At 48.3% G+C, this 264,311-nt stretch overlaps 3 protein-coding genes and 1 pseudogene across 4 annotated transcripts; all 4 read left to right on the top strand.

The window, feature by feature from the left end:
* Positions 1 to 22,827: 22,827 nt before the first annotated feature.
* Positions 22,828 to 60,125, top strand: vax2 (ventral anterior homeobox 2). Its single transcript, XM_080182654.1, has 3 exons — positions 22,828 to 23,044; positions 27,900 to 28,087; positions 58,852 to 60,125. The coding sequence occupies exons 1-3, from the start codon at positions 22,840 to 22,842 to the stop codon at positions 59,305 to 59,307; spliced, it is 849 nt and encodes a 282-aa protein (XP_080038780.1). The 5' UTR covers positions 22,828 to 22,839; the 3' UTR covers positions 59,308 to 60,125.
* Positions 60,126 to 71,281: 11,156 nt separating this feature from the next.
* LOC145337810 (V-type proton ATPase subunit B-like) lies at positions 71,282 to 148,965 on the top strand (annotated as a pseudogene). Its single transcript, XR_013885402.1, has 14 exons — positions 71,282 to 71,428; positions 93,336 to 93,391; positions 100,347 to 100,445; positions 102,438 to 102,531; positions 104,818 to 104,895; positions 105,392 to 105,531; positions 115,893 to 115,994; positions 125,068 to 125,165; positions 132,122 to 132,245; positions 136,225 to 136,375; positions 144,057 to 144,139; positions 146,029 to 146,133; positions 148,475 to 148,604; positions 148,728 to 148,965. The product of XR_013885402.1 is annotated as a V-type proton ATPase subunit B-like (transcript).
* Positions 148,966 to 164,978: 16,013 nt separating this feature from the next.
* Positions 164,979 to 226,341, top strand: shtn2 (shootin 2). Its single transcript, XM_080182663.1, has 16 exons — positions 164,979 to 165,030; positions 178,241 to 178,284; positions 187,178 to 187,244; positions 189,029 to 189,123; positions 191,413 to 191,569; positions 194,680 to 194,777; positions 199,581 to 199,662; positions 204,068 to 204,162; positions 208,391 to 208,537; positions 210,306 to 210,459; positions 212,484 to 212,619; positions 213,405 to 213,466; positions 214,135 to 214,235; positions 221,275 to 221,337; positions 224,504 to 224,660; positions 226,041 to 226,341. The coding sequence occupies exons 1-16, from the start codon at positions 164,979 to 164,981 to the stop codon at positions 226,235 to 226,237; spliced, it is 1,707 nt and encodes a 568-aa protein (XP_080038789.1). The 3' UTR covers positions 226,238 to 226,341.
* A 4,334-nt stretch (positions 226,342 to 230,675) lies between these two features.
* On the top strand, positions 230,676 to 262,459 carry ankrd53 (ankyrin repeat domain 53). The gene is made up of 6 exons (XM_080182657.1): positions 230,676 to 230,745; positions 236,782 to 237,028; positions 240,029 to 240,228; positions 247,595 to 247,759; positions 252,010 to 252,130; positions 261,273 to 262,459. The coding sequence occupies exons 2-6, from the start codon at positions 236,891 to 236,893 to the stop codon at positions 262,323 to 262,325; spliced, it is 1,677 nt and encodes a 558-aa protein (XP_080038783.1). The 5' UTR covers positions 230,676 to 230,745; positions 236,782 to 236,890; the 3' UTR covers positions 262,326 to 262,459.
* The last annotated feature ends 1,852 nt before the right edge of the window (positions 262,460 to 264,311 follow it).

The following is a 264,311-nucleotide window of genomic DNA, read 5'->3' as shown; positions in this document are numbered from 1 at the left end:
GGGAATGAGTAAGAGAGCAGAATTGGGAGGAACACAGAAGACTGGAGGAGGTCACAAGGATGGAGAGAGGGGTAAGGCCAACGAGGGAGTTTTTATGTACAAGGGCGGACTGGTAACCAATGTAATCCAGCTGGTGAAAGTCTGTGGAAAGACTTATGATATGGTCAGGCAGATTGTACGTGCTAGTCTTTCATATCGAGTGAGGTTAAATTCTCAGTGGGCTATTCATCAGGGTGGGGAGGTGGTATCATTACTCAGCTCTTTATCATCATCGAGCCAGGTCACTGAAAAGTGGATGGGAAACAGGAATCCCGTCTGAATTAATTCTTGTTCTCTCTCTCTCTCTGGGACTGAAGCATCCCATTGGGGCTAAAGAGATCAAGGGATCCCGGGGAGATGGTAGGAGCAGGTACAATAGCAGCATTTAAGGTGCATCTAGATGAATACAGGAATAGGATGGGAATGGAAGGGTACAGACTCCGTAAGTATGTATGGTTTTAGTTCAGGCAGGCATAACGATCGGCGTAAGCTTGGAGGGCTGAAGGGCCTGTATCCGTGCTGTAATTTTCTTTGTTCTTTCCTTGTTCTTCAATATGGGAGGAAGGCGGGGTCAGGATATTGAATTTGATGATCGGCCATGATAAGTTGAATGGCAGAGCAGGCTCGAAGGGCCAAATGGCCTCCTGCTTCTAGTTTCTATGTTTCTAAATGGAGGCGAGATGTCAAGCAGGCTGCAGACTCACCCATTTCACAAATTCAAGGTACGTTCCTTAACATCCATTCAGAATAAAATGAGCGAGTATTTAAAACTGAAAGGGTGAGACAAAGAGAGGCAATGCAAATTTGTTAAACCTTGTTTTAATAAAATGGACAGAGTTTAATCTGAAGAGGTTCATACTGAGGAGGCAGGGTGAGTGCAGTAGGGATGGTGTATAAGGTGGGATGTCCCACAGCAGACACAGTCCCAGTGAATTAACAAATGGGTCACACGGACATCGATTGGATTGAAGCAATGTGGGAGGTGGTGTACCCCAGGATTCAGTCACCATTTGCCCTGACTTGGAGGTATATCGATGTTCCTTCACCGTCACTGGGTCAAAATCCTGGAATTCCCTCCCTAACAGCAGTGAGGGTGTACCTACACCTCAGGGACTGCAGCGGCTCAATAAGGCAGCTCACCACAACCTTCTCAAGGGCAGCTGGAGATGGCAATAAATGTTGTCCTCGCCAGCAATGCCCACATCCCCAGAATGAATTTTAATAAAGTTTCTTGAAACCTGACACTCGTTCCCAGAATGTATCCTTCATGTCATTAGTGCTCAGTAGGTTTCCCCGATTTACATGTAGATTGAAGCCCAACCCTAATTACTGTAATTGTTACAAGCACCTTGAATTTTCTGGCTGATTCCATGCCCTACATAACCACCACTATTTGGTGACTAATACCGGCTCTGACTTTGAACAAAGAACAAAAACAGCCCCGGAAACAGGCCCTTCAGCCCAACGAGCCCACGCCGCCATTTTAACAACCTCCACCCATGACCCTTATCTATTGTTTATGGCATTCCACATTGAGGGAAAACTAAGTTAGGGACAATTTATTACCTCCAATCAACCTAATAGCACATCTTTGGGGTGTGGGAGGAAACCGGAGCACCCGGAGAAAACCCACACAAGCACAGGGAGAACGCGCAAACTCCCACAGACACCGGCCCAAATCCATGTATCTGCACAGCAATCAGTGATAGTCACTACGCTGTCGTCTTGCCCAGCATCTGTTCCAGTTTAAGCACACACTAACGACATGACGTACTCGGCTATTCTCGAAACAACCAAGAGCAGCCCTCGTACAACCCATCATGTGTATGCCCCTCAACAAGGCGGACCGACTTAAAACCTGTGAATTAAAAGAGAAAAACATTAGCATCATCCACATCCTTATACATTACCAGGGACACCCCAAGGCTACTGAACCTTATTTAAAACAATCTCCTATATCCCTCCATCTCATCCCACTCATGTGCCTGTTTAAGTTACTCTTAAACAACTCCAGAGTGCCTGCCTCCACCACCTTGCTTGGCAGAGCATCCCATACCCCCACTACTCTGTGTGAAAAACCTCCCTCTAATGTCCATGTTATACCTCTCCCCCCTCACCCTAAGCCCGTGGCCCCTCGTACTGTTTGTCTCTAACATAGGAAATAGCTTATCACTGTTTACTTTATCTACACCCTTCATAATCTTATATACCTCTATTAGATCTCCCTTCAGTTGCCGTCTTTCAAGGGAAAACAGCCCCAATTTGCTCACTCTTTCCTCATAACCCAGTCCTTCCATACCAGGCAGCATCCTGGTAAACCTCCTCTGCACTCTCTCCAGGGTCTCCACGTCCTTCCGGTAGTAAGGTGACCAGAACTGGATATAGTACTTTGCTGCCCCTGCTATTTGTTTGCTCCGTCCAAACAGATCTTACATCTCAATCTTCCCTCTGATATCCTCTCTTACCAAGATACTGCTCCATTATTAACAGAGCTACCCCACCTCCTTTTCCTATGTGCCCATCCTTTCTAAGTGCTGAATGCCCTTAAACATTCAGTTCCCAGCCTTTGTCACCATGCAGCCATGTCCCTATAATGGCGTTTAGATCATACCTCTTCTATCTGTGACATTAATTCATCTGCCTTGTGATGAATGCTGGTTCTATTCAGATCGAGTGGTTTCATTTTGTTTCTTTAAGGATTTTCTGTTTCTGACCCCCTTTCAGTGCTGGTAATTGCATCCACTTGCCTTCTAATTTTACTTAGCTACCATTACCAGATTCATTTGTTTCCAATCTGAATCCACCCTCTGGTTCCCATTCCTCCTTCCAGCTAGTTTAATCTCACCCCGGTTTTGGCTCGGCTAAGCTGCCTCATATTGATTCCAGCTGCCACAGAACCGCTCCTGATGTGTCAGGAGTCTAAAGGTGACACTCCCACAACATCTCTCCAACCACTTGTTCATTCTTTCTATCTTCCTATTTCTATACTCATTGCCTATTGTACTAGGGGCAATTCATAGATTATTGACTTTGAACATCTGCTTTTCAATCCACGCAGACACGGGGAGAATGTGCAAACTCCACACAGATAGTGGAACCCAGGCCCCTGGCGCTGTGAGGCAGCAGTGCTAACCACTGTGCCAACGTGATTCCCCTTTTCCAACAATGGCATTTGTACCAATGGAAACCGCAAAATCTGATTGTTCACCCACCCTCTGAGAAAAGGACACACAATAACAGAAAGAGAAATAGAGATATGATAACAGACAGCGAGGAATAGAGACACAAAAATGGAGAGATAGAGACACAAAGAGCGAGAGAGAAATGGAGACGCGATAACAGAGAGAGAAATAGAGACACGATAACAGAGAGAAATAGAGACATGATAACAGAGAGAGAGAAAAATAGAGACACGATAACAGAGAGAGAAATAGAGACATGATAACAGAGAGAGAAATAGAGACACAATAACAAAGAGAGAGAAATAGAGACACGATAACAGAGAGAGAGAGAAATAGAGACACGAAATCAGAGACAGAAATACAGACACGATAACAGAGAGAGAAGAATAGAGACACGATAACAGAGAGAGAGAAATAGAGACACGATAACAGAGAGAGAAATAGAGACATGATAACAGAGAGAGAGAGAAATAGAGACACGATAACAGAGAGAGAAATAGAGACACGATAACAGAGAGAAATAGAGACACGATAACAGAGAGAGAAATAGAGACACAATAACAAAGAGAGAGAAATAGAGACACGATAACAGAGAGAGAGAGAAATAGAGACACGAAATCAGAGACAGAAATACAGACACGATAACAGAGAGAGAAGAATAGAGATACGATAACAGAGAGAGAGAAATAGAGACACGATAACAGAGAGAGAAATAGAGACATGATAACAGAGAGAGAGAAATAGAGACATGATAACAGAGAGAGAAATAGAGACACGATAAGAGAGAGAGAGAAATAGAGACACGATAACAGAGAGAGAGAAATAGAGACACGATAACAGAGAGAGAAATAGAGACACGATAACAGGGAGAGAAATAGAGACACGATTACAGAGAGAGAAATAGAGACACCATAAAGGAGAGAGAAAAATAGAGACACAATAACAGAGAGAGAGAAATAGAGACACGATAACAGAGAGAGAAATAGAGACACCGTAAAGGAGTGAGAGAAATAGAGACACGATAACAGAGAGAGAGAAATAGAGACACGATAACAGAGAGAGAAATAGAGACACGATAACAGAGAGAGAAGTAGAGACACGATAACAGAGAGAGAAATAGAGACACCGTAAAGGAGTGAGAGAAATAGAGACACGATAACAGAGAGAGAAATAGAGACACGATAACAGAGAGAGAAATAGAGACACGATAACAGAGAGAAATAGAGACACGATAACAGAGAGAGAAATAGAGACACGATAACAGAGAGAAATAGAGACACGATAACAGAGAGAGAGAAATAGAGACATAATAACAGAGAGAGAAATAGAGACACGATAACAGAGAGAGAAATAGAGACACGATAACAGGGAGAGAAATAGAGACACGATTACAGAGAGAGAAATAGAGACACCATAAAGGAGAGAGAAAAATAGAGACACAATAACAGAGAGAGAGAAATAGAGACACGATAACAGAGAGAGAAATAGAGACACCGTAAAGGAGTGAGAGAAATAGAGACACGATAACAGAGAGAGAGAAATAGAGACACGATAACAGAGAGAGAAATAGAGACACGATAACAGAGAGAGAAGTAGAGACACGATAACAGAGAGAGAAATAGAGACACCGTAAAGGAGTGAGAGAAATAGAGACACGATAACAGAGAGAGAAATAGAGACACGATAACAGAGAGAGAAATAGAGACACCATAAAGGAGAGAGAGAAATAGAGACACGATAACAGAGAGAGAGAAATAGAGACACGATAACAGAGAGAGAAATAGAGACACGATAACAGAGAGAGTAGAGACACGATAACAGAGGGAGAAATAGAGACACGATAACAGAGAGAGAAATAGAGACACAATAACAGAGAGAGAGAAATAGAGACACACAATGAGAGAGAGAGAAATAGAGACACGATAACAGAGAGAGAAATAGAGACACGATAACAGAGAGAGTAGAGACACGATAACAGAGGGAGAAATAGAGACACAATAACAGAGAGAGAAATAGAGACACGATAACAGAGAGAGAAATAGAGACACGATAACAGAGAGAGAAATAGAGACACGATAACAGAGAGAGAAATAGAGACACGATAACAGAGAGAGAAATAGAGACACGATAACAGAGAGAGAAATAGAGACACGATAACAGAGAGAGAGAAATAGAGACACACGATGAGAGAGAGAGAAATAGAGACACGATAACAGAGAGATAAATAGAGACACCATAAAGGAGAGAGAGAAATAGAGACACGATAACAGAGAGAGAGAAATAGAGACACGATAACAGAGAGAGAAATAGAGACACGATAACAGAGAGAGAAATAGAGACACCATAAAGGAGAGAGAGATATAGAGACACGATAGCAGAGAGAAATAGAGACACAATAACAGATAGAAATAGAGACACGACAACAGAGAGAGAAATAGAGACACGACAACAGAGGGAGGGCAATGGAGACACGATAACAGAGAGAGTGAAATAGAAACACGATAACAGAGAGAGAAATTGAGATACAATAACAGAGAGAAATAGCAACGCGATAACAGAGAGAGAAATTGAGACACGCTAACACAGAGAGAGAAATAGAGAAACGATAACAGAGAGAGAAATAGAGAAACGATAACAGAGAGAGAAATAGAGACACGATAACAGAGAGAGAGAAATAGAGACATGATAACAGAGAGAAATAGAGACACGATAACAGAGAGACAGAAATAGAGAAACGATAACAGAGAGAGAGAAATAGAGACACGATAACAGAGAGAGAAATAGAGACATGATAACATAAGAAATAAGAACATAAGAAATAGGAGCAGGAGTAGGCCATCTAGCCCTTCGAGCCTGCCCCGCCATTCAATAAGATCATGGCTGATCTGTCGTGGCTCAGTTCCACTTTCCCGCCCTCTCCCCATAACCCTTAATCCCCTCTCTTATCAAAAACCCATCAACCCGCTTCTTAAAAATATTTAGCGAGGCAGCCTCCACCACTTCAACGGGCAGAGAATTCCAGAGATTCACCACCCTTTGAGTGAAGAAGTTCCTCCTCAACTCCGTTCTAAACCGCCTTCCCTTTATCTTGAGGCTGTGCCCCCTAGTCCTACTGTCTTTTTTGAGCGGGAAGAGTCTCTCCACCTCTATCCTATCCATCCCATTCATCATCTTATACGTCTCAATGAGATCTCCCCTCATTCTTCTAAACTCTAACGAGTACAAGCCTAGTTTATTCAGCCTCTCCTCATAGCTCAATCCCCTCAACTCCGGTATCAGCCTAGTAAACCTCCTCTGCACTCCCTCCAGGGCCAAAATATCCTTGCGCAGGTGTGGCGCCCAAAACTGCACACAGTACTCCAGCTGCGGCCTCACCAATGCCCTATACAGCTGCAGCAAGACCTCCCTACTTTTATATTCAATTCCCCCTCGCGATGAAGGCCAGCATCCCATTCGCCTTCCTGACCACCTGCTGCACCTGCAAGCTGGGTTTTTGCGACTCATGCACAAGGACCCCGAGGTCCCTCTGCACCGTCGCCTGCTGCAGTTTTTCGCCACGTAAGTAATAGTCCTTCCTACCATTCTTCCTACCAAAGTGGACCACCTCACACTTGCCAACATTAAATTCCATTTGCCATTTCCTGGCCCATTCGCCCAGCCTATCTAGATCCTTCTGCAGACTCTCCACACCCTCCGCACAATTTGCCTTTCCCCCAATCTTGGTGTCATCAGCAAATTTCGACACCCTGCACTCGGTTCCCTCCTCCAGATCATCTATATAAATGGTAAATAGCTGAGGCCCCAGCACCGACCCCTGGGGCACCCCACTAGTCACCATCCGCCAATCTGCATAGCACCCATTGACCCCCACTCTCTGCCTCCTATTTGACAACCAATCCTCTATCCACGCTAACACCCTACCCCCAACTCCATGTCCCCTGACCTTCTGCAATAACCTCTTGTGAGGTGCCTTGTCAAACGCCTTCTGAAAATCCAGAAAGACCACATCCACCGGCTCTCCTCTATCCACTGCCCTAGACACATCCTCATAGAACTCCAGTAAATTTGTCAGACACAACTTCCCTTTAATGAAACCGTGTTGCGTCTGCCCTATCAAGCAATTCCCTTCAAGATGCCTCGCAATTTCCTCCTTAATGACGGATTCTAACATTTTACCTACCACAGACGTTAAACTAACCGGCCTATAATTCCCTGCCTTTTGCCTGGCACCCTTCTTAAACAACGGCGTAACATTAGCCGTTTTCCAATCATCCGGCACTTCCCCGGAATCCAGCGACGTCTGGAAAATAACCACCAAGGCATCCACTATAACCTCCGCCATTTCTTTCAGAACCCTCGGATGCATTCCATCCGGTCCTGGCGACTTGTCCACAATCAGCCCCTCCAGTCTGTCGAGCACCACCTCTCTAGTAACAGTAATGTCATTAAGACCCTCCAGTCCTACCACCTTTCCATCGCTAACACCCGGCAAATTATTCACGTCGGAGGGAGATAGCAACACAAAACAGAGAGAGAAATTGAGACATGCTAACAGAGAGAGAGAAATAGAGAAACGACAACAGAGAGAGAAATAGAGACATGGTAACAGAGAGAGAGAAATAGAGACACAACAACAAAGAGAGAGAATTAGAGACATGATAACAGAGAGAAATAGAAATACGATAACAGAGAGAGAGAAATAGAGAAACGATAACAAGAGAGAAATAGAGACACCATAAAGGAGAGAGAGAAATAGAGACTCGATAACAGAGAGAGAGAAATAGAGACTTGATAACAGAGAGAGAGAAATAGAGAAATGAAAACAGACAGAGAGAAATAGAGACATAATAACACAGAGAGAAATAGAGACATGATAACAGGGAGGGGGATAGCAACACGAAACAGAGAGAGAGAATTAGACATGAGCAGAAATGTGGAAGTGAAGATAATTGGAGAAAGTGGAGGCAGAATGTGGGAAACAATTCGAGAAATTGGGTGAGAAAAAGAGAAAGCAAAGAATCATGGAAGAAGATAATGAAGAGGATGAACAGGATAAATAAAGAGGATAAAGAGGATGTAGGGAGAGACGTCTGATTGGAAAAGAGAAACAGATTTTAAATAGTAGACAGAGGAGGAAAGTAGAAGGATAACCAGTCAGGTAGGTATAATAAATTAGGAGTTAGGAAGTTGTTTAACAGGCAGTCACGATTCCATTGTTAAATATTATCGTTCTTCTTCCAATTTTTTTTGCATGGCGTGCCGGGGGAATCTTGTGGTGGGTGACATGTGAGATTTACACATGTGTTTCTTCAGCCCTGACAGCGTCTCCCAGCAGCGGATTTCCAGTGGCGCCTGCTTCACACCGGGAATCGGAGGGGAGGTCACCGGAGAAGTCTCCAACTCCACTGACATTTCCTTCCCCACTCCCTCCGCCAGGGTGGTTCATTTCAGTGGGGCTTACAGTAACTCCCTGCTTACAGGGAACTAGAGACCTCACCCTGCTGGAGTGAAAGGTGGTGGGGGGGGCGGAAATCGGAGTCTCTGACGGAGTGGGGGCTAGCACCTCATTTGGTACTTTGGCAGTGCCAGTCTGAACTGCCTGGCACTTCTGAAGGGGCAAAGTGCAGTGCCCAGGGGGCACATTGGCACTGCCCATTGGCCATGGGGGCAATGCCAAGGGGGCACATGAAGGTGGGGCCTAGGGGGCCTGATGGGGCAAGGGCCTGGGTGGAATCAGTGGACTGGCAATTCCCACTGCCACCCTGCATAAAACTCAGCGGGGGATGGAGAGGGGCCAGTGATCGGGGTGGGGCTGGGTCTGGGGTGGTCAGCTGTGGGGGGGCGGTCAGTCTCCTGGGGGGAGTCCGCACAGCAGGAGGGGGTGCAGGAATGTGGGGGGGGGGGTGCTCAGCACTGTATGGGGGTAACTATTGGGGGCAATCAGTGGGGGGGACCTGGAGATCTGGAGGGGGGGGGGTTGGAGCTGGGCCTGGAAATGGCCGGGGGTGGGGGCGTGGGTGCAGCAATCAGGCCATGGGGAGGGGAGGGCGGGGGTAGCCAACGATAGGGAGGCTGTTAGTGCAGGAACATTGTGCATGCAGCAATCTTGGCACTGATAGATCAGCGCATGCGCAATGGCCCCCTCAGTGCGCTGATTTCAGCTTCTCCGGCAGGATCAGGTCCCACCCTCGGGTTTTTAATCATATTCACACTCATGGCCTCTGCAGTGCACGGAGGGTGGGAGATTCTTCTCGGAGCTCCAATTGGAAAAAATAGCGCGAATTACTCCAGCTTTCACACAAATTCAACATTTAGAATTTTTTGAGGAGCATTCCGGCCAACAGGTTTCTGATCCTTCCCAGGGGGCAGAGTTTTCTATCTGGGTTGGATTGTTATTTCTTTACAGCTGCAATTTTTTTCTCTCTCTCTCTCTCTGTTTGAATTATTAGAGATTTACGAAACGATATTTCCTGCTCACGTTTTGTCCCCTGACAGTGCAGGAACAACAAAGAATTCAATGTGCCGGTGGACTGGGAAAATCAGGTAGATGGTGGACCCCAAGAAAAGGAATTTGTGGAATGTCTAAGAGATTTTTGTTTCGGAGCAGTTTGTGACAGAGCCTACTAGGGAACAGGCAATTCTAGATTTGGTGATGTGTAATGAGGCAGACTTGATTAGGGAACTTAAAGTGAAGGAACCCATAGGGAGCAGTGACCACAATATGATAGAATTTACCCTGAAGTTTGAAGGGGAGAAGCTGGAATCAGATGTAACGGTATTACAATTAAATAAAGGTAACTACAGAGACATGAGGGAGGAGCTGGGCAGAGTTGATTGGAAAGGGAACCGAACAGGGAAGACAGTGGAACAACAATGGCAGGAGTTTTTGAGAGTTATTCAGGAAATGCAACAGAAATTCATCCCAAGGAGGAGGAAACATGCTAAGGGGAGGACGAGGCATCCACGACTGACGAGGGAAATCAAGGACAGCAATAAAAGCAAAAGAAAAAGCAGACAAAGTGGTGAGGGTTAGTGGGAAGTCAGAGGATTAGGAAGTCTTTAAAAGCGAGTAGAGGACAACTAAAAAACGCAATAAGGGGGGAGATGACGAAATATGAGCGTAAGCTAGCTAGTAATATCAAAGAAGATAGGAAAAGTTCTTTCAATATATAAAGGTAAGAGAGAGACAAAAATAACCATTGGATCACTGGAAATTGAGGCTGGGGAAGTAATAATAGGAAACAAAGCAATGACAGAGGAACTGAATAGTTACTTTGCATCAGTCTTCACAGTGGGAGACACCAGTGGGATGCCAGAGCTCCAGGAGAGTCAGGAGGCACAGGTGAGTGTAGTGGCCATCACTAAGGAGAAGGTTCTGGGGAAACTGAGAGGGCTGAAGGTGGATAAATCACCTGGACCGGATAGACTACACCCTAAAAGAGAGAGCTGTGGAAATTGTGGAGGCATTAGTGGTGATCTTTCAGGAATCACTAGAGGCAGGGAGGGTACCAGAGAACTGGAAAGCAGCCAGTGTAACACTACTGTTTAAGAGGGGAGGAAGGGAGGGAACAGACAGGAAATTAAAGGCAGGTTAGCCTGACTTCAGTCATTGGCAAGATTTTAGAGTCCATTATTAAAGATGAGATCGCGGAGTACTTGGAAGTGCATGATAAAATAGGACTGAGTCAGCACGACTTCGTCAAGGGGAGGTCGCGTCTGACAAATCTGTTAGAGTTCTTTGAGGAGCTAACAAGGAAGGTAGGTAAAGGAGAACCAGTGGATGTGATTTAATTAGATTTCCAAAAAGGGTTTGACAAAGTGCCGCATAGGAGACTGTTAAACAAGTTAAGAGCCCATGGTGTTAAGGGTAAGATCCTGGCATGGATAGAGGATTGGCTGACTGGCAGAAGGCAGAGAGTGGGGATGAAGGGGTCTTTTTCAGGATGGCAGCTGGTGACTAATGCCTCAGGGGTCAGTGCTGGGACCACAACTTTTCACAATATATACGTTAACGATTTGGAGGAAGGAACTGAAGGCACTGCTGCTAAATTTGCAGATGATACAAAGATAAGTAGAGGGACAGATAGTATTGAGGAAGCGGGGGGGGGCTGCAGAAGGACTTGGACAGGTTAGGAGAGTGGGCAAGGAAGTGTCAGATGGAATACAATGTGGAAAAGTGTGAGGTCCTGCACTTTGGAAGGAGGAATGGAGGCATCGACTATTTTCTAAATGGGAGAATGCTTAGGAAATCAGAAACAGAAAGGGACTTGGGAGTCATTGGTCAAGATTCTCTTCAGGTTAACGTGCAGGTTCAGTCGGGAATTAGGAAGGTAAATGCAATGTTAGCATTCATGTCGAGGGCTAGAATACAAGAGCAGGGATGTACTTCTGAGGCTGTATAAGGCTCTGGTCAGACCCCCATTTGGAATATTGTGAACAGTTTTGAACCCCATATCTAAGGAAGGAAAGAACCCAGAGGAGGTTCACAAGAATGATCCCTGGAATGAAGAGCTTGTCACATGAGGAACGGCTGAGGACTCTGGGTCTGTACTTGGAGTTTAGAAGGATGAGCGGGGATCTTATTGAAACCTACAGAATACTGAGAGGCCTGGATAGAGTGGATGTGGAGAGGATGTTTCCACTCGGAGGGAAAACTAGAACCAGAGGGTACAACCTCAGACTAAAGGGACGATCCTTTAAAACGGAGATGAGGAGGAATTTCTTCAGCCAGAGAGTGGGGAATCCGTGGAACTCTTTGCTGCAGAAGGCTGTGGAGACCAGGTCATTGAGTGTCTTTAAAATAGAGATAAATAGGTTCTTGATTAATAAAGGGATCAGAGGAAGGTAGGAGACTGGGAACGAGATAAATATCAATCATGATTGGATGGGAGAGCAGACTCGATGGGCCGAGTGGCCTAATTCTGCCCTCATCGTCTTGTATGAGGAGAAAGCAATTAAATCATTAACTATTCCAACCCCCAAGATATCATCCTGAAGCTACTTGTGTGGCGGATTAAGAACTAGATGGAGTTATATTTAGAATACCTGGTGCTTCTGCACACAATCATAGAGAAAGACAGAGGACACTGTAACCCAGCTAGCAGCAGCTGGGGAAGGAGCGGCTGTTACATTCTCATTCTGAGAGCCTTCCTCTCAACTTTGGTTCTCCCTCAGGGATCTTCAGGGATCTTCCCTGGACTGCGAGAGCTCCCAACTCTAATACATCAGTGTCTCTGAGATGTTTTAAATGAAATGCAGGTCCTGAATAAACATGGAATTGTAGATGCGCATGTAAACAGGGATATACAACTCACAAACTCTCCCTGCTTGTACATTTATAGATAGATGGATGTAAGTTTGTCGTTTGTCTGTCAGGATGTTTGTATATTTACCTCTGGATGTTTATCTGTTAGTCACAAGTGAGCTTACATTACATGTTATGTATCGCAGCACAGATACGGAGGACAGCCAGATAAAAATAAATAAATTACTGCTGGAATCTGAAACAAAAATGCTGGAAAATCTCAGCAGGTCTGACAGCATCTGTCCGGAGAGAATAGAGTCAACGCTTAGAGTCTGGATGACTCTTCATCAGAGCGCTAAGGGTCATCCAAACCTGGACTCTTCTCTCTACATTTGCTGCCATTCCTGCTGAGATTTTCCAGCATTTTAGAACAACAGAACCCTACAGTGCAGAAAGAGGCCCTTCGGCCCATCAAGTCTGCACCGAACACAATCCCACCCAGGCCCTACCCCCATATCCCTACATATTATACCCACTAATCCCTCTAACCTCTGCTACTCTGGACACACTAAGGGGCAATTTCTTAGCACGGCTAATCAACCTAACCCCCACATCTTTGGACTGTGGGAGGAAAGCCACGCAGACATGAGGAGAATGTGCAAACTCCTCACAGTGACCCCAAGCCGAGAATTGAACCCAGGACCCTGGAGCTGTGAAGCAGCAGTGCTAACCCACTGTGCTAGTGTGCCGAATGACGAAGAACAGCAGCCGATTTAGATTAATGTTTTGAAACTAAACTAACAGTTTTACACACACAGAACAGGTGCACGCATTGAAATATCCAAGTCCAGTGTCACTGTCTGAACAGGCAGGAGGAGTATTCGATGAAGGATTTTCTCTCTCTCTGGATGGAGTCTGCAACCTCCAACAGGGGAAAAGCTCTCTCTAACATTGCCAGCTTTCTGTATCCAGCTTCCTACCTGCTCCAGGTTCATTGTCAGGTCAGTGTCTCCTGTGAAGGTCTGAGTGTCTGCCCCGACAGGCGGCTATATATGTCCCAGAGGGCAATGCCCTTCCATAGATAACTGGACTGGCTGACAAGGAAGGTGTGCAGCTGGATACACAAACATAGCAAATCCTGTCACTGCGGAACTCCTACTCCAGGGCAATTCAGAAAGAAAATGACCTGTTCTATAATTGGAAGCGATAATAATAACTAATAATATATGTATACATGTATGTGTCTATCTATAGGGTGGCACAGTGGTTAGCACTGTTGTCTCACAGTGCCAGGGACCCAGGTTCGATTCTTGGCTTGGGTCACTGTCTATGTGGAGTTTGTATGTTCTTCACGTGTCTGTGTGGGTTTCCTCCAGGTGCTCCAGTTTCCTCCCACAGTCTGAAAGACGTGCTGGTTAGGATGCATTGGCCATGCTAAATTTTCCCTCAGTGTACCCGAACAGACACCAGAGTGTGGTGACTAAAGGATTTTCACAGTAGCTTCATTGCAGTGTTAATGTAAGCTTACTTGTGACAAATAGACTCAACTAAATTTATCTCTCTCCTTCTATCTATCTGTCCCTGTTGCCATCAGACTTTTATTTTTTATATTCATCCCTGGAACAAGGGCCTTGTTGGTTGGTGCCAGCATTTATTGCCCATCCCTAGTTGCCCTTGGAGGGCAGTTAAGAGTCAACCACATTTCTGTGGCTCTGGAGTCACATGTAGGCCAGACCAGGTAAGGACAGCAGATTTCCTTCCCTAAAGGGAACCAGAGGGATCAGAGGGTTAGATAGGGTGGATAGTGAGAGCCTTTTTCCTCGGATGGTGATGGCTAACACGAGGGAACATAGCTTTAAATTAAGGGGTGGTAATTATAGGACGGATGTCAAAGGTAGGTTCTTTACTCAGAGGGTAGTAAGGGTGTGGAATGCCCTGCCTGCAGCAGTTGTGGACTCGCCAACTTTAAGGGCGTTCAAATGGTCAGTGGATAGGCATATGGATAACATTGGAATAGTTTAGGTTAGAGGGTCATTAGATTGGTTCCACTGGTCGGCGCAACATCGAGGGCCGAAGGGCCTGTACTGCGCTGTAATGTTCTATGTTCTATGTTCAGATGGGTTTTTCCAACAATCGACAAATGGTTTCATGGTCATCAGTAGATTCTTAATTCCAGATATTTTTATTGAATTCAAATTCTGAATGGACCTACCTTATATTAAGTTGATCTTTTTCTACACCCTAGCTGTGACTGTAACATTACATTCTGCACTCTCTCGTTTCCTTCTCCATGTACGGCATAGCCCACAAGGAACAATACTTAGCACTGTATACCGATACACGTGACGAAAATAAATCAGATTAATTCTATCTTTCCCTTGTTTATTTATTAATCTGTCCTATCTATATTATCTGTCCCTTTAGTTCTGCACATTAATAACTCTCTCAAAAACTCTTAAAATATCAGTTATATCTTAAAATGTAGAATTCGCATGTGGACTGAGAACGGAAGATCCCAGATCAGTCCCGGTTAAAGAATTATTCCAGGTCATATAACCATTTAAAATCTAACGCAAACCCATCCTTGTGACTGTCCCTCTATCCCTCTATATTAGAATGTACAGAATGACGGTTAGAATGAGGTGTTCATTCCCATCGTTTAGAAAATACCGAACCTGTGTTTTCCGGGAAAGTTGGAAAAGGGATTCTCCAACAGGGAATCAGATGGATTGTGTGTGTGAGGGTGGGAGCGGCCACAGGTTCGATCCCTGTGTGTGTTTATGGAGCTACTTCTTCACTGGGGCAGAGCAGGTACCCTTACCGATACTCTGTCTTGTATCACTGAACAATCCTCCCATCTGCCTGTCTTGGAAAGAAGCAGGAACTTTAGTTATTAGGGAAGGAAATGTGATTTGATGTCAGTTCGGCAGGAATATTAGTTCCTATTCCCAGCGCGTTGACTAACTCGGGATACAAATTTAAACTAACCACAGTTGCTGAATAAGGAGGTGAGTAATTAAAAGGAACACACAGTGATGGATAGTTCACATCCACACGGACCCAGGATTCATCCCAACAATCGCTCCCTGTCAAAGAAATGTGATTCCAAAGGCCCAGTTCTGTGTAAAGGTTTAGGGGAGTGCAGACAGAGAGTTAGAAAAGGGAAAGGTTTGGAGTTGAGCTGCGGACAGCGGGATATGAGTGGGGGAATGAGGGAGAGAGGATCGAAGCAGCAAAGGCAATCCCAAATAGTTCCGACAATTCCCACAATCCGTTTTGGCTCCAATTGTAAATTCATCAGCATTCCCACAGGATCGAAAGATTTTACTTTAGACCATTTACTATTTTATATAGCGCCTGGGAGAGTTAGGAAGATACACCCTCCCCCTCTCCCCACTGTATCATAGAGTTTATTCATTTATCATCTTTAGTGTGAAGAAATGTCCTCTAAATTTCTTTCTGAATATCCTGCTGGTGATTTTACTGTTGCTCTTAGATATATTTTTCTGTATAAACCCTCACAATTCTTTCTATTTAAGCATTTCTCTCAATCTTCTTATTTCCCGGGAACACAAGGCCAGCTGTATAATTTCCATTCAGAATCGAACTCGTGGAGCCTGTGATATTTCCAGGTTATATCTTTCTTTCCTCAGGATCCAATACCCAGGGACTAATACACAGTGTGGGCCACCTGGAGGTTTTAAAACGCGGTGGAAATACCCCCCTTCTCCTTTAAATTCTAACCCCCTGACTCGGGTTATAAGGATAACCGATCCTGCCGGTTTGTAAGGGCGGATTTGAGTTTGGCGGGTCTCTTTTGCAGTGTAGCAATGATCCGTCTGTAACAATATTCACACGGATGTCATATTAAAGAGATGATTGTATCTGTTACCTGGGCAAATCAGGAATGACAGCTAGAACTGGAAACTATTCACACCGGAGACTGTCAGCAATTCTCCAGACCCTCTCCCTCTCTATCTGCCTTTTCACCTCTCCATTTGCCCCTTTCTCCCTCTCTCTCTGCAGGTAGATATGTGTATTTATACAAATAAACTCGATCCTGCTGTTACATCTAAAAAAAATCAATATCAACCTTAATATTCGTCATCAAACACCAAAAAGCAACTCAAACTTTATTTTTCTCGGGTTTTCCCGAGTGTAACAATCTCGAAATGTGATGTAGGAGATGCCGGCGTTGGACTGGGGTGGGCACAGTAAGAAGTCTCACAACACCAGGTTAAAGTCCAAAATTTGGAATCACGAGCTTTCGGAGCGCTGCTCCTTCATCAGGTGAGTGGAGACTATAAAACGCACACACATTCATGCATATAAAAACTCACACACAGACACACTGATACACACACACACGCATATAGAAACTCACACACATAAACACACTCATTCTTACAGAAACTGCTCACACTATGAATGATACACACTCATTTATACAGAAACTCACACACAGACAGTGACACAGACAGACATATACTCTTACACACAAACACTCAGGCACCTTCAGACACTTAAAACACAAACTCACACAGACACACTGATACACACACTTTCATACAGAGACTACACTGAAACACACACTCATGCATACAGAAACACACACAGACACACTGATACACACACTCTCATACAGAGACTACACACACTATGAAACACACACACTCATTCTTACAGAAACTCACAGACAAACTGACACACAGACACACATATACTCTTACACACAAACACTCAAACACAGGCACATCCAGACACTTAAACATAACACAAACTCACACAGACTCATTGATACACACATATATTCTTACACACGTCCATTCAAACACAGGCACACCCAGACACTCTCGCACAAAACATAAACACACAGAAACACTGATAAACACAGGCACACCGATACACAAACGCACATTTTCAAACACACTGTCACACACAGACACACATAAAAACACTGATAAGTGCAGCCCACTTAAACATAGATTCTCAAACAGACACACTCTCGCAGCAATATGATGGGTGTAGTTTCTGATTTGAGAAGATTGCTGATATCTTCACTGAGAACAGCAGTTTGATGTTACGTGTTTTATGTTATTAAATCTAAATTAAATCGGGAATAGAAATTTGTCTATCTGGGTACTTAATAAAATGTCAATTTTCTTGATATGAATAACAATTCTCTCCCTTTTGTCTGTTTTTCTTTTCTATAATACAACGATGACTATTTCGAAAGAATTCCATTAGCTGTTTCAGAGCCTACCGACACCCTGGGATCCTGAAAGGTGCTAAATAAAGGCAGGTCTTTCTTTTCCTTTAACTTCCTCACGTCTTGATCCTCCAGCCGAACAGGATTTTAACTTCTAACCGCCGACTAACTGTTTCTAACTGTTGAGCTGCTACCGAGAGGCAAACAGGGCGAAGGTTCTGCCCAGCCGGGGACAGGCTCAGGGATGAAGAGCCGGGCTGTGGGGCGAATTGGATAACTCCGTCAAAGAGCCAGTGCAAACATAGTGGGCCGACTGGTCTCTTTCTGTGTTATATCGTTGCTGAATAGGCTGTGGGAACTGAATGGCCTGTTCCTGAGTCCCTGAACCTCAGTTCAATAATCATTCCATATTTGTGGTCAGAAGACTATCTCCCATTTATACCACTTTGCTCTCAGGTTTCCCTGAACAAACTGGTGCTTGTGAAATAACAGAGAAATGACACACATTTCACTCTAGATTCTGCTTTGGGGAACTGCAGCAGTTAAAGCGATTCTCCAGGGGTAAGGGGGCCCCAGAATTAAATTGATTGGACCTTTAATTATTCCTTATTTAGAATTATTAACAATAATTTACAAAAAAACATACAAATTAGGAGCAGGAGTGAGCCTGCTCCACCATTCATTAAGATCATGGTTGATTTGATTGTAACTTCAATCCCACATTCCTGCCTGCCCCCAATAACCTTTCACCTCCTTGTTAATCAAATATCTATCTCGCTCTGCAATAAAAAATATTCAAAAGCTCTGTTTCCGTTGACTTTTGAGGAAGAAGGCAGCACGGTGACACAGTGGTTAGCACTGTTACCTCACAGCGTCAGGGACCCAGGTTCAATTCCCGGCCTGTCTGAGTGGCGTCTGCATGTTCTCCCCGTGTCTACATGGGTTCCCTCCGGCTTCTCCACTTTCCTCCCACAGTCTGAAAGTTGTGTGGGTTAGGTGCATTGTAAAGTTAAAGTTTGCTCATTAGTCACAGTGATATTAACCCTGCAGTGAAGTTATTGTGAAAATCCCCTAATCGCCGCAATCCGGCGCCTGTTCGGATGCACTTAGGGAGAATTTAGCACGGCCAATGCACCAAACCAGCACGTCCTATGGACCATGGGAGGAAACTGGAGCACCCAGAGGAAACCCACACGGGCATGGGGAGAATGTGCAAACTCCACACAGACAGTGACCCAAGCCGGGGATCAAACCCAGGTCCCTGGCGCTGTGAGACAGCAGTGCTAACCACCCGTGCCACCGTGCTGCCCGTTTGCCATGTGAAATTCTTTCTCAGTGTATCCAAACTGATGCCGGAGTGTAGCAACTAGGGGATTTTCAGAGTAACTTAATTGCACTGTTAATGTAAGCCGACTTTTAACAATAATAAATAAACTTCAAAAAATAAATGTTAAGAGACTCGTGACCCTCTAAGAGAAAACATTTCCCTCTATTTCTGTCTTGTAATGGGTGACCCCTTATTTTTAAACAGTGAACCCTAGATTCTCCCACAAGAGGAAGCTCCCTCTCCATCAGGATCTTAAAGGTTTCAGTCAAGTCGCCCCCCCAAACTTTCTAACAATTTTGGGAGCACAATTCCTCAGAGTTGGGGCGAATGAAGATCAAATGCAAAAGATGTGTCTGACCGAGAGAGAAAAAATTAACCGCTTCAGATCATAGCTCTGTGGAAGAGATTGAAATTAAATCCTCAGGTTTTCGGAGTCACGGATCGGAATCAAAAGAGAATTTAGTTGATCCTGAAGATCATTTCTCTCACCCTTCCTTCTCTGTCTCCCTCTCTTCTCTCTCTCTCTCCCTCCCCCTGTTTCTCCCTCTCCTCCTTCTCGCTCTGGGTTCAATGTCCCGTTGCAAATTAACAGTTACTTTGTGCGTGGAGTGAACAGAATGGATTTGTAAATTACTCAGCTATCGAATTTATCCTTCAAACCAGCCGGCGGAGAGGGCGTTTCCTCTTGTGGGAGAATCTAGGGTTCACTGTTTAAAAATAAGGGGTCACCCATTACAAGACAGAAATAGAGAGAAATGTTTTCTCTTAGAGGGTCACGAGTCTCTTAACATTTATTTTTTGAAGTTTATTTATTATTGTTAAAAGTCGGCTTACATTAACAGTGCAATTAAGTTACTCTGAAAAACCAGGAGGGCAAAGAAAAAGAGAGGAGAGAGGGAGAGTGGTAAAGAAAAGATAGAAGGAAGGACAAGAAAGAACGACGGAGAGAAAGAAAGTGGAGGCGAGGTTAAAGGGAGCTGGAAAGAGAGAAACAGGGGGAAGTGGGCAGAAAGAAAGAGGGAGAGAAAGAGCGTCTAAATTAGAAAGCTTCTAAAACAGGAAAAAGAGCGAAGAATGAAAGGATAGGGGGAGGAGCTGTAGAAAGAAAGAAAAGAGAGAAATGGAAATCAGAAAGATCAAACTTTAAAAGAATGGAAAGAGAGAAAGTATTTTTTTCCATGTTGAGGATTGAAACAAAAACGAGAGCTCTGAATGAGGATGCCAGCTGATTAATATTCACAACCTAACCTTCACAAGCGGCAGAAGAAACTGCCGGAAATACAAATAGAAAATAATAGAGTAATGGAACTGGGAGCGCATTGTACACATTGTATAATGTGTACATTTCTGTGTCTCTGTGTCAGTGCTTTTGATAATTGTGTTATCAATGAGTTGAATCAGACAGTGATGTTTATTTGTATCTGTATATTTCTGTATATTTGGGAATGTATTTCTGGTGTCTGTGTACAGAGAATGTCTGTTTTTGCTCCGGATATGTGAGTCCGTTGTTATTTGTGTATCTTTCTGTGTCCCAGTGGCTCGTTCATTTCTGTGTAAATCTCGTAGCAACTTATAAAAAAAATTCCAACAGTGTTTCACAGGATAGATTCAGAAAGAATGTTCCCAGTGGTGAGGGAGCCCAGAATTAGGGGGTCATAGTTTGAGGAAAAGGGGTAAACATTTTAAAACTGAGGTGAGGAAAAATTTCTTCACCCAGAGGGTGTGGGATTCACCTCCACAGAAAGTAGCTGAGGCCAAAACGTTTAACGTTTAAGTTTATTCATTTACATTTTAAAGGTAAGGCTTACATTAACACTGCAATGAAGTTATTGTGAAATTCCCCTTGTGATTTCAAGAAGAAATTAGATATAGCTCTTGGGGCTAAAGGGAACAGGGGATATGGGGGAGAGGGGAATCAGGATATTAAATTCGATGATCAGCCGTGATCATAATGAATGGTGGAGCCCGGCTCGAAGGGCCGAATGGCCTCCTCTCCTGCTTTCTAGTTTGTATGTATATGTTTCTGGGGAGCATTTGACACACGGGTGGTTTAGGAGATGTTTTTCCTTAGACTTTTTTCTACACCTGAGTGACACATTGAAGGGGGAACGGTAACACGGATGAATCCAACCATAAGCATCCAACTAAAAAAAACAGGAGTCTAATTCTCATGGGCACACACACAGCGACAATTACTAATATTAATAAAGAGAATTTAATCTGTGATCGACTAATTAGAGCACACCCACCTCCCATTGTCCAGCACTCATTAACCCTTCATTGCGCTGCTCGTTCGCCCATTGCGAAAACTTAAGGAATTCTCTGGAGTTTGGAGTTTGTATCGGAGGGGGTGGGATGAAGCTGTCTTCGGGAGCGGAGGCTGGGATGGGGATGGAATGGGTGCTGGATTTTGGAAGCGGGGGTCCCTCCATTGCCACTCGCTCTGCCAAACTCCGGGGGAGACTTTTTTGGTGTCTCTTGAAATAATTCTCACATCCCCGGAACAGGAGGAGGGTTCTTATATTCGGCCCTGTCCACACATTACACACACACATACCCCCCCCCTCCCCCCAACCCTCACAACCAACCCCCATCCCGAGCTGGAGGGCAGGATCATTAACCCTTTAGTGGCTGGTCTCTCCTTGTCAAGCCTACCCCTCAAAATCCATACTCAGTGAAGCCGATTTGACTTAAACATTCACAACTCCTCTCCCCGCCAAAATCTCACCCCAAATATCCCACCAGTGTGGGTGTGCACACATATGGATACATTTGATAAGAAATTAGACAGTGTGGGCACCCACACTGTCTAATTTCTTATCAAATGTATCCATTATTCATTTAATTGCAATGACTCCGCCCCAGATTAATACAGAATTCCAGATTGCATTGAGACTTACTATCGTGTGTGTAAAATAAACAGCAATTATTTTGCATTTTTCTCTCTATCCTTTAATGTGAGGACAAGGATAGCAAGCCCTGTCATTCCCAGTGCTCCCAATCGCTCCAGTTAGACGCTCTTTCTCTGTTTTACCAATGAACGGCAGTGTGGAACAGGCAGGAAGTTACGTTGCTCTGGTAGGGAATTTAAAATCAACCCCCCCCTCCTCCCTCCGCCCCCCCCCCCACCCCGAGATCCTGCCTCACTCCCCTCTCCCCCCCACCGATTCTCGAACCCCATTCACTCACAGACAGATTGGGAAGGAGGCAGTGGGGATGGGGGAGGGGGGGGGGGGGGGGAGCCGGGGCTGCCTAGCAAACTCTGACCCCACGATGGAGAACTTTGCTCCCCCCGTCATGTAGCTGAAGATGAGTTCCTGTGTCAACAGGAGGAAGAGGAGAGAGAGGAGGGAGGGGGAAGAGGCTGTGAAGACTCCAGCACCCCTACATTCTCTGCCTCTCTGACTGAAGGCCTGTCAACTTCTAGGAGGCAAAACCCCAACTACTTAAAAAATACAAACCACTTCTGTCCCCTGTAGCTTCTAAAACAAAAGCCTCCATCTCTCCCCCACCCCCACCTCCATCCCCACCCCCAACCCCCGCCGCCCCCAAAGCTCCTTGAAGCATCGGTCACACTTCACGTTGTTCCAGAGCCTTGCCTAGGACCCTGTTCTCCAAGAAAGACTATCCCATTGTGAACTGGTCTCCTCTCTACGAGATTTCTCACCAGGATAACAAGTGAATGAACAGAGAGGCCTGGAAGCCAATTTTAAGGAAGGCGAGAAGTGCTTCCTCCACACCCACCCCCTCTCCTGCCTCCCCCCTCCCACTCTCCTGCCTCCCCCCACCACCCCCCCCCCCCTCCCTCCCTGAGTCCATGCTAGCGGAGGCGGACACTATGAGCGAGAGAGGGAGCGACAGGAGCCGGGTGTCAGGGCGAAGCGGGAGGCTGGATGATGCAGAGAGCGGCGCCCAGAGCCCGGACTCGTGTCCCGAGAGGGGGGACGGTCCGGGTTCCTCCGAAACCCTCACACCGGAGGAAGGGGGTGAAGGCAAACTGTCCCCGGGAGATCCCGATTACTGCCGCCGGATCTTGGTCAGAGGTGAGGACATTTAAAATGAAAAAGAAAGCGGAAATGTACTTGTCAAAATTACAATTAAAAATTGTCTTCAACTTTGGGGAGATTGAATGTGGGGAGAATGTGAGTCTCATCGAAAAACTGGATCCAAAAACTAACATTTTCCCCTTTGAAACGGAATCTTAATTCTTTTCGATTAGATGGATAAAAATGTGGAAAATGTTCAGTAAAATAATGAAAGGCAGGGACTTTTAAAATTTACTTCCCAATTTTGACTGATTGAGAGAGAGAGAGAGGGCAGAGAGAGACAAGAATATCTCCAACTATTGACATCCTCATACAGCTTTACAGTTCGGCCTGGGGTTAGATTGAACCGTCGGGATATATCTGAGCGGATATCAAAATGAAGCAGTATTTTTTTAGATCATTATGTATTTAAAATCAAACCAATTAGCTGACCCAGAAACTACAACGGTGCTTGTAGCCTGGACTTCCGGATTTAATAAGAACATCTCCAACTTCGACACACTTCACTATCCCACTCTGAGCGAGAAGGCAGGATCCCACTTAACTGGGATGAGAAAAGGCTGGAAAATCTCAGCAGGTCTGTCAGGAGAGAAAAAAAAGCTGATGTTTCGAGCCCAGATAACCCTTTGACAAAGCTTTAATTTCATATCGTGGCGACCTGAGCAGCACACGGTTTATCATAGATAAACTCGGGCTGAAAAATAAAACAGTCCTGAATTGATATTTCACTATATCTCACTGCTCACTGTAATTCTATTCCACTGTTTCATTTCCCCAGCTCGGTTCCCGTCCTTCTCGCCTCACTTTGAATATTTTTTTTTAAAAATCCTCCAACAAAATTAATCTTTCCAATAGTGTATTCGAATTATTCCTAATGTATTTGCCCTGTTTAAAGTTGATTTAAAAAAAACCTCAATCTATCCTATAAATGTTTAGACGGGGATGTGTGATTATAGCTCGGGTTATGTGTCCATTCATTCCCTGCCTTTTTTTTCTGTGTTAAATTAAATCCTGACAATACTTTTAAATCGGCAGCCTGAGATTGTCCACGCCGGGTTTATAAACTTACAGCCAGTGTTTTAACTTTCTGTTCCCGTGCTGTGCATGTTGCTCCCAGATTTGCTGATTCCTGTATACATTTACAAATAAACGCGGGGAATAGATGAGAATTTATCGCAATGGTTCCAACAAACACCGAAAAAATTTCAACAGCACACAGAATCCAAATGAAATAGGATTTGTCGAGAATAAAGCTTTGGTTGGGCAAAAGATATAATTGTCCACTTTTGCCGCAAAGTGAATACATCAGAAAGTTTATCAATTTAAAGTTTTGCAATCGCCGCATTTGGAAAGATTAGTATTGCTATGAAGATGTTAATGTGGATATTTTCAGGGTGTCCTTTCTCGGTGCTTTATTTTCAGTTATTTCTCTCTCTCGCCCTCACTGTCCCTCCCATTCATTCCCCGAAATTGGTGTTTAATTCTTCATGTCATTAAAAAGACTCCAGAAAACATAAACCAGAAGCATTAATCCCCGCTCTGCTCTGAACCCATTTTGTAAAGATTGCAGAGAGGGAGCTGCTGAAATGAAACTCCACATTTTCCCCTTTCTGCTGGCAGCCCAGAGTTTAAATATGGATTGGAATACACTGAGAATAACACCGTGCAAACACTAAACAAAATAAACCATTGTTAGCTACAGAACAGCGCGCCATTTCAAACACTATACAGAAAGGCGATGCCTTTTGCTTGAACAAAATGTGCTAACCTGTACAATACTCCACCAATTTATCCACGGAATCTAACCCAATCCGAATTAAAATTGGGAACGAATGGCTCAGGTGGGGAGAAACCGCTTTCCACTGTCCCAGGGCAAATTACTTCCATTTGAAAATCACCAAAAATTGTCTGGGCTTCGAATATTTATCCTTCTAGAAATAAATAAACATCCCCACACGATTGCTGATGCTAAGTGTATAAATATGGAGGTTGTTTATAATTTTTCGATGCGTTGAGTTTATCAATAGGTTCGAGGGGGATTTTATTTATCCATTTATTTATGTTGACCTCACTGGGATCAATTTTCCGATCGGAAAGTGAAGGGGGAAGTGGAGGGGGCTCACCCCTCCCCACTTCTTGCAGAGAGAGGGGTGTTAGAACAGAATATTGGACAATGTAACACGAAATGTAACTGTGATTGGAGCCAAACCGCCCCGGCCGAGAAATGTAACCGGACGCTGCAACTAAACATTGAAATAAACTGGGCCACAAATTCTCACCGAACCCCCAGTTTTACATGGACCCCCCCACCCCACCCCACGAACCCTTCCTTCTCTCCCTCCCTCCTTAAATCCTTTAAAGCTTTGCTGATTGAATAGAGAGCTAGTGAAATAAGATTGGGGAGGGGGGGTCAAACACAGGTCAGCAAGTCTGCTCATTCCCTGACTGACGTGTGACTGTTTCTAAGATCATCAGCAGGCAAGCGAGGTGACAGGCTGCTGGAAATTATATATATATATATATATATAACCCGAAAAATAAACCCAATCCTTTCCATCTCAACCAGCAAACCACACAGCCAGCCCAGGGTCAGGGAAAATCAACATGTTTTATACGACATTATTTGAGCCCCCTTCTCGTAAAATTAAAAGTTTTTTACAAAAAAAAGAAAAAATCGTTGACAAAATATAAAGGAATGTGAAACATTTGGGCGATACTCTAACCTGTGCGGTGTCCAGGGAGATTTAACACGAGCAAAGATGCCCAGTTGTGACCATACTCCAGTTTTAATTTGTTCCACAGCATTGCCGGAATCAGTCCTTTAATCTGGGTGGGATTATTGTTCCTTTATATAGACGGCAGCCCAGGAGAAGGTGGGATATAGATTCGCCCAACACCCATCTCCAGCCTGGTGTGTTTCTGAAGAGAAACCAGTGTGGAAAGATGCGCAAAATATATTTTGCAATCGACAGGCCCCGACGGCCCCTCAGATAAACTTCAGGAATTCTGCCAAATTTCCACTTGAAAACAAGACCCGTTATTTCACTTGCCGCCTGTCCCTGCACCGCTTTATATTAACATTAGAACTATTTACATTCTTTAAAGAAAATCACCCAGATATATTTCTCTGACTGTATTTGTCGCTGACTGTATTACATTAAGAAATAGGTTTGAATTGTAGAGAGATTGCAAAGATCCTGCAGAGGATGATTTGATGGCTCAATGTTCAGGCAAATATTTCTCAATGTGGGGAATGGCCTCTCATTTCAGGGGTTCCGCCCGCCACCCCAGGCCTGCTCCCTTCCCTTTGGGAAAATACACGGGATTTTGGAGTTCTCCCTTACGGCGGTAGGAAAGGTATTGTGGAAACCATTTGTGTCTGAAATATCTCCTTCATTACACTTTGGCGATCTTTCTACATTTTACACGGTTATTCCCAACTGTAGGATTCAGACCTCCATCCCCGACGAACATCCCGCAAATAGTTTAAATTCACTTTTCGTTTTCTCCTAACCCCCTCGCTCTGTGTTTGTGGTTCCTTTCTCTGTTTCCCTCTTTCCAGGTCTATATTTTTCTATAGTATATCTCTATCTCGGGCCTTTCCTCTCTGTTCTGTAAGGATCTCTCTCTCTCTCTCCCTCTCTATCTCCACGACATGTTATCTCTCCATCCTTCTCCCGTTTCCTAGTTCCTTCCCCCTTTCCATATCAGGCACCCTCTCTCTCACTCTGTATCCCTTTATCTCTGCTGCATTCTGCATCTCTCCCCATTCTCTATCTCTATCCCTTTCTCCATTTTTTCTCTCCATTCTCTACCCCTATCTCCATTCTCTCTCCCTTTCCATTCTCTATCCTTATCTCCATTTTTTCTCTCCATCCTCTATCCCTTTCTCCATTTTTTTTCTCTCCATCCTCTATCCCTATCTCCATTCTCTCTCTCTCCATTCTCTATTTCTATCTCCATTTTCTCTCTCTCTCCATTCTCTATCCCTATCTCAATTTTTTCTCTCTCTATCCATTCTCTATCCCTGTCTCCATTTTCTCTCTCCGTTTTCGATCCCTGCCTCTCTCCAATCGCTATGTTTATCCCTCACTCAATTCTCAGTCACTGTAATCGGTCTCCATTCTCCTTCTCCATGCCCACTCCCTATTCTTTCTCTATATCCTTCTCCATTCTGTCTCCATTCTCTCAATTCTTTGTCTCTATCCCCCTCTCTATATTTACTCTCTCTCAATTCCCTGTTTTTTTCCTCTCTTCAATATCTATCTCTCTCCATTCGCTATCCCTCTCTCCATTTTCTATCTCCCTTAGTTAATCTGATGCTTTCTTCCTCTCTATTTTTTTTCTCTCTCCCTCCATTCCCTATCTGTTTTTCGTTCTTTCAAATTCCTTTCTCCATTCTCTATCTATTTCTCTTAATTGACCCGATGCGCCCCCTTCTCTCCCCCCCACTATTTTCTCTATAATTTCTTTCTGAACCTCTATCAGACAATCCGGACGGGAAAACACGAGTTTTAACAAAAAAATAAGGTTTCTCACAATTTGCCCAGGCGAGGGGAAATGAATGAATGTTTAAAAAAAAGGTAAAATGTGGGAAGGGGAAGGTGAGAGAGGAAGTAACAGAAAATGAACGAGATGCCTGAGGCAACACACACCAACCGAAAGTTAGAAATTTTATGGAGAAAGTTCTTTTTTTTAAAAAAAGAGTCAGATAACTTCAAGTCAGATTTATAATTCCGACGGCAGCCTTATGGATTGGAAACAGAATGGTGAGAACTGGAATGAAGGGAGATGGCCACGTTCTCACATTAACCCTCCTCTCTCTCTCTCTGTCTCTCTCTCCCCCGGCTAGATGCTAAGGGGACAATCCGGGAGATTGTTCTCCCCAGAGGCTTAGACTTAGACCGGCCCAAGCGGACTCGAACCTCCTTCACCGCCGAGCAGCTGTACCGCCTGGAGATGGAGTTCCAGCGATGCCAGTATGTGGTGGGCCGGGAACGCACTGAGCTGGCCAGGCAGCTGAACCTGTCTGAGACCCAGGTACTGGCGGGGGGGGGGGGGATTTGGGGAGGGAACGGGGGGCGGGGGGGGGTGGTGAGGAGGGTGGTGAGTTTGTATCTTATTCATGCATGGGATGTGGGTGTCGCTGGCTGGGTCAGCATTTATTGCCCATCCCTAAAGTTTTAAAGTTTACTTGTTAGCGTCACAAAGTAGGTTTGCACTGACACTGCGATGAAGTTACTGTGAGATTCCCCTGGTTGCCACACTCCGGCGCCTGTTCGGGTACACTGAAGGAAAATTTAGCACGGCCAATGCACCTAACCACCACGTCTTTCGGACTGTGAGAGGAGACCATAGCAACCGGAGGAATTCTGTGCGTTCTCCCCATGTCTGCGTGGGTTTCCTCCGGGTGCTCCAGATTCCTCTCTCAGTCTGGAGGTGGTTAGGTCCATTGGCCGTGCTAAATTCCCCCTCAGGCACTGGAGTGTGGTGACTAGGGGATTTTCACAGTAACTTCATTGCAGTGTTAATGTAAGCCTAGTTGTGAGAATAATAATCTATCAAACTTCAGCTACCTGGTGAGGCCAGAGAAGCCTTCAGAGTGGAATAAAGTCAAAATTAGATTGACAGGAGGCTTGGTAACCAGAGGACACAGATTTACAGTAACTGTCCAAAAGAACAGGGTAGCTATGAGGGTATTTCACACAGTGAGTTGTTACGATCTGGAATGTACTGTCTTTTTTTAAAAGTTTATTTCTTAGTGTCACAAGTAGTCTTATATTTAAGTTAACCGCCCCCCCCCCTTACTAGCCACACTCCAGTGCCTATTTGGATACACTAAGGGGCAATTTACGGCCAATGCACCTAACCAGCACATCCTTGGAGTGTGGGAGGAAACCCACACAGACATAAGAAGAACTCCATACAGGCAGTGACCCAAGCTGGGAATTGAACCCAGGTCCCTGGCGCCGTGAGGCAGCAGTGCTAACCACTGTGGCCCTTCAGGAGGTAGTGGTCAGCCTCTTGACTCCTTGTAATCCATGTGGTGCAGGTACACCCACAGTGCTGTTAGGGAACATAAGAACATAAGAAATAGGAGCAGGAGTAGGCCATCTAGCCCTTCGAGCCTGCCCCGCCATTCAATAAGATCATGGCTGATCTGAAGTGGATCAGTTCCACATTCCCGCCCTCTCCCCATAACCCTTAATCCCCTCTCTTATCAAAAACCCATCAACCCGCGTCTTAAAAATATTTAGCGAGGCAGCCTCCACCACTTCAACGGGCAGAGAATTCCAGAGATTCACCACCCTTTGAGTTTTGACTCAGCAACAGTGAAGGGACGGTGATGTATTTCCAAGTCAGGATAGTGAGTGGCTTGAAGGGGAACTTCTAGGTGGTGGTGTTCCCAGGTATCTGCTTCCCTTGTCCTTCTAGATAGAAAGGGTTTGGAATGTGCTGTATTGGCAAGTTCATGCAATGCATCAAATGGACTGATTTGTCCTGGATGGTGTCAAGCATCTTGAGTGTTGTTAGATTCATCCAGGCAAATGGGGACTATTCCATCACACTCCTGACATGTGCCTTGCAGATGATGGACAGGCTTTGGGGAGTTGGGAAGTGAGTTATTCTCCGCAGGATTCCCTGCTCTTGTAGCCACAGTATTTATGTGGTGAGTCCAGTTCAATCCCTGGTCACTGGTAACCCCCCAGGATGTTAATGGTGAAGGATTTAGTGAAAGTAAGTTTAAGTTTATTGATTTATTAGTCACAAGTAAAGCTTACATTAACACTGCGGTGAAGTTACTGTGCAAATCTCCTAGTCACCACAATCTGGCGTCTGTTTGGGTACACTGAGGGAGAACTGAGCATGGCCAATGCATCTAACCACACACCTTTCAGGCTGTGGAAGGAAGCTGTAATGCTATTGAACGCCAATGGGTGATGGTTAGATCTTCTCACATTGGAGATGGTCATTGTGAAACATCCGTTTAGCCTTTCCTTTTGTGTAGACTCCCATTATATCCTTATCAGCTCTGCAGCCCTATGCATTCGAGGGGTGGATGGGTTGGGGGGGGTGGAGGGTGGGGGGGCGGCAGTGGCGGTGGCGTGGAGATCAGTTCCCTAAGCTCTGCAGCTGGTGATGACAGATCATTTCTTTGAAATGCTGTTGCCAGATTGTCATGTTCATGAACATGCCTGGCCACTTGTCAGCCCAAGCCTGGTTATTGTCCAGGTCTTGCTGCACTTGGACATGGACAGCTTCAGTATGTGAGGAGTTGCGATTGGTATTGAACATTGTACAATCATCGGCGAACATTCCCATTCTGACAATATGGCAGAGGGAAGGTCATTGATAAAGCAGCTGAAGCCTGTTGGGCCTAAGACACTATCCTGAAGAACTCCTGCAGAGATATCCTGGAGCTGTGATGATTGACTTCCAACCACCACAAACACCTTCCTTTGTACCAACTATGACTCCAACCAACGGAGAGTTATCCCCCGATTCCCATTGACTCCAGTTTTGCTGGGGATCCTTGATGCCACGCTCGGTTACCTTGATGCCAAGGGCGGTCACTCTCACCTCACCTTTGCAGTGACTCAAGAAGACAGCTCACCACCACCTTCTCAAGGGAAGTTAGGGCAATAAATGCTGGTTTAGCCAGCAATGCCCAAATCCCATAAATAGTTTAAAAAAACCCAATGAAGGAGAAAGAATCGAGGTGCATATAGATACGGTGAGACGGAGCAGAAACTCTGACAAAAGGCGTTTAGGCTAAATGTTCCATTTCTGCCTGTAAATTCCAAGAGGTTCAATTCTCTATTTCGTTTGATTTTCCCCCCTCCTCAGTGACTATTTGCTGAGTTCACTAACATTCCCGGATCCCTTTCAACCCCACCTTTTTACGTCATTTCCAATCATTCTCATCAAGGCAGCCCGGTGCTGAGAAAACACATCCGTTTAGCCGTTCTTTTTGCGTACACTCACATTACATCCTTATCAGCTCTGTGCAATCGAGGGGTGGATGGGTTGGTGGGGGGGTGGGGGGGGGGAGGTGGAGACAGCGGGGCTGGCGTGGAGATCAGTTCCCTAAGCTCTGCGGCCGGTGATGACAGATAATTTCTTTGAAATGCTGTTGCCAGATTGTCATGTTCCCCGCAAGGAAACCTGAATGACCTTTGCCGATGATGCATGAGTTCCTGGGGCTGGGAGAGATGTGCGTATCTGCTGTGTGGCCAGGAGCAATTGTCAAGAGACATTCAGATAGGTGTGCGGCCTGAACACAATTGTCGTCAACTCTTTTTAAACTGGCTAAGCCTGTCAAGGTCTTTGAAATGAGAAGGAGATTTGAAAGTCTGATCTAGAGAGAATATGGCCCTTACTAGAGTCAGGGGCTGTCGTCCCAGGTCTTGCTGCATTTGGACATGGACTGCTTAGAATCTGAAAGTCCTCATAGAACACAAAACATAGAACACTACAGCACAACAGGCCCTTCGGCCCACAAGTTGCGCTGATCATATCCATACCTACCAGGCCTATCTATAACTCTCAATCCCATTAAACCCCATGTACTCATCCAGAAGCCTCTTAAAAGACCCCAACAAGTTTGCCTCCACCACCACCGATGGCAGCCGATTCCACTCATCCACCACCCTCTGAGTGAAAAACTTACCCCTGACATCTCCTCTGTACTTGCTCCCCAGCACCTTAAACCGGTGTCCTCTCATAGCGACCATTTCAGCCCTGGGAAATAGCCTCTGAGAATCCACCCTATCTATTCCTCTCAACATCTTATAAACCTCTATCAGGTCACCTCTCAACCTTCATCTCTCCAGGGAGAAGAGACCTAGCTCCCTCAACCTATCCTCATAAGGCATGCCACCCAATCCAGGCAACGTCCTTGTAATTCTCCTCTGCACCCTCTCAATAGCTTCCACATCCTTCCTGTAGTGAGGTGACCAGAACTGCGCACAGTACTCCAAGTGGGGTCTGACAAGAGTCTCATAAAGTTGCAGCTTGAGTCATCAGTGGTTAGCACTGCTGTCTCACAGCGCCAGGGACCCGGGTTTGATTCCTGGCTTGTCTGTGTGGTGTTTGCATGTTCTCCCCGTGTCTGCGTGGGTTCCCTCCTGGTGCTCCGGTTTCCTCCCACAGTCCGATGGCTCACAGGAGTGAACAGTGAACCATCAAATCATCCACTACAGGATCTGTGCAATCTCTCCACAATTCAATGAAGTAACTTCATTGCAGTGTTAATGTAAGCCTACTTGTAACACTAATAAACTTAAATTTAAACTTAACTCACCTGTCGCTTCCCAAGGACAATTAGGGATTGAGGAATAAATACTGATCCTAGCAGCGATGCCAATTTCCCAACCAATAAAGAATAAATTAGGAATTGAAACACTTGTGGCCAATTCTCCTGAGGTTGATGGGTCTTTATCAGTCTCTGGTTGAATGTGTACACAGCATCCTCCAGTGCACAGGTACCCAATCCTCAAACTGGTCCCATAGACAGTGCCCTAGGGCGTGGGCAACAAGCTGAGATAAAGACAGAACGAGCAGTTCAGAAGATGATGCAGAGGGTGATGAAGGTGTGAAGTGGACATACGGATAAGGAGCAGGAGTAGGCCATTCAGCCCGTCGAGCCTGCTCTGCCATTTAATATTGGCTGATCTGATTGGAACCTCAAATCTAAAACCCACCAACGCCCAATAATCGATCACCCTCTTGCATCTATCCAGCTCTGCCCCAAAAATATTCAAAGCTCTGATCTCACTGCCTTCTCAGGCAGAGAGTTCCAAAGACAAAAGTGTCCAGAGGGGCAATTTTTTCACGCAGAGAGTGGTGAGTGTCTGGAACAAGCTGCCAGAGGTAGTAATAGAGGTGGTGGGTACAATTTTATCTTTTACAAAGTGTTTAGGCAGTTACATGGGTAAGATGGGTATAGAGGGATACGGGCCAAATGTGGGTAATTGGGACTAGCTTAATGATGCAAAAAAGGCCAGTCTGGACAAGTTGGGCCGAAGGGCTTGTTCCATGCTGTAACCCTCTATGACTCACCACCCTCGAGAGAAAACATTTCACCTAATCCCTGTTTTAAAGGGGCATCTCCTTATTTTTTAACATTGACCTTTAGTTCTAGATTCTCCCACAAGCAGAAACATCTCCATATCTGCCCTGTCAACACCCCTCAGGATCTTAAAGGTTTCATTAAGTTGGCTTTTACTTTTCTAAACTCTAGTGGGTACAAACCTAACCTCTCCAACCTTCCCTCATAAGACAACCCACCCATTCCTGGTATTAGTCCAGTAAATCTTCTCTGAACTATTTCCAACGCATTTACAAATTTCCTTAAATAAAGAGACCAACACTGTACACAATACTCCAAACGTGGTCTCACCAATGCCCCGTACAACTGAAGCAGGAAGTTTTCGAAAATTAAGGCCAATACATCAACTATCTCACTAGCCACTTCTTTTAAGATCCAAAGTTGAAGTCTGCCAGAACCCGATTTTTTGTTAGCCCAAAGACCCAAAATTTTACTCAGTACCACTTTCCCCGTGATTGTAATTTTCCTAAGTTTCTTCCTCCCTTTCTTTTCCTGATTTCTAGCTGCTTCCAGGATGTTACATGTATTCTCTGTAGTGAAGATGATATAAAATTTCCATTCAATCCATCTACCATCTTCTCGTTTTCCATTATCAATTCTCCAGACTCAGTTTCTAAAGGACCACTTCTCACTCAGTTAACTTTTAAATTCTTAAATACTTATAGAAACACCTACTAACTTTTTATATATTCAAGACCACCTTTCTCCCACACTTAAATTTTCCTCCCTTATTAATCACTGAGTTATGCTTTCTAGTTCCTCGTATTCTAACCAATCTTCTGAACTTTAACCTGCCTTTACACAATTCTGACTTCAAGCTGACACTACCTTTTACCTTTCAAGTTAACCACAGATGGTGTATCTGTTCTATTATGTGCATTCTGAAATATCTTCTTAAATATTTGTCATGGGTTATTGTCTTGGGTGGGGTATATTGTTTCAGGTTGGGTGTATTGTTTTGGGTTGGGTTTATTGGGTCAGGTTAGGTGTACTGTGTCGGGTTGGGTGTATTATGTCAGGTTGGGTGTATTGTGTCGGGTTGGGTGTATTGTTTCGGGTTGGGTTTATTGGGTCAGGTTAGGTGTACTGTGTCGGGTTGGGTGTATTGTGTCGGGTTGGGTGTATTGTGTCATATTGGGTTTATTGTCTCCGGTTGTGTGTATTTTGTCAGTTTGAGTTTATTATGGCAGGTTGTGTGTATTGTGTCGGATTGGGTGTTTGTGGCGGTTTGGGTGTATTGTGTCGGGTTGTGTATATTGTGTCAGGTTGTGTGTATTGTGTCGGGTTGTGTGTATCGTGTCGGGTTGTGTGTATCGTGTCGGGTTGGGGTTATTGTGTCGGGTTGGGTGTATTTTGTCGTTTGGGTTTATTGTGTCGGGTAGGGTGTACCGTATCGGGTAGGGTGTACCGTGTCGGGTAGGGTGTATCATGTCGGGTTGGGTGTACTGTGTCTGGTTGGATGCATTATGTCGGGTTGGGTGTATTGCGTGGGGTTGAGTGTATTGCGTGGGGTTGGGTGTATTGCGTGGGGTTGGGTGTATTGCGTGGGGTTGGGTGTATTGCGTGGGGTTGGGTGTATGGTTTTGGATTGTGTGTATTGTGTAGGGTTGGGTGTATTGTTTCAGTTTGGGTGTATTGTATTTGGTTGGGGGTATTGTGTCAGGTTGGGTGTATTGCATCAGGTTGGGTGTACTGTGTCGGACTGGGCATATTGTTGACAGTTTGGGTGTATTGTATCAGGTTGGGTGTCTTGTGTCAGGTGGGTGTATTGTGTCAGGTTGGGTGCATTATGTCAGGTTGGGTGTATTGTGTTTGGGAGGGTGCATTGTTTCAGGTTGTGTGTATTATGATTTTTTGGGTGTATTGTGCCAGATTTGATGTATTGTGTCAGATTGGGTGTATTGTATCGGGTGTATTGTGTCAATTTGAGAATTATGTGTCAAGTTGAGTGTATTTTGTCGGTTTGTGTGTATTGTGTTAGGTTGCATGTAGTGTGTCGTGCTGGGTTGATTGTGCCGGGTGGGTGTATTATGTCGGGTTTTGTATTGTGTCGGTTTGGGTTTATTGTATCGGGTTGGATATATTGTGTTGGGTTAGTGCATTGTTTCTGGTTGGGTGTATCAGTTTGTGTGTCTTATGGTTTTGTGGGTGTATTGTGTCAAGTTGGATGTATTGTGTCAGGTCGGGTGTATTGTGTCAGGTTGGGTGTATTGTGTTGGGTTTATTGTGTTCGGTTGGGTGTATTGTATTGGATTGGGTGCATTGCATCCATTTTGGTATATTGTGTCAAGTTGGGTGTATTTTGTTGCTTTGTGTGTATTGTAGTGGGTTGGTTGTATTGTGTTGGGTTTGGTATATTGTGTCAGTTTGGGTGTATTGTATCGGGTTAGGTGAATTGTGTTGGGCTGGGTTTATTGTGTTGAGTTGGGTGTATTGTGTCAGTTCGGGTGTATTCCGTCCGCTTGTGTGTATTGCATCCAGTTGTGTGTATTGTGTCAGTTGGGTGCCTTGTGTCAGGTTGGTTGAATTGTGTTGGGTTGGATGTATTGTGTCAGATTGGTTGTATTGTTGTCAGTTGGGGTACATTGTGTCAGGTTGTGCGTATTGTTTCGGGTTGGGTGTATTTTGTCAGGCTGGGTGTAGTGTTTTGGGTTGGGTGTACTGTATCAGGTTGGGGGTATTTTGTCAGGTTGTGTGTACTGTGTTGTTTTGGGTGTATTGTGTCAGTTTGGGTGTAATGTGTAAGGTTGGGTATATTGCATCCAGTTGTGTGTATTGTGTTGGGTTGGCCGTGTTGTGTCGTGTTCAGTGTATTGTGTCTGGTTGGGTGTATTGTGTTGGGTTGGGTGTATTGCATACAGTTAGGTGTATTGTGTCAAGTTCGGTGTATTGTGTCAGGGATGGGTGTATTGTGTCGGGATGGGTGTATTGTGTCGGGATGGGTGTATTGTGTCAGGGATGGGTGTATTGTGTCGGGATGGGTGTATTGTGTCGGGATGGGTGTATTGTGTCAGGATGGGTGTATTGTGTCAAGGATGGGTGTATTGTGTCGGGATGGGTGTATTGTGTCGGGATGGGTGTATTGTGTCGGGTTGGGTGTATTGTGTCGGGATGGGTGTATTGTGTCGGGATGGGTGTATTGTGTCGGGATGGGTGTATTGTGTCGGGTTGGGTGTATTGTGTCAGGGATGGGTGTATTGTGTCGGGATGGGTGTATTGTGTCGGGATGGGTGTATTGTGTCAGGGATGGGTGTATTGTGTCGGGTTGGATGTATTGTGTCGGGATGGGTGTATTGTGTCGGGTTGGGTGTATTGTGTCGGGTTGGGTGTATTGTGTCGGGATGGGTGTATTGTGTCGGGTTGGGTGTATTGTGTCGGGTTGGGTGTATTGTGTCGGGTTGGGTGTATTGTGTCGGGATGGGTGTATTGTGTCGGGTTGGGTGTATTGGGTCGGGATGGGTGTATTGTGTCGGGTTGGGTGTGTTGTGTCGGGTTGGGTGTGTTGTGTCAGGGATGGGTGTATTGTGTCATTTGGGTGTATTGTGTCAGTTTGGGTGTATTGTGTCGGGATGGGTGTATTGTGTCAGGGATGGGTGTATTGTGTCGGGATGGGCGTATTGTGTCAGGGATGGGCGTATTGTGTCGGGTTGGGTGTATTGTGTCGGGATGGGTGTATTGTTTCGGGTTGGGTGTATTGTGTCGGGTTGGGTGTATTGTGTCGGGATGGGTGTATTGTGTCGGGACGGGTGTATTGTGTCGGGATGGGTGTATTGTGTCGGGTTGGGTGTATTGTGTCGGGTTGGGTGTATTGTGTCGGGTTGGGTGTATTGTGACAGGTTGGTTGAATTGTGTCGGGTTGGGTAAATTGGGTCGGATTGGCTGTATTATTATGTTGAGTTGTGTGTATTGTGTTGGATTGGCTGTATTTTGTCGGGTTGGGTGCATTGTTTTGAGTTGGGTGCATTGTATCAGGTTGGATGTATTTTGTCAGGTTTTGTGTATTGTGTCATTTTGGGCGTATTGTGTAAGATTGGATGTATTGTGTTGGGTTGGGTGTATTGTCAGGTTGGGTGTATTGTGTCGGGTTGGGTGTATTGTCAGGTTGGGTGTATTGTGTCGGGTTGAGTGTATTGTGTCGGGTTGAGTGTATTGTGTCGGGTTGAGTGTGTTGTCTTGGGTTGGGTGTATTGTGTCGGGTTGGGTGTGTTGTGTCGGGTTGGGTGTGTTGTGTCGGGTTGGGTGTGTTGTGTCGGGTTGGGTGTGTTGTCTTGGGTTGGGTGTATTGTGTCGGGTTGGGTGTATTGTGTCGAGTTGGGTGTATTGTGTCGAGTTGGGTGTTTGTGTTGGGTTGGGTGTATTGCTGTCAGTTTGGGTGTATTGTGTTGGGTTCAGTGTATTGTGTACATTTGAGTTTATTGTGGCTGGTTGATGTATAATGCTGGGTTGGTTGTTTTATGTTGTGTTGTGTGTATTTTGTCACTTTGGGTGTATTGTGTTGGGTTGGTTGTACTGTGTCGGGCTGGGTGTATTGTGTCGGGTAGGGTGTATCATGTCGTGTTGGGTGTATTGTGTCGGGCAGGGTGTATTGTGTCGTGTTGGGTGTATTGTGTCGGGCAGGGTGTATTATGTCAGTTTGGGTGTATTGTGACAGGTTGGTTGTATTGTGTCTGGTTGTGAGTATTGTGTCTGGTTGGTTGAATTGTCGGGTTGGGTAAATTGGGTCGGATTGGTTGTATTATTATGTTGGGTTGTGTGTATTGTGTTGGGTTGGCTGTATTTTGTCGGGTTGGGTGCAGTGTCTTGCGTTGGGTGCATTGTATCGAGTTGAATGTATATTGTCAGGTTTTGTGTATTGTGTCATTTTGGGCGTATTGTGTAAGATTGGGTGTATTGTGTAAGATTGGGTGTATTGTCGGGTTGGGTGTATTGTCGGGCTGGATGTATTGTGTCGGGTTGGGTGTGTTGTGTCGGGTTGGGTGTATTGTGTCGGGTTGAGTGTGTTGTGTCGGGTTGGGTGTGTTGTGTCGGGTTGGGTGTGTTGTGTCGGGTTGGGTGTGTTGTGTCGGGTTGGGTGTATTGTGTCGGGTTGGGTGTATTCTGTCAGGCTGGATGTATTGTGTCGGGTTGGGTGTGTTGTGTCGGGTTGGGTGTATTGTGTCGGGTTGGGTGTATTGTCTCGGGTTGAGTGTGTTGTGTCGGGTTGGGTGCGTTGTGTCGGGTTGGGTGTGTTGTGTCGGGTTGGGTGTGTTGTGACAGGTTGGTTGTATTGTGTCTGGTTGTGTGTATTGTGTCTGGTTGGTTGAATTGTCGGGTTGGGTAAATTGGGTCGGATTGGTTGTATTATTATGTTGGGTTGTGTGTATTGTGTTGGGTTGGCTGTATTTTGTCGGGTTGGGTGCAGTGTCTTGCGTTGGGTGCATTGTATCGAGTTGAATGTATATTGTCAGGTTTTGTGTATTGTGTCATTTTGGGCGTATTGTGTAAGATTGGGTGTATTGTGTAAGATTGGGTGTATTGTCGGGTTGGGTGTATTGTCGGGCTGGATGTATTGTGTCGGGTTGGGTGTGTTGTGTCGGGTTGGGTGTATTGTGTCGGGTTGAGTGTGTTGTGTCGGGTTGGGTGTGTTGTGTCGGGTTGGGTGTGTTGTGTCGGGTTGGGTGTGTTGTGTCGGGTTGGGTGTATTGTGTCGGGTTGGGTGTATTCTGTCGGGCTAGATGTATTGTGTCGGGTTGGGTGTGTTGTGTCGGGTTGGGTGTATTGTGTCGGGTTGGGTGTATTGTCTCGGGTTGAGTGTGTTGTGTCGGGTTGGGTGTGTTGTGTCGGGTTGGGTGTGTTGTGTCGGGTTGGGTGTGTTGTGTCGGGTTGGGTGTGTTGTGTTGGGTTGGGTGTATTGTGTTGGGTTGAGTGCATTGTCTCGGGTTGGGTGTGTTGTGTCGGGTTGGGTGTATTGTGTTGGGTTGAGTGCATTGTCTCGGGTTGAGTGCGTTGTGTCGGGTTGGGTGCGTTGTGTCGGGTTGGGTGTGTTGTGTCGGGTTGGGTGCGTTGTGTCGGGTTGGGTGCGTTGTGTCGGGTTGGGTGCGTTGTGTCGGGTTGGGTGCGTTGTGTCGGGTTGGGTGCGTTGTGTCGGGTTGGGTGCATTGTGTCGGGTTGTGTGTGTCGTGTCGGGTTGGGTGTGTTGTCTCTGGTTGAGTGCGTTGTGTCGGGTTGGGTGTATTGTGTCGGGTTGGGTGCGTTGTCTCGGGTTGAGTGCGTTGTGTCGGGTTGGGTGCGTTGTGTCGGGTTGGGTGTATTGTGTCGGGTTGGGTGTATTGTGTCGGGTTGGGTGTGTTGTGTCGGGTTGAGTGCGTTGTGTCGGGTTGGGTGCGTTGTGTCGGGTTGGGTGTATTGTGTCGGGTTGGGTGTATTGTGTCGGGTTGGGTGTATTGTGTCGGGTTGAGTGCGTTGTCTCGGGTTGAGTGTGTTGTGTCGGGTTGGGTGTGTTGTGTCGGGTTGGGTGTATTGTGTCGGGTTGGGTGTGTTGTGTCGGGTTGGGTGTGTTGTGTTGGGTTGAGTGCATTGTCTCGGGTTGAGTGTGTTGTGTCGGGTTGGGTGTATTGTGTTGGGTTGGGTGCATTGTGTTGGGTTGAGTGCGTTGTCTCGGGTTGAGTGCGTTGTGTCGGGTTGGGTGCGTTGTGTCAGGTTGGGTGTGTTGTGTCGGGTTGGGTGCGTTGTGTCGGGTTGGGTGTGTTGTGTCGGGTTGGGTGCGTTGTGTCGGGATGGGTGTGTTGTGTCGGGTTGGGTGTATTGTGTCGGGTTGGGTGTATTGTGTCGGGTTGGGTGTATTGTGTCGGGTTGGGTGTATTGTGTCGGGTTGGGTGTATTGTGTCGGGTTGGGTGTATTGTGTCGGGTTGGGTGTATTATGTCGGGATGGGTGTATTGTGTCGGGTTGGGTGTATTGTGTCGGGATGGGTGTATTGTGTCGGGTTGGGTGTGTTGTGTCGGGTTGGGTGTGTTGTGTCAGGGATGGGTGTATTGTGTCATTTGGGTGTATTGTGTCAGTTTGGGTGTATTGTGTCGGGATGGGTGTATTGTGTCAGGGATGGGTGTATTGTGTCGGGATGGGCGTATTGTGTCAGGGATGGGCGTATTGTGTCGGGTTGGGTGTATTGTGTCGGGATGGGTGTATTGTTTCGGGTTGGGTGTATTGTGTCGGGTTAGGTGTATTGTGTCGGGATGGGTGTATTGTGTCGGGACGGGTGTATTGTGTCGGGACGGGTGTATTGTGTCGGGTTGGGTGTATTGTGTCGGGTTGGGTGTATTGTGTCGGGTTGGGTGTATTGTGACAGGTTGGTTGAATTGTGTCGGGTTGGGTAAATTGGGTCGGATTGGCTGTATTATTATGTTGAGTTGTGTGTATTGTGTTGGATTGGCTGTATTTTGTCGGGTTGGGTGCATTGTTTTGAGTTGGGTGCATTGTATCAGGTTGGATGTATTTTGTCAGGTTTTGTGTATTGTGTCATTTTGGGCGTATTGTGTAAGATTGGATGTATTGTGTTGGGTTGGGTGTATTGTCAGGTTGGGTGTATTGTGTCGGGTTGGGTGTATTGTCAGGTTGGGTGTATTGTGTCGGGTTGAGTGTATTGTGTCGGGTTGAGTGTATTGTGTCGGGTTGAGTGTGTTGTCTTGGGTTGGGTGTATTGTGTCGGGTTGGGTGTATTGTGTCGAGTTGGGTGTATTGTGTCGAGTTGGGTGTTTGTGTTGGGTTGGGTGTATTGCTGTCAGTTTGGGTGTATTGTGTTGGGTTCAGTGTATTGTGTACATTTGAGTTTATTGTGGCTGGTTGATGTATAATGCTGGGTTGGTTGTTTTATGTTGTGTTGTGTGTATTTTGTCACTTTGGGTGTATTGTGTTGGGTTGGGTGTACTGTGTCGGGCTGGGTGTATTGTGTCGGGCAGGGTGTATTGTGTCGTGTTGGGTGTATTGTGTCGGGCAGGGTGTATTATGTCAGTTTGGGTGTATTGTGACAGGTTGGTTGTATTGTGTCTGGTTGTGTGTATTGTGTCTGGTTGGTTGAATTGTCGGGTTGGGTAAATTGGGTCGGATTGGTTGTATTATTATGTTGGGTTGTGTGTATTGTGTTGGGTTGGCTGTATTTTGTCGGGTTGGGTGCAGTGTCTTGCGTTGGGTGCATTGTATCGAGTTGAATGTATATTGTCAGGTTTTGTGTATTGTGTCATTTTGGGCGTATTGTGTAAGATTGGGTGTATTGTGTAAGATTGGGTGTATTGTCGGGTTGGGTGTATTGTCGGGCTGGATGTATTGTGTCGGGTTGGGTGTGTTGTGTCGGGTTGGGTGTATTGTGTCGGGTTGGGTGTGTTGTGTCGGGTTGGGTGTGTTGTGTCGGGTTGGGTGTGTTGTGTCGGGTTGGGTGTGTTGTGTCGGGTTGGGTGTATTGTGTCGGGTTGGGTGTATTCTGTCGGGCTGGATGTATTGTGTCGGGTTGGGTGTGTTGTGTCGGGTTGGGTGTATTGTGTCGGGTTGGGTGTATTGTCTCGGGTTGAGTGTGTTGTGTCGGGTTGGGTGTGTTGTGTCGGGTTGGGTGTGTTGTGTCGGGTTGGGTGTATTGTGTCGGGATGGGTGTATTGTGTCGGGTTGGGTGTATTGTGTCTGGTTGGTTGAATTGTCGGGTTGGGTAAATTGGGTCGGATTGGTTGTATTATTATGTTGGGTTGTGTGTATTGTGTTGGGTTGGCTGTATTTTGTCGGGTTGGGTGCAGTGTCTTGCGTTGGGTGCATTGTATCGAGTTGAATGTATATTGTCAGGTTTTGTGTATTGTGTCATTTTGGGCGTATTGTGTAAGATTGGGTGTATTGTGTAAGATTGGGTGTATTGTCGGGTTGGGTGTATTGTCGGGCTGGATGTATTGTGTCGGGTTGGGTGTGTTGTGTCGGGTTGGGTGTATTGTGTCGGGTTGAGTGTGTTGTGTCGGGTTGGGTGTGTTGTGTCGGGTTGGGTGTGTTGTGTCGGGTTGGGTGTGTTGTGTCGGGTTGGGTGTATTGTGTCGGGTTGGGTGTATTCTGTCGGGCTAGATGTATTGTGTCGGGTTGGGTGTGTTGTGTCGGGCTAGATGTATTGTGTCGGGTTGGGTGTGTTGTGTCGGGTTGGGTGTGTTGTGTCGGGTTGGGTGTATTGTGTCGGGTTGGGTGTATTGTCTCGGGTTGGGTGTGTTGTGTCGGGTTGGGTGTGTTGTGTCGGGTTGGGTGTGTTGTGTCGGGTTGGGTGTGTTGTGTCGGGTTGGGTGTGTTGTGTCGGGTTGGGTGTGTTGTGTCGGGTTGGGTGTATTGTGTTGGGTTGAGTGCATTGTCTCGGGTTGGGTGTGTTGTGTCGGGTTGGGTGTATTGTGTTGGGTTGAGTGCATTGTCTCGGGTTGAGTGCGTTGTGTCGGGTTGGGTGCGTTGTGTCGGGTTGGGTGCGTTGTGTCGGGTTGGGTGCGTTGTGTCGGGTTGGGTGCGTTGTGTCGGGTTGGGTGCGTTGTGTCGGGTTGGGTGCGTTGTGTCGGGTTGGGTGCGTTGTGTCGGGTTGGGTGCGTTGTGTCGGGTTGGGTGCGTTGTGTCGGGTTGGGTGCGTTGTGTCGGGTTGGGTGCGTTGTGTCGGGTTGGGTGCGTTGTGTCGGGTTGGGTGCGTTGTGTCGGGTTGGGTGCATTGTGTCGGGTTGTGTGTGTCGTGTCGGGTTGGGTGTGTTGTCTCGGGTTGAGTGCGTTGTGTCGGGTTGGGTGTATTGTGTCGGGTTGGGTGCGTTGTCTCGGGTTGAGTGCGTTGTGTCGGGTTGGGTGCGTTGTGTCGGGTTGGGTGTATTGTGTCGGGTTGGGTGTGTTGTGTCGGGTTGAGTGCATTGTCTCGGGTTGAGTGTGTTGTGTCGGGTTGGGTGTGTTGTGTCGGGTTGGGTGTATTGTGTCGGGTTGGGTGTGTTGTGTCGGGTTGAGTGCGTTGTCTCGGGTTGAGTGTGTTGTGTCGGGTTGGGTGTGTTGTGTCGGGTTGGGTGTATTGTGTCGGGTTGGGTGTGTTGTGTCGGGTTGGGTGTGTTGTGTTGGGTTGAGTGCATTGTCTCGGGTTGAGTGTGTTGTGTCGGGTTGGGTGTATTGTGTTGGGTTGGGTGCATTGTGTCGGGTTGGGTGCGTTGTGTTGGGTTGGGTGCGTTGTGTCGGGTTGGGTGCGTTGTGTCGGGTTGGGTGCGTTGTGTCGGGCTGGGTGCGTTGTGTCGGGTTGGGTGCGTTGTGTCGGGTTGGGTGCGTTGTGTCGGGTTGGGTGTGTTGTGTTGGGTTGTGTGTGTCGTGTCGGGTTGGGTGTGTTGTCTCGGGTTGAGTGCGTTGTGTCGGGTTGGGTGTCTTGTGTCGGGTTGGGTGCGTTGTCTCGGGTTGAGTGCGTTGTGTCGGGTTGGGTGCGTTGTGTCGGGTTGGGTGTGTTGTGTCGGGTTGGGTGTGTTGTGTTGGGTTGAGTGCATTGTCTCGGGTTGAGTGTGTTGTGTCGGGTTGGGTGTGTTGTGTCGGGTTGGGTGTGTTGTGTTGGGTTGAGTGCATTGTCTCGGGTTGAGTGTGTTGTGTCGGGTTGGGTGTATTGTGTTGGGTTGGGTGCATTGTGTTGGGTTGAGTGCGTTGTCTCGGGTTGAGTGCGTTGTGTCGGGTTGGGTGCGTTGTGTCGGGTTGGGTGTGTTGTGTCGGGTTGGGTGTATTGTGTCGGGTTGGGTGTGTTGTGTTGGGTTGGGTGTGTTGTGTCGAGTTGGGTGTATTGTGTCGGGTTGGGTGTGTTGTGTCGAGTTGGGTGTGTTGTGTCGGGTTGGGTGTGTTGTGTCGGGTTGGGTGTATTGTGTCGAGTTGGGTGTGTTGTGTCGGGTTGGGTGTGTTGTGTCGGGTTGGGTGTATTGTGTCGGGTTGGGTGTATTGTGTCGGGTTGGGTGTATTGTGTCGGGTTGGGTGTATTGTGTCGAGTTGGGTGTATTGTGTTAAGTTGAGTGCGTTGTCTCGGGTTGAGTGCGTTGTGTCGGGTTGGGTGTGTTGTGTCGGGTTGGGTGTGTTGTGTCGGGTTGGGTGTATTGTGTCGGGTTGGGTGTGTTGTGTCGGATTGGGTGTGTTGTGTCGGGTTGGGTGTGTTGTGTCGGGTTGGGTGTATTGTGTCGAGTTGGGTGTATTGTGTCGGGTTGGGTGTTTGTGTTGGGTTGGGTGTATTGCTGTCAGTTTGGGTGTATTGTGTTGGGTTGAGTGTATTGTGTACATTTGAGTGTATTGTGGCTGGTTGATGTATAATGCTGGGTTGGTTGTTTTATGTTGTGTCGGGCAGGGTGTATTATGTCAGTTTGGGTGTATTGTGACAGGTTGGTTGTATTGTGTCTGGCTGTGTGTATTGTGTCTGGTTGGTTGAATTGTCGGGTTGGGTAAATTGGGTCGGATTGGCTGTATTATTATGTTGGGTTGTGTGTATTGTGTTGGGTTGGCTGTATTTTGTTGGGTTGGGTGCAGTGTCTTGAGTTGGGTGCATTGTATCGAGTTGAATGTATATTGTCAGGTTTTGTGTATTGTGTCATTTTGGGCGTATTTTGTAAGATTGGGTGTATTGTGTCGGGTTGGGTGTATTGTGTCGGGTTGGGTGTATTGTGTCGGGTTGGGTGTATTGTGTCGGGTTGGGTTTATTGTATCGGGTTGGGTTTATTGTGTTGGGTTGAGTGTATTGTGTACGTTTGAGTTTATTGTGGCTGGTTGATGTATAACGCTGGGTTGGTTGTTTCATGTTGTATTGTGTGTATTTTGTCACTTTGGGTGTATTGTGTCGGGCTGGGTGTATTGTGTTGGGTTGGGTATATTGTGTCGGGTTGGGTGTATCGTGTCGGGTTGGATGTATTGTGTCGGGTTGGGTATATTGTGTCGGGTTGGGTGTAATGTGTCATGTTGGGTGTATCGTGTCAGGCAGGGTGTATTGTGTCGTGTTGGGTGTATCGTGTCGGGCAGGGTGTATTATGTCAGTTTGGGTGTATTGTGACAGGTTGGTTGTATTGTGTCTGGCTGTGTGTATTGTGTCTGGTTGGTTGAATTGTCGGGTTGGGTAAATTGGGTCGGATTGGCTGTATTATTATGTTGGGTTGTGTGTATTGTGTTGGGTTGGCTGTATTTTGTTGGGTTGGGTGCAGTGTCTTGAGTTGGGTGCATTGTATCGAGTTGAATGTATATTGTCAGGTTTTGTGTATTGTGTCATTTTGGGCGTATTTTGTAAGATTGGGTGTATTGTGTCGGGTTGGGTGTATTGTGTCGGGTTGGGTGTATTGTGTCGGGTTGGGTGTATTGTGTCGGGTTGGGTTTATTGTATCGGGTTGGGTTTATTGTGTTGGGTTGAGTGTATTGTGTACGTTTGAGTTTATTGTGGCTGGTTGATGTATAACGCTGGGTTGGTTGTTTCATGTTGTATTGTGTGTATTTTGTCACTTTGGGTGTATCGTGTCGGGTTGGGTGTATCGCGCCTGGTTGGGTGTATCGCGCCGGGTTGGGTGTACCGCGTCGGGTTGGGTGTATCGTGTCGGGTTGGGTGTATCGCGCCGGGTTGGGTGTACCGTGTCGGGTTGGGTGTATCGCGCCGGGTTGGGTGTATCGCGCCCGGTTGGGTGTATCGCGTCGGGTTGGGTGTATCGTGCCCGGTTGGGTGTATCGCGTCGAGTTGGGTGTATCGCGTCGGGTTGGGTGTATCGCGTCGGGTTGTGTGTATCGCGTCGGGTTGTGTGTATCGCGTCGGGTTGGGTGTATCGCGTCGGGTTGGGTGTATTGCGCCCGGTTGGGTGTATCGCACCGGGTTGGGTGTATCGCGCCGGGTTGGGTGTATCGCGCCGGGTTGGGTGTATCGCGTCGGATTGGGTGTATCGCGCCGGGTTGGGTGTATCGCGCCGGGTTGGGTGTATCGCGCCGGGTTGGGTGTATCGCGTCGGGTTGGGTGTATCGCGCCCGGTTGGGTGTATCGCGCCCGGTTGGGTGTATCGCGTCGGGTTGGGTGTATCGCGCCCGGTTGGGTGTATCGTGTTGGGTTGGGTGTATCGCGTCGAGTTGGGTGTATCGCGCCGAGTTGGGTGTATCGCGCCGGGTTGGGTGTATCGCGCCGGGTTGGGTGTATCGCGCCGGGTTGGGTGTATCGCGCCGGGTTGGGTGTATCGCGCCGGGTTGGGTGTATCGCGCCGGGTTGGGTGTATCGCGCCGGGTTGGGTGTATTGTTGTGTGTGAGTTAGGAAGCTCAGGATCCAGTCCCAGAAGGAGGAACCGAGCCCCAGGCCATCGAGTTTGGAGATGAGTTTCGTGGGAATAATGGTGTTGAAGTCTGTAAATAGGAGTCCAACATAAGTGTCTTTGTTATCTCGATGTTCCAGGGTTGAGTGCAGGGCCAGAGACATGGCGTCTGCTGTGGACCTGTTGTGGTGGTCGGCAAACTGCAGTGAATCCAGGCAAATGGAAAAGCTGGAATTGATTTGTGTCAGGACTAACCTTTTGAAGCACTTCACAATGATGAATGTGAGAGCCACCGGCCAATAGTCATTAAGGCACGCTGCTTGGCTTTTCTTTGGTCCTGGGTTGATGGTTGTCTTCCTGAAGTAGATAGGGACCTCAGACTGTTGTAAAGAGAGGTTGAAGATGTCTGTGACTACCCCCTCCATCTGATCCACGCAGGAGCTGAGTACATGTCCAGGAAGCCCATCCGGGCCAGTCGCTTTCCATGGGTTGACCTTCAAGTAGTCTCTTCTGATATCTGTAATGGTGATCCCAGGTGTAGGTTCATCTGAGGCTTCCAGGGTGGAGGGCAGGCTCTCGCTGACCTCTTCTTCGAATAGAATTCATTGAGCTGATCAGGGAGGGGTGCGTTGGAGCTGGCGATTTTACATGGTTGAGGATGGCAGAGGCATGGCTGCATGGCGAGGAGGAATGGGAATATTTGGGAATATTCAGTATTTAGGAAGGACGGACCGAAAGGAAAAGGTGGTGGAGTTGGAGTGCTGGTTAAAGAGCAAATGAACACCATACTGTGGAAGGATATTAGCTCTGACAATTGGAATCTGTACGGATCAAGCTAACAAACACCGAGGGGCAAAAAAAAATTAGTAGGAGTTTTCTCTGGATCCCCAGTGATGTTGGGGATGGAATTGAACAGGAAATTAGAGATGCGTGCGATAAAGAAACAGCTGTAATTATGCATGATTTTAATCTGGATATAGATTGAGTAAATCAAATTTGTCACAGTACCATAGAGAAGGAATTCTAAGAGTGTCTACAGGATGGTTTCCTGGATCAATCCATTGAGGAACCGACTCGAGAACTAGCCTGGGTACTGTGTAATGAGAGGGGAATAATTAGCAATCTAGCTGTGCAAGACAACTTTGGGCTTGAGTGACTATGACATGATAGAATTCTCCATCAAGATGGAGCGAGATGGAGTTGATTCTGAGACTAGAGCCCCGTATCTTAATAAAGGAAACTACGATGGTATGAAAAGTGGGTTGGCTCTGGGGAAAGGTTACTTAAAGGAATGACGATGGGTGGACAATGGCAAACATTCAAGGAGTTCATGGGTGAATGGCAACAAGTTGGCATTAAGTTGAGCTTTCTCTACAACCTAGCTATGACTGTAACAATACATTCTGCACTCCCTCCTTTCCTTCTCTATGAATGGTATGCTTTGCCTGTATAGCGCACAAGAAACAATACTTTTCACTGCATGTTAATACATGTGACAATAATAAATCAAATCAAATCAACAACTGTTTATACCTTCTGTTGCTAAAGTCAAACTGGAAAGGTGGTCAAACCATGGCTTACAAGGGAAGTTAGAGACAGTATTAGATCCAAGAGAGAGAGACATACAAAGCGGCCAAGGAAAAGAACAGACTTGTGTTTAGTATTCAGCAAAGGAGGACAAAGGGGCTGATTAAGAAGAGGAAAATAGAGTAGGCGAGTAAGCTTGCGGGGATTATAAACACAGACTGTAAAATTTCTATAGGTGTGTGAGGAGAAAAGAATTGGTGAAGACAAAAGTAGGTCCCTTACTGTCAGGAACAGGGGAATTTATAATGGGGAACAAAGAAATGCCTGAACAACTGAATACACACTTTGCTTTCACAAAAGAGGACACAAATAAGAACATAAGAACATAAGAAATAGGAGCAGGAGTTGGCCATCCAGCCCTTCGAGCCTGCCCCGCCATTCAATAAGATCATGGCTGATCTGTCGTGGCTCAGTTCCACCTTCCCGTCCTCTCCCCATAACCCTTAATCCCCTTGCCTATCAAAAACCTATCAACCCGTGTCTTAAAAATATTTAGCGAGGCAGCCTCCACCACTTCAACGGGCAGAGAATTCCAGAGATTCACCACCCTTTGAGTGAAGAAGTTCCTCCTCAACTCTGTTCTAAACTGCTCCCCCCCCCCGCTTATCTTGAGGCTGTGCCCCCTAGTCCTGCTGTTCTTTCTGAGCGGGAAGAATCTCTCTACCTCTACCCTATCCATCCCATTCATTACCTTATACAGATAATATACAGATATACAGATACTAATAATGGTGGTGAACACAGGATTTATTGAGAGGTCGGAACTGAAGGAAATCAGTATTAGTAGAGAAATTCTGCTGGTGAAACAAGATCTAATAATCTACATCCCAGCATACTTCAGGAACTGGCCCTGGAAATAGTGGATGGTCATCTTCCAGGATTCTATAGACTCTGGAACAGTTCCTGCAGTTTGGAGGGTAGTTAATGTAACCCTGCTATTTAAATAGGGAGATAGATTCTTGATTCAGGAAAGACAAGTGGCATTCCTCAGTGATCAGTGCTGGGACCCTTGCTGTTTGTAATATACGTAAACAATCTGGAGGAAAATGTAACTGGTTTGATTGGTAAGTTTGCAGACGACAGAAAGGTTGGTGGATTTGTGGATAGTGATAAGGACCATCAGAGGATACAGCAGGATATAGATTGCTTAGAGATGTGGTTGGAGAGATGGCAGATGGAGTTTAATCCGGACAAACATGAGGTAATGCATTTTGGAAGGTCTAATACAGATAGGAAATATACAGTAAATGGCAGAACCCTTAGGAGTATTGATAGGCAGAGGGATCTGAGTGTACAGGGGCACAGGTCACTGCAGATGGAGAAGGTAGTCAAGAAGGCATACGGCGTGCTTGCCTTCATCGGCCGGGGCATTGAGTTTAAAAATTGGCAAGTCATGTTGCAGCTTTATAGAACCTTAGTTAGGCTGCACTTGGAATACAGTGTTCAATTCTGATCGTCACACTAGAGGATGTGGAGTCTTTGAAGAGGGTACAGAAAAGATTTACCAGGATGTTGCTGGGTATGGAGGGTATTAGCTATGAGGAGAGGTTGGAGAAACTTGGTTTGTTCTCACTGGAGCGACAGTTGTTGAGGGGAGACCTGATAGAAGCCTACAAGATTATGAGAGGCATGGACAGAATGGATAGTCAGAAGCTTTTTCCCAGGGTGGAAGAGTCAATTACTAGGGGGCACAGGTTTAAGGTCCAAGGGGCAATGTTTAAAGGAGATATACGAAGCAGATTATTTACATAGAGAATAGTTGTTGCCAGGGGATGTAGTGGAAGCGGATACAATAGTGACTTTTAAGGGGCATCTTGACAAATACATGAATAGGATGGGAATAGAAGGATATGGTCTCTAGAAGGGTAGGGAGTTTTAGTTCAGTCAGGCAGCATGGTAGGTGCAGGCTTGGTGGGCCAAAGGGCCTGTTCCTGTGTGTAATTTTCTTTGTTCTTTACTGTTCTTTGTAAATGGGCTATCCTGAATCCTCAGACTGTGACCCCTGGTTCTGGACTCCCCCACCATTGGGAATATTGTGTATTCCCAATACTGGAGTACTGTGTGCAGTTTTGGTTGCCGCTCTTGCGCAAGGATATTTTGGCCTTGGAGGCAGTACAGAGGAGGTTCACTAGGCTGATACCAGAAATGAGGGGGTTAACCTATGAAGAGAGATTGAATAGACTGGGTCTGTACTCATTAGAGTTTAGAAAGCTGAGGGGGGATCTTCTAGAGACGTATAAGATAATGAAGGGGATGGATAGGGTAGAGGTAGGGAGATTCTTCCTGCTTAGAAAGGATAGCAGAACTAGAGGGCACAGCCTCAAAATAAGGGGAGGGGTGCAATTTAGATCGGAGTTGAGGAGGAACTTCTTCACTCAAAGGGTGGTGAATCTCTGGAATTCTCTGCCCGTTGAAGTGGTGGAGGCTGCCTCGCTGACTATATTTAAGTCACGGGTAGATAGGTTTTTGACAGGCAGGGGAATTAAGGGTTATGGGGAGAAAGCGGGAAAGTGGAACTGATCCACTTCAGATCAGCCATGATCTTATTGAATGGCGGGGCAGGCTCGAAGGGCTAGATGGCCTACTCCTGCTCCTATTTCTTATGTTCTTATGTCCTCCCTGCACCTACCCCTGTTTAAGCCTGTTAGAATTTTATAAGTCTGTGTGAGATGTAAAGAACTACATTGTATACTTTAGCCATGCCTCACAACTCAACAAGAAGATATCCGAGTCTTTACTTGCTTTTGCTTTGATTATCGATAAAGTGGACCAGCAAAGTGAGATTAGGTGTCACTGACAGGACCAGAAGCAGCAATTATTCAGCAATAACCTCTTCACCAATGCATAGACTGGGCTTCCTCCAGTGTCACACTTCAGAACAATCATGGGCAAAGCAGCTGAATCCCAGAACGGAGCTGAGGTGTGATTTGATTTGTTTCATTATTGTCAGCTCCTTAACATACAAAGTATTGTTTCTTGCACACTACACAAACAAAGCATACCATTCATAGAGAAGGAAAGGAGAGAGTGCAGAATGTAGTGTTACAGTCATAGCTAGGGTGTAGAGAAAGATCAACGTAATGCAAGATAAGTCCATTCACAAGTCTGACAGCAGCAGGGAAGAAACTGTTCTTGAGTCGGTTGGCACGTAACCTCAGACTTTTGTATCTTTTTCCTGATGGAAGAAGATGGAAGAGAGAATGTCCTGGGATGCATGGGGTCCTTAATTATGCTGGCTGCTTTGCCGAACAGTGGGAAGTGTTGACAGAGTCAATGGATGGGAGGCTGGTTTGAGTGATGGACTGGGCTACATTCACAACAGTTTGTAGTTTGTTGCTGTGTTGTTGCACAGAGCAGGAGCCCATACCAAGCTGTGATACAACCGGAAAGAATGCTTTCTATGAATGATACTTACATTGTGCGTATGGAATGAAGTTAAATCGATAGCAAGAAGTGAGAGAGGATCAGAAGGCATAGAATCTCTGTGGGTAGAGTTGAGGAATCGGAAAGGTAAAGAGACCCTGATGGGAGTTATGTACAGGCTCCCCTAGCAATATTCAGGATTTGGGGCAGAAAATAAACTAGGAGATCGAAAAGGCATCTAAAAAAGGCAATATTATAATAATCATGGGGGACTTCAATATGCAAGGGACTGGAAAAATCAGGAGCAGCTTGTAACAGAGCCTACTAGGGAACAGGCAATTCTAGATTTGGTGATGTGTAATGAGGCAGACTTGATTATTGAACTTAAAGTGAAGGAACCCTTAGGGAGCAGTGACCACAATATGATAGAACTTACCCTGCAGTTTGAAGGGGAGAAGCTGGAATCGGATGTAACGGTATTACAATTAAATAAAGGTAACTACAGAGACATGAAGGAGGAGCTGGGCAGAGTTGATTGGAAAGGGAACCGAGCAGGGGAGACAGTGGAAAAACAATGGCAGGAGTTTTTGGGGATTATTCAAGAGGCACAACAGAAATTCATCCCAATGAGGAGGAAACATGCCAAGGGGAGGACGAGGCATCCATGGCTGACGAGGGAAGTCAGCACGGCTTTGTCAAGGCAAGGTCATGACTGACAAATCTGTTAGAGTTCTTTGAGGAGCTAACAAAGAAGGTAGATAAAGGAGAACCAGTGGATGTGATTTATTTAAAAGCAAATTACTGCGGATGCTGGAACCTGAAACCAAAAGAAAAAACTGGAAAACCTCAGCAAGTCTGGCAGCATCTGTAAGGAGAGAAAAGACCTGACCTTTTGAGATAGATAGATTCTTGATTATAAGGGGATTAGGGGTTATGGGAAAAGGCAGGAGAATGGGGCTGAGGAAAATATCAGCCATGATTGAAAGGAGGAGCAGACTCAATGGGCTGTGTGGCCTAATTCTGCTCCTATGTCTTATGGTCTTATGGCAGAGACTTTGAATAAGTATTTTTTATCTGTCTCACAATTCATGATACAGAAAACATTCCAAGAACAGTCTGCACGGTGGCACAGTGGCTAGCACTGCTGCCTTACAGCGCCAGGAACCTGGGTTCAATTCCTGGCTTGGGTCACTGTCTGTGTGGAGTTTGCACATTCTCCCCATGTCTGCGTGGGTTTCCTCCGGGTGCTCCAGTTTCCTCCCACAGTCTGAAAGATGTGCTGGTTAGGGTGCATTAGCCAATTCTCCCTCAGTGTACCCGAACAGACACTAGAGCGTGGCGACTTGGGGATTTTCGCAGTAACTTCATTGCAGTGTTAATGTAAGCCTACTTGTGACAATAAATAAATAAACTTTAAAGTTTAAAAGAAAAGCAGGGGGTAATAGGGAAAGGAACTTAAAACAGCGGTGACCACGAGAGCCAAAGGGACGAGGGAAAGAAACAGGGCAAAAGTGTGACAAGGGCCCTGGCCCTGATCATCCGCACCCTAGAGTTTTAAAGGAGTTGGCTGTAGCCATAGTGGATACATTGGTTGTAATCTTCCAAGATTCCCAGCACTGTGGAAAAGTTCCAGCAGCTTGGAAAACCGTAAATGTAATACTCCTGTTCAGGGAGACAGAAAGCCGAGAACAATGCTCCAGTAGTCGCTGACAATACAATGGTAGGAACAGAGCAAGTTGTGAAGAGGTTACGGTATGCCAAGGGATATCACTGGGGAAAGTGAATGGACAGATGGAGTATAACCTCCAGGTGGCGCTGTTCCCAGGTATCTGCTGTCCTAAAGTAAAGGTGCTGTACAAAATGTAAATTGAGGTTATTTGTAGCGTGCATTTAATTAGTACAGGGATAGAGATGTTTTGCTGCAATTGTATAGGTGAGGCCACAGCTGGAGTATTTACATTTCCTTATCTGAGGAATGGTATCCCAGCTATAGAGGGAGTGCAGTGAAGGTTTACCAGGCTGATTCCTGGGATGGCAGGTCTGTCATATCAGGAGAGACTAAATTAGTTAGGATTATATTCACTGGAGTTCAGAAGAGTGAGAGGGGTTCTCATAGAAACTTATAGAATTCTAACAGGGTTAGGCAGGGTAGCTTCAGAAAGAATGTCCCCAGTAATGGGGGAGTCCAGAACTAGAACAAAGAACAAAGACAATTCCAGCACAGGAACAGGCCCTTCGGCCCTCCAAGCCTGCACCGACCATGCTGCCTGACTGAACTAAAGCCCCCTACCTTTCCGAGGACCATATCCCTCTATTCCCATCCTATTCATGTATTTGTCAAGCTGCCCGTTAAAAGTCACTATTGTATCCGCTTCCACTACCTCCCCTGGCAACGAGTTCCAGGCACACATCGCCCTCTATGTAAAAAAACTTGCCTCATACATCTCCTTTAAACTTTGCCCCTCACACCTTAAACCTGTGCCCCCGAGTAATTGACTCTTCCACTCTGGGGAAAAAGCTTCTGACTATCCACTCTGTCCATGCCCCTCATAATCTTGTAGACTTCTATCAGGTCACCCCTCAACCTCCGTCATTCCAGTGAGAACAAACCAAGATTTTCCAACCTCTCTTCATAGCTAATGCCCTCCATACCAGGCAACATCCTGGTAAATCTTTTTTGTACCCTCTCCAAAGCCTCTATACCCTTCTGGTAGTGTGGTGACCAGAATTGAACACTATATTCCAAGTGCGGCCTAACTAAGGTTCTATAAAGCTGCAACATGACTTGCCAATTTTTAAACTCAATGCCCCAGCTGATGAAGGCAAGCATGCCGTATGCCTTCTTGACTACCTTCTCCACCTGCGTTGCCAATGTCAGTGACCTGTGTACCTGTACACCCAGATCCCTCTGCCTATCAATATTCTTAAGAGTTCTGCCATTTACTGTATATTTCCTATCTGTATTAGACCTTCCAAAATTCATTACCTCACATTTGTTCAGATTAAACTCCATCTGTCATCTCTCCGCCCAAGACTCCAAATGATCCATATCCTGCTGTATCCTCTGGTGGCCCTCATCTCTATCCACAAATCTTTGTGTCGTCCGCAAACTTACCAATCAAACCAGTTACATTTTTCTCCAAATCATTTATATATATTACAAACAACAAAAGTCCCAGCACTGATCCCTGAGGAACACCACTTGTCACAGCCCTCCATTCAAAAACACACCCTTCCACTGCTACCCTCAACAGATATAGTTCTGTATCCACCTTACCAGCTCACCTCTGATCCCATGTGACTTCACATGGGCTTACCAGCCTATAATTACCTGGATTGTTCTTGCTACCCTTCTTAAACAAAGGAATAACATTGGCTAGTCTCCAATCCTCTGGGACCTCCCCTGTAGACAGTGAGGAAGCATAGATTTCTCTCAAGGCCCCAGCAATTTCCTCCCTTGCCTCTCTCAGTATTCTGGGGTATATCCCATCAGGCCCTGGGGACTTGTTGGCCTTAATGTTTCTCAAGAACCCCAATACCTCCTCCTTTTTGATCTCAACATGACTCAAATTATCTACACACCCTTTCCCAGAGTCATCACCCACCAAATCCTTCCCTTTGGTGAATACTGACAAAAAGTACCCATTTAATACCTTGCCCAATTAGAGGTTATAGAGTCATAAAAGTTTACAGCATGGAAACAGGCCCTTCAGCCCAACTTATCCATGCTGTCCTTTATTTTAAACCACAATGCTAGTACCAATTGCCCACATTTGGCCCATATCCCTCTATACCCATCTTACCCATGTAACTGTCTAAATGCTTTTTAGATGATAAAATTGTACCCGCCTCTACTACTACCTCTGGCAGCTTGTTCCAAATACTCATCACCCACTGTATGAAAAAATTGTCTCTCTGGACACTTTTGTATCTCTCCCCTCTCACCTTAAACCTATGCCTTCTAGTTTTAGACTCCTGTCTCTTTGGGAAAAGATATTGACTATCGAGCTGATCTGTGCCCCTCCTTATTTTATAGACCTCTATAAGATCACCCACTCAGCCTCCTACACTCCAGAGAAAAAAGTCCCAGTCTCCCCAGCCTCTCCTTATAACTCAATCCATCAAATCCCGGAAGCATCCTAGTAAATCTCTTATGCACTCTTTCTAGTTTAACAATATCCTTTCTACAATAGGGTGACCAGAACTGTACACAGTATTCCAAGTGTGGCCTTCCCAATATTTCGTACAACTTCAATAAGACATCCCAACTCCTGTATTCAATGTTCTGACCGATGAAACCAAGCATGCCGATTGCTTTCTTCACCACTCTGTCCACCTGTGACTCCACTTTCAAGGAGTTATGAACCTGTACCCCTAGATCTCTCCGCTCTGTGAATCTCCCAATGCCCAACCATTAACTGAGTAAGTGAATCCGCACATAGATGACCTTGTTGATCCTTAAGAGGCCCTAACTCTCTCCCTTGTTACTCTTTTGCCCTTTATGTATTTGTAGAAGTTTTTTGGATTCTCCTTTGCCTTATCTGCCAAAACAATCTCATGTCCCTTTTTTGCCCTCCTAATTTTTCTCTTAACTCTACTCCTACGCCCCCCAAGGGATCCCTCTTCAAGGGATCCGCTTGATTCCAGTTGCCTATACATGTCATGTGCCTCCTTGTTCTACTTGACCAGGGCCTCAATATCCCAAATCATCCAGGGCTTCCTACTTCTACCAGCCTTGCCCTTTACTCTAAGAAGAATGTGCTCGCCCTGAACCCTGGTTGACACACCTTTGAAAGTGTGTCACTTATCAGACGTCCCTTGGCCTTCCCACGGACTCCCCCAATTAACTGTTGAAAGTTCCTGCCTGATACTATCAAAATTGGCCTTGCCCCATGTGGAATTTTAACTTTTGGGACAGACCTATCATTCTCCATAGCTATCTTAAAACTGATAGAATTATGGTCACCGGTCCCAAAGTGATCCCTCACTAACACTTCTGTAACCTGCCCTTCCTTACTTCCCAAGAGCAGGTCAAGTTTTGTCCCTCTCTAGTCGGGTCATTCACATACTGAATGAGAAATTCCTCTCCATCCGACCCTCTAATACTATGGCTGTCTCAGTCAATGTTGGGAAAGTTAAAATCCCTGACTATCACCACCATAATTTTCTTGGAGCTATCTGTAATCTCCCTACATTTTTGCTCCTGAATTTCCGTCGAATATTTGGGAGCCTGTAGCTCAACCTTATCAAACTGATCTCTCCCTTCATACTTCTCAGTGGCCGAACCCTCGGATATATCCCCTCTCAGTACTGCCGTGATGTTTTCCCTAATCCCTCTCCTCTCTTACCTCCTGTTCTATCTTTCTGATAGCATCTGTACCCTGGAACATTGAGCTGCCAGTCCTCTCCCTTCCTTAGCCATGTTTCAGTAATTGCTATAGTATCCCAGTCCCACCTACCCATCCATACCCTGAGTTCATCTGCTTTGTCCGTCAGGCCTCTTGCATTGAAATAAATGCAGTTTAATCTGGACTTCCCTTGCTCTCTGTCTTGCTTTTGCCTGATCAGTTTGGTACTAGATTACTGACACTCCCTTTACTATTTAATGTGCTGTCTTTAACTTCTGAGCTATCCTCAACCTTCTCTTCTGTCTCCCTACTGCTTTGGGTCCCACCCCCCCACTGCCAAACTAGTTTAAACCCTCCTGTGTGTCCCTAGGAAATCTCCCCACCAGGATGTTAGTCCCCCTCCAGTTCAGGTGTAACCCATCCCTCTTAAACAGGTCACCCCTTCCCCAGAACAGATCCCAAGGATCCAAAAATCTAAATCCCTACCTTCTGCACCAGCTCTCAAGCCAGGCATTCATCTGCGTAATCTTCCTATTCCCTATCTCACTAACAGTGGTACCGATAGTAGTCCAGAAATGACTAACTTCAAGGTCCTGCAATTTAACCTTCTGCCTAACTCTCTATATTCATACTTCAGGACCTCATCCCTTTTCCTACCTATGTTGTTGGTACCAATATGTACAACAACCTCTGGCTGCTCACATTCCCCCTTAAGAATGACGCTCAGAGATGTCTTTAACCCTGGAACCAGGGAGGCAACACACCAGCCTGGATTCTCGATCATAGCCACAGAAATGCCTGTCTGTGTCTCTGACTAATGAGTCCTTCTGGCTCCATGCATAGATTCCCTCTCCTGTCCTTGAGTGGGCCAACCCTCTCCATGGCTATCCTTTTACTCTTTATATATGTATAAAAAGCCATGGGATATTCCTTAATCCTGCTGGCCAATGATTTTTTTGTGACCTCTTTTTGCCCTCCTTACTCCTTGCTTAAGTTTCTTTCTACTTTCCTTGTATTCCACACTTGCTTTGCGTGTTCCCAACCTTCTAGCTTTGACAAATGCTTTCCTTTTCTCTTTGACTAGGCTCACAATAACTCTCATTATCCACGGTTCCCAAAACTTGCCATACTTATCCTTCATCCTTACAGGAATGTGCCAGTCCTGAATCCCTAACAACTTACACTTGAAAGTCTCCCACATGCCAGATGTTGATTTACCCTCAAACATCTTTCAATCTACTTTCTTCAGTTCCTGCCCAATATTGTTGTAATTAGCCTCCCCCCAATTTAGCACCTTCACTTGAGGACTACACTTATTTCTATCCATCACTACCTTAAAGCTTACTGAATTGTGGTCACTGTTCCTGAACTGCTCCCCTACTGAAATGTTGATCACCTGGCTGGGCTCATTCCCCAATACCAGGTCCAGTACGGCCCTTTCCCTAGTTGGACTATCTACATACTGTTTCAAGAAGCCTTCCTGGATGCTCCTTTCAAACTCTGCCCCATCCACGCCCCCAGCACTAAGTGAGTCCCAGTCAATAGGGGGGAAGTTAAAATCTCCCACCACAATAACCCTGTTACTTTTACACTTTGAGGTTTCTTTGAGAAACTAGGGGGGGTCATAGTTTGAAGGTAAGGGTTGGAACTGAGGTGAGGAGAAATGTCTTCACCCAAAGGATGGTGAATGTGTGAAATTCATTCCCACAGAGAGTAGTTGAGACCAAAACGTTGTCTGATTTCAAGAAGAAGTTAGCCTCGCAACATCAAGTTAAGGTCCAACAGGTTTAATTGGAATCACGAGCTTTTGGAGTGTTGCTCCTTCCTCGTGTGAGTCTCATCTGATGAAGGAGCTGAGCTCCAAAAGCTCGTGATTCCAAACAGACCTGTTGGACCTTAACCTGGTGTTGTGAGAATTCTTACTGTGCCCCACCCCAGTCCAACGCCGGCATCTCCACATCAAGAAGAAATTAGACATAGCTCTTGGGATTAATGGGATCGAGGGATATGTGGGGAAGGGGGGAAATCAGGATATTGAATTTGATGACCAGCCATGATCAAAATGAGTGGCGGAGGAGGCTCGAAGGGCCAAATGGCCTCCTCCTGTTTCTAGTTTCTATTCACGTTTTGATTCTGTTGAATTTTTTTGTGTTTTAGGTTAAGGTTTGGTTCCAGAACAGACGTACAAAACAGAAGAAAGATCAGAATAAAGACTGTGACAGCCGCTCCTCTGGCACATCTGAGTCCATTGCCACCTGTAACATCCTGAGGCTCCTGGAACAGGGGAGATTGTTGTCCATCCCTCCGGCCCCCAGCCTGCTCCCCCAGGGAGCCAGCCCTCTCGGATCTCCAGCGGGTAACGGCTGCGGCCTGGTGTCGTCCAGCAGCAGTTCGCCCGGGCTGACTGGCCCCTCGTTCAGCCTCTCCGCACCCGGCCAGACCACCCCCTCCCCTCGGCACCAGGCTGGCACTTCTCCCTGCTTCTCCGGCCCGCCGCCACTGGGTGGCACCCTGGAACTCTCCGCCGGCTACGGAGCGGGCACCTCGGCCTTTGAACCTTACGCGCGAACGGAAAGGAAAGACACCGCCACAGAGAAACTTCCGAGTTCATAGAGAGGCAGGGACAGCGCGGGGAAGAAAAGAGATCCCCTCAACACCTTCCTGTTGAGTTTTGTGTTTGAGTTGTGACGATATTCATTCAATGTGACGGTACGGGTTCCTACTCTCATGGCAGTGGCGAAGAACCAGACGAAATGTGTTCAAGTGTCCTATTGACAACCACCAGACATTGGTCCCACGCAGTTCACAGGTCAAGGGTCAGGTCACTGTCTCCCGTTGTCCATCTCGCTGTGATTAAATGGTGGCAGTGTCCCTTCCAACCACACCGTGTAAAGAACTATCTCCTGGACTTTGGACTCCGTCAACCCTGACCTTTGGCCTCGCAGTCCTTAAACCCCACAGAGCGTGTTCAGAAGGTGAAAAATAAACAAGGCCCAACCTTCTGCTGTCCTGGGAGTTGCATGAATGGGATTGTTGATTAATTGCAGTGAATTGACCCAGATCCTGGGAGAATCGATAATGGTGGAAGAGGTTTGGGGAGCACAGGTCCAGACTTACCTCTTTCTCCGGGCATCTTACACTGGCCACATGGTATTCTGGTCAAAGCGAGGCAAGGTCTCTCTCTCTCGCTCGAGAGAGAGTCAGTAGATAGTGATTAACAGTGGAAGGGGATACCTCACTGATCTGGTCCCACGCCCACCATGCCTCCCCAAAGCTCAGGAGCATCGAAGACCCCTGCAGGGATGAGCAATGAAATTCAGAGCCCTGACAGCACGGGCGACTCAGCACAGGCCGTGCCTTACCCGTCTATCGGGAGAGAGGGCTAATGCATCAAGGCATTCATGGCGTCCTGCTAATCCCCGGGGAGGCGGTGGGAGGGGTGTGGCGGGAGGGCGGGGGAGGGAGACTCGTCGAGGGCCTGCGTTCCCTCGCACGTTTCCACAGCTCTGTAAGCACATATCACCCGACTCTCCGCATCAGCGCGATCGCCGTGACTCACTGGGGCTCCGCCTCACGGGAAACAAGAGAAAGGATAATTCAGAAACCCTGCCTGGGCTCGACAGTCTGGAAAATGTCTCTCCCCACACCCCCAATCCCCCCTCTCCCCCCACCCCACCCACCTTCAAAATCAGAGTCATGACCGCATTTATTAAATTATAACTTATTCAAAAACAGAACTGTTGCCTTTCTCTTTATTCTGCCTGTTTTAAATCCCCTTTCTCATGGTTTTGGGAGAGACGCGTCAACGTTCAAAAGGTACAAGATACAAAAGCCTAGTGCTTCACGCCCGCTTGGCTTAAACTGGACCGACTGACGGGCAACGCGACAGCTCAGTGACTATCACTGTCCGCTGTGCAGTTACAGGGACCCGGGTCGGATCTCCGGCTTGGGTCAGTGTCTGCGGGAGTTTGCACATTCTCCCCGTGCCTGCGTGGGTTTTCTCCGGGTGCTCCGGTTTCCTCCCACACCCCAAAGACGTGCTTTTAGGCTGATTGGTGTTAACAAATTGTCCCTAAATTAGACCTCCCTTAATCTGGCGCACATATAATTCCCTAAATTTCCACCCCCTTTATTGTGGAGTCCATGAGATGTAGACAAAAGCCATAGGTAGAAGAAGGATTGGAATGAGGTGCTCCCTGAATGTTAAAATGGGCGGCATGGGCTTGTTGGGCCGAAGGGCCTGTTCCTGTGCTGTGTTGTTCTTTGTATCTCGGGTTTGACTTGATTCGATTTATTATTGTCACGTATTAACACGCAGTGAAAAGTATTGTTTCTTGTGCGTTATACAGACAAAGCATTACCTTTCAGAGGGAAGGAAAGGCGATGGTGCAGAATGTAGTGTTACAATCATAGCTAGGGTGTAGAGAAAGATCAGCTTAATGCAAGGCAGGTCCATTCAAAAGTCTGGCAGCAGCAGGGAAGAAGCTGTTCCTGAGTCGGTTGGTACGTGACCTCAGACTTTTGTATCTTTATCCCGATGGAAGAGAGAATGTCTGGGGTACATAGGATCCTTAGTTATGCTGGCTGCTTTGCCGAGGCAGCGGGAAGTGTAGACAGAGTCAATGGATGGGAGGCTGGTTTGTGTGATGAACTAGGCAACATTCATGATCTTTTGTAGCTCCTTGCAGCCTTGGGCAGAGCAGGAGCCCATATCAAGCTGTGATACAACCAGAAAGAATGCTTTCCATGGTAAAAGTTGGTGAGAGTTGGAACTGAGCTGTCAAATTTCTTTAGTTTTCTGAGAAAGTAGAGGCATTGGTGGGGCTTTCTTAACTATAATGTTGGCATGGAGGGACCAGGACAGGTTGTTGGTGATCTGGACACCTAAAATCTTGAAGCTGTTGACTATTTCTATTTCATCCCTATTGTTTAATTGAATGCAGTTACATACACTACCACAGCGTGACTGTTTCTCTGGAAAGCTACACACTCCTAGAGTGAAGAGGAGATTGTGGGGAGTGTAGTGAATCGGGCCTACTCAACTAGAAGATGTATTGGTAAATGCCTGGGTGTGTGGGAACTAGGGCAGTGAGAAAGGAAAAGGTGAATAGAACATAGAACATAGAACATTCCAGCGCAGTACAGGCCCTTCGGCCCTCGATGTTGTGCTGACCAGTGGAACCAATCTAATGACCCTCTAACCTAAACTATTCCAATGTTATCCATATGCCTATCCACTGACCATTTGAACACCCTTAAAGTTGGCGAGTCCACAACTGCTGCAGGCAGGGCATTCCACACCCTTAGTACCCTCTGAGTAAAGAACCTACCTCTGACATCTGTCCTATAACTACCACCCCTTAATTTAAAGCTATGTCCCCTCGTGTTAGCCATCACCATCCGAGGAAAAAGGCTCTCACTGTCCACCCTATCCAATCCTTTGATCATCTTGTATGCCTCAATTAGGTCTCCTCGTAACCTTCTTCTCTCTAATGAAAATAACCTCAAGTCCCTCAGCCTTTCCTCATAAGACCTTCCCACCATACCAGGCAACATCCTGGTAAACCTCCTCTGCACCCTTTCCAATGCCTCCACATCTTTCTTATAATGCGGCGACCAGAACTGTACACAATACTCCAAGTGCGGCCGCACCAGAGTTTTGTACAGTTGTAACATGACCTCACTGCTCCGAAATTCAATCCCTCTACCAATAAAAGCTAACACACCGTACGCCTTCTTAACAACCTTATCGAACTGGGTGCCAACTTTCAGGGAGCTATGCACATACAAAGAACAATACAGCACGGGAAACAGGCCCTTCGGCCCAACGAGCCCACGCTGCCATCTTAACAATGCATTTTTCCTACACCTCCCTTGACCCATGTCTATGCTTATGGTACCCCCATTGGAAACCAGATTCAGGGGAGAATAATTTAGGGACAATTTGTTACACTAAGATCTCTCTGCTCATCGACACTACTAAGAGTCCTTCCATTAGCCCTATATTCTGTACTCTACATGTCAACCCTGCATCCTTTTCACCATAAGTGTGGAATGCCCTGCCTGCAGCAGTTGTGGACTCGCCAACTTTGAGGGCGTTCAAATGGTCAGTGGATAGGCATATGGATAACATTGGAATAGTTTAGGTTAGAGGGTCATTAGATTGGTTCCACTGGTCAGTGCAACATCGAGGGCCGAAGGGCCTGTACTGCACTGTAATGTTCTATGTTCTATATCGCTCACTCCCACATTTCCTCAATTATTCACCCCCATCCTTCAAAATCTCCTGATTATATCCCTCGCTCTCTCCTCTCTATATCATCAATTCTTTCTCACCAGATACCTCCTCATCGAATCCCCCAATCCCCTCTCATCATTCCTGGGGAGATGATGGCCTAGTGCCATTATCGCCAGACGATTAATCCAAAAACTCAACTAAGGTGCTGGGGACCCGGGTTCGAATCCCACCACGGCAGATGGTGGAATTTGAATTCAGTGAAAAAATCTGGAATTAAGAATCTACTGATGACCGTAAAGCCATTTGTTGATTGTCGGAAAACTCATCTGTTCACTACTATCCTTCATTGAAGGAAATCTACTATCCCGACCTTGATCTGGCCTACGTTTGACCCCAGAGCCACAGCAAAGTGGTTGACTCTTCGAACTGCCCTGAGAAATGGCCCAGCAAGTGACTCAGTTCCAAGGGCAACTGAGGATGGGTAATAAATGCTGCTAAGACAAGGTAAAGGCTCATGGAGTCGGGGGGAAATATAGTGGCATAGACCAAGAAACGGTTAGCAGACAGAAAGGATGAAGGAGAACAAAGAACAACACAGCACAGGAAACAGGCCCTTCGGCCCGACTGCCACCCATTTTAACACTCAGTGAGCGCCTCATTCCAATCCTCCTTCTACCTCCGACTTTTGTCTACATCTGGTGGACTCCACAATAAAGGGGTGCAACAAATGTCCAAGTTTGCATGTTTGAGCATTGCCACAAGGTTTGCTCACCGACAGAAAAGCAGAATACGTTTCAAAAGGCGTTAAACTTTTAAATGTTGACCATCAAAGAAACTTGGGTGTGTTCGTACAAGGTACACCACAGCAAGCAATCAGTAAGGCAAATGGCGTGTTGGCTTTTATGGAGGGGATTGGACTACAAGAGTAGAGAAATTTCTGTACAGTTACCCAGTGCTTTGGTGGGACCACATCTGGAATACTGTGTGCAGTTTTGGTCTCCATATTTAAGAAAGGATATACTGGCATTGGAGACAGTACACACAAAAGCTCACTGGGTTAGCTCTGGGGTTGTCTGATGATGAGCGTCTGAGTAATTGAGTAAGTGAGGCAGCATGGTGCTACAGTGGTTAACACTGCTGCCTCAGAGTGCCAGGGTCACAGGTTCGATTCCCGGCTTGGATCAGTGTGGAAACTGTATGTTCTCCCTGTGTCTGCGTGGGTTTCTTCCGGGTGTTCCGGTTTCCTCCCGCATTCAAAAGACATGCTGGTTAGGTGTATTGACCATGCTAAATTCTCCCTCCGTGTGCCCGAACAGGTGCCAGAGTGTGGCGACTAGGGGATTTTCACAATAACCACATTGCAGTGTTAATTGTGACACTAATAAATTTTCTTTGCTTTAATTCAGTTTATGTTCTCTGGGGTTTTGAAGGATGAGTCACGATCAAATTGAAGCCTAAGAATGAGTCGACAGTGAGATTGTTTCCGCTGCTCAGGGAATCTAAAGCACGGCCTCAGGATTAGGGAGCATCGTTTTGGACTGAGACGAGGAGAGACCTTGTCATTGAAATCGATGATGAACTTTTCAGATTCCCCAGCTCAGAGTCGCTCCAATCCGTGAGTTAATTTCAGCCTCGGATAGCTTGTGAAGTCCAAGGAGACGATTTTCAAAGTGGACAATCCTCTGTGAGAGACACATTTTTGGAGTCTGATTTTCACAGGGTTTGGGGAATCCAAAAATTCCATGTTGCATTTATGCAGCCTTTTAAAATGAATGCCCGAATTGAGCCAGAGGTAAGATCAGCACCCAGACTCTATGAGAGTAGAGCAGGAGATGTTGTATACATGGAATTTAGTAAGGCGTTTGATAAGGTTCCCCATGTAGGCTCATGAAGAAAGTAAGGATGTGTGGGATAGAAGGAAATGTGGCCAATTGGATAAGTAACTGGCTATCTCATAGAAGACAGAGGGTGGTGGTGAAGGGAAAATTTTCAGACTGGAGGCCAGTTACCAGCGGTATATCACAGGGATCAGTGCTGGGTCCTCTGCTATTTGTGATTTTTATCAATGACTTGGAAGAGGGGGCTGAAGGGTAGGTTAGTAAATTTGCTGATGACACCAAGATTGGTGGAGTAGTGGATGAGGTGGCGGGCTCTTGCAGGCTGCAAAGAGACATTGATAGGATGCAGAGCTGGGCCGAAAAGTGGCAGATGGAGTTTAACCCCGATAAGTGCGAGGTGATTCATTTTGGTAGGACAAATTTGAATGCAGATTACAGGGTCAACGGCAGGGTTCTGAGGAATGTGGAGGAACAGAGAAATCTTGGGGTTCATATCCACAGATCTCTGAAGGTTACCACTCCAGCAGATAGAGTCATAAGAAGGCTTATAGCGTGTTAGCATTTATTAACAGGGGGTTTGAGTTTAAGAGCCGTGGGGTTATGCTGCAACTATACAGGATCTTGGTGAGACCACATTTGGAATATTGTGTGTGGTTCTGATCACCTCACTATAAGAAGGATGTGGATGTATTGGAGAGAGTGCAGAGGAGATTTACCAGGTTTGGAGGGTAGGTCTTATGAGGAAAGGTTGAGGAAGCTGGGGCTTTTCTCTTTAGAGCAGAGGGGATGAGCGGCAACTTTTTAGAGGTTTATAAGATGATGAGGGGGATTGATAGAGTGGACATTCAGAGACTATTTCCTCGGGTGGATGTAGCTGTTAGTAGGGGGCATAACTATAAAGTTCATGGTGGGAGATATAGGAGGGATGTCCGAGGTAGATTCTTTACTCAGAGAGTGGTTGGGGTGTGGAATGGACTGCCTGCTGTGATAGTGGAGTCGGACACTTTAGGAACTTTCAGATGATTATTGGATAGGCACCTGGAGCACACCAGAATGATAGGGAGTGGGATAGCTTGATCTTGGGTTTTGACATATCTCGGCACAATATTGAGGGCCGAAGGGCCTGTACTGTGCTGTAATGTTCTGTGTTCTATAGAGCGGCACGGTGGCACAGTGGTTAGCACTGCTGTCTCAGAGCACCAGGGATCCAGGTTACATTCCCTGCTCGGGTCACTGCCTGTGTGGAGTTTGCATGTTCCCTGTGTCTGTGTGGGTTTCCTCCCACACTCCAAAGATGTGCGGGTTAGGTGGATTGGCCATGTTAAGTTGCCCCTTAGTGTCAGGGGGACTAGCTAGGGTAAATGAATAGGGTTACAGGGATGGGGCCTGGGTGGGATTGTAGTTGATGCAGACTTGATGGGCTGAATGGCCTCCTTCTGCACTGTAGGGCTCTATGACTATTTAGCTGATCTGTGCCCCTCATTATTTTATAGACCTCTATAAGATCACCCCTCAGCCTCCTACGCTCCAGAGAAAAAAGTCCCAGTCTATCCAGCCTCTCCTTATCACTCAATCCATCAAGTCCCAGTAGCATCCTAGTAAATCTTCTCTGCACTCTTTCTAGTTTAATAATATCCTTTCTATAATAGGGTGGCCAGGACTGCACACACTATTCCAAGTGTGGCCTTACCAATGTCTTGTACAGCTTCAACAGGACTGTGTCCAAATGCAGCAAGACTTGGACAACCTCCAGGCTGGCGCTGAGAAGTGACAAGGAACATCCACGCCCCACCAAGTGACAGGGTGGGGGTGGGTCACACGGATAGGGTGGGGGAAGGAGAGGGGGTTACAAGGAGGTCACAGCGGGGTTACAGGGGAGTATCGGGGGTTAGGGCAGGGGAGGTGTATGGGGATCGGGTGTTGCTGCCCTGCTGGGGTTGCCTGTTCTGGAGGTGCCGATTGACTATCACTGTTTGCTGTGCAGATACATGGATTTGGGCCGGTGTCTGCGGGAGTTTGCACATTCTCCCCGTGCTTGCGTGGGTTTTCTCCGGGTGCTCCGGTTTCCTCCCACACCCCAGAGATGTGCTCTTGGGCTGATTGGTGTAACAAATTGTCCCTAAATTAGTCTCCCCTCAATCTTCCCCAATAGGTGTAGACAAAGGTCATAGGTCGAGGAGGGCACTCATAATGTAAAAATGGCGGCGCGGGCTTGTTGGGCCGAAGGGCCTGTTTCCCGGGCTGTGTTGTTCTTTGTTCTTTGTGTCCTGTGATGTGAAGCCCACTGCTGTCGAAGAGACTGACTACACTCAGTGTCCAGGGCTCCAACATGGAGAATGGGTAAATGGCTAGTAGATGGTGCAGATCCCAGTGCGGCGAGGCGTGGGCTGGAAGAAACGGCCAGAACTCAAGGAGAGAGCAACGAGATCCAATGCCTTTTGCTGCTCCCGGGAAACCTCAGCTCCAAGGTCACTCTCCTGGGCTGAATTCCAGGGAATCAGTGAGGCGAGACACAGAGCCCGTGCAGGTATGCAGAATCTGACCAATGTGAAACTAACTGACGCGCATCTCTCCTCCTCACACTTCACTGCTCCACAGAGAACAATCATTAACCTTCTTCCCCAGGCCCTCGGAACAGATTTGATATTAACCAGAGCCTCAGTGCTGTCTCTCCGGGATGGGTGGATTGCAGACTGAGTTCCAGGGAGCTGGGAGGGAGGCAGGAGGGGGATTGTGGGGTGCAGGCATGATTATTATAGTCAGAAGCTGCTAACTGAAGAGAGGATGGAATGTGGGAGCACAGGGAATGATCGAAATGAAGAGATCATTTCAGGGGATAAAAACATGAGGGAGAAAGAAATAGAGGGATAGAGTGATGGAGTGAGGTGAAGAGGGTGACTGGGAGAAGGTGGGTGTCAGTCAGTGGGACTGTTTCTGTGGGGTCCTGTTCTCCGACTTTCGGGATCGATTGGCACAGCGGTTAGCACTGCTGCCTCACAGCACCAGGGCCCCAGGTTCAATTCCAGCTTCAGGTCAATGTGCCGAGTTTGCACATTCTCCCCGTGTCTGCGTGGGTTTCCTCTGGGTGCTCTGGTTTCCTCCCACAGTCCAGAGCTGTGCAGGTTAGGTGGATTGACCATATAACTCGCCCTTTAGTGTCAGGGGACTAGCAGGGTAAATACTTGGGGTTATGGGGATAGTCTCTGCGTGGGGTTGTGGTCAGTGAAGGCTCAATGGGCTTCTTCTGCACTGTAAGGATTCTATGACCCTCTGATGGGCATTTCCAGTATCTTCTGTTTTTGTTTGAATTCAGTTTTAAAAATCTAGAAATACAAAAATAATGGTGTCTCAGTAAAGTGGCCATGAAGCTACTGGAGTCTTGTAAAAACCCAACTGGGTCAATGATGGCCTCTGGGAATCTGCCATCCCTTCTCAGTCTGGGGTTGGATCCGAATCCAGTCCCTGCACGATAGTGGGTGACACTTACATTATCCCCGGGGAAGGAAGTTGGCTGGATGAAGAAGCCACCCACCATTACATGCTCTAGGAAGTTAGAGATGGGCAATGCCAGCGTTGCCAACAGAACACACACCCCCAAAAATGATTCCTCAATCAGGAAGAGTTGAAACTTGTCCTGTGGGCAGCACGGTGGCACAGTGGTTAGCACTGGGAGCCGGGTTCGACTCCAAGCTCGGGTCACTGTCCGAGTGAAGTTGGCACGTTCTCCCTGTGTCTGCGTGGGCTTCCTCCCGTTTCGTCCTCCACTCCAAAGATGTGCGGATCGGGTTGATTGACCATGCTAAATTGCCCCTGAGCGTCAGAGGGATTAGCAGGGCAAATACGTGGGGTCAAGGGGATAGGGCCTGTTGGCGGTACAGGCTCGATGGGCCAAATGGCCTCCTTCTGCACTGAATTCGATAAAGATTCCAGTCATATCAATCAAGCAAATCCTGATGCAGAAAGATCCCACCCTTGCCCACATCACAGGGAAAATCGCCTCTGGATGACCCCTCGCCTTTCACCCTCCAGGCACCCCAGTCAGCTCCCGGCCTGGGCTGAGAGCTCCTCCCATTTCAGACGGCCATTAGTCGCTTCCGGATTATTCCATCTGCGATTTTCGAGAAGTGGAAATCATTCGGTTAACGTGGAATCGAAGGTCAGAATTTCCAGAGGCCTTTTTTTGGGATAATTTTTAATGGGCCAGGTTAAAAATGTGAAAAAAATCCCCCACCAAAACTGCCCCGTTAGAAATAGCTGGGCAGCCACAAACACGCAGGATAGGGACAGGAGTAGGCCATTCGGCCCCTCAAAGCTGCTCCAACCATTCAGTAACATCGAGGCTGATTGGTTTGCGTTTCAAATTCTACATTCCCAACCTGCCGCCATCGCCTTGTGAGTAGGAAGGCCAGACGTCTGTCTTTAGGCCGGACAGTCTGGTTTTTGAGCACTCTGTCCTCCGTCCGGCGCCACCTCGAGCTGGACGTTGATTTGTCCTCCTTTTTTGGGCCTGACTAAAGGCCGTGACCGGCAGCTGGGTAAACCAATCGGAAATTGAAGCATCACGGTTCTCCAATGGACGCTCTGTGCCCGCTGACTGGCAGCCACTTTATCCAATCCGTGAGCTCCATTCGACTGAATTTAAAGAACGATGAAAATGGCGCTCAACAATTGTAACCAATCACAGACCGCGCTGCTAACAGCACACGCCCCCCCCATGTGATTGACATCTTCCTTAGCCAATCGCAACACACTGACCAATCGGAATGTGCTAAACCTGCGTGACTTTCAGCCCAGCATCGTTGCGTCATTCAATTCGAACCGGGGCAATGTCCTCCTTTTTGGAAATTTGGAAATGGCCACTCTACTTCTGAGATAGAGAGTTGCAAAGTCACACGACCTTCAGCGGAAGAAATTTCGCTCAATTCTGATGATGAATGGGATGGATAGGATAGAGGTGGAGAGGTTCTTCCCGCTCACAAAGGATAGCAGGACTAGAGGGCACAGCCTCAAGATAAAGGGGGGGGCGGTTTAGAACGGAGTTGAGGAGGAACTTCTTCACTCAAAGGGTGGTGAATCTCTGGAATTCTCTGCCCGTTGAAGTGGTGGAGGCTGCCTCGCTGAATATATTTAAGACGTGGGTTGATGGGTTTTTGGTAGGCAAGGGGATTAAGGGTTATGGGGAGAGGGCGGGAAAGTGGAACTGATCCACTTCAGATCAGCCATGATCTTATTGAATGGCGGGGCAGGCTCGAAGGGCTAGATGGCCTACTCCTGCTCCTATTTCTTATGTTCTTATGTTCTTATTCTGTCCTAAAAATGGCGACCCCTAATTTTAAACCAGTGCCCCTGAGTTCTGGGCTCACCCACAAGAGGAAAGACAGTTTCCATCTTTGTTTAAGACTTAGCTGGATAGGCACATGAGCAGACTGGAGATGGAGGGATACAAAAGAATGTTCTAGTCGAAGATCAAGAGCCTCAGGACATTCCTGGGAATTAATAGATTCCTACCGGTCGCCCAACAAATTTCAAGGTTCACCTTGTCTCTTACGTTGGAGCTATTGGGGATCTTCCATCTCTGCCTGTAGAGCCTGTTGTATGTCTATTTATGTTTATTGATGTCTCCTTTTGACATCCACAGGTGATTCGGTCCGCCTTGTTGGCCAACAAGGGCCATACACGCGGTGGGTCGTGTGAGGGCTGCTCTTGGATGTTGTTTCGAGGGTTGCCTAGTGCTTCACGTCCGTTAGTGTACGCTTAAACTGGACCAACTGACGGGCAACACGACAGCTCAGTGACTATCACTGTCTGCTGTGCAGTTACAGGGACCCGGGTCGGATCTCCGGCTTGGATCGGTGTCTGTGGGAGTTTGCACATTCTCCCCGTGCTTGCGTGGGTTTTCTCCGGGTGCTCCAGTTTCCTCCCACACTCCAAAAATGTGCTTTTAGGCTGATTGGTTTAATAATTTGTCCCTGAATTGGATCTCCCTCAATCTGGCACAAATATAATTCCCTAAATTTGGACCCCTTTATTGTGGAGTCCAAGAGGCGAAGACAAAAGTTGTCGGTAGAAGAAGGATTGGAATGAGGCACTCACTGAGTGTTAAAATGGGCGGCGTGGGCTTGTAGGGCCAAAGGGCCTGTTTCCTGTGCTGCGTTGTTCTTTGATCTTTGACATGTGACTCCAGAGTCACAGCAATGTGGTTGACTCTCAACTGCCCTCAGGCAACTAGGGATGGGCAATAAATGCTGGTCCCAGCCAGCGATGCGCATGTCCAATGAATGAATAACAAGAAGTTACAGGTGACTTGTGACCTTCTGTGCCCGAGCTGCTGGGAGAATGCAGTCCTCCCTGGCTAGGAGCAGCATCAGGGTTTACAGTACAGGACAAGATCACAGGCTCAGTGCTTACAGTAAACAGAGCTAAGACACACTGTCAAACAACAACTCAGCAACTCAGGCACAAACCAGAAGACAGCAGAGACCGACACGCTGCCAGTCTTACAACACACAAATCAGACAAACTGACAGATTAACCTCTCCAATCTCAATCATGGCAGCAACAGTTCAACTTCGAGTAACAGAAGGACAGGGAGGACTGAGTGCTGCGAGGGAACATGTGTGTGCGGTAACCCGAGATTACATCTCACAGCCCAGGATCAGTAAGTAAACAAAAAGACAAAACTCTGAGTATCGACTGTAACAGAGAGCTGGGAGTGAGTTACAGAGTGAGGGAGCCGGGAGTGAGTTACACAGTGAGGGAACTGGGAGTGAGTTACAGAGTGAGGGAGCTGGGAGTGAGTTACACAGTGAGGGTGCTGGGAGTGAGTTACACAGTGAGGGAGCTGGGAGTGAGTTACACAGTGAGGGAGCTGGGAGTGAGTTACACAGTGAGGGAGCTGGGAGTGAGTTACAGAGTGAGGGAGCCGGGAGTGAGTTACACAGTGAGGGAGCCGGGAGTGAGTTACAGAGTGAGGGAGCCGGGAGTGAGTTACAGAGTGAGGGAGCTGGGAGTGAGTTACAGAGTGAGGGAGCTGGGAGTGACTTACAGAGTGAGGGAGCTGGGAGTGACTTACAGAGTGAGGGAGCTGGGAGTGAGTTACAGAGTGAGGGAGCCGGGAGTGAGTTACAGAGTGAGGGAGCTGGGAGTGAGTTACAGAGTGAGGGAGCTGGGAGTGAGTTACAGAGTGGGGGAGCTGGGAGTGAGTTACAGAGTGAGGGAGCTGGGAGTGAGTTACACAGTGAGGGAGCTGGGAGTGAGTTACAGAGTGAGGGAGCTGGGAGTGAGTTACACAGTGAGGGAGCTGGGAGTGAGTTACAGAGTGAGGGAGCTGGGAGTGAGTTACAGAGTGAGGGAGCTGGGAGTGAGTTACACAGTGAGGGAGCTGGGAGTGAGTTACACAGTGAGGGAACTGGGAGTGAGTTACAGAGTGAGGGAGCCGGGAGTGACTTACAGAGTGAGGGAACTGGGAGTGAGTTACAGAGTGAGGGAGCTGGGAGTGAGTTACAGAGTGAGGGAACTGGGAGTGAGTTACAGAGTGAGGGAGCTGGGAGTGAGTTACAGAGTGAGGGAGCTGGGAGTGAGTTACACAGTGAGGGAACTGGGAGTGAGTTACAGAGTGAGGGAGCTGGGAGTGAGTTACAGAGTGAGGGAGCCGGGAGTGAGTTACAGAGTGAGGGAGCTGGGAGTGAGTTACAGAGTGAGGGAGCTGGGAGTGAGTTACACAGTGAGGGAGCTGGGAGTGAGTTACAGAGTGAGGGAGCCGGGAGTGAGTTACAGAGTGAGGGAGCTGGGAGTGAGTTACAGAGTGAGGGAGCTGGGAGTGAGTTACAGAGTGAGGGAGCTGGGAGTGAGTTACAGAGTGAGGGAGCTGGGAGTGAGTTACAGAGTGAGGGAGCTGGGAGTGAGTTACACAGTGAGGGAGCTGGGAGTGAGTTACAGAGTGAGGGAGCTGGGAGTGAGTTACACAGTGAGGGAGCTGGGAGTGAGTTACACAGCGAGGGAGCTGGGAGTGAGTTACACAGTGAGGGAGCTGGGAGTGAGTTACACAGTGAGGGAGCTGGGAGTGAGTTACAGAGTGAGGGAGCTGGGAGTGACTTACAGAGTGAGGGAGCTGGGAGTGAGTTACACAGTGAGGGAGCTGGGAGTGAGTTACACAGCGAGGGAGCTGGGAGTGAGTTACAGAGTGAGGGAGCTGGGAGTGAGTTGTAAGGTGATGAGGGATGATCTGTCATGAAATTTGTGCACCTTATTTTTCCCTGCCCCCTATCCATGCCCTGAATCCTCCCCCTCTGTGTGCCCTGTACTGATTGCCCTGCACCGTTTGCTGATCACAGTTCTCTATTTTTGATCTGTGTGCCGAGGGGAGGGCTCTGAACTGTTGTTACGGCTGCACTGTCACATTCACACTCATTACAGAGAGAGTTAGAAAGCACTGACAGCATTGGTGTGAATGAATATTGAGTGAACTGAAGCATGTTAGTGTGCCTCTGTCAGAGTGGCAGTGTAGGATTGAGACTAAAGGGCTGTGTGTGAGTGAGTGTGTGTGTGTGCAGTCAACGAGTGATGTTAATGTGTAGCTACCAGCACTAAATCTTCCCTTGGCTTCCACAGGGGCTTAGGGGACTTACAACAGGAGGGACTATGGCTGGGGGACTCTGAATCTCCATTCACACTTTGTGCTGAAGGAGCCTGTACTAACCTATACCACTGCAGCCTCCAATTTATTTAATCTCCCAGGGTGGAACAGTGCTCACTGCGAGAATTTGGGGGTGAGAAATCATTTTAGACACAGAACTGACGACATTATGTCCCTTGTGGTTGCAATTATTGCTGTCAATTTGACACTGCCCTATTTTCTGTGTTGCTATGTGATCCCACTCTCTGTACAACGGATGGTGCCTCGCTGCTGTACACTGAACCCTTTCGCTATGCCCTTTTTTATAGCTACAATCACTCGCCCCCTGTTTAATATAAAAGCGTGAACTATATTTAAATGAATTGGTAAGGCAGCCAGGGGGAGACACTGTTTTTTTAAAGCGTTGTGATCTGGAAGGCACTGCCTGAATGGGCGATGGAAGCTGATTCAATAGGAATTTTCCAAAGAGATAACTATTTGAAATGGGAGAACAGTTACTGGGCTATGTTGAAAGAGAGAGGGTAACTGGCTGGTGATGGAGTGGGCGGTGCTGGGGGTTGGGAGGCAGGGTGATATTAATTGAGGCTTTGCTTAAGGCATTGGTGTGACGGGCGGAATGGGAAACCTGGAGGTTTCTATTAGAATACAGAATTCCTGACACAGTGGGATGAATTTTACCATCTCCCCCACCACGGGAATCAGAGCAAGCCACGGAAAGGCCTGCTGACCTCAGGTGGGATTTCCAGTTTCAGGGTGAGCGAGGCTGGAAAATCGCAACCACCCACGGTGTTCCATTCATGACTCCAGGACCCAATCCTTTTCCCATTCACTTCCACTGTCCACAACCTAAATGGACCCAAATTCTCCCGTTCACTCCTGTTGCACAGAATCCCAATGGACCCAAACCTTTCCCTTTCATTCCCACTGTGCACAATCCCAATGGATGCAACCCCCACCCCCCCGTCACCCCGATTGCACAGAATCCCAATGGACCCAAACCCCCCTCCCAGTCACCCCGATTGTACAGAATCCCAATGGACCCAAACCCCCCTCCCAGTCACCCCGATTGTACAGAATCCCAATGGACCCAAACCCCCCCCAGTCACCCCGATTGTACAGAATCCCAATGGACCCAAACCTTTCCCATTCACACACATGGTGCAGAGTTCCAGTGGATCAAATCCTTTCTCATTCATCCCCCTATATGGAATTCCAGTGGACCCAAACATCTTCCCATTCACTCCCAATGAACAAAATGACAAAGAACATATTTTGATTTGAATTATTATTGTCACAAGTATTAACCTACAGTGAAAAGTATTGTTTCTTGCATGCTATACAGACAAAACATACCATCCGTAGAAAAAGAAATGAGGGAGTGTAGAATGTAGTGTTACAGTCATCGCTAGGGTGTAGAGAAAGATCAACTTAGTGCGAGGTAGGTCCATTCCAAAGTCTGACAGCAGCAGGGAAGAAGCTGTTCTTGAGTCAGTTAGTACGTGACCTCAGACTTTTGTATCTTTTTCCCGAAGGAGATTGTTATCATTATATCATCACAGTTTACAGTTATCCTTGTGAAGCAACTTACACTCCAGTTTGAATACAGCACAATTCACGCTACACCTACTCAGCCGGGGCTCGGTGTTGCTTCTTTGTATCGCATGCATGCCTTTACCCTGGACTCCTCAAACTTAAACAACTTCTCTTCCCACTTTCAAGGGCCAATATCCTCCTCCTCCTCTGTTAACTGAGCCAACCCTTGTCCAAACCTCATTCACTTTCTGTCTCTGCAGTTGGTGTGTGTCAATTGCTTCAGATTCAAAATTCTGATCCCCATCTTATTTCCCCCCATGACCTTGGACCTCTCTAATCTCCTCCAGCCCCACAACCCTCCGAGATCCCTGTGCTCCTCTGATTCCGGCCTCTTAGCATTGCTGATTTTTATCAGTCCACCATTAGTCATACAGTGTGGAAAAGGCCCTTCAGCCCATCGAGTCTGCACTGACAATAGTACCACTGAAGCCCCACTTTCCTGCGCGTGTCCCATATCCTTCAATGTAAGGTTTCTGACCTCCACTACCTTCTCAGGCAGTGAGTTCCAGATTCCCACCACCCCCTGAGTGAAAAGGTTTTTCCTCAAATCCCCTCTGAATCTCCTGTCCCCCACCCTAAAACTGTGCCCCCTCCTGATGACCCCTCAACCAAGGAGAACAGCTGCTCCCTATTCACCCTGTCCATACCCCTCATAACCTTACACACCTCAATCATGTCCCCCTTCTCTACTATAGGCCAATCAATCCAAGCCTATCCAGTCTCCCCTTATCGCTCGAACGCTCCATCCCGGGCAACATCCTGGTGAATCTCCTCTGTACCCCCTCCAGTGCAATCACATCCTTCCTATAGTGAGGTGATCAGAGCTACTCCAGTTGCGGCCAAACCAACACTCTGTACAGTTCCAACATCACCTCCTCGCTCTTACTCTCTATACCATGACTGATGAAAGCAAATGTCCCATATGCCTTCTTAACCATCCTGTAACCGCCTTCAGGGATGTATGAACAATTACCCCAAGATCCCTCTGCTGTGCCTTCGGTAGCCTGGGCCCCAAGCTCTGAAATTCCTCTCCTAAACGCAACATCGAGGGCCAAGGGTCTGTACTGCGCTGTAATGTTCTACGTTCTAAACTTCTCTGATTCTCTGCCTCACTCTCCTGATATAAGACACTCTTTTGAACCTGCCTTGTTGACCTAACCTTTAATCACTTGCCCTAATTAACTCCACAGTGACTGGCTGTAACTTCCTGTTTGGCTAACATTCCTGTGAAGAGGGTTTCCTAACTGTCTTCAGGGAGATTTACAAACACGAGTTAATTTGTTCCCCAATTTCAGCTCCACCCATAACGCTCGCTTCCCTCTTACCTTATCTTGCAAAGCACTTTGGGAACATCATCACCTGCAAGTTCCTCTCCAAGCCACTCACCATCCTGACATATGGGCGGCACAGTAGCACAGTGGTTAGCACTGATGCTTCACATCTCCAGGGTCCTGGGTTCGATTCCCGGCTCGGGTCACTGTCTGTGTGGAGTTTGCACATTCTCCTCGTGTCTGCGTGGGTTTCCTCCGGGTACTCCGGTTTCCTCCCACAGTCCAAAGACGTGCGGGTTAGGTTGATTGGCCGTGCTAAGAAGTTGCCCCTTAGTGTCCAGGGATGGGTAGGTTGGAAGGATTGGTGTGTAAGGCATGTGGGGGTGGGGCCTGGGTGGGATTGTGTTTGGTGCAGACTCGATGGGCCGAAGGGCCTCTTTCTGCACTGTATGTCACTTGGAAATATATCGCCGTTCCTTCGCAGTCGCTGGGTCAAAATCCTGGAATTCCCTCCCTAACGGCATTGTGGGTCAACCCAGTGCGCAGGAACTGCAGTGATTCAAGAAGGCAGCTCACCACCACCTTCTCAAGGGTAACTAGGGATGGGCAATAAATGCTGGTCTAGCCAGCGACACCCACGTCCCACGAATGAACTAAATTGTAATGTTGTATTCTGTCGTGATATAGTTCCGGGGCAGGGGACAGGTACAGCTATGACATTCTCCAAAGTCAGACACAGGTAACTCTTACATCCTGCACACCATCAGCTTCAGGTGGGGGGATTCAATGACGTGCCCAACAAGGTGCTTAAGGCAGTTTCAAGCATTTTCGAGACCACCCTTAGCTAGACTGAGGTAGGAGGTTGGGGGTGGGAGGGATAGCGCGTGGGGGGTGGAGGGGAATGTGGGGACTAAGCTTAATTAAATCAATTATCTCTGATTGATTCAGTCTGATAAATTAGGAGATAAACAGTGAGAGACAAAGTGAATCACCCTGCTTACTCAACTCAGTCATGGCAGGCTGCTTTCGAAAGAGGCCATTGAATCTTCCAGCATGTTCGTGACAAAGAGACGGAGTGAAAGAAGTCAAAGGTTACGACATGCAAAGTCACGGCTAAACTGAAGGATGTTTAAGAGGCTTTAGAAAATGCAAGTCAAAGACAGAAAGTGAATGAATGTTGACAAAGAGGTTGAAAGATACCAACCATTCCTCTCAGAAGACACTGTAAGCAATCCCCAAACACATTAGTCATCGATTCATAGAGGTTTACAGCATGGAAATAGGCCCTTCCACCCAATTTGTCCATGCTGCCCCTTTTTTTAACCCCCTAAGCTCATCCCAATTGCCCGCATTTGGCCCATATCCTCTATACCCATCTTACCCATGCAACTGTCAAAGCGCTTTTTAAAAGACATAATTGTACCCGCCTCTACTACTACCTCTGACAGCTCGTTCCAGACACTCACCTTCCTCTGAGTGAAAAAATTGCCTCTCTGGGCCCTTTTGTATCTCTCCCCTTAAACCTATGCCCTCTAGTTTTAGACTCTCCTACCTTTGGGAAAAGATATTGACTCTGTAGCTGATCTGTGCCCCTCATTATTTTATAGACCTCTATAAGGTTATCTCAGCCTTCTACAAACACAACTCAATTTCTCATTTTTCTGACCATCCAGGAATAGCTTCTCATCACATGGACATTTTTTGCATCAAATGCAAACTTCTTTATCATGTTCCCCTCCACACCTGGCACCAACCACCCACCCCCACCCCCCCCCCCCATTTAGGTTTATTTGATTTGATTTATTATTGTCACATATATTGGTATACAGCGAAAAGTATTGTTTTGTGCACTCTATACAGGCTGATACCGGAGTTGAGGGGATTGAGCTATGAGGAGAGACTGAATAAACTAGGCTTGTACTCGTTAGAGTTTAGAAGAATGAGGGGAGATCTCATTGAGACGTATAAGATGATGAATGGGATGGATAGGATAGAGGTGGAGAGACTCTTCCCGCTCAGAAAGGATAGTAGGACTAGGGGGCACAGCCTCAAGATAAAGGGGAGGCGGTTTAGAACGGAGTTGAGGAGGAACTTCTTCACTCAAAGGGTGGTGAATCTCTGGAATTCTCTGCCCGTTGAAGTGGTGGAGGCTGCCTCGCTAAATATTTTTAAGAAGCGGGTTGATGGGTTCTTGATAAGAGAGGGGATTAAGGGTTATGGGGAGAGGGCGGGAAAGTGGAACTGAGCCACAACAGATCAGCCATGATCTTATTGAATGGCGGGGCAGGCTCGAAGGGCTAGATGGCCTACTCCTGCTCCTATTTCTTATGTTCTTATGTTCTTATGTTCTTATACAGACAAAGCATACTGTTCATAGAGAACAAAAGGAGAGAGTGCAAAATGCACTGCTACAGTCGTAACTAGGGTGTAGAGAAAGATCAGCTTAATATAAGATAGGTCCATTCAAAAGTCTGACAGCAGCAGGGAAGAAGCTGGTCTTGTGTCGGTTGGTATGTGACCTCAGATTTTTGTATCCTTTTCCTGAAGAAAGGTGGAAGAGAAAATGTCTGGGATGCGTAGCTTACTTAATTATGCTGGCTGCTTTGCTGAGGCAGTGGGAAGTATAGACAGAGTCAATGGATGGGAGGCTGGTTTGAGTGATGGATTGGGATACATTCACGTCCTTTTGTAGTTCCTTGCGGTCTTGGACAGAGCAGGAGCCCATACCAAGCTGTGATACAACCAGAAAGAATGTTTTCTATGGAGCATCTGTAAAAGTTGGTGAGAGGCATTATGGACATGCCAAATTTCCTTACCTTTCTGAGAAAGTAGAGGCGTTGGTGGGGCTTTCTTAACTATAGTGTCAGCATGGGGGGGGACCAGGACAGGTTGATGGTGATCTGGACACCTAAAAATCTGAAACCTTTGACCCTTTCTACTTTGTCCCCATTGATGTAGACAGGGGCATGTTCTCCTTTACACTTCCTAAAGTCGATGACAATCTCCTTTTTGTTGACACTGAGGGAGAGATTATTGTTGCCGCACCAGTTCACCAGATTCTGATCTGTACTGCACTGTGCCTTGTCATTGTTTGAGATTCTCTTTAATACGTATCACAAACAGTACTGTGGCACAAGGAAACAATCCTCCAGTCACAAAAAGACCCAACCACCATAACATTTTGCTTCCTGTTCCTGTGCCTCTATTAAGACTCACAATTGTGCCAATGAATATATCCCCGGAGATTCCATCACAGTAGTTAACACTGCTGCCTCACAGCGCCAAGGACCCAAATTCAATTCCCAGCTTGGGTCAGTCACTGCCTGTGTGGAGTTTGCACATTCTCCCTGTGTCTGCATGGGTTTCCTCCAACTACTCGGTTTTCCTGCTTAGAAAGGTTTCCTGCTTATTCTTCCCGCTTAGAAAGGATAGCAGGACTAGAGGTCACAGCCTCAAGATAAAGGGGGGCAGTTTAGAACGGAGTTGAGGAGGAACTTCTTCACTCAAAGGGTGGTGAATCTCTGGAATTCTCTGCCCGTTGAAGTGGTGGAGGCTGCCTCGCTAAGTATATTTAAGTCACAGGTAGAAAGGTTTTTGATAGACAAGGGAATTAAGGGTTATGGGGAGAAAGCGGGAAAGTGGAACTGATCCACTTCAGATCAGCCATGATCTTATTGAATGGCGGGGCAGGCTCGAAGGGCTAGATGGCCTACTCCTGCTCCTATTTCTTATGTTCATCTGGAAGATGTGCTGGTTAGGTGCACTGGCTGTGCTAAGTTTTCCCTCAGCGTACCTGAACAGGTGCCAGAGTGTGGTGACTAGGCTATTTTCACAGTAGCTTCATTGTTAATGTTAATGAGAACTTGCTTGTGACACTAATAAACAAACTTAAACTTAAATGCTCCCACTATTAGTCAGCTAACACACCTATTCTTGTGACTAAGGCAAAATATTGCAGATGCTGGAATCTGAGTCGAAAACAGAAACTGCTGGAAAATCTCAGCAGGTCTGACAGCATCTGACAAAGGGTCATTGAAACTCGAGACATTGTCTCTATTCTCTCTCCACCGATGCTGTCAGACCTGCTGAGATTTTCCAGCAGTTTTTGTTTTTATTTCATCCTTGTGACTTGCAACTTTCCTACACCAATTAAAAAGCAAAAACACTCATTACCCAATTCAGCGTCAGTGAAACAAGTATTTTACTTTCCCCCCCATTTTCGAAATTTTTATATCTGGTAGAGAGAAGAAAGTTGACCCTCAAACAATCCTTTTTTCATGTCCCGATGACATTTCTTCTCCAGAGTTGGACACAGCAGTGTCTGGAGAATGATATCAATCCCTGGAGGCTCGTCCTGGAGGGTTGGCAACCTTGGAACAGAAACCGCCATTCATTTTGATCATGGCTGATATTGTGTCTGAGGAAGACCTCACCAGACAATTTCCATCCCTTCCACAAGCTGATCATCTGGAGTATGAATTTGGGACCCCTATATTTGCTTATGTTCAGGAGTTCTGATTTCAGCCACCCCTGATTCATTGAGAGGTCCACTCTAACCCTGCCTTCACAGAAGAAACACAAGGTGAAGTACTGTGTGCAGTTTTGGGCGCCGCACCTGTGCAAGGATATTTTGGCCCTGGAGGGAGTGCAGAGGAGGTTTACTAGGCTGATACCGGAGTTGAGGGGGTTGAGCTATGAGGAGAGACTGAATAAACTAGGCTTGTACTCGCTAGAGTTTAGAAGAATGAGGGGAGATCTCATTGAGACGTATAAGATGATGAATGGGATGGATAGGATAGAGGTGGAGAGACTCTTCCCGCTCAGAAAGGACAGTAGGACTAGGGGGCACAGCCTCAAGATAAAGGGGGGGCAGTTTAGAACGGAGTTGAGGAGGAACTTCTTCACTCAAAGGGTGGTGAATCTCTGGAATTCTCTGCCTGTTGAAGTGGTGGAGGCTGCCTCGCTAAATATTTTTAAGACGCGGGTTGATGGGTTTTTGATAAGAGAGGGGATTAAGGGTTATGGGGAGAGGGCGGGAATGTGGAACTGAGCAGCGACAGATCAGCCATAGAACATAGAACATAGAACATAGAACATTACAGCGCAGAACAGGCCCTTCGGCCCACGATGTTGCGCCGACCAGTTACAAAAACAATGACCCACTAGCCTATACCAATCCCTTTTCGTCCATAAACCTATCCAGAGATCTCTTAAACGCCCCCAAACTAGACGCATTTACAACTGCAGCAGGCAGGGCATTCCAATCCCTCACCACCCGCTGGGTAAAGAACCTACCCCTGACATCCGTCCTGTAGCTACCCCCCCTTAATTTAAAGCCATGCCCCCTCGTGCTAGCTTTCTCCATCCGAGGAAAAAGGCTATCACTATCCACCCTATCTAAACCTCTAATCATCTTATATGTTTCAATAAGATCCCCTCTTAGCCGCCTTCTTTCCAACGAAAACAACCCTAGATCCCTCAGTCTCTCCTCATAGGACCTCCCCACCATACCAGGCAACATCCTAGTAAACCTCCTCTGCACCCTCTCCAACGCCTCCACATCCTTCTTGTAATGCGGGGACCAGAACTGCACACAGTACTCCAAGTGCGGCCGCACTAGAGTAGTGTACAGTTGCAACATTACACTGCGACTCCTAAATTCAATCCCCCTACCAATAAACGCCAAGACACCGTACGCCTTCTTGACAACCTTATCTACTTGATTCCCAACTTTCAGGGATCTATGTACACACACACCTAGATCCCTCTGTTCATCCACACTATTCAAAGTCCTCCCGTTAGCCCTATACTCGACACATCTGTTGCTCCTACCAAAGTGAATTACCTCACACTTCTCCGCATTAAATTCCATCCGCCACCTCTCGGCCCAGCTCTGCAACCTATCTAAGTCTCCCTGCAGACTATGACACCCTTCCTCACAATCTACCACACCTCCAACTTTGGTGTCATCAGCAAATTTACTAATCCACCCAACTATACCCTCATCCAGATCATTAATAAAAATTACAAACAACAGTGGCCCCAAAACAGATCCCTGAGGCACACCACTCGTAACTGCACTCCATGATGAATATTTACCATCCACCACCACCCTCTGTCTCCTATCTGATAGCCAATTCCTGATCCAACTTCCTAGATTACCCACAATCCCATACATCTGCATTTTCTGCAGAAGCCTACCATGGTGAACCTTATCGAACGCCTTACTAAAATCCATGTATACCACGTCAACTGCCTTACCCCTATCCACCTCTTTGGTCACCTTCTCAAAAAACTCAATAAGGTTAGTAAGGCACGACCTACCTGCTACAAAACCATGCTGACTATTTCTTAGCCATGATCTTATTGAATGGCGGGGCAGGCTCGAAGGGCTAGATGGCCTACTCCTGCTCCTATTTCTTATGTTCTTATGTTCTTATGTTCTTATGTCATTCAATACCCTGACCCGCCTTCCCCCATATCCCTCGATCCCTTTATCCCCTAGAGCTATATCTAATTTCTTCTTGAAATCAGACAATGTTTTGGCCTCAGTTCTGTGGGAGTGAATTCCTCACGTTCCCCACCCTCTGGGTGAAGAAATTTCTCCCCACCTCAACTCTAAAAGGTTTATCCCTTATCCTCAAACCGTGACCCCCAAGCTCTGGACTCCCCCACCATCAGGAACATTCTTTCAGAATCTACCCTGTCTAAACCCTTTAGAATTTTATAAGTTTCTATGAGATCCCCCTCACTCTTCTAAACTCCAGTGAATATAATCCTAACGGACTTAGTCTGTCCTCCTGTGACAGACCTGCCATCCCAGGAATCAGCCTGGTAAACCCCTGCTGCGCTCCCTCTATAGCTGGGACATCCTTCCTCAGATAGGAAAACCAAAACTTCACACAGTTCAGGCGTGGCCTCACCAATGCCCTATACAATTGCAGCAAAACATCCCTATTCTGATATAAAGTGAAAGCAAATTACTGCGGATGCTGGAATCTGAAACCAGGAGAGAAAATGCTGGAAAATCTCAGCGGGTCTGGCAGCACCTGTGGGGAGAGAGAAGTGCTGATGTTTTGAGCCCAGATGAACCTTTGTCAACGCTTTGATAAAGGGTCACCTGGACTCAAAACTTCAGCTTTTTTCTCTCCTTACAGATGCTGCCAGACCTGCTGAGATTTTCCAGCATTTTCCCTTTGGATCCCCTATTCCTGTCCTCAAATGCTCTCGCTATGAAGGCCAGCAAACCATTTGCCTTCTTTACTGCCTGCTGTGCCTGAGTGCTTCTGGCATACCTAGGGTGGTAAAGCTTAGCTTCCCAGGTAGTTTATTAACCATTTTGTTAATCTGCACTGCCACCTTCAAAGATTTGGACACAAACATCTCCAGGTTTTTCCTGCAGCCTGTTTAATATTGCACCATATAGCTTACATAGATTTCAACAGTGCAGATGAAGGCCAGTCTGCCCATCGAGTATGCACCGACCCTCCAAAAGGACATCCCACTCGACCCTCCCCTTTGCCCATCCTGCACATTTAGCACAGCTAATCCACCTAACCTACACATCTTTGGATGCTAAAGGACAATTTAACATAGCCAATCCACTTAACCTTTGGACTGTGGGAGAACATAAGAACATAAGAAATAGGAGCAGGAGTAGGCCACCTAGCCCTTCGAGCCTGCCCCGCCATTCAATAAGATCATGGCTGATCTGAAGTGGATCAGTTCCACTTTCCCGCTTTCTCCCCATAACCCTTAATCCCCTTGCCTACCAAAAACCTATCTACCCATGACTTAAATATATTTAGCGAAGTAGCCTCTACCACATCAACGGGCAGAGAATTCCAGAGATTCACCACCCCTTGAGTGAAGAAGTTCCTCCTCAACTCTGTAAACAACCAGAGGAGGAAACCGGAGCACCTGGAGGAAACCCATGCAGACACGGGGAGAATGTGCAAACTCCACACAGTCAACCGAGGCTGGAATCGAACCCAGGTCCCTGACGCTGTGAGGCTACAGTGCTAACTGCTGTGCCACCATGCTGCATATTGTTCCCCCTCTCTTTTCAAACCAAAACATGTTGCCTCACAAATTTCCGTATCTGCTCGACAGACTGGAGGGGCTGATTGTGGACAAGTCCCCAGGACCGGATGGAATGCATCCGAGGGTTCTGAAAGAAATGGCGGAGGTTATAGTGGATGCCTTGGTGGTTATTTTCCAGACGTCGCTGGATTCCGGGGAAGTGCCGGAAGATTGGAAAACGGCTAATGTTACGCCGTTGTTTAAGAAGGGTGCCAGGCAAAAGGCGGGGAATTATAGGCCGGTTAGTTTAACGTCTGTGGTAGGTAAAATGTTAGAATCCGTCATTAAGGAGGAAATTGCGAGGCATCTTGAAGGGAATTGCTTGATAGGGCAGACGCAACACGGTTTCATTAAAGGGAAGTCGTGTCTGACAAATTTACTGGAGTTCTATGAGGATGTGTCTAGGGCAGTGGATAGAGGAGAGCCGGTGGATGTGGTCTTTCTGGATTTTCAGAAGGCGTTTGACAAGGTACCTCACAAGAGGTTATTGCAGAAGGTCGAGGGACATGGAGTTGGGGGTAGGGTGTTAGCGTGGATAGAGGATTGGTTGTCAAATAGGAGGCAGAGAGTGGGGGTCAATGGGTGCTATTCGGATTGGCGGTTGGTGACTAGTGGGGTGCCCCAGGGGTCGGTGCTGGGGCCTCAGCTATTTACCATTTATATAGATGATCTGGAGGAGGGAACCGAGTGCAGGGTGTCGAAATTTGCTGATGACACCAAGATTGGTGGAAAGGCAAATTGTGCGGAGGGTGTGGAGAGTCTGCAGAAGGATCTAGATAGGCTGGGCGAATGGGCCAGGAAATGGCAAATGGAATTTAATGTTGGCAAGTGTGAGGTGGTCCACTTTGGTAGGAAGAATGGTAGGAAGGACTATTACTTACGGGGCGAAAAACTGCAGCAGGCGACGGTGCAGAGGGACCTCGGGGTCCTTGTGCATGAGTCGCAAAAACCCAGCTTGCAGGTGCAGCAGGTGGTCAGGAAGGCGAATGGGATGCTGGCCTTCATAGCGAGGGGGATTGAATACAAAAGTAGGGAGGTCTTGCTGCAGCTGTATAGGGCATTGGTGAGGCCGCAGCTGGAGTACTGTGTGCAGTTTTGGGCGCCACACCTGCGCAAGGATATTTTGGCCCTGGAGGGAGTGCAGAGGAGGTTTACTAGGCTGATACAGGAGTTGAGGGGGTTGAGCTATGAGGAGAGGCTGAATAAACTAGGCTTGTACTCGCTAGAGTTTAGAAGAATGAGGGGAGATCTCATTGATACGTATAAGATGATGAATGGGATGGATAGGATAGAGGTGGAGAGACTCTTCCCGCTCAAAAAAGACAGTAGGACTAGGGGGCACAGCCTCAAGATAAAGGGGAGGCGGTTTAGAACGGAGTTGAGGAGGAACTTCTTCACTCAAAGGGTGGTGAATCTCTGGAATTCTCTGCCCGTTGAAGTGGTGGAGGCTGCCTCGCTAAATATTTTTAAGAAGCGGGTTGATGGGTTTTTGATAAGAGAGGGGATTAAGGGTTATGGGGAGAGGGCAGGAAAGTGGAACTGAGCCACGACAGATCAGCCATGATCTTATTGAATGGCGGGGCAGGCTCGAAGGGCTAGATGGCCTACTCCTGCTCCTATTTCTTATGTTCTTATGTTCTTATTACTTTGTGTCTGATGATTTCACCAGTCTGCCTTTATATGCTTACTGGGAGACATGATAGTGAGGGTGCCAGTGGAGAGGGGGCATTTGTAAGGTGTTTTTGTTTATTTATTCATGCGATGTGGGCGTTCTGGCTGGCCAACATTTATTGCCCATCCCTAATTACCCTCGAGAAGGTGGTGGTGAGTTGCCTTCTTGAATCGCTGCAGTCCATGAGATGTAGGTAACCTGCAGTGCTGTTAGGGAGGGAGTTCCTGGAGCGGAGATATATTTCCCAGGCGGGTTGGAGTATGCACTGGAGGGTTAGCGAGAGGGTCACGTCACACTGCACCATGAACTAACCATCCAGCCACCTAAGCTAAACCAATTCCCCCACCAGTGGAAGTAGTGTATTTGGATTTAATAAGGTGCCTCATAAAAGGTTACTGTTCAAGATAAGGACTCTTAATGCTCAGAGTGAGAGATTAGCGCAGATACTAGATGTGCTAAACAGGAACACGCTGCCAGAGGGGGTAGTGGAAGCAGGCACATTAGCAACACTTAAGAAGCATCTGGATGGGTACATGAATAGGGAGGGAATAGAGGGATACGGATGGAGTAAGGGCAGAAGGGTTTTTTTTAGTTTAGGAAGAGCACCATGATTGGTGGGCCGAAGGGTCTGTTCCTGTGCCGTTCTTTGTTCTTGGAGGCAGAATAAATGGATGATTTTCAGGATGGTGAACTGTAACTTGTGGAGTGCCGCACGGTGGCACAATGGTTAGCACTGCTGCCTCACAGCGCTGGGGACTCAGGCTCAATTCCAGCCTTGGGTCACTGTCTGTGTGGAGTTTGCACGCTCTCCCCATGTCTGCGTGGGTTTCCTCCAGGTGTTCCAGTTTCCTCCCACAGTCCAAAGATGTGCAGGTTAGGTGGATTGGCCATGCTGATTTTCCCTTTAGTGCCAGGGGCATTAGCGGGGTATATGCATGGGGTTACAGGAATGGGTGAGACTGCTGTCAGTGCAGGCTCAATGGGCTGAATAGCCTCCTTCTGCACTGTAGGGATTCCGATTTGAATTGATTTGATTTATTATTGTCACATGTATTAACATACAGTGAAAAGTGTTGTTTCTTGCGTGCTATACAGATAAAACATACTGTTCATAGAGAAGGAAGTGAGACAGTGCAGAATGTAGTGTTTCAGTCATAGCTAGGGTGTAGAGAACTTAATGTGAGGTAGGTCCATTCAAAAGTCTGACAGCAGCAGGGAAGAAGCTGTTCTTGAGTTGGTTGGTACGTGACCTCAGGCTTTTGTATCTTTTTCCCGAAGGAAGAAGGTGGAAGAGAGAATGTCCGGGGTGCGTGGGGTCCTTAATTATGCCGGCTGCTTTTCCAAGGCAGCGGGAAGTGTAGACAGAGTGAATGGCTGGGAGGCTGGTTTGTGTGATAAATTGGGTACATTCACGACCTTTTGTAGTTCCTTGCGGTCTTGGGCACAGCAGGAGCCCATACCAAGCTGTGATACAACCAGAAAGAATGCTTTCTATGGGGCATCTGTAAAAGTTGGTGAGAGTCGTAGCTGACATGCCAAATTTCCTTAGTCTTCTGAGAAATATGGGGAGTAATATTGATCGTGGATTCCATTCCATGATCAATGCTGGGACCTCATTTATTTACAATATATGTTAATGAGTTGAAGGAAGAAACGGACTGTATTTTACAGCCAAATTTTGCTGATGATACAAAACTCCGCAGGAAAGCAAGTTGTGAGTAGGATAGAATCTGTAAATGGGCAAAAATATAACAGGTGGAGTATAATGTGGGCAAATGTGAGATTGGCCACTTTGGCAGGAAGAACAGAAGAACAGAATATTATTTAAATGGAGAGAGATTGCAGAACTTTGTGGTACAGAGGGATCTGGGTGTCCTTGTGCATGAATCACAAAAAGTTATCATGCAGGAACTGTAAGTAATCAGGAAGGTAAATATTTTGCTGCATGTGGACGTGGGCTGATTCAGTATCTGAGGAGTTGTGAATGGTGCTGAACACTGTACAGTCATCAGCGAACATTCCTGATTTTGACCTATGGCAGAAGGAAGGTCATTGATGAAGCAGTTGAAGATTGTAGGGTCTACAACACTATCCCTGAGGACCTCCTGCTGTGATGTCCAAGAGATGATTGACCTCCAACCACCACAACCACCTTCCTTTGTGCAACCAGTTGGGACCTTTTCTGCGATTCTCACGATCATACAAATGTTTATGGGAGCTTGCTGTGCACATATTGGCCACCATGTTTCCTACATTATTAGCAGTGACCACACATCAAAAAACAAAGCACTTCACGGAAGTGTGACGTGCTTTGGGATTTCTGGAGAACTAGAAAGGTGCTATCAAAGAACAAAGAACAAAATCAGCCTGGGAAACAGGCCCTTTGGCCCAACGAGCCCACGCTGTCATCTCAACACCACCTCTCTACCCGTGACCCCTATCTAATGTTTTATGGCCATCCAGATTGAGGGAATCTGATTTAGGGACAATTTATTCCTGCCAATCAGCCTAACAGCACATCTTTGGGGTGTGGGAGGAAACCGGAGCACCCGGAGAAAACCCACGCAAGCACGGGGAGAATGCGCAAACTCCCACAGACACCGGCCCAAATCCATGTGTCTGCACAGCAATCAGTGATAGTCACTGAGCTGTCGTCTTGCCCAGTATCTGGTCCAGTTTAAGCACACACTAACGATATGAAGCACTAGGCCAATCTCGAACAACCAAGAGCAGCCCCAGTACGACCCATCGCGTGTATGCCCCTCGTTGGACACGAGGTGGACCGACTTAGAACCTGTGAATGAAAAGAGAAAAGCATTATTATCATACTACACCCATTTACATTTCTAGGGACGCCCCAATGCTAATGACCCTTAATTAAAGGTTCTCCTATATCCACCCATCTCCAACCCAGTCATGTGCCTCCTACCTATCGCTGGGTGGCATAATAGCACAGTGGGTTAGCACTGCTGCTTCACAGCTCCAGGGGCCTGGGTTCGATTCCTGGCCCGGGTCACTCCCACAGTCCAAAGATGTGCGGGCTATGCTGATTGGCTGTGCTAAAATTGCCCCTTAGTGTCCTGAGATGCTGAGGTTAGAGGGATTAGTGGGTAAAATATAGGGATATGGGGGGTAGGGCCTGGGTGGGATTGTGTTCGGTGCAGACTCGATGGGCCGAAGGGCCTCTTTCTGCACTGTAGGGTTCTAGGATTCTCGGAGAAGAGAGGAGAGAGCGATTAGTGAAGGTGTTAGAGTGGATTGAATCGCTGCTCGGTGAAGGAATCACTGTCTGAAGGTCTTTTTAATATAAAAAGGACCATCTTACCAGAGGTTTGCCAGGTGGGTGGCCTTGATAACCTCAGCCCCACTGTGGGCCAATCAAACTGCCTAACTCACTGCCCCAAACTCACAGCTCCTGTCATAGGCAATGACGGGCAGGGTTTGACAGGCCTGTGTTATTAACTAGCTCTAGAACAATGGTCTAAGAACTCACTGACCGTGCTGGCTCTGAGCATGTAGCCTCATTGTTACTGACCTAGCCTTGCCTTCTCACATCTATTGGGGGGGGGGCGGGGGTAGGTGTTGACGGGGGTTAGAGGGTAGGTCCAGGCCACATAGCGTTGCATTGTCTTTTACAGCAGCTGCCCCCAAACCCACTTCACTGCTTCATCCCCTCTCCCCACACTGCAGCACACCTCCCCCACACCCACACCACCCCCCCCCACCCTCGCTACACCCCCACCGAAACACAGCCACTGTCTGACGTCTCAATAGCCCAATGACATCAAGTGTTGGAGCTCAATGTGAGGTGACCGATTGGGCTGAATGCCCTGGCGGGGGAGGGTGGGGTAGTGGAGGAGGAGGAGTTCACACAATGCTACTAATTAGGAGGTGGCTCACTGGGGTTCCCACACACACACACACACACCTGCACCGTCACGTGAGCCATGGGTCGCCGAACCGTGAACCAAACGCACCGAGACGACAAGAGAAAGGGAAAGCTGTAAATGTGATCAGAGGCAGGCAATAGCAGCCACTTCCACTTAACCCTTTCCTGGAAGGTGAGCGCGCAGTATGTCCGCACCTTCCTGAGCTCCACCAATGAATCATGTCATTCAACTCGGAGAATGCCCATCAACCCCTTCCTACAGTCCACCTGTCCTCAAACAATAAACATCAGCTGAGACAGAGGAGTTTATGGGTTGGAATAATTAAACAGGGGTTGTAAAAAAAACACCAAACCGTTGCTGCAATTGGCCAAATTATCTGTTGCAATTCTGTGTTACATCTGTTAGCGTAGCATGTATTTATAATATAAACAGTGCGAGACCCAGTTGGGTCTGTCTTTACACAGTGCTATACCCCATAACACAGGGTATGTTATACAATATATATAGTGTTATATCCAGTAACACAGGTATGTTATTATATGATATATACAATGCTATACCCAGTAACACAGGGTATGTTATTATATAATATATACAGTGCTGTACCCAGTAACACAAGGTCTGTTATTATATAATATATACAGTGCTTTACCCAGTAACACATCTGTATTACTGGATATAACACTGTAGATACCCTATGTTACTAGGTATAATACTGTATATATTATATATAACGTACCCTGTGTTACTGGGTATAACACTGTATTAATTATATAATAATATACCCTGTGTTACTGGGTATAACATTGTATATATTATACAATAACACTCAACACTATATATTACATAATAAAATATCTTGTGTTACTGGGTATAGCACTGTATATATTATATGTAAAGTACCCTGTGTTACTGGGTATAACACTGTATATATTATATCATAAAATATCCTGTGTTACTGGGTAAAGCACTGTATATATTATATATAATGTACCCTGTGTTACTGGGTATAACACTGTATTTATTATTAATAATATATCCTGTGTTAATGGGTATAGCGCTGTATATATTATATAACAACACACTCACTGTTACTGGGTATAACACTGTATATATTTTATAATAACACACTCTGTGTTACTGGGTATAACACTATATTATGTATAATAATGTTCCCTGTGTTACTGGGTACAACACTGTACATATTATATAATAACACACTCAGTGTTACTGGGTATAACACTGTATATATTTTATAATAACACACTCAGTGTTACTGGGTATAACACTGCATATATTATATAATAACACACTCACTGTTACTGGGTATAACACTGTATATATTTTATAATAACACACTCAGTGTTACTGGGTATAACACTGCATATATTATATAATAACACACTCACTGTTACTGGGTACAACACTGTACATATTATATAATAACACACTCAGTGTTACTGGGTATAACACTGTATACATTTTATAATAACACACTCTGTGTTACTGGGTATAACACTATATTATATATAATAATGTTCCCTGTGTTACTGGGTACAACACTGTATATATTATATAATAACACACTCTGTGTTACTGGGTATAACACTGTATATACTTTATAATAACACACTCACTGTTACTGGGTACAACACTGTACATATTATATAATAACACACTCAGTGTTACTGGGTATAACACTGTATACATTTTATAATAACACACTCTGTGTTACTGGGTATAACACTATATTATATATAATAATGTTCCCTGTGTTACTGGGTACAACACTGTATATATTATATAATAACACACTCAGTGTTACTGGGTATAACACTGTATATACTTTATAATAACACTCAGTGTTACTGGGTATAACACTATATATTATATAATAACACACTCAGTGTTACTGGGTATAACACTGTATATATTATACAATAACACACTCACTGTTACTGGGTATAACACTGTATATATTATATAATAACACACTCTGTGTTACTGGGTATAACACTATATTTATTATATAATGATATTTTAAGTCTGATTTCACTGTCAGAGAGAATAGTGATGTGAAATTGTAAATGCAGTTGTAAATGCGCCTAGTTTGGGGGCGTTTGAGAGATCCGTGGATAGGTTTATGGACGAAAAGGGATTGGTTTAGGTTAGTGGGTCATTGTTTTGTAACTGGTCGGCGCAACATCGTGGGCCGAAGGGCCTGTTCTGCGCTGTAATGTTCTATGTTCTATGAAATATCTGAGTGACACAGTGTAAAATCCGGAGAGATTCCGGAAATGCGCGTTTCCATGTTTACTGTGCATGTTTTGGAGGCCAATAATCTGGTTTCCACCATAGGAATGCTGAGTACTGAAAGAGCCGGATAATTCTGGCCTGTGGTTAATGGGCCTTTGCGCAGTCTGTCCTGCCCCGCCCACTGTGATTCCCATAAGGGGGCAGGAGTGGAAAACTTCACCCACGGTTTCAATTCCAGATATCACAAAACCCGGGCTGTTGACTGGAATAAATGTAAAGAATACAATATAAATGTTAACTGTATAACATTGAATTTATTAAAAACACAGTTCACAAATAACTCATCCGCTTCCTATAAGAGTGAAAAGCTCATCCACAGGAATGTTGTCTGTTCCCCTCTGCAGATTCTCCGAGATTTTCCAGCAGTTTCTCCTGTTCTGCCAGATTTCCAGCGTCCGTAGCATTTTTAATTTGTATTCCTGACTTGGAAATGTTCCTTCGCAGTCGTCGCTGGGTCTAAATCCTGGCATTCCCTCCCCAGCAGCAAATGTGGGTCAACCCACAGGACACAGACTGCAACGATTCAAGAAGGCACCACCTCCTCAAGGGGCAACTAGGGATGGGCAGTAAATGTAGGCCAGCCAGTGATGCGTGTGTCCCAGGAATTAATAAAAAAAAGATTAACGTGGCGTTAACGCAGGTAGGAAAATGATGAGGGAAAAAATGTGCTCAGCTGGTTGAAAAGAAGAGAGAGGAGAAAGCTGACACGCAGGGCAGAAGTCTCAGTGTAATGTTAACCCCACATCTCGGCATCAGCTAAACGTCAGTACTGATACGGGCTCTTGGCACGGTTTCAGGCACCAGTTGGCCAACTCCGTGCCGGTCCCGTCTCTCAGCGGTGTCGGCAGGTCTTTGGGAATTTCTTTCTGGGGAAAAGATCGGAATCGTTAGTGAGGCTGGGCAGCGACGGGGGCGCCGCACAGATGTGTGTGTACAAGAGGCCCTGTGCTGAGGGGTCCAGCTGGGCAGGCCGTGACCTTTACAGATATGGTGGCTGTGCATGTCACTTTGAGTGGATGTTAAACTGGCCGCGTGACGGCGTGCGGAACCTTCCTCTGCTGCTCCTTCTCACCCGCTGAAGTATTTCGACTCTTTTCTTTCTGCAGCGTACAGGACCATCTCAGCAGTGAATGGACCATTGGTGGTGCTGGATAATGTTAAGGTAAATGACCGGCCCCTGTTGTAACACCTATTCAGTACCCGGTTGGCGGAGCAGTGTTGGGGAGAGGGGTGGGTAGGGTTTGGAGAGGGGCGGGGGGGGGGAGCGAGTGGTGCTACTAGACAAACATTGATGCTTCTCCCTGTGATTCTTCGAGCCCAGAGCTTCAACAAGTTAGTTGGGGCTGTGGTTCCATTGTTCCTTTTTACTGTGCAGCTCATTCATTAGGGGGCCGTCAGCGAGCTCACTTCCTGGCTGAGAGGCGTCTGGGGTAATGATGCGTGAGGCAGAGGCAGTGAGGAGATTACCGGGCCAGTGTGAGAGATGTCACTCTTACTTAATCAGCGCCGCCAACTGTTGATCGCCAAAGTGTAAAACTCCAGCGGGGCCCTCCAGTCCCGAGGGGTCCAGAGGCTGACAGCTGGCTGCTGCCAGAAACAACTCAACTTTCTCATTCCTTCTCAGCGATAGTCTAAGGAGAAGGTACCTGGAGCGGGCGGGTAGAACATAGAACATAGAACATTACAGCGCGGAACAGGCCCTTCGGCCCACAATGTTGCGCCGACCAGTCTTATTTTTAAAAAAAAAACATTGACCCACTAATCTAAACCAATCCCTTTTCGTCCATAAACCTATCCACCAATATCTTAAACGCCCCCAAACTAGGCGCATTTACAACTGCAGCAGGCAGGGCATTCCAGTCCCTCACCACCCTCTGGGTAAAGAACCTGCCCCTGACATCTGTCCTATAACTACCCCCCCTTAATTTAAAGCCATGCCCCCTCGTGCTAGATTTCTCCATCTGAGGAAACAGGCTATCACCATCCACCCTATCTAAACCTCTAATCATCTTATATGTTTCTATAAGATCCCCTCTTAGCCGCCTTCTTTCCAGTGAAAACAACCCCAAATCCCTCAGTCTCTCCTCATAGGACCTCCCCTGCATACCAGGCAACATCCTGGTAAACCTCCTCTGCACCCTCTCCAAAGCCTCCACATCCTTCCTGTAATGTGGGGACCAGAACTGCACACAGTACTCCAAGTGCGGCCGCACCAGAGTTGTGTACAGTTGCAACATGACGCTGCGGCTCCTAAATTCAATCCCCCTACCAATAAACACCAAGACACCGTACGCCTGATGAGGGAAGGTTAGACAAGACTGGGCTTGTTTCCACTGGGGTTTAGAAGCGTGGGCGAGCCCAGGACGAGGAAACACTGTTTTAAAATTAGCCATCACCCTTCTTAGGACAGAGAATTTTTTCTCTGAGAAGGTTATTCCACTTTGGACCTCTCTGCCTCAGAAGGTGGTGGAGGCGACACTATTGAATATTTTTAAGATGAGGGTAGACAGATTCTTGTTAGGCGAGGGAGGTAGGAATGTAGAACGGTAGGGTAACGTGGTGGCGCAGTGGTTAGCGCTGATGCCTCACAGCGCCAGGGACCCGGGTTCGATTCCTGGCTCGGGTCACTGTCTGTGTCGAGTTTGCACATTTACATAGAACATTACAGCGCAGAACAGGCCCTTCGGCCCACGATGTTGCGCCGACCAGTTACAAAACAATGACCCACTAACCTAAACCAATCCCTTTTCGTCCATAAACCTATCCACGGATCTCTTAAACGCCCCCAAACTAGGCGCATTTACAACTGCAGCAGGCAGGGCATTCCAATCCCTCACCACCCTCTGGGTAAAGAACCTACCCCTGACATCTGTCCAATAACTACCACCCCTTAATTTAAAGCCATGCCCCCTCGTGCTAGCTTTCTCCATCCGAGGAAAAAGGCTATTACTATCCACCCTATCTAAACCTCTAATCATCTTACATGTTTCAATAAGATCCCCTCTTAGCCGCCTTCTTTCCAGCGAAAACAACCCCAAATCCCTCAGCCTCTCCTCATAGGACCTCCCCTCCATACCAGGCAACATCCTGGTAAACCTCCTCTGCACCGTCTCCAAAGCCTCCACATCCTTCCTGTAATGTGGGGACCAGAACTGCACACAATACTCCAAGTGCGGCCGCACCAGAGTTGTGTACAGTTGCAACATGACGCTGCGACTCCTAAATTCAATCCCCCTGCCAATAAACGCCAAGACACCGTATGCCTTCTTAATAACCTTATCTACTTGACTCCCAACTTTCAGGGATCTATGTACACATACACCTAGATCCCTCTGCTCATCCACACTATTCAAAGTGCTCCTGTTAGCCCTATACTCGACACATCTGTTATTCCTACCAAAGTGAATTACCTCACACTTCTCCGCATTAAACTCCATCCGCCACCTCTCGGCCCAGCTCTGCAACCTGTCTAAGTCTTCCTGCAAACTATGACACCCTTCATCACTATCTACCACTCCTCCGACTTTGGTGTCATCAGCAAATTTACTAATCCACCCAACTATACCCTCATCCAGATCATTAATAAAAATTACAAACAGCAGTGGCCCCAAAACAGATCCCTGAGGCACACCACTCGTAACTGAACTCCATGATGAATATTTACCATCAACCACCACCCTCTGTCTCCTATCTGCTAGCCAATTCCTGATCCAATTCCCTAGATCACCCCCAATCCCATACATCTGCATTTTCTGCAGAAGCCTACCATGGTGAACCTTATCAAACGCCTTACTAAAATCCATATACACCGCATCCACTGCCTTACCCCCATCCACCTCTTTGGTCACTTTCTCAAAAAACTCAATAAGGTTAGTAAGGCACGACCTACCTGCCAGAAAACCATGCTGACTATCTCCAATCAATTCTTTACTCTCCAAATAACTATAAATCCTATCCCGAATAATTTTTTCTAAAACCTTGCCCACAACAGAAGTGAGACTCACCGGTCTATAATTCCCGGGGAAGTCTCTGTTTCCCTTCTTAAACAATGGGACAACATTCGTTAACCTCCAATCTTCCGGTACTATACCAGAGGCCAACGACGACCTGAAGATCAGAGCCAGAGGCTCAGCAATCACTTCTCTTGCCTCCCAGAGAATCCTGGGGTAAATCCCATCCGGACCAGGGGACTTATCTACTTTCAGACCCTCCAGAATATCTAGCACATCCTCCTTATCAACTGCAACACTGTCAATTCTACTCCCCTGCAACCCAGTGTCCTCCTCAGCTATATCCATGTCCCCCTGCGTGAACACCGAAGAGAAATATTGGTTCAATGCCTCTCCAATCTCCTCCGGTTCCACACATACCTTCCCTCTGCTGTCTATAACTGGCCCTAATTTTGCCCTAACCAACCTTCTGTTCTTGACATACCTATAGAACGCCTTAGGATTCTCCTTAACCCTATCAGCCAAAGTCTTCTCATGTCCTCTTTTAGCCCTTCTTAGCTCACTCTTCAACTCCCTCCTAGCCAATCTAAAGTTTTCTAGTGCACTACCCGAGCCCTCACGTCTCATCCGAACATAAGCCTCCTTTTTCCTCTTAACCAACGAAAAAACTTTTTTGGTGCACCACGGTTCCCTAGCCCTACCAATTCCTCCTTACCTGACAGGGACATACCTATCACGGACTCGCAGTAGCTGCTCCTTGAAAAAACTCCACATTTCAGACGTTCCCAGTCCCTGTAATCTCCTAGTCCAACCTATGCTTCCTAATTCTCTCCTAATAGCCTCATAATTACCCTTCCCCCAGCTAAAACCACTAGCCCGAGGTTCATGCCTATCCCTTTCCATCACTAAGGTGAACGTAACCGAATTGTGGTCACTATCACCAAAATGCACACCAACTTCCAAGTCTAGCACCTGGTCTGGCTCATTTCCCAGCACCAAATCCAATATAGCCTCACCTCTAGTCGGCCTATCTACATACTGAGTCAAAAAACCTTCCTGCATGCTTTGTACAAAAACTGACCCCTCTAACGAGCTAGAGCTATAACAATTCCAATCTATATTAGTAAAGTTAAAATCCCCCATAACAATTACCCTATTACTATCACTCCTAACCAGGATCGTCTCCGCAATCCTTTCCTCAACCTCTCTAGAACTTTTAGGAGGTCTATAAAAGACTCCCAACAGGGTGACCTCTCCTCTCCTATTTCTAATCTCCGCCCATACTACCTCAACAGACAAGTCCGCATCAAACTTCCTCTCTGACACTGTGATACAATCCCTGACCAATAATGCTACCCCTCCCCCCCTCCTACCTCCTTCTCTACTCCGACTAAAGCATTTGAACCCCGGGACCTGCAACAACCATTCCTGACCCTGCTCTATCCATGTCTCTGAAATGGCCACAACATCGAAGTCCCAGGTACTGGTCCACGCTGCAAGTTCATCCACTTTATTGCGAATACTCCTCGCATTAAAGTATACGCATTTCAAACCCTGCTCCACCCCACCCCTGCGATGCTGTGCATTGCAGTCCCCATCTATGCCCCCCTCACTTTCAACCCCTCTACTCAGGATCCCACCCCCCCCTCTGAATCAGTTTAAACCTCCCTGCATAGCCTGAGCAAATTTTCCCCCCAGGATATTGGTCCCCCTCTGGTTCAGGTGTAGACCATCACTCTTATAGAGGTCCCACCTTCCCCAGAATGAGCCCCAATTGCTCAAGAACCTGAACCCCTCCCTCCTGCACCAACCCCTCAGCCACGAGTTCAAACTTTCCCTCTCTCTATTCCTCTCTAAACTATCCCGTGGCACAGGCAAGAGTCCGGAGATAACCACTCTATCAGACTTGGCCCGTGTCTGTGCGGGTTTCCCCGTGTCTGTGCGGGTTTCCTCTGGCTGCCCATTGAAGTGGTGAAGGCGACCTCGTTGAATATATTTAAGTCACGGGTAGATAGATTTCTGATCGATAAGGGGATTAAGGGTTATGGGGAGCAGGCGGGTGAGTGGAACTGATCCACTTCAGATCAGCCATGATCTTATTGAATGGCGGGGCAGGCTCGAAGGGCTGGATGGCCTACTCCTGCTCCTATTTCTTATGTTCTTACGCTCCGATTTCCTCCCACAATCTAAAAGATGTGCAGGTTGGGCACGTTGGCCATGCTAAATTCTCCCTCAGTGTACCCAAACAGTGTGGTGACTGGGGGATTTTCTCAGTAATTTCATTGCCGTGTTAACGCAAGCCTACTTGTGACACTAATAAATAAACTTCAACTCAAACAAATCAGCCATGATCTTATTGAATGATTCAGCAGGATTGTGGGGCCGAATGGCCTACTCCTGCTCCTATATGGTATGTTTGTGCGCTCATACAGTGCAGCATCTAACTATAGCAACTGGAAAAAAAACAGTTTTATTTTTGTGTTTCCAATCCTGTTAATGAAAGGATTCCAGGACTAAATAAGACTCAGATCATTCAAATCACAGAGGGTTTGCCAAGTAGTGTGGGAGTTGGGGTGGGATACCTACATGCTTATCCCACTCCGGTGATAATTCACAGAAATGGGAACAGCAGCAAAAGTCCCAGAACTGGCTATAAATTTAAATTACAGCCCCCATCAAACACTCCTGTCGGACACCATTCAGTGGATCTTAATGAAGTCTTCTAGTCTTAATGGTTAACTTACTTAACTACAAGAACTATGTACATCTGTACTGTAATGGGTTTGAGATTGGAGTTGTCTCCATGCTTGCTTGCTCACGCTGCTCAGGTCAGTATTGTGGTCAGCACTGTTGCCTCACAGCAACAGGGACTTGGGTTCGATTCCTGGCTCGGGTCACAGTCTGTGTGGAGTTTGTACATTCTCCCCGTGTCTGCGTGGGTTTCCTCCGGGTGCTCCGGTTTCCTCCCACAGCCTGAAAGACATATTGGCCGTGCTAAATTCTCCCTCGGTGTACCCAGACAGGCACCAGCGTGTGGCGACCGGGGGCATTTTCACAGTGGCTTCACGTAAGCCGGCTTGGGACAATAATAAATAGATTTAAACTTCCTGAAATTTTGCTTCAAATTTTTCTCAGATCCTGCGGGATTTTAGTTTTTTTGGTGCATCCTCCAGTGAAATGGATAAGTTTTCTCACCAGATCTTCTGACACTTGGTCACAAAAAAAGCGGCGGGGGGGTGGGGGTGTGTTTCAGGCTGTCATTTTGAGGGGAGGGGTCTAAACACACCAATAAAGGTCTCAATCAGACCAAGGAGTAACCCCCCCCCACCCTCATCAGCCCACCATGGGGGTCTCGGACATGTTGGTGAGGTTTGGAAATACGGTGAGGGGGGATTATGTGGTGGGGCTGGTTAATTATATTCGAATCAGCTTCACCCGATTGCCAGGTTTTAATGGATATTGAGATCCCTGCTGTTTGGAGATAGAGCTGGCTGGAGATCACACCCACTGTGTCTATTTGGTCGCCACACTACCAGAAGGATGTGGAGGCTTTGGAGAGGGTACAGAAAAGATTTACCAGGATGTTATCTGGTTTGGAGGGCGTTGGCCATGAGGAGAGGTTGGGGAAACTTGGTTTGTTCTCACTGGAGCAACAGAGGTTGAGGGGAGACCTGATAGAAGATTATGAGGGGCACGGACAGAGTGGATAGTCAGAAGCTTTTTCCCAGGGTGGAAGAGTCAGTTACTCGGGGGGCACAGGTTTAAGGTGCGAGGGGCAAGGTTTAAAGGAGATGTACGAGGCAGGTTTTTTTACACAGAGGGTGGTGGGTGTCTGGGACTCGCTGCTGGGGGAGGTAGTGGAAGCAGATACAGTAGTGAGTTTTAAGGGCCGACTTGACAAGTACATGAATAGGATGGGAATAGAGGGATAGGGTCCCCGGGAGGGGAGGGGGTTTTATTCAGTCGAGCAGCATGGTTGGTGCAGGCTTGGAGGGCCGAAGGGCCTGTTCCTGTGCTGGAATTTTCTTTGTTCTTTATTATTTGGACAGCAGCTTAAATCTATCCACCTCCCACTGCCCAGTTTTGATTTTGGAAGTAAATAAGCAATGTTGTTTTCCACGTCCATCTCGTGTCATTTACATCTCTTTACCTGCTCCTTCCTTACAGTTCCCCAAGTACGCGGAGATTGTGAACTTCACTCTTCCTGATCGGAGTCAGCGCAGTGGCCAGGTGCTGGAAGTGGCCGGATCCAAGGCTGTTGTCCAGGTAACGCAACCATAGACAATACTGGCCTTCACTGCCCAGCATGGGATCCTCACACAGTCCCCATCGGATCCTCACACAGTCCCCACTGGATCCTCACACAGTCCCCACTGGATCCTCACACAGTCCCCACTGGATCCTCACACAGTCCCCACTGGATCCTCACACAGTCCCCACTGGGTCCTCACACAGTCCCCACTGGATCCTCACACAGTCCCCACTGGATCCTCACACAGTCCCCACTGGATCCTCACACAGTCCCCACTGGATCCTCACACAGTCCCCACTGGATTCTCACACAGTCCCCACTGGATCCTCACACAGTCCCCACTGGATCCTCACACAGTCCCCACTGGATCCTCACACAGTCCCCATCGGATCCTCACACAGTCCCCACTGGATCCTCACACAGTCCCCACTGGATCCTCACACAGTCCCCACTGGATCCTCACACAGTCCCCACTGGATCCTCACACAGTCCCCACTGGATCCTCACACAGTCCCCACTGGATTCTCACACAGTCCCCACTGGATCCTCACACAGTCCCCACTGGATCCTCACACAGTCCCCATCGGATCCTCACACAGTCCCCACTGGATCCTCACACAGTCCCCACTGGATCCTCACACAGTCCCCACTGGATCCTCACACAGTCCCCACTGGATTCTCACACAGTCCCCACTGGATCCTCACACAGTCCCCACTGGATCCTCACACAGTCCCCACTGGATCCTCACACAGTCCCCACTGGATTCTCACACAGTCCCCACTGGATCCTCACACAGTCCCCACTGGATCCTCACACAGTCCCCACTGGATTCTCACACAGTCCCCACTGGATCCTCACACAGTCCCCACTGGATCCTCACACAGTCCCCACTGCCCACTGATAGCCAAGACCACCTCAGAGGATACGTAACCAGCCAATGCGAGATTCTAACTAATGCTGACTAACTTTAACAGCACATTGCAGAGGCTGTACTGAACCAAACTGTCTACAAACTTGATGATTTGAGAGGCTGGAAGACTAGGACTTTTTTCTCTGGACTGTAGAAGGCTGAGGGGTGATCTTATAGAGGTCTGTAAAATAATGATGGGCACAGGTCAGCTAGATAGTCAATATCTTTTCCCAAAGGTAGGGGAGTCTAAAACTAGTGGGCATGGGTTTAGGGTGAGAGGGGGGAGATACAGAAGTGACCAGAGGGACAATTTTTTCACAGAAAGGGTGGTGAGTGTCTGGAACAAGCTGCCAGAGGCAGTAGTAGAGGCGGGTACAATGTTGTCTTTTAAAAAGCGTTTAGACAGTTACATGGGTACGATGGGTATAGAGGGATAAGGGTCAAATGTGAGCGATTGGGACTAGCTGAGTGGCATGGACAAGTTGGGCTGAAGGGTCTGTTTCCGTGCTGTAAACATCTATGACTCTGTGACTCTAACTCCATTTCCTCGTAGACCTCACCGACCCTCGAGTTTCCCCATTACCAAGCCACCTCCAGCCCAGTGACATTATCCACCTCCTGCCTCGCTTTAGTTCAGCTCCTGCTCAAACCCACATTGCGGCATTGGTTAGCTCACAGACTAGATTCCAACATGCTCCCGGCTGGAGCCCCATCTTCTCCCAAACTCCAGTTCATCCGTCACCCCTCCTCCTCACCCCTCCTCCTCACCCCTCCTCCTCACCCCTCCTCCTCACCCCTCCTCCTCACCCCTCCTCCTCAGCCCCCAACTCACCCCTCACCCCCCTGCCCGTCCATCACCCTCCACTCACCCTCACCCCCTGCTCATCCATCACCCCCTCCTCACCCCCCGCTCACCCGTCACCGGCTGTTTGATGTTGGCCGAGGAATGTCTCGGGGTTTAATCTTCTCTGAGACGCGTCTCGATGTTTGCACTGATCTGATTGCTCCTTGAACTGATTTTGCCAATCCACCCCCCCCCCCCCGCCCCCGATGACTCCAGGATTATGTTGATGATTTATTTTTGTTTTTTTGCAGGTGTTTGAAGGAACGTCTGGCATTGATGCCAGGCTGACAGCCTGTGAGTTCACTGGCGACATCCTACGGGCACCAGTTTCAGAGGACATGCTGGGTGAGCGACCCTTCAACATGGGGGCAAAGAGAAACGGAGAAACCCACTGAGGAACGGATCCTCGGGGAAGTTTAAACCCTCCGCTGGGATTCCTGCCCACATTCACTGATAGGGGACAAGAGCCTGGGTAGCTAGAAGCTGCACTCCTGCCCTTGCCAGCCTGGCTATCTGCCCACCCACCTTTGTTGCCGTCTCCATCGTGCCCCAGAACCCCCAGAACGAACAGTTGACGGGTCTGCCAGTTCTGCCACTTTCCCAACACAAGCTTCCGGCCTCCACAACTAAAACCCGACCCCTGTATCCAGGAATATTCCAATCCTATCCAACCTTTTCCAATATTCCCACATGGTGGGATCTTGCTAAGCTTCTTCACCATATCCTGCGCAGTAATATACCTGACTGTGCAGCTCCATTTTGTCTGATTCCACCTGATATCTCTTTACTTCTCACTCTGGTGCTATCCATCCTTTTCAATTCTTTATTCTCCATTCTTAATCTTCCGAATCACAGAATACAACAGTGCCAGAGAGGCCCTTCGGCCCATCGAGTCTGCACCAACGTATGAAAGGCCCTGACCTAATCCCCACTTGCCAGCACGTGGCCCATGGCCCTGAATGTTCTGATGTACCAAGTGCTCATCCAGGTGGTTTTTAAAGGATGTGAGGCATCCCACCTCCACCAGCCTCCCGGGCAACGCGTTCCAGACCCTCACCACCCTCTGGATAAAAAACTTTTTCCTTAAATCTCCCCTAAACCTCCCACCCCTCACTTTTAGCTTGTGTCCTCTCGTAGCTGACCCTTAGAAACATAGGCGATAGGAGCTGGAGGAGGCCATTTGGCCCATCAAGCCTGTTCCACCATTCATCATCATCATGGCTGATCATCCAACTCAATAGCCTAATCCTGCTTTCTCCCCATTACCTTTGATCCCATTCGCCCCAAGTGCTATATCCAGTCGCCTCTTGAATACATTCAATGTTTTGGCATCAACCGCTTCCTGTGGTAATGAATTCCACAGACTCACTACTCTTTGGGTGAAGAAATGTCTCCTCATCTCCATCCTAAATGGTCTACCCTGAATCCTCAGACTGTGACCCCTGGTTCTGGACACTCCCACCTTGTGAGTGTGCCATACGTCTCTCACCTATTAACCTGCCTTCCCAAGTGCTACCATGCGTTGACTAACTTTGAGGCCTTGCCCACGAGCTCTCCTTTCTCACTCTCTGCCTTTCTTCCAATGCCAATAGTACCAAAACAAGCCATGATCTCTCACCCTCTCCGAGTGCTCTGCAACACACGGTCTAAAATGTTCAGGAACCAAAGGGTGTAGAGTCTCCAAACCCTGACTGGTTTATAGTGTAGTAGGAAGTCTCACAACACCAGGTTAAAGTCCAATAGGTTTATTTGTGGTGAGACTTCTGACGGTGTTTACCCCAATCCAACACCGGCATCTCCACATCATGGTTTATAATGTCTAGATCCTGGAGTTATACAGTTTCCTCATCCTGAAAGATATATACCGAGGTCCTGGGAGATATATAGTTTCCAGGTCCTGGAAGGTGTATGTTTTTATTATTCTAGGTGTTCCGCAATATCCAATTTGTAGGATCTGGAACTGATGTTCCGAAGAAACCTGAAATGTTAACTCAAATGCTGCCGGACCAGCTGAGTATGTCCAACATTCTGTTATTTTTTAAAATTTAGATTCAGGTCTTGAAAGGTCTAGAGGATCCCAGGTCCTGAAAGACTATAGGATTCAGGTCCAGGAAAATCTAGTGGATCCAGGTCCTAGAAGGTCTATTGGGTCAGGTCCTGAAAGGTCGAGAGGATCCGTGTTCTGGAAGGTCTATAGGGCCCGGTCTTGGAAGGTTTATAGGATACAGTTCCTGTATGGACTATAGGATTTAGGTCCTTGATATTCAAAAGAATCCAGGTCCTGGGTGGTCTAGAGGATCCAGTCCTGGAAGACCTATAGCATTCAGTCCAGAGGATAAAGGTCCTGGAAAGTCCAAAGAATCTAGGTTCTGTAAGGACTATAGGATTCAGGTCCTAGTAGTGGAGAAGATCCAGGTCCTGGAAGGTCCATAGGGCCAAGACCTGGAAGATCTATAGGGCCTGGTCCTGGAAGGTCTATAGGATCCATGTCCTGGAAGGTCTATAGGGTCAGGTACTGGAAGGCCTATAGGGTAATTGATGAAATGTTGAAAGGTCTTAGGAGGGATATTTTTCTCATTGCATCTCTTGTCCTGTCCTTATGAGATTGTGTTCTTGTGGTCAAATTTCTAGGTCGAGTTTTTAATGGATCTGGAAAGCCAATCGATAAGGGGCCTGCTGTCGTAGCAGAGGATTTCCTTGATATAAATGGTGAGTGTCAGTTTCCTAATCTCCACATCTGGGTAGTTATCATTCCGACTACAGGCCTCCTAATTGGTTTCTTCCCAATGGCAATGCCATGACCAATCAGAGTTGACCTGCTGGTTTGAATTTAAACAGAAGCTTGGCAGTTAACTAGTCCCTGATGCATTTTCCATTGCACCTCCATCAGAGAGAGTCACTTGTCACCCAATCAGCACTCTCTTCTCACACAGTATAAATTGTTGTTCCATTTGTTATTTTGGATTCTTGCAAAACTGTCCTGATGAGTGCAAGATGCAAAGTTTCCACGGCATGCCTCTTTTTGAAGAATTACTCTAATTCTTCCTTTATAATTGTCCATCCTGCTCTCAGAATGTGGGTATCGGAGGGATTGGTTCCCGTGGAGCAGCTGAGCGTTGCTATTATGGCAGAGGGATCTACTTGATTAATTTACCTTCCTGGTGGATCATTTCTCCATGAGTTATTCTGGATTTCCGATAAACAGGGCAGCCCATTAATCCGCAGTCTCGGATTTACCCGGAAGAAATGATTCAAACCGGGATTTCACCCATCGATGTGATGAACAGTATAGCCAGAGGCCAGAAGATACCCATTTTCTCAGCGGCTGGACTCCCTCACAATGAGGTAAGCTTCAATGTATGATCCCCACTGGGGCATTGGGCAGTGCCAAGGGGGGAGGGCAGGGCCTAATGGGTCAGGACTTTCTGGGGGGGGGGTGATCGGTGGGGTATGGGAATCCCATTGCCGCTCTGCAGAGGGGTCGGGAGCAGAGGGGGGCAGGCCAGCCGTCGGAGCTGAGCATTGGTGTGGAGCGGCGGGGAAGGGGGGGGTGGTGAGGGAGAGTTGGCCTGTTGGGGATGTGTGGGGGCATCAGGGCTGTGGGGGGGCGGGGGGGGATGGTCTGAACTGAGGGGGTGGGGGTGGTTCGGGGCTACTTCTTTCTTCAGCCAGAGAGAGGTGAATCTGTGTAGCTCTTTGCTGCAGAAGGCGGTGGAGGTCATTGAGTGTCTTTAAGACAGAGATAGATAGGTTCCTGATTAATAAAGGGGATCCGGGATTATAGGGAAAAGGCAGGAGAATGGGGATGAGAAAAATATCAACAGTGGCTCGACGGGCCAAGTGGCCTAATTCTGCTCCTATTTCTTATGGTTTTAAATTGTTGGGCGTAGGGGTGACAGGATTGAAAGATTGGAACTGTGGGGGTGGGGGGGTGGGTGGGAGATCGAAAGGCTGGTTGTGTGGTGGGGTCGAGGCTGGCCCAGACACGGGACTCGGGGCTGGCCAGTGATTGGGGGGCTGGCAGTGCTGGGCCAGTGCGCCTGCACCCATCTCCACTCTGACAGACTGGCGCATGCGCAATGGCCCACTCAGCACTACGCTGCCGGCTTTTCCAGCAGGAATAATCCACTGCTTATTAGCATGATACATGCCACGGCACTGAGCAGCGCACAGAGTGTGGGAGATTCATTTTAAAAATCCCGCTGAGAAACCAGAGGGATTTACTCTACGTCCCCCCCATGTCTTTTGGACTGTGGGAGAAAACCTGATCACCTGGAGGAAACCCACGCAGATACTGGGAGAACATGCAGGCTCCACACAGACGGTGACCCAAGCTAGGAATTGAACCCGGGTCCCTGGCACTGTGAGGCAGCAGCGCTAACCACTGTGCTACCGTGTCACCCATACTGGCTCACGTGGAGAATGTAGCATTGTGTTAATGTAAATGCTGGATCAATGATGGTAGGTTTGGATTAATGTTAAATGGATGAGTAATCCAGGGGCCTGAGTTAATCATGGGGCTTGAGTTAAAGTCTAACTCCGGCAGTCGGGGAAATCTGGATTCGGATCATGAATAAATTTGCTCTGATTGGTAACAAGGCAGCACGGCGACACAGTGACCAATGGACAGCAGCACAGTGACACAGTGACCAATGGACAGCAGCACAGTGACACAGTGACCAATGGACAGCAGCACGGTGACACAGTGACCAATGGACAGCAGCACGGCGACACAGTGACCAATGGACAGCAGCACAGTGACACAGTGACCAATGGACAGCAGCACGGTGACACAGTGACCAATGGACAGCAGCACGGCGACACAGTGACCAATGGACAGCAGCACAGTGACACAGTGACCAATGGACAGCAGCACGGCGACACAGTGACCAATGGACAGCAGCACGGTGACACAGTGACCAATGGACAGCAGCACGGTGACACAGTGACCAATGGACAGTAGCACGGTGACACAGTGACCAATGGACAGTAGCACGGCGACACAGTGACCAATGGACAGCAGCACGGTGACACAGTGACCAATGGACAGCAGCACAGTGACACAGTGACCAATGGACAGTAGCACGGTGACACAGTGACCAATGGACAGTAGCACGGCGACACAGTGACCAATGGACAGCAGCACGGTGACACAGTGACCAATGGACAGCAGCACAGTGACACAGTGACCAATGGACAGCAGCACAGTGACACAGTGACCAATGGACAGCAGCACGGTGACACAGTGACCAATGGACAGCAGCACGGCGACACAGTGACCAATGGACAGCAGCACGGTGACACAGTGACCAATGGACAGCAGCACAGTGACACAGTGACCAATGGACAGCAGCACAGTGACACAGTGACCAATGGACAGCAGCACAGTGACCAATGGACAGCAGCACGGTGACACAGTGACCAATGGACAGTAGCACGGTGACACAGTGACCAATGGACAGCAGCACGGTGACACAGTGACCAATGGACAGCAGCACGGTAACACAGTGACCAATGGACAGCAGCACGGTGACACAGTGACCAATGGACAGCAGCACAGCAGCACAGTGACCAATGGACAGCAGCACGGCGACACAGTGACCAATGGACAGCAGCACGGTGACACAGTGACCAATGGACAGCAGCACAGTGACACAGTGACCAATGGACAGCAGCACGGTGACATAGTGACCAATGGACAGCAGCACGGTGACACAGTGACCAATGGACAGTAGCACGGTGACATGGTGACCAATGGACAGCAGCACGGCGACACAGTGACCAATGGACAGCAGCACGGTGACACAGTGACCAATGGACAGCAGCACGGTGACACAGTGACCAATGGACAGCAGCACGGTGACACAGTGACCAATGGACAGCAGCACGGTGACACAGTGACCAATGGACAGCAGCACAGTGACCAATGGACAGCAGCACAGTGACACAGTGACCAATGGACAGCAGCACGGTGACACAGTGACCAATGGACAGCAGCACAGTGACACAGTGACCAATGGACAGCAGCACGGTGACATAGTGACCAATGGACAGCAGCACGGTGACACAGTGACCAATGGACAGTAGCACGGTGACACGGTGACCAATGGACAGCAGCACGGTGACACGGTGACCAATGGACAGCAGCACGGCGACACAGTGACCAATGGACAGCAGCACGGTGACACAGTGACCAATGGACAGCAGCACGGCGACACAGTGACCAATGGACAGCAGCACGGTGACACAGTGACCAATGGACAGCAGCACGGTGACACGGTGACCAATGGACAGCAGCACGGCGACACAGTGACCAATGGACAGCAGCACGGCGACACAGTGACCAATGGACAGCAGCACGGCGACACAGTGACCAATGGACAGCAGCACGGCGACACAGTGACCAATGGACAGTAGCACGGTGACACAGTGACCAATGGACAGCAGCACAGCAGCACAGTGACCAATGGACAGCAGCACGGTGACACAGTGACCAATGGACAGCAGCACGGTGACCAATGGACAGCAGCACGGTGACACAGTGACCAATGGACAGCAGCACGGTGACCAATGGACAGCAGCACAGTGACACAGTGACCAATGGACAGTAGCACAGTGACACAGTGACCAATGGACAGCAGCACGGTGACACAGTGACCAATGGACAGCAGCACGGTGACCAATGGACAGCAGCACAGTGACACAGTGACCAATGGACAGTAGCACAGTGACACAGTGACCAATGGACAGCAGCACGGTGACACGGTGACCAATGGACAGCAGCACGGTGACACAGTGACCAATGGACAGTAGCACGGTGACACAGTGACCAATGGACAGCAGCACGGTGACACAGTGACCAATGGACAGCAGCACGGTGACACAGTGACCAATGGACAGCAGCACGGTGACACAGTGACCAATGGACAGCAGCACGGTGACACGGTGACCAATGGACAGCAGCACGGTGACACAGTGACCAATGGACAGCAGCACGGTGACACAGTGACCAATGGACAGTAGCACGGCGACACAGTGACCAATGGACAGCAGCACAGTGACACAGTGACCAATGGACAGCAGCACGGTGACACAGTGACCAATGGACAGCAGCACAGTGACACAGTGACCAATGGACAGCAGCACGGTGACACAGTGACCAATGGACAGCAGCACGGTGACACAGTGACCAATGGACAGCAGCACGGTGACACAGTGACCAATGGACAGCAGCACGGTGACACAGTGGGTCAGCACTGCTGCCTCACTGTGCCAGGGACCCGGGTCCGATTCCTGGCTTGGGTCACTGTCTGTGTGGAGTCTGCAAGTTCTCCCTGTGTCCGCGTGGGATTCCTCCGGGTGCTCCAGTTTCATCCCACCATCCAAAGGTGTGCGGGTTAGGTGGATTGACCAATGATGTCCACACCCAATAGAAATGAATAAAGAAAACATTTCTCCTCATTTACCATCTTATTACCAACCGTATTTACAACAATCTGTGATCCCTATCTGCTTCAAGAAGACAACTATCATCTTGGTACTTAAGAAAAGCCAAGCAGCGTGCCTTAGTGACTATCGACCGGTGGCTCTGACATCCATCATTATGAAGTGCTTCGAAAGGTTACAAATGGCACAAATCAATTCCAGCCTCCCGGACTACCTGGATCCACTACAGTTCACCTATCGCTGCAACAGGTCCACAGCAGACGCCATCTCCCTGGTCCTGCACTCACTGGAACACCTGGATAACAAGGACACTTATGTCAGACTCTTATTTATTGACTACAGCTCAGCCTTCAACACTATTATTCCCATGAAACACATCTCCAAACTCCATGGCCTGGGCCTCAGCTCCTCCCTCTGCCATAGGATCCTAGACTTCCTAACTCACAGACCACAATCAGTAAGGATAGGCAACAACACCTCCTCCACAATCATCCTCAACACCGGTGTCCCACGAGGCTGTGTTCTCATTCCCCTACTATAGTCCTTATACACCTATGAATGTGTGGTCAAATTCCCCTCCAACTCGACTTTCAAGTTTGCTGATAACACCACCGTAGAGATCTCAAACAATGACGAGACAGAGGACAGGAATGAGATACAGAATCTGGTGCGGCAACAATAATCTCTCCTTCAATGCCAACAAAACAAAGGAGATTGTCATTGACTTCAGGAAGCATAAAGGAGAACATGCCCCTGTCTACATCAGTAGAATGAGGTAGAAAGGGTCGAGAGCTTCATGTTTTTAGGTGTCCAGATCAGCATCAACCTGTCCTGTTCCCCCCCCCGTGCTGGCACTATAGTTGAGAAAGCCCCACCAACGCCTCTACTTTCTCAGAAGACTAAGGAAATTTGGCATAAGAACATAAGAACATAAGAAATAGGAGCAGGAGTAGGCCATCTAGCCCTTCGAGCCTGCCCCGCCATTCAATAAGATCATGGCTGATCTGTCGTGTCTCAGTTCCACCTTCCCGCCCTCTCCCCATAACCCTTAATCCCCTCTCTTATCAAAAACCCATCAACCCACGTCTTAAAAATATTTAGCGAGGTAGCCTCCACCACTTCAACGGGCAGAGAATTCCAGAGATTCACCACCCTTTGAGTGAAGAAGTTCTTCCTCAACTCCGTTCTAAACCGCCCCCCCCTTTATCTTGAGACTGTTCCCCCTAGTCCTATTATCCTTTCTGAGCGGGAAGAGTCTCTCCACCTCTATCCTATCCATCCCCTTCATCATCTTATACGTCTCAATGAGATCACCCCTCATTCTTCTAAACTCTAACGAGTACAAGCCTAGTTTATTCAGCCTCTCCTCATAGCTCAACCCCCTCAACTCCAGCATCAGCCTAGTAAACCTCCTCTGCACTCCCTCCAAGGCCAAAATATCCTTGCGTAAGTACGGCGCCCAAAACTGCACACAGTACTCCAGCTGCGGCCTCACCAATGCCCTATACAGCCGCAGCAAGACCTCCCTACTTTTATATTCAATCCCCCTCGCTATGAAGGCCAGGATCCCATTTGCCTTCCTGACCACCTGCTGCACCTGCAGGCTGGGTTTTTGCGACTCATGCACAAGGACCCCGAGGTCCCTCTGCACCGTCGCCTGCTGCAGTTTTTCTCCACGTAAGTAATAATCCTTCCTACCATTATTCCTACCAAAGTGGACCACCTCACACTTGCCAACATTAAATTCCATTTGCCATTTCCTGGCCCATTCGCCCAGCCTATCTAGATCCTTCTGTAGACTCTCCACACCCTCCGCACAATTTGCCTTTCCTCCAATCTTGGTGTCATCAGCAAATTTCGACACCCTACACTCGGTTCCCTCCTCCAGATCATCTATATAAATGGTAAATAGCTGAGGCCCCAGCACCGACCCCTGGGGCACCCCACTAGTCACCATCCGCCAATCCGAATAGCACCCATTGACCCCCACTCTCTGCCTCCTATTTGACAACCAATCCTCTATCCACGCTAACACCCTACCCCCAACTCCCTGTCCCCTGACCTTCTGCAATAACCTCTTGTGAGGTACCTTGTCAAACGCCTTCTGAAAATCAAGAAAGACCACATCCACTGGCTCTCCTCTATCCACCGCCCTAGACACATCCTCATAGAACTCCAATAAATTCGTCAGACACGACTTCCCTTTAACGAAACCGTGCTGCATCTGCTCTATCAAGCAATTCCTCTCAAGATGCCTCGCTATTTCCTCCTTGATGATGGATTCTAACATTTTACCTACAACATGTCAGCTACGACTCTCACCAACTTTTACAGGTGCTCCATAGAAAACATTCTTTCTGGTTGTATCACAGCTTGGTATGGGCTCCTGCTCTGCCCAAGATCGCAAGGAACTATAAAAGGTTGTAAATGTTACCCAGTTCATCACACAAACCAGCCTCCCGTCCATTGACTCTGTCTACACTTCCCAATGCCTCAGCAAAGCAGCCAGCATAATTAAGGACCCTACACACCCCGGACATTCTCTCTTCCACCTTCTTCCTTTGGGAAAAAGATACGAAAGTCTGAGAATACGTACCAACCGACTCAAGAACAGCTTCTTCCCTGCTGCTGTCAGACTTTTGAATGGACCTACCTCGCATTAAGTTGGTCTTTCTCTACACCCTAGCGATGACTGTAACACTACATTCTGCACTCTCTCCTTTCCTTCTCTATGCTTTGTTTGTTTAGTGCGCAAGAAACAATACTTTTCACTGTATGTTAATACATGTGACAATAATAAATCAAATCAAATCTAATCTGATTATTTTCTGAACTCCTCGGGTGGAATTCTCCCAAAAAAATGTTGAATTTGTTGGAAAATTGGTGTAATTCACTGTTTTTTTTCAGTGGGGGTTCACACTAGAATCTCCCACACTCTGTGCAATGCAGAGGTCACCAGTGTGAATGTCGTTAGAGTTCAGGGGGGGCAGGGCTGATCCCCATTGGGAGGCTGAAGCCAGCAGGCCTCTGCAGTTGCCCCGAACTGTCAGCTTCCTGGCTGCCCGCCAGCTCGATCGCTGGCCAGCCCGGGACCCCCACAATGCTGCAAGCGCCCCCCCAAGTCTGCCCCATTCGTTGGCCTCCCTCCTGCCCCTATCCATCCCAGTGCAGAGATCCCCCCCGCCAGCCTGACTGATCCCTCCATGCCATGCCCCCATATGCCCTGCCCCCTTGACACTGTCCCATGCCCAATGGGCAGTGCTAAGGTGCACTCTAGGCATGGGCACTTTGCCCCCCTGGGCAGTGCCAGGGACACAGGTTGGCACTGCTAGGACACCCACCACCCTGGCCAATCCCCGGGGGTCCCAATTGTCCCCCCCTTCATTCTGGAGGGATCTCCCGCTAGTTCCCCGAAAGTGGGGAGTTAGTCTGAACCCCACCAGAGTGAAATTGTGCTGGTGGAGTGAGAGATGTTATTGGGTCCAGAGATTTCAGTCCCGGTCCTGCTAATATAATTTAAGTGATATTGAAAATATCATTTAAATACTACCCCCACCACCCCACTGAACCCGCGCTGGGAGACGCTAGCGGGCATGATCGCTCAGGGGAACCCCACAAATTTCCCCCACTCGATTCTCTCAACCCGCTGAAAACTCAGGGTAGCAGGATGGGAGAATCGCCGCCCCCCGCCTCCGCCTCATTTTTAACTTGTGCCCACTAGTTTTAAATATCCTTACACCCCCTCAGGATGTTCAATAAGATCACTTCTCATTCTGCTAAATTCCCATGAGTCTGAAACCCCAAGCTTCTCAATCAACAGCTGCTCAGTCAACCTTCTTCGAATGGAAGTTTATCCCTGCTTACCCTGTTATCCCTGTGGGTGGCACGGTGGCACAGTGGGTTAGCACTGCTGCTTCGCAGCTCCAGGGACCTGGGTTCGATTCCCGGCTCGGGTCACTGTCTGTGTGAAGTTTGCACATTCTCCTCGTGTCTGCGTGGGTTTCCTCCGGGTGCTCCGGTTTCCTCCCACAGCCCAAAAATGTGCGGGTTAGGTTGATTGGCCATGCTAAAATTGCCTCTTAGTGTCCAGGGATGCGTAGGTTAGCGAAATTAGCAGGTAAAATATGTAGGGATATGGGGGTGGGGCCTGGGTGGGATTGTGGTCAGTGCAGACTCGATGGGCCGAAGGGCCTCTTTCTGCACTGCAGGGTTCTGTGGTTCTTACATAAGGGAACCAGAACAGGAAAATAGAATGGGAATGGAGGGATATGGTTCTGGGAAGGGTAGGTGGTTTTAGTTCAGTCGGGCAGTCTCTGACCTGCTCTGGTAAACCCCTTACTAATATGGCTAGTCCAGCTCAGCTTCTGATGAGTGGTAACCCTCCCCAGGATGTTGACAGTGGGGGATTCAGTGATGAGAACGCCATTGACTGTCACCGGGAATGGTTAGATTCTCTCATCTCTCAGACAGTTGTTAGTCTTTGGGATTCACTTCCTCAGAAGGCAATGAGGACTGGGTCACTGAATATATCCAAGGCCGAGTTATACAGATCTATGACCAACATTTATCTTTGATCAATAAGACCCTTGTCAGGCCCCACTTGGAGTACTGTGCACAGTTCTGGTCGCCTCACTACAGGAAGGATGTGGAAGCTATTGAGAGGGTGCAGAGGAGAATTACAAGGACGTTGCCTGGATTGGGAGGCATGCCTTATGAGGATAGGTTGAGGGAGCTGGGACTCTTCTCCCTGGAGAGACGAAGGTTGAGAGGCGACCTGATAGAGGTTTATAAGATGTTGAGAGGAATAGATAGAGTGGATTCTCAGAGGCTATTTCCCAGGGCTGAAATGGTCGCTATGAGAGGACACAGGTTTAAGGTGCTGGGGAGTAGGTACAGAGGAGATGTCAGGGGTAAGTTTTTCACTCAGAGGGTGGTGAGTGAGTGGAATCGGCTGCCGTCGGTGGTGGTAGAGGCGAACTCGCTGGGGTCTTTTAAAAGACTTCTGGATGAGTATATGGGGTTTAATGGGATTGGGAGTTACAGATAGCTCCATAGCCTGGTGGGTATGGATATGATCGGCGCAACTTGTGGGCCGAAGGGCCTGTTTGCGCTGTAGTGTTCTACATTCTATGATCTGTGTTCTATAACATGGGAGTTGAGTGTTATTGAGTGGGTCGGAGGGTGAAAGGAGGACAGATAGGAATGTGGAGACAAAGCCACAAGCAGACCTCACTGAATGGCAGGGCAGGCCCAGTAGGCCTAGTGGCTATCAAGAGTGAATCACATCACTGTGGGTCTGGAGTCACATGTAGGCCAGACCGGGTAAGGATGGCAGATTTCCTTCCCTAAAGGACATTAGTGAACCAGATGGGTTTTTAACAGCAATTGATAGTTTATGATAGCTTTATATTCTATGGGTGAGATTTTACAGCCTCACTCTCCCAAAACAGTAAAATCCCGACCCACTGTGCGCAGTTTTAGTCTCCTTTCCTGAGGAAGGATGTTCTAGCTCTCGAGGGAGTGCAGCGAAGGTTTACCAGGCTGATTCCGGGGATGACTGATGTATGAGGAGAGATTGACTAGGTTAGGGTTGTTTTCACTGGAGTTCAGATGAATGAGGGTGGGGATTGCATAGAGATTCATAAAATTCTAACAGGACTAGACAGGGTAGATGCAGGGAGGGTGTTCCCGATGGTGGGGGGAGTCTAGAACCAGGGGTCACAGTCTGAGGATTCAGGGTAGACCATTTAGGATGGAGATGAGGAGACATTTCTTCACCCGGAGAGTGGTGAGCCTGTGGAATTCATTACCACAGGAAGTAGTTGATGCCAAAACATTAAATTATTCATGAGGCGGCTGGATAGAGCACTTGGGGCGAATGGGATCAAAGGTTATGGGGAGAAAGCAGGATTAGGCTATTGAGTTGGATGATCAGCCATGATTGTAATGAATGGCAGAACAGGCTCGAAGGGCCAAATGGCCTCCTCCTGCTCCTATCTTCTATGTATCTATGAGGTCAACAGACTTTCCCATTGTCCGCCCCTCACTCCGATTCCCGTGGCGAGTGGAGCGGAAGAATTCCGGGGCAGATCTGTATTTTTCCATGTCTCCAAAGGATGAATCCAGGCCTGTGGATTATTCATGCTCCCAATAGGTGTAACCTACTTGCCGTGGATCTGGAGACCTCGTGTGGTTGGGGCAGTGAGAGGTTTCTGTCTGTCCTGTTTTGTACCCCGTGTCTGTTTGGAATTTTATTCCAGATTGCTGCCCAGATCTGTCGCCAAGCTGGCCTGGTGAAGAAGTCCAAGGACGTTATGGATTATAGTGAGGATAACTTTGCCATTGTGTTTGCTGCCATGGGGGTAAGTGCGACAGTCAGGGGAATCTTTCTCGATGGAAACTCCTCACCCCCACCCTTACCTCTCTAACCCCATTAACACTCTTTTCACCCCGCTAGCACACATCTCATGTAAAAGGAGCGGTTGATATTGAGTCACTCCAGTTAAAAGTCAATCTCAATGCTAAACAAAGAACTGCACAGCACAGGAACAGGCCATTCGGCCCACCAAAACTGCACTGACAGAGGACCTTTTGCCTCTATGTGGTCCATATCTCTCTATCCGCTGCCTATCTGTCAAGATGTCTCTTAACTGTTGCTATTGTATCAGCTTCTACCACCTCCTCTGGCTGCCCGTTCCAAGCACTTACCACCCTCTGTGTGAAAAAAGACTTGCCTCTCACATCTCCTTTAACCCCCCCCCTCCCCCCCAGCTTTTACTTTCCATCCCAGTAATTGGCGTTTCCACCCTGGGAAGAAGACTCTGACTATCCATTCTATCCATGCCTCTCATCATTTCTGCCAGGCCATCCCTCAGTCATAGAACCCTACAGTGCAGAAAGAGGCCATTCGGCCCATTGAGTCTGCACCAACCACAATCCCACCCAGGCCCTATCCCCATGTCCCTATGTATTTACCCATTATTCCCTCTATGCTTCCTGGGATACTAAGGAGCAATTTAGAATGGCCAATCAACCTGGCCCACACATCTTTGGACTGACGTTCCAGTGAGAGCAAACTAAGTTTGTCCAACCTCTCCTAGCCAATACCCTCCAAACTGGGCAACATCCTGGGGCGGTACAGTGGCACTGTGGTTAGCATTGCTATCTCACAGTGCCAGGGACCCCAATTCGATTCTGGCCTTGGGCCACTGTCTGGGTGGAGTCTGCACATTCTCCCCATGTCTGCGTGGGTTTCCTCCGGGTGCTCCAGTTTCCTCACACAGTCCAAAAGACGTGCTGGTTAGACGCATTGGCCATTGCTAAATTTTCCCTCAGTGTACCCGAACAGGCGCCGGAGTGTGGCGACCAGGGGATTTTCACAGTAACTTCATTGCAGTGTTAACGTTAGCCTACTTGTGACAGTAGTAAATAATCTTCAAAAATTTCTAAAACTTTTCTGTACCCTCTCCAAAGTCCCCACATCCTTCTGGTGGGTGTGGTGACCAGAACTGTATGCAATATTCCAAACGTAAAGTTCTATACTGCTGCAACATGACTTGCCGATTTTTAAACTCTGCCCTGACTGAGGAAGGCAAAGCACCAAGTGCCTTCTTGACCACCTGAGAGGAATTTGCGATCAGCTTAGACAAAACAGAGTAGAGGTGAGTGCTAATGCATGAAAATGAGAGAGTTCAGCGCTGGTCAGAAGGTCAGTGTGAAGTATCACTGTGGTGATAAGGAGGAGTGTGGGATTGGAGCTGTAAGAAGTTAGATGCATTCACATATCTGGTGGAGATTGGAGAGAAAGTCCGTCTGTATCATATCCTTCATTTGCTTGAAAGAGGAACTCTGATAAGGAAGAATATGAGAAACCTCATATCGTCCAAATTCTCCTCCAGATCCAAGGGGGAAGTGAGAAAGAAAGTGAAAGTTCTGATGACTTTAAGAAGTGTATTTAAGTCATGTTTCCACGCAGGATTTTTTTTTAACAGTCTGTTCTAACACGGGTGCCACAGTTTGGTAGGAAGAATAAAAGAGAAGCATGTTAAAAAAGGGTGGGTGATTGCGGAGCTCTGAGATGCAGAGGGATCTGGGTGTCCTAGTGCATGAATGACAAAAGGCTGGTATACAGGTACAGCAAGTAATGAGGAAAGCTAATAGCATGTTATTGATTATTGTGAATATTATTGCTTATTGGATCACAGAAATAGGGAGGTTATGCTTCAGCTGTACAGGGCATTGGTGAGACCACATCTGGAGTATTGTGTACAGTACTGGTCTCCTTATTTAAGGAAATTTGTAATTGTGTTGGGAGCAGTTCAGAGAAGGTTTAACAGACTGACACCAGGAATGTTTTATGAGGGAAGGCTGGGCAGTGTGGGCTTGTGTCAAATGGAATTTAGAAGCGTAAGAGGCAACTTGACTGAAATATCTGCGATCCTGAGGGATATTGACAGGATGGATGTGAGTTCCTGAGGGATATTGACAGGATGGATGTGAGATCCTGAGGGATATTGACAGGATGGATGTGAGATCCTGAGGGATATTGACAGGATGGATGTGAGATCCTGAGGGATATTGACAGGATGGATGAGAGATCCTGAGGGATATTGACAGGATGGATGAGAGATCCTGAGGGATATTGACAGGATGGATGTGAGATCCTGAGGGATATTGACAGGATGGATGAGAGATCCTGAGGGATATTGACAGGATGGATGAGAGATCCTGAGGGATATTGACAGGATGGATGAGAGGAGGATGTTTCCTCTTGTGGGAGAGCCTAGAACAGAGAGTCTCTGCTTAAAAATCAGGGGTCGCTGATTTGAAAAGGAGATGAGGAGAGGGCGACGAGGAGAGGGTGACGAGGAGAGGGTGACGAGGAGAGGGCGACGAGGAGAGGGCGACGCGGAGAGGGTGATGAGGAGAGGGCGACGAGGAGAGGGCGATTAGGAGAGGGAGACGAGGAGAGGGCGACGAGGAGAGGGTGACGAGGAGAGGGAGACGAGGAGAGGGTGACGAGGAGAGGGTGATGAGGAGAGGGTGACGAGGAGAGGGCGACGAGGAGAGGGCGACGAGGAGAGGGTGATGAGGAGAGGGTGACGAAGAGAGGGCGACGCGGAGAGGGTGATGAGGAGAGGGTGATGAGGAGAGGGTGACGAAGAGAGGGCGACGAGGAGAGGGTGATGAGGAGAGGGCGACGAGGAGAGGGCGACGAGGAGAGGGTGATGAGGAGAGGGTGACGAAGAGAGGGCGACGAGGAGAGGGTGATGAGGAGAGGGCGACGAGGAGAGGGCGACGAGGAGAGGGCGATTAGGAGAGGGCGACGAGGAGAGGGAGACGAGGAGAGGGTGATGAGGAGAGGGAGACGAGGAGAGGGAGACGAGGAGAGGGCGACGAGGAGAGGGAGACGAGGAGAGGGTGACGAGGAGAGGGAGACGAGGAGAGGGCGACGAGGAGAGGGAGACGAGGAGAGGGCGATTAGGAGAGGGAGACGAGGAGAGGGAGACGAGGAGAGGGAGACGAGGAGAGGGTGACGAGGAGAGGGCGACGAGGAGAGGGCGACGAGGAGAGGGAGACGAGGAGAGGGTGACGAGGAGAGGGAGACGAGGAGAGGGCGACGAGGAGAGGGAGACGAGGAGAGGGCGATTAGGAGAGGGAGACGAGGAGAGGGAGACGAGGAGAGGGTGACGAGGAGAGGGCGACGAGGAGAGGGAGACGAGGAGAGGGTGACGAGGAGAGGGTGACGAGGAGAGGGCGATTAGGAGAGGGAGACGAGGAGAGGGCGACGAGGAGAGGGAGACGAGGAGAGGGCGACGAGGAGAGGGTGACGAGGAGAGGGCGACGAGGAGAGGGTGACGAGGAGAGGGCGACGAGGAGAGGGAGACGAGGAGAGGGTGATGAGGAGAGGGTGACGAAGAGAGGGCGACGAGGAGAGGGAGACGAGGAGAGGGAGACGAGGAGAGGGCGACGAGGAGAGGGTGATGAGGAGAGGGTGACGAAGAGAGGGCGACGAGGAGAGGGAGACGAGGAGAGGGTGACGAGGAGAGGGAGACGAGGAGAGGGTGACGAGGAGAGGGCGACGAGGAGAGGGTGATGAGGAGAGGGTGACGAGGAGAGGGAGACGAGGAGAGGGTGACGAGGAGAGGGAGACGAGGAGAGGGAGATGAGGAGAGGGAGACGAGGAGAGGGCGATTAGGAGAGGGAGACGAGGAGAGGGCGACGAGGAGAGGGTGACGAGGAGAGGGAGACGAGGAGAGGGAGACGAGGAGAGGGCGACGAGGAGAGGGCGACGAGGAGAGGGCGACGAGGAGAGGGAGACGAGGAGAGGGAGACGAGGAGAGGGCGACGAGGAGAGGGTGACGAGGAGAGGGTGACGAAGAGAGGGCGACGAGGAGAGGGAGACGAGGAGAGGGTGACGAGGAGAGGGAGACGAGGAGAGGGTGACGAGGAGAGGGCGACGAGGAGAGGGTGATGAGGAGAGGGTGACGAGGAGAGGGAGACGAGGAGAGGGTGACGAGGAGAGGGTGATTAGGAGAGGGAGACGAGGAGAGGGAGATGAGGAGAGGGAGACGAGGAGAGGGCGATTAGGAGAGGGAGACGAGGAGAGGGCGACGAGGAGAGGGTGACGAGGAGAGGGAGACGAGGAGAGGGAGACGAGGAGAGGGCGACGAGGAGAGGGCGACGAGGAGAGGGCGACGAGGAGAGGGTGACGAGGAGAGGGAGACGAGGAGAGGGAGACGAGGAGAGGGCGACGAGGAGAGGGTGATGAGGAGAGGGTGACGAGGAGAGGGTGACGAGGAGAGGGAGACGAGGAGAGGGCGACGAGGAGAGGGTGATGAGGAGAGGGTGACGAGGAGAGGGAGACGAGGAGAGGGTGATGAGGAGAGGGTGACGAGGAGAGGGAGACGAGGAGAGGGTGACGAGGAGAGGGTGATTAGGAGAGGGAGACGAGGAGAGGGAGATGAGGAGAGGGAGACGAGGAGAGGGCGATTAGGAGAGGGAGACGAGGAGAGGGCGACGAGGAGAGGGTGACGAGGAGAGGGAGACGAGGAGAGGGAGACGAGGAGAGGGCGACGAGGAGAGGGCGACGAGGAGAGGGCGACGAGGAGAGGGTGACGAGGAGAGGGAGACGAGGAGAGGGAGACGAGGAGAGGGCGACGAGGAGAGGGTGATGAGGAGAGGGTGACGAGGAGAGGGTGACGAGGAGAGGGAGACGAGGAGAGGGCGACGAGGAGAGGGTGATGAGGAGAGGGTGACGAGGAGAGGGAGACGAGGAGAGGGAGACGAGGAGAGGGAGACGAGGAGAGGGCGACGAGGAGAGGGAGATGAGGAGAGGGTGACGAGGAGAGGGCGATTAGGAGAGGGAGACGAGGAGAGGGCGACGAGGAGAGGGAGATGAGGAGAGGGAGACGAGGAGAGGGAGACGAGGAGAGGGAGATGAGGAGAGGGTGACGAGGAGAGGGAGACGAGGAGAGGGAGACGAGGAGAGGGAGATGAGGAGAGGGTGACGAGGAGAGGGAGATGAGGAGAGGGAGACGAGGAGAGGGAGACGAGGAGAGGGAGACGAGGAGAGGGAGATGAGGAGAGGGTGACGAGGAGAGGGCGATTAGGAGAGGGAGACGAGGAGAGGGCGACGAGGAGAGGGTGACGAGGAGAGGGAGACGAGGAGAGGGAGACGAGGAGAGGGCGACGAGGAGAGGGCGACGAGGAGAGGGCGACGAGGAGAGGGTGACGAGGAGAGGGAGACGAGGAGAGGGTGACGAGGAGAGGGTGACGAGGAGAGGGTGACGAGGAGAGGGAGACGAGGAGAGGGTGACGAGGAGAGGGCGATTAGGAGAGGGAGACGAGGAGAGGGCGACGAGGAGAGGGTGACGAGGAGAGGGAGACGAGGAGAGGGCGACGAGGAGAGGGTGACGAGGAGAGGGCGACGAGGAGAGGGTGATGAGGAGAGGGAGACGAGGAGAGGGTGACGAGGAGAGGGCGATTAGGAGAGGGCAACGAGGAGAGGGCGACGAGGAGAGGGAGACGAGGAGAGGGAGACGAGGAGAGGGTGACGAGGAGAGGGTGACGAGGAGAGGGCGACGAGGAGAGGGAGACGAGGAGAGGGTGACGAGGAGAGGGAGACGAGGAGAGGGCGACGAGGAGAGGGTGACGAGGAGAGGGTGACGAGGAGAGGGAGACGAGGAGAGGGAGACGAGGAGAGGGAGACGAGGAGAGGGAGACGAGGAGAGGGCGTTTAGGAGAGGGAGACAAGGAGAGGGAGACGAGGAGAGGGAGACGAGGAGAGGGAGACGAGGAGAGGGTGACGAGGAGAGGGAGACGAGGAGAGGGCGACGAGGAGAGGGTGACGAGGAGAGGGCGACGAGGAGAGGGTGATGAGGAGAGGGTGACGAGGAGAGGGAGACGAGGAGAGGGTGACGAGGAGAGGGCGATTAGGAGAGGGCAACGAGGAGAGGGCGACGAGGAGAGGGTGACGAGGAGAGGGAGACGAGGAGAGGGCGACGAGGAGAGGGTGACGAGGAGAGGGCGACGAGGAGAGGGTGATGAGGAGAGGGTGACGAGGAGAGGGAGACGAGGAGAGGGTGACGAGGAGAGGGCGATTAGGAGAGGGCAACGAGGAGAGGGCGACGAGGAGAGGGAGACGAGGAGAGGGAGACGAGGAGAGGGTGACGAGGAGAGGGTGACGAGGAGAGGGCGACGAGGAGAGGGAGACGAGGAGAGGGAGACGAGGAGAGGGCGACGAGGAGAGGGAGACGAGGAGAGGGAGACGAGGAGAGGGAGACGAGGAGAGGGTGACGAGGAGAGGGAGACGAGGAGAGGGAGACGAGGAGAGGGTGATGAGGAGAGGGTGATGAGGAGAGGGAGACGAGGAGAGGGCGACGAGGAGAGGGCGACGAGGAGAGGGTGACGAGGAGAGGGAGACGAGGAGAGGGTGACGAGGAGAGGGAGACGAGGAGAGGGAGACGAGGAGAGGGAGACGAGGAGAGGGCGATTAGGAGAGGGAGACAAGGAGAGGGAGACGAGGAGAGGGAGACGAGGAGAGGGAGACGAGGAGAGGGCGTTTAGGAGAGGGAGACAAGGAGAGGGAGACGAGGAGAGGGAGACGAGGAGAGGGAGACGAGGAGAGGGTGACGAGGAGAGGGCGATGAGGAGTGGGAGACAAGGAGAGGGAGACGAGGAGAGGGAGACGAGGAGAGGGAGACGAGGAGAGGGAGACGAGGAGAGGGAGACGAAGAGAGGGAGACGAGGAGAGGGAGACGAGGAGAGGGAGACGAGGAGAGGGTGACGAGGAGAGGGAGACGAGGAGAGGGAGACGAGGAGAGGGAGACGAGGAGAGGGAGACGAGGAGAGGGAGACGAAGAGAGGGAGACGAGGAGAGGGAGACGAGGAGAGGGAGACGAGGAGAGGGCGACGAGGAGAGGGAGACGAGGAGAGGGTGACGAGGAGAGGGCGACGAGGAGAGGGTGACGAGGAGAGGGCGATTAGGAGAGGGAGACGAGGAGAGGGAGACGAGGAGAGGGAGACGAGGAGAGGGTGACGAGGAGAGGGCGACGAGGAGAGGGAGACGAGGAGAGGGAGACGAGGAGAGGGAGACGAGGAGAGGGAGACGAGGAGAGGGAGACGAGGAGAGGGCGACGAGGAGAGGGAGACGAGGAGAGGGAGACGAGGAGAGGGAGACGAGGAGAGGGAGACGAGGAGAGGGAGACGAGGAGAGGGTGACGAGGAGAGGGTGACGAGGAGAGGGCGACGAGGAGAGGGTGACGAGGAGAGGGAGACGAGGAGAGGGCGACGAGGAGAGGGCGACGAGGAGAGGGTGACGAGGAGAGGGTGACGAGGAGAGGGCGACGAGGAGAGGGTGACGAGGAGAGGGCGACGAGGAGAGGGTGACGAGGAGAGGGCGACGAGGAGAGGGAGACGAGGAGAGGGAGACGAGGAGAGGGCGACGAGGAGAGGGAGACGAGGAGAGGGAGACGAGGAGAGGGCGACGAGGAGAGGGAGACGAGGAGAGGGAGACGAGGAGAGGGCGACGAGGAGAGGGAGACGAGGAGAGGGAGACGAGGAGAGGGAGACGAGGAGAGGGCGACGAGGAGAGGGAGACGAGGAGAGGGAGACGAGGAGAGGGCGACGAGGAGAGGGAGACGAGGAGAGGGAGACGAGGAGAGGGCGACGAGGAGAGGGAGACGAGGAGAGGGAGACGACGAGGAGAGGGAGACGAGGAGAGGGCAACGAGGAGAGGGAGACGAGGAGAGGGCGATTAGGAGAGGGAGACGAGGAGAGGGTGATGAGGAGAGGGAGACGAGGAGAGGGAGACGAGGAGAGGGTGACGAGGAGAGGGCGATTAGGAGAGGGAGACGAGCAGAGGGCGACGAGGAGAGGGAGACGAGGAGAGGGAGACGAGGAGAGGGAGACGAGGAGAGGGCGATTAGGAGAGGGAGATGAGGAGAGGGAGACGAGGAGAGGGAGACGAGGAGAGGGCGATTAGGAGAGGGCGACGAGGAGAGGGAGACGAGGAGAGGGAGACGAGGAGAGGGAGACGAGGAGAGGGAGACGAGGAGAGGGCGACGAGGAGAGGGCGACGAGGAGAGGGCGACGAGGAGAGGGCGATTAGGAGAGGGAGATGAGGAGAGGGAGACGAGGAGAGGGAGACGAGGAGAGGGAGACGAGGAGAGGGCGACGAGGAGAGGGAGACGAGGAGAGGGAGACGAGGAGAGGGAGACGAGGAGAGGGCGATTAGGAGAGGGAGATGAGGAGAGGGAGACGAGGAGAGGGAGACGAGGAGAGGGAGACGAGGAGAGGGCGACGAGGAGAGGGAGACGAGGAGAGGGAGACGAGGAGAGGGAGACGAGGAGAGGGCGACGAGGAGAGGGCGACGAGGAGAGGGAGACGAGGAGAGGGAGACGAGGAGAGGGAGACGAGGAGAGGGCGATTAGGAGAGGGAGATGAGGAGAGGGAGACGAGGAGAGGGCGATTAGGAGAGGGAGATGAGGAGAGGGAGACGAGGAGAGGGAGACGAGGAGAGGGAGACGAGGAGAGGGCGACGAGGAGAGGGAGACGAGGAGAGGGAGACGAGGAGAGGGAGACGAGCAGAGGGCGATGAGTTTTTAGCAACTCATTCTGAAGAAGTGCTGGAATCTTTGAGTATTGTTCAGGCACAGTGGATGGACACTTGACTAACAAGGGGTGAAAGGTTATCAGGAGTGGGTGGGATTTGAGGTTCCAATTAGAGCAGACTCGAAGGGCTGAATGGCCTTTTCCTTCTTGACACTGTCTCTCCGGGACTAACCCTCTCACTTGGCATTGAGATTAGGAGATACGAGACACTGCATCAATCAGAGCTCCAGCTGGCATGGGTAATGTCACCTATCAGTACCCCGAGTGCCTTGGCATCTGATCAGGGAGTGACTGGGTCTGCATTTCTCCCCCAACTCCCAGGTTAACATGGAGACAGCGCGATTCTTCAAGTCTGACTTTGAGGAGAACGGCACCATGGATAATGTCTGTCTGTTCCTGAACCTCGCCAATGATCCTACGTAAGACTACAGCTTTCCTCAAATACATTTCATCCAGCATTCACTGCTCTCTTTAACACCACAAATTCAAACACTTTATTTTTCATAATCCCAGTGCTGAGAACAAACACTCCCAGGACAGGTACAGCACGGGGTTAGATACAGAGTAAAGCTCCCTCTACACTGTCCCCATCAAACACTCCCAGGACAGGTACAGCACGGGGTTAGATACAGAGTAAAGCTCCCTCTACACTGTCCCCCATCAAACACTCCCAGGACAGGTACAGCACAGGGTTAGATACAGAGTAAAGCTCCCTCTACACTGTCCACCATCAAACACTCCCAGGACAGGTACAGCACGGGGTCAGATACAGAGTAAAGCTCCCTCTACACTGTCCCCCATCAAACACTCCCAGGACAGGTACAGCACAGGGTTAGATACAGAGTAAAGCTCCCTCTACACTGTCCCCCATCAAACACTCCCAGGACAGGTACAGCACAGGGTTAGATACAGAGTAAAGCTCCCTCTACACTGTCCCCCCATCAAACACTCCCAGGACAGGTACAGCACAGGGTTAGATACAGAGTAAAGCTCCCTCTACACTGTCCTCATCAAACACTCCCAGGACAGGTACAGCACGGGGTTAGATACAGAGTAAAGCTCCCTCTACACTGTCCCCCATCAAACACTCCCAGGACAGGTACAGCACAGGGTTAGATACAGAGTAAAGCTCCCTCTACACTATCCCCCATCAAACACTCCCAGGACAGGTACAGCACAGGGTTAGATACAGAGTAAAGCTCCCTCTACACTGTTCCCCCATCAAACACTCCCAGGACAGGTACAGCACGGGGTTAGATACAGAGTAAAGCTCCCTCGACACAGTCCCCCATCAAACACTCCCAGGACAGGTACAGCACGGGGTTAGATACAGAGTAAAGCTCCCTCTACACTGTCCCCATCAAACACTCCCAGGACAGGCACAGCACAGGGTTAGATACAGAGTAAAGCTCCCTCTACACTGTCCCATCAAACACTCCCAGGACAGCTACACCACGGGGTTAGATACAGAGTAAAGCTCCCTCTACACTGTCCCCATCAAACACTCCCAGGACAGGTACAGCACGGGGTCAGATACAGAGTAAAGCTCCCTCTACACTGTCCCCATCAAACACTCCCAGGACAGGTACAGCACGGGGTCAGATACAGAGTAAAGCTCCCTCTACACTGTCCCCCCATCAAACACTCCCAGGACAGGTACAGCACAGGGTTAGATACAGAGTAAAGCTCCCTCTACACTGTCGTCATCAAACACTCCCAGGACAGGTACAGCACGGGGTTAGATACAGAGTAAAGCTCCCTCTACACTGTCCCATCAAACACTCCCAGGACAGCTACACCACGGGGTTAGATACAGAGTAAAGCTCCCTCTACACTGTCCCCCATCAAACACTCCCAGGACAGGTACAGCACAGGGTTAGATACAGAGTAAAGCTCCCTCTACACTGTCCCATCAAACACTCCCAGGACAGCTACACCACGGGGTTAGATACAGAGTAAAGCTCCCTCTACACTGTCCCCATCAAACACTCCCAGGACAGGTACAGCACGGGGTCAGATACAGAGTAAAGCTCCCTCTACACTGTCCCCATCAAACACTCCCAGGACAGGTACAGCACGGGGTCAGATACAGAGTAAAGCTCCCTCTACACTGTCCTCATCAAACACTCCCAGGACAGGTACAGCACGGGGTTAGATACAGAGTAAAGCTCCCTCTACACTGTCCCCCATCAAACACTCCCAGGACAGGTACAGCACAGGGTTAGATACAGAGTAAAGCTCCCTCTACACTGTCCCATCAAACACTCCCAGGACAGGTACACCACGGGGTTAGATACAGAGTAAAGCTCCCTCTACACTGTCCCCATCAAACACTCCCAGGACAGGTACAGCACAGGGTTAGATACAGAGTAAAGCTCCCTCTACACTGTTCCCCCATCAAACACTCCCAGGACAGGTACAGCACAGGGTTAGATACAGAGTAAAGCTCCCTCTACACTGTCCTCATCAAACACTCCCAGGACAGGTACAGCACGGGGTTAGATACAGAGTAAAGCTCCCTCTACACTGTCCCCCATCAAACACTCCCAGGACAGGTACAGCACGGGGTTAGATACAGAGTAAAGCTCCCTCTACACTGTCCCCCATCAAACACTCCCAGGACAGGTACACCACGGGGTTAGATACAGAGTAAAGCTCCCTCTACACTGTCCCCCATCAAACACTCCCAGGACAGGTACAGCACGGGGTTAGATACAGAGTAAAGCTCCCTCGACACAGTCCCCCATCAAACACTCCCAGGACAGGTACAGCACGGGGTTAGATACAGAGTAAAGCTCCTTCTACACTGTCCCCCATCAAACACTCCCAGGACAGGCACAGCACAGGGTTAGATACAGAGTAAAGCTCCCTCGACACAGTCCCCCATCAAACACTCCCAGGACAGGTACAGCACGGGGTTAGATACAGAGTAAAGCTCCCTCTACACTGTCCCCATCAAACACTCCCAGGACAGGTACAGCACGGGGTCAGATACAGAGTAAAGCTCCCTCTACACTGTCCCCCCATCAAACACTCCCAGGACAGGTACAGCACAGGGTTAGATACAGAGTAAAGCTCCCTCTACACTGTCCCCCATCAAACACTCCCAGGACAGGTACAGCACGGGGTCAGATACAGAGTAAAGCTCCCTCTACACTGTCCCCCATCAAACACTCCCAGGACAGGTACAGCACAGGGTTAGATACAGAGTAAAGCTCCCTCTACACTGTCCTCATCAAACACTCCCAGGACAGGTACAGCACGGGGTTAGATACAGAGTAAAGCTCCCTCTACACTGTCCCCCATCAAACACTCCCAGGACAGGTACAGCACAGGGTTAGATACAGAGTAAAGCTCCCTCTACACTGTCCCCCATCAAACACTCCCAGGACAGGTACAGCACGGGGTTAGATACAGAGTAAAGCTCCCTCGACACAGTCCCCCATCAAACACTCCCAGGACAGGTACAGCACGGGGTTAGATACAGAGTAAAGCTCCCTCTACACTGTCCCCCATCAAACACTCCCAGGACAGGCACAGCACAGGGTTAGATACAGAGTAAAGCTCCCTCGACACAGTCCCCCATCAAACACTCCCAGGACAGGTACAGCACGGGGTTAGATACAGAGTAAAGCTCCCTCTACACTGTCCCCCATCAAACACTCCCAGGACAGGTACAGCACAGGGTTAGATACAGAGTAAAGCTCCCTCTACACTGTCCCATCAAACACTCCCAGGACAGCTACACCACGGGGTTAGATACAGAGTAAAGCTCCCTCTACACTGTCCCCATCAAACACTCCCAGGACAGGTACAGCACGGGGTCAGATACAGAGTAAAGCTCCCTCTACACTGTCCCCATCAAACACTCCCAGGACAGGTACAGCACGGGGTCAGATACAGAGTAAAGCTCCCTCTACACTGTCCCCCCATCAAACACTCCCAGGACAGGTACAGCACAGGGTTAGATACAGAGTAAAGCTCCCTCTACACTGTCCTCATCAAACACTCCCAGGACAGGTACAGCACGGGGTTAGACACAGAGTAAAGCTCCCTCTACACTGTCCCCCATCAAACACTCCCAGGACAGGTACAGCACAGGGTTAGATACAGAGTAAAGCTCCCTCTACACTGTCCCCCATCAAACACTCCCAGGACAGGTACAGCACGGGGTTAGATACAGAGTAAAGCTCCCTCGACACAGTCCCCATCAAACACTCCCAGGATAGGTACAGCACGGGGTTAGATACAGAGTAAAGCTCCTTCTACACTGTCCCCATCAAACACTCCCAGGACAGGCACAGCACAGGGTTAGATACAGAGTAAAGCTCCCTCGACACCGTCCCCCATCAAACACTCCCAGGACAGGTACAGCACGGGGTTAGATACAGAGTAAAGCTCCCTCTACACTGTCCCCCATCAAACACTCCCAGGACAGGTACAGCACGGGGTTAGATACAGAGTAAAGCTCCCTCGACACAGTCCCCCATCAAACACTCCCAGGACAGGTACAGTACGGGGTTAGATACAGAGTAAAGCTCCCTCTACACTGTCCCCCATCAAACACTCCCAGGACAGGTACAGCACAGGGTTAGATACTAAAGCTCCCTCTACACTGTCCCCATCAAACACTCCCAGGACAGGTACAGCACGGGGTCAGATACAGAGTAAAGCTCCCTCTACACTGTCCCCCCCATCAAACACTCCCAGGACAGGTACAGCACAGGGTTAGATACAGAGTAAAGCTCCCTCTACACTGTCCCCCATCAAACACTCCCAGGACAGGTACAGCACGGGGTTAGATACAGAGTAAAGCTCCCTCTACACTGTCCCCCATCAAACACTCCCAGGACAGGTACAGCACGGGGTTAGATACAGAGTAAAGCTCCCTCGACACAGTCCCCCATCAAACACTCCCAGGATAGGTACAGCACGGGGTTAGATACAGAGTAAAGCTCCTTCTACACTGTCCCCCATCAAACACTCCCAGGACAGGCACAGCACAGGGTTAGATACAGAGTAAAGCTCCCTCGACACAGTCCCCCATCAAACACTCCCAGGACAGGTACAGCACAGGGTTAGATACAGAGTAAAGCTCCCTCTACACTGTCCCCATCAAACACTCCCAGGACAGGTACAGCACAGGGTTAGATACAGAGTAAAGCTCCCTCTACACTGTCCCCATCAAACACTCCCAGGACAGGTACAGCACAGGGTTAGATACAGAGTAAAGCTCCCTCTACACTGTCCCCATCAAACACTCCCAGGACAGGTACAGCACAGGGTTAGATACAGAGTGTAGTTCACTGTTGCAAACAGTATAAGTACAAACTTTTACAAATGTTTGTAATTTGCCAATGAAGATAAATAAATGCAAGAAATTGTTTCTAATTTCTCACTGCAAGTATTGCAAATTTAAACTGCAGTAAGAATCATAGAATCACACAGTACAGAAGAGGCCCTTCGGCCCATCAAGTCTGCACTGACACGTGAGAAACACCTCAACTTCCACCTAATCCCATCTACCATCACTTGGCCCATAGCCCTGAATGGTAGCCTTGAATCAATGAAGTCTCTTGTTAGGCAGGGGTTGGGAAAGGTTTGAAGGATTTGTTGCAAATTAATTTTAATTCGAGCACAATAAGAATCAGGGTAGATTCATCGCCGATCAGTCACTCTCGGGAGGGGGGGGGACACGGGGACGGTGTGTGAGGTGGAGACTGAGGGACAGTTTCCATCTCCAGACACTAGGGGACACCATTGGACATCTAGATGGTCCACTAGTGTCACCAAGTGGTGGAAGGCAGGGACTACAGGAAGATCCCCAGATGAACACAGGAAGAGGAGGAGGCTATTTGGCCCATCGAGCCTGTTGTGATATTTGATGAGATTATGAGACTTCAAAAAGCCATTGTTGATGAATATCCCTTGATGTTCAGTTTTCAGTTACAATCCCACAGATACTGAAACAGTGTGTGTCTGTCTGCAGTAAGTTCTGGACAATATTCAGTCTTGGGATAATAACACTCGGACCCCACAATTGTCAGGCAATGACCAAGAGTCTAACCAAATCCACTTGATGTGGGCAGCACGGTAGCACAGTGGTTAACACTGCTGTCTCACAGCACCAGGGACGCGGTTCGATTCCTGGCTTGGGTCACTGCCTGTGTGGAGTTTGCACGTCCTCGCCAGTAGAACGGAGGCCATTGAGCCCCACTGGGAGGTTGGAGGGCAAGGTGGGTGCCCCTTGGACAGTGCCAGCCTGGCATCTTGGCACTGCCAGCCTGGCACCATGGCAATGCCCACCAGGTACCTTAGCACTGCCCATCATGGCAGGAGTTGAAGGGTTCAGGACCTGGAAGGTGTTTTGATTATATTGTGGTTATTGGCAGCACGGTAGCACAGTGGTTAACACTGCTGCCTCACGGCGCCAGGGACCCGTTTGCACATTCTCCCCGTGCCTGCATGGGTTTCCTCCCGGTGCTCCAGTTTCCTCCCACAGTCCAAAGATATGCAGGTTTAGTTGGATTGGCCATGCTAAATTGCCCATTAGTGTCATTAGGGTCAACGCATGGGGTTATGGGGATAGGGCCTGGGTGGGATTGTGATCAGTGCAGACTCGATGGGCTGAATGGCCTCCTTCTGCACTGTATGATTCTGTGACATTCTGCAGCATTACGTTCACTGAATCTCCCACCAAAAACATCCTGGCAGGGTTTTCCTCTCACATCTAGAAAGACAAGGACAGCAGAATGGTTCCCTCCAATTCACTCACTACCCCAATCTCCCCCCCACCCTCCGCACAACCCCCCACCCCCCACCCTCCCCCGCCACCCAGGAAGTCATAGAAAGAACATAGAAAAACTACAGCACAAACAGGCCCTTTGGCCCACAAGTTGCACTGATCATATCCCTACCTACCAGGCCTATCTATAACCCTCAATCCTATTAAGTCCCATGTACTCATCCAGAAGTCTCTTAAAAGACCCCAGCGAGTTCGCCTCCACCACCACCGACGGCAGCCGATTCCACTCACTCACCACCCTCTGAGTGAAAAACTTACCCCTGACATCTCCTCTGTACCTACTCCCCAGCACCTTAAACCTGTGTCCTCTCTCTCCATCGACCCAATCAAATCCTTGAAGTATCTCGATTAAATCAGTCCTTACCTTTCTCTAGTCAAGGGGAATTCAAGCCAAGTGAACGATCTTTAGGAAGGATATCAAGGCAATAAACCCTTCCTAAAGAGAGGAAAGCTGAACGCAGTGCTGTAGGTGAGGCCTAATCACAGTCCTGTGCGTCTGGAGCGCAACCTTCCTCCTCCTTGGATCCCAGCCCCCATGTTAATGTGAGCTTGCTGTGACCTCTCCTGCAGCATCGAACGTATCATCACTCCACGCCTCGCCTTGACTGCAGCCGAATTCCTGGCGTATCAATGTGAGAAACACGTGTTAGTTATCCTGACAGACATGAGCTCCTACGCTGAGGCTCTGCGAGAGGTGAGACACTGAGGCCCTGAGTGAGGTGAGAAACTGGGGGCCTGAGTGAGGTGAGAAACTGGGGGCCTGAGTGAGGTGAGACACTGAGGCCCTGAGTGAGGTGAGAAACTGAGGCCCTGAGTGAGGTGAGAAACTGAGGCCCTGAGTGAGGTGAGAAACTGGGGGCCTGAGTGAGGTGAGAAACTGGGGGCCTGAGTGAGGTGAGAAACTGAGGCCCTGAGTGAGGTGAGACACTGAGGCCCTGAGTGAGGTGAGACACTGGGGCCCTGAGTGAGGTGAGACACTGAGGCCCTGAGTGAGGTGAGACACTGGGGCCCTGAGTGAGGTGAGACACTGAGGGCCTGAGTGAGGTGAGACACTGAGGACCTGAGTGAGGTGAGACACTAAGGCCCTGAGTGAGGTGAGACACTGAGACCCTGAGTGAGGTGAGAAACTGCAGCCCTGAGTGAGGTGAGACACTGAGGGCCTGAGTGAGGTGAGAAACTGAGGGCCTGAGTGAGGTGAGAAACTGAGGCCCTGAGTGAGGTGACAAACTGAGGCCCTGAGTGAGGTGAGAAACTGAGGGCCTGAGTGAGGTGAGAAACTGAGGCCCTGAGTGAGGTGAGAAACTGAGGGCCTGAGTGAGGTGAGAAACTGAGGGCCTGAGTGAGGTGAGAAACTGAGGCCCTGAGTGAGGTGAGACACTGAGGCCCTGAGTGAGGTGAGAAACTGAGGCCCTGAGTGAGGTGAGAAACTGAGGCCCTGAGTGAGGTGAGAAACTGAGGCCCTGAGTGAGGTGAGAAACTGGGGGCCTGAGTGAGGTGAGACACTGAGGGCCTGAGTGAGGTGAGACACTGAGGGCCTGAGTGAGGTGAGACACTGGGGCCCTGAGTGAGGTGAGAAACTGAGACCCTGAGTGAGGTGAGAAACTGAGACCCTGAGTGAGGTGAGAAACTGAGGCCCTGAGTGAGGTGAGACACTGAGGCCCTGAGTGAGGTGAGACACTGAGGGCCTGAGTGAGGTGAGACACTGAGGCCCTGAGTGAGGTGAGAAACTGAGGCCCTGAGTGAGGTGAGAAACTGGGGGCCTGAGTGAGGTGAGACACTGAGGGCCTGAGTGAGGTGAGACACTGAGGGCCTGAGTGAGGTGAGACACTGGGGCCCTGAGTGAGGTGAGAAACTGAGACCCTGAGTGAGGTGAGACACTGAGGCCCTGAGTGAGGTTAGAAACTGAGGCCCTGAGTGAGGTGAGAAACTGAGGCCCTGAGTGAGGTGAGACACTGAGGCCCTGAGTGAGGTGAGAAACTGAGGCCCTGAGTGAGGTGAGAAACTGAGGCCCTGAGTGAGGTGAGAAACTGAGGCCCTGAGTGAGGTGAGAAACTGAGGCCCTGAGTGAGGTGAGAAACCACTTTAAATTGAGAGACAGAAGGAAAGGTTCAGAGTTCAAAGGTAACGGTGAGGTGGAAAGAAAAGCCCGGGAATAATGGCTTAATAACCAAAAGCAGTTTAAAGTTGATCAGGATTCGGACCAGCAATCTCATAATGTTGTGAACTCAAATATCCCCACAGCAAGTGGAGGAAGTGAGTAAAATAAATTCCAGTGTCTGACTGAATGGAGTTATCGCAAAGTCATCACCCAATCTGGAACCAATAAGAGAGAAAGATTGACACCAAGATGAAGGAGGAAATATTAGGGCAGGTAACGAAAGGAGTAGGTTTCAGGCAGTATGTTAAAGAACAAACAAAGAACAGCACAGCACGGGAAACAGGCCCTTCGGCCCGACAAGCCTGCGCTGCCCATTTTAACACTCAGTCAGCGCCTTATTCAAGTCTTTCTTCTACCGACAACACTTCTGTCCACCTCTAGTGGACTCCATAATAAAGGGGGTGCAAATTCAGGGAATTATATGTGCGCCAGATTAAGGGAGGTCTAATTTAGGGGCAATTTGTTAACACCAATCAGCCTAAAAAGCACTTTTTTTGGGGTGTGGGAGGAAACCGGAGCACCCGGAGAAAACCCACGCAAGCACGGGGAGAATGTGCAAACTCCCACAGACACCGACCCAAGCCTGAGATCCGACCCGGGTCCCTGTAACTGCACAGCAGACAGTGATAGTCACTGAGCTGTCGTGTTGCCCGTCAGTTGGTCCAGTTTAAGCGTACACACTAACGGACGTGAAGCACTAGGCAACTCTCGAAACAACATCCAAGAGCAGCCCTCACACGACCCACCCCGTGTATGGCCCTCGTTGGCCAACAAGGTGGACTGAATCACCTGTGGGTGTAAAAAGGAGACATCAATAAATGTACAACAGCCTATACAGACATTAATGGAAGATCCCCAATAGCTCCAACGTAAGAGACAAGGTGAACCTTGAAATTTGTTGAATAAAGGAGGGCAGGAAGAGAGTTCCACATCACAGACAGCTGAAGACATTGGAACCAAGGATTCAGCAATTAGAACAGGTTCCATCAGACATCCGAGTTAAAGATGATGAAGGGACAGCATTCATCTGATATTAATATACCTCAGTTTGATACTGTCACTGAATGAGTAATCCAGAGATCCAGGGTAATGCACTGGGGAACTGGGTTCAAATCCCACTGCGGCAGACGGTGAAATTTGAATTCAATAAAAACCCAGAATCAAAAAGTCTACTGATGACCATGAAACCATTGTCGATTGTCGGAAAAACCCATCTGGTTCACTAATGTCCCTTTAGGGATAGGAAATCTCCCAGACTTACCCAGTCTGGCCTACATGTGACTCCAGAGCCACTGTAATGTGGCTGACTCTCAAATGCCCTCAGGAATGGACACTAAATTCTAACCCAGCCAGTGATACCTACATCCCATGAACGAATAAAAAAATTCTGTACGTACTCACAAATGTACCTTAACAAGCAGCATAAATCCTGGGAGGCCCTTTTCAAACTGATTTGATTTATTGTTGTCACATGTACAGTGAAATTGCAATGGTAGATACAAACACATCCAGTGAACTGTGGCAGATTTATATTTCTGATTCAAGAGAAAGAATTCCCGTATTTTTGGGGGTCCAGGAAAGAGTATTCAGGTTTTGATGTGCAGAAGGGATAGGAGAGTTAGATGGGCTGAATGGATTGATCGGGTCAATAGGCGTGGTCCGCTAACTGTCCAGTGTGTGTTCGATGGTTGTTATGAAATGGAACCAATGAAATTTGATGTGTTACAGGGTCTAACACTATTGGCGCCCCCATCTGCCCATCCCTCCCCCCCCACTTCGTCCCAATCACTCCCCCTCCCCCTCCCCCATCTCCCATCCCTTCACCCCCACTTCGTCCCAATCACTCCCCCTCCCCCTTCCCCTCCCCCATCTCCCTATCCCTCCCCCCTTCCTCCCAATCACTCCCCCTTCCCCTCCCCCTCCCCCATCTCCCCATCCCTTCACCCCCACTTCGTCCCAATCACTCCCCCTTCCCCTCCCTCTCCCCCATCTCCCCATCCCTCCCCCCCTTCCTCCCAATCACTCCCCCTCCCCCATCTCCCCATCCCTCCCCCCCTTCCTCCCAATCACTCCCCCTCCCCCTCCCCCATCTCCCCATCCCTCCCCCCCTTCCTCCCAATCACTCCCCTCCCCCTCCCCCATCTCCCCATCCCTCCCCCCCTTCCTCCCAATCACTCCCCCTCCCCCTCCCCCATCTCCCCATCCCTCCCCCCCTTCCTCCCAATCACTCCCCCTCCCCCATCTCCCCATCCCTCCCCCCCTTCCTCCCAATCACTCCCCCTCCCCCATCTCCCCATCCCTCCCCCCCTTCCTCCCAATCACTCCCCCTCCCCCTCCCCCATCTCCCCATCCCTTCCCCCCCTTCCTCCCAATCACTCCCCCTCCCCCATCTCCCCATCACTCCCCCCCCTTCCTCCCAATCACTCCCCCTCCCCCTCCCCCATCTCCCCATCACTTGCCCCTCTCCTCCCCCATCTCCCCTTCCTCCCCACCCCCCCCCCCACTGCTTCCCCAGGTATCCGCAGCCCGTGAGGAGGTTCCCGGGAGACGGGGCTTTCCTGGTTACATGTACACGGACTTGGCCACAATCTACGAGCGAGCGGGAAGAGTGGAAGGAAGGAATGGGTCCATCACGCAAATCCCCATCCTCACCATGCCTAATGACGGTCAGTGACTTCTAAACAACCCCGCCACAACCCTGACCAAGAACCTTCTGGGCTGTTTGGAACCGCTGCGGGAAAATACAAAAGGGAAGCGGTGTGGGGGGTGGGGAGTGCCTTCACCTTTGTCCTAACTCTAACCGAAATTGCTTACTTTAGTTTAGTTCCCTTTTCCAAATCATTAATATATAATGTGAACAGTTGGGATCCCAGCACAGATCTCTGCGGAACCCCATTTGTCACTGACTGCCAATCAAAAAGAGATCCATTGATGCCCACTCTTTGCTTCCTATCTACTAACCAGCTTTCTATCCACCTCAAAACATTACCTGCAATCCCACGTGCTTTAACTTTATAAGTCTGTTATGTGAGACTTTGTCGAAAGCCTTCTGAAAGTCTAAATAAACCACATCCACTGGTTCTCCTCGGTCAACTCTACTGGTTACATCCTCAAAAAAATCCAATAGATTCATCAAGCACGATTTCCCTTGTGTAAATCTTTGCTGACTTTGTCTGATTACAAATGCTCCCAAATGCTGAGTTATGAAATCTTCGATATGGACTCCAGTAACTTCCCCAGTACTGACGTTAGACTCGCTGCTCTATAGTTTCTTGTTTTCTCTCTACCTCCCTTTTTGAATAGCACGCTTACATTAGCTACCGTCCAATCTGTAGGAACCAATCTAGCCCAAAGAATTTTGGAAAATGACCACCAATGGACCTACTATTTCCAGAGTCACTTCCTTAAGTTACTCTGGGATGAAAATTATCAGGATCTGGAGATTTATCCACCTTCAATCCCATCAATTTCCCCAAAACCATTTCTCTAACGCTGATTTCCTTCAGCTCCTCAATAAAACCTATTTCTCCCAACACTTCTGGTACATTATTCATGTCTTCCTTTGTGAAGACTGAAGTGAAATACAAATTTAATTCCTCAGCTATTTCTTTATTCCCTGTTACGAACTCTCCCATTTCTGACTGTAAGGGGCCTACATTCATTGTTGTCAATCTATTTCTATTTATTTCCTTACAGAATCTTTTACAATCAGTCTTTAAGTTCCCCACTAGCTTACTTTTATACTCTATTTTTCCCCTTCTTAATCCCTTTGTTCCTCGTTTGCTGAATTTTAAACTGCTCTCAATCCTCAGATTTTGGTGAGGCAGCACGGTAGCACGGTGGTTAGCACTGCTGCTTCACAGCTCCAGGGACCTGGGTTCGATTCCCAGCTCAGGTCTGTGTGGAGTTTGCACATTCTCCTCGTGTCTGCGTGGGTTTCCCCCGGTTTCCTCCCACAGTCCAAAGATGTGCGGGTTAGGTTGACTGGTCATGCTAAGATTGCCCCTTAGTGTCCTGAGATGCGTAGGTTAGAGGGATTAGTGGGTAAATGTGTCAGGATATGGGAATAGGGCCTGGGTGGGATTGTGTTCAGTGCAGACTCAATGGGCCGATGGGCCTCTTTCTGCACTGTAGGGTTCTATGGTCTATGAAGAAGAGGCTACACCTGGATTGTATACAGTTTTCCTTACACAGGTGTCCTTATCTGAGGAAGGAGGTTCTTGCTGTTGACAGAGTACAGTGAAGGTTTACCAGGCTGATTCCTGGGGTGGCAGGTCTGTCATAGGAGGAGAGATTAAGTTGGTTAGGATTATATTCATTGCAGTTTAAAAGAGAGGGGATCTCACTCTTAAATCTCATGGGATCCAGGGTGAGGTTGCTAATTGGATACAAAATTGGCTTGATGACAGAAGCCAGAGATTGGTTGTAGAGGGTTGTTTATCAAACTGGAGGCCTGTGACCAGCGGTGTGCCTCAGGGATCAGTGCTGGGTCCACTGTTATTTGTCATTTATATTAATGATTTGGATGAGAATATAGGAGGCATGAGAACGTAAGAACTAGGAGCAGGAATCGGCCATCTGGCCCCTCGAGCCTGCTCCACCATTCAATAAGATTACGACTGATCTCTTCGTGGACTCAGCTCCACTTACCCGCCCGCTCACCATAACCCTTAATTCCTTTACTGTTCAAAAATTTACCTATCCTTGCCTTAAAAACATTCAATGAGGGAGCCTCAACTGCTTCACTGGGCAGGAAATTCCACAGATTCACAACCCTTTGTGTGAAGAAGTTCCTCCTCAACTCAGTCCTAAATCTGCCTCCCCCTTATTTTGAGGCTAGTTCTAGTTCTAGTATGGCACGGTTAGCAAATTTGAAGATGATACCAAGACTGGTGGCATAGCGAACAGTGAAGAAGGTTATCTCCGATTGCAATGGGATCTTGATCAACTGGGCCAGTGGGCTAACCCAGTCAGGTCAGCTCCCTGTGTGCGTTTCCTATACGCAGGCTCCAAGCACCAATGGCCACTCACCCAGCAACTGTGGGGGCGGTTTAGAACGGAGTTGAGGAGGAACTTCTTCACTCAAAGGGTGGTGAATCTCTGGAATTCTCTGCCCGTTGAAGTGGTGGAGGCTACCTCGCTGAATATATTTAAGTCACAGGTAGATAGGTTTTTGACAGATGAGGGGATTAAGGGTCATGGGGAGAAGGCGGGAAAGTGGAACTGATCCACTTCAGATCAGCCATGATCTTATTGAATGGCGGGGCAGGCTCAAAGGGCTAGATGGCCTACTCCTGCTCCTATTTCTTATGTTCTTATGTAACTGCAGGTAGCCAATTAAAATGCTGAAAAGTTTGGTTGTGTCCCAATCAGCACCTCTTTCTCCCATAGTATAAATTGGTTGAAATTTGACATTCTTGTCTTTGTCCTGATGAGTGTAAGTGGAAAAACTTGTGGGCCGCACACTGGTTAGCACAACTGCCACACAGTGCCAGGGACGCATGCTCGATTCCCGGCTTGGGTCACTGTCTGTGTGGAGTTTGCACATTCTCCCCGTGTCTGCGTGGGTTTCCTCCGGGTGCTCCTATTTTCTCCCACAGTCTGAAAGATTACTGGTTAGGTGCATTGGCCATTCTAAATTCTCCCTCAGTGTATCCGAACAGGCACCAGAGTGGGGCAACTAGGGGATTTTCACAGTCACTTCATTGCAGTGTTAGTGTAAGTCTGCTTGTCACACTAATAAATAAACTTTAATGTATCACTCTTTCCATCAATAGTTCCTATGGTTTTAAATGGGCCTTCAGGAACCTGGCAATACATCACAGGCACATTCACAGCAAGAATTCAGATTAGTGTCATATGATTTAACATTATCTTGTAAAGGGACTGAAGGACTGAACACAGCACATCCAGGGGCAAATGCTGTCACCTGGAGGCAGAATCCCTGCAGGCTGATGCTCTGACACTCTGCTCTTTGCTTTTTGTTTATAATTTTATCAGCCCTCCATTTTCTGGCATCCTCAGTCTTCCTCTCTGTCCGTCTCTCTCTTATTCTCTCTCTCTCTCTGTCTCTGTTTCTCTCGATCTCTGCCTGTCTCTCTCTCTCTCACTAACTCTCCATCTTTGTTTCTTTCTTCATCTTTGTCTCTCTCTGACTTTCTGTCTCTCTCTCTCTCTATCTCTTTCTCTGTCTTTCTTTCTCTCTGCCTTCGTCTCTCTCTGTCTCTCTCTCTCTCTCTGTCTCTCTCTCTCTCTATCTCTTTCTCTGTCTTTTTTTCTCTCTGCCTTCGTCTCTCTCTGTCTCTCTCTCTCTGTCTCTCTCTCTGTCTTTCTATCTCTTTCTCTGTCTCTCTCCCTCTCTCTCTACATGTCTCTCTCTATCTCTCTCTCTGCTTCTCTCTCTCTCTCTGCGTCTCTCTCTCTCTCACTGTATCTATTATTGTTGCTCTCTCTTTATCTCTCTCTATCTTTATCTCTGTCTCTATCTCTCTCTCTCTCTCTGTCTCTATCTCTCTCTCTCTCTCTGTCTGTCTCTCTCTCTCTCTCTCTCCCTTCCCCGATGGGCAGAATACCACAACACATGGACTCGAGAGGCAGTAATGGTTGTAATGTTGAGGTCTTGAAGTCAGTGGGAGTACAAAACATCACAACACACAACACAGCCCAGGAAACAGGCCCTTCGGCCCAACGAGCCCGTGCCCCCATTTTAACATTATGAGTGCCCTCCTCTGCCCACGACCTTTGTCTACACCGATTGGGGAAGATTGAGGGACGACTAATTTAGGGACAATTTGTTACACCAATCAGCCTAAGAGCACATTTTTGGGACGTGGGAGGAAACCGGAGCACCCGGAGAAAACCCACGCAAGCACGGGGAGAATGTGCAAACTCCCACAGACACTGGCCCAAATCCATGTACCTGCACAGCAAACAGTGATAGTCACTGAGCTGTCAGATGGTCCAGTTTAAGTGTACACTAACGACATGAAGCACTAGGCAACTCTTGAAGCAACATCCAAGAACAGCCCTCGCACGACCCACCGTGAGTATGGCCCTTGTTGGACAACAAGGCGGACTGAATCACCTGTGGATGTAAAAAGGAGTCATCAATAAACATATACAACGTAGACAGACATTTACAGAATCCCCAGAAGCTCGGAAGTAAAACAAGTGAGCCATACAATATGTTGGAAGGTCCGTAGGAATCAATTGATTCCCAGGGACGTCCCAAGGCTCTTGATCTTTATTTAAAACAGTCTCCTATATCCCTCCATCTCCATCCCGCTCATGTGCCTGTCTAAGTAAACCTTAAACAACTCCAGCGTACCTGCCTCCACCACCCTACTTGGTAGTACATTCCATACCCCCACTACCCTCTGTGTGAAAAACCTCCCTCTAACATCCAAATTATACCTCCCCCCCCCTCACCCTAAGCCTGTGACCACTCGTAATACATAGAACACAGAACATTACAGCGCAGTACAGGCCCTTCGGCCCTCGATGTTGTGCCGACCTGTGAAAGCAATCTAAAGACCATCTAACCTATACTATCCCAATATCATCCACATGTTTATCCAATGACCATTTGAATGCCCTTAATGTTGATGAGTCCACTACTACTAATACTAGTACTACCACTCTCTGAGTAAAGAACCTACCTCTGACATCTGCCCTATATCTATCACCCCTCAATTTAAAGCTATGTCCTCTCCATCCAAGGAAAAAGGCACTCATTGTCCATCCTATCTAATCCTCTGATCATCTTATATGCCTCTATTACATCACCTCTTAACCTTCTTCTCTCTAACGAAAATAGCCTCAAGTCCCTCAGCCTTTCCTCATAAGACCTTCCCACCATACCAGGCAACATCCTGGTAAACCTCCTCTGCACCCTTTCCAATGCCTCCACATCCTTCTTATAATGCGGCGACCAGAACTGTACGCAATACTCCAAGTGCAGCCGCACCAGAGTTTTGTACAGTTGCAACATGATCTCACGGCTCCGAAATTCAATCCCTCTACCAATAAAAGCTAACACGCCGTACACCTTCTTAACAACCCTATCAACCTGGGTGCCAACTTTCAGGGATCTATGCACATGTACACCGAGATCTCTCTGCTCATCCACGCTACCCAATATCTTACCATTAACCCAGTACTCTGTATTCCTGTTACTCCTTCCAAAGTGAATCACCTCACACTTTTCTACATTACACTCCATTTGCCACCTCTTAGCCCAGCTCTGCAGCTTATCTATGTCCCTCTGCAAACTGTAACATCCATCCTCACTGTCCACAACTCCTTCCACTTTAGTGTCATCAGCAAATTTACTAACCCATCCTTCTACACCCTCATCCAGGTCATTTATAAAAATGACAAACAGCAGATCCTTGAGGTGCACCACTTGTAACTGAACTCCAGGTTGAACATTTCCAATCAACCACCACCCTCTGTCTTCTATCAGCTAGCTAATTCCTGATCCAAACTGCTAAATCACCCTCAATCCCATGCATCTGCATTTTCTGCAATAGCCTACCATGGGGAACTTTATCAAACGCTTTACTAAAATCCAAATACACCACATCAACTGCTTTACCCTTATCCACCTCTTTGGTCACCTTCTCAAAAAACTCAATATGGTTTGTGAGGCATGACCTACCCTTCACAAAACCGTGTTGACTATCCCTAATCAAATTATTCCTTTCTAGATGATTATAAATCCTACCTCTTATATTCTTTCCAAAACTTTGCCCACAACAGAAGTAAGGCTCACCGGTCTATAATTCCCAGGATGGTCTCTACTTCCCTTCTTGAACAAGGGGACAACATTTGCTATCCTCTAGTCTTCCAGCATTATATCTGTAGACAATGATGACCTAAAGATCAAAGCCAAAGGCTCTGCAATCTCCTCCCTAGCCTCCCAGAGAATCCTAGGATAAATTCCATCTGGCCCAGGGGACTTATCTATTTTCATACTTTCCAGAATTGCCAACACCTCCTCCTTATGTACCTCAATCCCGTCTAGTCTAAAAGCCTGTATCTCAGTATTCTCCTTGTCAACACTGTCTTTTTCCTGCGTGAATACAGACAAAAAAATATTCATTTAGTGCCTCTCCTATCTCTTTGGAGTGCTCAGTCCCTGTGTCTGGGCTGTCCTGTGGGCAATGGGGCAGTGGCTTTCCAGTGACAAGATAGAGGGTTGTAAAGTCATGGGGAGCATGTAGCTGGATAGTTAGTGCTGTCTGCTCACAGAGAAGTGATGCTAAAATCAGCTTCACAGGTACAGGATGTGGTTAAGAAGGTGTATGGTGTACTGGCCTTTATCAATTGAGGGATTGAGTTTTGGAGTCGGGAGATAATGCTGCAGCTTTATAAGACCCTAGTCAGACCCCACTTGGAGTACTGTGCGCAGTTCTGGTCACCACTACAGGACGGATGTGGAAGCTATTGAAAGGGTGCAGAGACGATTTACAAGGATGTTGCCTGGATTGGGAGGCATGCCTTATGAGGATAGGTTGAGGGAGCTCGGTCTCTTCTCCCTGGAGAGACGAAGGATGAGAGGCGATCTGATAGAGGTTTATAAGATGTTGAGAGGTAGAGATCGGGTGGATTCTCAGAGGCTATTTCCCAGAGCTGAAATGGTCGCTACGAGAGGACACAGGTTTAAGGTGCTGGGGAGTAGGTACAGAGGAGATGTCAGGGGTAGGTTTTTCACTCAGAGGGTGGTGGGTGAGTGGAATCGGCTGCCGTCTGTGGTGGTGGAGGCGGATTCGATAGGGTCTTTTAAGAAACTTTTGTATAAGTACATGGAACTTGATAAGTTAGAGGGTTATAGGTAAGCCTAGTAGGTAGGGACATGTTCGGCGCAACTTGTGGGCTGAGGGGCTTGTAGATTTTCTGTGCTCTATGTTCTAGTAACTGGGTGTCCATTTGTTTAACGCAAAGTAAACTTCCCTTCATCACACCCTGTGTCATCTCCGCTCTCTTCCTGTGCCATTTCTGTGTCATCTCCGCCCTCTTCCTGTGCCATTTCTGTGTCATCTCCGCTCTCTTCCTGTGCCATTTCTGTGTCATCTCCGCCCTCTTCCTGTGCCATTCTCTTCACCATCAGGTGTTGAAGGAGCAGCTGGGCAGGTTTTCCACATCCTGACCCTGCAGGGGGCTGGGGGGGTGGGGGTGGGGGGGGGGTGGGGGTGGGGGGGTTGGTGGTGGTTCCCAACATTCTGCTGTTAAAGGGACCATGCTGTGAATCCACTGAGTAAACTCACTCTGTTGGTGTAGATAGAAGGATGGGGGTGGGGGTTGGTCATCATTGCACTCTCACTGTGTCGCGCTTGTTTGTTACAGATATCACCCACCCGATCCCCGATCTGACCGGATTTATCACCGAGGGTCAGATCTACGTCGACAGGCAGTTACACAACAGACAGGTGAGGGGGGGGTCACCACCCAATCAGAGCCAGCCACTTTTCAACCAATCAAGGTGGGTGGGGAGGGAGGGGAGGGGATGGATGGGGTGTGAGGGGGGGAGGGGATTGGGTTGAGTTTGGGAAGGAGGAAAGAGGAGGAGGAGGAGTGGGAGGGGGGATGAGGGTGAGAGGTGTGTAGGGGGATGGGGATTTGGCTGTGAGTGGGGACGGGGTGGAGTTTGGTGAGGGATGGGGGCTGGGGGTAGGTAGGAGAGGAGAGTGGGGAGGAGGTTGGGGAAGGGGAGGGGTAGGGGATGGGGAGGGGAATGGAGATTGGGAGGAGAAGCGGGAGGGGGTTGGGGAAGGGAGAGGGAGGGGGAGGGGATGGGGTGGGGAGAGGGATGGGGATTGAGGGAGAGGGGAGGGGGTTGGGGAAGGGAGAGGGAGGGGGAGGGATGGGGCGGGGAGAGGGATGGGGATTGGGAGGGAGAGGGGGAGGGGGTTGGGGAGGGGAGGGGGAGGGGAGGGGATGGGGCGGGGAGAGAGATGGGGATTGAGGGGAGAGGGGGAGGGGGTTGGGGAAGGGAGAGGGAGGGGGAGGGGATGGGGCGGGGAGAGGGATGGGGATTGAGGGAGAGGGGGAGGGGGTTGGGGAGGGGAGGGGGAGGGGGAGGGGTTGGGGCAGGGAGAGGGATGGGGATTGGGAGGGGGAGGGGGTTGGGGAAGGGAGAGGGAGGGGTAGGGGATGGGGTGGGGAGAGAGATGGGGATTGAGGGAGAGGGGGAGGGGGTTGGGGAGCGGAAGGGGAGGGGGAGGAGGGTGGGGCGGGGAGTTGGGGAGGGGAGGAGGTTAGGGTTGGGGAAAGGGAGTGTGATGGGAGTGTGAACCTGGAACCCCCTTCCCCCAACTCCCCCCTCCACCTCCCCGTCACACCCCCCCCCCCACCCCCACCCCCACCCTCCACCTACCCCCACCTCCCCGTCGCGCCCCCCCCCACCCCCACCCCACCCTCCACCCTACCCCCACCTCCCCGCCACCCCAGTATAAATCACACACACCCCCTCCAGTGATAACGTTTTGGAAACAGTGCCTCATGCACTCTGGAGTGAGCCCAGCTCCGTAAATCCTTTCACATCCACGTCACACATTAATCATCCAATCAGACAAAGAGAAAGGAGGCCATTTGGCCTCTTCTGTCGCTGCTAGCTCTTTCCCTTCCCCTGTGACCCTGCCTTTCCAGATCGGGCACAGTAACGTAACGATTATCCCCACGGCTGGTAAAATGCTCTGCAGCCATTGCAAATCTCACCATCTAAACGGAGGAATTTCAATTCTGTTAATGAGATGAAGCCAAGCTCTCCGTGTATCTGCTGCTCTGGTGGTGATCGTGGGTTTGGAAGGTGCTGCCTAAGGAGCCTTGGAGAGTTGCTGCAGTGTGTTTTGTCGATAGTACACACTGCTATCAGTGTTTGTCAGAGGTGGAGGGATTGAGTGTTTGTAGATGCCAATCAAGCAGGTTTGCTTTGTCCTGGATGGTGTTGAGCTTCTTGAATGTTGTTGGAGCTGCCCCCATCCAGGTAAGCGGAGAGTATTCCATCACACTCCTGACTTGTGCCTTGTAGATGGTGGACAGGCTCCAGAGAGTCAGGAGGTGAGTTACTAGCCACAGGATTCCTAGCCTTTGACCTGGTCTGGTAGCCACAGTATTAATCTGGCTCACCCAATTCAATTTCTGGTCAATGGTAACCCCAGGATGTTGGTAGTGGGGGATTTACACCATTGAATGTCAAGGGGAGAGAGTTAGATTGAACACAGCTATAGTTTGGTCAGAGTGTGTAGCTGGGTCGATGTTGAGGTATCAGTGATACCTCACTGATTTGTACATCTGAGTCTGCTTGTTTCATCTCTAGATATACCCACCAATCAACGTGCTCCCCTCGCTTTCCCGCCTGATGAAGTCAGCCATTGGCGAAGGGATGACCCGAAAAGACCATGCGGATGTGTCCAATCAGCTGGTAAGGGTGGGAATGCACAATGCAGCATGGGAGGACAACATGGTTGGCACAGTGGTTAGCACTGTTGCCTCACATGCCTCACAGCGCCAGGGATCCGGGTTCGATTCCAGCTTCGGGTCACTGTCTGTGCAGAGTCTGCACTTTCTCCCCATCTCTGCATGGGTTTCCTCCCACACTCCAAAGATGTGGGGGATTGGCCATGCTTAATTGCCCCTTAATGTCAGGGGCATCAAAAGAGTAAATAAGTGGGCGTGTGGGGATAGGGCTAGGTGGGATTGTGATTGGTGCTGACTCAATGGGCTGAATGGCCTCTTTCTGCACTGTAAGGATTCTATGAGTGAGGATAAGGAAAATTCACCAAGAGATAAAGGAAATGGGACAGCAGAGAGAGCAAACACATAGAATAGTGCTTATTCACGGACCGGGGAGAAAGGAGTGGACAGAGAGTGAGAAAGGATCGAGTAGAGAGTGAGAAGGGGTCAGATAGAGAGAGAGAAGAGATGGGGTAGAGTGTGAGAATGAATCAGGCAGAGAGAGGGAATGGATCAAGTACAGAATGAGAAGGGAATGGCTAGAGAGTGAGAAGGGATCAGGTAGAGAGGGAGATGGCATTGGGTAGAGAGTGAGAAGGGATCAGGTAGAGAGGGAGAAAAAATTGGGTAGAGAGTGAGAAGGGATTAGACAGAGAGAGAAGGGATTGTGTAGAAAGTGAGAAGGGATCGGTTAGAGAGTGAGAGGGAATCTGATAGAGAGTGAGAAGGAATCATGTGGAGAGTGAGAAGGGATCGGGTAGAGAGTGAGTGAGAAGGGATCGGAAAGAGAGAGAGAAGGAATTGGGTAGAGAATAAGGAATTGAGTAGAGAGAGAAAGAAGGGATCAGGTTGAGAGTGAGAAGGGATCAGGGTAGAGAGGGAGAAAGAATCGGACAGAGAGTGAGGAGGGATTGGGTAGAGAATGAGAAGGGATCGGGTTGAGAGAGAGGGAAGGAATGGTACAGAATGAGAAGGGTTTGGGTAGTGATTGAGAAGGGATCGGGTAGGGAGTGAGAAGGGATCAGATGGAGAGAGAGAAGGGATCGGATAGAGAGTGAGGAGGGATCAGATGGAGAGCGAGAAGGGATTAGGTATAGAGAGAGAAAGGATCATGTCGAGACTGAGAAGGGATCGGATAGAGAGTGAGGAGGGATCGGTTGGGGGGAAGGAATTGGGTAGAGAGAACAGATTGTGGAGAGAGTGAGAAGGGATCAGGTGGAGAGAGAAAGGGTTGGGTTGAGAGTGAGAAGGGATTGGGTAGAGAGTGAGAAGGGATTGGGTAGAGAGTGAGAAGGGATTGGGTGGAGAGTGAGAAGGGATTGGGTGGAGAGTGAGAAGGGATTGGGTAGAGAGTGAGAAGGGATTGGGTAGAGAATGAGAAGGGATTGGGTGGAGAAGTGAGAAGGGATTGGGTAGAGAGTGAGAAGGGATTGGGTGGAGAGTGAGAAGGGATTGGGTAGAGAGTGAGAAGGGATTGGGTGGAGAGTGAGAAGGATTGGGTAGAGAGTGAGAAGGGATTGGGTAGAGAGTGAGAAGGGATTGGGTAGAGAGTGAGAAGGATTGGGTGGAGAATGAGAAGGGATTGGGGAGTGAGAAGGGATTGGGTAGAGAGTGAGAAGGGATTGGGTGGAGAATGAGAAGGGATTGGGTAGAGAGTGAGAAGGGATTGGGTAGAGAGTGAGAAGGGATTGGGGAGAGAGTGAGAAGGGATTGGGTAGAGAGTGAAGATTGGGTAGAGAGTGAGAAAGGATTGGGTGGAGAGTGAGAAGTAATATCTCTATGTATGTATCTTTCTTTATCTGTCAGTTTCTCTCTCTCTCTCAGTAAGTGCTCCCATTGTCTCTCCATCCTGTGACACCACCCTGGAACGATGGAGGTTGAGGGGAGACCTGTTGGAAGTCTACAAGATTGTGAGGGGCACGGATAAAGGGGAAAGACAGAAGCTTTTTTCCCAGGGTGGAAGAGTCAATTACTAGGGGGGCACAGGTTTAAGGTGCGAGGGGCAAGGTTTAAAGGAGATGTACGAGGCAGATCTTTTACACAGAGGGTGGTGGGTGCCTGGAACCCACTGCCGGGGAAGGTAGTGGAAGCGGATACGACAGTGACTTTTAAGGGGCATCTTGACAAATACATAGGATGGGAATGGAGGGATATGGTCTCCGATAGGGTAGGGAGTTTTAGTTCAGTCGGGCAGCATGGTCAGTGCAGGCTTGGAGGGCCGAAGGGCCTGTTCCTGTGCTGTAATTTTCTTTGTTCTTTGACTCTCTCTGTGTCTCGATCCATGCTCATTCCCGGTGTTTTCTCCTCAGTTTGCCTGCTACGCCATTGGGAAGGATGTTCAAGCCATGAAAGCTGTGGTTGGTGAAGAGGCCTTGACCTCTGACGACCTCCTGTACCTGGAGTTCCTTCAGAAATTTGAGAAGAATTTTATAGCTCAAGGTAAGGGAATGACAGGCTCGGGCCTGTCCGGAGAAAGGCCTCAGCGCTGAGCCCAGAAGCCTCGAGGGGCTGAATGGCCTCCTCCTGTTGCCATATGCACCTCACATTTGGTTTGTGTTTCAGGTCCGTACGAGAACCGGTCGATTTTCGATTCCCGGACATTGGGTGGCAGCTGCTGCGGATTTTCCCAAAGGAGATGCTGAAAAGAATCCCAGGGAATATTATCTCTGAGTTTTACCCCCGGGAGTCTCGGGAGAACAAGGAGGAGACCGGGACTCACCTGTAAAGAGTCCAATGACCTCTCTGCCAAACTATCTGTCCACTTCCTCTCCTCACCTCCCTGTCCCTTTTATTCCCACACACCTCAGCCCCCACCCCCTACATCCATAGGGAAATGCTGGCCAAACCAGTGACCCCCCCCCCATGTCCATGTCCTCCATCCTGCCAGCCCCTCCACTCACCCTCTGCCCAGCCTTTAACCCTCCCCTCACTCACCTCCCTCTGGCCCCCCTCCCCCTCTCCCGACCCTCTCATTCGGCCCATCGAGGCCTCCTGTTGGCCCCCTCCCCGGGCCCCTTCAGCTCCTCCCTCACCTTGACTCCTCCCTCTCACACCCTCCTCTCTGCCTCACGCCCCGTAGTTTGGGTCCGTCACCCTCACACTTTCTCAAACCCCACCACTCACCCCCTCCTCATTTCTCTCCCCTGACCCTCCTCCCCAACTCCTCCCCTCCCCCTCATCCCTACTTGTTCCTCCTTCACCCCACCCCCCTTGGCCTCTCTCATGGTTTCTCCCACCACTCTTGCCCTATTTCGTCACCCTCATCCCTCACTCCCTCCTTCTGAAGTTCAGAGGAGTGAGGGGGAATTTGATTGTGGTTCACAAAAAACCCAACGGGATTGATAAACTAAATGTCAACCAAATGCTTCTAGAACATTCTAGGACAAGGGGTCACAGTTGTAGAGTAAGATGGGGGAAGGTTCAGGACAGAGATAAGGGAACAGAGGATTGTGAACCTATGGAAGTCACTGCCCCAGAGTCTGGTGGATGCAGAATCAATTTAATGGATTCAAGAAAGAGATCGATAACTAATGGGGTGGAGATGGCCTAGTGGAATTATCGCTAGGCTATTCATTCAAAAGCTCAACTAATGTTCTGGGGACCCGGGTTCGAATCCCGCCACAGCAGATGATGGAATTTGAATATCTGGAATTAACAATGATGACCATGAAACCATTGTCGGAAAAACCCATCTGGTTCACTACTGTCCTTTAGGGGAGGAAATCTGCCATCCTTACCCCGGTCTGGCCTACATGTGACCCCAGAGCCACAGCAATGACATTGACTCTCAACTGCCCTCCAAGGGCAACTAGGGATGGGCAATAAACGCTGGCCCAGGATAAAGGGCTTCAGGAAAAAGGCAGGAAATGGAGTTATGATGAGATGGAAATTAGCCTTGATCATTTGGAATGGTGTAACAGGCTCAAAGGGCTGAATTATCCACTGAATTATCCACTCTCGCTGCTAACTCCTATTTCATAGAGATCCTAGAAATCATAGAAAGAGGCCATTCGGCCCATCGAGTCTGCACTGAGCACAATCCCACCCAGGCCCTACCCCCACAAGCCTACATATTTACTCACTAATCCCTCAAACCCAAGCATGGCCAATCAACCTAACTCACACATCTTCGAACTGTGGAAGGAAACCAGAGCACCCAGAGGAAACCCACACCCCCTGACAATTAGGAGTGCCCCCTGTCTATTAGGAGTGTCCCCTGTCTATTAGGAGTGCCCACTGTCAATTAGGAGTGCCCCGTGTGAATTAGGAGTGCCCACTGTCAATTAGGAGTGCCCCCTCTCAATTAGGAGTGCCCACTGTCAATTAGGAGTGTCCCCTGTCAATTAGGAGTGCCCCCTGTCAATTAGGAGTGCCCTGTGTGAATTAGGAGTGCCCACTGTCAATTAGGAGTGTCCCCTGTCAATTAGGAGTGTCCCCTGTCAATTAGGAGTGCCCCCTGTCAATTAGGAGTGCCCCCTGTCAATTAGGAGTGTCCCCTGTCAATTAGGAGTGCCCCCTGTCAATTAGGAGTGCCCCCTCTCAATTAGGAGTGTCCCCTGTCAATTAGGAGTGTCCCCTGTCAATTAGGAGTGCCCCGTGTGAATTAGGAGTGTCCCCTGTCAATTGGGAGTGTCCCCTCTCAATTAGGAGTGTCCCCTGTCAATTATGGAACACTCTAATTGAATGGGGCACTCCTAACTGACATAGAACACTGTCAGTTGGGAGAGCCCCCTGTCAATTAGGAGTGCCCCCTCTCAATTAGGGGTGTCCCCTCTCAATTAGGAGTGCCCCGTGTGAATTAGGGGTGCCCCCTCCCAATTAGGAGGGCCCCCTGTCAATTAGGAGTGTCCCCTGTCAATTAGGAGTGTCCCCTGTCAATTAGGAGTGTCCCTTGTCAATTGGGAGCGTCCCCTCTCAATTAGGAGTGTCCCCTCTCAATTAGGAGTGCCCCGTGTGAATTAGGGGTGCCCCCTCCCAATTAGGAGTGCCCCCTGTCAATTAGGAGTGCCCCTTCTCAATTAGGAGTGCCCCCTGTCAATTTGGAGTGCCCCCTGTCAATTAGGGGTGTCCCCTGTCAATTAGGAGTGTCCCCTGTCAATTAGGAGTGCCCCCTGTCAATTGGGAGCGTCCCCTCTCAATTAGGAGTGTCCCCTGTCAATTAGGAGTGCCCCCTCTCAATTAGGAGTGCCCCCTGTCAATTAGGAGTGCCCCCTGTCAATTAGGGGTGTCCCCTGTCAATTAGGAGTGCCCCTTCTCAATTAGGAGTGCCCCCTGTCAATTAGGAGTGCCCCCTGTCAATTAGGGGTGTCCCCTGTCAATTAGGAGTCTCCCCTGTCAATTAGGAGTGTCCCCTGTCAATTAGGAGTGCCCCCTGTCAATTAGGAGTGTCCCCTGTCAATTAGGGGTGTCCCCTGTCAATTAGGAGTCTCCCCTGTCAATTAGGAGTGTCCCCTGTCAATTAGGAGTGCCCCCTTTCAATTAGGAGTGCCCCCTGTCAATTAGGAGTGCCCCCTGTCAATGAGGAGTGCCCCCTCTCAATTAGGAGTGTCCCCTCTCAATTAGGAGTGTCCCGTGTGAATTAGGAGTGCCCCCTGTCAATTAGGAGTGCCCCTTGTCAATTAGGAGTGCCCCCTGTCAATTAGGAGTGCCCCCGGTCAATTAGGGGTGCCCCCTGTCAATTAGGAGTGCCCCCTGTCTATTAGGAGTGCCCCCTGTCTATTAGGAGTGCCCCCTGTCTATTAGGAGTGACCCTTCTAAATTGATAGAGAATGCCCCTCATTGGCATGGAGCACTGCTAATTTACGAGTGTCCCTATCAATTAGGAGTGTCTCTGTCAATAAGGGTGTCTCTATCAATTAGGAGTGCCCCCTTTCAATTAGGAGTGACCCCTGTCAATTAGGAGTGACCCCTGTCAATTAGGAGCATTCTCTGTCAATTAAGAACATAAGAACATAAGAAATAGGAGCAGGAGTAGGCCATCTAGCCCTTCGAGCCTGCCCCGCCATTCAATAAGATCATGGCTGATCTGTCGTGGCTCAGTTCCACCTTCCCGCCCTCTCCCCATAACCCTTAATCCCCTCTCTTATCAAAAACCCATCAACCCGCGTCTTAAAAATATTTAGCGAGGCAGCCTCCACCACTTCAACGGGCAGAGAATTCCAGAGATTCACCACCCTTTGAGTGAAGAAGTTCCTCCTCAACTCCGTTCTAAACTGCCCCCCCCTTTATCTTGAGGCTGTGCCCTCTAGTCCTACTGTCTTTTTTGAGCGGGAAGAGTCTCTCCACCTCTATCCATCCCATTCATCATCTTATACGTCTCAATGAGATCTCCCCTCATTCTTCTAAACTCCAACGTGTACAAGCCTAATTTATTCAGCCTCTCCTCATAGCTCAACCCCCTCAACTCCGGTATCAGCCTAGTAAACCTCTTCTGCACTCCCTCCAAGGCCAAAATATCTTTGCGCAGGTGCAGCGCCCAAAACTGCACACAGTACTCCAGCTGCGGCCTCACCAATGCCCTATACAGCTGCAGCAAGACCTCCCTACTTTTATATTCAATCCCCCTCGCTATGAAGGCCAGCATCCCATTCGCCTTCCTGACCACCTGCTGCACCTGCAAGCTGGGTTTTTGCGACTCATGCACAAGGACCCCGAGGTCCCTCTGCACCGTCGCCTGCTGCAGTTTTTCGCCACGTGAGTAATAGTCCTTCCTACCATTATTCCTACCAAAGTGGACAACTTCACACTTGCCAACGATTCGCCCAGCCTATCTAGATCCTTCTGCAGACTTTCCACACAATTTGCCGTTCCACCAATCTTGGTGTCATCAGCAAATTTCGACACCATACACTCGGTTCCCTCCTCCAGATCATCTATATAAATGGTAAATAGCTGAGGCCCCAGCACCGACCCCTGGGGCACTCCACTAGTTACCAACCGCCAATCCGAATAGCACCCGTTGACCCCCACTCTCTGCCTCCTATTTGACAACCAATCCTCTATCCACGGTAACACCCTACCCCCAACTCTATGTCCCTCGAACTTCTGCAATAACCTCTTGTGAGGTACTTTGTCAAACGCCTTCTGAAAATCCAGAAAGACCACATCCACCGGCTCTCCTCTATCCACCGCCCTAGACACATCCTCATAGAACTCCAGTAAATTTGTCAGACACGACTTCCCTTTAATGAAACCGTGCTGCGTCTGCTCTATCAAGCAATTGCCTTCAAGATGCCTCGCAATTTCCTCCTTAATGACGGATTCTAACATTTTACCTACCACAGACGTTAAACTAACCGGCCTATAATTCCCCGCCTTTTGCCTGGCACCCTTCTTAAACAACAGCATAACATTAGCCGTTTTCCAATCTTCCGGCACTTCCCCGGAATCCAGCGACGTCTGGAAAATAACCACCAAGGCATCCACTATCACCTCCGCCATTTCTTTCAGAACCCTCGGATGCATTCCATCCGGTCCTGGGGACTTGTCCACAATCAGCCCCTCCAGTCTGTCGAGCACCACCTCTCTAGTAACAGTAATGTCATTAAGACCCTCCAGTCCTACCACCTTTCCATCGCTAACACCCGGCAAATTATTCACGTCCTCCTCCGTGAAGACAGAAACAAAAAAGTTATTCAATACCTTAGCCATATCCCCATCCCCTACCACTAGGTCCCCTTTCTCATCCTCTAAAGGACCAACATTCACCCTAGCCAGCCTCTTCCTTTTTATATATTTATAAAAACTCTTGCTATCCTTTTTTATATTAAGTGCTAGCCCAGCTTCATAGCTTCTCCTACCCTTCTTTATCATCTTCTTTGTCAATCTTTGTTGACATTTAAACCTCTCCCAATCCTCTTCTCGCCCACTACTCTTAGCTACTCTAAAGTGTTCCTATCAATTAGGAGTGTCCCCTGTCAATTAGGAGTGCCCCCTGTATATTAGGAGTGCCCCCTGTCAATTAGGAGTGTCCCCTGTCAATTAGGGGTGCCCCCTGTAAATTATGAGTGTCCCCTGTCAATTAGGAGTGCCCCCTGTATATTAGGAGTACCCCCTGTATATTAGGAGTACCCCCTGTCAATTAGGGGTGCCCCCTGTCAATTAGGAGTGTCCCCTGTCAATTAGGGGTGCCCCCTGTAAATTATGAGTGTCCCCTGTCAATTAGGAGTGCCCCCTGTCAATTAGGGGTGTTCCCTGTCAATTAGGGGTGCCCCCTGTATATTAGGAGTACCCCCTGTCAAATGGGGTGCCCTCTGTCAATTAGGGGTGTCCCCTGTCAATTGGGGTGCCCCCTGTCAATTAGGGGTGCCCCCTGTCAATTCGGAGTGCCCCCTGTCAATTAGGGGTGTCCCCTGTATATTAGGAGTGCCCCCTGTCAATTAGGGGTGTCCCCTGTATATTAGGAGTGCCCCCTGTCAATTAGGAGTGTCCCCTCTCAATTAGGAGTGTCCCCTCTCAATTAGGAGTGTCCCCTGTCAATTAGGGGTGCCCCCTGTCAATTAGGGGTGTCCCCTCTCGATTAGGAGTCTCCCCTGTCAATTAGGAGTGTCCCCTGTCAATTAGGGGTGCCCCCTGTATATTAGGAGTGTCCCCTGTCAATTAGGAGTGTCCCCTGTCAATTAGGAGTGTCCCCTGTCAGTTAGGGGTGCCCCCTGTCAGTTAGGGGTGCCCCCTGTATATTAGGAGTGCCCCCTGTCAATTAGGGGTGCCCCCTGTATATTAGGAGTGTCCGCCGTCAATTAAGAGTGTCCCCTGTTAATTAGGGGTGCCCCCTGTATATTAGGAGTGTCCCCTGTCAATTAGGAGTGTCCCCTGTCAATTAGGGGTGCCCCCTGTCAATTAGGAGTGTCCCCCTGTCAATTAGGGGTGCCCCCTGTCCATTAGGAGTGTCCCCTCTCATTAGGAGTGCCCCCTGTCAATTAGGAGTGCCCCCTGTCAATTAGGAGTGCCCCCTGTCAATTCGGAGTGCCCCCTGTCAATTAAGGGTGCCCCCTGTATATTAGGAGTGCCCCCTGTCAATTAGGAGTGTCCCCCTGTCAATTAGGAGTGTCCCCCTGTCAATTAGGAGTGTCCCCCTGTCAATTAGGAGTGTCCCCTGTCAATTAGGGGTGCCCCCTGTCAATTAAGGGTGCCCCCTGTATATTAGGAGTGCCCCCTGTCAATTAGGAGTGCCCCCTGTCAATTAGGAGTGTCCCCCTGTCAATTAGGAGTGTCCCCCTGTCAATTAGGGGTGCCCCCTGTCCATTAGGAGTGTCCCCTGTCATTAGGAGTGCCCCCTGTCAATTAGGAGTGTCCCCTGTCAATTAAGGGTGCCCCCTGTATATTAGGAGTGCCCCCTGTCCATTAGGAGTGTCCCCCTGTCTATTAGGGGTGCCCCCTGTCAATTAGGAGTGTCCCCTGTCAATTAAGGGTGCCCCCTGTCAATTAGGAGTGCCAAAGAGCAAAGGAAAAAAACAGCCCGGGAAACAGGCCCTTCGGCCCGACGAGTCCACGCCGCCATTTTAACATTACCAGTTCCCCCGTTCCAGTAGTAAGGCGACCAGAACTGGACGCAGTACTCTAAATGCGGCCTAACCAACGTTCTATACAACTGCAACATTAGACTCCAGCTCTTATACTCTATACCCCTTCCTATAAAGGCTAACATACCATAGACTTTCTTCACAGCCTTCTCCACTTGTACTGCCACCTTCAAAGACTTGTGCACTTCCACCCCCAGGTCCCGCTGCGTTTCTATACTCTTTATAGGTTTACCCTTTATCATATACATTATTCCGGCCAAAATGCCCCCTGTCAATTGGGATTGACCCTGCCAATTAGGGGTGTCCCCTGTCAATTAGTAGTGTCCCCTGTCAATTAGGAGTGCCCCTTGTCTATTAGGAGTGCCCCCTGTCAATTAGGAGTGCCCCCTGTCAATTAGGAGTGCCCCCTGTTAATTAGTAGTGTCCCCTGTCAATTAGGAGTGCCCCCTGTCTATTAGGAGTGCCCCCTGTCAATTAGGAGTGCCCCCTGTTAATTAGTAGTGTCCCCTGTCAATTAGGAGTGCCCCCTGTCTATTAGGAGTGCCCCCTGTCAATTAGGAGTGCCCCCTGTTAATTAGGAATGTTCCTTATTTCACTCTCTGGCACTCTCCCCACTCACCCCTGACTCACTGGCCCTCCATGCCCACATTTCCCCTTCCCAAATACCCTGTGCCCCTGGGTCAGGGTAAAGAGGAGAGTTTAAAGTGAGATCTCAGCATTCTCTCCCCCCCTTGGGGTGTGTATCTAAATAATATTTAGACACACACACCCCTCCCCTCACAAGCATTCTTATCGTTGGAATATGTCCAACACATTGATTGCTGGGGGTTAAAAATACCCCTAATTCTCACTCTCACTGAGTCCAACTTTCAATTCCCAGGATTCTTTATCGAAATTATCAGATTGTCTGCAGCGAGATTCGATCTCACTTTCCCTGGATTATGCATTTAATCCAAACAGATAGTGTGTGTCTCTTCATTCCTGTCTCAATCTTTTATCAGTATAGTAATCTGACAGATTGTAATGTCTGGGAGTTTTACATTTTACTTCAGGTTTTGTTCAAAAGTGATCTTTAATTAAACCAGCTCTTGTGCTCCAAAGGAGAACCTTTGTGATTTGCCGCCCGTTGATTTTTTTTGAGCGTATCTGTCTCTTAAAGAAACAATAAACTCCTTCACTGTTTTGCTCCTGTCTCTGTGTTGCTATTGAGAATGAAGATTTGATTTAAGATAATAAGGCCGCAAGATAGTTTAGATTAGAGGGTCATTAGATTGGTTCCACTGGTCAGCACAACATCGAGGGTTGAAGGGCCTGTATTGCGCTGTAATGTTCTAGGTTCTATGTTCTAGATACAAGAGCAGAATTAGGCCATTCGGCCCAACGAGTCTGCTCTGTCATGGCTGATACTTTCCTCATCCCCATTCTTCTGCCTTTCCCCCATAACCCTTGATCCCCTTATTAATCAATCATCTCTGTCTTAAAGAAACTCAATGACCTCCACTGCCTTCTGCGGCAAAGAGTTCCATAGATCCACCACTCTCTGACTGAAGAAATTCCTCCTCATCTTTGTTTTAAAGGATTGTCCCTTTAGCCTGAGGTTGTGCCGTCTGCTTCTAGTTTTTCCTACTAGAATCATAGAATCATAGATAGAACATAGAAAAACTACAGCACAAACAGGCCCTTCGGCCCACAAGTTGCGCCAATCATATCCCCCCTACCTACTAGGCTTACCTATAACCCTCAATCCTATTAAGTCCCATGTACTCATCCAGAAGTCTCTTAAAAGACCCTATTGAATTTGCCTCCACCACCACCGATGGCAGCCGATTCCACTCACTCACCACCCTCTGAGTGAAAAGCTTACTCCTGACATCTCCTCTGAACCTACTCCCCAGCACCTTAAACCTGTGTCCTCTCGTAGCGACCATTTCAGCCCTGGGAAATAGCCTCTGAGAATCCACCCAATCCATACCTCTCAACATTTTATAAACCTCTATCAGGTCGCCTCTCAACCTTCGTCTCTCCCAGGAGAAAAGACCCAGCTCCCTCAACCTATCCTCATAAGGCATGCCACCCAATCCAGGCAACATCTTTGCAAATCTCCTCTGTACCCTTTCTATGGCTTCCACATCCTTCCTGTAGTGAGGCGACCAGAACTGAGCACAGTACTCCAAGTGGGGTCTGACCACCGTCCTATATAGCTGCAATATTATCTCCCAACTCCGAAACTCAATTCCTCGATTGATAAAGCCTTGTGGAAACATCCTCTCCATGTCCACTCTCTCCAGGCCTCGCAGTATTCTGTAAGTTTCAATTAGATTCCGCCCCCCCATCCTTTTAATCTCCTCAATCGCTCCTGATATGACAAACCGTCCAAACCCTCATTCTTGTGAACCTCCTCTGGACCCCCTATTTGATTGATTATTGTCACATGTATTGGGATAAAGTAAAAAGTATTGTTTTTTGCGTACTATATAGACAAAGCATACCGTTCCTAGAGTACATAGGGGAGAAGGAAATGAGAGGGTGCAGAATGTAGTGTTACACCCATAACTAGGGTGTAGAGAAAGATCAGCTTAATGCAAGGTAAGTCCATTCAAAAGTCTGACAGTAGCAGGGAAGAAGCTGTTCTTGAGTCGGTTGGTACGTGACCTCAGACTTTTGTACCTTTTTCCTGAAGGAAGAAGGTGGAAGAGAGAATGTCCGGGGTGCGTGAGGTCCTTTGCTGAGGCAACGGGAAGTATAGACAGAGTCAATGGATGGGAGGATGGTTTGAGTGATGGATTGGGCTACGTTCACGACCTTGTGTAGTTCCTTGCAGTCTTGGGCAGAGCAGGAGCCCAGACCAAGCTGTGATACAACCAGAAAGAATGTAAAAGTTGATGAGAGTCGTACAGACATGCTGATCTTCCTCAGCTTCCTGAGAAAGTAGAGGTGTTGGTGGGCTTTCTTAATTATAGTGTCAGCATGGAGGGGTTGGGGAGGCAAGGCAGGTTGTTGGTGATCTGGACACCTAGAAACTTGAAGCTCTCAACACTTTCCACTTCGTCCCTGTTGATGTAGACAGGGGCATGTCCTCCGCTACGTTTCCTGAAATCGATGACCATCTCCTTTGTTTTACTGAGATTGAGACAATTGAGATATATTCCTACAAGAGGGAAAGTAGGATGAAAAACCACCTGAAAGAGATCGGAAAATATATTCGTCATGAGTAGGTGACAGAAGATAGAATCATGGCTGCTGCAATGGTGGCAGGAACATAGCAAGGCTAGCAGGTCAGGAGGCTGGGACATTGGCCCACCTGTATTCATAGCTATTAAACCAGCCATCTCTCACCCCTCATCCACCTTCTATGCCCCCTCCATGCTCCTTCATATCCCCCGTGTCCCTCTCTGCCCCGTCCATATTCACTCATCCGTTACGCACCATGTACACAGGCACTAAGCCACATAGTAAAACCATCAACACCCTCCCCCTTTACTCACTCCTCTCCTATCGGGGAAATGGAGCTCAGGTACAGATTACAGAATGGCAGAACAGCCTTAAGATTCTGAGTCACAGGTAGGTTCCTGCAACTCCTTCCCGGAGTTAGAGGGGATGAATGGCCTCTGGCTGCTGCTTTGTGGCAGGCTCAAGGAGCTGAGTGGCCTTGTGCCTGTTCCTGTGTGACAGGCTTGAGGGGCTGAATGGCCTTGTGCCTGTTCCTGTGTGACAGGCTTGAGGGGCTGAATGGCCTTGTGCCTGTTCCTGTGTGACAGGCTTGAGAGGCTGAATGGCCTTGTGCCTGTTCCTGTGTGACAGGCTTGAGGGGCTGAATGGCCTCCTGTGTGAGAGGCAGGGTACTTTCTCCAGTGAATGCTTGTTGTAGTAGTGACCATCTTTACTCAGAGGGTAGTAAGGTTGTGGAATGCCCTGCCTGCAGCAGTTGTGGACTCGCCAACTTTAAGGCCATTCAGATGGTCAGTGGATAGGCATATGGATAACATTGGAATAGTTTAGGTTAGAGGGTCATTAAGATTGGTTCCACTGGTCAGCGCAACATCGAGGGCCGAAGGGCCTGTACTGCGCTGTAATGTTCTATGTTCTACGGTGACAGTTCATCGTAGTGAGATCCATGCAGTCAAAGCTTCTCGCCGGTCTAGGCCCGAGTTCCTGATTAGGTACATATCTATGTGAATGGGGTTTATACACCAATATCACTTCTCCATTCTTCAGACTCTGTCCTTCACCACTTCCACATATTTCACTCACACCTTGAAGAGTGGCGATAGAACCCAATTTATTGGTTCTGAAAGGAGGAAGAATGGCTGCATTGACTCTGTATAGATAAACATCTCGCCTTTCCTGACCTCTCGCCATCCCAAGCTGCTTTCCAGCCAATGACGTGTGCTCGATATCGGAAATTAAACAGTCAGTTTGCACCCAGCAACCGCATCGCGATATTAATCAGACAAGCTGCTCTTCTTATGATGGTGGTTGAAGGATAAGTATTGGCCAGAGCACCAGAGAATTAGAGAATCCCCACAGTACGGAAGGACACCATTCGGCCCATCGAGTCTGCACTGATCACAATCCCACCCAGGTTCTATTCCCGTAACCCCACACAATCACACTGCTAACCCCCTTGATACTAAGAGGCAATTTATCACAGCCAATCCGCACACCTTTGGACACTGGGAGGAAACCGGAGCACTTGGAAGGAAACCCACGCAGACACGGGGAGAATGTGCAGACTCTGCACAGACAGTGGCCCAAGCCGGGTCCCTGCCTCTGTAAGACAGCAACGCTAACCAATGTGCCACTGATAACTCCATTACTCTCTTACCAAAAGTGCCATGGAGTGGCTTACATTTTTAAGAATGTACTCTTTCGTAGAGTGAGTGTGTCACTGTCTGGGCCTGAACTTGCAACATCTCACTTACTGTCCTTTCTGGAGACAACACACATCTCTTTAGCCTATGCTTAACACTATCTCCACTCACATTGTCTGCACCTTGAATAGCAGGCTCGCTATAGAGACTCACATTCTAATCAGCATTCTGTAAACCATGTGTGCCTTTTAGATACTCTGTTTGAGACCTTAAGGAGGACTGCTTGCTGCAGTCCACGTGATGTAGGTACACCCACAGTGCTGTTAGGGAGGGAGTTCCAGGATTTAGTTACAGCAACAGTTGAAGAAAGGGGATATATTTCCAAGTCAGGATGGTGAGTGGCTTGGAGGGGAACCTCCGGGTGGTGGTATTAGAACATAGAACATAGAACACTACAGCACAAACAGGCCCTTCGGCCCACGAGTTGCGCCGATCACATCAACACCTACCAATCTATAGACCTATCTATAACCCCCAATCCCATTAAACCCCATATTCTCATCCAGAAGTCTTTTAAAAGACCCCAGCAAGTTCGCCTCCACCACCACTGACGGCAGCCGATTCCATTCACTCACCACCCTCTGAGTGAAAAACTTACCCCTAACATCACTTCTGTACTTTCCTCCCCGCACCTTAAACCTGTGTCCTCTCGTAGCGACCATTTCAGCCCTGGGAAATAGCATCTGAGAGTCCACCCTATCTATTCCTCTCAACATCTTATAAACCTCTATCAGGTCGCCTCTCAACCTTCGTCTCTCCAGGGAAAAGAGACCCAGCTCCCTCAACCTAACTTCATAAGGCATGCCTCCCAATCCAGGCAACATCCTTGTAAATCTCCTCTGTACCCTTTCAATAGCTTCTACATCTTTCCTATAGTGAGGCAACCAGAACTGCGCACAGTACTCCAAATGAGGCCTGACAAGGGTCTTATAAAGTTGCAGCATTACCTCCCGACTCCTAAACTCAATCCCTTGATTAATGAAGGCCAGTACACCATACGCCTTCCTGACCACCTCCTCCACCTGCGAGGCCGATTTAAGAGTCCTGTGGACCCGGACCCCAAGATCCTTCTGCTCTTCAACACTACTAAGACTCCTGCCCTTGATAGTGTACTCGGCAACTGTATTCCCAGGTATCTGCTGCCCTTGTCCTTTGTTGGAAAATTGTGGAATCTTGGGCTATTTTTTTCTCAAGAGCATCTTGGGACTGATTCTCCTTTGTGCTGTGGTCATTCTGTTTCCATTTCAAAGGTTAAAATTAACTCAGGAAATCAAATCAGCAGTATCGGATCCTCAGTGAAACATCTGCTTTCACTATCCTATCAGAACTGAAACCCACACTGCAAAGAGCAAAGAACAACACAGCACAGAAAACAGGCCCTTCGGCCCAATGAGCCCTGATAGAAATTTGTCACGCACCAAAACGGAGAGATTCACTACCGAAAAGGGCGCACAGCCGAGGACAGGATGCTCTCTCAACCCAACCCAGCCAAATACCATCCAATCCGTCTACTCTCGGTCATCAGTAAAGTGATGGAAGGGAGTCACCGACAGAGCAGCACCAGCTCAGCAATAACCTGCTCAGTGACGCCCAGCTTGGGTTTCGCCCAGGGTCACTCAGCTCCCGACCTCATTACAGCCTTGGTTCAAACACGGACAAAACATACAGAGGGATCTGGACGTACGGGTCCACAGTTCCCAAAAAGTGGCAACACAGGTGGTGAAGCAGGCACGTGGCATGCTTACCTTCATCCTGGGCACTGAGTACAAGAGTTAGCAAATCATGTTGAAGCTATATAGAACTTTAGTTAGGCCGCGTTGTGTACAGTTCTGGTCACCACCGTACCAGAGGGACCTGGAAGCTTTGGAGAGAAGGTTCACCGGGATGTTGCCTGGTCTCGAGGAGAGGCTGAATAAACTAGGATTGTTTTCATTGGAAAGATGGAGGCTTGGGGGCAGACCTGATAGAGGTCTACAGAATAATGAGAGGCACAGACAGGGTGGATAGTCAGAGGCATTTTCCTTGGGTGGAAGTGTCAAGGTGAGAGGAGAAAGCTTAAGGGAGATGTGCAGGGGATGATTTTTTCATGCAGAGTCCTGGGAAGGTGTTGCCAGAGGAGGTGATGGAAGCAGGCACATTAGCAACATTTAAGAGGCACCTGGATGCGTTCATGAACAGGGAGGGAATAGAGGGGCCCAAGTAGAAAGTTTCTTTTAGTTTAGTTAGAGCGTCATCATCAGCACAGGCTTGGAGGGCCGAAGGGCCTGTTCCTGTGCTGGACTAAAGTTAAAGTTTATTTATTAGTTACAAGTAAGTTTACATTAACTCTGCAACTAAGTTACTGTGAAAATCCCCCAGTTGCCACAATCCAGTACCTGTTTGGGTACACTGAGGGAGAATTTAGCACGGCCAATGTACGCAAGGATATTTTGGCCTTGGAGGGAGTGCAGAGGAGGTTTACTAGGCTGATACCGGAGTTGAGGGGGTTGAGCTATGAGGAGAGGCTGAATAAACTAGGCTTGTACTCGTTAGAGTTTAGAAGAATGAGGGGAGATCTCATTGAGACGTATAAGATGATGAATGGGATGGATAGGATAGAGGTGGAGAGACTCTTCCCGCTCAGAAAGGACAGTAGGACTAGGGGGCACAGCCTCAAGATAAAGGGGGGCGCAGTTTAGAATGGAGTTGAGGAGGAACTTCTTCACTCAAAGGGTGGTGAATCTCTGGAATTCTCTGCCCGTTGAAGTGGTGGAGGCTGCCTCGCTAAATATATTTAAGATGCGGGTTGATGGGTTTTTGATAAGAGAGGGGATTAAGGGTTATGGGGAGAGGGCGGGAAAGTGGAACTGAGCCACGACAGATCAGCCATGATCTTATTGAATGGCGGGGCAGGCTCGAAGGGCTAGATGGCCTACTCCTGCTCCTATTTCTTATGTTCTTATGTTCTTACGTTCTAACCAGCACATCTTTCGGACTGTGGGAGGAAACTGGAGCACTCGGAGGAAACCCACGCAGACACGGGGAGAAAATGCAGACTCTACATAGACAGTGACCCAAGCCGGGAATCGAACCCGGGTCCCTGATGCTGTGAGGCGGGAGTGCTAACCACTGTGTCACCTTGCTTTGCTTTCTTCTTTGTAAAAGGGCTGAATGCCAGAGGTGAGATGAGAGTGACAGCTCTTGACATCAAGGCTGCGTCTGACTGAGTGTGGAGCCCTGGCACAACTGGAATCAATGGGAATCAGGGGGAAAAGTCTCCTCTGGTTGGAGTCATAAGTGGTACGTAGGAAGATGGTTGTGGTTGTGGAGGGTCAGTCATCCCAGCTCCAGGACATCTCTGCAGGAGTCCCTCAGGGTTAGTGTCCTGGACCCAGCCATCTTCAGCCTCTTCATCAATGACCTTCCCTCCATCATAAGCTCATAAGTGGGGGTGTTCGCCGATAGTTTCAAAATGTTCAGCACCATTCCCGACCCCTCAGATACTGAAGCAGATTGTGTGCAAATGCAACAAGACTTGGATAACAAGAAAAAATTGGGGGACGCACAGCGGTTAACACAGCTGGGACCAGGGTTCGATTCCAGCCTCGGGCCACTGTCTGTGCGGAGTCTGCACATTCTCCCCGTGTCTGCATGGACCAGGGTTCGATTCCGGCCTCGGGCCACTGTCTGTGCGGAGTCTGCACATTCTCCCTGTGTCTGCGTAGACCAGGGTTTGATTCCAGCCTTGGGTCACTGTCTGTGCGGAGTCTGCACATTCTCCCCATGTCTGCGTGGGTTTCCTCCGGGTGCTCCGGTTTCCTCCCACACTCCAAAGGTGCGGTTAGGTAGATTGGCCATGAAAAATGCATGGAGTTACAGCGATAGGGAACAGCCTGGGTGTAATCCTCTTTACACTGGGCCCTCTTTCTCTGTCTCTCTCTCTGGGAGCAGTGTAATTATACACTGCGCTCTCTCTCTCTCTCTCTCTCTCTGCGGGAGAATTTATTTATTCCACAGAACCATAGAAACCATAGAATCCCTACAGTGCACAAAGAGATCACTCAACCCATTGCACCAACAACAATCCCACCCAGGCCCTATCCCTACATATTTACTCGTTAATCCCTCTAACCTACACATCCTGGGGCACTAAGGGGCAATTTCTTAGCTTGGCCAATCAATCTAACCCACACATCTTTGGAGTGTGGGAGGAAACCGGAGTACCCGGAGGAAACCCACGCAGACACGAGGAGAATGTGCAAACTCTGCACAGACAGTGACCCGAGCCGGGAATCGAACCCGGGTCCCTGGAGCAGCATCGCTAACCACTGTGTCACCGTGCTGTGCCTTTTCACTTCCCTAAGATCTGCAGCAGCAATTTCTTCCTTGTGTGCGAGAGGAAGGCTGAGTGTGTCTGCCGGTGGATATCTAACGATCCCAGGATGGAGGAGTCTGCCTGCAGTGAAGACGGATTCAGCTCCACGCCGCTCTCAGGTACCCCGGTTCTGTTCCTCTTGCTGTGACCAAGTGGGCACTGCTCTCTCCCGATGTGCGAGGCTCTTTAACTCGCCGTTCTGCCAGCTGCTTTCTGAGCGAATTCACTTCCTCTGACACTGGCTGTCAAACAGCTCGAAGCTGCGGAGTGTCCTGGCTTCCTCCGATAGCTTTGAGTGATAATTTCCTGATGGCGTCGAGATTAGCATCGCCTGTGCCCTTATCCCGAGGCCTGTGCCTCCCTGCTGTCTGTCTGTCACTGGGAAATCACGGTGGCACGGTGGTTAGCGCTGCTGCCTCACAGCGCCAGGGTCCCGGGTTCGATTCCCGGCTCGGGTCACCGTCTGCGTGGAGGTTGCACATTCTCCCCGTGTCTGCGTGGGTTTCCTCCGGGTGCTATAGTTTCCTCCCTCAGTCTGAAAGGCGAGCTGGTTCGGTGCTAAATTCTCCCTCTGTGTACCCGAACAGGCGCTGGAGTGTGCCGATTTGGGGATTTTCAGAGTAACTTCATTGCAGTGTTAAGGTCAGCCTTACTGGTGACACTGATAAATAAACTTAAAATCAGAAGGAAGATGATGAAAGGTCTGGAGAAAGTGGCATCCCTTCCAAACACGGACTCCAAATGACTTCTTTGTACTGGATTTTCCCAGTGTGATCCGGAGATCCCAAAGTAATCCAGTACCCCTGGAGTGATCTAGTCATAACCTTCTCCAATCCGGGAATCGTGCCTCTTGGTTGGGTGATTGTGACTATAACTTCCTCTCTGAGAAAATAAGGAATAATCCTTGAACAAATGTGTGGCAGTGATATTAGTAGCGGAGAGGGAGGGTAGAGGGGGTGATTCTCCCAAAGAAATTCTAACTGCCGATTTCGCTGGAAAGCTGGAGTAACTCCCACTGCTGTTCCTTCATTTTCAGAATGAACCTCTGAGCACTGCAGAGTGCCCCAGCGAAACTTACACTGACAATCAGGGTCTGGAGCCATTCCTGCTGGAGAGGCCAGCAGCATAGCACAGAGAGAGCCATTGCGCATGTGCCCGCGCTGTCAGTGCCGAGATTGGCGCAGTGGCCCCACGCTGCCAGCCTCCCAATCGCTGGCCAGCCCTGCATCACCGCACTTGATGACCCCACACCCACCCCCAATCACTGCCCCCCTGGGCCAGCACCAATGCCCCCCCCACCCCCACCCCCCGCCCAACGGCCCGCCCCCAATCTTCCCTCCCCCCTCAGCGGCCCCGATCCCAACGGCCTCTCCCTCACCACCCCGGTGGCCAGCCCCAATTATCCTGTTCCCTCACTCTGCCTGTGAATGGCAGCAATATCCTCGAACGATTCCCCCATAGGCCCCCCGCAAGGGCCCCCCACCCCCACCAGCCCTGGCTCATTGGCACTGCCTGATGCTGATTGGACACTCCCAAGGTGCCCCTTGAGCATTGCCAGTTTACCTGTTAGGCAGTGTCAGGGTGCCAGGCTGGTAGTGCCAGGTTGGGAATTCCTCAGGGGCACCCCCCCCCACCCCCCACCATCGACCTCCTGGTGTGTGTGTGCGTGTGTGGGTGTGTGTGTGTGTAAGTTTGTGTGTGTGTGTGAGTGTGTGTGTGCGTGAGTGCGTGTGTGTGTGTGAGTGCGTGTGTGTGTGTGTACGTGTGCGTGAGTACGTGTGTGTTTGTGTTTGTGTGCGTGAGTGCATGCGTGTGTGTTTGTAAGTGTGTGTGTATGTGTGCGTGACTGCGTGTGTGTGTGTGAGTCTGTGAGTGTGCGTGAGTGCGTGTGTGTGCGTGAGTGCGTGTGTGTGTGTGTGTGTGTGAGTGCGTGTGTGTACGTGAGTGCGTGTGTGTGTGTGAGTGCGTGTGTGTGTGTGTGAGTGCGTGTGTGTGTGTGCGTGTGTGTGTGTGTGTGTGAGTGCGTGTGTGTACGTGAGTGCGTGTGTGTGTGTGAGTGCGTGTGTGTGTGTGTGAGTGCGTGTGTGTACGTGAGTGCGTGTGTGTGTGTGAGTGCGTGTGTGTGTGTGTGAGTGCGTGTGTGTGTGTGCGTGTGTGTGCGTGTGTGTACGTGAGTGCGTGTGTGTGTGTGAGTGTGTGAGTGCGTGTGTGTGTGTGAGTGTGTGTGTGTACGTGAGTGCGTGTGTGTGTGTGTGAGTGCGTGTGTGTGTGTGCGTGTGTGTGCGTGAGTGCGTGTGTGTGTGTGAGTGTGTGTGGGGTGGGGGGGCGGGCGGTCCACGATAGTTGTATGTTTGATGTTCCTGATTTATTCATTGAATTTAAATTCCACCAGCAGTGGGATTTGAACATGTGCCTTGGTTTTAGTCAGGGCCTCTGGTGACATTAGCACCGGACCATTACCCTCGCTAAAATCTAGAATCTTCTGATTGAAGGTGGGAGTGCCACCTAGTGGGTCACAGTTGATTGTTTAGATATTGAGTGAGGGAGGTTGATTGACTCAATGTTTCCACAACTGGCAAGAACCTTTTCTGTTAGGAGTTACTGTCGGCCTACACTGGAACCCTGTGTGTGTGGCCTACACTGGAACCCTGTGTGTGTGTGGTCTACACTGGAACCCTGTGTGTGTGTGGTCTACACTGGAACCCTGTGTGTGGCCTACACTGGAACCCAGTGTGTGTGTGTGTGTGTGTGTGTGTGTGTGTGTGGTCTACACTGGAACCCTGTGTGTGTGTGGTCTACACTGGAACCCTGTGTGTGTGTGGTCTACACTGGAACCCTGTGTGTGTGTGTGGTCTACACTGGAACCCTGTGTGTGTGTGGCCTACACTGGAACCCTGTGTGTGGCCTACACTGGAACCCAGTGTGTGTGTGTGTGTGTGTGTGTGTGTGTGTGTGTGGTCTACACTGGAACCCTGTGTGTGTGTGTGTGTGTGTGTGTGTGTGTGTGTGGTCTACACTGGAACCCTGTGTGTGTGTGGCCTACACTGGAACCCTGTGTGTGTGTGTGTGTGTGGTCTACACTGGAACCCTGTGTGTGTGTGGTCTACACTGGAACCCTGTGTGTGTGTGGCCTACACTGGAACCCTGTGTGTGGTCTACACTGGAACCCTGTGTGTGTGTGTGTGTGTGTGTGTGTGGTCTACACTGGAACCCTGTGTGTGTGTGGCCTACACTGGAACCCTGTGTGTGTGTGTGTGTGTGTGGTCTACACTGGAACCCTGTGTGTGTGTGGTCTACACTGGAACCCTGTGTGTGTGTGTGTGTGTGTGTGTGGTCTACACTGGAACCCTGTGTGTGTGTGGTCTACACTGGAACCCTGTGTGTGGCCTACACTGGAACCCTGTGTGTGTGTGTGTGTGTGTGTGTGTGTGGTCTACACTGGAACCCTGTGTGTGTGTGGTCTACACTGGAACCCTGTGTGTGTGTGTGTGTGTGTGTGTGGTCTACACTGGAACCCTGTGTGTGTGTGGTCTACACTGGAACCCAGTGTGTGGCCTACACTGGAACCCAGTGTGTGCGTGGCCTACACTGGAACCCTGTGTGTGGCCTACACTGGAACCCTGTGTGTGGCCTACACTGGAACCCAGTGTGTGTGTGGCCTACACTGGAACCCTGTGTGTGGCCTACACTGGAACCCAGTGTGTGTGTGGCCTACACTGGAACCCTGTGTGTGGCCTACACTGGAACCCTGTGTGTGAACTTCACTGGAACATTGTGTGTGATCTTCACTGGAACCCAGTGTGTGGCCTTCACTGGGACCCAGTGTGTGAACTTCACTGGAACCCAGTGTGTGAACTTCACTGGAATCCAGTGTGTGAACTTCACTGGAATCCAGTGTGTGAACTTCACTGGAATCCAGTGTGTGAACTTCACTGGAACCCAGTGTGTGACCTACACTGGAACCCACTGTGTGAACTTCACTGGAACCCTGTGTGTGGCCTACACTGGAACCCAGTGTGTGAACTTCACTGGAACCCAGTGTGTGAACTTCACTGGAACCCAGTGTGTGAACTTCACTGGAACCCAGTGTGTGAACTTTACTGGAACCCTGTGCATGAACTTTACTGGAACCCAGTGCAATGTAAGTGGTTCCTGAGCAGTTCCAATCAGTCAGGGAGTTCACGTCAGGAGGAAGCTGAAAGAGGAACAGACGGACAGCTGCTGTTTCTCTTTCATAGAGTCACAGAATTACAGAATATTACAGTGCAGAAGAGGCCCTTTGGCCCTTTGAGTCTGTACTAACACATGAAAGGCCCTGACCTGCCCACTTCATCCTACCTGCCAACACGTGGCCCATGGCCCTGAATGTTCTGATGTGCCAAGTGCTCATCCAGGTACTTTTTAAAGTGATGTGGGGCACCCCGCCTCCTCCACCCTCCCGGGCAGCGCGTTCCAGACCCTCACCACCCTCTGGGTAAAAAAGTTTCTCCTCAACTCCCTCCAAAATCTTCCACACCTCACTTTTAACTTGTGTCCCCCTGTAACTGACCCTTCAACTTAGAGTCCACTCTGTCCCTCATAATCTTTACACCTCGATCAGGCCCCTCAGTCTTCTCTGCTCCAATGAAAACAACCCAAGCCTATCCAACCTCTCTTCATAACTTAAATATTCCATCCCAGGCAGCATCCTGGAGAACCTCCTCTGCACCTCCTCCAGGGCAATCACATCCTTCCTTAATGCGGTGACCAGACCTGCACACAGAGCTCCAGCTGTGTCCTCACCAAAGTTCGATACAACTCCAACATCACCTCTCTGCTTTTGTAATCTATACCCTGATTGATAAAGGCGAGTGTGCCTTATGCCTTTTTCACCACCTTATTAACCTGCCTTTCTGCTTTCAGAGATCTCTGGACAATCACACCAAGGTCCCTTTGTACTTTGGAACTTCCCAGTGTCAGACCTTTCATAGTACACTTCCTTGTCAAATTACTCCTTCCAAAGTGCATCGCCGCACACTTTTCAGGGTTAAATTCCATTTGCCACTTATCTGCCTGTTTGACCATCTCGTTTATATCTTCCTGAGACCCAAAACACTCAACCTCACTGGCCAATCTTTGTGTCATCAGCAAACTTACCAATCCTACCCCACACATAGCCTTCAATGTCATTTATATAAATGATGAACAACAAGAGGCCCAGCACAGATCCCTGTGGTACGCCACTGCTCCCTGGCCTCCAGTCACTAAAGCAGTCGTCTGTCACTCCCCTCTGTCTCCTACCGCTAAACCAATTCTGAATCCACCTTGTTAGATCACCCTGCATCCCATATACATTAGCCTGTTTAATAAGTCTCCATGTGGGAAATGTCAAAGGCTTTGCTGAAATCCATATCAACTACAACAACCACACTACCCTCGTCCTCATGGTTACACGCTCAAAAAATTCAATCAAATTTGTTAGGCCTGACCTCCCTCTACTAGATCACTCAGTGTGTATTGATAGCAGGATCGAGAGCCCCACGTGGTGTGTTGCCTGCCTGGTGAAGGGCATCTCTGACCAGTTCGAAAAGATACTGTGGGAGGATCCAATTGTTGGGATCCATGTTGGGCCAAACAACTTAGGCAAGACTTGGAACGAAGACCTGTTTGGGGATTAGAAAATATTAGGAGCCAAATTAAAATTAAAATTAAAATTTAATGTTGGCAAGTGTGAGGTGGTCCACTTTGGTAGGAAGAATGGTAGGAAGGACTATTACTTACGAGGCGAAAAACTGCAGCAGGCGACGGTGCAGAGGGACCTCGGGGTCCTTGTGCATGAGTCGCAAAAACCCAGCTTGCAGGTGCAGCAGGTGGTCAGGAAGGCGAATGGGATGCTGGCCTTCATAGCGAAGGGGATTGAATATAAAAGTAGGGAGGTCTTGCTGCAGCTGTATAGGGCATTGGTGAGGCCGCAGCTGGAGTACTGTGTGCAGTTTTGGGCGCCGCACCTGCGCAAAGATATTTTGGCCCTGGAGGGAGTGCAGAGGAGGTTTACTCGGCTGATACCGGAGTTGAGGGGGTTGAGCTATGAGGAGAGGCTGAATAAACTGGGCTTGTACTCGTTAGAGTTTAGAAGAATGAGGGGAGATCTCATTGAGACATATAAGATGATGAATGGGATGGATAGGATAGAGGTGGAAAGACTCTTCCCGCTCAAAAAAGACAATAGGACTAGGGGGCACAGCCTCAAGATAAAGGGGAGGCGGTTTAGAACGGAGTTGAGGAGGAACTTCTTCACTCAAAGGGTGGTGAATCTCTGGAATTCTCTGCCCGTTGAAGTGGTGGAGGCTGCCTCGCTAAATATTTTTAAGACGCGGGTTGATGGGTTTTTGATAAGAGAGGGGATTAAGGGTTATGGGGAGAGGGCGGGAAAGTGGAACTGAGCAGCGACAGATCAGCCATGATCTTATTGAATGGCGGGGCAGGCTCGAAGGGCTGGATGGCCTACTCCTGCTCCTATTTCTTATGTTCTTATGTTCTTATGTTCTAAAGAACAGGTCCTCAAGGGTTATAATCTTTAGTGAAAACTTCCCTAATTTAGGTTTAGATGGGTAGGAGTTTGTTAGGTGTGTTCAGGAGGGTTTCCTGAGTTCCCGGACACGTGTCCTTTGTTTGAACAGAGGGGAGTACGGTAGGATGAGAGAAGAATTGGCGAATGTGGACTGGGGGAGCGCGTTGGAAGGTAGGTCTGCTGCGGAGCAGTGGAGGATCTTTAAGGAGATCTTTCTTGGTGCTCAGCAGAAATTTATTCCGATGGTTAAAAAGGACCGTAGGAGGAGAGGTAATAAGCTGTGGATAACGAAGGAGGTGAAGGAAAGTGTTAAACTAAAAGCGGGGGCGTTTAGAGTAGCTAAGAGCAGTGGGCGAGAAGAGGATTGGGAGAGGTTTAAATGTCAACAAAGATTGACAAAGAAGTTGATAAAGAAGGGTAGGATAAACTATGAAGCTGGGCTAGCGCTTAATATAAAAAAGGATAGCAAGAGTTTTTATAAATATATAAAAAGGAAGAGGCTGGCTAGGGTGAACGTTGGACCCTTAGAGGATGAGAAGGGGGACTTAGTGGTAAGGGATGGGGATATGGCTGAGGTCTTGAATAACTTTTTTGTTTTGGTCTTCACGGAGGAGGACGTGAATAATTTGCTGGGTGTTAGCGATGGAAAGACATGGGTTGATGGGTTTTTGATAAACGAGGGGATTAAGGGTTATGGGGAGAGGGCGGGAATGTGGAACTGAGCCACGACAGATCAGCCATGATCTTATTGAATGGCGGGGCAGGCTCGAAGGGCTAGATGGCCTACTCCTGCTCCTATTTCTTATGTTTCTTATGTCCTTAGTATGTGGATAAGCCTACAAGAGGCGAGGCTGTACTTGATTTGGTATTGGGAAATGAACCTGGACAAGTATCAGATCTCAGTGGGAGAGGATTTTGGAGATAGTGATCATAACTCTATCTCCTTTACAATAGCACTGGAGAGAGATAGGATCAGGCAATTTAGAAAAGTGTTTAATTGGAGTAAAGGGAATTATGAGGCTATCAGGCAGGAAATTGGAGGCTTAAATTGGAAAGAGGTTTTCTCAGGGAAATGTACAGAATGTGGCAAATTTTCAGGGAATATTTGTCTAGAGTTCTGCTTAACAACGTTCCAATGAGACAGGGAAGTTATGGTAGTTACGGGAACCATACAAGGCTGTAATAAATCTAGTCAAGAAGAAAAGTTTACAAAAGGTTCAGAGAGCTGGGTAACGTTAGAGATCTAGAAGAGTATATGGCTAATAGGAAGGGTTTTAAGAAGGAGATTAGGAGAGCCAGAAGGGATCATGAGAAGGCCTTGGCAGGCAGGATTAAGGAAAACCCCAAGGCGTTCTACAAGTATGTGAAGAGCAAGAGGATAAGATGTGAAAGAATAGGATCTATCAAGTGTGACGGTGGGAAAGTTTGTATGGAACCAGAAGAAATAGCAGAGGTATTTAATGAATACTTTACTTCAGTATTCACAGTGGAAAAGGATCTTGGTGGTTGTAGTGCAGGCTTGCAGCGGACTGAGAAGCTTGACAATGTAGACGCTAAGAAAGAGGATGTGTTGGAGCTTTTGAAAAGCATCAAGTTAGATAAGTCGCCGGGACTGGATGGGATGTACCCGAGGTTACTGTGGGAGGCGAGGGAAGAGATTGCTGAGCCTCTGGCGATGATCTTTGCATCATCAATGGAGATGGGAGAGATTCCAGAGGATTGGAGGATTGCGGATGTTGTTCCTTTATTCAAGAAAGGGCACAGAGATAGCCCTGGAAATTATAGACCAGTGAGTCTAACCTCAATGGTTGGTAAGTTGATGGAGAAGATCCTGAGAGACAGGATTTATGAACATTTGGAGAGGTATAATATGATTAAGAATAGTCAGCGTGGGTTTATCAAAGGCAGATCATGCCTTACGAACCTGATAGAATTTTTTGAAGATGTGACTAAACACATTGACGAAGGAAGAGCGGTAGATGTGGTTTATATGGACTTCAGCAAGGTGTTTGATAAAGTGCCCCATGCAAGACTTATTGAGAAAGTGAGGGGCATGGGATCCAAGGGGACATTGCTTTGTGGATCCAGAATTGGCTTGCCCACAGAAGGCAAAGAGTGGTTGTAGATGGGTTTTTTTCTGCATGGAGGTCGGTCACCAGTGGAGTGCCCCGGGGATCTGTTCTGGAACCCTTACTCTTTGTGATTTTTATAAATGACCTGGATGAGGAAGTGGAGGGATGGGTTGGTAAGTTTGCCGATGACACAAAGGTTGGAGGTGTTGTGGATAGTGTGGAGGAATGTCAGAAGTTGCAGCGAGACATTGATAGGATGCAAAACTGGGTGGAGATGGAGTTCAACCCAGATAAGTGTGAAGTGGTTCATTTTGGCAGGTCAAATAGGATGGCAGAATATAATATTAATGGTAGGACTCTTGGCAGTGTGGAAGATCAGAAGGATCTTGGGGTCCGAGTTCATAGGATGCTCAAAGCAGCAGCGCAGGTTGAAGCTGAGGTTAAGAAGGCGTATGGTGTACTGGCCTTCATCAATTGAGGAATTGAGTTTAGGAGGCGAGAGCTAATGTTGCAGCTATATAGGACGGTGGTCAGACCCCACTTGGAGTACTGTGCTCAGTTCTGGTCGCCTCACTACAGGAAGGATGTGGAAGCCATAGAAAGGGTGCAGAGGAGATTTACAAGGATGTTGCCTGGATTGGGTGGCATGCCTTATGAGGATAGGTTGAGGGAGCTCAGCCTTTTCCCCCTGGAGAGGCGAAGGATGAGGAGTGACCTGATAGAGGTTTGTAAGATGTTGAAAGGTATTCATAGAGTGGATAGTCAGAGGCTTTTTTCCAGAGCTGAAATGGTCGCTACGAGAGGACAGTAAAAAGTCTGACAACACCAGGTTTTAGTCCAACCGATTTATTTGATAGTAAACTCACTAGCTTTCGGGGTTAGTCCCTTCGTCAGGTGAATTTAGCAAGTGGGGGGGGTGCGGGGAAGGGAAAGGTAAAACTACAGGAGGTATAAAGTTTATTTATTAGTCACAAGTAAGGCTCACATTGCAATTAAGTCACTGTGAAATTCCCCTAGTTGCCACAGTCCAGCACCTGTTCGGGTCAATGCACCCATTCAGCACATCTTTCAGAACACAGGAGGAAACCGGAGCACCCGGAGGAAACTCACACAGACACAGGGAAAACTTTCAAGCTCCACAAGGACAGTGACCCAAGCCAGGAATCGAACCGGAGTCCCTGGCGCCGTGAAGGAGCAGTGCTAATCACTGTGTCACCGTGCTGCCCATGGTTGATGGGAGGTAAATTAGCAGGTTAGCATGTGAGGGGAAGATTGGAAAATTATGTAAAAAGCTAAAAAGAAGGAGAACTCAGGAGATATTATTAATGGGGGTGTTTGGATTCAAAAAGAAAGTACAAAAACTAGCAAAAAGACACTTTATCTTTAGGCTTGTAGCATTCAAAACAAGGTGAATGAGTTGACGGCACAAATCATCATGAATGATTTAATGGCCATTACAGAGACATTGCTGGGTGGCCACGATTGGGAGTTACTTATCCAGGGGTATCAGACTGTTCAGAGGTTCCGAAAGGAGGGTAAGGGAGGTGGCATACCTCTGATATTTAAGGATGATATCAGGGTAGGAGCGAGAGATGATATCGGTTCTAGGGAGAAAGGTCTTGAATCCATTTGGGTGGAAATCAGAAATGGTAAGGAGAAAATGCCAATGATAGGCACAGTCTATAGGCCACCAAATAATAACATCATGGTGGGGTGAGAATTAAACAAAGAAATAACTAATGCATGTAAAAATGTATTCACAGGGAATTTTAATCGATATATCGATTGGTCAAATCAGGTCAGTCAAGGCAACCTTAAGGAGGAGTTCATAGAATGTATCCGTGATAGCTTCCTTGAACAGTATGTAATGGAACCTGTGAGGAGCAAGCTATCCTAGATCCGATCCTGTGTAATGAGACAGGAATAATTAATGATCTTACAGTTACTTACGTGGCGAAAAACTGCAGCAGGCGACGGTGCAGAGGGACCTCGGGGTCCTTGTGCATGAGTCGCAAAAACCCAGCTTGCAGGTGCAGCAGGTGGTCAGGAAGGCGAATGGGATGCTGGCCTTCATAGCGAGGGGGATTGAATATAAAAGTAGGGAGGTCTTGCTGCAGCTGTATAGGGCATTGGTGAGGCCGCAGCTGGAGTACTGTGTGCAGTTTTGGGCGCCGCACCTGCGCAAAGATATTTTGGCCTTGGAGGGAGTGCAGAGGAGGTTTACTAGGCTGATACCGGAGTTGAGGGGGTTGAGCTATGAGGAGAGGCTGAATAAACTAGGCTTGCACTTGTTGGAGTTTAGAAGAATGAGGGGAGATCTCATTGAGACGTATAAGATGATGAATGGGATGGATAGGATAGAGGTGGAGAGACTCTTCCCGCTCAAAAAAGACAGTAGGACTAGGGGGCACAGCCTCAAGATAAAGGGGAGGCGGTTTAGAACGGAGTTGAGGAGGAACTTCTTCACTCAAAGGGTGGTGAATCTCTGGAATTCTCTGCCCGTTGAAGTGGTGGAGGCTGCCTCACTAAATATTTTTAAGACGCAGGTTGATGGGTTTTTGATAAGAGCGGGGATTAAGGGTTATGGGGAGAGGGCAGGAATGTAGAACTGAGCCACGACAGATCAGCCATGATCTTATTGAATGGCGGGGCAGGCTCGAAGGGCTAGATGGCCGACTCCTGCTCCTATTTCTTATGTTCTTATGTTCTTATGAATGTCTTGGAAGAAGCGATCACAGTGTGGTTGAATTTAAAATACAGATGGAGCGTGAGAAGGTAATATCCAATACCAGTGTCCTGTGATTAAACAAAGGAGGCTATAATGGGATGAGGGAGGAGTTGGAAAAGGAAGACTGGGAAAAAAAACTCAGAATGGGACAATTGAGGAACAGTGGAGACTTTCAAAGCGATCTTTCTTAGCGCTCAGCGAAAGTATATACCAGTGATAGGGAAGGACTGTAGAAAAAGAGATAAACAGCTATGGATATCGGAGGAAATAAAGGAGGGTATCAAATTGAAAGAAAATGCATACAAAGTGGCAAAGACTAGTGGGAACCTAAAGGATTAGGAAATCTTTAAAGGTCAACAGAAAGCCATGATAAAACTATAACGAAAGATAAGATGGATTATGAGAGTAAATTAGCTCAGAATATAAAACAGATAGCAAAAGCTTCTATAAATATATAAAACAAAAAAGAGTGGCTAAAGTAAACTTTGGTCCTTTAGAGGATGAGAAGGGGGATGTAATAACTGGAAATGAGAAAATGGCTGAGGCATTGAACAGGTATTTTGTGTCGGTCTTCACAGTGAAAGACACAAATAACATGCCAAAAATTGATGACATGAAGGTTATGGCAGGTGAGAACCGAGAAACTATCATTATCACGAAAGAAGCAATGTTAGATAAACTAATGGGGGGGGGGGGCTAAAGATAGACAAGTCTCCTGGTCCTGATGGAATGCATCCCAGGGTACTAAAATAGATGACAGGGGAAATAGCAAATGCACTAGTGGTAATTTACCAAAATTCACTGGACTCTGGGGTGGTTCTTGCAGATTGGAAAATGACAAATGTGACAGCACTGTTTAAAAAAGGAGGTAGACAAAAGGCAGATAACTATAGGCCAGTTAGCTTAACCTCTGTAGTAGGGAAAATGCTTGAATCTATCAACAAGGAAGAAATAGCAAGACATCTGGATATAAATGGTCTCATTGACACGACATAGCAGGGGTTGGTGAAAGGCAGGTCATTATTGGGATTCTTTGAGAACATTACATATGCAGTGGACAATGGGGAACCTGTGGATGTGGTGTATCTGGATTTCCAGACAGCAATTGACAAGGTACTGCACCAAAGACAGCTACGTAAGATAAAGGTGCACACTGTTATGGGTAATGTATTAGCACGGATAGAGGATTGGTTAACTAACAGAAAGCAAAGAATGGGGATAAATGGGTGTTTTTCTGTTGGCGATCAGTGACTAGTGGCGTGCCTCAGGGATCAGTGGTGGGACCGCAATTGTTCACAATTTAATAGATGGTATGGAGTTGGGGACCAAGTGTCGTGTTGAAATGATGATGGGTTTTGATCAAGCAAATGAGAAGAAGCAGTTTCTATCCCGACTGGAAGGTTTAAAGTTTATTTATTAGTGTGACAAGTAGGCTTACATTAACACTGCAATGAAGTTACTGTGAAATTCCCCTAATCGCCACACTCTGGTGCCTGTTCGGGTACACTGAGGGAGAATTTAGCATGGTAAATGCACTTAACCAGCCCGTCTTTGGACTGTGGGAGGAAACCGGAGCACACGGAGGAAACCCACGCAGACACGGGGAGAATGTGCAAACTCCTCACAGACCCGAGCTAGGAATCAAACCCAGGTCCCTGGTGCTGTGGGGCAGCAGTGCTAACCCACTGTGCCACCAATAATCAGAGGACTTCTTTAAGGTAATTGAGAAAATTCACATGAGGGAGGTTGTTTTTAAACATAGGCAGTTGTGACCTGGAAAGTGCCAGAAAGAGCACTGAGAGCAGATTCAATACTGAGTGTCCCAGGGGTGTCGGAATCATTGAAAGGGAAAGCTCTGCTATGAGGGGAGGAGAGACTGTGACTAACTAGGATGTTGTACCAAAGAGCTGACACAGTTAGGATGGTACGAATGGCCTCCTCCTGAACTGATTCCACATTCTGATCTGCTTCTCCCACAGCTGTTGAAGAGAATGCTCCACATCTGGATGATGATGGTGACAAGGTGAGTTAGTTCCCGAATTGCTGGGGTGTAAGTGAGACTGGGTGATCTGAACAGAATGGACTGATTGAATATTTACTCCGAATCTCTCTGCTTCTGCCTCTGAAAGCACTGTTTATGTTACAGGAGGCAATATAGTGGTTGTAGATTAGTATTCATAAAATCATTTACAAAAATGAATTTACTGGATGTGGATGTCACTGACTATTTCCCATCTCTAACTGTGTACCCCACCTTGCTAGTCCCTGAGGTGTAGGTACACCCATAGTGCTATTAGGGAGGGAGATTTTCTTTAATACATTGATGGGATGTGGGCATCGCTGGCTGGGTCATCCCTGAGGGTGTTTAAGAGTCAACCATGCTCCAGATCTGTGTTGGATTTAAATTTCACCATCTGCTATGGTGGGATTTGAACCCAGGTCCCCGGGGCGTTACCCTGGATCTCTGGATTACTCATCTAGCAATGTTACTACTGTGCCATTGCCTCCTCTGACTTTCACCCAGCGACAGTGAAGGAACGGTGATATATTTCCAAGTCGGGACGGTGAGTGGCTTGGTGGGGAACTTGCAGATGGTGGTGTTCCCCGTGTATCTTCTGCTCTTGTCCTTCTAGATGGAAGTGGTCGTGGGTTTGGAAGGTGCTGTCTAAGGATCTTTGGTTAATTGCTGTGGTGCATCTTGTAGATGGTACACACTGCTGCTACTGAGTGTTAGCGGTGGAGGGATTGAATGTTAATGGATGTGGTGCCAATCACGTGGGCTGCTTTGTCCTGGATGGTGTCAAGTTTCTTGAGTGTTGTTGGAGCTGCCCCCATCCAGGAAAGTGGGGAGTGTCCCATCACACTCCTGACTGGTGCCTTGTCAATTGTGGACAGGCTTTGGGGAGCCAGGAGGTGAGTTACTTACCTCAAGATTCCTAGCCTTTGATCTGCTCTGGTAGCCACAGTAATTATATGGTTAGTCATAGAAACGTAGAATATAGGGGAAGGGGTAGGCCATTCAACCCTTCTAGCCCACTCCGCCAATCATTATGATCATGGCTGATCATCCAACTCAATAGCCTGATCCCACCTCCCCCCATATCCTTTGCCCCAAGAATTATGTCTAACTCCTTCTTGTAAACAGACAATGTTTTAGCCTCAACTACTTTCTGTGGTAGGGAATTCCACACATTCACCACCCTGAAGCAAATCCAGCTTATAGTTACCACACAATACACGGTGGGTGATCAAGTCTGGGAAATGTCTCTTCCTGCCCCGTAAAGATATTTAAACTGCCTTTATGAAAGTTTCTGCACGGCTTTGGCTCTAAGACTTCTCAGATGTTAAACTGGCCTCTCGGCTCTCAGATGTTACAATGCTTGCATGCTCCTGCAGGTATTGGCAATTATACCCTGATTCCTTTTTAATTCTCCTTTCTGTGTATTTTGACTGCATGTCTCACATTCCATGACCCTCAAAGTTGTACCTGTATACATCCACTGATCTCTCAGTCTTCTAGATAAGCTGTTTCCCAATGATATGGCTATTTACACCTGATTCTATCTGGACATCTGCTGATCTAATTACTGGGAAAGGCAGCATCTCATCATCCCCCTTGAATGCTGGCTACTGCTGTCACTAGACAGGTTTTGACCTGTTGCTGGATGGATCATAACCTATCATTCCTTGTTAGATTTTTGCCATCTTTATCTGGCCTGGGTCTATCTGTTTACTCTAGTCTCACTTGAACCCTGTCCTCTTTTAAATAATTGGCCATCTCACCACATTCTTACTCACCTGGGCATCTCTGTGTTGCTATCAACCTCACCAGTCTTGTTTGTTTTTGGTGCCTGGTGAACTCGATGGGAATGAAGCCTAAGGCCTAATACTGCACAGACTCTCATTCAGGTGCCAGGGTCATTTCCTGAAACCCAAAACTGGACCTAAAATTGAGAAGGGGAGTGTGTCAACAGCTCCTACTTTACACTCCTCTGTAAACATGTTGTTATACTTTCTATATCTGACTTACTTGAAAAGTGTGGAGATGACATTCTAAGTCTACAAGAGGTCTATTTCTCAGTTTTGTAAAATATCTCAGCTTCCCTCAAAGTCCCTGCGTCTCATCTTCAGTGAACGTAGATCAGTGAACAGACGAATATAGTTAAACACAGGTCAATAACATTCTGAGAGTTGTTCCTTCTATCTTGAACTCTCGGCGAGGGTCTTGCTTCTTAGACAGACTGTACTCCAGTATGGAGTCGATTAGCTCAAATAGCTGTACAGCTGGTTCATGGCGTAGAGTGGCACCAACAGCGTGGGTTCAATTCCTGCACCAGCTGAGGTTATTCATGAAGGTCCTGTCTTCTCACCCTCGCCCCTCATCTGGGAAGATACCAGCTCTTTATTTGGGAGTGTGGTCCTGTATAGACTCGGACCTGGACTCAGACAAGGCATTCTCTGTGGAAGACTCTTCATGAACAAGAGGGGATAGACAATATATTAGTAGATTCAGTGGAACTAAGATCCGAATGTGTTACTCCGCACAGCTTATTCTCTAAAAAGGTAACAGGCTTCAGAAGGAGCACCCATCAATGGGAAAGATTGTTTCATTCATCTGTGGGACATGGGTGTCGCTGGCTGGGCCATCATTTACTGCCCATCCCTAGTTGCCTGAGGACAGTTGAGAGTCAACCACATTGCTGTGGCTCTGGAATCACACATAGGCCAGGCTGGATAAGGAAGGCAGATTTCCTCCCCTAAAGGACATTAGTGAACCAGGTGGGTTTTTCCAAATATCTTTTCTTAAACATTTTATTAGTGTCACAAGTATGTTTACATTAACACTGCATTGAAGTTATTGTGAAAATCGACAATGGTTTCACGGTCATCAGTAGATTCTTAATTCCAGATATTTTTTATTGAATTCAAATTCTACCATCTGTCATGGCAGGATTCGAACCTGGGTCCCTGGAAACATTAGCTGAGTTTCTGGATTAATAGACTGGTGATAACACCACTAGGCCATCACCTCTCCATTCTCTAGCTCCCCAACTTCCAAGTGATCGCTCCGTTTAGCAAGAGATTCTCTTCTCTCTCTCTCTCTAGGGGTGGCACAATGATAGCACTGCTACCTCATAGCACCAGGGACCTGGGTTCGATTCCCAGCTTGGGTCACTGTATGCACATTTCCCCCGTGTCTGTCTGGGTGCTCCAATTTCCTCCCACAGTCTGAAAGACGAGCTGGTTAGGTAGTGTTGGCCGTGTTAAATTCTCCCTCAGTGTACCCGAACAAGCAGCAGAGTGTGGAGACTAGAGGATTTTCACAGTAACTTCATTGCAGTGTTACTTGTGTCCAATAAATAAAATTTTAACTTTAAACTTTGAAGCAGGGGGAGCAAGTTCATGTCCAGCAGGTCTTCATGGGATGGTTAGCGTCTGCCACAGTGTCTCTGGATCCAGAACCTCTGGCCTTAACTTGTGAAGAACCAAAAGGTTCATGAATTTCTGTCTGCCTGGGGTCAAGTGGATGGTGCCTTTGTAAAAGAAAAGAATTTACTGCCATGTGTGTAAACGTCCTCAACTGCTAATGGCTGCATTTCCAATTGACCCTAAGCTAAACGATGCGAAAGGCAGCGAGTCATTCAAATAACGGGGAATCATCAATTTTCCCAAGATTCTTGGGAGCATGCCAACATCGCCAAGGATATACATTGATTGGGAAGAGTCGATGATCTGTCACTAAGAGGAGAAATGGATGGGTGCAGCTCCCAACAGGACGTAATAGCCTGGTGGTATTATCACCAAACTATTAATCCAGAAACTCAATGTTTCTGGGGACCCGGGTTCGAATCCCGCCACGGCAGATGGTGGAATTTGAATTCAATAAAAAAGAATTTGGAATTAAGAATCCATTGTGGATTGTCAGGAAAAACCCATCTGGTTCACTAAGTCCTTTAAGGAAGGAAATCTGCCATCCTTACCTGGTCTGGCCTACATGTGAGCCATAGCAATGTGGTTGACACTCAACTGCCCTCGGGCAACCAGGGATGCTGCCTCAGCCAGCGATGCCCATGTCCCACAAATGAGTAATCCTGCTTTCATTGGAAGGTCAGGGCTGTCTGGACGTTAGAACTTGATGTCTAATGGATAAAGGGTCAGTGGCTGAAACCTGCTGATATGTTAGCAACAACCCCGGTTTCAGAATGAATATCAAAGACTTGGGCTCGGACTGCAACTGAGCAGTGGGCTGGATTAAGACAAGCTACTTGTCCAAGGAACTCTGAAGGGCCATCGTTTACTGGACAGTCCATTCCTCGGAAGGAATGTATTTCAGAAAGGTTTCCTGGTCTGTGACTTTATTTTAAATTGGTGGATTTGCAGAAATGTTCGAAAAGTCCAGTTTTGTCACAGTGTCAGGGAAGATATTGGAGAGAATTCTGAAGGAGAGAATCTGTCTCCACTTGGACAAGCAAGGTTTGATCAGGGATAGTCAGAGGGAGGTCATACCTAAGAAATTTGATTGGATTTGTTGAGGAGTGTAGATGAGGGTAGTGCAGTCAATGTAGTTTATCTGGATTTCAGCAAAGCCTCTGACAAGTTCTTAAACGGGAGACTTGTAAAGCCTGTCCCACAATCCACAATGCACAAGTCTGGAGTGTGATGGAATATTCTCCTCTTTGCTGGATGGGTGCAGCTCCAACAACACTCAAGAAACTCAACACCACCCATTGACTCTGTCTACACTTCCTGCTGCCTCAGAAAAGCAGCCAGCATAATTAATGACCCCACTCACTCCAGACATTCTCTCTTTTCCACCTTCCTCCATCAGGAAATGGGCAGCACGGTAGCACTGCTGCTTCACAGCTCCAGGGTCTTGGGTTCAATTCCTGGCTCAGGTCACTGTCTGCGTGGAGTTTGTGCATTCTCTTCATGTCTGCGTGGGTTTTCTCCGGTTTCCTCCCACAGTCCAAAGATGTGCAGGTTAGGTTGATTGGCCGTGCTAAAATTGCCCCTTAGTGCCTTGAGATGCATAGGTTAGGGGATAAATATGTAAGGATATAGGGGTAATTCCTGGGTAGGATTGTGATAGGTGCAGACCCGATGGGCCGAATGGCCTCTCTCTGTACTGTAAGGATTCTATGAAAAAGATACAAAAGTCTGAGGTCACATTCAATTCACTCAAGAACAGCTTCTTCCCTGCTGCTGTCAGAGTTTTGAATGGACCCACCTCGCACTAAGTTGATCTTTCTCCACACCCTAGCCATGACTGTAACACTACATTTTGCACTCTCTCCTTTCCTTCTCTCTAAACGGTATGTATAGCACGCAAAAAGCAATACTTTTCAACTGTGTACTAATACATGTGACAACAATAGATTCAATCAAATCAAATCAGAAAAAAATCATGGGAGAATGATAAATAAGGTAAATTCACATGGGGTACAGGGTGACCTGGCAATTTGCATTCAAAACTGACTTAGTGGTGGGGGTCAGAGGGTGGTGTTAGAAGGCAGTGTGACTGGAGGCTGGTATCCAGTGGGGTACCACACAGATCCATGCCCTTATTGCTTATGATATATAGAACATAGAACATAGAACATAGAACACTACAGCACAAACAGGCCCTTCGGCCCACAAGTTGCGCTGATCACATCACCTACCAACCTACAGACCTATCTATAACCCTCAATCTCATTAAACCCCATATACTCATCCAGAAGTCTTTTAAAAGACCCCAGCGAGTTCGCCTCCACCACCACTGACGGCAGCCGATTCCATTCACTCACCACCCTCTGAGTGAAAAACTTACCCCTAACATCACTTCTGAACCTCCCTCCCCGCACCTTAAATCTGTGTCCTCTCGTAGCGACCATTTCAAACCAGGGAAATAGCCTCTGAGAGTCCACCCTATCTATTCCTCTCAACATTTTGTAAACTTCTATCAGGTCGCCTCTCAACCTTCGTCTCTCCAGGGAAAAGAGTCCCAGCTCCCTCAACCTAACTTCATAAGGCATGCCTCCCAGTCCAGGCAACATCCTTGTAAATCTCCTCTGCACCCTTTCAATAGCTTCTACATCTTTCCTATAGTGAGGCAACCAGAACTGCGCACAATACTCCAAATGAGGCCTGACAAGGGTCTTATAAAGTTGCAGCATTACCTCCCGACTCCTAAACTCAATCCCTCAATTAATGAAGGCCAGTACACCATACGCCTTCTTGACCACCTCCTCCACCTGCGAGGCCGATTTAAGAGTCCTGTGGACCCGGACCCCAAGATCCTTCTGCTCCTCAACACTACTCAGACTTCTGCCCTTGATAGTGTACTCGATGTACACTATCACTATTTTACATATGTAAAAGATATGATGAGGATGTGGGGGGAATGATAAGTAAGTTTGCAGATGATGAGTAGATGAGTAGGGTGGTTAATAGCAAAGAAGAAGGTCTAAGGTTACTGGGAGATATCAGTGGGTTCTTCAGATGGGCAGAGCAGTGGCAGGTGGAATTTAATGCGAGGTGATACACTTTAGAAGGTGTAACAAGACAAGGGGGTAGTTAATGAATGGCAGGACACTGGGTTTTTGATTTGATTTGGTTTACTATTGTCACATGTATTAGTCTACATCCTGGGAAGGCGATGGCCTAGTTGTATTATCACCAGACTATTAATCCAGCTAATGCTCCAGGGTCCCCTATTCAAACCCTACCATGGCAGATGTAGAATTTATAGAATCCTACAGTACAGAAAGAGGCCCTTCAGCCCATCGAGTCTGCACTGAACACAATCCCACCAAGGCCCTACCCCCATATCCCTACATATATTATACACACTAATCCCTCTAACCTACACATCCCTGGACACTAAGGGGCAATTTTTCTTTCGCATGGCCAATTAACCTAACCCACACATCTTTGGACTGTGGGAGGAAACCGGAGCACCCGGAGGAAACCCACGCAGACATGAGGGGAATGTGCAAACTCCGCACAGACAGTGACCCGAGCCGGGAATCGAACCCAGGACCCTGGAGCTGTGAAGCAGCAGTGCTAACCACTGTGCTACCGTGCCTCCCTTTGAGTTCAATTGAATTTGAATTCAATTTTTAAAAATCTGGAATTAAGAATCTACTGATGACCATGAAACCATTGTCGAGTGTCAGAAAAATCCATCCAGTTCATTAATGTCCTTTCGGGAAGGAAATCTGCTGTCCTTACCTGGTCTGGCCTACATGTGACTCCGGGTCCACAGCAATGTGGTTGACTCTCAACTGCCCTCCAAGGGCAACTAAGGATGGGCAATAAATGCTGGCCCAGCCTGTGACACCCATGTCCCACGAATGAATTAAAAAAAACAGTGAAAAGTATTGTTTCTAGCGCACCATACAGACAAAGCGTAGGGTTTTAAAAATGGAGTGAAAGCCCAGGGTAGACTGCTCCACTCTCTGCCTGACAACATTATGTGTTACTGGACACCTACTGTATAAAGATCAGAACAGACTGGAAACTTTGGTTCTAACTGGCAAAGACCTAACGCTACTCGATACTGGAGAAAATGGCACCTCCATAAATCCTTTAACTGACCTCTAGAGATTACGTTTATTTATTCATGTTACAAATAGGCTAACACTGCAATGAAGTTACTGTGAAAATCTTCTAGTCGCCACGCTCTGGCACCTGTTCAGCTACGCCGAGGGGGAATTTAGCACGGCCAAATGTACCTAACCAGTACATCCCTCGGACTGTGGGAGAAAACCAGAGCACCCAGAGGAAACACACGCAGACCCGGGGAGAATGTGCAGACACTGCACAGACAGTGACCCAAGCCGGGAATTGAACCCGGGTCCCTGGCGCTGAGGCAGTAATACCGTGCCACCGTTCCGTCAGCGGGAGCTCAAGGCGGGGAAAGGACAGGGGCAGCTCTCTGCATCTGGTTATCACAAACTCTCGCCTCTTGCTAATGGAATTCTCAAGCTGCTTTCGCAAACTTCATCACTCTGCGATTCCTCCCATGGATAGCTCGATGATTCCCAATAGGACTTTGGACTCTCTGTCCTGGGTTCCAGGCCTGAGAAGTGGTTCTTAAACAGACCGGAGACAGACTCTGGTATCTGCATCACACTTAGGAGAGTCTAGAAGATGGGTTTTGATGGGGTTATGGGGGTATTAGAGAGATGGGTTTTGATGGGGTTATGGGGGGTATTAGAGAGATGGGTTTTGATGGGGTTATGGGGGGTATTAGAGAGATGGGTTTTGATGGGGTTATGGGGGGTATTAGAGAGATGGGTTTTGATGGGGTTATGGGGGGGTATTAGAGAGATGGGTTTTGATGGGGTTATGGGGGTATTAGAGAGATGGGTTTTGATGGGGTTATGGGGGGGTATTAGAGAGATGGGTTTTGATGGGGTTATGGGGGTATTAGAGAGATGGATTTTGATGGGGTTATGGGGGGTATTAGAGAGATGGGTTTTGATGGTTTTGTGGGGGTATTAGAGAGATGGGTTGTGATGGGGTTATGGGGGTATTAGAGAGATGGGTTTTGATGGGGTTATGGGGGTATTAGAGAGATGGATTTTGATGGTGTTATGGGGGGTTTAGAGAGATGGGTTTTGATGGTGTTATGGGGGTATTAGAGAGGTGGGTTTTGATGGGGTTATGGGGGGTATTAGAGAGATGGGTTTTGATGGTTTTGTGGGGGTATTAGAGAGATGGGTTGTGATGGGGTTATGGGGGTATTAGAGAGATGGGTTTTGATGGGGTTATGGGGGTATTAGAGAGATGGGTTTTGATGGTGTTATGGGGGTATTATAGAGATGGGTTTTGATGGTGTTGTGGGGGTATTAGAGAGATGGGTTTTGATGGGGTTATGGGGGTATTAGAGAGATGAGTTTTGATTGGCTGTGATATTTTTCCATTTTTAGGCCGAGAATTTATCCCTTGTTCTGGATTTGGACGATCCTGAGATAATGAGAAGGGAGATGGAACGAGGTGAGTCACTGCAATTCGGTAACAGGTCGGTAGTTCTGTGACTGATGTTTCAGGGTTGATACCGTTATTCACATTCCACTCTCAGAATTTCTGCTTCAACAAAACTGTTTACAAAGAAGGTAAGGCACGGATGTACATTGAAACGGTTGGAGGATGAGAGAATGAAAAGTGTTGGAGTAATTGTGCAAATGACAGAGTGAACGAGAAAGATGGAGGGAATGTGAGACACCAAATTAGAGGGAACGAGGGGGAGAGACATACAGAAACCGGAACACACAAGATGGACAAAGAGATGAATAAGATTGGTCAGAGAAACTAGGGTGGCACAATGGCACAGTGGTTAGCACCGCTGCCTCACAGCGCTGGGGACCCGGGTTCAATTCCCGGCTTGGGTCTCTGTCTGTGTAGAGTTTGCACATTCTCCCCGTGTCTGCGTGGGTTTCATCTGAGTTCTCTGGTTTCCTTCTACAGTTCAAAGATGTGGGGGTTAGGTTGTTTGGTCAGGCTAAATTGCCCCTTAGTGTCAGGCAGTAAATAGGTGGGGCTGGAGGGATAGGGGGCTGTGTGGGATCGTTGTTGGCGCTGCCTCGATCTTATTCAGGGTCAGCCTCCAAAGGTCATGACCATTTTTAATAAATGTATCCCTTCCTGGGACGTAGCCATCGCTGGCTGGGCTCGCATTTATTGAACTGAGTGGTTTGCTGGGCCATTTCAGAGAGCAGTTGAGAGACAACCCCATTGCTGTGGATCTGGAGTCAGATGTAGGCCAGACCGGGTAAGGACGGCAGATTTCCTTCACTAAAGGACATTAGTCAAACCAGATGGGTTTTTTCTGACAATGGTTTCATGGTCATCAGCAGCTTCTTAATTCCAGATTTTTTTTACTGAATTCAAATTCCACCATCTACCACGGTGGGATTCGAACCTCAGTCCTCTTGGGTCTCTGGATTACTAGTTGAGTGACAATACCATCACCTCCCCTTGAGGTGGCCATCAGCGACTGTCTCCCAGTTGACAGTGTCAATGTCCACCACGTTCATATCTCACTTGGAGGTGTCCCTGTAGCGGAGGTAGGGACGCCAGGAGTCACAACCCAGTGACTGGCTCACCGTACAGGAAATCATTGTGTTTCTGGCTGTCATCCCTCTGGTAAACAGCACAGACATTACTGGCTTAGCAACGAGTGCAAGCTTAACGCACCCCCGGACCCCTGAGTTATTGACTTCCTCAAGAGTAACCAGGAGTGGGCAATGGATGCCAATCTGTGCCAGTGGAACACTCGCACAATCTGAGATGGACAGGATGGGTGGCACAGTAGTCAGCGCTGCAGCCTTACAGTGCCAGGGGTCTGGGTTAAATTGCCAGCTTGGGACACTGTCTCCGTGGAGTCTGCACATTCTCCTTGTGTCTGCGTGGGTTTCCTCCGCGTGGTCTGGTTTTCTCCCACAGTCCAAAGATGTGTGGGTTTAGGTTGACTGGCCATGCTAAATTGCCCCTTATTGGCAGGGAGACTAGTAGGGTAAATATAAAGGGTGACAGGATTAGGGCCTGGGTGGGACTGTGCTCAGTGCCGACTCGATGGGCTAAATGGCCACTTTCTGCACTGTCGGGAGTCTGTGATTCTATTCGATGATTTCATGGAAGCAAATTCCAAACACCTCTTGACCTTCTGAAATCTGGGAGATGCTTACAGTTTAACCTGTGAAGTTTGCACAATTCGAGCACTGCCCTCTTGCCAGGAGTAACCTTCCTGACTTCCTAACACCCATCGGCTTATCTTTCAGCCTCCCTGCAGATTATCGCGGAGCTGGAAGAGCTGGAGACGCAGCTGGAGATTGAAAAAGCTTGCCGGCAGAATGCAGAAGTCTTCGCCGTTAAGGTGCGTTCCAACACCGCGTGAATTAAACAATGCAACTTTAAAAGGAGCGCAGGTACAGCGAGGGGTGTACAAACACAAACCTTTGAGGGTGACACCAGACATTGAGAAGAATGTTAGGGAAAAAAACAAGTGGGAGTCTCATAAATTCATAAGATACAGGAGCAGAATTAGGCCATTCGGCCCATTGAGTCTGTTCCTCCATTCGATCGTGGCTGATATGCCCCTCATCCCTACTTCCCTGCCTTCCCTCCATAACTCCTTAACCCATTACCAATTAAAAACCTGTCTCACTCTTCCTTAAATTTACTCACTGTCCCAACATCCACCGCACTTTGGATTCCACAGATTCACAACACTTTGGGAGTAGTTTCTCCTCAGGTCTGTTTTAAATTTGCTGCCCCTTATCCTAAGACTCTCATCCTAGAATGCCCCACAAGAGGAAGTATCTGCTTCACGTCTACCTTATCCATTCCTTTTATCATCTTGTGTACCTCATTTTGATCTGCCCTCATTCTTCTAAATTCCAGAGAGTATCGGCCTAAACTGTTCGATCTCTCTTCATACGACAGATCCCTCATCTCTGGAATCAATCTAGTGAACCGTGCCTGCGTGGGTTTCCTCCGGGTGCTCCGGTTCCCTCCCACACTCCAAAGATGTGCGGGTTAGGTGGATTGGCCATGTTAAATTGACCCTTAGTCAATTTAGCAGAGATAGGGCCTGGGTGGGACTGTTGTCAGTGCAGACTCGATGGGCCGAATGGCCTCCTTCTGTACTGCAGGGATTCTATGACTTTATAACTCATTACAAAATATTCGACATGCATTAAATATATACTTAAGGCAAAGATCGATAATTTAAGGCAAGGGTTACCTTAATTACCTTAATGAAAAATTACCGGTACGGTAGCACAATGGCTAGCACTGCTGCTTCACAGCTCCAGCGTCCCGGGATCGATTCCTAGCTCAGGCTACTGTCTGTGTGGAGTTTGCACATTCTCCTCGTGTCTGCGTGGGTTTCCTCCGGGTGCTCCGGTTTCCTCCCACAGACCAAAGATGCGCGGGTTAAGTTGATTGGCCATGCTAAAAATTGCCCCTTAGTGTCCAGGGATGTGTAGGTTAGTGGTTAGAATATGTAGGGATATGGGAGTAGGACCTGGGTGGGATTGTGGTCAGTGCAGACTCAATGGGCCCAATGGCCTCCTCCTGCATTGTAAGGTTTCTATGAAAGATAAATTTTTGAACGGTAAAGTAATTAAGGGTTATGGTGAGTGCAGTTTTGGTCGCCGCACTTACGCAAGGATATTTTGGCCTTGGAGGGAGTGCAGAGGAGGTTTACTAGGCTGATACCGGAGTTGAGGGGATTGAGCTATGAGGAGAGGCTGAATAAACTAGGCTTGTACTCGTTAGAGTTTAGAAGAATGAGGGGAGATCTCAGTGAGATGTATAAGATGATGAATGGGATGGATAGGATAGAGGTGGAGAGACTCTTCCCGCTCAGAAAGGACAGTAGGACTAGGGGGCACAGCCTCAAGATAAAGGGAGGGGCAGTTTAGAACGGAGTTGAGGAGGAACTTCTTCACTCAAAGGGTGGTGAATCTCTGGAATTCTCTGCCCGTTGAAGTGGTGGAGGCTGCCTCGCTAAATGTTTTTAAGACGCGGGTTGATGGGTTCTTGATAAGAGAGGGGATTAAGGGTTATGGGGAGAGGGCGGGAAAGTGGAACTGAGCCACGACAGATCAGCCATGATCTTATTGAATGGCGGGGCAGGCTCGAAGGGCTAGATGGCCTACTCCTGCTCCTATTTCTTATGTTCTTATGAGTGGGCGGGTAAGTGGATCTGAGTCCACAAAAAGATCAGCCATGATCTTATTGAATAGAGGAGCAGGCTCAAGGGGCCAGATGGCCTATTCCTGCTCCTAGTTCTTATGTTCTTATATTTAATCTTATTCAGGGGGTACTGGTTAGAGAACAAGCCTGATTTATGGAATCATAGAATCCCTACAGAAGGAGGCCACTCAGCCCATCAATGCACTGACCACATTCTCACCCTATCCCTATAATTCCACACACTTACCCAGCTAATCCACTGACACTAAGGGGCAATTCTAACCTTACAGCACTGAGATGAAGGGGGGGCCACTCACGCAGCCCACTTGCTCATCACTGCTCTATAAGCAGGAGGGGTGATAGCCCCTCAGTCGCGAACACCACAGGATGGTAAGGGCAGTGACTTTTCCGTGTGACGGAGAGACAGTGGGGAGAACTCGGTTTGTTTCTGCTCCTTCCACAGCTCAACAAAGAGAACCAGAAGCTCCACCGTTTGAGCCTAGCCTTGCAGCCTGTCTGGGACGCACTCCCCAGTGACATTACACACCTGGCCCTGGAGGACGAGGAAACCACTGACCCCACCGACAACCCCGACTTCCAGTACCAACTCCAGGTCAAAGGTAATGCACCAGTTCAACAGGAAGGTAGGAAATAGGAGCAAGAATAGACCCCTCAAACCAGCTCCACCAATTCCACTTACACCGTGGGGAGATCCAGCAGATCACCTAAGATCCAGAATCACATTCAAGATGTTGTTTCTCAATCAATCACTGGAAGCATAATAACTTACTATGGGAAATCAGGCCATTCAGCCCATCAACTCCCTCTACACCAATTCAAATTCCTCATTTAATCCCTCTTCCTATGTCCACCTCTCCAAACTAATCTTAGATTGTTAATCTACCTCAACCACTTACCCTGGCAGTCATTCCCACAGGATCCCTAGGAATAACCTCTTGGCTGGAGTTTTACCGCCTCTTCGCACCCCGACTCTGGGGCAGGCAAGGCTCACAGAACGGAAATCTGCCTTGGCCTCGGGCAGGATTTTACAATCTGACCCAAGCGAGGTAGTAAAATACCTCCCTTTGTGTCTGTGTCCCTTTCGTTTTTAACCCCTTAACCAGTGGAACCAGCCTCCTTCTCCCTGTCTATTCGATTGTAATATTAGGTGGCACATTGGTTAGCGCCCCTAATGAAGGGGATGGAGAGGGTAGAGGTAGAGAGATTCTCCCCGCTCAGAAAGGACAGCAGGACTAGAGGGCACAGCCTCAAGATAAGGGGGGCGCAGTTTAGAACGGAGTTGAGGAGGAACTTCTTCACTCAAAGGGTGGTGAATCTCTGGAATTCTCTGCCCGTTGAAGTGGTGGAGGCTGCCTCGCTAAATATATTTAAGTCACGGGTAGATAGGTTTCTGATAGACAAGGGAATTAAGGGTTATGGGGAGAAAGCGGGAATGTGGAACTGATCCACTTCAGATCAGCCATGATCTTATTGAATGGCGGGGCAGGCTCAAAGGGCTAGATGGCCTACTCCTGCTCCTATTTCTTATGTTCTTATGTCAGGGATCTGGGTTCAATTCCGGCCTCAGGTCACTGTCTGTGTGGGAGTTTGTACATTCTCCCAATGTCTGCATGGGTTCCCTCTGGCTAGGGCTAGATGGCCTAGATGGCCTACTCCTGCTCCTATTTCTTATGCTCTTATGGATGCTCCAGTTTCCTCCCTCATGTCAAAGATGTGCGGGTCAGGTTGATTGACCATGTTAACTTGCCCCTTAGTGTCAGGGGGACAGCAAGGTAAATATGTGGGGAATAGGGGCTGGGGTGCAGACTCGATGGGCCAAATGGCCTCCTTCTACTGTGTAGGGATTCTTTGATTCTATGCTTCATTCTCAGTAGGATGATGTTCGCAGTGTGGTTATGTCACTGGGTTAGTAATCTAGAGGCCTAGTACACTGTTCTGGTGACATGGATTCTAATCTCACCACAGAATTTAAAATCCCATTAATTAAACCTGGTCTAGCGATCTGAGTGATAGCGATGCCAAAACACCAGATAAACATTAAAAGCCACTTGGCTCACGAACGTCCTTTCGAGAAGGAAATTGGCCGTCTTTACCCTGCCTGGCCCATTCGTAACAGCAGCAGTGCAGCAATATGGCTGAGTCTTCACTGTCCTTGCGAGTTGGTTGCATTAAACACAGTGAGAAGTCTCACAACACCAGGTCTAACAGGTTTATTTGGTAGCAAAACGCCACTATAGCTTTCAGAGCGCTGCCCCTTCGTCAGGTAAGTGGGAGTCCCACCTTACGAAGGAGCAGCACTCCGTAAGCCATAGTGGCGTTTTGCTACCAAATAAACCTGGTGTTGTGAGACTTCTTACTGTGTTTACCCCAGTCCAACGCTGGCATCTCCACATCATGCATCAAACATACTGGTTATAGCCATTGGCCTCCGCTGGTTATAGCCTTCCAATGGTGGAGCAGGCTCGAAGGGCTGAATGGCCTGCTCCTGCTCCGATTTCTTATTCCCAAGAGGCAACTGAGTAGGAGGCCACGTGTATTTCAGAGAATTGTAAAACCATAGACTTGATACAGCACAGGAGAAGGCCATTCGGCCCATTGTGTCAGTGCTAGCTCTCCTAAAGAGCAATTCACCAGCTGCCTCTCCCCCACCCCTGTACATTCCTCCTTTTTAGTTATGTCAAAATATGGCACAGCAGGAGGCCACTCTGCCCATCATGTCTCTGCCAGCTGGAAAACACGCCATCTAGCCTAATTCCATTTTGCAGCCATTCCTTCAAAGTCACTGGGTTGAGATCCAATCTTTCCCATTACTGTAATTTTCCAGTGCTGGCAACCCCCTCATCAATCTCCTCTGTACCCTCACTGATGCATCCTAACATCCTTTCTGTAATGAGGTGATCTGAACTCAGTACTCAAGTCTCGACCTAACTAGTGTTTTATACAATTCCAGCAAACCTCCCTGCTCTTCAGTTCTATTCCTCAACTAATAAATGAAAGGATTCCACTTGCCTTCCTCACCATCTTATTAACCTGTCCTGCTACCTTCAGCTATCTGTGGACATTCACTCTGAGATCTCTCACTTCCACTACACCTCTCAGTATCCTCCCAATTACTGTGTCATCCATGAGCCTGATTGACCTCCCCAAATGCACCCCATATCTGCACCCAATACTCTACATGTGACCTCACCAATGTCCTATACAATTGTAGCAAAACATCCCTATCCCTATACTCAAATCCTCTCGCTGTGAAGGCCAACATACCATTTGCCTTCTTCATTGTCTGCTGTACCTGTGCACTTACTTTCAGCGACTGCTACTCAAGGACTCCAAGGTCTCATAGAGTATTCATCTCTCTCAATTTACACCCATTCAAATATTAATCTACCTTCCTATTATTGCTACCAAAGTGGATAGCCTCACATTTACCCACATTATATTGCATCTGCCATGCAGAGGCCCACACACTCAGCCTGTCCAAATCACTCTGAAGCATCTCTGCATCCTCCTCACAGCTCACCCTCCCACCCAACTTTGTATCAGCTGCAAATTTGGAGATAAAACATTCACAGTTTCCTCTTCCAAATCAATAACATATAATGTGATCATGTATCCCCCCTCTAGTTCTAGAATGATCTGTTTGGTTGTGAAGGTGTAGGATCAGTACTGCCTCATACCCTCACTGATAAACCTGTTACTTTAACAACAGAACTTCAGGAAAGAATCTCTGAGCTGCTGGAGGAGAAGAAACTACTGGCCAATCAGGTGCAGGAGATGGACAGCCGATTGGTGGAATTGACCAAGCAAGTAAGTGTCTCCATTCCTGAACCATTCCAGAGACACTCACATGTGACTAAGGCAGGATGTCAGAGCATTGCTGAGCTCACACTGAGAGCAATTTGGATTACATTAAACCCTTCTCATTCCTAAATTCACAGCCATCACATTAACTCTTAGTGAATCTAATCCCTTTCCCATTCCCTCCCATTGTATCAAACCCAATCCCTTTCCCATTCACTCCCATTGTATCAAATCCAATCCCTTTCTCATTCACTCCCATTGTATCAAACGCAATCCCTTTCCCATTCACTCCCATTGTATCAAACCCAATCCCTTTCCCATTCACTCCCATTGTATCAAACCCAATCCCTTTCCCATTCACTCCCATTGTATCAAACGCAATCCCTTTCCCATTCACTCCCATTGTATCAAACCCAATCCCTTTCCCATTCACTCCCATTGTATCAAACGCAACCCCTTTCCCCATTCACTCCCATTGTATCAAACGCAATCCCTTTCCCATTAACTCCCATTGTATCAAATCCAATCCCTTTCCCATTCACTCCCATTGTATCAAACGCAATCCCTTTCCCATTCACTCCCATTGTATCAAACGCAATCCCTTTCTCATTCACTCCCATTGTATCAAACCCAATCCCTTTCCCATTCCCTCCCATTGTATCAAACCCAATCCCTTTCCCATTCACTCCCATTGTATCAAACCCAATCCCTTTCTCATTCCCTCCTATTGTATCAAACCCAATCCCTTTCTCATTCACTCCCATTGTATCAAACCCAATCCCTTTCCCATTCCCTCCCATTGTATCAAACCCAATCCCTTTCCCATTCCCTCCCATTGTATCAAACCCAATCCCTTTCCCATTCCCTCCCATTGTATCAAACCCAATCCCTTTCCCCATTCACTCCCATTGTATCAAACCCAATCCCTTTCCCCATTCACTCCCATTGTATCAAATCCAATCCCTTTCCCCATTCCCTCCCATTGTATCAAACCCAATCCCTTTCCCATTCCCTCCCATTGTATCAAACGCAATCCCTTTCCCCATTCACTCCCATTGTATCAAACCCAATCCCTTTCCCCATTCACTCCCATTGTATCAAACCCAATCCCTTTCCCATTCCCTCCCATTGTATCAAACGCAATCCCTTTCCCCATTCACTCCCATTGTATCAAACCCAATCCCTTTCCCCATTCACTCCCATTGTATCAAACCCAATCCCTTTCCCATTCCCTCCCATTGTATCAAACCCAATCCCTTTCCCCATTCACTCCCATTGTATCAAACCCAATCCCTTTCCCATTCCCTCCCATTGTATCAAACCCAATCCCTTTCCCCATTCACTCCCATTGTATCAAACCCAATCCCTTTCCCATTCCCTCCCATTGTATCAAACCCAATCCCTTTCCCATTCACTCCCATTGTATCAAACCCAATCCCTTTCCCCATTCACTCCCATTGTATCAAACCCAATCCCTTTCCCATTCCCTCCCATTGTATCAAAACCAATCCCTTTCCCCATTCACTCCCATTGTATCAAACCCAATCCCTTTCCCATTCACTCCCATTGTATCAAACCCAATCCCTTTCCCATTCACTCCCATTGTATCAAACCCAATCCCTTTCTCCATTCACTCCCATTGTATCAAACCCAATCCCTTTCCCATTCCCTCCCATTGTATCAAACCCAATCCCTTTCCCCATTCACTCCCATTGCATCAAACCCAATCCCTTTCCCCATTCACTCCCATTGTATCAAACCCAATCCCTTTCCCATTCCCTCCTATTGTATCAAATCCAATCCCTTTCCCATTCCCTCCCATTGTATCAAATCCAATCCCTTTCTCATTCCCTCCCATTGTATCAAACCCAATCCCTTTCCCATTCCCTCCCATTGTATCAAACCCAATCCCTTTCCCCATTCACTCCCATTGTATCAAACCCAATCCCTTTCCCCATTCCCTCCCATTGTATCAAACCCAATCCCCTTCCCCATTCCCTCCTATTGTATCAAACCCAATCCCTTTCCCATTCCCTCCTATTGTATCAAACCCAATCCCTTTCCCATTCCCTCCCATTGTATCAAACCCAATCCCTTTCCCATTCCCTCCCATTGTATCAAACCCAATCCCTTTCCCATTCCCTCCCATTATATCAAATCCAATCCCTTTCCCCATTCCCTCCTATTGTATCAAACACAATCCCTTTCCCCATTCACTCCCATTGTATCAAACCCAATCCCTTTCCCATTCCCTCCCATTATATCAAATCCAATCCCTTTCCCCATTCCCTCCTATTGTATCAAACACAATCCCTTTCCCATTCCCTCCTAATGTATCAAACCCAATCCCTTTCCCATTCCCTCCCATTGTATCAAACCCAATCCCTTTCCCCATTCCCTCCTATTGTATCAAACCCAATCCCTTTCCCATTCCCTCCTAATGTATCAAACCCAATCCCTTTCTCATTCACTCCCATTGTATCAAACCCAATCCCTTTCCCCATTCACTCCCATTGTATCAAATCCAAACCCCTTCCCATTCACTCCCATTGTATCAAATCCAATCCCTTTCCCCATTCACTCCCATTGTATCAAATCCAATCCCTTTCCCATTCACTCTCATTGCATCAAATCCAAATGAATCCAAACTCTTTCCCATTCACTCCAATCTTACAGAATCCCAATGGTGCCAGGTATAAACAAAACAAAGAAGGAACAAACCCTTCAGCCCTCCAAACCCATGCTGACCATGATGCTCTAAATAAACAAAAAAAAACCTTCCGCCCTAATTCATTCCATATCCCTCTATTCCTTCCCAATTCATATACCTGTATTCCCCATTTATATACCTGTATACATACAGATGCCTCTTAAATATTACTAATGTGCCTGTTTCCACCACCTCCTCTGGCAGTATGTTCTAGGCCCCTACCACTCTCTGCGTAAAAAAACTCCCCCTCCCCACACATCCCCCTTAAACTTTCCTCTCTCACCATGGACGTGTCCCACCTTATAACTGATACCTCCACCCTTGGAAAATGCCTCTGACTATCCACGCTGTCTGTGCCTCTCATGATTTTGTAGACCTCTATCAGTTCTCCCCTCAGCCTCCGTCTTTCCAGTGAAAACAATCCTAGTTTATTCAGCCTCTCCTCGTAGCCAACATCCTCCAGGCCAGACAACATCCTGGTGAATCCTCTTTGTACTCTCTCCAAATCTTCCAATCCTTCCAGTAGTGTGGCAGCCAGAACTAGACACAATATTCCAAATGCGACCTAACCATGATTTTATATAGCTAAAACATAGTTTCCCTCTCTTGTACTCAATGCCCCAGTTGATGAAGGCAAGCATGTTACATGGCTTCTTAATCATCTTGGTCCACTGTGTTATCACTTTTAGATAACTGTGGACCTGAACACCCAGATCCCTCTGCGTGTTAATGTTCCTAAGGGTTCTGCTATTTACAGTATAATTCATATCTACATTTGATCCTCCAAAATGCATCACCTCGTATTGGTCCAGATTAAACTTCATCTCTTATTTCTTGCCCAAGCCTCCAATCTATCTATATCCAGTTGTATCCATCGACAATCCCCGGCACTAACAGCAATCTCCGTCTCATCCGTGAACTTGCTAATCAGACCACCCACATCTTCCTGCAGATCTTTACATCAAACATCAGAGGTCCCAGCACTGATCCCTGTGGTACAGTACTAGGTACAGATCTCCATTCTGTAAAACACCCTTCCACCGCCTCTCTCTGTAACCGAGCCAGTTCTATATCCACCAAACCAGCTCAGCCCAAATCAATAAGTAATAATCCTGCTTCTCAGTTAATAGGTTGTGCCCACTTCTGAGACTCATAACCCAGTCTTCCACACCTCCCTTCCTCTCTCCCCATCATCCCCCCCTCATCGCCCCCAACCCCCCAACACCGCCCCCAGCTCAATACTGCAGGAGTTCTGCTCTGTCACCTGTCTTCAAGGTGCGAGATTAAACCAAGGCCCCCACCTTCCCTCTAAGGTGGATATTAAAGATCCTGTGGTGCTATTTCGATGAAGAGTCTGATCTTTAATTACATTGTTGCTTGTGGGATCTTGCTGTGCACAAATCGCATTTTCTGCATTGCAACAGTGACAAAACCTCACGAAGTATTTCATTGTTGCAAAGCGCTTCAAAATGTCCTGCGGTTTGAGAATCCCACAGCACCGAAGGAGGCTATTTGGCCCATCGAGTCTGCGCTGACCACAGTTCCACCCAGGCCATATCCCCATAACCTCATGCATTTAAACCCAGCTAGTCCCCCTGACACTAAGGGGCAATTTAGCATGGCCAATCCACCTAACCCGAACATCTTTGGAGGAAACTGGAGCACCCGGAGTAATCCCATGCAGACACGGGGAGAACTTGCAGACCCCACACAGACAGTGAATCAAGCTGGGAATCGAACCCGAGTCCCTGGCGCTACGAAGCAGCAGTGCTAACCCACTGTGCCACCGCGTTGCCCCTTTTGAAAGGTGTTACAGAAATGCAATGTTTAAGTTTGCTTGTTTTGGGGTATGTTGAGATGGTTTGTCTGGAGCGCAGTTCACCCCCAACTTAACTCACCAGAAAACCTACCCAGAGGGCAGTATTGTTGAACCATAGAATTTGACGGTGTAGCAGCAAGCTATCCGGCCCATCATGCCTGTGTTGTGCTATACACCAGGAGAATCTTCAGGAATTCCTGGGCCAATCACTCATTCTGGCTCATTAAATTTCCACTGGTATTTACAGTGTTCTGATTGGTCACTCAATGCCATGTTATAGGTGGAGGAGGAGCGGACTGAGAAGAGGGACCTGCAGAAAGCCCTCAAGAAGCAGAACAAGAATCTACAGCGGATCAACACAGGTGACAATTCACATTACATTCTCTGCAGAAATGTTATTTCCTTCAGGGCTGGTTTGATCATGGCCAGTGCGGAAACTGTGCCCCTCAGCAAAAATCCCTTTCTGATTGTCTGTCTGTCTCTGTCAGGTGCTCTCTCTCTCTCTCTCTCTCGCGCTTTCTCCATCTCTGTGTTCTCCCTCTTAGTCTTTCTCTCGATCTGGTTGATGGTGGGAAGGTAAGCTGTGAGGAGGACACAGAGAGGCTGCAGAGGAATATAATATTTGTTTATAATATTTGTTTAGTTAGAGCATCATGATCAGCATAGGTAATTGTGTGGAGGGTGTGGAAAGTCTGCAGAGAGATCTGGATAGGCTGAGCGAGTGGGCGAGGACCTGGCAGATGGAGTATAATGTTAGCAAGTGTGAGGTTATCCACTTTGGCAGGAATAATAGTAGGAGGGATTATTATTTAAAAGGTGAAAAGCTGCAGCATGCTACGGTGCAGAGGGAACTGGGGGTCCTTGTGCATGAGTCGCAAAAACCCAGTCTGCAGGTGCAGCAGGTGATCAAGAAGGTGAATGGGATGCTGGCCTTTATAGTGAAGGGGATAGAATATAAAAATAGGGAGGTCTTGCTGCAACTGTACAGGGCACTGGTGAGGCCGCAGCTGGAGTACTGTGTGCAGTTTTGGTCGCCGCACTTGCAGAAGGATATATTAGCCTTGGAGGGAGTGCAGAGGAGGTTCACTAGGCTGATACCGGAGATGAGAGGGTTGGACTATGAAGAGAGACTAAATAGACTGGGTCTGTACTCATTGGAGTTTAGAAGGATGAGGGGGGATCTTATAGGGACGTATAAGATAATGAAAGGGATGGATAGGGTAGAGGTAAAGAGGTTCTTCCTGCTCAGAAAGGACAGCAGGACTAGAGGGCATAGCCTCAAGATAAGGGGGGGTGCAGTTTAGAACGGAGTTGAGGAGGAACTTCTTCACTCAAAGGGTGGTGAATCTCTGGAATTCTCTGCCCGTTGAAGTGGTGGAGGCTACCTCGTTGAATATATTTAAGTCACGGGTAGATAGGTTTCTGATAGACAAGGGAATTAAGGGTTATGGGGAGAAAGCGGGAAAGTGGAACTGATCCACTTCAGATCAGCCATGATCTTATTGAATGGCGGGGCAGGCTCGAAGGGCTAGATGGCCTACTCCTGCTCCTATTTCTTATGTTCTTATGCTCTTATTATAGACAGGTGAGGTGAGTAGGCAGCAAGATGGCAGATGGGGAATGTGGAGAAGTTATTGTCTTGGATCATTTGAACGGAAAAGCAGTTTTTTTTAAAAGGATGTAACTAGTAAGCGGTAATGGGCTCGTACAATGTTGGAGGGAATGAACGAACTGAATCTTCAGAAATCATGTAGGACTTCAACAAAAATGTCTTTATTCAACATGCATGAGGAAGATCAGAACTCACGGCTGTAATTCCAGCTTGCTTCTGAGCTACTCTGCTAATCATCGGTTGGTTACGTATTCTTATATATTTTCGCATTACAAAGTGCTACATTTCAAATAGGTCATCAGATTGTTACTTTAAATTGGTTACAGTTCTGTTTTTGATCATGTTATATGGATCCATTGTCCTGTGTGCTTTAGCTTTAATCATCTTCTGGACATCTCCTGTCTACCTGTTTACAATATCAAGGACTTGTGTTTGCCAAACTGATTTCAATGGTGTGTTAATTTTCCCTGATACTGGATTAGTTTTCCAGAGGCACAACGCCTCCTCTGGACATTGTGGAACCTTGTTGAGATATCGATTGTCTTATTGATCTCAGCACAGGTGTAACTGTGTCAGTGCTGTGTGGGATATGGTAATATGTCTGCCCAGAATGAGTGTGGACATTACAGTCAGGCTAACTGTTTAGCCTTTTCCATTCATTCCTCTCCTGTGGCAACCCACACTCACTGGGTTTGCCCCACTACCTACAAGGAATGCAGAAAGCTAGCATGTAGGTGCAGCAAGTAATTACAAAGGCAAATGATATGATGGCTTTCATTACAAGAGGAATGGAGTATAAGATTAAAGAAATCCTGTTGCAGCTGTACAGGGTTATTGGTCTGGTCACATCTGGAATACTGTATACAGTTGTAGTCTCCACATTTAAGGTAGGATACACTAGCATTGGAGTAGTAGACGCGAAGGTACGTTGGGTTGGTCCCTGAGACAAGGGGGTTGTCGAGGAATTTCTACAGTGCAGAAGGTGGCCATTCAGCCCATTGAGCCTGCACTGAGCACAATCCCACCCAGCGGTGCCAACCACTGTGCCACCATGCTGCCCATAGAATCTGTGTGCCATCCATGATGGGAGACTGAGTAAATTGGGTTTATATTCTCTGTGGTTTAGGAGAATGGCAGACAATCTCATTGAAACCTAGACGACTCTAATGGGTAAATGCAGAGAGATGGTTTAGGGAAATGCACAATCTCAGGATTATTTGAGATTGAGACCAGGAGATCTCACTCTGCCGTGATCAGGAGGGGTCACTGTGGATAAAGAGGGATGAGCTGGCTTCCTTTCTTTATTCAACACACACACAGTTAGCCACAACACGGTTATTTTAAAAAGAATCCCTTCCCATTTTCCAGCCCAATATTTAGGCTTTAAAAGGATCGATTTAACCAGCCTTCATTAAGTTAGAGAAAAAGTGAGTTTATTACCAAAAAAGCGCTAAGAACAAAAGACATCAGAGCAGAATTAGGCCACTCAGCCCATCGAACCTGCTTCACCATTCAATCATGGCTGATAGGATTCTCATTCCCATTCTCCCGACTTCTCCCTATAACCCTTGATAAAAGGTGTGAATGTACACAGGTTAGAAATAAGAATGGAGTCCAAAAATAAGCTTTGAAACATAAACAAATCAGTTTTGGATTTGTCTGTGTAATGTCGATGGTGGAACATTGTGGCCACTGCGATTCCTGATTCAAGTCACGCCGCCTTCAGCAGGTGAATAGCTGGCTTTGTGTTCCGCTGTTCTGCAGTATAGCCAAAAAGCTGAGCTGTTTCTGCTTCAACTTTACTGACTTGACTTATTTCAGCAATCAGAGAGAGAGAGAGAGTTAGCTACAAAAGGTGCAGGGTCTGATGCTGCCTTTCCTCCTGTCTCACACACTGACACAGTCGGTACCCATGAACACTGGCCCAGTGTTTCAGAGGCTTTTATTCCTATTTTGATACATTCCTGGAAGGTGAAAATCCGTAAACTAGTCTCGGATGTTCCTCACTGGATATCATTTCTGTCAAGATGATACTCAGCTCCCATTATCTCCACAGGGGATATCAGTTCATTCCTGTATAAGGCTTTTCCTCATCTGGAAATAGGATATGTTTCCATTCTCTCTATCTTAGTATCACGCACCAGCAATCCAGCCAACCACTGAATTTATGACCTCAGTCATCTTTAGCTTGTATATTCATTTTTAAAATCTTGTCTAAGATTCTGGTATGTCCATAGGTAATTTTGGGGCTTTTCTACCACCATGACAACTCAAAGCATTGTGAATGTTTGAGTTTCTCTATTGCAGAGGTTGTGGATTCTCCATCATTGAATAAGGCTGAGATAGATCTCAGAGAATGAAGGGACATGGGGAACGGTTGGGGAAAGTGAAATTGAAGCCCAAGGCCATCACTGATCGTATTCAATCATGGAGCAGGCTCGATGGGCCATGTCTTGCTCCTATTGCTTGTGTTCTTGGGTGGAACTTCCCAGCAGCGCTCACCCCAAAACTGGCAATCCCACCAAGGTTATCAGACCTTTGCATGGTCTGCCACCATCCGCCACGATTGCTGTGGCAGCAGGCCAGGAAAACTCCCCCCCTTTGTGTTTGGTTCTTCTTTGCCTTGTTCCTCATTCTTTATCTCCCCGTTTCTCCCTGTTTCCATCTCTAGCTCTCCGCCTCTCTTTTTCTCTTGCTCTGTCTCTCTCGCTGTTTTCCTCTTTCTACCTCTCTCCCTTTCTGCCTCCATCTCTCTCTCTTTCCTCCATGATAATGAAGGATTAATTTGATGAGTGGATACATTGACTAAGGAGCTAGATGTGAGCATAGCGCTGAGATACCAGCTCCATCATAGCTGTGCCAGCTCCCCAACTAGTGCCTCTATTTAAGTACAGCTCCCCACAGGCAGTGTGGGATTTACCTTGATCTTAATTCCCCCTCACGACTCCAGACACCTCTCTTTACAACACCTGCATCAATGCAAAATTCACTCCAATGAAACAGAATCCCAGAAGGAGGTCATTTGGCCCATTGTGACAGTGCCAGCTCTTTGGCAGAGCGAGTCAATGAATCCCACGGTCTCCCTATCGTCCCATATATAAGAGAGCGCCAAGCGATAACTCGTCTAATGTTTCCCTCTCTTCTTCTCATCCCAGTCTCCTCAATGGTGACCCGTGAATACGAGGAGCTCAGGCAACATCTGGAGCTGGAACAAGACCTCCGCCAGCTGGCTGAGAACTACGCACATCAGGTAAAGGGCATGGAGCTCAGGATCAAACCTTCCCAACTGCTGCATGTAGACGGCATATATACACATCTGTACCAGATGTTTTGGCTGTGCGGTACAATATTGGAGACACAGTGAAAGTTACCACATCGATATTGCTGTTCCAATTGGATTATTTGATTTGATTTATTGTCACATGTATTGAGATACAGTGAAAAGTATTTTTCCTTGTACACTATACAGACAAAGCATACCATTCATAGAGAAGGAAACGAGAGGGTACAGAATGTAGTGTTACAGTCATTTTGGGAGGACAAATTTGAATGCGGATTACACGGTCAACGGCAGGGTTCTGAGGAATGTGGAGGAACAGGGAGATCTTGGGGTTCATATCCACAGATCTCTGAAGGTTGCCACTCAAGTGGATAAAACTGCAGAGAAGGCTTACAGTGTGTTAGCGTTTATTAACAGGGGGTTTGAGTTTAAGAGCCATGGGGTTATGCTGCAACTGTACAGGATCTTGGTGAGACCACATTTGGAGTATTGTGTGCGGTTCTGGTCACCTCACTATAAGAAGGATGTGGAAGCATTGGAGAGAGTGCAGAGGAGATTTACCAGGATGCTGCCTGGTTTGGAGGGTAGGTCTTATGAGGAAAGGTTGAGGGAGCTGGGGCTTTTCTGTTTAGAGCGGAGGAGGATGAGAGGTGACTTAATAGAAGTTTATAAGCTGATGAGAGGGATTGATAGAGTGGACGTAAAGAGACTATTTCCTCGGGTGGATGTAGCTGTTACTAGGGGGCATAACTATAAGGTTCATGGTGGGAGATATAGGAGGGATGTCCGAGGTAGATTCTTTACTCAGAGAGTGGTTGGGGTGTGGAATAGACTGCCTGCTGTGATAGTGGAGTCGGACACTTTAGGAACTTTCAAGCAGTTATTGGATAGGCACATGGAGCACACCAGAATGATAGGGAGTGGGATAGCTTGATCTTGGGTTTGGACATAGCTCAGCACAACATTGAGGGCCGAAGGGCTTGTACTGTGCTATACTGTTCTATGTTCTATGTAATCATAGCTAGGATATAGAGAAAGATCAATTTAATGCAAGGTAAATCCATTCAAAAGTCTGCAGGGAAGAAGCTGTTTTTGACCTCAGGCTTTTGTATCTTTTTCCCAATGGAAGAAGGTGGAAGAGAGAATGTCCAGGGTGTGTGGGGTCCTTAATTATGTTGGCTGCTTTGCCAAGGCAGCGGGAAGTGTAGACAGAGTCAATGGGTAAGAGGCTGGTTTCCCTGATGGACTGGGCTTCATTCACAACTGTTTGTAGTTCCTTGCTGACTTGGGCAGATCAGGAGCCCATACCGAGCTGTGATACAACCAGAAGGAATGCTTTCTATTGTAAAGTTGGTGAGAGTCACAGCGGCTACTGGTCCATGTGTTTTGACAAATTCAGGCAGAAAATAGGCCAAATGGGAGAAGTATCTAACCGAGTAGTGCCAGTAATATGCAGAGAGGTTTGTACAAAGAGTTCAGTGTGAGAAGAGGTAAAAGCTTCATCATTTCAGCCAACCGGAAAAAGATTCGGAACGGTAACATCTTCTCCAGTTTGGATATTCTCTCTGCTCTCTTTTACACTGTGAAAGCTGGAAGCTGCAATCCTGCCCAGATTGGGAACTGGATGTCTTCGATACCGGGTGTTTGTGAAGTATTCTAACCACACACTGGAGCCACTTCATACCTAACCCCGAAAATGCTCAGAACCACTTCCAGTTTCAGCCCTGTTAGTGGGGTTTTCCGACGAGGTGACAATTATACTCAGGAAACCAATATCACAGTATAAAACTTTATTAAATACCAGCGATCAATGGGAGAAGTTATATCAATGGTCTGAGATACAGAATATCCGGACTGCTCCAATAAGTTTGACTTAGAAAGATAGAGGGTTATAGATAAGCCCCGTAGGTAGGGATATGTTCGGCACAACTTGTGGGCTGCAGGGCCTGTTTGTGCTGTAGTTTTTCTATGTTCTAAGTTCTAACATTAACAATAAAAAATAGGACAGTTATAAATTTTCTTAATCTGATTCTCCACCTCACATTAGTTTAAAAGTAATTCCAGCTTAATGATTTCTTATTTGTCCACTCCGAACCAGACATTACTCCCATCTTGGCTAAAGCTACTTCCTTGTTGCCTGGATATGGTAGACGCTGCTATAAAGGTTCCCGTCGCCTCACTGCCAAGCTAAATGGACACGCGTTCTTGCATTCAGGGTCTTGCCTACTCTATTTCTGGATTATGAATCAACTATTCATAAAGTTGCAAAACATATCCCCTCACAATGGTTTCGGAGATACAAAATAGTGAACAATTCCCAGGCCTTTGGCTCTAAACTATTCAACTTTCCCATTATAGATGATAGACAAGGGAATTAAGGGTTATGGGGAGAAAGCGGGCAAGTGGAACTGATCCACTTCAGATCAGCCATGATCTTATTGAATGGCGGGGCAGGCTCGAAGGGCTAGATGGCCAACTCCTGCTCCTATTTCTTATGCCTTTTGGTACCTTGCACTGGCTAAAATGTGCAATCATAGTGAAATACTTTAAAATGCATTTAAAATATCAACTTATATGCCTTAAAAACATAGTTACTTGTTTTAATTCTCTTGCTGCTTTCACATGTGGGTAAATTATCATTCCTCTTCCTACTGTTCACCCTGTCAGTGTCTGTATTCTGTCTAAACTAAGAGAAATCAAAAATAATCAACTTCAAGCCCATCATTTGCAAAGGACGGCTAAGCTGGCTTAGCCATGCCACCTGCCCTCCTCACCTTGACCTGCCCATTAGGGCGGGCACTGGACTCTCACCAGACATTGGTGAAGAGGTGACCCAAGGTGAAATGATGGTCAGGAAAGATCTCCAGCTGGTCAATGGGCACTGGAGTGACACGAGAATATTGGCTGTGGCTGGAAGAGAGCGGAACCTGGGAGATACCCATTCTCAGTCTGAAAGGTACAGCACTGGCAGAATGACAAATCAGATACCAACTTCTCCTGTGTAAACGCTCTTTCTCAATTTGCTCTTTAACCTGGGCAGCCTTCCTGGAACCTTGTGTGAGTACCAAATGTTCACTTGCTTATCTGGGGAAATGGGCTAGATAATAGGGTGGCACGGTAGCACAGTGGGTTAGCACTGCTGCTTCACAGCTCCCGGGTCCTGGGTTCGATTCCTGGCTCGGGTCACTGTCTGTGTGGAGTTTGCACATTCTCCTCATGTCTGTGTGGGTTCCCTCCGGGTGCTCTGGTTTCCTCCCACAGTCCAAAGATGTGCAGGTTAGGTTGATTGGCCAGGCTAAAATTGCCCCTTAGTGTCCAGGGATGTGTAGTTAGAGGGATTAGTGTGTAAATAGGTAGGGATATGGGGATAGGGCCTGGGTGGGATTGTGGTCAGTACACACTCGATGGGCCAAAGGGTCTTTTCCTGTGCTGTAGGGTTCTATGTTCTACTATGTCTGGCAGCTTGTTCCAGACACTCACCACCCTCTGTGTGAAAAAATTGCCCCTCTGAGCCCTTCTGTATCTCTCCCCTCTCACCTTAAACCTATACCCTCTAGTTTTAGACTCCCCTACCTTTGAGAAAAGATATTGACTATCGAGCTGATCTGTGCCCCTCATTATTTTATAGACCTCTATAAGATCACCCCCTCAGACTCCAGAGAAAAAAATCCCAGTCTATCCAGCCTCTCCTTATAACTCAATCCATCAAATCCCGGTTGTGTCCTAGTCAATCTTTTCTGCGCTCTTTCTATGGTGGTGGGTGCCTGCAACTCACTGCCGGGGGAGGTAGTGAAAGCAGATATGATATCAACTTTTAAGGGGTATCTCGATGAATAGGATGGAAGTGGAGGGATACCGGAAGGGTAGGGGGTTTTAGTTCAGATGGGCAGTATGGTCAGTGCAGGCTTAGAGGGCCGAAGGGCCTGTACCTGTGCTGGAATTTTCTTTGTTCTTTATTCTATCTTTCTAGAATTTCAGAGAACTGACTGCATGGAAACAGGCCACACAGCCCAACTGGATTGTACTACCCAAAGAGAAAAAGCAGTCAACCAGGGAAATAAGAATACTGATGTGAACTGGTCAGGAGATGAGGGCAGAATGTCCACGTCCTTCTGATTTAACAGGGCGGGAGATTGTTTCAAAGACAGATCCTTTCCCCTTTAATCTGCCTCCACCTCTCTCTGCTCTTTGAACACAGATGTGTGTGGAAAAACAGGAAGCAAATCGACAGAGCCTGATCCTCCTGGAGAACGCATATCCCAGCACACAGCTTCTCAAAGCCATGGAGGAAGTGGCCAACGCCACAAAGACCTTGGAGGAGGAAAGATACCAACACCAGCAACAGGTACAGCAAAGCCAGGGGAGAGCGGAGAGATTGCACTCAATTCACAGGAGTCCTTGTTCATCAGTCACTGACAGTAAGCGTGCAGGTACAGCAGGCAGTGAAGAAGGCAGATGGTATGATGGCCTTCATAGCGAGAGGAATAGAGTACAGGGATAGGGATGTTTTACAGGTTACACTTTCCAGGTTATATTGGCCTTGGAGAGAGTGCAGAGGAGGTTCACTAGGCTGATACCGGAGATGAGGGGGTTGGACTATGAAGAGAGACTAAATAGACTGGGTCTGTACTCGTTGGAGTTTAGAAGGATGAGGGGGGATCTTATAGAGACGTATAAGATAATGAAAGGGATGGATAGGGTAGAGGTAGAGAGGTTCTTCCTGCTTAGAAAAGATAGCAGGACTAGAGGGCACAGCCTCAAGATAAGGGGGGGGTGCAGTTTAGAACGGAGTTGAGGAGGAACTTCTTCACTCAAAGGGTGGTGAATCTCTGGAATTCTCTGCCCGTTGAAGTGGTGGAGGCTTCCTCGCTAAATTTATTAAAGTCATGGGTAGATAGGTTTCTGATAGACAAGGGAATTAAGGGTTATGGGGAGAGGGCGGGAAAGTGGAACTGATCCACTTCAGATCAGCCATGATCTTATTAAATGGCGGGGCAGGCTCGAAGGGCTAGATGGCCTACTCCTGCTCCTATTTCTTATGTTCTTATGTTTTGCTGCAATTATACAGGGCGTTGGTCAGGCCACACCTGGAGTATTGGGTGCAGTTTTGGTATCATTATCTGAGGACGTTCTCACCCAAGTGGTCCAAATGCCTATTTTACAGCTACACATTAACCCCCACCCCCACCTCCTCATCTCACCCTCCAAGTATAACTCTGTTTGTTTCTGCCTCTTGTGTGCAGTTTTGGTGTCTTTATCTGAGGAAGGATGTCCCAGCTATAGAGGGAGCGCAGTGAAGGTTTACCAGGCTGATTCCTGGGATGGCAGGTCTGTCATATGAGGAGAGATTAAATCAGTTAGGATCATATTCACTGGAGTTTAGAAGAGTGAGAGGGGATCTCATAGAAACTTATAAAATTCTAACAGGGTTAGACAGAGTAGGTTCAGAAAGAATGTTCCCAATGGTGGGGGAGTCCAGAACTAGGGGTCATGGTTTGAGGATAAGGGGTAAACCTTTTAGAACTGGGGTGAGGGGAAATTTCTTCACCCAGAGGGTGGGGAATGTGTGGAATTCACTCCCACAGAAAGTAGTTGAGGTCAAAATGTCCGATTTGAAGAAGAAATTAGATATAGCTCTTTGGGATAAAGGGATTAAGGGATTTGGGAGGAAGGGGGGGATCAGGATATTCGATGATCAGCCATGATCAAAATGAATGGCACAGCAGGCTCAGAGGGCCGAATGGCCTACTTCTGTTTCTAGTTTTGATGTAAAAACCACATTGGCTTGTAAATGTCTTCCTAAGTTTATTGATAAGGTTTCCTTAATAATAGATTCCAGTATTTTCCCAACACCTTGATGTTAGGCTAACTGGCCCATACTTTTCTCTCTCCCTTCTATCCTGAAAAGTAGCGGAATATTTCTCAACTTTCAATCTCAGGAAGTTTAGTAAGTCATAGCCAACATATCCAGTATCTCTGCAGCTATCTCCACAGGCCATCACCTTGGGTATAGGCCATCAGACCCCAGGTGTGAACAGTACTCGTAAACCGCTTGGGCAGAATGGCAATGATTGTATCTCCATGTTTATGATGGAGAGTCTGTTTGCCTTTAGGTGAAAAAACTACAGGAACAGATTGAAGGATCTGAGTCCAAGAAAGAAATTGAGAGACTCCAGGTGATGCTCCAACTGACCGAAGATGAAAAAGAGGAGATAGGAACAAAACTCCAGGAGGCTGAGACCAGGAACCAAGAGCTGGAGACAGAAGGTCAGAAAGGACCAGACACATTCCTGCAGATAGGAGCTTCCCTGGGACAGTGTCAAGGGAGCTTTACCCTGTATCTAACCCTGTGCTGTACCTGTCCTGGGAGTGTTTGATGGGGACAGTGTAGAGGGAGCTTTACCCTGTATCTAACCCTGTGCTGTACCTGTCCTGGGAGTGTTTGATGGGGACAGTGTAGAGGGAGCTTTACTCTGTATCTAACCCCGTGCTGTACCTGTCCTGGGAGTGTTTGATGGGGACAGTGTAGAGGGAGCTTTACTCTGTATCTAACCCTGTGCTGTACCTGTCCTGGGAGTGTTTGATGGGGGACAGTGTAGAGGGAGCTTTACTCTGTATCTAACCCCGTGCTGTACCTGTCCTGGGAGTGTTTGATGGGGGACAGTGTAGAGGGAGCTTTACTCTGTATCTAACCCCGTGCTGTACCTGTCCTGGGAGTGTTTGATGGGGGACAGTGTAGAGGGAGCTTTACTCTGTATCTAACCCCGTGCTGTACCTGTCCTGGGAGTGTTTGATGGGGACAGTGTAGAGGGAGCTTTACTCTGTATCTAACCCCGTGCTGTACCTGTCCTGGGAGTGTTTGATGGGGACACTGTAGAGGGAGCTTTACTCTGTATCTAACCCCGTGCTGTACCTGTCCTGGGAGTGTTTGATGGGGGACAGTGTAGAGGGAGCTTTACTCTGTATCTAACCCCGTGCTGTACCTGTCCTGGGAGTGTTTGATGGGGGACAGTGTAGAGGGAGCTTTACTCTCTATCTAACCCCGTGCTGTACCTGTCCTGGGAGTGTTTGATGGGGGACAGTGTAGAGAGAGGGACAATAAATGCTGGCCTAGCCAGTTATGCCTACATTCCATGAATGAATAAAAATAAGAATTTGTTTGAAGATTGGAGGGTGATGTAACCAGATACATACTGGGAGCAGTAGGTTGACATCCATGTTTGAAGGTAGGGAGTGATGTGGTGAGATGGGGAACTGCAGGGACCGGAGCTATTAGTAGATGGGGAATAGAGCAGCAATCTAACAGTCTATGCTGGGGTAGCTCACTCTCATCGTGAGATGTATTGAAGAGTTTGAGTTTGATAAGCTGAATGATAGTGAATCCGCAGGGAGAAGTGAGTCAGTGAGCTGGTGAGGGATAGCGGAGTGGGTTTTTCCACTGGCTGTTGCTGCTAGTTTGGGCTGGGATGGAGTCATTCAGGTTCAAGGCTGGAGGTGCCTCGGACTCTCAGGCACTCCATGTGGTGTGAGCGTAGGCTCAGGAAAGGAAAGTAAGTTGCATTTATATAGCACCTTTCACATCCTCAGGACATCCCAAAGGTGCGTCAGATCCAATGGAATACATCTCAAAGTTTGGGCATTTATAATTCCTATAGCGAGGGCAATGTGTTACAGGCACGGTTAGCACAGTGGTTAGCACTGCTGCCTCACAGCACCAGGGAGCCTGGGTTCAATTCCAGCCTCGGGTCACTGTCTGTGTGGAGTTTGCATGTTCTCCCCATGTCTGCGTGGGTTTCCTCTGGTTGCCTCCCACAGTCCCCTGTGGCCATGCTAAATGTGTGGGGTTACAGGGATAGGGCAGAAGAGAGGACCTGGGCGGGGTACACATTCAGAGAGTCAGTGCAGACCCAATGGGCCGAATGGCCTCTTTCTTCGCCGTGGGGATTCTGTGGTTCTGTGTGCACAGCAAGATCCCACTAACCGCAAATTGATAAGTGTTCAGATAACCTGTTCTGAGGGACTGTCCTTGGGAACACTGGGGAATATTGCCCCTTCCGTCATCAGATAGTGGCTGTGGATCCAGGCAGGTGGGTTTACCATCCCAATGGACAGAGAGAGAGAGAGGAGTGTGTGGGATGTAGGGGTGAGGGTTCAGAGAGCTGGATTCAGTGTTTATTGCTGATTGGTGAGTGTGTGCGGAGAGAGTGGGTTTTTCCCTGGGTTATAACAGGAGACTGACGGAGAGCAATTGGGTCTGAACTATATTTTCATTTCGGTTTCTCTGTTTCCAGTCAAAGATCTCCAAGAGAAGCTGGCAGCAGCTGAAGAAGCAGCGAAGCAGGAGCCAGTGACCCCAGCGCCTCCAGCCCCTCCACCTCCTCCACCTCCCCCTCCTCTGCCGCCTCCCGCACCCACACCTCCAGTCAAGTAAGCAATCTCCCAGAGCAGTGCTCCTCCCAGCTTCTGCATGCGTCTCGTTCCCCCCCTCCTCTTCACACTTCCCCCTCACCCTTCATCAACTCACCCCTCACAATGCTTTCCCTCTTCACTCCTACTCTCCCTCAACCCTCTCTCCCCAAGTCCTGCATCTTATCCCTCCCACTGCCTCACTCTCCCCTTCTTCACTCTCCGTCCTGCCCTACTCTCCTTCCCTCCAATATGCCCCTCCCACACTCTCCCCGTCCCCCCGCGCTCTCCCCGTCCCCCGCGCTCTCCCCGTCCCCCGCGCTCTCCCCCTTTCTCCCTCCCCTGCTCTTCCCCTCCCCCTTTCCCACCTCCCCCTCCCTTCCTTCTTTCCCTCTCCCTTCCCCCTCACCCCTCCACTCCCCCCACCCTCCCCTCCCCTCTCCATTCCCCCTCCCTCTTTCCCCCTCCCTCTTTCCCCCTCCCTTCCCCGCCTCTGCCCCTCCCCCACCTTCCTCCTCCCGCTCCCCCTCCATCCCCTTCCCCGCCCTCCCCCTCCCTCCTCTCCTTTCCCCTCCCCCCCACCCTCCCTCTCTCCTCCCCCCCCTCTCTCCCCCGCACTCACCCCTCTCCTACTGTCTCCCCTCCCCCACTCTCCCCCCTCCCATACACTCCTTTCCCCCACACTCTCCTCCGTCCCTCCACCTTGGGATAGGGTCTTGCCCTCGCTTGCTTCATGCTGTGTTTCTCTCGGGCAGGCTTGGTGCCGTGTCCCTGCTCCTGATCACACTGTGTGCTTTCCCCCACAGTCCCCTGGCCCAGTTATTGCAGAGAAGGCAGAAGAACCAGCAGGAGAAGGAGAGTAATAATGGTCAGTAACTGTAGCTCGGGCAGTTCCGAGGGGGTAAGATTTGGGGTTTGTTGTGAATATATAAAAAGGCATTTCCCTAAAGTGCTCCATGGAATCAGTATTTGTGTATGTAGCCCACTTTTAATTTGCAAATGATTCAGTTTAATATTAACACAGCAGAGAAGCTTTATTCTTAAACAAAATAAAGTTTAGTTTATTCCAAAATTTTTGCTGTAAGTTACTTAAATAAATTTGATAAGGCAGCAGGGTGGCACAGTGGTTAGCACTGCTGTCTCACAGTGCCAGGGACTTGGGTTCGATTCCCGGCTTGGGTGACTGACTGAGTGGACTTTGCACATTCTCCCCGTATCTGCGTGGGTTTCTTCCGGGTGCTCCGGTTTCCTCACATAAGCTAAAGATGTGCGGGTCAGGGTGATTGACCGTGATAAATTGCCCCTTAGTGTTAGGCTAAATAAGTGGGGTTACGGGGATAGGGCCTGGGTGGGATTGTTGCCAGTGCAAGCTCGATGGGCCAAATGGCCTCCTCCTGCCCTGTAGGGATTCTACGATTAGTAATCAAAATACAGATACAGAGATTAAAATCCAGATAACGGGGAAAGGATGTCGAAAAGAGAAATATACAAACCAATCGCTGTGAAATTTCATACCTTCCACTCTTTTACCTCCAGACTCAGTGGATCTCAATGAGCTCAAGGTGAAAGCTGTGGATGAGATGATGATGAGGATCAAAAATGGCGTCGTCCTGAAACCCACAAAAAGGAAGATGGAGGTACAATGACGTACTCAATTCAATTGGGCGCGCTGGATCATAGAATCTTACAGCTGGGTTAAGAAGGAGATTACTGCGGCCGGCATGGCAGTGGTCGCTCTTTGCAAGAGTCTTTTGATTTGTCCCATGTCCCACCCCTTTCTGCCTCGCTGTACAAATTAAACATCTGCAAGCCCATGTCTAAATGCCCCAACACTCTGACAAAGGCTCATCCAGACTCACACGTTGTAAACTACCTGATAAACATATCCTGCTATCTTCAAAATTTCTGAATCCCTTTATTCTTGCACTCTCTTATATTCTCCTGTCCTTATTGTAAACCTATTTGTATTATGATCACTATTACCTAGATGCTCTCCCACTGAAAGACACTCCACTTACTCTAATATGCCTCTTCCAACATCGTTTCCTTCCTCATTAGGCTAGAAACACACTGATTAAGGAGGTTCTCCTGGACATGTTTTTGGAATTCCTTCAGTCTGCCTTTACAATGATTTCTTCTGTTCAAGTTAGGACAACTGAAGTCTTAATACTATTGTATTTAGAGCAGTTTTCAAGTTTGTAAGAAGGATGTTGATAATTTGGAACTGAAACAGTGATAAATTAGAAATTAGAGTAGTTTCTTTCCATGTTTAAATATTGGTCAAATGGGGAATAAATAAGCTGCTTCATTTGTTAGAGTTAAATTGTGTTATTAAATAAAGCTTGTTTTACAATAAGATATCCCTAAATTGTCAGTGGAATAATTCCCGGAGTGAAACATCCTATCTTCATATTTATGCCCAATATTTTATGCCTCACTTGTTGTTTTTCATAATCATTCAGTAAAATATCACTCAATTTCTGTTTCTTAACACCAACCAAATTAATTCGGTCTTTGAACTGGTGTATTATAGATCAACCCCCTATATAACTGTAAGATTCTCACCCTGAGCTCACAAACTCCACCAACTCCAGGGACAAAGGCAGCAGGAACATAGAAGCACCTGCAAGTTCTTCTCCAAAGCCACACACCATTCTGACTTAGAAATATATAGCCATTTCTTCACCATTGCTGGGTCAAAGTTCTTGAGCTTCCTCCCTAACAGTACTGTGATTGCACCTACACCACATGGATTGTAGCAAGTGAAGTAATTTCTCCTCATCTCAGTCCTAAATGTCCTTTGCCCTGAGACTGTTTATTCCCTTGACCAGAGAAAATCTGCCTAGTTTGAATTTGAACAAAAGCTTGGCAGTTAACTGTCCCCTGCTGCATTTTCCATGGCAATACCTCTTCGCATGCAGTATAAATTGTTGTTTTCTTTACAATTGGTAATCTTGCAATCTGTCCGGATTAATGCAAAATGAAAAACTTAGACACCATGTCTCTTTATTCAGTAATACTCAAATCCTTTATTACTAACTGACTATTGTTAGGGTCCTGGACCAGAATCCCAAATTACATTTGAATGGAAACCAGATTAAACCCCGATAACTTTTCTATTTTGGGATAAATGTTTTTGTTCTTTGTTCTTTGAGTAAATGTGAAGATAGGTTACTTCACTCCCAGAGTAATTCCACTGACAATTTAGGGATCTTTTATCATAAAACAGAGGCACAGTGGGTCAGCACTGCTGCCTCACAGTGCCAGGGACTCAGGTTCGATTCCTGGCTTGGGTCACTGTCTGTGTGGAATTTTCACGTTCTCCCCGTGTCTGTGTAGATTTCCTCTGAGTGCTCTGGTTTCCTCCCACACTCCAAAGATATGTGGCTAAGGTGGATTGGCCATACTAAATTGCCCCTTAGTGTCAGGGGGATTAGCAGCGTAAATGCAAGGGGTTATGGGAGTAGGGCTTGGGTGGAATTGTGCAGACTTGATGGGCTGAATGGCCTCCTTCTGCATTGTAGGGATTCTACGATTCTGTGATTCTATGATCCTATGAACTGTATTTAATAAAGCAGATTAACCATAACTCTAACAAATGAAGCATCTTATTTATTCGCTATTTGAACAATATTTAAACATAAAATGAAACAACCTGAATTTCTATCACTGATTCAGTTCCAAATAAACAATACTCTTCTTACAGACTCGAAAACTACTTTAAATACAGTTAGTAACCGTGAATATACTTGCTCTATCTAAGGCCGTAAATGGCCTTGAAGCTTTCAGGGAGATTTATGAAGGGAGCATCTTGCAGACCTGTCTCTTTAAACAAACCTCAACCAGAAATCAAAAGCTGTTTTTTTCTCTGCTACATACCTAGCTCCTCCCATTAACTACATTTTCACATGACCCTGTCAATCCAAAACCATCTTCTATTCCTTTAATCAAAAACCCAAGGGGACCTTTTCTTTCTGTAAACAAAAGTTAATATTAGCTCTGCCCCAAGTGGAGATGCCAGCATTGGACTGGGGTGGGCTTTTCATTTGGAATCATGAGCTTTCGGAGCACTGCTCCTTCATCAGGTAAATGGAGCAATGGGTTCACAAACAGGGCATATACAGACCAAGACACAATTGCAAAATAATGGTTGGAATGCAAGTCTTTGCAGGTAATCAAGTTTTTATAGCTACGGACAGTGCAGGTGGAGAGAGGGATTTTCACATTCTTCCTGAGTCTGTGTAGATTTCCTCTGAGTGCTCTGGTTTCCTCCCACACTCCAAAGATATGCGGCTTAGGTGGATTGGCCATACTAAATTGCCCCTTAGTGTCGGGGGATTAGCAGCGTAAATGTTATGGGAATAGGGCCTGGGTGGGATTGTAGTCAGTGCAGACTTGACGGGCCGATTGGCCTCCTTCTGCACTGTAGGGATTCTATGATTCTATGAACTGTATTTAATAAAACAGTTTAACTATAACTCTAACAAATGAAAAATTGAATTGTCTCAAACCAGGACAGCTAGTAGGAGTTTGCAAGCCTTGGCCAAATGGTGACATGTAGTGTGACAAGTAAATGCCACATAGAACATAGAACATAGAACATAGAACATAGAACATTACAGCGCAGAACAGGCCCTTCGGCCCACGATGTTGCGCCGACCAGTTACAAAAACAATGACCCACTAGCCTATACCAATCCCTTTTCGTCCATAAACCTATCCAGAGATCTCTTAAACGCCCCCAAACTAGACGCATTTACAACTGCAGCAGGCAGGGCATTCCAATCCCTCACCACCCGCTGGGTAAAGAACCTACCCCTGACATCCGTCCTGTAGCTACCCCCCCTTAATTTAAAGCCATGCCCCCTCGTGCTAGCTTTCTCCATCCGAGGAAAAAGGCTATCACTATCCACCCTATCTAAACCTCTAATCATCTTATATGTTTCAATAAGATCCCCTCTTAGCCGCCTTCTTTCCAACGAAAACAACCCTAAATCCCTCAGTCTCTCCTCATAGGACCTCCCCACCATACCAGGCAACATCCTAGTAAACCTCCTCTGCACCCTCTCCAACGCCTCCACATCCTTCTTGTAATGCGGGGACCAGAACTGCACACAGTACTCCAAGTGCGGCCGCACTAGAGTAGTGTACAGTTGCAACATTACACTGCGACTCCTAAATTCAATCCCCCATGGCCAAAACGAGTAATTAGCTTCCCTTTCCCAGCGTCTGAGCTGCATTCCCCCCAGACATACCGACTGCCTGTAGAAAACAAACGACTTTAAAACAGTCCCCTGAAACATAAATATATATCTATGGCAGCCACCATCATTACATTATCATTAGTATAGATTATAAATAGCTGAGAGGCCCTAGTATTGATGTTTGTGACACTGTACTATTCACTGCCTGCCAACTTGAAGCAGCTCAGTTTATTCTCCCTCTCTGTTTTCTATCCATTAACCAATCCTCTATTCATGCTAATACGATACTGCCAACTTCCGGAGTCTTTATATTGTCTATTTCATTTGGCACCTTATCAAATGCCTTCAGGGTATTCAGATATACTACATCTAGTAGTCCCCTGACTAATTAAATCCTCAAAAACACCTACTAAATTTGTCAACATGATATCCTTCTTGTAAAACCATGTTGATTTGTTCTAATCATACTAAGCTTTTCTAAGTGCGTTGTTAAACTTTCCAAGGGTCCGGTGGCACAGTGGTTAGCACTGCTGCCTCAGGTACAGACATACCGACTGCCTGTAGAAAACAAACAACTTTAAAACAGTCCCCTGAAACATAAATATATATCTATGGTAGCCACCACCATTACATTATCATTAGTATAGATTATAATTAGCTGAGAGGCCCTAGTATTGATCAGGTACCCGGGTTCAATTCCAGCCTTGGGTCAGTGTCTGCGCGAACTTTGCACATTCTCCCCGTGTCTGCATGGGTTTCTGCCCAGAGGTGCATATTAGGTGGTTCGGCTATGCTAAATTTCCCTATAGTGTCCAAAGATGTGTAGTTTAGGGGCATTAGCGGGTTAAACATTTGGGGTTGCAGGGGTGGGGTAGGCAGTGGGCCTAGGTAAGACGATTTGTCAGTGAGTCAGTGTAGATTCAATGGGCCTCCCTCTGCACTGTGGAGATACTATGGTTCCTTAGTAATAGATCTCAGCATTTTCCCAACAAACTTATGTTCGACTAACTGTCCTACAGTTCACTGTATTCTCACTCCATCTTTTCTTGAAAAGCAACAGCTGAGAAAGACATTTTAGCCAGGTCAATGGGAATAAGTCCCTGGGTAGAATGTGCTAGGATATTTGAAGATGGAGAGGGAGTCTGTTTAACATCAATACAATAGCACAGGGTCAGCCTGAATTTTTATACTCAGTGACTGGAACGAACATCCTTCTGAGTGAGAGGTTAAAGTGTGACCCGGCTGATAGCCAGCTACTCCCCAGTTTCAGAATTTCAATAAGAAATCAGTAAAGAAATCCCAGTAAGGGTAACTGTGAAGCTGTCCGAGTCCTGCCCATCAGGAAGGAAATCTGCCATCCTTACCCGGTCTGGCCTACATGTGACTCCAGAGTCGGACTGATGTGGGACTCGCTGCCGGGGGAGGCAGTGGAAGCAGATACGACAGTGAGTTTTAAGGGGCATCTGGACAAATACATGAATAGGATGGGAATGGAGGGATGTGGAAGGGTAGTAGGGGGTTTTAGTTCAGTCGGGCAGCATGGTGGGTGCAGGAGGGCCGAAGGGCCTGTTCCTGTGCTGGAATTTTCTTCGTTCTTTGTTCGTTGGCTCTGAGCTGCCCTCTGAAGCGGCCAATCGGTTGTACCAAACCTGCTGAGAAGGCGGCCTCGCAACTTCCTCTCACATCAGCTGGAAGTGGAAATGGTCGAGAGCTTCACGTTTCCAGGTGTTCAGGTCACCAACAACCTGTCCTGGTCTCTCCACGCTGACTCGATGGTTTAGAAAGCCCATCCTGTACATTCTCCGGGGGGGGGGGGGGGGTGCGCGAAGGAAATTAGACATGTCCGCTACAACTCTCACCAACTTCTTAGAATCGTCAAATCCCTACAGCGCAGAAAGAGGCCATTCAGCCCATCGAGTCTACACCAATCACAATCCCTCCCAGTCCCTATCCCGTAACCATTTGTATTTACCCTGCCAGTCCACAGTAAGTGGCAATTCAGCAAGGCCGATCCACCTAACCTACACATCTTTGGACTTCTTCAGATGCACCATAGAAAGTATTCTTTCTGGGTGTATCACAGCTTGGTATGGGCTCCTGCTCTGCCCAAAACTGCAAAGAACTACAAAGGATTGTGAATGTAGCCCAATCCATCACACAAACCAGCCTCCCACCCATTGACTCTGTCTACACTTCCCGCTGCCTCGGCAAAGCATAATTAAGGACCCCACGCACCCGGACATTCTCTCTTCCACCTTCTTCCATCAGGAAAAAGATACAAAAGTCTGAGGTCATAAGAACATAAGAAATAGGAGCAGGAGTAGGCCATCTGGCCCTTCGAGCCTGCCCCGCCATTCAATAAGATCATGGCTGATCTGTCATGGCTCAGTTCCACTTTCCCGCCCTCTCCCCATAACCCTTAATCCCCTCTCTTATCAAAAACCCATCAACCCGCGTCTTAAATATATTTGGCGAGGTAGCCTCCACCACTTCAACGGGCAGAGAATTCCAGAGATTCACTACTCTTTGAGTGAAGAAGTTCCTCCTCAACTCCGTTCTAAACCGCCCCTCCCTTTATCTTGAGGCTGTGCCCTCTAGTCCTACTGTCCTTTCTGAGCGGGAAGAGTCTCTCCACCTCTATCCTATCCATCCCATTCATCATCTTATACGTCTCAATGAGATCTCCCCTCATTCTTCTAAACTCTAACTAGTACAAGCCTAGTTTATTCAGCCTCTCCTCATAGTTCAACACCCCCAACTCCGGAATCAGCCTAGTAAACCTCCTCTGCACTCCCTCCAAGGCCAAAATATCCTTGCGTAAGTGCGGTGACCAAAACTGCACACAGTACTCCAGCTGCGGCCTCACCAATGCCCTATACAGCTGCAGCAAGACCTCCCTACTTTTATATTCAATCCCCCTCACTATGAAGGCCAGCATCCCATTCGCCTTCCTGACCACCTGCTGCACCTGCAAGCTGGGTTTTTGCGACTCATTGACAAGGACCCTGAGGTCCCTCTGCACCGCCGCCTGCTGCAGTTTTTCGCCACGTAAGTAATAGTCCTTCCTACCATTATTCCAACCAAAGTGGACCACCTCACACTTACCAACATTAAATTCCATAGGTCACGTACCAACCGACTCAAGAGCAGCTTCTTCCCTGCTGCTGTCAGACTTTTGAATGGTCCTATCACCCATTCTCTCTACCCTAACTATGACTGTAACACTACATTCTGCATTCTCCCCTTTCCTTCTTCCCTGTGTACTCTATGAATGGTATGCTTTGTCTGTGTAACGAACAAGAAACAATACTTTCCAACAGCATACCAATAGATGTGACAATAAATCAAATCAATTCAATATCTGGGGAGGAGGTGGCCTTACCAGGGGCCCCCACACCCGGAGAATGAATGAATATTAAAATAACTGGCGACCGTAAGAGACTGATCTGCTCATTCTCTGCTCCTGTTCACAGGATTTGAATGTTTCCAGCAGTGGGAGTGAAGGCAATGCCGTGGATGAGCTGAAAGGATTACTGGTAAGTGAGGAGCCCGTCTTCGGGAGACAGAATCTCACGCGCTTTGAGTTAAAGGCTGGTTGGAAATGGAGCTGCTAGCCAGGTTTGACTGACTTGGCAGCGAGGCAGCTGGAGCCTGGAACAGGGGAATACTAACTGAGCCATCCTGAAGGCCGGATCGGGAATCCGCAGTGACCCAGAGGGTAAAATGGGCATCATGGCTGATCTGATAGTGGTTCAGCTCCACTTACCCGCCTGCTCCCCCTAACCCTTAATTCCCTTCTTGGTTAAAAATCGATCTACCCGTGACTTAAACACATTTAACGAGGTAGCCTCCACTGCTTCAATGGGCAGAGAATTCCAGAGATTCACTACCCTCTGGGAGAAGAAGTTCTTTGGTGAGTAACTCACCTCCTGAAACTCACCTCCCGCATTACAAGAAGGATGTGGAGGCGTTGGAGAGGGTGCAGAGGAGGTTTACTAGGATGTTGCCTGGTATGGTGGGGAGGTCCTATGAGGAGAGACTGAGGGATTTAGGGTTGTTTTCGTTGGAAAGAAGGCGGCTAAGAGGGGATCTTATTGAAACATATAAGATGATTAGAGGTTTAGATAGGGTGGATAGTGATAGCCTTTTTCCTCGGATGGAGAAAGCTAGCACGAGGGGGCATGGCTTTAAATTAAGGGGGGGTAGCTACAGGACGGATGTCAGGGGTAGGTTCTTTACCCAGCGGGTGGTGAGGGATTGGAATGCCCTGCCTGCTGCAGTTGTAAATGCGTCTAGTTTGGGGGCGTTTAAGAGATCTCTGGATAGGTTTATGGACGAAAAGGGATTGGTATAGGCTAGTGGGTCATTGTTTTTGTAACTGGTCGGCGCAACATCGTGGGCCGAAGGGCCTGTTCTGCGCTGTAATGTTCTATGTTCTATGTTCTATTGAAACCCCAAAGTCAGGAGTGTGATGGAGTACTTGCCTGCATGACTGCACCTCCAACCACACTCCAGAAACTAGAAGCAGGAGAAGGCCATTCGGCCCTTCAAGCCTGCTCCGCCATTCATTCTGATCATGGCTGATCATCGAATTCAATATCCTGATCCCCTCTTCCCCCCCCGGCATACCCCCTGACCCCTTTAATCCCAAGAGCGATATCTAATTTCTTCTTGAAATCACACAACACTCGAGAGACTCAACACTGTCCAGGACAAAGTAGCCCGCTGGATTGGAACCCCATTCATCACCTTAAAGATTCACTCTCTGCACCATCAATGAACAGTGTTTACCAAGTACCAGCACCTTCCAAACCCACTCTCACTACCATCTACAAGGACCAGAGCAACAGCGGGTACTCGGAAACACCACCACCTGGAAGATCCCCTCCAAGCCACTCACCACCCTGACTTGGAAATATATCAGCCGTTTCTTCACTGTCCGTGGGTCAAAATCCCGGAGCTGGGAGCAAGGGCAGCCAGGGAGGGTGATGGAGCTGGGAGCAAGGGGAGCTGGGAGCGATGGAGCCGGGAGCGAGGGAGCTGGGAGCGAGGGCAGCCAGGGAGAGCAATGGAGCTGGGAGCAAGGGGAGCTGGGAGCGATGGAGCCGGGAGCGAGGGAGCTGGGAGCGAGGGCAGCCAGGGAGAGCGATGGAGCTGGGAGCAAGGGGAGCTGGGAGCGATGGAGCCGGGAGCGAGGGCAGCCAGGGAGGGTGATGGAGCTGGGAGCGAGGGCAGCCAGGAAGGGCGATGGAGCTGGGAGCGATGGAGCCGGGACCGAGGGCAGCGGGAGCGAGGGCAGCCAGGGAGGGCGAGGGAGCTGGGAGCGAGGGAGCTGGGAGCGAGGGAACAGAGACTGTTTCTAACTATGGCTTCAGGCTACACACTATTTAACTGGAGGGAATTTCTGATCATCCTGAAGGACAGATAAGCTGGTTGATAATTTAGCAGCGCTGGAGGAGCTGATAGAGGCGGGTGGGGGGTGGGGGGGGGGCGGGGGGGGTGGCAGTTGGTGGGGGGGAACGTAGAGGCGAGGGGGAGAGGTAGACGTGGGGATGGGGGGGAAGGTAGAGGTGGGGTGGGGAGAGGTAGAGGTGGGAGCAGGTGGGGAGGTCGAGGTGGCATGGAAGAGGGGAAAGGTAGAGGTCATTTCTTAAAGTTAAAATTAAAGTTAGATGTCATTTCTAACTTTAATAGAACCATAGAAATTTACAGCTCAGAAACAGGCCTTTTGGCCCTTCTTGTCTGTGCTGAACCATTTTTCAGCCTAGTCCCACTGACCTGCACTTGGACCATATCCCTCCACACCCCTCTCATCCATGAACCCGTCCAAGTTTTCCTTAAATGTTAAAAGTGAACCCGCATTTACCACTTTATCCGGCAGCTCATTCCACACTCCCACCACTCTCTGTGTGAAGAATCCCCCCCCCTAATATTCCCTTTAAACTTTTCTCCTTTCATCCTTAACCCATACCCTCTGGTTTTTTTTCTCCCCTAGCCTCAGTGGAAAAAGCCTGCTTGCATTTACTCTATCTATACCCATCAAAATCTTATACGCCTCTATCAAATCTCCCCTCATTCTTCTACACTCCAGGGAATAAAGTCCTAACCTATTCAATCTCTCTCTGTAACTCAGTTTCTCAAGTCCCAGCAACATCCTTGTGAACCTTCTCTGCGCTCTTTCAACCTTATTAATATCCTTCCTGTAACTAGGTGACCAAAACTGTGCACACAATACTCCAAATTCAGCCTCACCAATGTCTTATACAACCTCGCCATAACATTCCATCTCTTATACTCAATACTTTGATTTATAAAGGCCAATGTACCAAAAGCACTCTTTATGACCCTACCTACACTTTTAGGGAATTATGTATCTATATTCCCCCTGTTCTACTGCACTCTTCAGTGTCCTACCATTTACCTTGTATGTTCTATCTTGGTTTGTCCTTCCAAAGTGCAATACCTCATACTTGTCCACATTAAACTCCATCTGCCATTTCTCAGCCCATTTTTCTAGCTGGTCCAAATCCCTCTGCAAGCTTTGAATAAGGAACCATTTCAGTTTGAGAGCAAAAGCTGATTGGAGGGAATCATAACTTGGAGTTCCAGGAAAGTTGGGAATGATTTTGGGAACACTAATGGATTAGTCTTGTGGCTGGCTTGATCGCACGTGTGGTTAACACAATGTAACCCTGTCTGCAGGACAAGATGTCAAACAGAAAGGTCCGGCAATATAGTTGGAAAAGCGAGAAGAAACACAGCGAGCTGGAAACCATCTTGCTGAGGAGAAGAAAAGTGACAGACACAACGGCTGGACCTGGGGGAAAAGGCAAGGAAAATCCAGGCACGGAAAATCCAGGTACGGATCTCAGAAACCAGGCCTGAGTCACAGAGAGGCAGCGGGCCCAGGGGAGAGAGAGAGAGATTAAAAACAGGGAGGGAAGAGAGAGGAACAAGGGAGAGGAGAAAGAGAAAGGCATGAGGAAAGAGAAAGATAGGGAGAGGAGAGAGAAACAAAAAGGAGAGGGAGAGATGGGGAAAGTGGAGGGGAGAGAGAGACAGAGAATGGAGAGAGTGAGAGACGAGGAGAGAGAGAGAAATGGGGAGGAGATAGAGAGGGAGGAATAAAGTAAAATGTATTTATTAGTCACAAGTAAGGCTTACATTAACACTGCAATGAAGTTACTATGAAATTCCTGTGCCTGTTCAGGTACACTGAGCGGGAATTTAGCACGTTCAATGCACCTAACCAGCATGTCTTTCAGACTGTGGGAGGAAACCCACACAGACACGGGGAGAATGTGCAGACTCCACACAGACAGTGACTCAAGCCGGGAATGAAACCCAAGTCCCTGGCTCTGTGAGGCAGCAGCACTAACCACTGTGTCACTGCGCTGTCCACAACGGCACAGAATAAATATAGAAGGAGAGGGAGAGAAGAGATGGGAATGAGGTAGACTGGACACTGATGAGAGACAGAGAGAGAGGCACAGAGAGAGAGACAGAGAGAGAGGCACACAGAGAGAGGGAGAGAGAGAGAGAGAGGCACACAGAGAGAGGGAGAGAGAGAGAGAGAGGCACACAGAGAGAGGGAGAGAGAGAGAGAGGCACACAGAGAGAGGGAGGGAGAGAGGGGCACACAGAGAGAGAGAGAGAGAGAGAGGCACAGAGAGAGAGACAGAGACAGAGAGAGAGACAGAGACAGAGAGAGAGACAGAGACAGAGAGAGAGGGAGAGATAGAGACAGAGAGAGAGGGAGAGATAGAGACAGAGAGAGAGAGGGGGAGATAGAGACAGAGAGAGAGAGATAGAGAGAGAGAGAGAGGGTGGGAGATAGAGACAGAGAGAGAGATAGAGAGAGAGAGAGAGGGGGGGAGATAGAGACAGAGAGAGAGAGAGGGGGAGATAGAGACAGAGAGAGAGAGAGGGGGAGATAGAGACAGAGAGAGAGAGAGGGGGAGATAGAGACAGAGAGAGAGAGAGGGGGAGATAGAGACAGAGAGAGGGAGAGGGGGAGATAGAGAAAGAGAGAGGGGGGGATAGAGACAGAGGGAGAGAAGTGGAGATAGAGGCAGAGGGAGATAGAAGGAGACAGAGGGAAATAGAGTTAGAAAAACAGGGAAATAGAGGGAGACAGAGATACAATAGGGGCAGGGGAGAGAGGGAAGCAAAGGGAGAGGAGATGGGGGAAAGAAAGGTAGAGATTCATGAACTCACTTGCATTTTATTTTCTGCTTAGCTGCAGTACCTCACAAGGCAGAAGGAGAATCAGTCAGCCCAGCTCTGCCCAGAGATTCCAACAGTAACCAGTGGAAGGGATTGAAACGAGGGACTTGGATGCAGCAGAGTCGGAGGACATCAGAGATAACAGCGTTGAACAGACGCAAGTCACGGAACACAGAGAATCCAGTAATACAGCCTCTCCCCAGCAAGTAAGGAGCTGGGAGCAACCTTACAGCTCAATGTCCCTGTAATTACACAGGCTGAGTCTCATGTAATTCCCGCTTCCCTGTGTTTCCTTTGATACAGAATAAAGCAGTGTATTAACCTCAGAAAGTGATTGTGTCATTCCGAGTTCAATCGAGCTGCCTACAGAAAGACCGATTCTCTGGGAGCAGCAGGAGGTGAAGGGGTCATCGCCAGGCAGTTCCACCATTCTTTCGCTGCCCATGGACTCAGCTTGCAGCCAGTGGGACGCTGCAGGCTGGGTCAGCCCCTGTAAGCTAATTAGTAAGAACATCCCAAAGCAGACTGAGCAATAAATCTGCAGCTGCAGGATATATCCCTGTAAATTCATTCATAACAATTTGATAGATACAGAGTAAAGCTCCCTCTACACTGTCCCCATCAAGCACTCCCAGGACAGGTACAGCACGGGGTTAGATACAGAGTAAAGCTCCCTCTACACTGTCCCCATCAAACACTCCCAGGACAGGTACAGCACGGGGTTAGATACAGAGTAAAGCTCCCTCTACACTGTCCCCATCAAACACTCCCAGGACAGGTACAGCACGGGGTTAAATACAGAGTAAAGCTCCCTCTACACTGTCCCCCATCAAACACTCCCAGGACAGGTACAGCACGGGGTTAGATACAGAGTAAAGCTCCCTCTACACTGTCCCCATCAAACACTCCCAGGACAGGTACAGCACGGGGTTAGATACAGAGTAAAGCTCCCTCTACACTGTCCCCATCAAACACTCCCAGGACAGGTACAGCACGGGGTTAGATACAGAGTAAAGCTCCCTCTACACTCTCCTTATCAAACACTTCCAGGACAGGTACAGCACGGGGTTAGATACAGAGTAAAGCTCCCTCTACACTATCCCCCATCAAACACAGTAAGAAGTCTCACAACACCAGTTACAAGTGGTGTACCTCAAGGATCTGTTTTGGGGCCACTGCTGTTTGTCATTTTTATAAATGACCTAGATGAGAGTGTAGAAGGATGGATTAGTAAATTTGCTGACAACACCAAAGTTGAAGGAGTTGTAGACAGTGAGGATGGGTGTTACAGTTTGCAGAGGGACATAGATAAGCTGCAGAGCTGGGCCGAGAGGTGGCAGATGGAGTTTAATATGGAAATGTGTGAGTTGATTCACTTTGGTAAGAATAACAGGAGTACAGAATATAGGGCTAATGGAAGGACTTAGTAGTGTTGACGAGCAGAGAGATCTCGGGGTACATGTGCATAGATCCCTGAAAGTTGGCACCCAGGTTGATAAGGTTGTTAAGAAGGTGTACGGTGTGTTAGCTTTTATTGGTAGAGGGATTGAATTTCGGAGCCGTGAGATCATGTTGCAACTGTACAAAACTCTGGTGCAGCCGCACTTGGAGTATTGCGTACAGTTCTGGTCGCAGCATTATAGGAAAGATGTGGAGGCATTGGAAAGGGTGCAGAGGAGGTTTACCAGGATGTTGCCTGGTATGGTGGGAAGGTCTTATGAGGAAAGGCTGAGGGACTTGAGGTTATTTTCATTGGAGAGAAGAAGGTTACAAGGTGACCTAATTGAGGCATACAAGATGATCAGAGGGTTAGATAGGGTGGACAGTGAGAGCCATTTTCCTTGGATGGTGATGGCTAACACGAGGGGACATAGCTTTAAATTAAGGGGTGATAATTATAGACGGATGTCAGAGGTAGGTTCTTTACTCAGAGGGTAGTAAGGGCGTGGAATGCCCTGCCTGCAGCAGTTGTGGACTCGCCAACTTTAAGGGCATTCAAATGGTCAGTGGATAGGCATATGGATAACATTGGAATAGTTTAGGTTAGAGGGTCATTAGATTGGTTCCACTGGTCAGCGCAACATCGAGGGCTGAAGGGCCTGTACTGCGCTGTAATGTTCTGCGTTCTATATTTTATGACGTGGATGTGCCAGCGTTGGACTGGGGTAAACACAGTAAAAAGCCTGACAACACCAGGTTTTAGTCCAACTGATTTATTTGATAGTAAACTCACTTGTGGAAGCATTGGAAAGGGTGCAGAGGAGGTTTACCAGAGTTTACTATCAAATAAATCGGTTGGACTAAAACCTGGTGTTGTCAGACTTTTTCTATATTTTACCCAGCCCCCCACACACAACAGCTCATGCCCACTCCCAGCTCACACCCAGCGCTCCCCCCCCCACCACCCATACACAAAACAGCTCACACCCAACCCCCCCACGCCCATACACACCGCCCCACGCCCATACACACCGCCCCACGCCCATACACACCGCCCCACGCCCATACACACCGCCCCACCCACATACACACCGCCCCACGCCCATACACACACCCCCACCCCCCACCCCCATACACACCCCCACCCCCATACACACCCCCACCCCCCCACCCCCATACACACCCCCACCCCCCCACCCCCATACACACCCCCACCCCCATACACACCCATACACACCCCCACCCCCATACACACACCCCCCCACCCCCATACACACACCCCCCCACCCCCATACACACACCCCCACCCCCACCCCCACCCCCCACACACACACCCCCACCCCCCACACACACACCCCCACCCCCCACACACACACCCCCACCCCCCACACACACACACCCCCACCCCCCACACACACACACCCCCACCCCCCACACACACACACCCCCACCCCCCACACACACACACCCCCACCCCCCACACACACACACCCCCACCCCCCACACACACACCCCCACCCCCCACACACACACACCCCCACCCCCCACACACACACACCCCCACCCCCCACACACACACACCCCCACCCCCCACACACACACACCCACCCCCCACACACACACACCCCCACCCCCCACACACACACACCCCCACCCCCCACACACACACACCCCCACCCCCCACACACACACCCCCACCCCCCACACACACACACCCCCACCCCCCACACACACACACCCCCACCCCCCACACACACACACCCCCACCCCCCACACACACACACCCCCACCCCCCACACACACACACCCACCCCCCACACACACACACCCCCACCCCCCACACACACACACCCCCACCCCCCCCACACACACACCCCCACCCCCCACACACACACACCCCCACCCCCCACACACACACCCCCACCCCATACACACCCCCCATCCCCAACCCCCCGCCCCCATACACACCCCCCCACCCCCACCCCCCACTCCCATACACACCCCTCCACCCCCACCCCCACACACAACCCCCCACCCCCACACACACCCCTCCACCCCCACCCCCCCACCCCCATACACACCCCCCACCCCCACCCCCCGCCCCCCACCCCCACACACCCCCCCACCCCCAACCCCATACACACCCCCCACCCCCACCCCCATACACACCCCCACCCCCCACCCCCATACACACCCCCCACCCCCACCGCCCACCCCCATACACACCCCCCCACCCCCATACACACACCCCCACCCACCACCCCCACCCCCCGCCCCCCACCCCCACACACACCCCCACCCCCCCACCCCCCCACCCCCATACACACCCCCACCCCCCACCCCCCGCCCCCATACACACACCCCCACCCCATACACACCGCCCACCCCCACCCCCATACACACCCCCCACCCCCGCCCCCCACCCCCATACACACCCCCCACCCCCACCGCCCACCCCCATACACACCCCCCCACCCCCCCATGCCCATACACACCGCCCCACCCCCATACACACCCCCCACCCCATACACACCCCCCACCCCCACCGCCCACCCCCATACACACCCCCCCCACCCCCCCACGCCCATACACACCCCCCACCCCCATACACACACCCCCACCCCCACCCCCACCCCCACACACACACCCCCACCCCCCACACACACACCCCCACCCCCCACACACACACCCCCACCCCATACACACCCCCCACCCCCACCCCCCACCCCCACACACACCCCCCACACACACCCCTCCACCCCCACCCCCCCACCCCCATACACACCCCCCACCCCCATACACACCCCCCCACCCCCACTCCCATAGACACCCCTCCACCCCCACCCCCCCTCACCCCCATACACACCCCCCCACCCCCACCCCCACACATGCCCCCCCACCCCCATACACACAACTCACACCCAGCCTCCCCACACTCACAGCCAGCCTGTCCTGATGAGCCTCCTCAGTTCACACAGGGTTGTTTTTATCTCTTTGTTGCACCTTTGACGGTCTGACCGGCACAAACTGTGGGTAGATATTTGTCGGCTAAACTGGTGCTCCTCTGTCCCGGCGCCTTTAACTGTTCCGCAGGCACTGACCTCAGTGCTGCTGCTGCCCGTCCCCCCCGGAGCTGCTGCCTGTCCCTCCCGGGTCTCTGCCTCTCTCTGTCTCTGTCTCCAGCATGGCTTTAACACAGGCTGACAGTTCAGCAGGAATCCTCCCCGAGACCTCACACCCCAGTAGAGGGGTTTCTGAAGCTGTGTGAAGTGTCGGAGGTGAGTAGGTTACAGCACACACACTGTCTGACAGCTCATTCACTCTCATCACCACTGGGACCCAGTGATCTCTCAGTGATCTCACAGGCTATCGATCCCTCATTGATATCACAGTCTGGAGATCCCACAGTAATCAGGGAGTGGCACAGTGGTTAGTGGTTCAATTTCCTCTAGTTTTCTCCCACAGTCTGAAACATGGGCTGGTTAGGGTGCACTGGCCGTGCTAAATTCTCCCTCTGTGTACCCGAACAGATGCCAGAATGTCGCCACTAGGGGATTTTCACTGTAACTTCCTTGCAGTGTTAATGTAAACCTATTTGTGACAAGTAATTCCCCAGTCTGGGAGATCATTGAAAGATCTGCAGATTGAGATTGATACTATATTGAAGGTAGCACAGTGCCTCACAACACCAGGGACCCCGGATCAACTGTGGCCTCGGGTCACTGTCTGTGTTGCACGTTCTCCCCGTGTCTGCGTGGGTTTCCCCCCCCTCCCCGGTGCTCTGGCTTCCTCCCACAGTCTATAGATGGGTGCGGGTTAGGTGGATTGGCCATGCTAAAATTGATCCTAGTGTCAGGGGAACCAACAGGATAAATGTGTGGGGTTACGGGAATAGGGCCTGGGTGGGATTGTGGTCAGTGCAGACTCGATGGGCCGAATGGCCTCCTTCTGCACTGTAGGGATTCTATGATTCTACAAAGTGGAATTACATTAACGCTGCAATGAAGTTACTGTGAAAATCCACTAGTCACCACACTCTGGTGGGAGGAAACCCACGCAGACACGGGGAGAATGTACAAACAATGACTCGAGGCTGGGAATTGAACCTGGATCCCTGGCAGTGTGAGGCAGCAGTACTACCCACTGTGCTGCCCCACCAGTATATCTCCCTCTCCCTGTGCATCTCTCCATCTCTATTCTCATATTCTATCCCTCCCTCTCTTTCTCTGTGTATCTCTATCCCTGTCTCCCTCTGTCTAGCTCTCTCTCTCTCTCTGCACCCCTCTATTTATTTCAGCCTATGGAGATCTCTGCTTGTTCCAGTCTGCGGTACTGGGTTTAATAGTTCAATCCTTACACACTCTGAACACTGAAACCTGCCTCTGCTCCCAGTGGGTTTCTCTGTAATCTTTCACCTTTCTCTCTCTCTCACTCTCACTCTCTTTCTCTCTCTCTCTTTCTCACTGTCTCTCTTTCTCTCTCTCTCTTTTGACTCTTTTTCACTCTCTCTTTCTCACTTTCTTTCTCTCAGAGTCTCTTTCTCACTCTCACATTCTCTTTCTCTGACTCTCTTTCTCACTCTCTCACAGAATCTCTCTCTCTCTCTGACCCTCTTTCTCATTCTTTCTCTGACCCTCTTTCTCTCTCTCTTTCTCTTTCTCTCTCTCTCTCTCTCCTATTCCCGATCTTTGTTCTGATTTCTGGCTCTCACTGTTGTTATTTACTGTTTCCATAGTAACACCATCCACTCATTTAAAGGGATCGGCAGCCGCGGGGCAAATTCAGCAATAAAAATCGGCTCAATGTGAATGCGGGAGGGGCAACAGGGGGAGAGGGAGCAACAGGGGGGAGGGGCAAGAGAGGGAGGGGGGCAACACAGGGAGAGGGGCAATAGAGGGAGAGGGGGGCAACAGAGGGGAGGGGCAACAGAGGGGAGGGGCAACAGAGGGAAAGAGGGCACCAGAGGGTGAGGAGCAATGGGGGATGGGGGGACAGGGAAGGGGCAACAGAGGGAGAGGGCAGCGGGGGAGGGGGAAACAGAGGAAGGGGCAACAGAGGAAGGGTAACAGAAGAAGGGGCAACAGAGGGAGAGGCAACAGGGGAGGGCAACAGAGGGAGAGAGGGCAACAGAGGGAGCGAGGCAATAGAGGGAGGGAGCAAAAGTGAGAGGGCAACAGAGGGAGAGGGCAACAGAGAGAGGGGGGGAAAAGAGTAAGGGGGCAATGTAATGGGAGAGCGGTAACAGAGAAACAAAGGGGGCAACAGAATGAGGGAGAGAGCAATAGAATGAGGAGAGATGGAAATATTGGGAAAGAAGAAATGATGCAGGGAGACAGATGCAGGTTATAAAATCTCCCCAGAGGATTGATAAGTTTGAAAGAATATTGTTGAAAACAGAAACATATTGTCGAAGTTTTTCATCTTGCACTCACCAAGACAGAAACAAGAATGCCAAATTTCAATGGGAGCAACAAATTATACAATATAAAAAAGCACACTGATTGGTGGGCACATCATCTCTGGTCGAAGCATTGCCATGGAGAATGTACCAGAGAACAATGGTCATCATGCTTTTGTTTGATTAAAAAGGGGCAATACCTGAACACTTCCCTTTGCTCACAGAGGAAAGATCCCTGCATATGGAAATCTCTAGCTTCGAGCAAGCATAAGTGAGCTACATTGCAAAACCTTTACTGGAACTAATGACTAAAAGCAATTTGACTCAACAATCAATTCATTTTGTAGGCAATTTATATTTCAAACTACAAAAAAGTGATTCCCGTTCAGTTTTTATCACAATCAAAAATCTCCCACTATACTATATGTTGCACAGTGCCTTAAAAGGACAGTTTATCCTTCAGCAATTATCCAGCACAATTATTCTCAGCTCTCAGTGACATTCTTTTTTTACTTTCCCAGTCCGGTGACTTCTGATCCAAGAACTGACTTTCACTGTCAGGGTGTAGTGGCGATTCCTTCCATCTAGCCCAAGCTAGGTAAATCTTCCAGCCTCCTTTAAACCCTCATGAACTTGGTCCCTTTAGCCTGAGTGTCCACAAATCCTGCATGGTGAAGTCTGCATTTTCCCTGCTTTAAGTGGCTGCCTCTACCTCCTTCCATCTGCCTCTCGGATAGTTGCCAACTACACCAACCAACTGCTGCCTGTCTGTGACATTCTCTGATTCGTAAGGAAGCCTGTAACCTGATCTCAAAAATGTCTTCCTTTGACCTCTGCTCCATGGCAGCGTGAAATACATTAACCTTGATTACAGGTAGCTAAATAGCTACCTTTGATCCCAACTGACTTTCATCTTAGGCATAACCAAACACTTAATTGATTACAACCTAATACCAACAACACCTTTCTGGGACTTTGGGAGATCCATGGTAAATTCAGAGACTGCCACCATTGTCTCCAAGTGTAAATATCTTGCACATCCTCAGTACCGCAATCTAATGATTTCTTTGATCTTGAACAATCAAACTGCAAAACAGGTCACGTGATTCCTTCACTTTAAATTTAAAGAAACAGTCCCACAATATATAATCTTATTAATCTCATAATTATAACACAGGAGTGCACTGAATAGGTGCAAGGGATTTTACGGGTTGAAGAAATAGGCTTTAACGGTGTCTGTCTAAAAAAACACCTAGCATTTCACAACACAAGCAGTCCCAATTAAAGCATTTTACAGAACTTTATTGGTGGCACAGTGGTTAACATTTCTACCTCACAGCGCCAGGGACCTGGGTTCGATTCCCAGCTTGTCTGTGTGGAGTCTGCACGTTCTCCCTGTGTCTGCGTGGGTTTCCTCCGGGTGCTCCAGTTTCCTCCCACAGTCTGAAAGACGTGCTGGTTAGGATGCATTGGCCGTGCTAACTTCTCCCTCAGTGTACCCGAACAGGTGCTGGAGTGTGGCGACTGGGGGATTTTCAAACTAACCTCATTGCAGTGTTAATGTAAGCCTACTTGTGACAATAATAAATAAACTTTAAACAATCAATGAAGCACGTTTTTGAAGCATCGTGGTTATAATGTAGAAAAGGTGGTAGCCAATTTGCAAACAGTGATATGAGAATGATCAGATAATCTGTTTTTTGTGGTTTTGGCTAAGAGATATAAATTTGTCAGGATGCTGTGGATGACTGTCATTGAAGATATGCTATCTAATTATCCCAATCTATCTAGTTGTTCCCTGGCACAGTGGTTGGGTGACACAGCGGTTAGCACTGGTGCCTCACAGCACCTGGGACCCGGGTTCGATTCCCAGCACGGGTCACTGTCTGTATGGAGTCTACACGTCCTCCCCATGTCTGCGTGGGTTTCCTCTGGATTCTCCGGTTTCCTCCCACAGTCCAAAGACGTGCGGGTTAGGTGGATTGGCCGTGCTAAAATTACCTCTTAGTGTGAGGGCGACTAGCTAGGGTAAATGCATGGGGTTATGGGGATAGGACCTGGGGGGATTGTGGTCAGTGCAGGCTCGATGGGCCGCATGGTCTCCTTCTGCATTGTGGTGATTCTGTATTAACTGTTTTTTGAAATCGTCACGTGGAAATTTTTAACATCCGCCAGAGAGGGGGACCTGAGTTTAACATCTCACCTGAGAGACGGCATCTCTGACAGGGCAGCACCCCCCTCAGTACAGTACTGGAATGTCAGACGAGGTTGCTATACTCAAATCCTAAAGTGAAACGTGAGTGCAAAGCCTTCAGACTCAGAGCAGAGTGTGCTCCCAGTGTAGCTACACAGAGCAGTATATAATACTCAGACAGAAGGGCCTGCTCTTTATCTACCTGTGACAGTGATTCTAACAGCAATCATAGTGTTATTGTATGGCCTGTGTTCATCATTACCATTGCAAACCAACCTCACACACATCAAATCCACTTGTTATACACACACACACACACACACACATTTTTATACATGAGTCTATGATTTGCCACACCTACCTGTTACTAGCACCTTGTTCACAGGGTGAGCTGCAGGCTATACCATCGAATGGGAGCAGTTCAGAAGGAGGCCATTTGGCCCATTACGTTCGAGCCAACTCTCAGTAAGAGTAACTCGCTGCCCCACTGCCCTGCCTTGTCCCCACAGGCCAGCAACTTAGAAATGTCACAGCACAGAAGGAGGCCATTCAGCCCATCTTGTCCATGCCTCCCCAAGGACACTCAGGTTGCCCCCTTTCTATTCCCACCTTCCTGTACCCGGCCCATAGCCCTGTAGCTTACAGCACTTACTGTGCCGATCCAGGGACTTTTTAAAAGAGTTTAGTGTCTCTGGCTCCACCACTAAATCGGGTAGCGAATTCCAGACACCCACCACCCTCTGCATAAAAAAAAAGTTCTTCCCCACGTCCCCTCTCTGCCTCCTGCCACTTATCTTGGATCTTGTCTCCTGGTTCTAGAATTCTCCACCAAGGGAAACGATTTTATTCTGTTCATGCTATCTCTTCCATTAATAATTTTGTCTGTCTCTAGTCAGCCCTCAACCTTCTTTGTTCCAAGGAAAATAACCCCAATCCGTCCAATCTCTCCTCATATCTACACTTTTCCAGAAAATGCTGGAAAATCTCAGCAGGTCTGACAGCATCTATGGAGAGAGAATAGATCATGTGTTTTGGCAGTCGCCTGGAGGTTGCAGAGCTAGAGGTTTTAATTCGAGGATTGTCACCTCGAATCCTACCAGGTAGGATGAAGCAGGATTCAGCAGATTGGATAAATGATCCCACAATGTCAAATAATGGGCAAAGCTTGTTATTAAAACACAGACACAGCACTCAGAGGAGGGACCTCAGCCAATCCCTCCATCTCCAATCCCTGAAAGGATCCCTCACTCCACTTCCAATCCCTCAAACTCCCTCTCTCTCCATCTCCAATCCCTCAGACTGTCTCTGTCCCCATCCCCAATCCCTCACAGTGCCTCTCCCTCCATCCCCAATCCCTCACAGTGCCTCTCTCTCCATCCCCAATCCCTCACAGTGCCTCTCCCTCCATCTCCAATCCCTCACAGTGCCTCTCCCTCCATCTCCAATCCCTCACAGTGCCTCTCCCTCCATCTCCAATCCCTCACAGTGCCTCTCACTCCATCTCCAATCCCTCACAGTCCCTCTCCCTCCAACTCCAATCCCTCACAGTCCCTCTCCCTCCAACTCCAATCCCTCACAGTCCCTCTCCCTCCAACTCCAATCCCTCACAGTGCCTCTCCCTCCATCTCCAATCCCTCACAGACCCTCTCCCTCCATCTCCAATCCCTCACAGACCCTCTCCCTCCATCTCCAAACCCTCAATGTTCTCTTCTTCCTTTGCAGGTTGAGTTTGAAGGAGGTTGGGACATTTTGGTGCTGTTTAACACCGCCTGTTCCCTGTTCCTGCTCCTGGAAACTCTTGGTAATTTCAGTAAAACTGAAAGGAATCGCCATGACAAGGGGCAAGAGGAAGAAATGGAATCGCGGTGAGATGATGAGTGATGAGCTGATGGCTGCCACAGTGGGTGATGCTGAATGGCTGAAACTGAGTTTAAACAAAGCAAAAGGCAAAGTCGCAGTGGATCAGAATGTAAGTACCTCAGCACACACCCGTCTGATTCACCCAGAATTCATCCAGGCTTCTCTCCCCTAACACTCCCAGGACAGGTACAGCACAGGGTTAGATACAGAGTAAAGCTCCCTCTACACTGTCCCCCATCAAACACTCCCAGGACAGGCACAGCACGGGGTTAGATACAGAGTAAAGCTCCCTCTACACTATCCCCCATCAAACACTCCCAGGACAGGTACAGCACGGGGTTAGATACAGAGTAAAGCTCCCTCTACACTATCCCCCATCAAACACTCCCAGGACAGGTACAGCATGGGGTTAGATACAGAGTAAAGCTCCCTCTACACTGTCCCCATCAAACACTCCCAGGACAGGTACAGCACAGGGTTAGATACAGAATAAAGCTCCCTCTACACTGTCCCCATCAAACACTCCCAGGACAGGTACAGCACGGGATTAGATACAGAGTAAAGCTCCCTCTACACTGTCCCCCATCAAACACTCCCAGGACAGGTACAGCACGGGGTTAGATACAGAGTAAAGCTCCCTCTACACTGTCCCCCATCAAACACTCCCAGGACAGGTACAGCACGGGGTTAGATACAGAGTAAAGCTCCCTCTACACTGTCCCCCATCAAACACTCCCAGGACAGGTACAGCACGAGGTTAGATACAGAGTAAAGCTCCCTCTACACTGTCCCCATCAAAACACTCCCAGGACAGGTACAGCACGGGGTTAGATACAGAGTAAAGCTCCCTCTACACTGTCCCCATCAAAACACTCCCAGGACAGGTACAGCACGGGGTTAGATACAGAGTAAAGCTCCCTCTACACTGTCCCCATCAAAACACTCCCAGGACAGGTACAGCACTGGGTTAGATACAGAGTAAAGCTCCCTCTACACTGTCCCCCATCAAACACTCCCAGGACAGGTACAGCACGGGGTTAGATACAGAGTAAAGCTCCCTCTACACTGTCCCCATCAAAACACTCCCAGGACAGGTACAGCACGGGGTTAGATACAGAGTAAAGCTCCCTCTACACTGTCCCCCATCAAACACTCCCAGGACAGGTACAGCACGGGGTTAGATACAGAGTAAAGCTCCCTCTACACTGTCCCCATCAAAACACTCCCAGGACAGGTACAGCACGGGGTTAGATACAGAGTAAAGCTCCCTCTACACTGTCCCCATCAAAACACTCCCAGGACAGGTACAGCACGGGGTTAGATACAGAGTAAAGCTCCCTCTACACTGTCCCCCCATCAAACACTCCCAGGACAGGTACAGCACGGGGTTAGATACAGAGTAAAGCTCCCTCTACTTTGCCTCCCCCCCCTTATTAAGAACCCTCTGTGGGGTGTCCAGCCCGTTCCAGCAGGGTCGGGCTGCCAGCTCCCTGTTAGTGGAGGGTTTTGTAAACTCGCTGAAATGTAACACACCTGGTGGGGACATGTTGGGGGGGGGGTACGCTTGTGGGATTTAAATGAACATTTAAATCATTTCTGAAGCTGTACGTCCATTTCTGCCGCAGAGGTTATGACCCTGGAAATCCAGTGGTCAGAGACACGTGGAGATACACGGTCTCCGCCTGCCTCCCAGCCCACAGGCCGGGAGACTCGCCCCCACACTGCCCTGCTACCGCTGTGCTACAGTTTCGGGTCTCCTTAATTAAAAAAAAATACAATTGCCTTAGAGAGAGTTCACTCAATTGATTTTTGAAGGTTTATTTTCTTATGTGGAAAGGTTGGATAGACCGATCCCGTCTCCACTGGAGCTTAGGGGAGGTGATGCTATTGGATTATATGAAATCCTGAGGGATGGTGGACTTTGGGAATGCTGAGAGGAAGTTTTCCCCTCGTGGGAGAGACTAGAACCAGGGACACTGTTTAAAAATAAGGGTTTTTCCCACCTAAGACAGAGATGAGGAGAAATTCTTTCTGTCCGAGGGTCATGGGCCAGTGAAACCCCAGTGAGTGCTGGAAACAGGGCGAATGAATAACGTGATAGCTTCTCAACTAACAGGGGAGTCAACGTTTGTCAGTGTGAGGCAGGATTTCATTTTCTCTTTATTCATTTGTAGTTCGTGGGCTTCACTGACTGGGCCAACTTATTACATCGCTAGTTGCCCTTTAACTGAGTGACTTGCTGGGCCATTTCTGAGTCAACCCCATTGCTGTGGCTCCGGAGTCACCTGTAGGCCAGACCGGGGTAAGGAGGGCAGATTTCCTTCCCTAAAGGGGCATTAGTGAACCAGATGGGTTTTCCCGACAATTAGCAATAGTTTCATGGTCATCAGTAGATTCTTAATCCCAGATTTTTTTTATTGAATTCAGATTCCACCATCTGCCATGGTGGGATTCGAACCTGAGTCCCCAGAACAGAGTTTCTGGATTAATAGTCTAGCGATAATACCACTGGGCCATCACCTCCCCCTAGGCATGACAATCATTCAGGCTTGATCATATTGAATTATGGAGAAGGCCTGAGGGGTTGAATGGCCTACTCCTGACTATGTTCATATGTTTGCATGTTGATCTATTTGTATGTTTGTATGCTGTGTTTGCATGTTGTTGTGTTTGTATGTTGTTATGTTTGCATGTTGATGTGTTTGTATGTTGATCTGTTTGCGTGTTAATCTCTTTGCATATTGATGTGTTTGTATGCTGATATGTTTGCATGTTGATCTGTTTGTATGTTAATCTGTTTGTATGTTGATATGTTTGTATGTTGATATGTTTGCATGCTGATATGTTTGTATGTTGATATGTTTGCATGTTGATCTGTTTGTATGCTGATATGTTTGTATGTTGGTCTGTTTGTATGTTGATCTGTTTGTATGTTGATATGTTTGCATGTTGATATGTTTGCATGCTGATATGTTTGCATGTTGATATGTTTGTATGTTGGCCTGTTTGTATGTTGATCTGTTTGCATGTTGATCTGTTTGTATGTTGGTCTGTATGTATGTTGGCACTAACCCTGCATTGCCTCTCTGCCTCTCCCTCCTGGTGTTAGGGTTACAGTGCGGTGCACTTGGCTGCCATGCACGGGAGGCTGGAGTGCCTGAAGGTGTTGGTCGAAGACTATCACATGGATGTGAACCTGGTCAATCCAAAGGGCTGGAGCCCCATCCACCTGATCCTCAACAAAGAGTGCCAATTCCAAGCGCTGAAATGCCTGAAGTACCTCCTCAGTATCGGTGCCAATCCTAACCTGTATGTGTCAACGTAGCGTCACTACACAGGGAGCCTTGGAGAATGAATGAGTGGTCCAGAGTTAGCCGACAAGAAAATAACAATTTCTAAAGACAAAAAGAACAAATTCATTTATGAGATGTGGGGATTTCTAGGCAGGCCAGCATTTATTGTCCGTCCCTAATTGCCCTTGAGAAGGTGGTAATGAGCTTCCTTCTTGAACCACTGCAGTCCATGTGGTGTAGGTACACCCACAGCGCTGTTAGGGAGGGAGTTCTGGGATTTTGACCCAGAGACAATGAATGAATAATAATAGATTTCCAAGTCATGGTGATGAGTATCTCGGAGGGGAATTTCCTGGTGGGGTTCCCAGGTATCTGCTAGAAGGATCTTGTCCTTCTAGATGGTAGTGGTCATGGGTTTTGGAATGTGCTGTCTAGGGTGCCTTGGAGAGTTCCTGCAGTGCAATCTGTAGATGGTGCAAACGGCTGCCACTGTGTGTTGATAATAGAGAGAGTGAATGTTTATGGAAGGAGCAATTGGGAAGGGTGCATTGTCCTGGATGGTGTCGAGCTTCTTGTGTGTTGTTGGAGCTGCCCCCATCCAAAAAAGTGGAGAGTATCCCATCACACTCCTGACTTGTGCCTTGTAGATGGTGAAGAGGCTTTGGAGACTCCGGAGGTGAGTTACTCTATGCAGTCAGTATTCCTAGCCTCTGACCTGCTGGTAGCCACAGTATTAATATAGCTAGTCCAGTTCAGTTTCTGGTCACTGGTAATCCTCAGGATGTTGATAGTGGTAACACCAGTGATTGTCAAGAAGCAATGTTTACATTCTCTCTTGCTGGAGATGATCATTGGCTGGTACATGTGTGGCATAAATATTACTTGTCATTTATCTCCCCAAGCTGGTTCAGCTCTCGCTGCATTTGGACATGGACTGCTTCAGTATCTGAGAGTCACAAATGGTGCTGAATGTTGTACAATCATCGGCAAACATCCCCACTTCTGACCTTATGATATAAGTTCAGTTACTTTATTAGTGCCACAAGTAGGCATACATTAACACCGCAATGAAGTTACTGCAAAAATCCCCTGATGAAGGGAAAATCATTGATGAAGCTGAAGATTGTTGGGTCGAAGACACTACCCTGAGGGACTCCTGCAGAGATGTCCTGGAGCTGAGATGACTGACCCTCCACAACCATCTTCCTATGTACCAGGTATGACCCCAACCAGCTGAGAGTTTGCCCCCTGATTCCCATTGATTCCAGTTTCACTCAGGCTCCTTGATGCCTCACTCGGTTGAATGTGGCCTTGATGTTAAGGGCTGTCACTCTCACCTCACCTCTGGAATTCAGCTCTTTTGTCCATGTTTGAACCAAGGCTGTAATGAGGTCAGGAGCTGAGTGACCCTGGGCAAAACCCAAACTGGGCGTCACTGAGCAGGTTATTGCTGAGCTGGTGCTGTTTGATAGCACTGTCGATGACCCCTTCCATCACTTTACTGATCGAGAGTAGACTGATTGGACAGTAATTGGCAGGGTTGGATTTGTCCTGCTTTTTTGTGTACAGGACATACCCAGGCAATTTTCCACATTGCTGGGTAGACGCCAGTGTTGTAACTGTACTGGAAGAGCTTGGCTCTGGAGAACAAGTCTTCAGTACTATTACTGGAATGTTACCAGAGCCCATTCCGTTTGCAGCATCCAGTGTCTCCAATTGTTTCTTGGTAACATGTGGAGTGAATCAAATTTATTGAAGACTCTCATCTGTGACGGGAACGTCCGGAGGAGGACGAGATGGATTATCCACTCAGCATTGAGGAAGAGCAGTAGGCCATTCAGCCCATTGACCTTCTTCTGCCATTTAATGAGATCATGGCTCCATATAACTCGCTTCAGCCCATTAATACCTTTGCTTAACAAAATGTTATCTGATTTAAAATTAGCAACAGATCTAGCATCAACTGCCCTTTGTGGAAGAGAATTCCAAACCTCTATTACCCTTTTCTGTGGAAGTGCTTCCTAATATCCCTCCTGAACCGTCCAACCTTAATTTTGAGACTATGCCCTCTAGTTCTGGAATCTGTAACCAGTGGAAATAATTCCTTTTTATCTACACTGTCCTTTCCTGTGAGTAGCTTGAAGACTTTGATGAGACAGCCCTTAACCTTCTATAGAAAACAGAACTAACTTATGTAATCTCTCCTGGTAGCTTAACCCCTGGGATCCAGATATCATTCTTGCAAAGCTCCTTTGTACTCCCTCCAAGGCCAGTGTCTCCTTCCCAAGAGCACAATACTGCGGATGCTGGAATCTGAAACAAAAACAGAAAATGCTGGAAAATCTCAGCAGGTTTGACAGCCTCTGTGGGGAGAGAATAGAGCCAAAGTTTCGAGATCAGATGGCAACTCTGACAAAAGATCATCCAGACTCGAAACGTTGGCTCTATTCTCTCCCCAAAGGTGTTGTCAGACCCGCTGAGATTCTCCAGCATTTTCTGTTCTTATGCCCTTCCTAAGGTGTGGTGCCCAGATCTGCTCACAGTGACTCCAGGTGGGGTCTAACCAGGGTTTTGTATAGCTGCAGTATAACTTCTGTGTCCTTATACTCCACTCCTCTCAATATAAAGGCCAGCATTCCATAAATCTTACTGATTATTTCCTGGATCTGCATTGTAAAGACTCTTGCACCTGAACACTCAAATCTCTTTGGACATGTACTATATTTAACTTCATGCCATTTGGAAAATATTCTGATCTATTCTTTTTCACACTTGCATGGATTGATATCCATCTGCTGTAGTTTTGCTCAGTCACCTGGCCTATTGATATCCCTTTACCTACAGTGCAGAAAGAAGCCATTCGGCCCATCAAACCTGCCCTGACAACTGTCCCACCCAAGTTCGATGCAGTTCAGAACGGAGTTGAGGAGGAACTTCCTTCACTCAAAGGGTGGTGAATCTCTGGAATTCTCTGCCCGTTGAAGTGGTGGAGGCTGCCTCGCTGAATATATTTAAGTCACGGGTAGATAGGTTTCTGATAGACAGGGGAATTAAGGGTTATGGGGAGAAAGCGGGAAAGTGGAACTGATCCACTTCGGATCAGCCATGATCTTATTGAATGGCGGGGTAGGCTTGAGGGGCTAGATGGCCGACTCCTGCTCCTATTTCTCATGTTCCATCCCCATAACCCCACATATTTACCCTCCTTATCTCCCTGACACTAAGGGGCAATTTATCACGGCCAATCAACCTAACCCGCACATCTTTGGAGTGTGGGAGGAAACTGGAGCACCTGGAGGAAACCCACACAGACACGGGAAGTACATGCAAACTCGACACAGACAGTGACCCAAGGCTGGAATTGAACCTGGTTCCCTGGCGTTGTGAGTGCTAACCACTGTGCCACCAAGTGCTATCATCTACACTGTCCACAATGCCACTGTCATTAGCAAGTTTAGCTATATGACTTTCTATGCCACTATCCAAGTCATTAAATAAGTAACCTGAACAACTTCTGGCTGAAGATTGCCGCGAATTCTTCAGCCTAATCTTTAGCACTGATGTGTTGGGTTCTTCCATCATTGAGGATGGGGATATTTGTGAAGCCTCCTCCTCCAGTGAGTTGTTTAATTGCTTAATCCGGTTCTCCTTTTATCACACCCCTTTGTCATGGACTGGATGCTCTCACACATCAGTTTGTTCAGTTGTTTTATTGAGTACAGTGGGAGTGTTAAAGGATTAGTAATCCAGGAGCCCAGAGGGGTGAGTTCAAACCCCACCATAGAATCTGGAGCAAAATGAATTCAATTAATGAAGAATAAATAAGGTGTTGACCTGAAGTGATAATGATCATGAATGGTTTTGTTTGAAACGGTTTTTTAATCCAAAATGCAGCATTTCCAGTTTTAAAGTGTGCAAGCGCCATTAACTCAGAAACTCAACTAACGGGACTCAGGTTCGAATCCCACCGAGTGGAGCTTGCATTCAATAAAAAATATCTGGAATTAAGAATCTACTCATGAAACTATTGTCGATTGTCAGAAAAACCCATCTGGGTCACTAATGTCCTTTGGGGAAGGAAATCTGCCGTCCTTACCTGGTCTGGCCTACATGTGACTCCAGATCCACAGCAATGTGGTTGACTCTTAACTGCCCTCTGAATGGGTAATAAATGCTGGCCAGCCAGCGACACCCATGTCCCATGAATGAATAAAAAAAAATCATATCTCAGTAGGAGTCTGATGGTGAGATGAGGCCTAGGGGTTCTGAGTGGAGCCTGGCTAGTGATTGCCGCCATCTTGTCCTTTCCGTACATTCGAGGAAGATCACTTGGTCTGCTGCGTTTTCAGATGCCCTGCTCTCACACTAAACTACATTCCACTGTTAAGCTTCTGTTTTTACTGTACCCCGTACTAGTTAAGGCATTCTGGTGAGGCCACAGCTGGAGTAGTGTGTGCAGTTCTGGTCGCCACACTATAGGAAGGATAAGAACACACTGGAAGGGGGCGCAGAGGAGATTCACCAGGATGCTGCCTGGAATGGAACATTTATAAAGAGAGATTAGGATTAGGTGGGCAGGTCAAAGCCTTCCATGCGTCGGTACAGACTCAATGGGCTGAAGGGCCTCTTCTGCATTGTAATATTCTGTGAACTTTATTTATTGAAAGACTTCTCCAGGTTGTGTATCTTACAGTGCAGAAACTGTAAACTTTTTTCTCACATTTCGTTGCCATGGATACAGTAGGTACCTGAGGAACTGCTGTGGACTTCTGTTTTTGGAAGAATTTTCTGTGGTCCAGGGGCACCGCTCTGCACTGTACTGTACACTCCCTTTGTTTGAGGAACCCACTGTAAACCTAGTGTTTTAACAAGGTCACTGTGAGAGGAAGCCTACAGGCAAGGCAGCAATTTTTAAATTACTGCACTGGGCGGCGCACTATGTGTGGTACAGCCTTTCAATTTTTACGTAGATTTTCCAGACACAGATTGTCCTCAGGAACCTACCTCTGTCTTCAGCATTGATTTATTTTAAGTGAGGGCTTCCTGTATAGGACTGTTGTAAAACCGCAACAAAAATTCCTTTAAGTTTAAAGTTTATTTACTGGTGTCACAAGTGGGCTGACATTAACCATGTAATGAAGTCACTGTGAAAATCCCCCAGTCACCACACTCCGACGCCTGTTCGGGTACACTGAGGGAGAATTTAGCTTGGCCAATGCACCCTAACCAGCACCTCTTTCAGATGGTGGGAGGAAACCGGAGCACCCGCGGAAACCCACACAGACACGGGGAGAATGTGCAAACTCCACACAATGACCCAAGTCAGGAATTGAACCTGGGTCCCTGGCACTGTGAGGCAGCAGTGCTAAATTTGATATTGATCTGATTTATTATTGTCACATGTATTGGTATACAGTGAAAAGTATTATTTCTTGCGCTCCATACAAAGCATACCCCACATAGAGAAGGAAAGGAGAGAGTGCACAATGTAGTGTTACAGTCATAGCTAGGTGGAGGGAAAGATCAGCTTGATGCGAGGTTGTTGTTCATCCATCATCATCGATGAGGACCTCGACACCATTAGTCATTTTGAGGCTGGTTGCGGTGTGTCGAAAGATGACCGATCAGGCCAATTCAGGCACGGAATGTCCTGGCACATATTGGACAGACTTGTGTACACACTGTAGTTGTTGCGCTGGTGACTCTGGACTTGTGCAACTTGCGCTTAAGTTGTGCTTCAGCAATATACCTTGCTTCGTGAGCTTGACAGCCTTTGTGGATGAGGCAGCGCCAGGTAGGGCAGTTTTGTGCCAGAGTTAATGTCCAGCGACTTCAGGGAGGCCTCGAGTGTGTCTTTGAAACGTTTCTTCTGCCCTCCACGCGAGCGTCTTCCAGCAGAGAGTTACCCGAAAAGGAGCTGCTTGGGTACACGCTCATCTGACACACGGATGACATGACCTGCCCACCGGGTCTGCGCTCTCAGTGTGTGGACTGATGGTAGACTTGCTCTAGAGAGAACTTCAGTGTCTGGTACTTTGTCTTGCCATCTGATGCGTAATATTCTGCGAAGACAAGTCATGTGGAAATGATTGAGCTGTCTTGCTTGCATTCGATACAGAGTCCACATTTCCCAGGCATACAGGAGGGTGGTGAGTACCGCGGTGCTGTAGAAAGATCAACTTAATACGAGGCAGGTCCATTCAAATGTCTGATGGCAGCAGGGGAGAAGTTGTTCTTGAGCCGGTTGGTACGTGACCTCAGACTTTTATTTTGCTGACGGAAGAAGGTAGAGAAGGGGGAAGGAAATCTGCCGTCCTTACCCGGTCTGGCCTACATGTGACTCCAGAGCCACAGCAATGTGGTTGATTCTCAACTCTGGAATTGTCAAGGGCAATTAGGGATGGGCAATAAATGCTGACCTTACCAGTGACACCTGCATCCCATGAAAGAAAAAAAATGGGTTTTGTTTTGAAGAGTGGTGACACATCAAGCACGGGGTTTGGGTAGAGATTGGTCACTGGTTTTACTCAATGATGGAGTGGAATTAAGGGGCAGACTAACACCCTCTCATTGCAAACAAAATAATTTGGAAATATCCCTGTCACTGATTGTGGAGTTTAGAATTAGTGGGCATGTTATAAACAATACAGCTAAACATGTCAGGAATAAAACTAGGAAAAAAATCTCCACACACTGTTGTCATGTAAAAATATATGGGATCATTTTTTGCAGAGCAAGATCCCACAAGCAGGATATGATAATGGAGCAAGTAGCTGAATTAAATAGGGAGTACAGTCAGTGATAGGGGAGAGTGTACACGGGGGCTGTGAGAGGGTTAAATGGGTGGAGAGAGTGTGATAGGGGAGAGTGTACACGGGGGCTGTGAGAGGGTTAAATGGGTAGATAGAGTGTGATAGGGGAGAGTGTACACAGGGGCTGTGAGAGGGTTAAATGGGTGGATAGAGTGTGATAGGGGAGAGTGTACACGGGGGCTGTGAGAGGGTTAAATGGGTGGATAGAGTGTGATAGGGGAGAGTGTACACAGGGGCTGTGAGAGGGTTAAATGGGTGGATAGAGTGTGATAGGGGAGAGTGTACACGGGGGCTGTGAGAGGGTTAAATGGGTGGATAGAGTGTGATAGGGGAGAGTGTACACGGGGGCTGTGAGAGGGTTAAATGGGTGGAGAGAGTGTGATAGGGGAGAGTGTACACGGGGGCTGTGAGAGGGTTAAATGGGTGGATAGAGTGTGATGGGGGAGAGTGTATGTGTGGGAGAGGAGGGTTGAACTGATGCACCTTCTAATTTGCTGTTTCTCCTGTTCCTGCTGTAAACTATTTCCTGCTGTAAATATTGAAAACATTTTCCTTTGTTTTTTTTTCCAGCCAGACAGAGGATGGTATAACCCCACTTCACCAGGCAGCTGAAGTGGGTTTACTGGATTGTACCATTGCTTTAGTACAAGCTGGAGCTGAAGTGGAAACCCGCGACTCAAGAGGTCACAGACCAATTGATCTGGCTAAAATCTGGGGTCACCGTCAGTGTGCAAGGTGTGTACAGTCTGACCAGCTTAGCCTTCTGCACGTCACACCCACGTCACTTATCTCTCAGAAAGTGCTGATACTGAGCTACTTTCTTGAACCACTGCAGTCTCTATGGTGTAGGTACACCCATAGTGCTGTTAGGGAGGGAGACACTGCAGTCTCTATTTCGTAGGTACACCCACAGTGCTGTTAGGGAGGGAGACACTGCAGTCTCTATGGCGTAGGTACACCCATAGTGCTGTTAGGGAGGGAGACACTGCCGTATCTGTGATGTAGGTACACCCATAATGCTGTTAGGGAGGGAGTTCCAGGATTTTGACCCAGAGACAGTGAAGGAACGGTGATAATAGTTCCCGATGATCATAAATCATAGAATCCCTACACTGCAGAAGGAGGACATTCAGCCCGTCGAGTCTGCACTGACCATAATCCACTCAGGCCTATCCCCCTAACCCCACGTATTTACCCTAGCTAGTCCCTTTGACACTATGGGGCAATTCAGCATGGCCAGTCAACCTAACCCGCACATCTTTGGACTGTGGGAGGAAATTGGAGCACCCGGAGGAAACCCATGCAGACATGGGGAGAACGTACAAACTCCACATTGTCACCTGAGGCCAGGATTGAACCCGGGTCCCTAGCGCTGTGAGACAGCAGTGCTAACCACAGTGCCACCCCTCAAATTAGATCACAGTGATGTGTGATTTGCAGGGTCCCACGTTCTGTCGCCTTTGTTCCAGGGACATAAGGTGGGTCTTGAAAGAACTGGAGAATAAATTTATTCCAGACACTTCATAGGAGCAATTAGCAAACAAATTAACATCTTTAAATGGAGGGGGTACCAATCCTTCTTTGAGCCTTTTCCAGGCATGGGAAATGCAGAAGGTGACCTTGTTGAATTGTACATCAGGCACAAGAGGCTGGCTGTCTGTGAAGAGGCAATGGCCTGGTGGTATTATAGCTGAACTATGAATCCAGACACTCAGCTAATGTTCTGGGGACCCGGGTTCAAATCCCACCACAGCAGATGGTGCAATTTGAATTTGATTTCCAAAAATCTGGAATTAAGAATCTACTGAAGACCATGAGACATTGTGGATTGTCGGAAAAACCCATCTGGTTCACTAATGTCCTTCAGGGAAGGAAATCTGCCTTTGTTACCCGGTCTGGCCTACACGTGACTCCAGAGCAATGTGATTGGATCTCAACTGCCCTCAGGCAATTAGGGATGGGCAATAAATGCTGGCCAACCAGCAACACCCATGTCCCATGAATAAATAATTCTGTTCTTATGTTCCAAACCTGCGCCATGGTGAGTCCTAACCATGGTGACAGTCAATACAACACTCACGATTGATTGTGAAGCACTCAGGGTTGTTCTGAGGGAATGAAAGGTGAGGTTTAAATTCTCACAGACATGTTTTTCTCAATGAGTTTTCTCATCGTCTACGATCGCTCTGTTTTCTATCTGAGGCACATTTGCTTTCTTACCCTCACTGATTGTCCCAATTTAATTCCAGCAGCAAGCTGTCTGTGAGTTTAAACTAAAGGTGGTGTCTGGACCCTTTAAGGTGAAAGCTTCTGAATGGGTCATATGACCCAGGCTGACCAATCAGAAACCAAGTTGGGGGCTTCACTCCAACTTGTCTGGACTTATCCCAGCAGTTAGATCCCAGTCATGTCTGGAAGCATTGAATCTGCATCAACCTATAAATGGTTGATGTTCATGAAAAATGTCTATAGTTTGTTCTTAACTGGGGTGGAACCAAGTTACTATCACATACCAGCTTCAGAATTTTAAAAACACAACACCATCCTTACTTGACTCACACAACTACGTACAAATGTAAGTAGAAACAATACAATGAAATCCCATGATTATTTCAGTCTTCTTTGTAATGAGCCTGTAGTTTCTGAGACAAGTTGATACTTTGGTTGAGCTGAAGGACTTCCAGTAAGCTGTGAATCCTCTTAGACGTGATATGGAGATGCCGGCGATGGACTGGGGTAAACACAGTAAGAAGTCTCACAACAGCAGCTTAAAGTCCAACCAGTTGACTATCAAATAAACTAGTTGGACTTTAACCTGGTGTTGTGAGACTTCTTACAATCCTCTTAGAACCACAGTCATTCTTGTCTGTGCTGAACCATTTGTTTTTTGCCTAGTCCCACTGACCTGTACCTGGACCATATCCCTCCACACCCCTCTCATCCATGTACCTGTCCAAGTTTTTCTTAAATGTTAAAAGTGACCCCGCATTTACCACTTCATCAGGCAGCTCATTCCACACTCCCACCACTCTCCATGTGAAGACCCCCCCCAACCCAAATACTCCCTTTAAACTTTTCTCCTTTCACCCTTAACCCAAACCCTCTGGTTTTTTTTCTCCCCTAGCCTCAGTGGAAAAAGCCTGCTTGCATTCACTCTATCTATACCCATCAAAATCTTATACACCTCTATCAAATCTCCCCTCATTCTTCTACGCTCCAGGGAATAAAGTCCTAACCTATTCAATCTCTCTCTGTAACTCAGCTTCTCAAGTCCCAGCAACATCCTTGTGAACTTTCTCTGCACTCTTTCAACATTATTTACATCCTTCCTGTAACTAGGTGACCAAAATCTGCACACAATACTATAAATTCAGCCACACCAATGTCTTATACAACCTCACCATGACATTCTTGTCGTTGAGTTTTTAGGAGATTGGTTCTCAGATGAAGCTGAAGTTGGAACAGATTGGGAGAACCTTTCTCCTGCTTTCAAGATACAGCTGCTTATTACCTTAGCAGGGTTGGATGGCTGACTAATGAGCTTCCATCTCTGAGGAGTTTGTTGCTGAATTTCTCACGTCAGTGGAGATTCGATGGGCTGAAAGGCCTCTTCTGCCTTGAATCTTCTGTATGATTCTAATTGAAAAGTAGATGACAAAATTACTTCCTCTCAATGTGACTTCTACAAGTTCAAAGTCCTTTTTTTCCAAAAAGGGATAATGTGTATTGATTATACCCTGTGTTGTTGTTTGACACTTTGAAATTCAACCAGTCTGGTGGGATGGCAGAGTGGTTAGCACTGCTGCCTCACAGCGCCAGGGACCCGGGTTCAATCCCAACCTCAGTCACTGCCTGGGTGGAGTCTGCACGTTCTCCCCATGTCTGTGTGGGTTTCCCCTGGGTGCTGCAGTTTCCTCCCACAGTCCAAAGATGTGCAGGTTTAGATGGATTCGCTTTGCTAAGTTGGCCCTTAGCATTAGGGGACTAGCAGGGTCAATATGTGGGGCTATGGGGATTATGATTGGAGCAGACTCAATGGGTCAAATAGCCTCCTAGGAACATAAGAAATAGGAGCAGGAGTCGGCCATCTAGCCCTTCGAGCCTGCCCCGCCATTCAATAAGATCATGGCTGATCTGAAGTGGATCAGTTCCACTTTCCCACTTTCTCCCCATAACCCTTAATTCCCCTGTCTATCAGAAATCTATCTACCCGTGACTTAAATATATTTAGCGAGGTAGCCTCCACCACTTCAACGGGCAGAGAATTCCAGAGATTCACCACCCTTTGAGTGAAGAAGTTCCTCCTCAACCCTGATCTAAACTGTCCCCCCCTTATTTTGAGGCTGTGCCCTCTAGTTCTGCTGTCCTTTCTAAGCGGGAAGAATCTCTCTACCTCTACCCTATCCATCCCCTTCATTATCTTATACGTCTCTATAAGATCCCCCCTCAGCCTTCTAAACTCCAATGAGTACAGACCCAGTCTATTCAATCTCTCCTCATAGGCTAACCTCCTCATCTCCGGTGTCAGCCTGGTGAACCTTCTCTGTACTCCCTCCAAGGCCAATATATCCAGCATATTAACCAGTGAACCTCCTTCTGCAGTGTAGGGAATCTGTGGTATAATGGAAGGTCAATGGAATCATTCACATTTGTCTAACACACACACAACGAGTTTCAATGTTTCATTCATCCATGGTGAAATGGAAGGTGAGTCAGCTGGAACGCTGTTGTCCATCCGTAAACACAGGGATGTGTGAATTCTCTGGATGCCTGTGAATAGCCATGTTTAATTAGATGTTTGCTTGAGATTCAGGACTATCTGGAGCTCAGAAGGCCACGTTGCTTTGCTCAATAGACTGTGATTAAAACGTTTGAAGTATTGACTAGAAGGTCATAACATGGCAAAATGCAAATCTTTATTTTTTTTCTGCATTTTCTTTTCGTTTCATATCGGGTTGCCTTTCTACACACCTCGTGCTTTCCAGGATTTTGGCCTATGGTTTGCAGGAGGCGAACCAGGTCGAGTTCGTCAAGGAAATGGGCAAGCTGCAGAAACTGAAGTTAATCTTGCTGGTGGACGAAAAACATCGATCTGAAATCCAGCAGGTTAGTAATTAGCGGCAGAGAGAGAGAGAGATAAAGCTGCAGGTATTCAACCAGACTGCCCTAACCCTCCTAATCAATGGAATATAGGAACAGGAGGAGCTCATGTGGTACAATGGTTAGCACTCCTGCCTCACACTTCCAGGAACCTGGGTTCAGTTCCTGCTTGGGTCACTGTCTGTGTGGAGTTTACTCCCTGTGTCTGTGTGGAGTTTCCTCCAGGTTCTCCGGTTTCCACCCACAGTCCAGGTTAGGTGCATTGGCTATGCTAAATTGCCTCTTAGATTCCCGGGATGCGGAGGTTAGAGGGATTAATGATTTATTAGGTGTCACAAATAGGCTTACATTAACACTGCAATGAAGTTGCTGTGAAAATCCCCTAGTCCCCACACTCCAGCAGCTGTTTGGATACACTGAGGGAGAACTCAACGTGGCCAGTGCACCTAATCAGCGTGTCTTTGGACTTGGAAGGAAACCGGAGCACCCGAAGGAAACACATGGAGACACGGAGGGAATGTGCGGACTCTGCACAGACAGTGACCCAAGCCAGGAATCGAACCCCGGTTCCTGGTACTGAGGCAGCAGTGCTATCCACTGTGCCACCCCACTGCATGTTCACATCTTTATCTCATAATGCTTTATATTGTTGGTTAACAAAAACTTTCAAATTTAAAATTAATCATTGACCTCACATTAATTGTCCACTGTGGAAAAGAGTTCCAAAAATCTACTAGCCTTTGTATATAGAAATGTTTCTGAATTTCATTCCATAAGATGTAGGCACAGAAATAGGCCATTCAGCCCATCGAATCTGCTCTGCTATTCAATGGGAACATGTCTGATCTGATGAGATAATCCTCAACTCCACTTTCCTGCCTCATCCCCAGAACAGGGAAAATGGATGAGCTTAGGGCCTTGATGTTTGTGAGGCAGTTAGATGTGGTGGCTGTAACGGAGATGTGGTTACGAGAAGTGCAGGACTGGCAGCTGGATGTTCCTGGGTATAAGTGTTTTAGGTATGACAGAGGAGGGTTGAAGAGAGGTGGAGGGGTGGCACTGTTAGTAAAGGAGAACATCACAGTAGTGCAGAGGGAGGACGATATGGAAGAGACAGGGATTGAGTCACTGTGGGTGGAGTTGAGGAATAAAAAGGGAGAGATCACATTGCTAGGGGTGTACTATAGGCCACCCAACAGCCCGAGGTCAGTGGAGGAAGGTATTTGCAGGGGCATTTTGGATAGGTGCGGGAAGAATAGGGTGGTTGTAGTGGGTGACTTTAATCTTCCTGGAGTGAATTGGAGGGGGCCTAGAGCTGGGGGTACGGAGGGAGAGGAGTTTGTGAAATGTGTTTTGGAAGGGTCTCTAGAGCAGTATGTAACTAGCCCGACTAGGGAAGGGGCTATACTGGATTTAGTGTTGGGTAATGAGCCGGGGCAGGTGGGTGAGGTAGAGGTAGGCGAACAGTGACCACAAGTCCGTCTACTTTAGGATAAAAATGGAAAGGGATGAGTGCCGGCCGAACAGGAGTGTGCTGAACTGGGGAAAGGCGAGCTATAGCCAGATTAGGAGGGAGCTGCAGGACACTGATTGGGAGGGACTGTTAGCTGGCAAGTCCACGGTTGGCAAGTGGGAGGCTTTTAAGGGCAAAATGAAAATGTTGCAGGAGAGGTATGTTCCGGTTAAGCGGAAGGATGGGAAAGGTAGGATTAGAGAGCTGTGGATTACAGGGGGTATTGAAGACTTGGTCAGGAAGAAGAGGGAGGCATATGTTCGGTCGAAACAACTGGGTACGGAGAGTGCGCTGGAGGAATATAGAGAGAGTAGGAGGGAGCTAAAAAGGGGAATTAGAAGGGCGAAGAGAGGGCATGAGATGGCTTTGGCTGGTAGGATTAAGGAAAATCCAAAGGCATTTTATTCCTATATTAGAGGCAAGAGAGTAGTTAGAGGGAAAATTGGCCCTCTTAGGGACAAGAGTGGAGAGTTATGTATTGAGTTGGAGGGAATGGGGGGGCTCCTGAATGAATACTTTGCGTCGGTATTCACGAAGGAGAGGGGTTCGGAATCGTGCGGTCTCTTGGAGGGAGCTGAGGATCAGTTGCAGGAAATATCTATTACGAGGGAGGAAGTGCTAGGGCTTTTATGTAGTGTAAGGATGGATAAAGCTCCGGGGCCTGATGGTATTTATCCCAGGCTGCTTAGGGAGGTGAAAGATAGAACATAGAACATTACAGCGCAGAACAGGCCCTTCGGCCCACGATGTGGCGCCGACCAGTTAAAACAATGACCCACTAACCTAAACCAATCCCTTTTTGTCCATAAACCTATCCACGGATCTCTTAAACGCCCCCAAACTAGGCGCATTTACAACTGCAGCAGGCAGGGCATTCCAATCCCTCACCACCCTCTGGGTAAAGAACCTACCCCTGACATCCATCCTATAACTACCCCCCCTTAATTTAAAGCCATGCCCCCTCGTGCTAGCTTTCTCCATCCGAGGAAAAAGGCTATCACTGTCCACCCTATCTAAACCTCTAATCATCTTATATGTTTCAATAAGATCCCCTCTTAGCCGCCTTCTTTCCAGCGAAAACAACCCCAAATCCTTCAGTCTCTCCTCATAGGACCTCCCCTCCATACCAGGCAACATCCTGGTAAACCTCCTCTGCACCCTCTCCAAAGCCTCCACATCCTTCCTGTAATGTGGGGACCAGAACTGCACACAGTACTCCAAGTGCGGCCACACCAGAGTTGTGTACAGTTGCAACATGACGCTGCGACTCCTAAATTCAATCCCCCTACCAATAAACGCCAAGACACCGTATGCCTTCTTAACAACCTTACCTACTTGATTCCCAACTTTCAGGGATCTATATACACATACACCTAGATCCCTCTGTTCATCCACACTCTTCAAAGTCCTCCCGTTAGCCCTATACTCAACACATCTGTTATTCCTGCCAAAGTGAATTACCTCACACTTCTCCACTGCTGGGCCTCTGGCGCAAATCTTTGTCTCTTCTTTGGACACAGGTGAAGACTGGAGGGTAACAAATGTGGTACCGCTGTTTAAAAAGGGTAGTAGAGATAACCCTGGAAATTATAGACTGGTGAGTTTGACATCGGTGGTAGGGAAATTAATGGAAAAAATACTTAGGGGTAGGATGTATGAGCATTTGGAGCGTTGCGATCTGATTAGGGATATGCAACATGGCTTTGTTAGAGGGAGGTCTTGCCTTATGAATCTGGTAGAATTCTTTGAGGAGGTGACAAAACCGGTTGATGATGGGAGAGCCGTTGATGTCATCTATATGGATTTCAGTAAGGCGTTTGACAAAGTCCCTCATGGTAGGCTGGTAGAAAAGGTTAAGGCGCATGGGATACGAGGTCAGGTAGCTAGGTGGATTGAGAACTGGCTGGGCAATAGGAGACAGAGGGTAGCTGTGGAGGGGACCTTTTCGGGCTGGAGGCCAGTGACCAGTGGTGTGTCGCAGGGCTCAGTACTGGGACCTCTCCTCTTTGTAGTATACATAAACGATTTGGAAGAGAGCGTAAGTGGTGTGATCAGCAAGTTTGCTGATGACACCAAGATGGCAGGGTTGGCGGGTACTGAAGTGGATTGTCAGGTGATACAACAGGATATAGATAGGTTGGTGCATTGGGCAGTTAGGTGGCAGATGGAATTTAATCCTGACAAACGCGAGGTGATGCATTTTGGAAGGAATAATGCAGAGAGGGGCTACGTGATAAAAGGTAGACCAATTAGGAGTATAGAAATACAGAGGGACCTGGGAGTGCAGGTTCACAAGTCTACGAAGGTTGCGACACAAGTGGAGAAGGTTGTGAGGAAAGCTTATGGAATGCTAGCCTTTATAGGAAGAGGTATAGAGTATAAAAGCTGACGTCTAATGCTTCAGTTGTATAGAACGTTGGTTAGACCGCATTTGGAGTACTGCGTCCAGTTCTGGTCACCTTACTACCGGAAGGACGTGGAGTCTCTGGAGAGGGTGCAGAGGAGGTTTACCAGGATGTTGCCTGGCATGGAGGGGCTGGGTTACGAGGAAAGGTTGGAGAAACTGGGACTATTCTCCTTGGAAAGACGAAGATTGAGGGGGGACATGTTAGAGGTATATAAGATACTGAAGGGAATAGACAGGGTCAATAGTGAGAGACTGCTCCCTAGATTGGTTACAAATACGAGAGGTCATGATTTAAGGTTGAGGGGGGAGAGGTATAATTTGGATGTGAGAGGAAGGTTCTTTATGCAGAGAGCTGTGGGGGTATGGAACGCGCTACCGAGTAGGGTGGTGGAGGCGGGAACGTTGGACTCGTTTAAGGTTCAATTAGACACAACATGAGCGAAACGAGGATGGAGGGTTATAGTAGGGGGTATTAAATAAGGTCAGAGCCTTGGGAGACACCAGAAATGCAGACTTGTAAGTTAACGTTTTTGTCTTTTTATTCCGCAGGTGGAGGTCCACCTCGTTGTCAAACGAGGGGCATGCACACGGTGGGTCGTGCATGGGCTGCTCTTGGAGGTTCCGGGAGTGGCCTAGTACTTCGTGTCGCTTGATCCTGGACCAGTAGATGGGCGCCGCAACAGCTCGGTGACTAGCACTGCTAGCTGTGCAGATACATGGATTTGGGCCTGTGTCTGTGGGAGTTTGTGCATTCTCCCTGTGGTTGCGTGGGTTTCCTCCGGGCGCTCCGGTTTCCTCCCACACCCCAAAGATGTGCTCTTAGGCTGATTGGTTTTACCAAATTGACACTATTCTCCCCTGAATCTGGCTAAGTTAGGGGCTCCATTCGTAGACACGCAGGGTAGAATAGGTGTAGGGTGATGCGGCGGCGCGGGCTTGTTGGGCCGAAGGGCCTGTTTCCCGTGCTGGGTTGTTCTTTGTTAACCCCTGATTCCCATTCTGATTAAAAATCTGTCCATCTCAGGCTTGGACATACTTCACGACCCAGCCTCTCCATCCCTCTGCGGGAAAGAATTCCACAGATTCACTCCCGTCTGAGAAGAAATTCCTCCTCGTCTCTGTATTAAGTGGGCGATCTGAGATTATACCCTGACTCTCCCCACTAGGGAAAACCACCTCTCAGCATCGACCCTGTCAAGCCTCTTGAGTATTCTATGTCTCAATAGGGTCACCTCTCATTCTTCTAAACTCCAATGAGTCAACCTCTCAGAATCACAGAATACTACAGTGTAGAAGAGGCCCTTTGGCCCATTGAGGTGGAATCATCGTATTAAAGGCCCTGACCTGCCCATCTAATCCCCGCACTTGGCCCGCAGCCCTGAATGTTTTGGCATGCCAAGCACTCATCCTCCACCACCCTCCCAGTCAGCGTGTTCCAGACTGTCACCACCCTCTGAGTAAAAAGGTTTTTCCTCAAATCCCCCCGAAACCTCTCACCCCTCCACTTTTAACTTGTGCCCCCTCGTGACTGACCCTCAGGAGAACAGCTCTTTTTCCACCCTGTCCACGCCCCTCAGTCAGGTCGTCCCTCAGTCTTCTCTACTCCAATGAAAACAACCCTATCCAACCTCTCCTCATAACTTAAACATTCCATCCCAGGCAGCATCCTGGTGAATCCCGTCCTCACCCCCTCCAGTGCAATCACGTCCTTCCGATAATCTGACAACCAGAACTGCACACAGTACTTCAGCTGCTACCAAATAAACCTGTTGGACTTTAACCTGGTGTTGAGAGACTTCTGACTGTGTTTACCCCAGTCCAACACCGGCATCTCCACATCACGACCTCCCCAAGGGCCAGGGAGGAATTAAAAATTTGGTTCACAGCCCCTGCAATTTCCTCCTTTGCCTCTCACAACAACCTGGAACACAATTCATCTGGACCTGGAGATTTGTCCACTTTTAAGCCTGCCCCTACCTCCAATACTTTGTCACTCCCTATGACAATTTTCTTTAGAGCCTCACAGTCTCCCTCTGCCCGAGTTCCATATCTACCTCCTCATTCTCCTGGGTGAAGACAGATGTGAAATATTCATTTAACACCTTTCCTCATAAGAAAATCTCTCCATACCCGGGATCAACCTTCTTTGAACCTTCTTTGGACTGCCTCCAATGCCAATACATCTTTCCTTAGATAAGGGACCAAAACTGTTCCCAGTATTCCAGGTGTGGTCTAACTAGTGCCTTGTAGAGTTGAAGCAAGACTTCCTTATTTTTTAGCCTCCCAATTACCTGCTGAACTTGCGTGCTAGCTTTTTTGTGATTTTTGCACAAGGACCCCAACATTCTCAATGACCGAGCTTCCACAGCCCTCTGGGGTAGAGAATTCCAAACATTTGCAGCCCTCTGATAAAAAAAAATCTTCACCTTGGTCCTAAATGGCTTCCCCTTATTTTGAAATTGTGCCCCTCAGTTCTAGACTCCCCAACCAGGAGAAACATCTACCCTGTTTATTCCTTTTAATTACTTTGTAGGTACCAATGAGATCACCTTCTCGCTCTTTGAAATTTGAGAGAATACAGGCCCTACATTGCCCACTCTCTCCACAGAGGACACTCTCACCCTACCTCCAGTGAGCCTTTGTTGCATTCCCTCAATGGCAATAATGTCTTTCCTTAGGTAAGGGGACCAAAACTGGACACAGTACTCCAGGTGTGGTCTAATCCAGGCTGTATTCAGTTGAAGCAAGATCTCACTACTCCTGCACTCAAATCCTCTGGGATAATAGAATCCCTAGTACAGAAGGAGGCCATTTGGCCCATTGAGTGGGCACTGACTACAATCCCACCCAGGCCTTATTCCCATCACCCCCACACATTTACCCTGCTAATCCTCTGACACTAGGGACATCCACTATCTCCATAGTTCCTTATTTAACACCCTGAAATGTAGGATATCAGCTCCAGGGGGACTAATCAACTTTCAATCCCATTAATGTTGCCAATACAACATTCTTACTGATTTCCTTAAACTCCTCTTTCCCCTTAATCTCTTGAATCTCTAATTCTGGGAGAATTCTTGAATCTTCCTTGACCCAACGTAATTATTTAGAAATATAGAATCCTACAGTGCAGAATTTAACATGGTCAATCAACATAACCCACACATTTTTGGACTGTGGAAGGAAATCCAGAGGAAACCCACATACATGGGGAGAATGTGCAGACTCCTCACAGACAGACAGTGACCCAAGGCCAGAATTGAACCCAGGTCCCTGGCACTGAGAGGCAGCAATGCTAACCACTGTACCATCGTGCCATCCAGGGAAGGAAATCTGCCGTCTTTACCTGGTCTGGCCTATATGTGACTCCAGACCCGCAGAATGATTCTCAACTGCCCCTTGAAATTAGTTTGCTAGACTGTTCAGTTCAAGGGTAATTACAATATCCCACTAGTCACAACTGCCAACTCAAGAACGACTCATTTATTCTTACTCTGTTTCTTCCTGTTAATCAATTTTTAATCCATGCCCATCTATTACCACCTATGCCACGTGCTTTAATTTTGAAAACCAACCAAGTTGATGATTAGGTCATTATTCAAGTGTCCGTTTATCACTTCCTTAGATTCCGGCATTTTTCCTTACTTCTGACGTCAGGATAAAAGGGATGTCGTTCCCTGTTTTCTCCCTACATCCTCTCTTAAACAGTGACCTGACATTTGTCACCTTCCAATTTGCAGGAACCATTGCAGAATCTATGGAATTTTGGAAGATGAATCCGCTGTCTCCATAGTTCCTCTTTTATCACTCTGGAATGTAGAATATCAGCTCCGAGGACTAATCAACTTTCATTCCCATTAATGTTGCCAATGCAACATTCTTACTGATTTCCTTAAACTCCTCTTTCTCCCCAGTCTCTTAAATCTCTAATTCTGGGAGAATTCTTGAATCATCCTTGACCCGAAGTAATTATTTTAGAAACATAGAATCCTACAGTGCAGAAGGAGGCCATTCAGCCCATCAAGCTTGCACTGATAACAACCCCACCCAAGCCTTATCCCCATAATCGCACATATTTACCCTGCTAATCCCTCTAACCTACACATCCTGGGATATTAAAGGGCAATTTAGCATGTCCAATCAGCCTAATCCATACATCTTTGGACTGTGGGAGGAAACTGGAGCACCCGGAAGAAATCATGCAGACTCCGCACAGACAGTGACTCAAGCCGGGAATCAAACCCAGGTCCCAAATGCTGTGAGGCAGCAGTGTTAACCTCTGTATCACCCTAGTGTCTCTCTCTCTGTCCCTTCTGTTTTTTTGGAAAGTCTGTCTGGACAAATGTGAGTAATGCATTTTGGAAGATCTAATACACATAGGAAATATACAGTAAATGGCAGAACCTTTAGGAGTATTGATGGGCAGAGGGATCTGGGTGTACAGGTACACAGGTGACTGAATGTGACAACGCAGGTGGAGAAGGTAGTCAAGAAGGCATACGGCATGCTTGCCTTCATCGGCCGGGGTATTGAGTTTAAAAATTGGCAAATCATGTTGCAGCTTTATAGAAACTTAGTTAGGCTGCACTCGGAATATAGTGTTCAATTCCGGTCATCACACTACCAGAAGGATGTGGAAGCTTTGGAGAGGGTACAGAAAAGATTTACCAGGCTGTTGCCTGGTATGGAGGACATTAGCTATGAGGAGAGATCGGAGAAACTTGATCTGTTCTCACTGGAGCAACGGAGGTTGAGGGGGAGACCTGATAGAGGTCTACAAGATTATGAGGGGCATGGACAGAGTGGATAGTCAGAAGCTTTTTCCCAGGGTGGAAGAGTCAATTACTCGGGGGGCACAGGTTTAAGGTGCGAGGGGCAAGGTTTAAAGGAGATGTACGAGGTAGATTTTACACACAGAGGGTGGTGGGTGCCTGGAACTCGTTGCCGGGGGAGGTAGTGGAAGCAGATACGGTAGTGACTTTTAAGGGGCAGTACATGAATGAGATGGGAATAGAGGGATAGGGTCCCCGGAAGGGGAGGGGGTTTTAGTTCAGTCGGGCAGCATGGTCGGTGCAGGCTCGGAGGGCCTGTTCCTGTGCTGTAATTTTCTTTGTTCTATTTTGCATTATGGCTTCCCCCCGGCAACAGAGCCTCATTTGTTTTCATCGAGCCTTTCTTTTATGTTATTTCGTAGCATTGAAAAGTTCTGATGTTTTGTGTTACTGCAGGAAGAGAAAGAATCCATTGCCAACGAGTCCTTTGCTGCGTGGTTAGAGAAGAAGCAACTTCCTAACGTGCTGAGGGGATCGGCCAGCCTTTTCAAGCCACGCAGAACAGAGGCAGAACGGAGGCTGCAGCAGTTGAGGGACTCGGTGAAGATCGAGGGCTGGACCAAACAGACCTTCACACTGGTGCAGGTCACAAAGCCACGAGGTCCCTGCCAATCCAAGGGGTATCCCAGAAGGGAAATGCCCGAGGGAAGGCGCCCTGCAATCGCAGGCTCGCAACCCTGCACCACGCCTCACAAGGATGTCTGCCAGGCCAAGCCAACCTGGAACACCAGCACCAATCCCACTTCCATCCCAGTGGCTGACATCTCCAGGCAAATAGAAGCTGATCCGGACATGGACTTGAATTCCACGCTCAAGCAGCACGATTTCGGAATCTTATATCGGCTGGTACTGGATCACATGGGCCAGCCTCAGATAAGGACCAAGGTCGGGGAGAAAGCGTGGCGTCTGCCAACATTGCCTCTTGACACCATCAAGAAGGAATTGTTCCAAGATTCCACTTACCACCGAATGAGGATCCCGGAGGATTTCAAAGCTGTTGACGTCTTAAAGCTTCCCAAGAAGCGTGGCACGGTCAAGGACAAGCCCAAGCCCGAAATAGAGTGGCACCTACGGGAATATCTGGTGCCAAAGACATCCTACCCCACACCCTCCTGCTCCCATTCCACGCACGAGGTGGACTCCACCAGTACATGGGCCAAGGAGACACCTCAGTGTTTGGACAAACACTATCTATTTCAAAATGAAACTAAGTGTCAAAGTCCCGACCTCGCAGCATTGGATGGCACTCACCTGGATGAGGTAGAAGGTTGCGGGTTTGATCCCAGAGACAGCTCAGCTACCCAGGCTGAGACTCCCAGTGCGAAGGACTGCTGCAGTGCTGGAGCTGAGGAGAGATGTTACAGCAGACAGGGCTATGGTCTCTTAAGGGAATGTAAAAACAAAAATCCAACAATGTTATCTGAAGGAGAGCATGAGGATCTCCACTGAGCGTAGACTATAATGGATACCACTGATCCATTCGCCTCCTCTCAAAGCCCATTTACACACTCCACTATCATAGCCTCTACACCAGTGTGGATGTCCTTCAACCAGAGTCAAGGCATCTCCAAAATTGAAACAAGTTTCAGTAATCTGCAAACCTTGGTTGGATTGGAATCCAAGGACAGTGGTGACCCCCCCCCCCCCCCCAGTCTACCAGAACCTTACCAGGAAGCCTTGCCTGTATGGGAACAGGTTAATTGCATCATAACGCTCAATCCACTTAGGGAAATCGGCAGGTTATTCCCACCAGTACTTACAAATAAAATCTGTCTTGCTACAGTCCATCTCATTTATAGAAACGGGGAATTGATGCAGAATATAGCATGCATCTTTTTACATAGAGCACAGTATAGGGACAGGACCTTCAGCCCCCATGTTGTGCCGAACATGGCGCCAATTAAACTAATCCCTTCCGCCTACCCTTGGTCCATTTCCCTTTGTTCCTTGTACACATTCATGCGCTTTTCTAAAAGTTCCTTAAACACCCCTATCATATTTGTCTCTATCATCACCCCTGGCTGTGTGTATCAGATACCTACCACTCTGTGTAAAAAAAAGAACTTGTCCCTCACATCTCCTTTGAATTCCCCCCCCAACCCCCGCCTCAGGTTAAGTGCATGCCACTTAGTATTAGATATGTCAACTCTGGGGAAAAGATTTTATGTCAACCCTGTCTCTGCTCTCATTATTTTATAGACTCTTATCAGATCTCCCCTCAGCCTCTGTCGCTCCAGAGAAAACGACCCTAGTTTGTCCAGCTGCCTGGTAAATGTCAGGCTCACTGACTTTTGGGGGCGGAAATCGATATTGGATATTGCATTTGATCATCAGCTCAAAGGGCCAAATGGCCTACTGCTGCTTATAGTTTCTGTATAAACCTCTTCTGCGCCCTCTCCAAAGCCTCTACATCCTTCCTGTAACGTGGGAGAGATAGAGAGGGAGAGTGTATCTGTCCAGCCAATGATCTGTCAAATTGCACTGGACTTGTTATTCCACAATGCTGGGCCAGAGACACTTCAATCCCACCAAGAAATTGTCTTACAACCTACCTGGTTCACGACTATCCTTGTGGGAGGAAATTCTTACCCGCTCGGTGGCTGCAGATCCCACCCACCACCCCCCCCCCCCCCCCCCCCACCCCACGTGACGGCTCCTTCCTCAGAATTGGCTTCACAAACCACCCAGCTACATCAGAACTGTGACGAGGCCTTCACCCGCAGCAGTGGTCGGCAGTCACTCATCACCACGTTCTCAAGGACAATGAGAGACGGGGAATGAAGCTGGCCTGTAAGGCTCGCAATTCCGTGAACACGCTGCTCCCAGCTGAGCTGATTCAGTATAAAAGGGGGTGCAGTCAACAGGGGTGTCCATTCTGATCACTACCCAGTTACCCCCATCCCCGATTGCCCCCTGGCACAGCCACTGCGTGGAAACGTTTTCCAACGCACACTGTCTGGACTCTTAAATAGTCTCCTTAGCCCACTTCATAGGAATGAACAGTTTACAGCAGTGTGGCAGGGGAGACACCATTCAGCCCATAGAATATTACAGCTCAGAAACAGGCCTTTTGGCCCTTCTTGTCTGTGCCAAATCATTTTTCTGCCTAGTCCCACTGATCTGCACCTGGACCTGGACCATATCCCTCCACACCCCTCTCATCCATGTACCTGTCCAAGTTTTTCTTAAATGTTAAAAGTGAGTCCGTTTTCACCACTTTATCCGGCAGCTCATTCCACACTCCCACCACTCTCTGTGCGAAGAAGCCCCCCCCGCCTCCAATATTCCATTTAAACTCTTCTCCTTTCACCCTTAACCCATGTCCTCTGGTTTTTTTCTCCCCTAGCCTCAGTGCAAAAAGCCTGCTTGCATTCACTCTATCTATACCTATCATAATTTTATACATCTCTATCAAATCTCTGCTTATTTTTCTAC

This window comes from Carcharhinus amblyrhynchos, unplaced genomic scaffold, assembly GCF_965287045.1.
Source record: "Carcharhinus amblyrhynchos unplaced genomic scaffold, sCarAmb.v2.hapA scaffold_77, whole genome shotgun sequence".
Lineage (NCBI taxonomy): Eukaryota > Metazoa > Chordata > Chondrichthyes > Carcharhiniformes > Carcharhinidae > Carcharhinus > Carcharhinus amblyrhynchos.
Note: the sequence above shows the minus strand (reverse complement) of the source record. Positions and strands in the feature narration are given on the sequence as shown.

Bases quoted from the DNA above. Each gene is read 5' to 3' on its own strand.
- vax2 (XM_080182654.1), top strand. From the start codon at position 22,840: ATGAGCGAGAGAGGGAGCGACAGGAGCCGGGTGTCAGGGCGAAGCGGG. The intron at 23,045-27,899 runs GTGAGGACATTT...TCCCCCGGCTAG, and splicing joins CCGCCGGATCTTGGTCAGAG to ATGCTAAGGGGACAATCCGG. The intron at 28,088-58,851 runs GTACTGGCGGGG...TTTGTGTTTTAG, and splicing joins TGAACCTGTCTGAGACCCAG to GTTAAGGTTTGGTTCCAGAA.
- shtn2 (XM_080182663.1), top strand. From the start codon at position 164,979: ATGGAGGAGTCTGCCTGCAGTGAAGACGGATTCAGCTCCACGCCGCTC. The intron at 165,031-178,240 runs GTACCCCGGTTC...CTTCTCCCACAG, and splicing joins CAGCTCCACGCCGCTCTCAG to CTGTTGAAGAGAATGCTCCA. The intron at 224,661-226,040 runs GTACGGATCTCA...TTTTCTGCTTAG, and splicing joins TCCAGGCACGGAAAATCCAG to CTGCAGTACCTCACAAGGCA.
- ankrd53 (XM_080182657.1), top strand. From the start codon at position 236,891: ATGACAAGGGGCAAGAGGAAGAAATGGAATCGCGGTGAGATGATGAGT. The intron at 240,229-247,594 runs GTATGTGTCAAC...TTTTTTTTCCAG, and splicing joins ATCGGTGCCAATCCTAACCT to CCAGACAGAGGATGGTATAA. The intron at 252,131-261,272 runs GTTAGTAATTAG...GTGTTACTGCAG, and splicing joins ATCGATCTGAAATCCAGCAG to GAAGAGAAAGAATCCATTGC.